At 34.7% G+C, this 288,358-nt stretch overlaps 1 protein-coding gene, 1 long non-coding RNA gene and 1 pseudogene across 5 annotated transcripts; 2 read left to right on the top strand and 1 right to left on the bottom strand.

Annotated features, from left to right (window-relative positions):
• Positions 1-25,066: 25,066 nt before the first annotated feature.
• SGK1 (serum/glucocorticoid regulated kinase 1) lies at positions 25,067-180,299 on the bottom strand. 4 transcript variants are annotated; one of them, XM_051997793.1, is made up of 14 exons: positions 179,946-180,299; positions 127,666-127,872; positions 74,866-74,941; positions 30,562-30,637; positions 30,107-30,182; positions 29,609-29,713; positions 29,430-29,513; positions 29,190-29,321; positions 28,806-28,918; positions 28,386-28,509; positions 27,914-28,009; positions 27,316-27,471; positions 27,092-27,181; positions 25,067-26,303 (listed from the first exon to the last, which is right to left on the bottom strand). In XM_051997793.1, exons 1-14 carry the CDS (start codon positions 180,168-180,170, stop codon positions 26,136-26,138), a joined length of 1,728 nt encoding a protein of 575 aa, XP_051853753.1. In that variant the 5' UTR covers positions 180,171-180,299; the 3' UTR covers positions 25,067-26,135. The 4 variants fall into 4 exon arrangements, with proteins under 4 accessions (XP_051853753.1, XP_051853754.1, XP_051853755.1 ...); XM_051997794.1 differs by lacking the exons at positions 74,866-74,941; positions 127,666-127,872; positions 179,946-180,299 and adding an exon at positions 34,351-34,519; XM_051997795.1 differs by lacking the exons at positions 74,866-74,941; positions 127,666-127,872; positions 179,946-180,299 and adding an exon at positions 32,246-32,621.
• On the top strand, positions 34,852-206,512 carry LOC127562235 (uncharacterized). The gene is made up of 2 exons (XR_007953638.1): positions 34,852-35,199; positions 205,305-206,512. It is a non-coding gene; the product is annotated as an uncharacterized LOC127562235 (long non-coding RNA).
• On the top strand, positions 61,100-66,924 carry LOC127562234 (solute carrier family 40 member 1-like; annotated as a pseudogene).
• Positions 206,513-288,358: the final 81,846 nt, after the last annotated feature.

Here is a 288,358-nt window from a genome sequence, read left to right on the forward strand (position 1 = left end):
GTATTGAAGGAGGAAAGTGTATCAACATCTACCCGATTCCAACTCAAGTTAAACAGTGACACGGATAAAGATTTGTGAATTATTTATTTTGATCCTCACAATCTCTATGAGGGTGTAGTAAATAAATTTTCCTGAAGAGAAAAAAATGAACTCAGATATTTTTGGATTTGCCCAAAGCTAGTAAGTGTGAATATTAACATTGAAGATCAAGTCAAGTGTTCCAAATCCAGTGTTCTTTCCACCACATCAGACTGAGGGGTGATCAAAACTGATTCTTTTCTGAGGTGTCAAATCACTACTATGCATGCATTTATTGTAAAATGGAGGGTACCCTGCCAATCCTGAGGGCCCTTGTTCGGGTGATCAATTTTGGACATTGCATATTTAACTTTTTTTCTGTCTCTAAAATACAGGGTATTATACATGCAATTCATCATTCTGACACTAGGTGGCATTCATACACCAGTGAAAATTTGTTCTCTTCTAAACCCTTTATCAAGAAAGTTACCACGAAAGACTTAGATGAATGGATGATGGGTGATGTGAGAAGAAGCAGGAGAATATTGCACACAGTAACAGCAACACTGTGTGATGATCAACTATAATAGGTTTGGCTCATCTCATCAATACACTGATCCAAGACAATTTCAAGATTAAGGGTAGAAAATGCCATTTGCATGCAGAGAAAGAACTATGGAGTCTGAATAAAGATTCAAACATAATATTTTCACTTTATGGATTTGATTGGTTTTTATTTTTCATGATATTTCCCTTTTGTTATGATTCTTTTTTCACAACATGATTAATATGGAAATGTATTTAATATGTATAGCCTATATCAGATTGCTTGTTGTCTTGGGGAGAGAGGAAAGGAGGGAGGCAGAAACAATTTGGAACTCAAAATCTTACAAAAAGGAATGTTGAATAAGATTATTCAGGGCCAGTTCCCATCGTCGTGTGATGAAGAGAACCATCTACACCCAGACAAGACTGTGGGAACGGAGTGAGGATTTTGTGAAAAAAGCATTTTCACTCTTTTTTGTTGTTGTTTGCTTGTATTTTATTTTCTTTCTCATTTTTTTTCCTTTTTGGTCTGATTTTTCTTGTACGGCATGATATTTATAGAAATATATATATGAAGAATTGCACATGCCTTCTAAAAGAGGGTGTGGAGGGAAGGGAGGGAAAAAATTTAGGCGCAAGATTTTGTAAAGGTGAATGTTGAAAATTATCCATGTATATATTTTGAAAATAAAGAGCTTTAATTTAGAAAAAGAATGTTGAAAACTATATTTACATATAATTGGGAGAAAGTACTATTAACAGAAAGAAAGAGAGAGAGAAAGATAGGGTGAGAGAGAAAAGGAGAGAGGGAGGGAGAAAGGAAGGGAGGAAACAAAGAAGGAAAGAAAGAAGGAAGGAAGGGAGGAAGGGAAGGAGGGAGGGAGGGAGGAAGAAAGAAGGAAGGGAGGAAGGAAGAGAGGAAGGAAAAAACAAGAGAAAAAAAGAGAGGGAGAGAAGGAGGAAGGAAGATAGATAGATTATAGATACCAAGACACTTCTATACACCAGCACATAATCTCAGTAAATTAAAAAGCTTTATTAAGCACTTAGTATTTTCCAGGCCCTTTGGAATACAAAGGAAGATTCCTGTCTTATGGGAGCACACATTCTAATTGGAGAGTCAATGTATAAACAGTGTGTGTGTGTGTGTGTGTGTGTGTGTGTGTGTGTATGTGTGTGTGTGTGTGTGTTACATACAGTGTAAATGGGAGTAAAAGGAATCTCAGTAAAGTCACTAGCAGTGAGGAGAAACCAAGAAAAATCTCACCTCTTTCTTTCTTTTTTGGAGGGAAGGGAAGTAATAAGAATTAAAATATCTTGCCCAGGTCTAGTAAAGGTCTGAGGTGGGATTGAACTCCGGTCCACCTACTCTAGTACCAGTGGTCTGTCTATTCCACCTAACTGCCCCCAAGAAAGGCTTCTTGCAGAAAGAAGGATTTGATTGAAGTCCTGAAGGAAGCCAAAAGAGAAAGTGAAGAACAAAAGCCGTGTAAACATGGAGGACAACAAATTAAAAAGCAGGAATTTAGATATGTTGTACTCTGTGGGAAGAAAATCAAGGACAGTATCTCTATATCTTAAGAGTCCATGAAGAAAAATAAAGAGTAAGACAATTGGAAAGAGAAGAAAGAGCTTAGTGTTAAGAGATTTAAGAACCAAAGAGAAGATTTTATATTTGATCCTGAAGGGAATAACGATCCACTGAAGTTTATTGAGTGACATAGTCAACATATGACTAGCATTGCCAAGATAGGCATGGGCTGGGTGAAGAAGATAGTTCAGAAGTGGCCTGGATTCTTTGCCCATAGTTCAATGCCTTCAAACTATTTAAGGCAAATGAGAACACAGCCTATTTTTAAAGCCCCGTGCCCTACCCTTGGAGTTCACTCATGGCTTCACTAACTTACCCCATCAGGAAATTCTTCCACACAATCTTACATACTGACAGCTCAGAAATGGGGAGAAGGGAGAGGCAGGCCAAAGGATATATAGAATTCAGGGATGGGACCTGGACCACCCTGGTAGATGGTCTGGCATTGGTCTGAAATGAAATTGATGGGAATTTTCCCAGATAATTTCTCAACCCTAATCAAGAAAACTTAGGGTTACACCAACAGCTAAATTGTATAATCTGCTGTTAGTTTTTGAGACCTCATACTCCAGGATCATAAAGCAAGGAAATTACAATCCTCAACAGAAACCAATGGTAACATTCAATTAGAAAAAAAACAAGAGATATCTCCCCCCCCCATCTCTACTACACATACACACATATATATATAAATATACATATCTATATATGTTTAATGTAAATTTGATTGAATTTTCATTTTTCTTTGTTTAGCTAGGAAGTCATTTAGTATAATCCCGGCACAAACCCTTGTCTCTTTTCCAAGGACCAGCCTAGCTAAGAAGGAAGAAGTTGATCTCTAGTAGGCTGGCCACTAGGTGATGAATTTTTTTGGCCATGGCAACTGAAGAAACAAATCAAAATACAAAGTGGCTTATGCCTCCTTCTCCTTCTACAGTATGGTAGTATAGCAAATTAAAAAAAACAAAAAAAACAAAAAATAAAAAAGATCTCAAAATTGCAGACTCAAGCTAAAAATGAACATATTCCTTCATAGCCAAAGTAACAGTAGTTATAACTATTAAATTATGTTTTCAGATCTGCTGGATTTCCAGGACTTGAGCTGTTAGTCTACCTTTTTCTTTGAAATGTGAGGGAGTCTTTCTTAGATCTTTGTAACAATTGATTTGGTTTAATTATGCAAAATGCCAACATAGCTGTCAGTTAGTGCCATATATTTTTTGCAGGCAACTGGAACATTGAAAACTAACAATTCAGCAAGAATTATTAGAGCAATACCACTGAAAATCATTGAAAAGGTAGCAGAAAAGAGAGTAAAAGATATTGAGTATGACACAATTTCTAGAATACTTACTAGTTGGCACAATGGAAGGAACACTTACTAAGCTTGGTCTTTCTGACTTGAATACACCAGTCTCAGATACTCATTAGCTGTATGACTCTAAACAAAGCACTTACTTTCTGTTTACTCCATTTCCCCTACTGTAAAATAGGGATGATGATAGAATCTACCTCCAAGGATTATGAGGATTAAATAATATAATATTTGTAAAGCAATCTGCACTATATCTGGCACTTAGAAGGTATTTAATAAATGTTTATCTTCTTCCTTCCTTTCTTTCTTCATTCCTCCCTATGACTATTGCAGAGGATGAGAAAGTAGAGAAATTCCACAAAAAAGACCCTTCAAATTGAATGAGTATTTTTTTTAATATTTGGTGACTTCAATGCAAAGATCAGTGTAGAGAAAAATAATGACAAAAATATACTGGAAAATAGTTTGGGGCAAGAAATGAGACAAGTCAAGACTTGTATACTACAGACAAACTTCATATCTCTGTATTTTGAATATTAATTCTCCTTAAGAAGAGAGGACATAGGTGATAGACATGGTTAACAACAAATTTGATCATAAAGAATGAAATACAGAAACCTTGTCTGTCAATGCATACAATATTATGTCCTAGTAGGCTCCCATCTCTTTGCTCTGAGGAAGGAGGTATTGCTTCATTGCCTCCTCTCCAGGACTTTTGTTAGACATTATTAAGAATTCAACTTGCTTTAATGGTCTTTTTATTTACGTTCCACTTGGACTTTTTAAATAAAAGCTTGATAATTTAAAACATGAAATGGACAAAAGGATAGATATTAATTATACTTTCATGATTTCTTGAGAAATTTTAACCAATATAAATCATTTGACTAAAGAAGGGGACCAAAAAATGCAACAAACACAATTTAATCGCCTAAGAGAAATGTAGTAGACAAAGATGATACTAAGATAGAATAAGAACATCTTTTTAAAATCTTACAGAAGGAGAACAGTTGAAGATTTTGAGTACTATTGCCTATCTAAGCATCAGAATGCAGTGAAAGGCAAATCCAATTGAGACACCATTTCATTCCCAGGCTACCATCTCATCAACTTCTTATCTCTCAAGACCATAGAAGGCTTAACTATTCCATGCTGTTATCCTGATTGTTAGTTGCTTCCATCACCTCCTACAACCAAGCCTGGCCCTGGTCATGTTCCAAGTCAATTCCCAGCCATCTTTTCTCTAGCTGGCTTGTCACTTTCCGATTCTCAATCCATAATCAAATTACTACCAGAAAAGATGTGCTCATCAATTTCCCTATAGTTCTATTCACTATCCTTGTGGGTTTCCAAAGCAAATTATCTCTCTGGGGCCACCACTATCTTATATTTGTTATCTCCTAGTGTTAGAATACAAATTCCTTAAGAGAAGGGATTGATTTCACTTCTGTATTTGCATCCCCAGGGATTATGATGTCTGGTCACAAAGCAAGTATCTAAATTTTTTATTCATCAATTTATTAAAACAAAGTGACTGAGAAAATATTAATGATTACCAACTAAGTATATTTACTTTTCCGTAACTGCAAAAAACTTATGAGAATTATGTATACATTCAAAAGGCACATTTGATGAAATTGTAAGTAAGTATTAGCTGCTAAATTTGCAAGCAATATTCTATAACAGATCACATCTTCACAGTAACAAAATTGATTGAAAGGTATAGAGAATATACCATCCTACTATACTTATTTTTTGATGACTATAAGAAAGGATTTGATTCAGCATAGAAAATGCCACTTTAAAGGCTCTCCTTTAATAAACTGTCCCCAATGAACATTTTAAAATTAAATGGGATTCTTGGAAAGATATAACAACTGAGATAACTGTTCAATGATTATTAAAATCAAACAAGGTGCAAATTAGGGAGATATATTTTTATAAAAGGTGTTTACCATAGACATGTAAGACATTTAGTTCATAGTCCAAGTACAAGAGGGATTCTCTGAAAAATGATAAAGCCTTCCAGGTATTCCTACTTGTGAATAATATTGTGCTGATTGCAAGTAACTCCAAAACACAACAGAGACTCCTAGGCAAGATCTATAATAATTCAAGTTCATTCTATGGAACACAAGAATATCAAGTGAGTAAAAAACATCTGTTGTTCAGTCTTTTATATCATTATTTGAATGAACAATTCATACATTTGAGATAGCAGAAGTATGTCTCATTCAGACTCTGGAGAAGACCAATGAACAGATCCCAGAATTAAACACAAAAATGAGAGTAACTGAACTGCCTATGTGCAATGCCCTAAGTGGCACCAGACTAATCCTTAAAACAAAAGCTCATCTTTTTAATAGCAATATTGTTACAGTAATACTGTATAGCTATAAACCACAGAAGAGCTAAGTATCCAAAAAAAATCAAGTTGAAGGTCATCAGAGAGGCATATTGCAGTCATAAGTAGCCTTCAAAGTCTTTCCAACAAAAAATTGTTTGGAAAAAAATAGTAGAAATGATGAAATTGTAAAGATCGATTATCAGAAAAGAAATTTGGCTGATTACTTATGGAGAATTAAGGATGACCAATGGAAAATCTGAATTCTCCATTTGTATCCATTAATAACCAGAGAGCTAAAGAGAGCCCCACAGTTTGTTAGCTGGCCTCTTGCAGAAAATTTCTTGGAAGACATGGACAAAAATCTTAGAGAAGGTGTAGATGGGTTGTGTTTCATATTCATTTCAATGACATTGTAAATTCATCAAGGAACTAAAGTATAAAGCATTACAATGAAAAATGCCATACTAACAATGAATTATGCTAGCCTCATGATATCTTTACAATTTTTCAAAGTATGTTCACATATGTTATCCCTCTTGATCCTTTTAACAACCTTAAGATATAACCAGGGAAGATATTTTCATGCCCATTATACAGAGAAAGAAACTGAGACATGTCAAGGAGCTATTAATTTGTGAACTTATGCTTTTTGTTTGTTTTCTTCTCTTTATATTTCCAACAAATACTGTAGTACCTTATATGTAATGCATCTTAGTATTTGTTGAACAGAACTAAAAACTTGCCTAATATTATTCAATGTTTATTGATTGTTTGGTTCAGCTAGTCAGCAGTAGGACTGGTTCTTTAAACTCATATCTATTCATTCTTAGGCAATGATGGGATTTTGAATTTGGAAACTCATAGTGTCTTTCTTTAGAAGATAGAGATATATGGGATATATGCTCTCAGCTGGCAAATGGGTAGTGATGATTTCTCTCTTCATTTTAAAATAAATCCTGATTAATAACATATTTTAGCATTGTGGGCAGGGGCATTCTTCATAGGGCCTTTTCATTCTTCACATTTCACTGGCTAATGTCAACTCAGTTGTAAAGTCATCTGAGAAATTATGATTCAGGATCTGGTGAAGTCAGAGTATTGCCAGCTCAGTTGTGGCTTCCAGGCTTCATTCTTTTGATAGCCTGTTGAATAATATAGATGTGGGATAGGGAAACAGTTTGTATTTTATGAGTTAAGAAAATATAGAATTAAAAGAAAAGGAGAAAACTGTCAGGGGAAAATTTTTTATCTCTTATTAAAAAACTTTCATTCATTCACAAGTGACCAGAAAGAAAAATTTCAGATCATATGCTCTACTCTTCAAAGTAGTTAAAGAAAAGTCACTTACCAAAAGCCTAAAGAAGATATTTGCTTTAGGGTTTAGTTTGGAGAACAGATAAGAGGAGTATAGGGTAATAGATTTTTTTCATGGATTCTTTGTTGATAATAGTAAGAGAGTTATTTAGCTACTCCAACTCCCTCTGTGAAATGAAGCAGGCATTAGGCACAAGCTACTAAATGAGAGTAATTTTTTTTTAACATAAAATACTTTTTGTTGTTGTTGTTGTAAGTTCTGCAGAATGGCCCCGATGAGCAAGGAAAGCACTTTTGGTCCAAGGGGAATGTTTGGATTCAGTTGTTCCTTCTGAGGGTTAGCATGATTGGACAGTATGTAGCATTGTAATTTAAGCAATATTTCTAGCTATTTGATACATCTCCTCTCCCTTTGGATTGAATAGGACAATTGTCTCAAAGATTTCTTTGAAGACTGAGACATCTAGTGTGATAGGGTATGACTTACTTATACTGTCAACTTGGCCTAGATATTAAGGGAAAACTAATTTTTTATTCTGTTGTAGTCCAGTGAAAAGGGCATGGGACCTAGAATCAGGAAAGCAGGCTTTTAACTTTGGGACTTAGGCATAGAATATTTTGGGGATTGAATTATTGGGATGGGATCATGGAAGCCTGTCCTCATTTTATACAAAAGAAATCAAGTTGGTTAACCTCTCTGTGTGTCTCAGTCTGCTTGTCTGTCAAATAGAAATATATTTCCTATGATACAATGAAAAGATCACTGCCTCTTGAGTCAGTGGATCTTCTCAGCAATGTTTTTTTTTTTTTTTTTTTTTTAATTTGGGCAACCTTAGAAAAGTCACTAACCTTCTTGGGGCCTCAGTTGCTTCATTTGTAATATGAAAAATCTAATTAGACTAGTTGGCCTCTGAGATCCCTTCCACCTCTGGTCAATGACCCAGTGATCTCTAAAAGTAGTGGAGATGAGAACTTTGAAAACTTGATCTCTCTCTCTTTTTTTAAAGCAACATAATAGCTTGAATGTGTGTCAATATTATTCCCATAGTTAAATGTCCTTGATATATGATGTTCTCTCAAGACCACTCACTGGTCATCCTCTTGTGAGAACATTTTATTCTACATTGAGAATTTCTGTAGCATTCTCAAAGATAAGTATGGGTGAAGGGTCGGGGACAATGTCAAGTAGTTGCAAAGCTCGCTGGCATGAGCAGTACTTCAAGGAGAATCTTGTTTCTGTTCTTAGAAAAGCCTTACTTGAAGTGTGTCACTTGAGAAAACTTTTTCCAGTCATTAAGCTAGCTAAACAAGGGTCTTTCATTCTTTAATAGAAACCCCCCTCCCAAATGGGCAGATGTCTTAGTTTCCTAATACAGTGCAGTTAGACTTCTTACAAATGTTTAACTTTTTCTAAGAGAGGAGGGTGACTTATGAAAGGAAAAGGAGACAGATAAAAGATTCAGGGATTAACCTTATTCAGACAAGTGCCATGACTGGGCAAATTGACAGCTAGCCACAGTGATGCAGCAATTTCCCCAGCCTCTCTTCCTGCTTAAAACAACAACTGATCCCTGAGACAGATCAACTGGCTGCCATTCTGATGAGCACAGCTGTGTGGGCTGCCTCTGGGCAGCCTTCCAGATCAGCTGTGCCTTTTCACACTGAACCTTTCTCTTGCCCCCACATCTCTGTCTGTGTCCTCTCCTAAAGGTTATGAAAATAGAACTCTTGGACATGAGTTCACTGGCAAAGATCATCATTAGACAATTGCTCTAGACCTATTTACAGGCAGAAATGCCCAGACCAGCCATAGCGCTCAAGCTGTCAGCAGTAATCATAAGTAGTTTTCACACAAATGCAGAAATAGTTGCCATTTGGAAAAACCTTGCCCAACCGTGAGAGATCATTTAGGCAACAGTATGGAAGCGGGAGATGAAATATAAAGCAGAAGAAAACTTTATCAGGAATGTCTACTTAGAATGGGGACAATGTGAAAAGATGTAATATTAGATAAGACTAGAAGGGTAGGTATAGGCACATTGTACAGAATTTTAAAGAACAGACTCAGTTTGTATTTTTCCTATTTATGAACATTAATTTGGCAATTGAATGGAGGATGGATTGGAGAGGAATGCAATCTTGTGAGGAAAGAAAATCAAATAGAAAAGCAAATATTGTAATGGGACAGGCAAGGATCAGTATCTGAACTATAATAGGAGTTATATGCTTAAAGAAAAGTGACAAATATAAGAGCTATATGCATTGGTAGAACTGAGGAGAGTTGTGATCAATATCCTTATATATAATTGGTTACCAACCTTATCAATATTACTAATTCAATGAGAGATGTGGTAGAGTCAAGGATGACTTCAATTTTCAAACTTAGTTATTTAGAAAGATATGAAAACAGGGAGGTCTGATGAAAAAATACATTGGGGAAGAAAATTAACAAGTTCTGTTTTGAAGATACTGAATTTGATTTGAAGCTGATTTGAAAATATCCATCAAGCAATTGTAATTTTTTTTAATGGAATGTAGAAGAGAGAGATGAAAATTGGATATGTAGATTTGGAAGTAATATGCATAGAGCTATATCTGAACCATCTCTACTTGAACACAAATTTCCTGGAATTTCCCCTAAGTAGACAGGACTGAACACTTTAAAAAATATCTTGGAAAGATATTATAAACAATATATATGAAAACACTTTGTAATTATCAGATACTATGTAAGTATAAATTGTACATGTGAATATATATTCACATGAGATATATTCAGTGAAACAAAAATTGAAACCCACAAAGCTTTTGAGGTTATATTTGTTTCAGACTTATTTAATGAAATATGTAAAAGGAGACAGGTAATTTATTCTCAAATGGAATGGACAACGAGGTCATTACATTTTTATTACATTTATAAACTTAACATCTTGATTTTTCTTGACGTTAACATTGTATTTGTTACATTGTATTTGCCTACAGTACCATAGTCAATGTAACCCATAAAAATCAAGACGTTAGGTTTATTTATATCTAAGTTTTACAGAAGGGTTATTATCTTCTTAATTTGAAAACTGGCTCTGTGAGCACAATCTATTTTATCTCTTTACCATCATTTATCTAGCAAATACATCCATTATTACAGATGGAGTATGTTAATTTCAGTTACTTAAATGAGGAAAAAAGTCTCCTTTTCCTCTTCCTCTCTCTCTCAAATCTACTTTTGAGACAATTTATCAAATTTGTCATGGCAGCCAGAAAAGAAGTCTTATGGGCTCCCTGTTCTGAGTAGAAAAGATAGCATGTTTTATAGACAGGTGAGCATGCCACCTTCAAATTTAGCCACTAGGTGGCGCTACTTATTTGTGAAATGAGGAAAATTAACTGTCTTGGAGAAACAGCTTTTAAAATCGATAGAAGTTGAGTTTGTCATTGTCATTGTTTTCATTTTCATTACCATTGAATATGGGAGGGGACTGGGTACACTGAAAAACTTAATAATTAGAAAGACCTATGTTCAAATCCTTAGCTATTTACTAGCTAACATCACCAAACTTTGGAGCCTCAGTTTCCTCATAGGAAAAAATGAGGATAACAGGACTTCTGCTTCAAAAATCAGATGAGAAAAAATTAGGTAGTTAGGTAGGTAGGTACAGACAGACACAGAAACCGGGGGTGGAGGCGGGGGGGAAGAGAGAGAGAGAGAGAGAGAGAGAGAGACACACACAGAGAGAGAGACACACACACAGAGAGAGAGAGAGAGAGAGAGAGACAGAGAGACAGAGACAGAGAGACAGACAGAGAGAGAAAGAGACAGAGAGAGAGACAGACAGACAGAGAGAAAGAGACAGAGAGAGACAGAGAGAGACAGAGAGAAAGAGACAGTGAGAGAGAGAAACAGACAGGGAGAGAGAGAGAGAGAGAGAGAGAGAGAGAGAGAGAGAGAGAGAAGAGAGAGAGAGAGAGAGAGAGAGAGAGAGAGAGAAGGAGAGACAGAGAGAGAGAGACATACACAGAGAGAGAGACACACACACACACACACTCACAGAGACAGAGAGACAGACAGGGAGAGAGACAGAGACAGAGAGAGAGAGACAGAGAGACTTAATCTTTTAAGTATTGTGTTGAATGACAGCTTTAATTATTATTATGTTGGCTTTAATGGAGCTATTTGCTTTTTGATAACTAATTATAATATGACTTATAGTGACAAAAATTAAAGTCCTATATTTTGAAACTTTTTAAAAGCAAGTTTCAAGGAAATATCTATTTTATAGAAGCAATTCCCCTGTGAAGGAGCCTAAAATAATATACTGCTGTATTCATAGAAGCCCCTTTCCTCTAGGTCCCCAAACCTTCTCTCATAAGTGTTAACATTTAAATATTCCTTTATGGTTTGCAAAGTATTTGAAAGACATGATCTCTTTTGATCTATAAGACAACTATATAAAGAAGTCAGGTAGTTGTTATTAAACCGGCTTTACAAATGAAGAAATAGGCCCAGAGATGTTAAGTGAGTACCTATAGTTACTTAATGAATATCATAGGCAGGATTTGAAAACAAATGCATTCTTTCCTGGAGTACAGATCCAATGCAATTCTTCCCAGAATAGTGTTCTAATGTCCCTTCTTACCATACCTCAATGGCATACTCATTCCTGCTCTGGAATTGTTCTTTCTTGTAATAACTTATTTTTTTTGTTCTTCCTATTCTTCCTTTTCCCTCTAATTAATTCTTACACACCTTTTAAATATATATTTTCTTTTTCAAATGGCATGTTCTTTCCATCCACACAGTGTTCTCTCCCTCCTTTGAATTTAATAATCCTTATTATCTATGTGACTCTCTTATCCCTTAAACAAATAATTTCAAGGAACTAATATTTGAAAAGTCCTGGGATATAGGTCTAACTTTGCCCTGAGTGTAGCCTTGGATCAGTCATTTTAATTCTCTAGACAATTATATCTTTATTTATCAAATGAGTGGATTGATAAGCTGGCTCTCAAGAAAAGATAAGAAGATTTACCTTCCCCCTTGTTTGTGAGGTGGGAGACTACTGGTGTGGACCATTGAATATAATGTCAGACCAAGTTAATTTATTGATTAGTTCTACTGAACTGCTTTTTTCCCCCTTTACTCTTTGTTATAAGAGACAACTCTAGGGAGATGAAGAAGGAAGGATTGTTGGAATCCTTACTAACTGCTAACTAATTAGAGTTGATCTAATCTTACAAGAAGATGTTTTGGGCAGAACCTGAAACAAGGTACTAAGTAGAACTAATTAATACAAGGCTTGTGTTCACACCTTTACTCATTGGAGTTCAATGAGTTCATACCTCCCTTGAAGCTCTTTGGGCCAGAGAGCACTATGAGAGAAAACCCATAATCCCTCTCTCTGGAAGGAGCATAAATAGGCCAATGGGCCAGTCGAAGAAGTTCTTCAGAGTGAAGAAGCTACAAGTCGAGATTTCACCGGAATGACATGAAGAATTGGAGCTGGCTGGAGGCTGAAGAAAGCAGAGGCAGAGGCTGAAGGACCAGACCTTTGGATTTGGCAACATTCGGAGAGAGCTCTTGGAACCAAGCAGAGAGATAGGCCTCTAAGCTAACCGGGCTATATTGGAGATAATAAAAGATCTGAACTTTTATCACCTGGCTGCGTTTTGAGAAGAAAAAGCTCACCACAAAGGATGTATTTGGAAAAGAAAGGGATGAAAAAATAAAAAGTTTTTATTTTAAAAAAATTAAGACATTAGTGGGTTGAATGAAATGGTTCCTCAGTCCCAAGATTTATTGCATTATTATGAGAATTCATATTACCACTTAATTTTGCATGTATATTATAATTACTACCTATCCTTACTCCCACCATGATCAGCTCCATGAGAAATACGGCCTCTACTACTTTATATAACCCACAATTCCTGTACATAGTAGATGCTCAATCAATCTGTGTTAAGGGAATGAATATATGGATATGATGATAGTACCACAATCCAAATTTCTGTTGCCAGTGAGAAATCTAGTGGATGAAAAATATATTTTCTTTTTTTCTTTTAAATGTTTATTATCTCAGAAAATTCCAGAAATGAGACATCTCCATCTCAAGGAAAGGAGACAGAAGGGGAGAAGAAAATAACAATGACCAAAAATAATGCACATCCCCTAAAAAAAATTGTTTTAAATCAACATAAGAAAAAATATTGTAGTAAATAGTGCAGGACAAAATCAAATAGGTTTTATCTGAATATTTACAAAATAATAACAAAAATTAAATAGCCATAATTTATCCTCAGGCCCCAGATTTTTCTCTATTTTCTCTCTCGGCTGTGTGACCCCCTGCAACTCACAATCCCTCCTCACCTGTTTTTTTTTTTTTTTCCAATCTGAAAAATGGGGATTAAAAAAAGCACCAATATCAGAGAATTCTTATAGAGTAAGATAAGGTAGGTAAAAGGCTTTTTAAAAATCTTAAAACGTTAAGTAAATGTTCAGATTTTGTGTTGCTTTTCTTTTTTAATTAGACTCCTTAAGTATAGATTTTTCATTTATCTTTGCATTCTCACCCTTTAGCAGAGAGCCTTGTATATAGTAGGTGTTTAATAAATGCTTTTGGAACTGTATTGATATCCTTAAAACTGATCTTGGAGAGAGCACAAAATAGAGAACTAGCCTCAGAACCAAAGAAGCTTAGGTACAAGTGCTCCTCAGATACGTACATCTCATATAACTCATAGCTGGTCACCTGATCTCGCTGTGGCCCAAACAACTCTTTAAAATTGTGTTGCAAATCAGTTGCTGCTCTTAATTATTAGAGGGAGTTCCTTTTTTGGAAGCTCCTTGTGTTGACAAAATTGTAGGTGCTGACAGCCTTTAGAAAAATAATTTACAAAGTAACATTGGCAAAATAGAAAGAAGATTTTCTCATTTGGTAACATTTTTCACAGCAGGTTCACTTTAAAAAAAAAAAATCTGAGCTCAAGGTGGTATATTTTCTGTAAACCACAGAAAAAATAAATAGCCTGGGGGAGGAAAACCTTCATATGTTAGAAGATTTTTACTGTCAGTCATTGCAATTATATTGACAAGATAAAGAAAGAACAACCTCAAGTTAACCTTTGAGGGATTTAGCAGTTGGGAAAAGCTCTCTTCTTTTAAATAGAAGATTTATGCTTTGAGATGTGTTTTAGGACAGCCAGCCCCTTTCAATAGCCAAAGCTGACTGTAGATAGGCCTGAATAGTAACAGTAGCAGGCCAGCCCCTGCCCTGCATCTAGTGAGAAGAGGGTGGATTGAGGTAACCAATTTTTAGCCTGATAGTTTCCAGCGAAGGAAAGTTTTATATTTGACCCTGTTGACAGCAGGAAAAGGAGAAAGAAGAATGCTGGTCTGCATCTGAAATAGATGGAGAGCATGCAGATAGCCTCATACTTTTTTTTTTTTTTTAAATAAAATGAACTTTTGGTGCCTTTGTTTTAACGTTTTAGAGATAACCACAAAATCCCCTCTCCCTCCCCCATCTCTACTCCTATCCAAAACCTTTCCTTTGTAACAAAAATAAAAATAATCAAATCAGAAACAAAAACAATCTACATATAGCAGAGTCTCTTAGCATACAATAACATTTCACAATTATTATCTCCTACCACTCCAAGAAGAAAAAAAAAGAGTACACTTCTTTATTTAAAGTTAAAATTATTTTGTGTCTGAGTAAAAGAGGTCATTCTGTGTCTCAGTTCTTATTTAGCCTTAATTAATGAGTGGGTGTTGCATCAGTCAAACTGAGACTTTTAAAAGACCTTACCCTTAGCTTAAAAGGCCAAGGTCTCCCACTGTATCCAGGGCCATCTCCAGTTGTCCTTATCTATGTCTGGCCACTGGACCCATGTGGCTATGGAGGGGAAAATGAGGTTAGTGACTTTGCACAGCCCTCCCTGACTTAAATACAGATTATTTGTATGCTATAGCACCATCTCCCTGATATCATGGTACTCTTTCAGAAGGAAGGACATAGAGCAACAAATCCCCTACCACTTCAAGGAAAGAAAGGAGTACTTTTTTCTTTCTTTCTTTTTTTTTTTTTTTTTGTTTTAAATTGAAGCTTGTTACTTCTCAAAACATATGCATGGACAATTCTTCAATATTAGTCCTTGCAAAACCTTGTGTTCAATTTCCCTCCTTCCCCCATGTTCTCCCCTAGATGGCAAATAGTCCAATATATGTTAAACATGATAGAAATATATGTTAAATCCAATATATGCATACATATACAATTATCATGCTTCACAAGAAAAAAAATCAAATCAAACCAGTAAAAAGAGAGAGAGAGAAGCAAAATAAAATGCATTTCTTTTTTTTTTTTTAATTAAAATTACTAAAAGCAAACCATTAAGATTAATGTGCTATGCTAATGTGCTATAAAGGGTGACTTGCTCAGAGTAACATAGCTAGAAAGCACCTGGAGTGGGAATTTGAATCCTAGACCTTATTAACTCCAAGTCCAGCAGTCAGCTTTCACAATGGCTTACCCAGAGGAAAGAGTTGATTTAAATTTAGACCTTAAAGGTCTCAGAGGACTCTCCAACTCAGTGTCATCCTAATGGTGTTAACCCACCTCTAGGGCGAATGCTTTCATCTCCTAGAACTTTGATTTCTGGTCAAGTGAAGTTCTCTTTGTAGATTTGCTTTACTAATTCCTCACCTGTGTTCTGTATTGTGCATCTCTTTAAAATTTTCCTTGTTTTTTTTTGAAGAGGCTTATTGACTTTGGGGATAATTAAAGAGCTTCTTAGATTGAAGGTCAGGCCCAGGGGTGGGAGTCATTGTTTTAGAAGAGTCTACCCAGTGCTCCCTGAGCTGCTGTCTATAACTGAAAGCATGCACAAATATTTCTTGCTTGAGGGGGAGAGGACATTATTGTATTTTGATCCTTCAGGGGAAGCCAGGAGACCAGAGGAAAGAGTTGATTCGAGTCTAGGTCTTAAAGGTCTTGGAGGACTCTCCAGCTCAGTGTCATTCTAATGGTGTAACAATCCACCTGCATTCCAGTCTCTCCACCCCCAACCCTCACCTGCCTCTGTTTGCTATATAACTCATGACAGATCTCAAAGGGTCATCAAAACAAGCCTATTGCCTGGTCCTTATCTTGAATCCTTCCTTTGGAAAATATGCACACATAAAAGCAGAAGACCCTAAGTTCAATGGTGGCAGAACTGGGCTTTTTCAATTGTTGTGGAAAGCAATTTAGAATTATGCAAGAAAAGTTACTAAATTGTTCATACTTTTTGCCTTGGACATCCCACTACTGGGACTATGGGGTGAGGATAGGGAGAGCTCCATGTGTGCAAAATTTTTCATAGCTTAAAAATTAAAAATAAAATTTGTCCCAATGATTGGAGAATGCCTGAATTCACTACAATATATGAATATAAGTAAATGTGACTGGAGCATAAATAATAAATATTAAAACTTAGAAAAACATAAGAAAACTAGTATAAGGGATGCAGAAGGAAGAAAACAGAGCCAATAGATAAATAGGCAGAAAGGCAATTACAATGTAAATAAAGTGATTGTAAAGGCAACAAAATTGGTCATACATATACAAAAGTTGATATTACTACCATACTGTCAAAAATTAAAGATACATGAATTCTTTCTGTTAACAGTTGATAACTGAAGACTTTTGCAGGGAATGTACTTTTTAGGGGAGGTTATGTGGTGGTTGTTCGGAAGTGTCATGTGTCAGAAGTTATTTGTGGGTTTGCTTGGAAACATCTGTTGTATCAAGACAAAACCCCTCAAACTTTTTTAAAAACAAAAATACGTCAAGTCATTTTAGATTGTGAGTTGGCTGGCCCATTTTCCTTTATAGGGATGAAAATACTCCAAAGCTGATCTGCTGACAAACTCCTGGTTTTTGCTTCTTTCTTGCCTGTTGCTGGCTTACAGGGTTACCTGTTAGGCTCAGGTAAATACAACAACTGAAATTAGAAAAGTAAAACTTTTGAAACTGGCTGAAATTAGTATGACCAAATACTACTTCTAACACACACACATTTTATATATATATATACACACACACACATATATATATATACACACACACACACACATATATATATATATATACAAACAAATAAACATATACATATATGTATATATGCATATATATTATATAAATAGCTACCATTTTTATATCAAGATTTAGGATATTAAGATTTACAAAGAATTTTACCAAGATTATCATGCTTGATTCTTACAACAACCCCAGTGAAGTAGTTGCTATTATCACTTCTATTTTACAAATGCAGAAATTGGGGCTGAGAAGTTAAGCAACCTCTCCAGAGTAATAATAAATGCCGAAGGCAGATTGAAACACTAGTTTTCTTAACTCCAGGTCCAACACTATCCTCAATTTGTCAAAAAGTTCATTCATTATCTATTCCCCTAAACTCTCCCCTCTACCATATATTCCTGTTTATGTGAGAAGATTTTCATCTTCCCAGTCATCTAGGTTTGAAACCTAGGTGTCATCCATAACTCCTCACTCTCCCCTTCATATCCCATCTGTTGTTAAGTCCTTTCAATTGTATGACATCTCTTACACGAGCACCCTTCTCTTTTCTAAAATTGCTGCCCCCCCATACACACCTTCATCATCTTACTCTTGCATTGCAGATTGATCTTCTCTGCCTCTATTTCTGTCCATCCTTTTTCACTCAAGTGATCATCCTAAAATGTAGATCTATCCATGTCACAACTCTATGTCAATAAATCCCAGTAGTTTTGGATTACCTTAAGGATCAAACACAAAATCCTCAGTTTATTTTGTAAAAATCTTCTTATCCAGTGACAATGGCTTCCTTGCTGTTTCTCTAACAAGATTACCATTTCTCATTTTAGGCATTTTTATTGGTTATCCCCCATAATGTTTTCTATGTTCATTTCTGACTCTTAACTTTTCTGGGTTACTTCAAGTCTCAGCAAAAATCCCATTTTCTGCAAGAAAAAAAATGTCTGATTACTTTCAGTTCTAGAGGTTTCCTTCTAAGATCATCTTCAATTTATTTTCTTTTTTTACGTAATTGTTTGCATGTTGTGTCCCCCTTTAGATGGTAAATTTCTTGACAATAGCAGCTGTCTCCCTCACTCTGTTGCCCATTTCAGCCTGACAGTGGACTAGAAAAATAGCATTTTTGGTTATCCCTTAGCAAATTGTAATTTAAAGCCTAATCATATCAGCAGTTTTGTTTTTTGTTTTTTTTCCTTCAGTTATACAAATCTCTCTTTCTCCTCATCTCTACCTCCAAATGAGACAAGTTATTAGTTTCTCTTATTTAATAACTGATAGAGAAGGAGCAAAGGAAAGGACAAAGACCTGGATTTTACATAGCTTCTGAATTTTGGAAACTACTGAGGAGTCAGTTGTTCGGAGTTGGGTGGCTGAGAGAGAAGTAGGAAAAATATCAGCATTCCATTGTAGGGAGAAGGAGATATGCCTTAGGCGTGGAACAGAATAGTTGAAGTAGAATATGGGATTTCACTGTATAAGGTAGCAATTTGGAGACACTAATCAGGATGGGTTATCGCCAGATCACTCAGAACACTAGAGCTGGAAGGCACCTTCCAGACCATTTAATCCAACCTCTTCATTTTACAGATGGGAAGGTTTTGCAGAAATAGTAGATAGTCATAAGGTAATGTTTTATGTGTGCCTTTGATCTCATCACAAAAAATGTAATAAAGTTACTGGTGAAAAGCAACTATAACCTGAGAAAAATTTAAGAAAACATTTTTTTTTTATTTGTCTTTGTAGTTCCTGGTCTTCAAACAGGATCTTGCAATATCAGTTGTTCAAATGTTGCTTCTTAAATTGAAAATACTTCCTTTTTTTTTCCTTGGATACTTATAAATGATAATAAATAAATAATTTGAAATTCACATATCCAAAATAATTTAAGGTCTTTAAAATTCTTGACTCACAGCCAATAGTTTCTATTTATAGAGGTTTTAAGATAAAAAGAATACATATACATATTCCATACCATATACATGGTCTGTATCATGGTTGCCCAACAGATGCTATTCACTAATTGTTCTGTTGTTTCAGGTTGTCAGTGTAGTTTGTTTTATTCAGGGTTTGTTTTTGTCTGGCTAATAATTCAATTGATGTAAGGAACTGCTTTCACCAAAGCAGATCTACAATATATCTGCAACTTTTAGTTTTTGAAGTCACCCAAGAACCCAAGAAGCTTAATTAAGTTCTTTGTGTAGGCTCATGCAGTCACATATAATGAGACATATAGTCAGAGGTAGGACTTTACCTAAAATTGTCTTAATTTTGAAGCTGGCTCTCTATCTACTGTGCTGTGTTGCTTTTCTGTTGGTGAGGGATTAAAAAAAAACAGTTCTCTATACCTCCCATATCATTTGTGTGGACAGATGTGTGTGTGTGTGTGTGTGTGTGTGTGTGTGTGTGTGTGTGTGTGGTGTGGGGCAGGAGGGAAGAAAATATAATTATGACTGTGCTATATGAAATAAGAACTCAGAAAAGCATATGAAAACATATGAACTGATGCAGAGTAAAATAAGCAGAACCCAGGAAAAGCGGAGGAAAAGGAACAAGCATTTATTAAGCACTTTCTTTGTGGTAGACACTTTGCTAAGCATGGTACAAATTTTGTCTCACCTGAAACTTACAATAATTCTGTGAGGTAGGTATTGCTATTATCCTTATTTATTGTCGAGGAAATGAAAGCAGACACAAGGGACTTGTCCAGGCCCAGAGTTCTATTCACTCATCTACCAGGAAAACAATATAAACAATGGATGCAACAATACAAATTGAAAGAAGAACAATAAATAAATAAAAAAAAAAAAAACATAAGATTGTAATTATAATAACCAAAGAGCTCCAGGGGGAAAAAATGAGAAAATTTACCTGCATCTTTACAGAGGTGTAGAACATAACACACATTGTCAGACTTGGTTGATATGTGTTAATTTTGCAGAACTTTTTTCTTTTAATTTGTTGTTGCTGTTATAAAGAATGGCTTCATGAGGAGTCGAAGGTGGAAAGGTGTATTTAGATATGAAGTTGTCATAACAAAAGATTCATTAAAAAACAAAAAAATACTTTAGAAGTTTATTTTTTTTTAAATTATTTTACTTTAGCTCCTATGGTAGATATTTTAACATATCTCTGGAGATTTTTTAAAGAGAACAGAGATCTTATCTTGAATACTTTGGGTCAGCTCTTAGGAAGCTCTTTTGGAAGGTCCTGCCAACCTTGTTAAATTACTGAGAGTGGATAAGGTGTAGCAAAACAAGATAGGGCTAAAAAGTACAAATTGGTCTACAAGTGTTAGCTATTAAAGCTTAAAATTACTCTTCTCTTATGTATGTCATTATCAAAATCAACCATCTGTTCTCTTCTGCCCTAAGTTGTACTTTAGATAAGAAAAAAGCCCCACCCAAGGCACTGTGATCCCGCCCCCTCTTGGTCTGCCATCTGGGAAGGTTTTTCTTTGTGACATTTTGTCTACAGTTCCAGAGGAGTTCATTACTGTAGGTACATGTAAATAGAGTTACGTTTTAAATGAACAATCTGTACCTTCATTCCTGTTTTATGGTTTCTGTCTTAGTGTCTGGTACTGTACATTGGGTGGAGTGTATCCAGAGGTTTAATACCTGACTTTCTGAAGGGGGAAAAAAAATGTGACAGTTTTAATCTTCATCATCAACATTTTCTCTATCACCATTAAAATGTTATATAAATGGCAATTATTATTTAATAATCTAATATTTTGGCTTCTGGTGTCCCTTTAGGATCTAGAGGAGCCTAGGATCCTTAGCGAATCCCCAGTAAGGCTTAAAATAATGCATTAGAAAGAATAATGATAAAGAAAAATAAAAAATAAACTTCCATAAAAGTCCAGAACTGTACAAGAAGACTGTAGAAAATCTAACAATGCTCTGAGTAAAGACAAGTCAGGGTAGGCTCAAGGCAAAGCATATGAAAGCAGTCCAGACTCACAGAAATAGGGCCAGATTGGTAGGGCAGCCACACTCAAGTCACTTAATAAATCAAACCCTGATGTGCACCATTGTCCAAGATATAAATGCTCATACTGAAAATTTCACAACTGGCTTTTAAGGTGATTTAAGGTAACTTTAGCACACATTTGAATGCTTGAGAGAGACAAAAAAAGAGAGGCAAAAAGACAGAGACAGAGGCAGAGAGTAGAGATAGAGACAGAGAAGAAAAGAAAGAGGATGTTACTTGGTGATGATGAATAAACACAGAAGAAAGAGGTTTTATGGATCTCTGAGTGACAATTTAGGCATTTAGGGAGGAAATTAGGTATATAAATTAGGTGTGGACAGATCACCTTAACATATGCAGATTAAGGTTACTGTTTAGTTGGTTTTTAAGTCCTGTCTCTTTATGATCCCATTTGGGGTTTTCTTGGGAAAAAAAATACTGGAGAGATTAGCATTTCCTTTTCCAATTTACTTTACATATATGAAACTGAGGCAGGCAGAATTAAGTGACTGACTCAGGGTCACACAGCTAACCTGACTGAGGCCAGATTTGAGCTCATAAATAGGAATCTTCCAAATTCCCAACTATCCATTGTAGCACAAAATAAGGCAATTAGTAAATGCTTGTTGAAGCTTCTAAAGTTCCGAAGTCACTCCTTTGTTCTATGCAACCAAAGAAATTTCTGTCATTATTTTCCTAAAATCACTTTTAAAAAAATCAGCAATCATTTAATGAGATTCATACAAGGGGAAAAACCTTTAAAAACCTTGGGTTTAAAGAAAAAAATAAAATCCCTCCATTTCTAGTTAGTTTAGGTAAACACTAATTGCAGAATATTTGTTTTTTTAACCTCTGTTACAAGTGGAGATATCCAGTAAGACAAGAGTCATAAAACTAAAGACGCCCAGAGCAGAAAAAAATCTCAGAGGTCATCTTCTTTACCTCCTCTAATCCAAGAGTTTCCTCTTTCAGTTCTTTGATGGATGGGAAGGAAGGCTGTGTAGTAGTGCAGAGCACCTGGACATTGTACAATGTATGTTGATTAACTATTTTTAAAAACAAAAGATGACCTGGAAATGTTCTGATCAGATAGAAATTCAGAGTATATTTACCTAGTTGGAGAGTTAGAATATATGGGTAAAAGGGAAAAAAGGATCTATTGAGATAATTTGGCTTTGCAGTTGAATAATCCTTTAGTGTAATGGCAAAATCACTCTGTCTCTAAGGGGAGCAGGATAAGTGCCAAAGGGTTGGAGAGACCACTTCACTAGAGACTGGGCTACTTAGCACAATGTTTATGGAGGTGGGCTAGATATCACACACATACAATACATATACACATACATGCATATATACATTTTACATTTATATATTTATGTATTCGTAGCATTTTAAAGTTTGCAAAGACTTTTGTAAATATTATCTCATTTGATTCTTATAATAAGCCTGGGAGGTAGAGGCCATTATTATCCCCATTTTACAGATAGTGAAACTGAGGCAAATAGGCTAAACGAGTTGTCCCAGCTCTCATTGCCAGTATCTGGTATCAAATTCAAACTCAGATCATCCTAAGTTCAGGTGTTAGCTGCCTCTAATTGTAATTCAAGGGTAGGAAATGATCTTTTGACTCCTTCCTCAGCATTTACCAGTACCTGTACTACATATAGGCAAAATTATGAAAAATGTAAATTTCTACCCTCTGGACAGCCTCATTGAAGTACCCTGCTCAGCACCACATAGAAGCTAGTGATCCCTCCAACCCCAGCTCTGTTTTTTTTTTTTTCTCTTTACCCTCCAATTTCTTATCAAATTTCACCTATTATATCCATCAGAATAATTTTCTTAGTTAAGACACTGAAAAGAACTTGAGAAGCTAATTCAAAAAAAGCTCTTAACAGTGGAGAGCTCAATTTAGATAAGTTCAGTGATAGAATATTTTCATTTTAACAAAAGTCAAATCTCTATCAAAAGAATGAATCTCTAACCATGGAATATCATTTTATCAGATCAACATACTTATCATTTGACTGGATACACCTGTTGGCAGGGCCTGGGAAGGTATTCTTCTTGGAGCTCACGGGCTGATAGGTGAAGGCTTTTGTGTATCCTTCAAATGATAGCATAGGTAATCAATCACCCACTCTCCTTACCTGACCTTCAATATCCTACAGCCTAGAACAAAACTTGATTCCTAAATTCTTAACCAAGGCTTTTTTTCCCCCCTCTCCTGATTCTCCCTTGACTTTACACTACTTTACACTAGTACCCATCCTCTTTGGTCAGAAGGAATACATTTCAGTCTGTATTTTTTGCCAAAAAATTAGCAGATGTTGAACTTGGAGAAAAAGTAGGTTGAAGATTATCCAAGACAATAACTTTTCTCATCTCACCATAGAAGGAAGGAAACCTAGCTTAGACTAGATGAGTGGGACTAATATCTCGTTATAAAAGATAGCCAAGAATGGAAGGGGAGAGAGATTTAGAAATGAAGGTGATATAAAGACAAAAGGAAACAAAAAAGTATCTTTTTATCTTTTTAACGGCTTCAATTTCAATTGTTAGAAAGAGGAAAAGAAATAAACAAAGTAAAATTGACAGATTCACATTTTCAATTGAAAGTAATCTTGGAAGTCATCTACTTCAATAATGTCAAACCCATATAGAATAACTGCCACTAATCTGTACATGACTTGTAATTACGTTCTAATCTGGTTCCCTCCAGGCAGCTGGCTGACATAGTAGGTAGAATTCTAGGCCTAGTGGCAGGAAGACTCAAATATGGTTCCAATACTTAATACTTGTGTGATTCTGTTTGCCTTGGTTTCTTCATCTGTAAAAATGTCCTGGAGAAGGCAATGGCAAGCCAATTCAGTATCTTTGCTAAGAAAACCTCAAATGGGTCAACAAAGAGTCAGATATGACTCTACAACCACCTTTGGTTTCATCCTCTGGCCTGGTTCCCCAGACAGTATTTCCCAAGCCAAACTCTTCTGTATATTGATGAGAAACTTTAGATATGAGATAGTATGATGAGAAATGACACTGGTCTTTTATCTTTCACATGTATACATGAATTTTTTTTTTTTCTGCAAGAGAATTCAATGTCACCCAAGGTATTTATCTAATAATTGGGGCGGTACCTTTCTCAAGCTAGTACTAGAATTAAATTTGGGTGTGACACTTCCCTTAAGTGGGTGAAGAAATAAGAAGTCTTTCCAGCTCAGATTTCTGGGAATATTTCCATTTTCAAATGTCCCCACCCTTACTCTTTTGCATCCCATTTTCATAAATAAATATTCATTCAGCCACCTCAAGTACTCATTCAGGTGGTAAGCAATCTTTACATTTTATGTTGCCATTTATGTGTTTATGTATTCCTGTGGTCTTTCATGGTTCTATACTTGTCCCAACCCCTTTCTTACTCCCTTTATTTGGCACTATTTATAACTAAAATCACTGACTTCTTTAGGTTATTACAAATTTCAGATTTCCAACCAGTAACTGAAGGTTTTCATCCTTTGCAAATATTAGTCTGTTGTAATTGCATATTACTTAAGGCCAAGGACATGAGCCACACCTTGATTAAGGTTAAAAACAAAAACAAAAACAGGACAAATAAGAAGGAACAGCAAGTAATATACTTGTGGAACTCTACCACATCCCCCACCAAAGAGTAAGGTCTGCTACAAATAAATATATGAGGGAGCCAGGAATAGCTAAGAGTGGCTAGTCTATACTCAATCTTTCAGTTTTCTTCTTCCACATAATACTCCTTGAGACCCTTCCTGCCAACAGTATATGGGGCTAGCAAGACCACATTTAACTCAATTTAACATCAGTCCACTATGAAGACTTTGAAGAAACATTATAAAATACATACACAACACAGATTATATATTTTTAAAGATTTTACTGCAAACCAATTGCACACACACAAAAAGTTGTGTGGCAGGGGGAAAAGGGTTGTACATAGTATAACCATGTTAATCACGGTACGTTACAATGATGGTATACATTACATGTAAGTCTGTAAGTTTAAATATACAGCTAGTGTCATAATACATTGTACAGACCTTTTCTTTATACAATACATACAACAAAAACCATAAATAATGCCCATTTTACAGGTGACATTTTAAAACAAACAATGAAACAAACCAACAGCTTTGACCGACTGCAACTGGGGCATTGGTCCATAAAAACCCTTTCTAAAAATAGAAATATTTGTAGCAGCAATGCTTTCTTCAAGCATCTGGGTCCAAGTCATTGCAAGACCATTTTCAATAAATTTTAGTTATTAACTATATATATATATATCTTACAAAAAAAGAAACAAATCTACACATAAATTTATCTTCCAAATATGGAAGAATCAAACAATGTCCCACATTGTAGTGCCCTGCAAGTGTCACATTGATGCTTATAACTAAATCCATCTGTAGTAAGATACCGCACACATACACACCATTGTTCACATAGTAAACCCACAAGGGGGGAAAAAACAAGATTTAAAGTCAAAACATTCTGAAATAAAAAAAGAAAAAGCTTTGGAGCCAACAAGGACCTTATCAGATAAAGGCACATTTCATAAAGTCTATTATCATAGCCCATACAGATCTTCACAAGATTGTTTTCCAAACTCCATCTTCTTTCCTACAAAAACTGGCTATCCGTGATAGCAATATCACACTTGTTTCAAAGAGATAGCACCACTTTGGAGGGGGAGAATAAGAAAACAAAAAGCTTGTGAGCTCACTGAAAGGAGGAGTATGTGCTCTTCAAAAGCTTTCAGTCAACAGTGTAGTTGAAATTACAGTTGCCAAGCTTCCAGAGATGTGCAAATTTTTTTTTTTTAAAGATGTCTGGTCAGCTGGCAGTTCAGCTAAAGGGCTAAACTAAATGAAATACACACAAAAAAACCATCTCAGAACTTCTCTCTCAAAATCAGTCCAAGAATGTTCAGAGGAAAGAATCCACAGGCGGTGCATAGGAGAAACCCAGGAAGGCTTCTGCAGCTTCCTTAACGCTGGCAGTGATCAGGATGCTATCTGGGGATTTGCCAATGGAGTTTGGAACAGGTTCTTCTGTAAACTCAGGATCAAAATGCCGAAGATCACTGGGTCCGCTCTAGTGAAAGTAAAGTGAAACATGAGTTGGGTTTAAGGCAATAGAAGACCCCAAGGACATTAAAAGCCATTCATGCATTTGTTGGAAATTTAGAACCTGGGCCCAATTTGGACATGTTAGATATTTTATTATGTTTTCCTTGGTCATCTTGGGACTTGTAAGTCCCGAGCACAAAGCCTACTACAATCTCCTAAGAGGCAAGGGAAAATATGCTGAACATGGAGCCCAAAGACAAATCTGCCCCTTCCACTTAAAACCTGAGGGACCTTTTGACAAGTCATTTCAAATGTCTATACTCTTAACTTTATTTTTTTTCTTTACAACAACAACTAGACTAAATGATCTTTAAAGTTTCTTCCAGCCCTACATCTGTGATCTGTTTCAACTAATCATTTCTGAAATTAGCTCCAGACAGATGGATTGTGCTTAATATTCTTTCACATTTTAGAGATGATTACAAGGCAGGTTTAAGTAAAGCTGTTACCACCCAAGAGGCATGGGTCAAATGACTTGCCAAAGCTACAAGGCCACTGCTTTTGTTCTAAAATGGTAAAGATATAGATTGCTCTCTTGACCATTTTGCCCTTTACTATGTGGCTAACAGTGAATGAAGATCGGGAAGGAATGGAAAGGAAAGAATCACTTCCTTTGATCAAAGTTTATCCCATTTTCTAGTTAGAAAAACTATTTTAAGTCCTTTTGAGTCATACTGGTTCCCTCTGACCAAGCTCAGGCTAAAGAAAGAAATGTCCTTTGAGGGGCTAACTATACTTAGAAGTGATACTTACCACATTTGGGTTAAAAGGGGGAGTAATCTTCTTATTAATGAGATCATCCCAGTTAATAAGGGAGAAGAAGATATGATTCTTAATCTCCATCTGTTGAGAAGAAACACAAGATTCATTTAGACAAGCCTAACTCAATCAAGGTGGGATGGTCTAGTATTTAGTGTTCTTCCCAAGCATTTTCTCACCCCCCAAGCCCTACTAGAAACTGCAATATTTTTACTTACAAAGTCATCCTTGGCACCAAGCCTTTTTGTCCTATCTTTCTGGAGTAGACCCTCGAGAAGGTGTCTTGCAGAATTTGTAATATTTGGCTTCAACTGGAGTGGCTTGTTCAAAATGTTGTCATACATCTCAGCTGTGTTTCGACTATAAAAAGGAGGCTACAAGGAAAAAGAAAAGGAATATATTTAATTCAAAGTATAGTGGGGTTCAATATAATACTTAAAATACAGGAGGGGGTAGTCAAAATGTGAGCTGCTAACTGAATAAAAAATTAAAAGGCCATCTACTTGGGGCAGTGCTCAAAGGGAAGAAAGTAAAGAAAAATTTAGGCTATTTAAAATATGAGATTCATTAAAAAAAAAAAAAAAAACAACTAAAACTAAAGGCAATCAAAAATGGCAAAATTTTGTGAAACACGCTGCCAATTTACCACAGTATGCTATCAACCTCTAGTGACCTTCCAGATAAAGGCAAAATATTCTTGGCAGACTGAAGTGTGTTTGCATAGATTAATTTAAGTAGAGCACTTGCCAGAGAGTGGGAAAGATGGGGAGAATAAGGTCTCTTCAAGGTCTTTTATATTTTTTAATAGCTACTTACCAGACCATAGAGCATTTCATATAAGACAGCTCCCAGGCACCACCAATCAACTGTTCTGTCATAAGGCTGCTTGTGAAGCACTTCAGGGGCAAGATACTGTTTTAAAAAAAAAAAAAAAAAAGAAGAAAAAGATTTTAAATGATGTCCTGGGAAAAGACATAGAAAAAGTCCTCAGTATTGAATGATCCCTGTTCCTTTACTGCTGCCCTCTGCCTTGTGCAGCTATGATTTAGACTATAATTTCACTGATCCTTCCAGTGGCTTAAATAAACTTAATTTTTTACCAATATTCTCTTTTGAGGAAAAAAAAAAGATTTGTCAAATTCCCACATGTTTATTGAAATACCAATCCCTCTCAGGTGTGCCATAAGTAGAATAAGGAAAAACACCTGTGGCAAGTATCTTCCCCTGTAATTTGATATTTCTCAAGAAGGGCCTAAAATGAAGAGTTTATATTCAAGACAACACCTACCTCAGGAGTGCCGCAGAAGGTGGATGTAGTGCCATTGTGTTCAATGTTTTCTTTACAGAGTCCAAAGTCTGTCAGGACAATATGCCCTTGGGAATCTAGTAAAATATTCTCTGGCTTTAAATCCCTAAAAAAAATAAAATGGAGAGACAAACATGCTTTAGTTTTGCTTCACAATAAAATCATATGGTATCTAAAACTCATAACAATTATGATTTAAAAAAAGCAAAAAATAAATGCAGTCTTTAGAAGTTCTTGGGAAAATATACTGTTCTCCTAATAATTAAGAAGTTAAGGCAAGATCTAGGGGGCCTTATTACAATCATATTATGTAAAGGTCATCTATTATTTATATCCATAGCACAATTTATTCTTAAGAAAGACCACATGGTATAGTATGAGCATAAAGAGCATCTTGCTTACCTATAAACAATATTCAGGGAATGCAGGTAACCCAGGGCACTGGCAATTTCAGCAGCATAAAATCGAGCCCGGGGTTCCAGGAAGCATCGCTCTCTCTGGAGATGATAAAACAACTGTAGGAGACAGAGAAAACACAGTTAGGCGCCTGCTGACAAAGCCTGTTAACAATGCATTTAATCAGATTTGACATCTATGGCCAAGGAGGACAATGGCAGGAAATGTCCTAATGATGCACTAGGTTTGAAATATGCCAGATTGAAGGGGGATACTAATCTTGGCTAATTTCTCCCCTCAATTGTCTTTTAAAATTTTTCCCCCAAATGAGACTGTATATTGTATATACAACCTCCACTCTCTCTTTCTAAAGATTTCTTTATCACTCACCTCTCCACCATTGATGTAGTCTAGAACAAAGTAGAGTTTATCTGCAGTCTGGAAGGAGAAATGTAGTCCAACTAGGAAAGGATGTTTGACATTCTTCAGAAGGACATTCCGCTCTGACATGATGTGTTTTTCCTAGGGAAAAAAAAAAGGATAATATTTAACGGTGATGTTCTTAAAGGTACAAAGAATGTCAGTACATGCTGGCACCTCCACCACTAAAGAAAAAAAAGTTGACTGTACCTCTTTCTTTTTCAGAATTGCTTTTTTCTGAAGAACTTTGACAGCATAGAATTGCTCCTCTGCCTTGTGTCTTGCAAGGAGAACCTGAAATTAGAAAGTAGAAAACTTTGTACCATGTTTTAAAACCTTACCCCATCCCCCCAAAAGGGCCATTATAGATGTAAATAGGCAAAATTTACCTTTCCAAAACTGCCTTTTCCAATTACTTTCAAGAAATGAAAGTCTGATGGCTTTGCATGGGGATTGGATGATGGGCCAAGGTTGATCTGTTGGGAAGGACTGGGCTAGGAGAAAAAAGAAACACAAACAAATTTCAAAACATGTTTGATATTTCTTAAAACATTCTATTTTTTAAAACAAAATGGAGTCAGCAAAATTGAACTAAATCAGGGTGGCCAGAAAGCTAATCTTAAACTCAAAGTCCTTATTAAGCAAATTTCAGCAAAGGCATACAAGGACTTTCGGTGAACCAGTCATAAAATGCCTCAATTTTTTTTTTTTTTTTTAAAGACCACAGACTCAATACTATCACCTTGTTATGGGATGAACTAATGAGGCATTCTTGTCTTTAGGCTAATTTCCAGAAATGCTATTTTTAAACATTAATGTAGGAGGACTCTATTCTTGACTCATTTATAATTTTCTCCTGAAGATACATCATAAATAAAAATGCTTACCGGAGGAGAAGGATTGGCATTCATAAGCTCAGGTTCTTGAGGTTGAGAAATTTTCAAAATAGATTGAACTTCAGGGCTGTAGGGGGCAAAAGTTATTAAAAAAATTAGAAACTCCACTAGGGGGCACACTTCATACACTAAAGTGAATGGCTTAGTATTTTCTAAGATTATGAAATAACTTAAATGGAAAATACCCAACCACATTTCCAGATTTAAAAGAGTAAATTCTTTAATTAATCATATTACATGTTTTGGATTTAGAGACAAGTCCTGAATTATATAACTGTTAAAATTTAATCCAAAACCTTGGAGTATTGGAAAAAAATTTTTTTTAAATAAACATTACATTTAAAAAGAACAAAAACCTTTCTTTTACAGGAAGTCTGTAGTATTACTCCCAGAAAAACTTAAGTAGAACCCGTTAAATTTAATTTCTCCAAGCTGCAAATACTTACTGTTTGCAAGTATATGAGTTGCTGGCAATCTTCTGAATAAAATCATTCAGCCCCATCCTCCTCTGTTTCATGAAAGCTGCAAAACAGAGGAGAAAAAGGCATTTAAATAAGATTTTAAAATACACGATAGACAATTTTAAAATACAACTACCTAATGCTCATCAAACCTAGAATAAAACAATTCATTTCTCTAACACTCACCAATAAGGATTGCTACCATGCCCCTCATTTTTGAGTAAGTGAGCGTAGCTCCAGAAGCATCGGTTTTCACCGTCATCTCGGCTCGCAGTTAAGGAGCAGAGGAAACAGCCGCTGAATGAGTAAGTCCAGAGCTGAGTAGCCAAGACTATGTTTGAGCACTACTTAAAGTACTTCTGCTCAGCTCCCTCCCCAGAGGCTCTTATATAGACAGCTCCACCCGGGAAGGGGCGGAGCCACCACGAACAATGAGGGAGAGGCCGAGCGGCCGGCCTCGGCTCAGTTACCTAGGCGGGCGCGCGGAACCCTGCCCAGTGAGTCCAGCTGGTGCCCGGCCCTAAGTCTTTAGTCTGCCCCCTCCCCCTTGTCGGGTCAACTCCCGGGGCGCAAGGCAAGAGGGTCTAGGTTAAGGAAGCCGATGACTGGGCAGCAGCCACGGCAGTGTGCAGAGCTAAAGCAGAGAGAACAGAACCAGAGAGTGCTGCATCTCTTCCACATTCGCTAAAGGCGCGAGGTAGCTGGGTGCTGCGAGCAGAACCAGAACCCGGAAAGAAAGGGAGACGCTCGGGGGCAAAAGCTCAAGAATACTGCCCGGAAGGCACAACTGTTCTAGGTGGTTAGGCTTATCTGCTCCGAATCTGCTCCCCCCCGCTCCCCGGAGGAGGAGGCGAAAACCGGACCGCAAGGAAGGGGCGGGAGGAGGAAAGGAGGGCTGGACTGGGGTAATTTTCCATCTTTCATTTATTCCATTAGTTCCAAAAGGAAATCAGAGTTGAAGCATCATAGACATTTTATACTCGTGAAGTGGTATTTTATTCATGTAGCCTTATTTTTTTTTTTTCAACTCAATTCAGGTTCTCCAGCAACTTTTGCGTTGCTACAGGATATCCTGGAGACCCTATCTTTTTAAACATGCAATTATTACTGTACGCACACTCACACAGGGAGCTATGTACCTTTGGAGATTGGAGCTCGAGCAACCTGGCGTAGTCAATTTACAGTTGAATTTAGAAACAAGAAAGTATGGATTTAACGCCTTTCCCTGACATGTTACAGATTTATTAGGAAACAAGTCAATTAAATTCAGTTTTCCCAGGCAACTCAGACCAAACTACAGACTAGTTGCTGATCTTGCACTCACAGAAAGGGATTTCCATACCAGGCATACCCACACTGAGGAAAACTACTGAAAATGAGAGGAGGCAGGAGAGTTTAATGCATTTTCTGAGTCTCCCCCAACCCCCGTTCTTCCCTAACCTTAGGTCAACACCTAAAAAGGCATTCTCCGCCCAACACTTCAGGACAGGAGCCGGGTCAGGAAGGGCTGAGATTTTAGCCAAATGCCCGCATGGACCCTTGCTTCCTTGCTCAAGTATCGGGTCCTGGCAAAAATTCAATTTAGTCAGCAGCGAAGCAACTAGTGGGCAAAGAAGGAAAAAGACCAAGCTGAAGTCCCAACCCCAGACGCCGGCAGTGGCTCCCTTACCAAGTCCGGTCAGCAGGAAAGACTCGCTCCTTTTCTGAGCCTCAGCTCTCTTTTTGTGGCGAGGCTTAAGCAAAGACTCTAGCCGGGCCCTGGTCAGTGCTCCCTGCATCTCTCCCATGGATCCTCCTGCCCCCGGCGGGCTCAACACTAACCACTCTGGTTCCCTGGCTGGCAGAAACAGCTGCAGCAACAGCAGGAGCGGCAGCACCAAAGAACAGCAGCCGGCTCAGCGCACAGCAGCCCCGAGTGATAAGCAAACTCTGACGTTTCCTTGAAGGAGCCGCCGTGACTCAGGCAGAGCAAGATTTCCTGCCCCAAGTCCCAAAACAAACAAATGGCCCTTGTGCACCCGCACAGCCCCGGCCCGAGTCGGCTTCCGAAAACGCCTTTTTTGTGCTTTGGGCCAAACCTGGGACTGAAAAATCCCAGAACTTGGAAGAGGAGGAAGGGAGGAAGGAAGGAAAGAAAGGAGGAAGGGGGAGGGAGAGGTCAGGAATGTGTAGGGGAGGGGGCGGAAATAAAATTCAAGTCTGCAAAGGAAAAAAAAGCACAATCTGCATTTCACTTCCCCCCTCCCCCCCAGAAGCCACTGGGAACATTCTGTCCGTGAGCATATCATTTCTTTTCTTGCTTTTTTTTTTTTTTTAATTGTTGACCATGCCAAGGACACGTGAAGAGGTGGCATATTATAAAAGATGTGAATTTGAGGCTATCCTATCCTAACCCTGCCTGAGATCTCCAGGCCAATCAGGGCACTGCGGGTTACAAATCAATGCCTTGCTTTTATGTGCACCCAAGCACCCTACTGTAAAATCAAACTTGCTTGGGATTACTTACCTCGCCACTATCCCTACCACAATGATCTCAACTACTTTGAGAGAAGGGGACAGGTGCTTTCTTATTAGTTTACAATTTTTTTTTTTTAATCTCATAGATGTCCTTTCTTCGAAGAGTGCTCAATGCATATTAATAGAAGAGCTGGGTGGCTTACTCCCTCTCATCCCGGAGGGGGAGGGTAGAAGAAAGGTGCACCAGGGAAATTTAATGCTCTGCAAAGCACAGATGCTGCAGGTTTGCCTGCTGCTTACCTAACCTGTTAAGATTTAGGAATGGTTTGTAAGCAACCTAAGTACCAAGTGAATGGAAAAAGCCAGTCAGCACACTGGTTGGCTACTGGGAAAACATAAACCTGGGGGGCGAGGGGGGAGGAGAGAAGAGAAGAATTTAAAAGATGCTAATGATCTTATGTTTCCATGCTATCTGTTTGCTGGATGGCTTGTTGGTTCAGGCAGGAGAGATTGCCCTGCAGTGACCCCTCCACCAGAAGCCAATTTTGAGTTGTATGCAGGGTTTGACAGACTCCTAAACATCAGCTGTCAAACCAGGAATAGAATGTTAAGAAAGGTTTGGGTTCCCCCTCCTCCCCTCCTCCCCTTTTCTTATGCTGGAATGAACTTCTTTAACACCTCATTTGTCCTAATATGATCTCTAGTCTGGTCTGCTTACTAAATTAGTGTCAACTCCATTAAACTAGGAGAGGGAGGAGAGTGGAGAATCACCTGAATTTACCTCTCCTGGAAGCTCAGGCTTGGGAAATGGATTGAATCTGCCCTATGAAAAGAAACAACAACAAAGATACCTACTGCCTGAAATTTGTTTCAACATGAGTCACTCTAAACCCAATAGCATGGGTTTACAGAACTCAAATCACCTTACCTTTTGACTCTTCATACTTTTAAACTCCTTAATCTTTCATACTTCAATACATAGAATGTATTTCCTTCTCCTTCCACATAATCAACCAGGACTCAATATCCCCAGCTCCATCTCCCCTTATTGTCATACTTTAAAGAGTAAATTTTGTTCTAGCCTCTTTCAAATATCAACCTGTTCTTTTGTCTTTAATAAAAATGCTTGGTGTTGTCTCCAATAAATTTTAGTCACAGATTTCCCCCCATACATCTCCTCTCCTACAACTCCTTTACTCTTCCCATCAACAACTAGTAAAATTCTCAGATAACCAACCACATGCAAAAGGGTTTTCTTTTCCCAGAGGCAAAAGGAGAAGGACCATACCAAAGGTAGAGTAAGAAAAGCAGACTAACCTTTTAAAGGAGATTTGACTGTTTCGTCTTTCATTCTTTTCCAGGAACCAGAATGTAAGGGGGATGTGGGATGAGGGATTTGTTTTCTGGTAGTTTGGGATTGAGCTGCTGTTTTGGCTAGAGAAGACTCCTTCCTCCAGACTTCTATGGCTCTAGAGCCATAAGACAGGAAGAGGTTCAACTCTTTGCCCTGTTTATGAACCCCATATTTAAAGGCAATTTGCATATGGGAGAAGGAGCAGGCTGCAAAGTTCAACACTGGGCCATTCCTCCTGTACTCCCTCCCTCATTGTAACATCACCCTGAAAATTAGAGTCATCGACGTACCAGGTTTATTACACTCCTGCAAAACATGCAAGAAATGACACCCTTGGTTCTAATTACCATCACAAATCAGCCTAGAAAGAATTCAAAACATAGACACATGGTGTATTCTCACTCTCTCAAAGGAACACAGTCGAGTGATGTGTGTGTGTGTGTGTGTGTGTGTGTGTGTGTGTGTGTTAAGAGGGATAGGTGAGGGTTGGGGGGATCGAGGTTAAAGTACTTTCAAGAGATGCTGCAGGTGGGGGAGGGGACACACAGGCTACTATTTGTGGCTGGGACAGAAAAAGAAAGTTTGATGGATTTGTCCCCTGCCCCACTCCCTTTTTAAAGTTCCAAAGCTGGAGACAGATGGGCTGACTACACTTATCTCTTAACAGAGGGAGTCCAAGTTGTTGAGACTGGTTTTTCTTTCAACCGGATACCTGAGGGGTGGAGCAGGCGCCCCCCAGTCCTGTCCCCGCAACCTATTAAAGTCTTCCGAACCGGAAAATGACAGATGCCTGAAGGCTGTAGTTGCTGCTGGTGAGAGTGTGTGTATGTGTATGTTGGGGGGTGGGGGGGAGGGAGGGAAATGGATGGGGTATGGAGACAGCTGCCTGAATCTCGTGGGCACGCGTGTGTCTATTGTGTAGGCTTTGGATTGGTTTTGTATCTGCATTTTAACTGCTAAGCCCACATTTCCTTCCCTTCTCTACCCCAGTCCTTTTCTCCAGATACAGTCGCATTGTAAGACTAGGAAGTACCCTACTTATGTAGCTCTTTTCGTCTTAATCCCTCCGAGAAATGACCAGTTTTGATTCAACAAATGTATTTGCCAAATGAATCCTAGAGGGCGCTCTTACTCTCCGTAAGGGATATAGCTCTATAATCTTTTAGCTGTTCTTAATGCTATTTTCCCCTCCTCCCGGCAAACGCAGTTATTTCCAAAGGTTCGCTCAAGCTGGACCTTCTGTCCTGCAAAGAAAATAGGCAGTGGCTTTAAAGAATGCCTTGTGTCTGCCTCACATATATCACTCATATCCCTGTACCTTCCGGATAAAAATCAGCTTGTTGTAGAGGAGAATTCAAAAAACCCAAATGATAATGATCTGCCACTGAATAAAGTTAGAACAAATGCGTGGAGGAATCTTTTCTATTGTGTTTTTGTTAACTTAGAATTTTTTTCCCTTCCCCAATTCAAACACAGTTTATTTTCCCTCAAAATAAAGGATAAAACTCTTCTGGCAACTTTGTAGGCTGTAAATTTTAAGTTCCATTTAATCAATAAGCTCTTATTGAGTCCTTGCTTCTTGGTAGACTACGTGCCAAATACTGGGGAAACCAATATAAAAGTGAAACAAAAGTCAGATCCCTGACTTTATATTCATTGGAGGATACAGCATATTCATAAAAACAAGATATCTACAAATTAAATAATAGTTATGGGGGAAAGGGGATAACACCAACAACTGAGGGAAACAGAAATTCCCATATTAAATAGCAAACTCCATGAGATCAGGATCAATACCTTATATACCGGTATTCCTTCAAAACTCCCCAGTTGAACTTCTTTTTTCTAGTCAAAAGGGAAGAAGTGCCAACAAAAAGCAGTCATAAACAGGAAGTTATAGAGCCCAGGGTAAATTCAGTTGGGACGCACTTGGAAAGAACATAATCCCCGACGGCTGTAGACAACCTCTTCTCTGGACAGTTTACTTCAGATACTTGGGAAAAGGCAACAGGGAGATGGTAATAGTGTGTTGGTCACTGAGAGAGGGCTGGAACCCTCAAGATAGGAATCAATGAGTACTGGGGAGGATTGGGAAGGAATGGGAAGGATTGACTTGAGAGTGCAGAGGCAAAGGTGTTATATTTCCTAGAAAGGCTCTGCCAAAGAGATATTAGTCTGGCAAAAAGTGAATAAGAGAACTGCATACCTTCTCAAAGACTTCACTTTGTACTGGAAACTTCCTACTTTTTTTTAGGATAGGAAGGCAATAGGGGCTTAACCACATTCCTTTGGAAAGATTCCAGTTCAACAACCGCTATAGATATAATCAATATAGTTCATGTTAAAGTAAGTTAACAAATCAGTTTATCCTGGACAACTAAGGACAAGTCAGTAACAAAGATGATATGGTTAAGTAAATATCCTTAGAATACATGTAAGTGTTGTACTGATTATTATTATATATTTATACCATTATAGAAAGAAACAATGAAGAAAATTAAAATGTGGCAAAGTAATTGACTTGAGGAAGAGCATTTATGGCTAAGTTATTAAGATGCATAAAAATACATTATTTCTAATATGTGAATTGTTGAGAGTTTGTTAAGATCACAAAAGATTCCATGTTAAATATAGGCCCAGATATACTTAGATTTCAAGGTATAAAGCAAAGAATTGTATACTTGTCAAAAAACCATCCAAGGAGAATATACTTTGTGTACAAGTTCAAATGGAAGAGGGATTTTCCATGGATGGTGAATACGTCTAATTGCTTTTGTTTGTGGATGATATGGTCCTATTCCCATCAAGCCCCATAAAACTACAGAGCTTCTCTAATAAGATTCACAACCACTAAAAAAGGAATTGCCTTAGCAATCCTCACAAGAAAAATCAAGTGAATGAAAAATGGCTATTATTTGGACTATGACATGCAATGAAATAAATAGCCTATTGAGTTAGTCCACTAATCTTGTACAGGCATGGAAGACAGACAGTGAACAGGGTCCAAAATTGAAAAGAAAAAAGGGAGCTGACTAGAATACACTTGGAAAACTGGATAGTACTTCCAAAAATCCCAAATTATTCCCTGACACATGCAAAAAGAAAAAATCTTTTACACCAATGTTCTTCTAATGAAGTTGTTCCATAGCTATAAATTATAGAATGTCATGTCTAAAGAATTAAAATAACAGGTGACCCAAAGGGCAATGGACTAACATGCTGGGCACATGTAAGGTACAATGTGTTCTCAACAGTGACTTAAGCAGAGAAGATACACAAAAGAAACCCAGTAAATGTATGATTGAGAAAATGATGTATGCAGCTTCCAGGGAAAATATAGCAGTGTCCCTGAAGCACCTGGCCTTGGGAGTGATGTAGTTAGATATGATATATTTCTTCCCTTAGGTAATCCTGTCCCAGCTGACCCTATATGACCAGGATGCTATGGCTGTGAATATTGTTGGTTGTCAGATAATATTCTGTTGGTCAATGATAACAGAGTTTCTGAGACCAATGAGCAATAATAACGAGATGCTTAAAGTTGACTCAGGTGTAGAATAAAGTTGGGTGTCTACTACTTGACTTAGTAATGTTTCAGGCCTAAAAACATACCTCTGTCCAGAGAATTATGGACACTGCACCTGTGCGCAAAGTCAGAACCAGACCACTCCTCAAGTCCACCTCTAAGTCATAAAATTAACAGATCAGTGACATGAAGCAACTAGTTTCCATTTTTCCTATAAAGTTATCTTCCTGCCTCTGGTTCTTTGCTAACTTCTTTTGGAACTTAGCCCTTTTTAATTGGCATTACAATTATTATTATAAACTTTGCCCCTTGACTTTGAGATGGGTCCAAGCCTGCAAATTCTTTTGAAACACTTTGCAATAGCAGTATGGAATCCCAACCTTTTGGGGTCCCCTTGGACTCCAACAAAAGGAAGTCTGAAGGGAAAGAACTATAGTTTCAAAATAAATTTTATGCCAAAGCTCACAATTTTAGAGTTGTTTACCAATAGCACCCATACTCTTCTTCAGAAGATAAAAAAAGAGAGTTTATATGCATTTAGTTAGCAAAAATTCTTAGTTAAAAAAGAAACTGAGCCCTTTCCCTGCTCTCCCTGATAGCAGCTTTTTGTTCTATAGCAGGATGGCATCCTTTCTAGTGGAGTCTCTTTCTCCTCTCTCCCCTCTCCCACCCCATTGAATCTATCTATAAAAAAGGTGATTAACACATAATAAGTACTATATAAATGCTTATTCTTTTTCCCTTTTACCCTCTTCTCTTCATACTGTTGACCTGTGTGTAGTTATAACTTTGGGTAGGTCAATAGTCAATCAACAAGCATTTAGTATGTACTTAAGATGTGCTGGGCATTGTGCCATGAATTTGGGTTGAAAAGAAAAAAGTCAGTTCCTGTCTTCAAGGGATTTATAGTTTACTTTAGCAGAAGAGAGAGAGAGAGAGAGAGAGAGAGAGAGAGAGAGAGAGAGAGAGAGAGAGAGAAAGAGAGAGTAGAGAGAGAAAGAGAGAGAGAGAGAGAGAGAGAGAGAGAGAGAGAGAGAGAGAGAGAGAGTGTGTGTATGTGTGTGTATACTGTTAAATAAATATAAGACAAATGAATATGTAGCTTATACTTTAGGGCCCAAAATATGTTTGGCTCACATCTTGAGGGCTGAACTCAAAAGAATCAGTTCTCTCTTTATCTCTAGTTCTAATCCAGAGTTTGCCTCCACAGGAATCCCTTATAAAGTTTAGATATGGTTCAAGTATTGTTTTCCCAATTGTGAATAATAAAGTCCCCAACTTTCACATAAGCCTTCAATGTTGAATATGGATAGAGATTATAGATTAGTCTTTGTTTCCCAGATCATTCAAAATTCCTAAGACTCTAAAGGCTCATCAGAGCCCATGAACAAATATAATTCCCACTCCTCCCCATCTTAGGCAAGCAACATTGGGTGGAGAGAAGATACTTTTGTTTATCTGACTCTGCCCTGTCAGAGAAATTCACTGGTTTTGTTATCCAAATAGGATGTTGGGGTATTTGTGGCCTATCTTCTCTAAGGAGCTTGTTAGAAAGGAGAATTGTCATGTAGTAAGAGTAAGACTTAGAGCTCTAAATGTATCTCTGGTACCCAGAGCAAATTAAAAGAAGGCCTTTAGTCTGAATTCTATGGAGGATTTACAGAAGGACCCAAGCAAGAATTGTACAGGTGAGCAATCCTAAGCAGGCTTCGCTCTATAATCTTGGAAAAAGTAGCTCAAAGATAAGATCACAGATGAAATTGAAGGAAAAAAAAATTCTACTTATGGCCACTTTGGATGTAATCCCAAAACATTTTCAGGTAGACTTAAATCTGAATAATTAATGAGATTTTAAAAATTTCCTTGGCATAGTGAATTAGAGCGATCATGAGTATGCTTATTTCACAGGGTAGAAGTATCTAAGTCATTTTGGAATGATGAATAAATGTAAAAAAAAAAAGTATTAAATGCTTAAACACTATAAACCCTGGGGCTACAAATTTAAAAAGTAAAGATAGTTCCTGCCCTCAAGGAGGTCACAGTCTTATAGCAACTGGGTGGTACAGTACATAGAGCTGACCTTAGAGTTAGGATGTCCTGGTAAGTCTTACTTCAGATATTTATTAGATGTGTGATCTGTGCAAATCACTTTTTTCAGTCTCTCTTTACTAGCTGTGTGACCCTGGGCAAATAATTTAACCTTTCAAACTCAGTTTCATCATCTGTAAAATGGACATAATAATAGCATCTACTTCAGGGCTCTGTTTTGAGGATCAAATGAGATACCATACTTAAGTACTTTTTGACTTTTATAGCATTATGTAAATGCTAACTCATTATCATCGTGGAGAGATGATTAGGAAGGAATATTTTGGGTTGGAAATTTATGGGGATCATGAATGGGAATAGATTGCTACCATCTTTCCAGAAACGACAGAGTTGATTCCAAACCAGGAGAGGAGGGTAGTACTGGAAAAGCAGCAAGATGGTTTTATAGATGGCCTGAGAATGAAGTGAAGTGTGGCTGGAGCCAGTGACTGCTGTAAGTACTAATCAGCATTGGGGAGAGAAGTTATATACAAAATTTGAACTTCTAACTAGACTTAGCTTCTCGAAAGAAGGGTTCCTGACCCAGCACCAGGGGCTTTCAGATTGGGACAAACTGCCTCCTGCTTCCTCCCCTCCTTAAGCTTCCCAACTGGAAACTGATCTAGGGCAAGAACACCAAGAGATTTGCCTCAATTCACAACAGGGCAGGGCAAGTAATTGAGGATTATGGCAAAACAAATCATGGAACTTTAAACTTATAATCAGCTACCTTCATCAGGAAACTTCACTTGTAAATTAACTCTGCCTGTACACATACCCCAATTTTCCTCATTGTTTCTTTCAGACTTTTTGTTTCCTCTCATCACAAATTTCCTTTTTGAACTTCATTCAATCTAAATTTATCACTCAGGGGCAGCTAGATGGTGCTATGGATAGAGCGCTGGCCTTAAATTCAAGAGGACTTGAGTTCAAATATTACTTCAGATTAATCCCAATTGCCTTAAAAAAAATTGTCACTCATTCCAGATTCTGGTAGCCATTATCTTCTGGTCTGAGTCAATTTTCTGCATTCCATTTCTTTCCTTCATTCTAAGGGCCTTCAATATATGTTAATGTTTCCTCAAATATACTAACTTCTCAGTTCCTAAATCTATTCAATTTCAATTACCTATCTTTCCACTCAACTTTGATTTCTTACAGGGAATATTTGTACCTTTGATTTGGACATCATCCACAATATTCTTCCACATGCAACAACTCTGGATTTTCTTAATCTGATCATCATCTTTTTATTTTTCATCTTGTATTACTTTTCCTAAATATAATCTTTGTTCTCACTATGACCTCCAATCTTTTTATCTCTCAGTATTATCCAAATCTATCATCCTTCTTCTGATTACACTGTTCTTTCTTTCTAATTTTAGCTCTTTGAACCACTTTAACTATACACAATCTTTTATACTTGAATCTTGTTCTCTTCACCTATCATCTTTCATACTTTGTCAATCTCAAACCTGGATTGTTGGAATCCTTACTAACTGCTAACTAATTAGAGTTGATCTAAGTAGAATTAATACAAGGCTTGTGTTCACACCTTTACTCATTGGAGTTCAATGAGTTCATACCTCCCTTGAAGCTCTTTGGGCCAGAGAGCACTATGGGAGAAAACCCATAATCCCTCTCTCTGGAAGGAGCATAAATAGGCCAATGGGCCAGTCAAAGAAGTTCTTCAGAGTGAAGAAGCTACAAGTCGGGATTTCAGCAGAATTACGCCAGAAGCCCTCTCTTCAAGGCAAGACAGATTCAACTTGGTACTGGCTCTGGAGGCTGAAGAAAGCAGAGGCAGAAGCAAAGGACAAAGCGGCAAGAGCTCTTGGAACCAAGCAGAGAGATAGGCCTCTAAGCTAACCGGGCTATATTGGAGATAATAAAAGATCTGAACTTTTATCACCTGGTTGCGTTTTGAGAAGAAAAAGCTCACCACACTGGATTATTTCTATCTTCTTATTCTTTCCATAATATTCATGTGCAATCAATAAACAAACTAACAGAAATCATACGATTATCTCAATAGATGCAGAAAAAGCATTTGACAAAATCTAACACCTATTAAAAATACTAGAAAGCATAGGAATAAATGGAATTTTCCTTAAAATGATGAGTAGCATCTATTTAAAACCATCAACAAGCATTATATGTAATAGGGATAAACTAGAACCATTCCCAGTAAAATCAGGGATGAAACAAGATTGTCCACTATCACCATTACTATTCAATATTATATTAGAAATGTTAGTTTTAGACTTATATGAACTGATGCTAAGTGAAATGAGCAGAACCAGGAGATCGTTATATATGGCAACAACAGGACTATATGATGATCAATTCTGATGAATGTGGCTCTTTTCAACAATGAGATGATTCAAGCCAGTTCCAATTGTTCAATGATGAAGAGAGCCATCTACACCCACAGAGAGGACTGTGGAGCACAATATAACATTCTCACTATTTCTATTGTTGTTTGCTTGCATTTTGTTTCCTTTCTCAGTTTTTTTTTCCTTCTTGATCCAATTTTGTGTGTGTGTGTGTGCAGCAAGATAACTGTATAACTATGTGTATGTATATATATTGAATTTAATATATATTGTAACACATTTAACATGTATTGGATTAGGGGAGGGAGGTTGAGGGAAGGAAGGGAAAATGTGGAACAGAAGGTTTTGCAAGGATCAATGTTGAAAAATTACCCATGTTTTGTAAATAAAAAGCTTTAATGAAAAAACAAAAACAAAAAACAAAGAAATGTTAGCTTTAGCAATAAGAAAAGAAAAAGAAATAAAAGGAATTAGAGTAGATAATTAGGAAACAAAATTATCACTTTTTGCAGATGATATGATAGTACACTTAAGAGAATCCTAGAGAATCAACTAAAAAACTACTAGAAGCAAAGTCGTAGGATACAAAGTAAATCTATATAAATCATCAGCATTACTCTATGTTACCAACAAAGTCCAGCAGCAAGAGATACAAAGACAAATTCCATTTTAAAATAACTATGGATAATATAAAATATTTGGGAGTCTACCAGCCAAGATAAAGTCAGGAACTATATGAACACAATTACAAAACACTTTCCACACAAATAAAGTTGGAGCTAAATAATTAGGCTGAGCTAAAATAATAATAAAGACAATTGTATCTAAATTAATCTACTTATTGCCATATCAATCAAACTGCCAAAAAAATCATTTTATAGAGCTAGAATAAACAATAGCAAAATTCATCTGGAATAACAAAAGATAAAAAATTCCAAGGGAATTAATGAAAAAAAATGCAAATGAAAGTGGCCTAGCCTAGATGTAAAATATATTATAAAGCAGAGATTATCAAAAACATTTCATACTAGCTAAGAAATAGAGTAATTGATCAGAGGAATAGGTTATGTTCACAATCCACAATAGTATATGACTACAGTAATCTAGAATTTGATAAACCCAAAGACCCCAGCTCCTGGGATAAGGAACTCACTATTTGGCAAAAATTGCTGGGAAAATCGGAAAATGGTATGGCAGAAACTAGCCATTGACCAACATCTAATACCCTATACCAAGAAAAGGTCAAAATGGGTTTGTGATTTAGACTTAAGGAGTGATACTATAAAGCAAATTAGAAGAGCAAAGTATAGTCTACCTCTCAGATTCATTGAGAAGGAAGGAATTTGGGCTAAAGAAGAACTACAGTACATGATGAAATGCAAAGTTTAAAAGTTTTTTATACAAACAAAACCAATGCAGACAAGATTATAAGGGAAGTAGAAAAATGGGGGGAAATTTTTACATCAATATGGAATAATATGGAATCAATAAGCAATATGGAACTATGCCCAAAGGGTTATCAAACTGTGCACACACTTTGATCTAGCAGTGTCTCTATTGGGCCTATATTCCAAAGAGATCATAAAGGAGGGAAAGGAACCCACATGTGCAAAAATATTTATGGTAGTCCTTTTGTAGTGGCAAGGACCTGGAAACTGAGTAAATGTCCATCAGTTGGAAAATGGCTGAATATGTTATGGTATATAAATGTTATGGAATATTATTGTTTTATAAGAAATTTTCAGCAAGATGATTTCAGAAAACGCTGGAGAGACTTGCATGAACTGATGCTAAGTGAAGTCAGTAGAACCAAGAGAACATTGTACACAGCAACAATAAAATTATGCAATGATCAATTCTGATGGATGTGCCTCTTTTCAATAATGAAGTAATTCAGGCCATTTCCAATAAACTTGTGATGGAAAGAGTCATCTGCATCCACAAAGACTGTGGGGGCTGAAGGTGGATCCCAACATAGTATTTTCTCTTTTTTGTTGTGGTTTGCTTGCATTTTTTTCTCACTTTTTTCCTTTTTGATCTGATTTTTATTGTGCAGCATGATAATTGTGAAAATATGTATAGAAGAATTTCACATATTTAACATATATTTGATTACTTGCTATCTAGGGAAAGAAGTGGGGAAAGGGAGGGAGAAAAACTTTGGAACACAAGATTTTGTAAGGGTGAATGCTGAAAATTATCTTTGCATGTATTTTGAAAATAAAAAGCTATTATTTAAAAAATAGTCCTCATATGCTGATGAACAGAATTGGGAGAAATCATGAAACCATGTTGGCTGGGACCACTTTAAATTTATACTAGCTAATTTTAATCAGGCTTTCACTTTATCCCTCTCAGTATAAAAGTTGTCCCAAATGTTTTCTTCTTTCCTTTAGTTTCCCATGCTACACTTCCCCCTAAACTTCTCTGCTGACAACCTCAACTCATGTGTGACTAAAAGTATTGAAGACAATTTCCAAGAGCTCCCTCACATCCCAGTGAAGTCATTCTCTATTTATTTCTTCCTTCCCTTTCTTGAAGTTCTTCTACTTGCCAAGGCCAATTCTTCTAAATGTACCTTAGATCCATTTATTCCCCTATTCTTTAGCAGATTGCCCCTGCCACCAACCCCACTCTTTACTGTTTAATTTTACTCTTCAATATTGCTGTGTTATTGGCTCTAGATTCTAAGGGACCTACAAACATGCCCCAGCCAAACTCACCCTTAAAAATCTCTCCCTAAATCCCTCCATGCTTATCAGCTATATCTTGTATCTCATCCTCTCTTTTCAGCTAAACTCTTTGAAAAGGCCACCTATAATGGCTACCATTACCTCGTTTCCTATCAGCCTTTGAAATCTTCTGCAAGCTGGTTTCTGACCTCAGCATTCAAGTGAAACTGATCTCTCCAAAGTTACCAAGATTTCTAACTTTTAAAATCATATTTAACAAAAATCTGCCTTCTTACTTGCCTCCCCAGCTCCTCTCTTTCCCCACAAAATGAGAACTAAAGAGACACAAAATTTGTTACAAACATATAATCAATCAAAATAAATTTCCACATTGGCCATGTGCAAACATATGTATATACATGTATACACACACACACACACATAGTATATATATATATATATATATATATATATACACACACATATTTATCTTATTCTTAATCTTTTGCTTCATTATGTATCATGGATAGCATATTTCGTCATCCTCTGGAAACATGGTTGGCCACTATGTTGATAAGAGTTCACTATTCATTCAAGTTATTTGCTTTTACCATGTAATTGTCAATGTATAAATTGTTTTCCTAGCTCTGTTTACTTCACTCTGCACCAGTTCACAACAGTGCTCCAAGGTTCTTTGAAATAATCTTCACAATTTCTTACAGCATAGTAGTATTTCATCACATTTATAAATCCATTATATATTATTGTTCATCCATTCACCCCAAATCACTTCAGATAACCTTTATTTGCCACTGCAGAAAGTGCTATAAATATTTTTGTATGTATTTCCTTAGTGACTGCTTTGCTTAGGACTAATTCCTCCCATAATCTACTGTTCCTCTAATTTCCCCTTCTCCTTTCCCTTCTTATTTGAATGTTGAATGAAATGTATTTCTGAACTGAACCTTGTATGTGTCTATATATGCATGTATTCTTTCATTCTTTAATTAGTTCTGATGGAAGTAATGTTAAAGTGTCAGCTACTTCTCCCACTGCCTTCTCCTTTTGTGTATGGATGTTTGGTTGCACAATCTGGTTATGTGGAATAATTATCTCTAAACTTCCTTTTTTCTCTCCACAACCCCCAGTTTATTGCTCTTCTCTTTCTTCTCTTAAGATCAAGAAACAACAGAACTACTTAAGAACTTAATTCTTATCTAACTATACTCTCTTTATGACCACCTTCCCCTTCCCCTCTTAGGAGATACATGCTTTATCATTTTCCTATGTTTGAATATAAGCAGTTTATCCTTGTTTAGTTCCTTATCATTGTTCATTGATGTTTATCTTTTTATGTTTCTCTTAAATTCTATGGTAGAACTTCAAAGTTTTTATGCAGCTCTGCTGTTTTCATCAAGAATGTAATCCCCACCCTCCCCATTTCTGTCTTTAGCATTAAAAAGAGTTTGATGGGTAAATTATTCTTGGATTGTAAATCTTATTCTCTGCTTCCCTTCTGGAGGGAAGGATTAGGCTTATCCTGTTGTTGTTTTCTTGCAAGTATGGGTTTTGTGTTATTTTAGGATCTTGGGGAAAGCATGGGGACTCAAAAGCTTTCAATGATCCCAAAGTAGTCTGATGTAGAGCAAAGAATGATTGTTGCCTTGCTGGTCTGAGTTCTGCAAGTTCTTAACCTGTGTTTTATCCTAAGAAACAGTATTAACCAAATGGAAAGCTCTGATATTTCCGAGAGATCAAATTGCAGGCTTACCCTTTCATCTGGGATTCTTGCCTTATTATCTCTCTACAAGTCAAGTAAGATGCTGGGAATGAGATCCTGCTCTCTTCCTGTGGTTTGAGGCACACTGATGATATTTGATTCTGAAATTCCTCCTTTCTCAATAAATTACATAGAGTTTTCCTCTATGTGTGTCACCCCTGATGCAGTACCCTTCTCCATTATTCTGGATCTGTATTCCAGAATTAAGCACTAGGCAACACAAGTTCCAGTTAGTACTTACTTATTCCTGTTATAGTGCTTTAACATGAATGTGGGGATGACTAAGTATAGAGTTCTGGGACCTCCTCTTATACTGGTAAGACAACCTTTCCCTGCTCACTGTTCTACATACAGAATGCTCTTGGCTTGACTCTATTCCCACTGTCCATAAGCTTATCTGTCTGTCTCTCTGTGCTGCCTTCGGCTGGACAAATAACTCAAAATTTTTTCCTGAATTTTGCCATCAGGATTTAGTCCGATGCATTTTCTAGGTCTATTCAAAAGAATTTTGTGTAGGGGACTTGTCTGTACTGCTGCCTGCTACTCTACCATCCTGAAACTGTCCCATTTTCTTCTAATAGCTAAATTTAATGGCCTCTCTTTTGATTACCCCCTTTTCCTGGCTATTGCTTCTTTTCATAAATAAATAAATATGTATATATATATTCATATATATATATATATATTTTTTTTTTTTTTTACATTTTTCTCTTGTTTTCTATTAACTGACCTTTTTTTTCCCCCAATCTTTTTTGTTAGTTCTTCATTTTTGTCATAACTAATTGTGGATATCTCCCAAGACTTAGTTCTGGACTTTTTTCTCTTCTCTTCACCCTTTCTCACTTGATGATCTTATCAACTCCCAGGTGTTCAATTATCACCTCTATACATATGATTCCCACAACTTTCTTTTCTTTTTTTTTTTTTTTTTAAATTCAGCTCTAGTTTCTTCTCCTGAGATTTAGTGCCCAAATGAATATTGGACATTTCAAACTAGAGTCTTATAAGTATTTTGAATTAAACAATTCCAATGTAGAATATATTATCCTTTCCTTTAAACTCTTCCCTCTTCTGAACTTCCATATTATTGTTACTCACCCAGATTCATTTTTCAATTCCTCTCTTACTTTATATATGCAATCAATGACCAAATCTTATAGTTTCTCTACATCTCTCATATAGATTGATTTCTTTCTACTCATATAGCTTCCACTCTAGTTTTAGTTTCATTGTCTCTTATAATGTTCTCTGGTTCAGTTTTCTTGGGGTCTCTGTGAGTAGCCTTCATTTCAGTTTAGTAATCACCACAAGAACAACCAGATGTTAACGTCCAGATTCTTTATTATCTCCTTCCTGGGGATGGGAAGCCTTCTGGAAGCTTTTCAGATCCACCTTGGTTTCATTGGAGCAATACAGGAGATGAGCCTGCCACCAGGAACCTGACTGAAGGTGGAAATGAATTTCTCTCTCCTTCCTTCTGAGAGCTTAAGCTCTTGCCTCCAGTTCTCTTGCCTTCTCTGCCTCTCTATGAATCTAGCTGAGGCTCCAAGCTTATATGCTCTACATTGAGTATAAACCAATGATTATATCACTAAGAAATCATTATTTGTTATAAGATTAATTCAATCATACTGAATTTAGAGAATTATTAAGCACCATGCTAAATTAGATAACCATTGTCTCATCAATTCCACTTAGTACCTTGTAAGAATCCTTTGATTCAAGTTCAGAGTTCTGGCCCATAACAATCTCTTCCTTGGACTATTAACAATAATTTCCTAGTCTTCCAGCTTCAGATAGCTCCTCCATCTAATTCATCCTCCTTTCAGCTATCAACGTGATTTTTCTAAAGTGTAAGTCTAGCAATATCCCTCTTGTGCTCAGTAACTCCAGACCCTCATTAGTATTACCACATCAAAAACAAAGTCCTTTGCCATTTAAAACTACTTCACAATCTGACCTTTTCCCTACCTGGCCAATATATTCTACTTCCCAAAATTCTGTCATTCAGTTATACTGGTCACTAGTTATTTTTGAACACAACTTTCGTCTCCTTGTGTTTATACTACCTGTTCCCCACCCCCAATCCCCAGAATCCTCCTCTTCTCTACTTTTTAGCATCCTTTACTTCCTTTAAGATATAATTAAAGTTTTATACCTCCTAGAAAATGTTTCCTGGCTCCTTGAGCTGTTTGCATCTTCTCAGAAGCCCCATTGATTCTATTCTGTATTTATTCTATATGTTCGGATTTATATATGTTGTCTCCCTTATTAAATGTAAAAGGAGATGGCAAACCACACCAAGAGTCGAATATGACTGAAAGGACTGAAGAACAGCAACTCTCTATTTGAATTTAAGTTCTTTGAAGGAGGGGGAGGGAGGAGAGAGACAGAGAGACAGAAACAGGAAGAAACAGAGAGAGAGAGAGAGAGAGAGAGAGAGAGAGAGAGAGAGAGAGAGAGAGAGAGAGAGAGAGAGAGAGAGAACAAGAACTTAGGACTTAACACAGTGCCTAGCACATAGTAAATATTTATTAAATGTTTGGGGATTGTCTTATTAATTTTGAATTTGTCACAGAATCTAAATTTCTTCAACTAACAAATCAATGTGTATTTTTAAAGGAGTTGTTGTATGCCAAGGGATGAAAAAAGAAAAAGTGATGACAATCTTTATTCTTAAAGAGTTTACATTCTATGGGGGAGACCTCATGTAAGTGAATAAAAAAGCAAATATACAAAATACATATCAAATTAAAATGAGGTAATTTTAGGGAAGAGACACTAATTACTCTGTGTATATCATGAGATGATCTCATAAAGGATGAGATGTTTGAAATGATTTTTGACAGATATGAGGGATTCAGTTTTATCCCAGTTGGGAAGGAGTACATAGCAAATTTTGGGGGACAGTCTGTATAAATGCACAGAGATAGGAGGTGTGAGCAGAGCTTTTATGAGGCTTAAATGAGATAATGGATGTAAAATACATTTCAAATCTTAAACCATTACATAAATGCCAAGTATTATTAGTATCATTTGCCTCTGTTCCCCAAACCTTCAGTCTAGAGATATTTTCAATCCCTGAGATCTTTTACTTTATTCCAGTTGAGATCAAGCACAGTTTATAAAGCAATATAAATGAACACAGGGGTGTGTTGCTAAATGTAAATGTAAATGTAAATGTAAGTGGCAAAGTGAATTACTAATCAAAAAGATAAATAAAGCCCTGATTTATACTGCCCTCATTTTAGTAGTTTAAATGCTCACATAGAAAATTTAACAATTAGTTCTTTTTAAGCAAGTCAGTTAGACTTTTGCATTTGCCTGGGTATGAGGAACAGCAAGAAGGTTAATGTGTAATAAGGTTGTAAGATGCTCTTATAGAGGAGTTTGTATTTATTTTTAGAGTTAATAGCGAGTCAAGGAAGTTTATTGAGCAAAGGAGTAACATAGTCAGATTTGAGGCAAAAAAGACTAATATGTATAAAAATATAGCTGTCACTGTGATATAAAGCTCAAGGACATTAAGTTAGTAATTTAATTCCTAAAACTGGATTGAACTAAATGACCTAAACCTCTCACCTTTAATCTACAATCTGACCTATGAACTTTAAAGCATTATTTAAATGGACATTTTCATGTATGTTCTCCATGCCTGGAATGCGCTCACTTTTCATATTTAACTCCTGGTTTCCCCAGCTACCTTCAAATCTGGGCTAAAAAAACATTGTTTGCAAGAAAGCTTTTCTCTATCTTTAATAATTTCCTTCTGTTAGTTATTTCCAATTTATCCTGTAAGTAGTTTACACAAGGACTGCCCTATTTTCTGTGTATCCTAAGTGCCTCTAGGCATGTAATGGATGTTTATTGACTGATTATTGAAATGGTCTAAGGATCATAGAATCTTCGAATTAAGAAATCAAAGCTCATTTAGTTCATGTTCCCGATTTTGTAAGTAAGGAAAGTAGATATTGAGAAATTACATGATTTGGCCAAGTTCACATAGGCAACTAGAGTCGAGATTTGAACCCATTTGCTCTAACTACAAACCTAGGATTTTTGACACAGCACCAAAGCTTCCAAGACATTTTTAATAATTATTTTTTAAATTAATACACAAATTTAAGTCAACAAACTCATTAAAAGATGAATGACTATTTTATGAAAGGCACAGTGGAAGACACCTGGATAAGAAGACAAAAAATAGAATCTGAAACGGGTTTAGAGCGCAAAGAATTTCCTACTATGCACATAGCATCTGTCTTAATCCGCCCCTCTTGACCCCTCCCCCTTTCAATTACTGCCGAGGAAGCTCCTTTGTATAGATAAATCTTCATGCAGTTTAATATTAAGTGTTTTCTAGAAATACAAAAAGAAAAAGGAAATTGGTCCCACTTTCAAGGAATTTATAATACAAGCTACTGAGCAAAGCTAGGAATTATTTTATTTTATTTTGTTGATGTATTTGCTTTTTTACCTTTCACCCTTCTTTCTTTAGAGCTCTTTCCTGGGCCATCTAATGTTATCTAAGTCCAGGAAAAAAGATTATTTTCTTCCACAGTTCTGCTAAAATCTCATCTAGCCCTTATTTAAAAAAAAAACAAAAACAAAAACTAGAGAGAGAATCCACTACTGCACAAATGATCAAGGACAGCTTTTAATTGTTAAGAATGAATAGTTCCTAACAATTAGGAATTGTTTGTTCCTTGCCTTTCACTTTTCAATAGTCATTTATAGTTTTTTTCAGTAACAAGTACACTGCTTAAAAGCAATTGATGGGATTAACTAATTTACTAAAGTAAGATATCGATCTTTAAACTGTACCTGGAGGAGTTTGTGATTTATTTGTTTATTTTTTAAGGTTTCTTAACCTTAGAGCAGGAAACACAAACAAAAAGGGACCAATTCCTTTCTGCTTGACCCCAGTGGGCAGAACAAAGAGTGTATAGTGAAAGTTGCATAATGGCAAATACAGTTTTGACTGGTGAGAAGTTTGTAACAATTAAAGCTTTCCCTAAGAGGACACCTGGTGAGTTACACCTCCACTCCAATTTCCTTAACCAAGGCTGGAAGATTACTTATTGGGCATATGGGGAAAAGAATCCTTTTTTAAGAACATGAGTGATATCAAAAAGCCTTTGGAAACCTAGCAGACTGAAGTTTTGTAAATGGATTTCTAATGGCAGAATATCAAGTAGAGGTGAGGGATGGAAAGGCATTGGGAGAAGGATAGAAGGGATATTTCTTCTTAGCTACTCTCCTGCTTTTAGCTTTTCCATATAGAGGGATTTGTTTTATCACAGAGAAAGTCTTTTAACTATCAGTTGCTTCTGTGGTTTGGGTAGCATGGTATCTAGCATTTTTCTCCATTGGTGATGGACACCAGAGCATACATTTTAGTTTTAAACATATAAAGACAGGATTTACACGATTGGAATGAAGAAACATAAAAGAATTCCCCTTTTCCTTGCGTTACCCCTCCCATCATGGGAGGTCCACAAGCGTTATAGATTACATATGTTTTTGGACTTTTTCAATGTATTGATGAGTTGGTTTGATCTTTTTTTTCCTCTCAAAAAAAAAAAAAAAAAGATCCTATTCGTTATAGGGTTTGACTGTCTGCGGTGTGGAGGGATACTTAGAATAAATACAATGATTAAAAAAAAAAGACATCAATAAAAGTTCATTTTGTAAAAAGACAGGATACAATCTACATTGTTTCTTTCCAGTTTTATTTGCAGAAATGAAATCTGTGCAAACAGAACAATAAATAAAGAATGTAAATTGTTGATGGAAGTCTTTTGTTTCAAGTTAAGGGAGATCAGAAAGCTTTATTTTTCCTAGCACATCTTCCTAGCTCAATCTCTCCTAAAACATCTTTTTCTCTGACCTTATAATTAAGTCTCCTCATACAAAACAACAGAAGCTTAGGGCACTCTTAGGGGCTATTTCCTGTAAAGCCTGAGTATAAATTGCAGTAATAATGACTTGATGGTCTTGGTAACAACTATACACATCCTCATCCTGGGGAAGAGCTTGTTAAAAAAACACATATATACATATATACAAACAGAGAATAGGTGAGGCATTGTGGGGTAGGGTGGGGTGGGCTCCCTGAAGTGGGGACAAGTATGTCAAAAGACCTGGTTCCCAATTAGGAGGAGAGTTAAGAGACACAAAAATTATCTAGTCTCACTTTCTCTTTTTCTTAGGAAACTGAGGCCTGGAGAGTATGGAGAATTTGTTCAAGGTCATCTAGGCCTTTAGGAAATCACTTAATCTCTTTCTAAACATTCAATTTTCTCAACTGGAAAACAAGACAAAGATTACAAAACATAATATTAATTTAAAAGAAGTCACTTAATCCTCATTTGATTTTTTTTTCTCTTCAAGACTAAACAACACAAATCTCTTTTTGATTTCAATGCTACTGTCAGTCAATAAATAGTCATTAAATACCTACTCCAGATAAGGTTAAAAAAAAAATTTCAAGTTCTTTTGGTAAGGAATTGAGTCAGGACAAGGATTAAAATCCCAGATTACTTGTGTGATTTTAGGAAAGTCCTCTAACCAATTTGAGTTTTAGTTGTAAAAAGGAGAAATACACGGAATAAATACATGGCCTCTGAGATACCGTCCAACTCTGGACTCATGGTATTATTCCTATAGTAAGTTTAGAAGAATGGCAATAACTTGACACAGACTACATTGTTGATAAAAACTGATGCCCATATACGTAAAATAATTATTAATATATACAACAGGAAAATTAGAATATAGAGATAGAATATATAGAATATATACTTCATGGAAGTAGCCTCTACTTCTTTATTTCTCTCCAAACTGCTCCTGGTTACAGATGTCTTTCTCTGCTTCTTTTTGGTGTGTATTTCCCTCCCTCCTCTCCCCACCCCCCTTCCTAATTAGGATTAGAATGTAAACTCAAGGAGGGCAAGGAGTATCTTACTTTTTGCTTCTATTTGTATTCCCAACCTATAACACTTGACTTGGCAATACATAAGGACTTAATAAATGCTTGTTCATATGAAGTAATCTCTACTGCACTTCCTTTCCCCAAAAACAAATCTCTAATTTCCAAGAATACAAAATATTCAACAACATTCATATTATACATATTTTGCTCTTTATATAAAATTTGTTTGCAGGTTGTCTCCTCCATTAGACTATAAACCCCTTGAGGGCAGGACTGGCTTTTGCCTCTTTTATCATCCTCAGTGCTTAATACAATGCCTGGTACATAATAGGCACTAAATAAATGTTTAAGAGAATTATTAAAATGAAGGATATAAGAAAAATAGCCTTTTTCATAAATTATTTAGCCTTAGGGATTACTTTTTTAAAGTGTAATTTAGTTTAAAATAATAATAAACTTTATTTAATATACACATATTAATATTTTCTGAATTCTATTTGAAAATGAATTTATTAATTTAACCTTATAGTAAAAAGAAATTGATGCAAAATGCATAAAATATAGACTACTTAGTCTGTAATCCTTTCTAGTTCTTATGATTATATATTTTCATGTGTGTAATATTTTCTTAAAGCCAAACATAAATATTGATTGTTTTCTGCTTAGTTTCTTGAACAGTTCAATAATAAGAATCTAGGACAAATGAATTAATGAACGGAATTATAGATTTTCTTTAAAATAAAAGTGCTTATACACACACACACAATAATCTATATTTTCTCTGGGGTAATACCAATGACAATATAATTAAAAAATAACATATATAGGCAAATCAATTGCCCATCATTCTCAGGGCCTCAGTATCCTCATCTACCAAAATATCATGTGATTAGTCTAGAGAATCACTTAATTCTAGTACACTTTAAGCTCTAAAAGTTCATGATTCCAAACATTCCTCTGAGGATCCCAATCTGAAGGAGATTTATGTGCATTGGTGAGGTTAGTGTCTCACTTCTTTAGTGGAAGAGGACTCAATACAAAATACTTGAATCACTTAAGATAACCACACACCCATCATTATTTTTCAAATTCTTTTTTTTCCCCCAAGACTAAATTTATCTTATCAAGATTCTGCCCTAATAGGAGAGTGAAAAAGGTGAAAACACAGAGAGGAAAGCCTAAAATGAGGAGGAAAATGTTGTAAAGTGAGGGAGAAAGAGTTTTGGGATAAAGCAAATCTAAAACTGTATAACAGGCACATCTATAGGTGAGATTTTTAATCCATGCATTATTTCAGGTTGATCTTTTAGGAACCAATTAGGCTTGAAGGGCTTTTATACTGTCAATAGAACAAAACTTCAGATGCCTATTCTATCCATCTGCAAAAATGCTGACATCTATTTTATCTAGAGAGTGGTCAAAGCCACTCCTTAGAAAATAAACAAGAGAATAAATGAAGTTTGTTTTTTTATCCTTTGGCTTCTTCCTTTTCTACAATCTTCCCTTCCCTTCTTCCTTAGCAGTTAGTCATCATGTATTATAAAATGCTTATTTTGTGTTGGAGATATAAAGGGAAAAGATATTCCCCTTTTTCAATGACTACATTGTCTAAGTGGAAGGATAGACAAAATGGAGAGGAGGAGGAAGGAAAGAGAGAGACAGAGAGAGAAGAGGAAAGAAAGAGAAGGGGAAGAAGGGGAGAGGAAAGAAGAGGAGCGGGAGGGAGGGAGAGAGAAAAGTTGATCACATTTGGAAAGTGAGTGATAACAGATGGAAAATCTGAAAACTCTATTTGTACCCACAGGATGCCAAAAAGCTTAAAGGAAAAGGCTTCAAGATGATAAATGACAGATCCTTTATGGAGTATTTATGGGGAAATATGGAGAAGAATTTTCATCATGGAGAGGGATAGATGAGATGAAACTACATGCTTTGAAGTATTAACTTATTATGGTTTAAATAAAGGTAGTACTCTGGCCAACAGGTGTGTACCCTCTAAAGACAAATGTATATATTTAATGACATTATACATGTGGAAAGCGACAATGGCAGTATTCACTAGCTATGAAAAATGGATGTGCTAGAAGATACTGTTCTTTCCATAATCCATAAACATAAAGAATACCCTGTAGCTTATATGATACACTGAACTATATATCCTGTGCATGTTACACCTGCTTATGTAACAAAGAAGCAGCTTTCTCTGCAATAAAAATTGGAATATAATAGTTTCACTTAAAATTTTTTCAATAGTTAATTCCTATTTTAGGCCCCAATTTCCCCTAACACAGAATAAGACTGTTTAATGACAGAAATTGATTTCTCTTGCCAGTTTTTTATAACACAAAAAATATCTTTTCCTGTACTTCATATAAAATTTGTATCTAGCTATCTCATGTTTTTATGGGATTGGACTAACATTTCTAATTTGCTCTATTATTGTCCCACTGATAACATTAGTTCTGGGAGTTTAATAGCTTAAAGTTCAAGTTTCCCTATTCTAGCTAAAACTAATAACCCCAATAGGAAGCTTGTACTTACCCCCCAAAACGAAAAAAAAAATAAGATTTATATAATAGGGTATGTTTCCCCAAAGTTGTCTTTGAAAAACTATGTAGTATTTTTTTTTTTTTTTACAAAGGTTTTTTTTTTTCTTTTTCTTTTCTTTTTCACTGGGGGAAGGTAGATTAAAAGGAGAGAAAAATGCTCATAAATTGAAAAAAAATTAGTGTAAACAGAAAAATTATATAGGAAATTAATATAAATTATCTATACTACAAACTCTGATTCAGTCTGTCCACTTGAGATAATGTGAACACTACAATTCCATTCTCCTCTCTTGCTCAGAACAGATTGGGAAATTATCAGGTTCCATTTTTTTTTCCTTAAGGATGTGGTATTTTCTAAAGACATCGTTCTACTATATTATGATAGTAGCAACATTTGGATAGATAGAGAATCAACTCATTAGAAGGATTATAGTAAGACACTCATTTTTAAGGGCCTAAAAAGGGAGAAAAATAGGTATTTCTTCCAGCCCATTAAGATGATTACTAAGCCTGCTGTTCAAAGAAATACTGGTAATTCTCAAATGAGAAGGGAATTATTACCAATGAAATCTTTTTATTTTTTTTTTTTCCTGGCAGCTTTGAGTGCTAGTGCTGCAGTGGTTATCTCTGACTTTAAAAAACAAAACAAAACAAAAATCTAGAGCTTGGAAGAAAAGGGATAAAAAATATGAATGGGAAGGCAGGGTTGGGTTACAACCTGCCCCAATGTAAGGAACATGCTCATTGAGGAGATCATTAAAGTTGTGAAATATGACCCATATGATTGAAAACAAGTCAATCCCTGTCTTTGATCCTCAGTTTCCTCATCTGTAAATAGGGAACTAGATGATCTTTCAACTCTTTTAACTGTAAATCTAGAATCTTATGACTCCATTGTGAAACAAGCAGGTGTTGCTTTTTGTTCTCCAGTTTTTACCTTGTATATATACTTTATGCATTTTTCCAGATTTTTCAGAGAACAGCCAAGTCATTCTTCATTCTGTTTTATTTTTCATTTGACCCTTTGTGACAATATCTGGAGTTTTCCTGGTAAAGACATTGGAATGGTTTGCCATTTCCTCCTCCAGCAAACAGGGTTAAATGATTTGTCCAGGTCACATGTCTGAGGTTAGATCTGAGCTTGGAGAGATGAATTTTACTGATCCAGGCCTGCCCCAAATATAAAGCTTCTCCTCATTGGGGAATCCCAGACTTCTGAGTGACAGAATGGGTGGGGAAATAACCACTATACTAAAGAGAAAGTGGCTAAACTCTATTCATTCACTAGGTACTAGACCATTTTATAAAAGAAAACAGTGGAATCTTTTCTGGAGACAGTAAAGAAAAGGGTAAAAGATTGGCTTGTACCAGATTCCAACTAATTCAGAAAAATAAACAAAGTCAGAGGAATTGACTTAGCTAAGAAGAACTTTTTCAATCCTAGGAATTTATTATTTCTGTGCAATTGGGGAAAAGGGGAAGAGGCATAGGGAAAAATACTGATAAAGCACCCACTAGGCACTTTACAAATATTATCTCATTTGATCCTTCAAATAAGCCTATCAGATAGATGCTATTATACCCATTTTATAGTTGTGGAAATATAGGTTATGACCACTCCAGGATCACACAGCTGGTAAATATCTGAGATCAAATTCAAATTCAGATCTTCTTGACTCCAGATAGAAAGCTTAAATTATTGCACAACTTAGTTTCCCTTAACTGAAAGGAAATTACAGAACTTCTTCTCAAACTCTTTCTGTTTACTGGTTGATAGTAATGAAGAAACTATATTCTATTGTGTATACAAATAAAACTATCTGAAAAAAACCTCCTCTTAAAAGATTCTAGAGTAGTTTGGTTTGTAGGAAAATACCAGTATAGCTTTATTTTTTTAATTCAAATAGTAGTCACAAAACTTTTGACCTTTCTGGCCAGGCTGAGGCATCTAAAATGATGAAAGGGCAATTTCAGAGGAATGTTTATTTCTAGATCTTGCAACTATGAAGTTTTTTCAATGATTTATTTTAGCCTAGATAGTCTTAACTGAAATTTAACACAAACTCCTGTTACTTCATGTCCCTTTCAAACATTATCTGCTCATAATAGCTAGATCTCAATTATTATGAAATTGCCATTGAGGTCTAGCTAATAATTAGAAAAAACAATTTTCAAGTCATGGATGAATGATATTTAAGTTACCATGAATGGAAAAATATTAATGAAGACCTTGTTTTATGTGCACAAATTATCCAGTTATATTGCATTATTCTACAATTCTGTCTATGAAAAAATATAAGAATATATGCATATATTTTCTAGTAGGTAGCTACATATAAGATAACTATATGTGTTGCATATGTAGTATATAGTCTTGTATAGTCAGTATATTTATATATTACTTTAAATTTATGTTTATTCATTCATGATAAATAATCATAAAGTTGAATGATCAGAACATTGGACTGGGAGTCAAGATTTATTTTCTGTCTCTTCTGCTCCCCAGATGTGGGAGTAAAGAAGTCCCTTACTTTCTCTAGAGCTCATTTTCTTATCCGTAAGATAAGAGGACTGAATTACACAATCTTCAAGGTTCTAAAGAACAAAAAGAAATCTTAAATAAAGTGCTTTGCAAACCTTAAAGTATTATATAAAGTTCATTACTATTAAACAGTACTTTCCACATGCCATTTGTTAATCTGCATATTTTTTTTCCTGCTGGAAGAATAATTTTATTGCAATATAATTACTAAAGTATATTTAAACCATAACTGAGACCTGGGAAAGACTTTAATTTAGAAAGACCAATGACACCCACTATATCCTGGGCCATCTCCAGTGGTCTTGATCTTTATTTTATCACTGACCTTGATGGAGAAGAGAGTGAAGCTGATGGTTTTATCCATGGTGTGCTCATTGAATTGCCAGTTGTCTTGACCTTTGTCTTGCCATTGGACTTCCAATGTTTGTGGGAGAGAGAATGAGTCTGATGACTTGGTCCAATTCACTGGCAAGTCAAGACATCATCCCATGATGTCATTGGTCCTCTTTGAAAACAAAGAATTGAGCAACTTCATTGAATAAAGCTTAATGTTTCTTATTCTTATTTTGTAAAGCATTTAATTTGAACATATCTTTTTTATGAAAAAAAAAAGTTGTTGCTTTTTATAAATAGTCCTTGATGAAATAATTTTCTAACTGACTTAGTGATCTTTAATAACAAAAAGATATCTTATTCTCTGTGACCAAAATATCCAGATTCTCTTGTAATTTGGGAATCTATCTGCCTGGAGCTGTGGTCTTGCCACAAAAGTAGTTCTTTGTAATATTCTACTTAAGAAAATAATACTTTTAAACACACACACATACACACACACACACACACACATACACACACACACACATGCACTTACATCCATCAAGTACTTTCAGTGTTTAGAATTGGTATGAAAACTTACAAACTAATTTTCCCCCCTAAGCATTGTAGAGACCTAGAACTGAATGTAACCCTGCCACATGATTTTATCTGTTACCCACTTTTCCCCACTTTAGACTGAACTGTTAGGCAGATAATCTCCTAATTGTTGCCTTTTAAAAAAACTTTTTTTTAAACCTTCTAGATAAAGAATTCAAGTTACATGAACTTTAAAATAATAACAGTGACAATGCCACTAAATGATTTAAAAAAAATAGAAGATAGAGTTAAATAAAGAAGATAATATGGGTGTCATGAAGGACCAATTAAAATAAGTGAGCCCATAACATCTCCATAGTATTATAGTACCCAATAAATGCTTGTTGATAAATATAAAGTTTCAAACTTTTTTTTACATGCTTTGCTTTCGACCCAATAAAAATATTTTTGTCATGAATATGAAGGATTAGATGAATAGGAAGGAAAAATAAAAAAAAAAAAACAAACTTCTCCCTAATTATTGATTTGAAAATCTTGAAAGCAGTACTATTCAGAGGAAGAAATGCTGATCTTGAAGTGATATTGCTTGTGTTTAAATTCCTGTTACTATTGTAAGACAGGCCTGAGGTCAATTTCCTGATCTTTGGGGCTTAATACAATAAAGAAAAGAACCACAAGAGTAAGATCTGATGTTTAACAAAAATAAATTTACTTAGCAATAGCAACTGAAGGGCTCCTTGAAGACCATAATGTTGATTCAGAAAAATTGAACTAATTAAGACTATGTGATGGTTTTTGTAGGGCTTAAAGAAAAGAACCAGCCTGCTTTATCTTAAAAGGTGAAGGACTCTGGTAGGTACTCTTCCTCCTATAATCATTTATTAATTTCATAAACTTGGTAAATCACAAATTCCCTTAGCCCTGTTTGTCTCAGCTTTCAAAATAAAGAGTAGATAAACTGTACAATTCTCTCTAGCTTAAGTTCTGTCAAACTCTTAAAGAATAAAGATTGTATGTCCTGAGATGTTGTTCTTGGCAACTGAAAAACTGAAACTTTCAACATATTTAACTGAAGAAAAGTATATTTGGATTTAATTTTAATGATCACTATCACAAAATTATTACTCCTGGTAAATGCTGATTATTAGTTGCAATTAAAATCCACCAGAACTTTGATATGCCTCATTACTCTGGCATATGAATGGATAAAAATGGGAGAGAAAGTAGTTAAAATGAGATAATTAACTTCCTGAGCTTGTAAAACTACATTCCATCTGTTTTTAGTATATTAGCAAAGGAGAAAATGTCCAGAAACACTATAATATTTACCATGAAACTTCTGAGGAAAGAGAGATACAAAGAGAATGATTGGAACAGAAATGAATCTGTTAAATTGTGTGGGGGAAGGGATGCAAAGATTTTTTTAAAAAACCTTTAAAAAGTTTTTCTGATATATGAAAAAAGGCAACTATGAATTTTAAGTGAATGTGAAATTTAGCTTATGGCAAACACAAGATTAACAGTTCAAGTCAGTTTTATTGAATTTGGGTTTTAACAGAAACTCTAGAGTATTAAAAAAACAAAGGGAGGATAATCTCAGTAGTTGGGAACCTCCACTGAGGCCCCCACCAACCCAAAAAAGACATTCAAAGCCTGCCTACCCTTCTCTCCTAAAACTATAAAATTACAGCTTTCCAATTTCAGCTATAGACAGCTAAATTTGGAAAGAAAACAAAGAGAAATGCGGATTGCCTTTAAATTTTATTTTAAGTTTTGTAGAACATTGTTTTTGTTTTGTTCTCTTGCTTTTTGGTGGTGAAGTCTCAGATATTTGCATTCCAGCTAAGGACAAAAACATCAAAACATTAGTAGTGGCAGTTACAGCAGAGTACAAAGAAAGCTCGACAAGGAGTCTTGGTTTATGACCCACAAAAATGACCAAAACACTCATGAAGGATGCTGTTGATCCTTTAAAGACTATGTTACCTCTGCAAAATTTCCTCTCTACCTTGATCATTCTCTATCCTAGATTGGCATTTTAGAATATTTGTGCTTCTAGTTGAATTCTATTAACTGAAGTTTATGAACTCGTGGTGGCAAGCTCCGTTTTGATCCTGGGAGCCATCATTGGAGATTGGATAGAGAAGAATGTAAGATTTAAAGTGGCCCAGACTTATTTAATTGTATAGAATGTTTCAGCCATTATACCAATTATGGTTATTTAACATAAAGCTAATCTTCTGACCTCCTGACACTGAATGGGCTCTTACTTCCTATTATATCTGGGTTATTATATCATATGTATTGCAAATTTGACCAGCACTGTAAGGGATCACAATTCAGAAATTAAACTGTTGTTGTTGCAGGGGATACAGAAGCAAATTAGCAGAAATGAATATTATAATGTGAAGAATTGACCATTTAACTAATATTTTGGCTTCCATGGCTATTGGTCAGATAATGATATTAAGTTCTTCAATGATTAGCTATGGGTTCATCTCTGAATGGAATTTGTTCTCCATGTGAATTCAGTATTTCTTATTCTGGAAAGTTTACCAGAAATCCCAGTTCTGGCTTTGAAAGCTTCTCCAAAATCAGATGAAAAAACTGAAACAATTGAATTTACACAAAAAAATATTGAGTCAAAAGCCCAGGAGGGATACCATCTGATAAGTAAAAAAGATCCTAAGTATGAGTTTGAGAATGAAAAAGAGCCTGGCTGTTTTCCCACACAGCTTTCCATACCTTCCATGAGGGATGACTTTTATACTCAGCCAACCAATGTTTCTTGCTGACATGGCTCTTTTTTTCCTTTATATGATTGTCCTGTGCTTTGATCACATCACTAGTGACTATGCTTACCTTCAGGGTCTGAGTGGCTCAGTGCTCAGTCTTTGTATGGCCGCCTCAGCCATCACTGGTATTAGTGAAAACCACAAGATTATAAGAAAAGCATGGCTTGATTTAAACAGGTTTCATCTCTGTAATAACCAGATGGTCTGTTTGACCCTCTCATGGTCTCTGTTTTCATGCATTCTTCCTTTGAAGACATCTATACTAGATTAACTCAAAGTAAGAAATCATCCCCAGTAGTACCTAAAGAAGGACTTGAAGCTTTTTTTGTAACTGGAATGTACAATTTCCTAATTGAGTCTTATCCTACTAAAGGGTACACAGAGATGAGTCCAAAGCCTGTCAAGTTGTTGTTTGCAGGGGTAATTGCTATTGGACTTAGTTTTGGGGTCTTCGATTTGACTGACATAGTTACCGCAAGAAAATATAATTGAGTAGGAATAAAGTATTATATGTATTCACAGATCTTTATGAACTATCTTCTAGTCATTTCATCATGGTCATCTTGACTCCCAATCCTGAAGCTTTTGGTTTGTTTATGTTGATTTGAGTCTCTTTTGTGGTGGTAATGATGTATTTCTGTTATATGTTCAGAAAACTCTTGAAAATCAGCTTTTTATCTATTGTCCTGATACAAAAACAATTTTCAGTGAAGCAGAAAGTATGTTTCTCTTGTGTAAAATAGTTAATTGTTGTTATTCCTGTTAGTTTAGAATATTCTTAAATGGTCAGCATGTTTCTTTTGAGCTTATGAATTATGTCTTAAGTAGCAAGTTTCAATGAAACTAAAAATATATAAATATGAGCAATGGAGTCCCCTTCATATCTAGGGATTAAATGACTAGGAAAAATGTTCCACCAACTTACATATGGGGAATATTTTGGTTGATATTGCTCTTTTGTCCTAATGGTTAGAATAGAAAAATGATGTTTATGCTTTAATATGATTGTGCTGTGATACATGTCATTTCTTATCCATATATATCAGTTTATCCAGGTTTAAGTATAATAGTGGATCAAATCTAGCTCTCAGACAAACACTAATGTCAAAATAGTTACATTTGTTCAACTTTGGCAAATACAACAGACTCTAAGTGAGCACATTTGCTTTTGTTAATAGGGGAGTTTTGAACTGATGTTTTGCCTCAAGTAAGAACAACTCTCAAGATTTGAACTTGGATCCGCTCATAATCTATACAGTCATATGAAATTATATATATTTTTCTCTACAAATCTTGCTTAGGAATGGTGGCATTTAAAAAAATTTTATATTCCCAAATTATTCATCACCATTCTCTCTAATTGCACAGATATTTTAGGACAAAAGATTAACTTCATGCATCAATTAAAAAAAATAGCCTCAATAATACTCATAGATTAGTAATAGTCATATACTCAACTTTATTTTACCTTTTGATCTCTATAATATGTGTGCTATAAAATGTGAAGGGAATAACATATACATTTGCAAGATTAGAATGACTCTACTCAAATTAGATATATTGCTGAGCTTCTGGGATACTACTGGTACTCTGTCTTCCTAGCCTATAGCCCGTAGTTTACTGTCAAGAAGCCTAGGGACTGTGTCCAGTTAAAACATGATTTACTATATCCAAGTATTCTGTCCTATCTTCCCCAATAAGAGTAGTAAAGGCATAGAAATAAGAAACTGATAAACTACATGCTCAACTCCTTAGATTTTCAAGGACTTGTTATTAAAGAATGACACTGTCTTTTATGAATTCTGGGGGTGACAAGTTGAATTATTATGATTTGGGAATTATGTAATGATGCTTAACTTTTCTCTGAACTCTTCAAAGCTTATTCTCCTAAAATGTGGGTCCACATGAGTAATAAAAAAATATGTTTAAAATGATTGTATATGTATAACCTATGTCAGATTGCTTGCTATCTTGGACTGGGAGGAAGGCAGGGAAGGAGGGAAAAATATTTGGTATTCAAATGTTACAAAAATGAATATTAAAAACTATCTTTATGTATATTGGAAGATATAATACTACTAGGAAAAAGACAGAAAAAAAATATCGGGTACATGGCAGACTTTTTCTGGCTTTATACTTTTTTGCAATCATGAGTTCTAATGTTGAGTAGTTACTTTCCCCAAAAAACATGCCTATCATTTTCTATCCCATCAAACAGTTCCTCCTTGACTATGAGATAGATCAGTACTTCTTATTCTCTCCCTTAACTTTTGAATAATGAAATCACAATTTCATCTTCATGGAAATTTTCAGACCTTCACTATTTTGCCATCACTTAGGAACCTCTCCTCTTTTGCCATGAAATATTGATTTTATTTGTCTAAATCATATCTAAATCCTGATTGAGGTCCTCTACCCAGGTCATTCTCTCTCTTTTGTCCTCTTCTCTTTGTCTTCCCTACTTTTGCTATCATACTTTGGGACTTCAATACATATGTTGATATCTTCTCAAAAACCCTGACTTTACTTTTCATTAATTTTTTCAGCTCTGATGGCCTCTCATTTTATCTCATTTCAACTTAGCCACACAGAGATGTGCATATTCTTGATCTTGCCATTACCCATTAGTGATGGGTATTATGATACATGGCTCTCAAATTCTCATGTCTGTCCATAACCTCCTTTCTTTTCTTCTCTCTCTACTACATCCCTCTTAATATCTATTAATTTATCACAATCCTCCATCCTCAGGTTGTATTTCCAACTTATCAGTCCTGGCCTAATCTTTTTTTCTCCCTTTGTAGACTTAGCCCCATGTTAATCAGTTCAACTACACTCTCTTCTTTATTCTTGAATCTTTTGCTCCCTTGTCTTATCACCACTCATGCACTGCCAAATTCCAATCTTAGGTTCCTTCTACCATCTATACCTACTCTACTTCTTATATGCAATTGGAGGAGATTATCTAGTCAGACTTCACTATGAATTCAACTTATTGATTTCAACATCATTTCTCATAACAATTCTTTTATTCTTCCATGACTGTCATATTCTGTACAAAGATTGTTCTAAATCTCTTCTTTTTGGGCCTTTTATACTCCCTTATCCCTTTTTTCTCAGCAAACCACCTTATATCCCCCTACATTTTTTGTAAATTTTAAGTTCTGATATGTTTGAGATTAGTGCTCAATTATAAGTATGTTTTGTTTCTTTTGCAAATAATATACTTATATTGTTACATATGCTAGATAAGTAAAATTTATATTACATAACTTGCAATAACTTGCAAGTTTTCTTTTATCTATAGTAATATAGTAGTCAGAATTTTGTAGCTCACTCTTTGAGAAGGACTGCACCAGAGAAATTCACTATTTCCTGAGGAGGCTATTTCATTTTTGGACAGGTGTATTTGAGAGGAAGTTACTTCTTTAACTGAATATAAATCTGTTTCCAGATAACTGATTATATAATATCTTTCATGTCAATTCTGTCCTCTGGAATTATACAGATTAAATGTAAAATATCTCCACTCCTTTAATAAGTATGGTAGACATCAGCTGCCTGCAAGGTATGATTCAAAAGTCACTGGAAATCCTTTTTTCCTCTACCCAGCCCTCTCTTCTGCTCTCCAAAGATATTATCCTATAGATCTGCCTCCATTCTAACATTAAAGATTTATTCTCTTGGGTTAAGAGTTACTCCTGGTAAGGTAGCACTTTAAAAGCCATTACCAATTTAACACATTAAAAATCTTCTTAGAAATTAGGGGGTAGAGCCTGAAGGAAGGGGATTTAGAAAAGGCAAGTCATCACAGAGGAGAGTGTAGAATCTGTAGATTCCACTGAAGAAAGGCAGATCTATTTCTACACTGGAGGTTTCTGGGTTTCTCTGAAGCAACCTGAGAAGTCTAACACACAAAATACCAGCTACTGATGTGAAGGGAGAAGGAATTAAGAGCAGGGAAAGTTGGAAGGGGTTAGGGGAGGTGATAGAACTTTCAAGACAAACTTCTACCTCATAGCTTTGAACATCAAGAGCTTAGTTATTACAAAGAAATAATGCTGGGGAAAGAGAGTGCTGATTGGGCCATATTTTTTTCCACTTGAAATTGGAAATGAAAAGAGAGTTAGGGAAATAAAGAATTAACAAAAACCTTTATGTCAAGGGAAAGAAGTGATAGTTTGAATACAGAAGATGGCCTTATTAAATGACAACAATATCTTGAACTATATTATAATATTTGTCAGGATTAATATGTTACAAGACATGAATTAAGCCTTTGGTATGATTCACCTAGTGAGAGGGTGAAAGAATGCTCCTCTTTTTCTCCTTGCATATTAATGTATTCTACTTTCCCTCCTCCCTCTTTCTTTCTTTTTTCCTCTCTCTCATTTTCTCCCTCCCTCCTTCTCTTCCTTTACTTTTCTCCTTCCCTCCCTCTTCCTTTCTTCTTTCCTCTTTCTCATTTTCTCCCTCCCTCCCTCTCTCTCTCTCTCTTCCTTTACTTTTCTCCCTCCCTCTCTTCCCTCTCTTCCCTTTCTCCATTCCCTCCCTCCTTTCCTTCCTTCTTCTTTCATTCCCTCCCTCCCTTCCCTTTCCCTCCCTTTCCTTTCCCTTCCCTTTCATCTATTTTTTGCAAGTGTGTCATTGAAATCACATCTTTGGCTTCTCACATGGGTCTATCTGAAACAACCTCTGCATGAAGAAATAAAAATATTTCTATGATGGTCTTAGCACATCATTAGAGCAGCAATGAATAGGACTACACATAGATGTGTTGAGTGAAAATTTTAGTAACAGATTCTGTTGAGGTTTATAGTAGTTCTAATCTAAAGTTGCCTCAAAGGGGCTAGGTTTCTTTGGTTTGGTTTGGTTTTACATAGGCTTTTTACTACTGTGATAAGAACACACTCTGTGAGAGGCAAGAATTCAAAACATAGAATCATTTCACTATTTAGGGTGATAGGTTAGCTTTTTGTCCTTTCTGAAGCTTAGCCTTTGCCACCATGGGTGGTGTAAAGTTATATTGGCCTCTGTGATACCCTACTGTGTTTCAAATAAGGTGGTAAACAGTATTTGCTCTGAGCAATATAGCTATTCCACTTGAAAATGCTTTTTTTTTTTTTTTTTTTTTTTGGTGATTCTAGGAATTCAGGCTGAAAATAATTCAGAATCTGAGAATGAAAGTTTAAAAACTTTTAAGAGTTCAATTCTAGCATGAACACATGGATAGAAAATTTTCCAGGTAGAAAGTTTCCATGTAAAAAGGAGAGTGTTTAGCCATTTTGTTCTAAATTGGATTTTGGTAACACAATGACTTTTTCTCCTAAATATAAAAATTGCCATGCATTTTAAGAAGAAAAAGGAAGATAATAAGTCTTATTTCAGTGCCTTGAGAAAAGTAGGTGCTTAACAAAATCAAATTAGAGAATGGTTAAAAAGATTGTGATGTTTGATTGCAATTGAATATTTCTGGGCTCTAAGAAATGATAAGAAGATTTCAAAGAAGTTTGGAGTAACCAGGGAGATGAATATTTGGAGTGCAAGAGGAGAGCATTCCAAGTACGGAAGAAAGCCAGAAAAAGTTCCTGGAACTGAAAAAATTGAGGGTCTTCTTTGTGATCTGCTAGGAAGCCAGTAGTAGGGAGTAAAAAAGAGCTAAGGTTTTAGTGGTGGTAGCGGTGATTGTTCTCTTCTTCCTCCTTCTCTTTCTCCTCTTTCTTTTTCTCCTCTTCCTCTTCCTTCTCCTCTTCTTCCTTCTCTTTCTCCTCCTCCTTTCTTCTATTCATTTTCCTCCTCCTACTTCATATAGTTGGTTTTGTTTTTGTTTTTTTCTTCACTGCTGCAAAAGATGGAAGGTGACTAGGATTCATAATATAGAACCATCTCACCTATTTAGTGTGATAGGTTGGCTCTGTTCTACCTTTATCCTCAAAAAAAAAAAAAAACAAAAAAAAAAAACCAAAAACCTGAGACAGTGGAGGAATGGGGAACGATGGGAAGTTTGAGGAAAGATGACAAGGTTCGGAAAAGCAAATGTGGGGAAATAACACATATATTGATAAGGAAGGTGTCTTGTCAATATCTCCATCTTTTACCTTACACTACCTTACACAGAAATCTGGAAGATTCTAAAGTGAGAGTAAATCATGGTATGGGCTCAAATCCTGCTTCTACTAATTGTTACCTACATGACGTTGAGCATGTCAGTTAACCTCTAAGGACTGTTTCCTCAGTTGAAAAAGATATTTGGACTAGATCTTCTAGGAGATTCTTCCAGCTTGAAATCTATCCAACTACAAAAGAATTATTATCAGCATTGAAAGGGAGGATTCATGTGAAAGGGCAAACTGCAAGCTGAAATGTTATTTTCTAGTCTAGCAGTACTTGAAATAAATACCCAAATACAACCTAATTGATTTACATAGCAAACTGACTATTTATTGCTTAACTTAGTCAAACCTCTTTGAGAAAAGTGCCCTATCTGGCAGTAAGAGGGTGGGGAAACTCATCCTACATTGAAATGACAATTTATCTGTCTGTTAAGAATCAAGGTAATATCACTTCTAGAAAAACAAAGGTAGGTAAAATAACAATAGTTGAGGTTTTAAAGATAAAACTAAGATACTGGAGGAGTGCATAGAGATACCAAAAGATACAGAGATGTAGCAAATAGAACAAAGCAAGGGTAGAAACTTCCAGGCCAACCTCTAGAATGTATAAAAGATGGACATTGGTTACCTCAGCAAAGCCATTAACCATCTTTGTTCCCTATCAGTTCAATTAAACAAATTGGGAAGTAAATACTGAGTAGTTATAGCTTTCTCTCAACTCCCTCCTCTCCTTCTCTCTCCCATTTCCACACAAGTGCCAGAGCTTAGAGGAGAAAGAAAACATTCACTGATATCTCACCTCTTATGCCAACTGAAGGTTCTAGCCCCCTTAATGTCACCAGATCTGAGTTGCTCTAAAATCTCATTATATTTCAACCCAGTTCAACCTTCTTAGGTTTCTTGTCTGAACTAGCTGTATTCAGTCATTGTTCCCATCCTAACAAAGAGATGAGTCTCTTCAATCCATGGGTCTATAATGATTTATCTCCAAATAATAGCCTTATTTAACCGCTTCAAATAACTGCATAGAAGATTAAATGAGCAAAATGTACTTTGCAGACTGTGGAGGGAGGTACACCTGGAAATATTCCACTCACCTGAACACATTATACAAAGAAAATGGTGGCATAATTTTATTCTAATTATTTCTTGAGAATGTGAAAAGAATTAAAATAATGGAGTGCACCCAATGACAAAAAGACTGTCTTCATAAAGAAGGCCCTTTTCAGGACAGTAATTTGCATGTTACAAAAAGACAACAGCAAAGTCATTTTAGCAAAAGTTGGCACTTAACAAAAGAAGGAGAAATTGAATGGTTTGGGGAAAAATGTTAGTATGGGAAAAATGATAAGAGAAAAGATAGTCTACCATATTTAGAGTATGGGCTGAATTGTCTAAATTTATGAAATTCCATTCTAGTTTTGAGAGAAAGGTCAGTCTGTTCTTCAGGGAAATTAATTTTTTAAAAACTAGTTATGACTGTCATTATATGTCTTATAATTAATATCTGAAACTCATATGTTTATAGCTATTTTTGCAGTCACTGGTTCATTAGAATATATAATTTGTATTAACCATCAAAATATTGACTAGCTAAAATTATTATTATGTCCCACAATTAAAAAGTTACAAACCAGTAAATATAAAAATGAAACTCCAGAATCAATAATTTATTTATTTATTGCAGTGAGGGGAGAATAGTATGGGGAAATTCTGTTTGTCCTGGAGTCAGAAGAAAAAAAAGCCTGGATCTAAATTCTACTTTGATATTTCCTAGCTATGAGACATTGAACAAATCATTTCATGTCATTTTCCCTGAGTTTCCTCTTCTATAAAATGAAGAGGTTAGATTCTATGACTAAAATGGGACTTTTCACCTCTAAATTTGTAGTCCTGTGAGCCTAAATTTAGAAACAGGACTTTAACTGAGGTCTTTTACCTTGAAGTTCTACCTTTTCTTTCTATCACTTAAACATTTACTATCACCATATTCTCAATATTATTCCCATGTTGAATTTCAGGTTTTTCCTTTTAATTCATAATTTCTTTGGTACCAGGAATGTTCTAGTATCATTGTGGAGTGGACAATGACAGGACAACACAAACAAAATTTTAAGGGCCAAATAACTTTTATTAGGGCCCACATGATAAAACTCTAAGATACATCTTCCTTTTCAAACACCATTTACCCTACCCTATATGCTTAGAATCATGGGGAAATTTTTTTTTCTTAAACTTCACTTTATGGAGTTATTTTATAATTTTCTCCCTACCATCCCTACTGAGAGAGAAAGAGAGAGAGACAGAGAGAGACAGAGAGAGAAAGAGAGAGAAAAAGAGAGAAATAGTGAGAGAGAGAGAGAGAGAAAGAGAGAGAGAGAGAGAGAGAGAGAGAGAGAGAGAGAGAGAGAGAGAGTGAAAGAGAGAGAGAGAATATAGGAAAAGCTTAATACATCTTTGCTAAATTGAACAAAAGGGTTGTGAGTCCTAATAATAGTACTATCCTTGATTTTATTCTTATTCTTATTCTAATGAACCAGTGACTGCAAACATTCTATAACTATATCAGTTTACTTTGCTAGGTTCCAAATTTCTTTAAGCCAGCCACCAGAGATATATGTATTTTTGTTCTTTTTCATTGCTAGAAACTATTAATACTATTCTCTGAGTGTTGCCTCATTCTTCTGAGTCATGAAATTATCATACTCTTCATGAATTAAATCTGAGGATGACCCAAAGGATAATGGAGAAATGTATGTAGTATGAGCATACTTAACCAAAAACTCTATCTTACTAATGATGCATTCTAACGACACATTTTACAGCTAGGTCCCAATTCATCATTTGAATTTTGACCCAGCTATGTGCCAGTTATGCCTAGTTTTTAATTGTTTCTATAAGGAAGGAGCCTTGAAACTTTCAATTGAGAGAAATAGATCACCAAGCCTGGGACCAGAAAGATCTGAGTTCAAATGTGATCTCAGACATAATACTAGTTGTGTGATCCTGGACAGGTTACTCAAGTCTGTCTCAATTTCCTCATCTATAAAATAAGCAGAGAAGAAAATGCTAAACCATTCTAGTATCTTTGCCAAGGAAATCTTAAATGGGGTCACAAAAAGTTAGACATAACTGAAAAATAACAACAGCAACAATTCCATTATATCTTGCTCAGAGAATATGAGCTAAATTTAATTCTACAGAAAGGAACATATTTCTGATCTGCAGAAAGCAGGAATTCCATGAGAATACTACTTGCATCTTTTATTTTTGATTGGCTGGATAATGCTTGATGCTTGAATATGTTATTAGAATAGCCCTTACTAGGGGTTATGGAAAAATAGGCCCACAATTATACTGTAGTTGAAGTTGTGAATTGGTCCAACCATTTTGGAAAGCAATTTTAAAATATGGTAAGAAGATTAAAATCTGCATATGTTTTGATTCAAGAATTCCCACTGTTGGAAAAGTTTGATTTCAAAGAAATCAAACACACATATATTAAAATATTTATATATGTGTTTAGATGTTAAGTTGTTTATAAGAAGCTCAATGAGCAAAATATAAGTCACTCTCCTTTGTCATTTCAGTTTGAGTGGAAATGGATCATAGCTACCAGCTGATTAACAATTATTTTAATACATTCATGAGATGATTGAGAAGTAGCTAAATAAGTTATAGCATATGGATATATTAAAAAACTACCATGCTAAGACAAGTGATGAATATGATGACCTAAATATGACCTGAATATGAAGCACTAAAGACTTACATGAACTACTGCAAAGTGAAATAAGCAGAACCAGGAAAACAATATATTCAACAGCAATATAAATGGAAAGAGCAACAACAAAAACACCAAATATTTATCATAATAATGAGCAAGCCTGGCCCTGAAAAAAAAATTAGGTTTATAGGCATAGAACATCGCAAAAACTCTTAGACTTGGTTAATGACGCCTTTAGTTTTGCTGAATTGCTTCCTCCCCACCCCATCTGTTGTTGTCGTTTTGTTTGTTTGTTTGTTTTTTAACAAAGGATAGTTCTCTTGTAGGAGGTAGTTAGCTGGTATAGTGGATAGTACTGGGCCTCCAGTCAGAAAGATGAGTCTGAGTTCATTCTGGCCTTACATACTCCTAAGGAAGTCACACAGCCTTGTTCATCTCAGTTTTTTCGTGTGTAAAAAAGATCTGGAGAAGGAAATGGCAAAATGCTCCAGTATCTTTGCCAAGAAAATCACAAATGGGGCATGAAGAGTTGGTCACAACTGAAAATGACTGGATAACAACTGTTGGTAGGAGTAGGGCAAAGGGATATGGTGATAATGAAGATGACATTAAAAATGTTTAAGTAAAAGAAATTCCATATGGGAAGTGAGTGGAGAATAGTTTTTCCAAGATATTTTAAAAGGATATTCACCTACTTTTCTGGTATATTTTTGTCATTGAGGGGCAAGTGTATGTAACTATTTATATCTACCTGATAAATAAGATTGCTTTTTAAAAATTAAATATAATTAAAAGTATAAACTGTTAGAAAAACCAAGTCCATGTGTCATAACACATAGTAATGTTCTCCTAAGTTCATTGTGACTGAGGAATTCTTTTAATTTCTTTTTCTTCTGGTTCCTGATCAGATTCAGTAGGGGCTAATGTAAAGGAATAATTTGATAATAATAAAATTATATCTTGGGATCATAAGAATTTCAACTATTGAAAATTTTTACAGTAGTGTCAAGAAAATTGTTTTTCTGGAATAGACTAATCATTAGTGCTTTAGACAGTTTTTAGTGCAAAAGAAAAATATGCCTAAAATTAAATTTTCTCTTTTACTACAATTTAATTATTTTATTTTTGGGGCAAATGACTACTTCCACCAAACAAAGCAGCACTTAGATGTCTAGAAATTATGAAGCTGTCATTTTAGAAACATGATGGCAAATGTTATCAATCATGTGTAAGGAATAGACTAAGCTCAGTGTGATATTTGATAATTTCCAAATCATAGAATCTTAGATTTAGATCTTATCTATTTCAAACAATATTAGAACATAAATTCCCTCTACAATATACCAAACAAATGGTCATCCAGCCTTTGCTTAAAGATTCATGCCCTCCCACTTTACTTTGGATAGCATTTTTCATTAAGCCCCAAACTGCCTCTTTGCACTTTCTCCCACCTGCTTCTCATTCTGCTTTCCTTTGGCTCCCATTTTTGTGTTTAGATGTTAACTTGTTTATAAGAAGTTCAATTAGCAAAATATGATTAGAGTCATTCTCCTTTGTCATTTCAGTTTGAATGGAAATAGGTTACATCTACAGCTGATTAACAATTATTTTAAAACATTCATGAGATGTGTCACTAGAGAGCTGAAAGCGCACATTAAATAGATTGCCTTTTGCTTACACAAAATGACATGCAATTTCTAGTCTTCCTGCACAGGGCCACTGCCTGTCTATAGTTGTTTAGCCACTAGTATTTCAAGTAGGTTGGTCATGACAAAGCAGAACCATGTCTATCCTGGACCACGCATTCCATTTGAATCTCAGGTCCATTTTCTTTTCATATTACCTCCGTTCAATTATTTCGAGATGAAATAATGCTTTGGGAAAAATATATTCCCTACCTTAGAGTGTTGACTCTGTTTCTAATATGGATGTGAATTACCACTATCAGATTTCCATTTCTTAGAAAATAACCATAAACACATTTTAAATATTTGTGGACCTAATGTTGTTGACTTATTTGATGAATAGTCTGTGTACCTAAGAAGGCAAGAGACCTGAACACAAACAATGAGAGGATAGGAATGATTTCTTCTCTGAGTGTATAGTCTAGGAAACCACCTTCTTCTGTTTTCATTTTTCTTATTGTCTGATGGATCAATAGGATTTCAAGTGAGAGATTTTCTAAAAACTATGCTCTGAAATTTAGGTTAGGTATTTTGTAATATTGTGGTAAGAAATATAGATTAGAGAATCACTGTACATTATGAGACGATTAATCTCATCTACTATAATACCGACTTTACCAACACACACGAACATCTTGGACCAATGCCCAAAGTATGATTTTGCTTCAGTTGTCTTAAATTTTCAGTCAGCCTGGATTTAGAAAAGGATATAATCTTCTTACATAATACTATTTAAGATGACAATCACAAGCACCTGCTTTGGCTCTCCCTCCCTCCCTGCCCCCAACATTCATGGGATTGCTGATAGAATATATCCCTGGGTGTACACAGGCCCAGAAGGTGATTTTCCATTAGTACCTGAGTCATCGTTATTCCAGAAAGTTCTTGGGTCAGGCTTATTCAGGATGTCGGCTTTAATACCCGGCTCTTTCATCTATAAAACACAAGGAAGAACAACACAATGTGATACTGACTGTGATGTTTCAGATGCCTGGATTTCTGAGATGCCCACACTAAATCAAATTCAACAGTCCTACATTTACAAAAGTTTATATGAGAGTCCAGTGCTGATTATTACTGCCTCCTATAGCTCTTGAAATCTCTGGAGGATAGAGACCTCTTGAGAATTATTCTTAGGCAGTCTATCCTTTAAGACAATCCCTGATCTCTCCAGCAGTGGTCTCTTCCAAAAGTACCAGCTGGTGTACTTCTTCCTATTCCTGGAGGGAAAACTAGGTGTCCAAAATAGGAGACCAACCATTTTCTTCTTGATCCCTCTCCTCTCTAAGTTTTTGTAAGGCTTGCTACTCTATACTGGTTCTTGTCTTTTCTTTTCTTTTTTTTTACTTAGGCAATTGGGGTTAAGTGACTTGCCCAGGACTTGCCCAGGATCACATAACTAGAAAGTGTTAAGTGTCTGAGATCATATTTGAACTCAGGTCCTCCTGAATTCAGGGCTGGTGCACTATCCACTGCTCTATGTAGCTGCCCCTCAAAACTGGTTCTAAACCTATCTATCTGACCACTCCTTAGTTTTCTTTGCAATCATTCAAATTATGCTAAAGGTGATTCTCCTCAAGAGTTCTGCCCTTGGTCCTTTTCTCCCTTGTTCTCCCTTTGTAGATGATTTCACTTAGAATTATTAATCATTAAATCAGATGGATGTAGTTATCATCTCTATCCTCAGACCTTCTTATCCAGCCTTCCCTTCTCTCCTAATCTCCTACTGCCTGTTAGACATCTGAAACTGGATATCCCCAAAATATCTTAAAACTCAACATGCTAAAACTAAAATAATTATTTTTCCTCTCAAACTCTCCTCATTTCTGAACTTTTTTATTATTTTCTAGGACAGCACTATTCTACTATTCCCTAAGACTCAAAATCTAGGTGGCATCTTTGACTCATTCTCACCTTTCATTTCCAATCTATTGCCAAGATCTATCTATTTTATCCCCCTAATATCTCTCATATATAATGTCTTTTTCTCCTCTACCACTGCCATCATGCTGGCACCCTCTTAGTATTTTAACAAGTTTATTCCTACTCCAAACCATCCTCTATTTAATTGTCAAACAAATCTTCCTAAAGTGGAGATTTGACCATGTTGCTTCCTGCCCTGCCATCATTAATATTAATAAACTCTCCTGCCTCTTGGATCAAAAATAAAATTTCCTGTTTAACATTCAAAGCTTGTCACAAATTGGCCTCCTACCTTTTTAGTCTTCCTGCACATTACTGTCACATACTCTGTGGGCCAGTGACATTGGCTTCTTTATTCCTTGAACAAGAGGCTTCCTCTCCTGACATCAAGCATTTTCAATATAATCATTTCCCAGGCCTGGAATTATCTCCCTCCTCATCTCTGCTTCCTGACTTCCTTAATTTTCATTCCCAATTCAACCTTCTACAAGAATACTTTCCTGATCTCCCTTAATACTTAAGTACTCCCCCCCTTGTTGATTATTTTATCCTTTATACATTTTATCTGTGCACAGTTATTTCCATTGTCTCTTATTAGACAGTGAGCTCTTTGAGATCAAAGATTTTTTTTTTTTTTGTCTTTGTATTCCTAATGCTTCGTATACTTTCTGGAACACAATAAGTGCTTATTGACTCACTGCTAGCTTCCATGACTTTTAGAAAAGGAGATCAAAAGAGCATATATTTGGAAGTGAATGAAAACTTATTAGAGGTCATCCTGGTCTGACTCCTCTATTCCCCATTTTTACAAATGAAGAAATTGAGGTCCAGAGAGATGTAACTAGCCAGAAGCAATATAGGTTATTAGTTACCTAGCTGAATTTGAATCCAGGTTATTGAGCTCCAAATTCAACAATCTTTGCATTATACCATATTGGAATACTCTGAGCAAATGTCACCACAGCAAGAATTCTAGTGGCCTTTAGGCAATTGGTATAACAGTTATGTCAGTGCCTGTTCTGCCTCTGATGTGTCCTGATCACTTAGTAGTGATCATTTAATAGAAAAGTGGCTAAGATTGTTCACATGGTCATCCCTCCCTCTTCCTCTCCCATTCTGGGAGAGCAGTTCTCCCTAGCTGCATCAGTCCACTGCAAACTTCCTCATGGTAGGGGAACAATCAGATTCAATAAAGTGGACCCCCATTTGTTTTTTCAGGGAAGGGTCCCAAAGCTACATGGTTCGCTTGGCTATTTTTGGCCATCTGTATCCTTATTCAACTCTCAGGCTAAACAAGGATAGCAGAAATTTGGCCTAGAGATTAGAGTAGTATTAGAGGTCACTGTTCTGTCATCCTAGGCATTGCCAATAATTTTTGATATGGTTTTGAACTAATTAGTTATCCTTTCTCAATTGCATAATGCTTTCAACACATGGTGTAAATATAAAGTATGGCAGATTCAGGCTTGGCCCCAGAGGAAATTATAATGATATGGAGTAAAATTAAGAGACATGTAGATGCTAAATAAAATGCCTGTTAAATGAAATATTTCTTTTTACAATTTTATTATTTATGCTATTTTCTTTTTTTTTTCCCCATCCAATCTCCATTTTTCTGTTATTGCTAAGCAGAGCTATTGGGTAAGTTTCAATGTTAAATTTGAAGCTTATTCAATTGAACTATAGATATTTGTTTACTTTTTCCAAATTCTTAATATTCTGGAGGATAAAGGCATTATGAATTAGGCAGACAGGCTACTATCTTCTGGGGTGGGGAACTGGGAGGGAAAATATGTAAAATACTGGAGTTGGACTCAAATTCTGCCTTACTAGTCACAAGTAATTTCTCTAATTCTTCATTTTTAAAATAGAGATGATTAATGCATTTACCTCACAAGAGTAAATGAAATCCTGTATATACTTTGTAAAATTTCAATGCTATATACATATGAGCGCTATCAATTAATATTTATTAAGAGCCCAAGATATGCTGGGCACTGTGCTAGGCACCAGTGATACAAATCCCAAAGTAGGACAGCTTCTGTCTCTAAAAAAGTTACATATTTATAAAGGAAGCAACATGTTCACAGAAATGTAAATATAGGATACAATGGAAGGAAAATACACAGTGATTTGGAAAGAGCCATTGAAAGAATCAGTAAAGATATTTTGAAGCAGACGGGATTTGAGCTGAGATTTGTGATAATCTGGTGCTTCTAAGAGGTAAAGGTAAGAGGGAAAAATATCTCAGGCACTAAAGATAGTTTGTGCAGAGGCAGAGACCAAGGTGGGAACTGCAAGGTCAGGCAGCCATACCAGCAAGAATGCCAGTTTGATACAACTGAAGAAGAGTGATAATGCTATTAGCTTAGAAAGGTGCATTGGAGTCAGACTGTGAAGGGTTTCAAATGTCATGATTTAATTTTTGTCTTAAAGTCAGGAGAGGAAAATGGTCAGGCTTGTGTTTTAGGGAAATAACTTTGATAGCTATGGAAGGGATGGATTGGAGCAAATAGACAGTAGATAGGGAGATCAATTAGTCAAATCAACAAGTATTTATTAAGTCCTTATTATCTGGTAGATCCTGGGTTAAGCTGTGGGTATACAAAGGAAAACAAAACCAGTCACTGATATGAGGGAGCTTGTATTCTAGTAAGAGAGACAACAAGCCAATAACAATGCACAAACAAGATATACTGGAGAGAGTAAGATAAATTGCAGATAATTTTAGAGGGCAGACACTAGTAATGAAGTGAATCAGGAAAGTTCTTTTGCTAAAGGTGAGATTTGAAATGAGCCTTAAAAGAAGTCAGTTAGTCAGACTGTGAAGATGAGGAGGAAGGATATTGCTGGCATAAGGGACAGCTGGTGAAAGGGAACAGTCTGGAGATGAAGTATTATGCTGGAGGTCTGTGTCACTGAATAATAAAAAATATAGAGGTTTGTAAAGTATGGGAAGATTGGTAAGGTAAGACAATGTCAGATTGTAAAGGGCTTTAAATGACAAAGTCTAAGCATGTGATAATGAGGGCCTGAGTCAAGGAGGCAACTATATGAGAGTAGGGAAGGGGGTGTATACCAGAAACATGAAAATAAATTTGACAAGATTTAACAGATTAGATGTGAATGTGTGTATGTTTTTTTTTTTTTTTTGGGGGGGGGAGTGAATGAGAAAGAGGAATTGAGGATGACATTTAGGTTTCAAGCCTGGGTGACTTGACTGGGAGGATGATCTTACTCTTGTTAGTAATAATAAAGTTAGAAAGATGGGGAGAGTCTTGGGGAAAAGATGATGATTTCAATTTTAGACGTGCTGATTTTAAGATTTTTTGGGGAAAACCAGTTCAAGATATCTAATAGCAAATGAAAATGCAAGATTAGAAGTTAGGAAAGAGGATAAACTACATAAATAGACCTTAGATCTTCTATATTTTTGTTCCATTATTTTCAGCAGTGTCTAACTTCATGATCCCATTTGGGATTTCCTTGGCAAAAATACTGATATGGTTTGCCATTTCCTTCTCTAACTCATTTTACAGATAAAAAACCTGAGGCAGTGTTAAGTGAATTGCCCAGGGACACACAGCTCTTAAGTGTTTGAAACCAGATTTGAAGCCAAGAAGAGGAATCTTTTTAACTCTGGGTCTGGCATTCTATCCACTGAGCCATGGGAGTTGATGAGGTCAAGCAAAACAGAATAGAAAGATAAAATAAGAAGGTTCAGGTCAGAGCCTGGGGGAGCACCCATAGTTAGGTGAAAGAACTTGGATGATAGTCCAGCAAAGTTGACTAAGAAAGACTGATCTGACAGGTAGGAGAAAAACCAGGAGAAAACAGTGTCACAAGAACCTAGTAAAAAGAGAGTACAAGGACTGATTGTCAAAGAAGGCAGAAAGATCAAGAAAAATAAAGAGTGGGAGTTGACTTGAGACTATCCTAAAGGATATTGTAAAGTTCAAGCAAAAGATGATGGTGAGGGTCTCTTTTACAAAGATTCCTTCCAGCTCTAAATCTATGATCTGAATCTTAAGTACTATATCATTATGGGTTTTTGTTGTTGTTATTATTATTATTCACCTTCAACTCCAATTGTATTCCTATGCAAAATTCTACCTGGAAAATAGTCCCCAAAACCCCACCTCACTTTAATCTTGTTTATCTATATAAGTACACCTTCAACTCAACAAGCATAGTAGCCCTGGATCATTTTGTATAATATATATTTCTCCCCCCACATTGTGTTTTCCTTCAACTAATTTAAGATACCCTATTCAGATGAACATCTGTCTAAAGGTAGTGATTTGGGTTTTATGAAATTTGGGGAAAATGTGGGTGTAGGTGAAAGAAACAAATCATGTATGATTATTGCTAGACCAGGTCTGGGTTGGAAAAGTATTTCCAATTCAGGGCTTTTAAAAGAAAAAAAGTAGCAGGTGTTTTTAATTAGCACAAGAGCAAAAGTGTCATTTAGCTTTTCTGCCCATAGATATTTACAAAAAGGTGTTATAGAGCAAGAGAAAATTTTTTTAAAATTGGATATGAGATTACGGGAATATTTGCCTAATTTAAAATTTATTTCCTTGTTAAAAAAGAAGGTTTAGTTAATGTGACTCTATCTCACTGCAGTTTAGTTTATGTGACTCTATCTCACTGCAGTTTAGTTTAGGTTCTATCTCCATGCTGTGTAATTCTTCCAGTAGAATGTAAGTTCTCTAAGGGCACAGTTTGTTTCATTTTTATCTCTTTGGCCAGCAATTCTAGTCGAAAGGAATTATCTAATTCTCTACATTTTAATTTTTTAATGTCATATCTAAATTAAATGCTTACTGTTTTCCTTGTACAATGGGACAACACTCTATTAATTGGTCCAGCATTCTAAAAGCCTATTCTAGATTTTGGCTTGCCTTATGGCTTACAAAAGCAATGGTTCCTGCAAAATCATTTAATAAGTTGGCCATTCTGAGAGTCCAGGATGTTGACTTAATTTTTAGAGGATCCCAGATGTGCTGGAGGACTCACTTCAGATCTGGCAAATGTTTTCTTTAAATTTCACTTAACCTTCCTTAATGTCTGATATGAAACACATGTAAAAAGGATACCTGACAGAAATAAAGTACTTTCTTTGCTTGAGCATTTTTTATGATGACTGGCAGTGCTAGTAAATTTTCATTCTGAGACTGGATAGCTTTTCTTTCTTTCTTTTTTTTTTTTTTTTTTTTTTTTTTTTTAGCAAAGTAAATTGTACATTTATAGTGATTCTGTTTTCCAGCAGATCTTTGCATTTCTGAGGGTTGGCTCACAAAGAAAAATATGAAAGCATCCTGTTTTATGTGGAACAATGAATTTTAAGAGTTATAGGTTCTAATCTCTGCTGGTCATTTAAATGCATAATTTCTGCAAAGTAATAAGCATAAAAACTCTGGTCTTCTCAAAAAGATTTCTGGAAACCCCTCCTTCCTTCCCCCTCCCTCCCTTGCCCTCCCCAAGGCCAACAATCTCATAAACAAACATGAATCCAAAAATCCTTCTCAAATTTATGTAATATTTATAAATCCTGTCTCCTCTAGGAAGTTTTCCCTCATTACTTGGACTACATTAATGTCTTTCATCTTTGAATTATAGCACTTATAATCTATATTATACAATTTAGTTTATGCTGTCTTCATTACAAAATGAATGTACAAATGAAGGGCTAGTCTTTCAGCTGAGAAGATATGAGTTCAAGTCCTGTTTTTGACATACACTTACTTCATGACTTTTGGCAAGCAATTTACCATTTTAGTGTACCAAACAACTTTCTAAAACTATGCGCTGTGAAGGAGCTGGAAATGTATGTGAAGTCTTCATGCTGATAAAATTTTAGGCCCAAACCAAATACAAATTATGTGTATTGGTCTCATCTCTCCAATAAACGTATAGGCCTTTAGGGCAGAGATGTGGACAGGAAGATATGAATCTTCTATTTCCATTTTATCCATTAGAGCATAGTTCTAATATAGCACAGGTCATCAATAAATATTTGTGATTAAAACTGTATAAAACTTTGGCAGTTGTAATAAGTATTTTGTAAATGGATACATTTTCTTTTAGTTCAACCAACACTTTACAAAAAGCAAAGCAAAACAAAAACTCAAGAAATCCTTCTTGAATGTCCTCAAGGAAGACATTTAAACAAGACCGAGCTTTGTGATTTCTTCTGAGGAAAAGCCAGATTTTATGTTGATGGTCATTTCCCCACTCTAACTCCTAACAATAGTCTTCACACACATACACCCACACAAAATTCTGAGACAACTCAGTGATAAGGAAAAGCTATATTATCTCTTCTCTCTATGTGAACAAAGAATCCATTTTCCTATTCCTTCCTAGGAATCCTAGCCAAATTCTCCATCATTTGAAATGTCTTCATTTTTGTTGTTGAGTCATTTTTCAGTCATGTCTGACTCTTTGTGACCCCATGTGGGGTTTTCTTGGCAGAGATATTGGAGTGATTTGCCATTTTCTTCTCTAGATCATTTTATAGATGAAGAAAATGAGGCAAACAGGGTTAAGTGACTTGCCCAGAATTGCACAACTAATAAGTATCTGAAGCCAGATTTGAATTCAGAAAGATGAATCTTTCTGACTCTGGGCCCAATGCTCTATCCACTGCACCTATCTAGCTGTCCCTTGAGTCCTTGGCAGAGTCCAAACATTCAATAACCAACCTCATATACCATATTTTTCTGTCTTGTACACAATATCATTTTAAAAAAATAATTATAATTTTTTATTGATAGAACCCATGCCTAGGTAATTTTTTACAACATTATCCCTCACACTCACTTCTCTTCTGACTTTTCCCCTCCCTCCCTCCATCCCCTCCCCCAGATGGCAAGCAGTCTTATACAGGTTAAATATAATCACGGTATGTCCTAGATACAATCTATGTGTGCAGAACCGAACAGTTCTCTTGTTGCACAGGGAGAATTGGATTGAGAAGGTAAAAATAACCTGGGAAGAAAAACTAAAATGCAAACAGTTTACATTCATTTCCCAGTGTTCTTTCTCTGGGTGTAGCTGCTTCTGTCCATCCTTGATCAATTGAAACTGAGTTAGATCTTCTCTTTTTCGAAGAAATCCACTTCCATCAGAATATATCCTCATATAGTATTGTTGTTGAGGTATATAATGATCTCCTGGTTCTGCTCATTTCACTTAGCATGAGTTCATGTAAGTCTCTCCAAGCCTTTCTGTATTCATCCTACTGGTCATTTCTTACAGAGCAATAATATTCCATAACTTTCATATGCCACAATTTACCCAACCATTCTCCAATTGATGGGCATCTATTTATCTTCCAGTTTCTAGCCACTACAAACAGGGCTGCCACAAACATTTTGGCACATACAGGTCCCTTTCCCTTCTTTAGTATCTCTTTGGGGTATAAGCCCAGTAGTAGCACTGCTGGAGCAAAGGGTAGTTACACTTTGATAACTTTTTGGGCATAATTCCAGATTGCTCTCCAGAATGGTTGGATTCGATCCCAAATCCACCAACAATGCATCAGTGTCCCAGTTTTCCCGCATCCCCTTCAACATTCATCATTATTTTTTCCTATCATCTTAGCCAATCTAACAGGTATGTAGTGATATCTCAGAGCTGTCTTAATTTGCATTTCTCTGAACAATAGTGATTTGGAACACTTTCATATGAGTGGAAATAGTTTCAATTTCATCATCTGAGAATTGTCTGTTCATATCCTTTGACCATTTATCAATTGGAGAATGGCTTGATTTCTTATAAATTAGAGTCAATTCTCTATATATTTTGGAAGTGAGGCTTTAATCAGAACCTTTAACTGTGAAAATGTTTTCCCAGTTAACACAATATCATTTAATGAGAGATTAAGGGAAATATCTTGTTGAAATCCACTCCCTTGATTTAGTAATCTAATCAAAATGAAAATTAAGTTAGTTTAGCATAACTAGTCAACTCTTATTATCTTTTAGTAATTGCTATCAGACTGCTGGCTAGTTAATAAATCATCTTTAATTTTTTCTGGGGATTGACATCAAGATCAATAATTTTTCAGTTTTCAGAATTGGTTTTGTTTTTTTTTGTTTTTTTTTTAGCTGGGATAAGATTCTAATATCTGTCTTGTGCTCTATGCTTCATCAAAAATTAAAAACAATGATTTGGTAATATTATCTTCAAATACTTTCTCTGAAGGGAAAGAAATTCAACCCAGTGATTTGACTTTATTTAAAGAAGGTAGATGCTCTCTTGCTATCTTCTTAATTATTCATGATTGTTCCACTCTTTCCAATTTGAAGAAAATTTTCATTGAGAGAGAGGTAGAGAAACAGAAGCAAAATGAATGTTGAACATTGAGAGAGAACTAGAAAAGCAGAAATCTTAAGATGATCCCTTCCAAAACATTTAGAATTAAGAAAACTACCTATGATCAGAGGTTCTCTTTTGTAAATAGATAACTTCAAGTTTATATTCATCTCCTTATCCTACAAGGCATAGGGAATCATGGAGAAGGTAAAGAAAGAGTCCAGAGAGAAGGCTTATTTGGAATCCTTATAAACATTCTTCCTGAGATTAATATTTCTTTAAAAAACTTTTATTCTTAAATGATACATATATTTGTGCAAGGGTGGAGCCAGTTCAGATTATAATAAAATTTGATGTATAATTGGGTAATAATTAACAGGCTTTAACCTTGCAGAAAATTGGTGACATGCTGAGGAAAGCTGAAGAGTAATAGTTTCATGCATAGCTATTTATGTAACTATCAAAGAGTTAGCCTAGTTCTTGAATCAGTGGAAAATCTGATTCATGTTCTGTTATGATACCTAAATGAAGCAAAGCCAGGCAGAGAGAATGCATCTTTCTGTCTGTTTGTCTATCTATCTATCTTTCCTTCAAACAAATAAATCAGCAAGTATAATAATATTTCCTCAATTCTTTTTTGTATCTGTGATCTCTTTGGTGTAGATATATTATCTATTGATAGCAATAGAAGTGGGATGGGCAGTAGTATCTGTGAAGATTGGCAAAATTTTCATGGAGAAGGCAGTTTCAAATAAATTTTGAGGGGAAAAGGAATTTCTAATTATTTAGGGGAAGAAAATGAGAGAGTGCATTCCAGGCTTGAGCGATAGTCAGTGTATAAGCATTATGTATGAAGAAGAAAAAGAACAATTTAGCTGGACTATACAGTGTGAAAGGCAAGTAATGTGCAACAAGAATGAAAAGGTAAGTTAAGACCAGAATATGAAGAGCTTCAAAAGCCAAATGAAGAAGTTTATATTCTACTCCAAAGCAATCATTGTAACTTTTTCAATAGAGTAGTAATATGGTTAGACATGTACTTCAGGAAAGTCACTTTAGCAGCTGTGTAGAAGACAGATTGAAATGAGAAGAGACTTGAAGTAGATGGCCAATTAGGATGCTATTGCAATAATTCAGATAAGAGATAATGAGGACTTAAACCAGTGTGAGGAGAAAGAAGGGGACATCTACAAAAGATGGTGCAGAGTTAGAGGTGACAAGATTTGGATTTATAGGGTAAGAGAGAATAAGGAATCAGGGATAACATCAATATGCAAATTTCAGCAACCAGAGGAATGGTGGTGTTATCAACAAATAAAGGGAAACTCAGAAGGAGAATATGAGGTGTATTTTTTATGGGGGTGGGATAGGTGGAGAAGAAAGGAGAAAATGAGTTCTGTTTTAGACATGTTTAGACATTAAGTTTGAGATTCTTTGGGGATATCCAGCCCTAAATTCAGGGCTGGATATATAGATCTGTGAATTATGTATGTAGAGAGCATAATTAAATCTTTGTGTGCTAATAAGGTCACTAAGTAGAGAGATAAAAGAAATGAGGAGAAGAGACGAGAAGAGGAGAGAAGAATAAAGGAGGGGAGAGAAGAGGAGAGAAAAAGATAAGAGAGAAAGGGAGAGAAAATGAGAGTAGATAAGAAGAGAAAAGAGTCCAGGATAGAGACTTGGGACACATCCAGAGTTAGGAGGAGCAGGGATGATGATGTAGCAAAGAACATTGAGGAGTAACAATAGTAACAGGAGTAAAATCAAAGAGAATAATGCCATGAAAAGCTGGAGAGAAAGAATGGAGAGGGTAACTGACAGTATCAAAATCTGTAGAATTGTTGAAAAGGAAGAAGATTAAGAAAAGACTATCAGATTTGGGAAATAGAGATCATTAGTAAAAGTTTTAGGAAAGATACTTGTTGAGTTTGAAAGACAGGATTAAGAGAGTTAAGAAGCAAGTAAGGAAAAATCTTTTCTGTTCCTTTGAAAAGTTCCAATTTTAGAATTATTTTGAAAATCAATTGCTAAGAGTTTTTTTTAAAGTTGTATCATCGCCAGCATAGGCAATATATACATATATATTTGTATGTGTGTGTACATATTTATACAAATGTATACATACATTTATACATATGCATACATATATATGTGCACACATATTTATATTTTACAACAAGCATTTTATTAATTAAACATTTAAAACTTAATTAAACATTTATTTTCTCTCCTTCACATTTTCCTCTACTACTGAAAAAAAGAGAAAAATAAAATCCTTATAATAAATGTGCAATCAAATTATTAATATTATTTTATTATTAATAACAATAATATTAATATTAATCATGTCCAGAAATGCATGTCTTTCCAAATATCTGGTCTATCTCTTCTTTTTTTATATAAATTTTGTCCAAGCCCAATTGTCCTTCCAGACTTAATATTGTTAAGTGTCACTCCTATTTCTTCATATAGAACATTGAGTATTAAGATAATAGAGTTTGAGTTCCTCTCTCTATCCTATGAATGAAACTAGTTCATCACAGAAATGTTCTTAAATTTGTAGCATTTCACATCTATGTGTTGTCCTTTGAATTTCATTTCCAAAAGAGTACAAGGATGATTTGACTGATCATCTAAGTTATTAGTGGTCCTTTTTAAATTTAAATGAGGGGCAGAATAGTGTAGTTGATATATAGACTTTGTAGTTAGAAAGATTTGAGTTGAAATCATCAGTAGCCCCATGACTTAAAATAATGTAGAATAACGAATGATTTAAGACTAACACGTGCTCTATTCAGTCTTCAAATATAGTAGATCTTGAATCATTTCTTTTCCCATTCTTGAGAATCATTAAACAGGGGCTCCCTTTAAAAGTATAAAACCATGAAGTAACAGTCTAGTCAGAGGGGAAAGGGGGCTCCAAAGCTTCCTTTTTTTAGCAATTGGGATTAAGTGACTTGTCTAGGGTCACATAGCTAGTAGGTAGTAGGTGTCTGAGGCCATATTTTAATTCAAATTCTCCTCACTCCAATCCTCTGTGCCACATAGCTGCTTTGCTTCCTTTGTTTTTGGAGGAGACTCTTGAAGGACCAGAATTAGTTTTTTTCTAAATTCCAGTGGTTAAGTGGATTTGTTAAATGATGTTTCTCCTGCTAAAAGGCAATGAAAGTCTACTTTCCAGGACAACACACTCTGTGGAGCTCAAAATCTTCTGGACACAGTAACTGGACACCATGTAGCATACAACATATGCCAGATAAGTTTACTCTTGGTTATTGCCTTTCTGGAGCAGAGGCCTTCAGAGAAATTAATGAATTACAAATTGCAGACTTCATGTGTTGTAATCATTTTTTATTCTACTTGCAAAAAGACCTAGGATTTAAATAGCATTCATGTAGAAATAGCCAGGAACACTCATACAGCTCCAGATTCATTTCTAATCAAGCAGATGCCAAATTAAATTGGCTCACTTTTTGTCTTAGTATTATACAGCTTTTTTTCAAATCTCCCTCTGCCAGAATTTTGCTGGAAAAACAAGAAAAATGGAAAATTCTGCCAGAATTAAATAGAGAGGAAATGGAGCCTATATAAGCATTATTTTTGTAGAAAACAGGGGGAGGAATCATAGCTATTTTAATTGGTGCTATGATTTCTTAAAAAAAAAAAAAAGTCAGTTTGAAAGTTCTTATATCTCAGCTCAGTGCTCCTATATATACATACCCATATTTGAAAATTGGCAGGATGTTTATAGTATATTTTGGGGTGTGGCTGGAGAGGGATAGTAGTATACAAAAATATAAGATGAGAATGCAATGTGCAATTTTTTTTTTTTTAAGAGCAAGACAACAGGCTGATTCCAATCATCAACATAGCAACATAGTTTAAAAAAGAAACACACACACTTCAATATGTCACTATAAGGCATAACAGGAAGAAACTATGGAGCAATTATTAGTCAATTCTAACTCAATACTTACTAGCAGAGGTATGCTAAAACTGTGGGCTCCAGAGAAGAACATTAAGAATTTGGAAATGCTGAGGTAAAGAGTGTGGGAGTAAAAAAAAATAAATGTTCATTGCTTGAAAAAAAAAAGAATTTGGAAATGTTTTAAAAAGAAGCCTAAAATGGTAAAATGATTTAAGTATTGGAAAAGAAGATCAATGAGGAAAGGTAAAATGAAACATTATTATTGAGTACAAAGAGAAAGATGAGCAATGAGCAATGATTTAATTATATTCTTTTTTTTTTTTTTTTATAAATGCGGGACTATTGACCGTCTGTAATAAGGCCGGACTAAAAGAAAATGGGCTTGAGGGATTTGGTTAAAACCCAAGAAAGCCAGTAAAGACTGTTAAACATTAAAATTACTGCTCAGGGAGGCTGTGGAATCTGTTTCTCTAGAGACTTGAGAAATAAAATAGATTCTGTGTGGTCTTCTTGCCTCAGGCTACAGAAATGAACTAAGTGAACTCTGGAAGTCGCTTTCAATCCTAAGACTTTGAATTTCTTTTAGAGTGACTTTTTGAAGCCAGAGAATCTACAAGAACTCAGTGACCAATGCAACTTTGTCAGAGAAGGCAGGAAAGATGGATGCTTCAAAGGGCAAGATGGCTTCCTGTTAAATACAACTATGCTTTATATTGTTTATATCATTTGAGCTTTAAAACAATCTGTTTAGGAGGATACTATAGATAATATCAACTTTTTTACAAATGGTAAAAAATTTGAATTTAAGTTTGCTGGTTCCAAGTCTAACACACTAATAAGTAGTTTCTTAGTCTGTAACTAAGTTCTGTAAACTGAAGGGAATTTGGTGGTTATCTACTCTAACTCTTATTTTATAAATGAGGAAACTCAAAATGATATGAGGAGGTTAAGGGACTTGTCTGTTAGAATAACAGAGTTGAGATTTGAACCAAGATCCTTTGATTCCCAAACTAGTGGTTTCTTTGCACACTACTATACTGCCATATTCCAATGATTTAATTATTCCCCATTTTATTTATGTATATTTTAATGTGTAGCAAAGGAGATTTTGGAGATTTGCCTCCAAAATGAATGGTGGAGGAAGGAATTTCTTAGGAAGGATTCGAGAGAGAGAGAGAATTTAAAATCTTAACATATTAGTGAGTTCCAAAGCATGTTACACATTATTCTATACATCTACTTTCTAAAGTTGCTACTATAATCTATTTTTTCCTATTTTACCCATTAGTCTTAGAAAGGTGACTTAAAGTGTGATTAAACAGTGATCTTTCCTTAGGATAAACTCTGGAGCAAGTCAGATAGGAGAAATATTTTAATTGTCATTTGTTTCAGGTTATAAGATGCTTATTCCAGTTGTAAATGGAGCTTTTATTTATTTGTTGAACCCAGTTCTTCCCTTTTAAATGCTTAGAAGGGTATTCACTTCTGGTTGCTAAGGGGTTTCTGCTTTTAATTGGCTATTTTCATTCAACTCCTTCACTGTAGGAGACACTATAGGCTAGAATGGTCATGAGTTAACTATAATTGTAGTAGTAATTGTCCTGTGATTATGAAATTGAACTAAAGATGATTCCTTTCATGCTTAATACTGGATTTGTATATACCTAGAGATATTGAATAGAAACCCAATATATCTCATTAGAATATTTTAAATGACAAAGGAGTTTAAAAAGAAGCCATGGCTTTAAGTATGAACAGTTAATTCCACATAAGGGAATTAATTAATTAATCTATTCATTCAGTGAGCATTTACTAAGCACCTCCTATAAAGACATCATTATGTTATGTGCACATACAGAATCTCTAAATATCTGTTCTAATTCTCAGAATCAATGTCATTGAAAGTAATGGATCTTCTCGTGGTAGAAAGGTTTGAAAAATAGTTTTAGTAACATGCTGTATTTATTTTCTGAAGATGAGCATAACTAAATATTGAGGGCTCATCACCAGGAAGATGGTCACTAAGTGATGATGAATTATTGCAAGCCATAACAATGCATGAATGAAAGACCTTGAGTTCCTTTATATTTAAAAAAAAAAAAGGCAAAATAATAGTACTTTCTTTAAGGTTTTTGTGAAGCTCAGGTTAAATAATGTTTGTAAATCCTCTTGTAAACCTTAAAGTGTTATATAAATATCACCTATTATTACTATAGAGAAGCAATGGTCAATATGATCTGGCTTTAAAGGTAGGAGGCTTTAGGTTCCAGTTCTTCCTCAGTTTTTCCTTGAACACATTATTCCATGAACATGTCACTTAATATCTGAGTAACCCCACTCATATCCCAGAGACTCTAAATTGCAGGTAAAGTTGCTTTGGTATAGGAAGTCCTCACATTTATGGTTCCCTATATTAATAACTCAAAAGTAGATGTCCTTCCCATTGGAAAGATAATGATAATGATGATGATAACAATGATGATAATGATTTTGGCAGTTTTATTTTATATTCAAAAGTGACAAGAAAAATTATTTCATGAGACAATTGGTCACCTCAAATTTAGCATTCATAAAAAATCTTTATTAAAAGACTACTTGTTTATTTTCAGTGCTGTATGACTCTGTTACCCCATTTGGGGTATTCTTAGTAAAGATATGGGAGTGGTTTGCCACTTTTTTCTCAAGCTTATTTTCTAGATGAGACACTGAGGCAAAAATTGTTAAGTTATTTGCCCCAAATCATATAGCTGATAAATGTCTGAAGCTGTATTCGAACTCAGGTTTTCCTGCCATTCTATCCACTGTACCATCTAGTCACCTAAAAGATCACAAGGAAGTAAACTTCTCTTTGAAATGGTAAGGGTTATAAAATCTTATAGACATTTCTTGTAAAGGATCTTGTATCATCTGGGGATATAAGCCTTTGACTAGTTTTTCACTTCCTATATTTGAAAAACATGTTAAAAAGTTGGGTTTTTAAAAATATCTTGTTCCACCTGAATTCTTTCAAAATGTACAAAGAGGATTTACATATCACCAAAGTGACCATCAAGATTTAGAGACTCAAACAATTTTGGAGCTGGAAGATATTTGGACTAAATGATCTCTACAGATGACAGGAGTTAGATAGGACCATATAAGCCTCTATTGTAGCATCAATTACTTAATGCTATATAAAGAAAGGGGATTTGGGGCAGTCTGTGACAATCTGTCAGAAATTTAGACCATATTGGAATTTAGAAAAATGAAGAATAAGGTAAAAAAAAACTGATTTGTATTTTTTAAAGTTGAAGATTTCATGCTTTTCCCCAAGTTCAGCAGATTTGAGTCCCATAAAATCTTCCTGCAAAAGATGAGGTACATATGTAGAATATCACAAATACTTGTAAAATCTGTTATTATGTTTATTGGTTTTGCTAAATAGTTTCCATCACCTTTTCCTTTAAAACATTTTTTCTTTGTTACAAAGAATAACATTGTATAGGTGAGGAGGGAAGTTTATATTCCAAAATGAATGTGAAATAAAAATAAAAGGTATCAATAAAAGTAAGCTAAAATTTGGCAAAAGCTTTCATGTAGTAAAAGATGTTCTTCATTCACCAGCACGAAATAATCAATGCTTTCTAATCAGCCGAACTGGAAAAATAATATAGGTTTCTTTAAGAGTTTGTCTCAAATCTGGAGCAAATTAGTGTAATTTTTTTTTTCAGATATCAAAATGCAATGGACTGACTAACAATAGGAGAGAATGTAATTGGATACAGAACAAATTCACTGTGTTTTGATAGATGACAGTGAGGAATTCTGGGATCTGGGAATTCCATTACTCAAGATTAGCATCATGCATCTTTTTTGCTAATAGTCTAATGGGATTTTAAGAATACATTATTTTATCAACAAGGTTTTAACTCTTTATGGTCATTTCATGCAGACTCGAAAGTTTTAAAACCTGTATTAAGTCTATTAGCAAGATCAGAAAATGAAGTAGAAAATTCTTAGAGAGAGCATGAAGAAGGATGTCATGGAGCACAATTTATTGGCTAAAAGATTGAATACAAAACAGTAAAAGAAGGGGAGAGTTTCAGTTATATTAAGTACAGATCTGCAGTATCAAAACATCTGGAATCTAAGTGATCTCATGGGCTTTGAGGCCTATGGAAGTTGGCCAACTGGCACAAAGGGAATTTGGTAAAAGTTTCCCTTGCAAAGGAAAAAGGCATTGAATGTGTTTGCTTGAAGAGGAGGGGACTGGAAATAGAATAGGTTTCCTGATAACTTGCTATTCTTAATATTGGTATATGAGCAATTAGCATGGCATGAGCTACTCAGGATAAAACAGATACATTTGAGAAGTATCTAAGGATATTGAAATCAATGTCCTCCAAAATGAAGGCATTGGATTAAACGACTTTAGAGGTCCCTTCCAGCTCTAGAACTAAGATTCTATGAAATAATATGGGTATGGACAAATTCACAGAATCATAGAATTTGAGAATGAAAAGGTATTTCAATGGCCATGCCCCATTCATAACAAATGGTTGTCTAGCTTCTATTTGAACTTCATGGGCAAGAAAGTCATACATGGCTACATACAAAGATGATCATACTCTTGATCTTACCATCAACCATCTTGATCTTACCATCTGAACAAATGTATCACTTCTGTGTTCAGAAACTTTACCTTATCTGATCATACTCTATTCTCCCTCTCCCTCTCTCTCAAGCTTTCTCCCTCTCTCTCTCACTCTTCTTTCCCCTACTTCTCTCTTCCTTCTCTTCCTCTCTTTCTTTTTCTCCCCTCCCTCACTCTCTCTTTCTTCCCCCCTCTGTTTCCTCCTTTCCTTGTCTTCCCCTTTCCTCTCTCTCTTTTTCTCTCCCTTCTTCCCCCTTTCCTCTCTCTATTCTTTCTTTCTTTCTTTCTTTTTTGCCGAGGCAAGTGGGGTTAAGTGACTTGCCCAGGGTTACAGAGCTTGTAAGTATTAAGTGACTGAGGCCAAATTTGAACTCAAGTCCTTCTAACTTCATGGCCAGTGCTGTAAATACTGTGCAATCTAGCTGCATCTAATAGCTTTTTCTCAATCCTCATCTGTCTCGATCCTTGACACTGTCAACTATTCTCTTCTTAATAATCTCTAGATTCTGAAGACCCTACTCTCTCCTGATTCTGCTCTTACCTATTTGAGTGATCTTTCCCAGTTTTTATTGTTGGATTTTAGTTTAGGTCATGCCTACTAATTTTAGGTATCCTCCCAGATTCTGTTCTGAATTCTATTCTCTTCTCTTTTCTTACTGCTTCACTTGATGATTTTACTATTTCCCATGGATTTATTTATTATCTCTATCTTGATGATTCTCAAATCTACCAATCCAGCCCTAACTTTTTTGTTGACCTCCAGTCTTACATCTCCAGTTACCTTTCCAACATCTCAAATTGGATGTCCAGGGGCAGCTAAATGGTATAGTGGATAAAGCACCAGCCCTGGAGTCAGGAGGACCTTAGTTCAAATTTGGTCCCAGATACTTAACACTTCCTGACTGTGTGACTCTGGGCAAGTCACTTAACCCCAATTGCTACATTAAAAAAAAAATTAGCAAAAAAACAAAAAAAAAGTTCTGGTCAAATTGGATGTCCAGTGGACATCTTAAACTCAACATGTACACAAGGGAACTCATTATCTTTTCCCCAACTGTTTCTCTATTCAAAATTACTTTATTATAGAGGATATCACCACCCTCCCATTTGTCCAAGATTGAAAACTGGGTGTCATCCTCAATTTCTCATTTATTCTCATACTATATAGTCAATCTATTGCCAAGATCTAACTATTTTAATTTCCTAATATATCTTGGATATACCTCCTTCTCTCCTCTGACACTACTTCCAAACTGTTTGAGGGCTTCATCTTATGATTTCTAGACTATTGTAATAGCCTGCTAGCTGGTCTTGTTCATCCTTTATTCATCTGTCAATGTAATCTTCTTAAAACACAGGTATAACCATGGCCCACAATTCAATAAGCTCTATTAGACTGATTACCTCCAGAGTCAAATATAAAATTCTCTATTTTATGTTCAAAGACCTTCATAACTTTAGACTGGTTGCCTTTATAGCTCTTTTATACCTTATATTTAGCTTCTTGACCCCTCGCATTTTCTCTGGGATCCAATGACAATGTAACTTACTGTTCCTCCATTTTCATTGGATGTTTCCCATGCCTGGAATTCTCTCCTTCCTCATTTTTGCTTTCTGCGTTCCTTCAAGTCCCTGATAAAATCCCAGTTTCAACATTAAGCATGTATGGTTAGGAAATTACCCTTAATTTTAGTGCTTTTCCCTCTGTTGATTATTTCCATGTCTCCTATGTATGGCCTGTTTGAATGTTAATAATTTGAATATTCTCTCCCCATTAGATTGTAAGTTCCTTGAGAGCAGAAATTACATTTTGCCTTTTTTTTTTAATCCCTAGTGCTTAGTACACTACCTAGCACATAATAGGTAATTATTACATATTTATCCATTGATTGGCTTCTGAGACAAAATAAGTCCATCCTAGCATCGAAAACTGTCAAGGAAGAAATTTATACTTCACCATGGCATATCTGTTACAATTGCTAATGGGAACAGAATGTAATATTAAAGGAGACATGGTTCTGGTCCAACATAGTAGTTCTTCCATCCTTAACAATGATCCCTGAAATAATTTAAATTGTGTTTTATAGCCCTATAATGGGCTCTATATTTATATATGTTAAGGAGACTGCTTTTAGAACTTAAAAAAAAATTAATAACTACATTTCATTCTGGCTAACAGAGACCAAGGTACTTCCCTCTCTCTGATTAGTTTGACTGAAAGTTGTGTTTTTTTATTTCTAGGACAATTCAGTTCTTTAGCATAGCTAAAGTTCCAAATGGATCTGTGATAGTTCATAGGAATATAGCAGTCACTAATATTTAAAATAAAAATGACAATAGTAACAACAACAATAATAATTGGCACATAGTTTAAAGTTTGTAAAGTACTTCACACATATTATTTCATTTAGTCCTTACAGCAATCCTGTGAGGTAGTTACAGCTATTATTCCCATTTTACAGAGAAGAAAACAGAGAGATAAAGAGGCTTGTCCAGAGTCCCAGAGGTAGTGAATGAATTAAGTAGGATTCCAATTCAGGTCCTCCTATGCCTAGTCAAGAATCTTGATAGATCCATTGGAAATAGAGAAGCATAGCATTAAGATATGTATTTAAAGTACTTAATTTAAGGAATAAAGGACTCAAAGTGGTTTCTTGATTATTGGCTATTGCCCTGCTTCTATTTTCTTTGTAATTGTTAGCTGCAAATTTTGCTCAGCTTAGGACAGACTCATAGTAAGGATATGATAGGTGTCCAAGTCTAGGTGGAACAAAAATACAAAGACATGCATGTAGTCCCAGCAGCCTGAATTGAAGCTTTGTTTACAATGACGTCAATGAAAAAAAAAGTCTGCTAAATGTGTGAATGTTTATCTGCAAAACTCCAAAACAACAAAATATACTTGTTTTCTTCCTATCCTTTACCCTACTAAATTAATAAATATTATATTTTAATTTTATATAAACACAACTATTTACTTGGTGATTAGTTTAAATCTGATAGAGGCAAGTCTCTGAAGAAATGTTTCTAGGTCCATAGCATGGCAATAACTAGGGCAGAATATTAAGGATTTATCTCAGGGCACTAAAACTTAGAAGATACTAATAGTACTTATAAACCTAAGGTCCTAGAAAGAAGTGAATTCAGCATGTCTATTAACAAGAACAAGTAATTAAAATCAGAAATTACCAGATGACAAGCTTCCTCCCTCTCTCTCACTCCCACCTTTGGCTACTTGGGAGGTAAATTTCTTCCTATTCTCTATTTCTTCCCCTTTTTCTTCTACCATTTAGCCTACTTGGTCTTCAAGCCAAGGTTTTCTGGGTTCTTTGTCTATGAGGTTCAGTATCTCAAGTTCTCTCCTTGTTCCATCATTAACTTTAATATTCTTTTTTTTTAAGTTGATTTGGGATCCTATTTTGTGCTTATTTCCTTAGATAAAGTTTGTGAAGCTTTTTCTCTATATCAAAAAATGCTCTTTATAGCTCTGGGCTATAGGACTAAAACACTTATGAGAAATGAAATAACTACTGGTCAAAATCTTAATGGAGTTTCCTAGACAGTAGTCACTTTGAGATCTGATGGTATTATTTGTTGATGTTGTTATTGTTTATTCATTATTCACATCCAACTTTTGGTGATCCCATTTGGGACTTTTGTTGGCAAAGATGCTGGTTTACCATTTTCTTCTCCAGTTTATTTTGCAGATGAGGAAACAGAGGCAAACAGAATTAAGTGACTTGCCCACCATCACACAATTGGTGTCTGAGGCTAGATATCAACTTAGGAAAATTAGTCTTCTTGATCTAGGCCCTATACTCTACCCACTATTATCTCGCAGCCCTGATGGCATTTTACTTTGATTATAAATTAAATTTTTACTGAACAGTATAAATCCATAGCTCATTCCCTCTCTTCTTCACAACATTATGCCCATGAGAAGCTATCTGTTCTTTATTTTAAACTGAGGCTAGAATAGCTATAAAACACATTGCAAGGAACTTTTGACTGAGATCTGGGAGGACACCAGTGAGCAATATGAAACAAGGTGACAGCTACTTTACTACTACACTCACAGTCAAAACTGTCTTGAAAGGAGGAAGTGAATATTAGACTGAATTATGTAATTGTTGCTTTTTACATGAACAATTTTGAAATATCTAGCATGGGTTTTCCCTAGGACTAGATTCTCTGAAGATAACAGTTCTGTTAAGAGTGTCTTCTACTTCTCTCCTTAACAAATAAACAAAATACACAATAAACAATAAAAAATAAACAAAATAATGGAACCAAATTAGGGGAATGAGTTAGACCCTTCATAGAGAAGGCCCATATAGGTTTGATTTATTTTTTATTTTTCTTTCTATATTGTTAATAATGGGATGCCATCTACCAAAGCTTTAAATATATTCTTAGAAAGGAATAAGAACATTATGAAGCTTCTGGGGATCTATTTCAAAACTCTAACATAAGGCTGGTTTGGAGAATTAGATGACATTTTAGAAACAATCCAGATTAATCAAATATCTATAGTGATGCTACTTATGCAATAAAACTCATTAATAACACATCAGCTGGGAACAAAAGGGTCACATTTCGGTCTAGTATTCTATAAATTGTTGAGAATGTATATTAGTGCAAAGCAGACATTTCCCCATTAATCAGCATACTTGGATTCACCTAAAGAATTCAATGAATATGTTTCCAATTCATATTAAAATTTCCAGATACTGATTTCAGAGAGTGTTTTAGAGGAAACATGCCTTTAGAATATTTTAAGTTATTCTTTTTAGCCTTCAAAACACGAAATCACATTTTGCCATGAATAAACCCAGTTACACGATAACAAGAAAGGGTCCAGATTTAAACCGAGGATTACAGGAAATTCTTATGTTTTCCCTCATCCTTCTTTTTTGTCAATAACCTTATTTTTCAATCTGCTATGGAAGAAAATATTCAAATAATTAATATTCAAAGTAGTTATCAAATATTTGGCTCTCAATGTTCTTGGAAAGGGCTGGGGTGTTCCTTACTGTTGTAGGGCTATTTCCCTATTTCTCTTCTATACTCTTTGGCATATGGAGTGAGAAGTCAGTAATGATGGGATGATGAAAAAGACTAGAGAAAATAGCAATCTAGACACATTGGTCTGTAGGGAATCCAGGAAATTAAGTTTTCACCTGCAAATTACCCAAGACTGCCCTGTGTAGGTATATTCAAATTAAATGCTAATTACAAAAATACACCAGAGGCCATTTATATGCCAAGTCTTGGCCTTTGGGAAAATGCTAGTGGAGACCTCTTTTTAAATTACAGTCTCTATTTTAAGAAACGAAGTTTAGTAGTGCTTTCTAATCAGTTTAACTAGACAACCAGTCGCCAATTCATTGAAATGTTTGGATCTTCTTTAGGAAGACAAAATCTCTGTTTACAAACTACTACATCTGGAGTCAGAGGACGTGGGTTTAAATATTGACTCTACTCCTTACTTCCTGTGTGATTGTTGGCCAATAAGTTATTTACCTCAGTTACCTCCTATGAAAATGAAGACTTGAGCAAAATTATCTCTGAGGTTCTTTCCAGTTGGTTCTTCTCCAGACCATCTAGACTTCTTCACTTCTACCTAGCAGCCTTCTCATCTTGGAAAATGTCTCTGTCCCTGTAGTTTACTGCTCTCATTGGTGAATTTCTTCATGGAATATACATTTGAGAAAGTATCCAAGCCAGCCATTCTCACTCTTTTCTTGTTTATGCTTCCAGACTATCTTTTTCACTTCTTCTGCTCCCATTGAAATGGAAGACAATGTAAGTTCCTTGAGGTCAGACTTAGTCTTTTTTTTTTTTTTTTTTTTTTTTTGAGCCTGTATTTGTATTTTCACTACTTGGCCTGGGCCATAAGTACTTCAGTACTCAATCTGTCAGTCTGCATACTATCTATCCAAATCAACTAAAAACAACTGCCTAGATGGATGCTTGACAGGTGTGGTATAAATATTGGATTGTAAATTTTAGGCTAATATATGTAAGATGAAATAACTCAAGCCATGAAAAATGCTAAGGTGCTTTATATTGTATTAAAAACAAGATCAAGGAAGCTCCAAACCATAGCAATAATCATGGAATGGTCATCAGTGTTTGCTATGTCATCACTGATAGTTAAATCTGACTTTCCCAGAGTTTCCTTGGACTACATTGAGCACATTTAAAGTATTTTCTCATACAGACTGTAAAGAAGAAACTATTTTTCAAGATCATAAAGTCCAAATTGTCTGTTGAGATATTTGCTATATAGACAGAGGAGGTTACCATGAGAAGATACTTTAATTTATTCAGGGAATTGGGGAGGGAAGGAAAGAGAAACTTTGCAAACAAGAGGCACTTAAGAAAAGAAAATCTTCATTTTTGGAGGGTTTGGAGCTATCGATTCCCTAAAGGCAAGTAAACTGAAGAACTTTAGAGTAATTTTTGCAATCTTGGGACTTAGGTTTATCTAAAGATATTGTTTCAGAAGCCCAGCAATTCTACTTGCCAAAAAAAGGTTGAAAAACAACAAAGCTTATTTAAAAATATATATATTATTTATATTATGTATATTGGACCTATATTATTTGTCAATATTTCTTTTTCACTAAATAAGAAAAGAGAAATGATAGTTTATGTTAATATAGTAATAATCTTCCATTACAAAGGTAGTTGACTTGATAGAGTCACATTTTGCTGAGTTTAAATCTGGCTTTAGACAATAGCTATGTGACTTTGGGTAGCTTAACTTTGTTTGCCTCAGTTTCCTTATCTGTAAAATGATCTGGAGAAGGAAATGGCAAACCATTCAAGTATTTTTGCCAAGAAAACCCAAAATGATGTCATAAAAAGTTGGATATGACTGAAACTACTGAACTCCATCACAATAATAGCTAGTATTTATATAGTGCTATAATATTTGTAAAGTGCTTCCTGTATATATTAACTCATAACATCACATAGTTCTATGTCACTTAAGGTCACAGAATCATAAATTTAGATCTGTAAGAAATCTTAAAGGCCATTTAGTCCAGCCTCTTACATTTTTTAGATCAGGAAACTGAGGTCAAGAACATTTACTTTAGTTATCCATAATCACATAGCTAATATCAAAAGCAGGACTTGAATACATTTATTCTTAATCTCAGGTTTTGTCCTTCAATTATTATAAAGATGTGCTGCATCTCACAGACTTACGAAGCTCCTTTTATTATAACATTCCTGTGAGGTAGTAGAAATATGATTGTTTTTCCTCCCCCACTTTTTAAAAGATTAAATTTTTTATTTCATTGGTATAGAGAACTCCCTATGAGGCAACCTTCTCTGTCAATGGAGATCAGCACCTAGGGTGTTAAAAAAATTAGGTTAATCATTCAATAGTACGTACTATGAGCCAGGTACTGTATTACACATTGGGGAAATAAATTAAAAAATGAGCGTTGCTGCCCTCAAGGAGCTTTCATTTTAGTGGGGAAGATAATATGTTCTTTTATTGATGTAATGAAGCCTTTGCAGCATGCTTAATAATAAGGCACTCCAAAGGTATTGGGCATGTCCCACGATGGGGGGTATTCTTGCTTTCTTACTATGTGAATTGGCATGGCAAAGCTTGGCTGTCTTTAAACTTGTGAGACTGAGATAGTCTCGCTTTCTGGTGGCTTGCTCTGGCCAGATTTGTCCAGAGGGTGAAGTTCACAATTCACCCATAATGTCAGTACTATAAAATGAACCAGAAGGGGAAAACTCCCCACTATGACCCTCCCATATTACCCCAGCATGGAGAAATAGACCTGGAGGTATAATAATAATAATATTATTATTATGATAATTATATAAATAACATATTATATATAAATTATATACTATATGTATATATATATTATTATATATATTATATTATACATATTATTATACATTAAACTTAATGTAGTTTGTCCTTCTCAATTTCTGGTGTTCAGTTTTAGATCAGAGTGACACCATGGGTAGAGTTGGAGCCAAGACTGAAGGTGGGAAGGTGAAGGCTGACAGTCAGTCAGCAAAGCTCCTGGGACTACAGGGAAGTTGGAACTTGAGCTGGTTCGGGAAGGGAGGTTAGACTGGAATGGAGTGCTTTAAGTGACTTGTCATGAAAGTTAATCTTTTCCCCTTTCCTGAGATTGAGGAGGTGCAAGAGGGTTGAGAGAGGAATTATGTCTCTCATGTTAGAGAGTAAATTCACATATTTGTATCTTTTGAAGTAAATAAAGCTAATCTTACTGTTAGTACCAAATAGAACTGGGTACAGGAGACCTACTCTTACAATTGGGAAGCACCATTGGTTGGGACTGCAGTCTTTGACAGAGCCTAGACTCCCCCCCACCCCAACTGGAGCTACTGGAGAACTCTGAGGGAGGGCTGAAATATAACTTGCCTTTCAGGCAGTGGAAACCAGAGTAAACAGTGTTTCATAAGCACAGACAAAATATATACAAAGTAAATCCAAGGTAATTTTGGAAGAGAGATTATAAGTAATTGGAGAGATTGGGGCGGGGTGAGAAAAATTGAAAATGGCACTGTCATTAAAGAAATCAAGTATTCCAAGAGATAGAAGTAAGGAAAGTATATCCTATCAGTCAAGATTATATTATTGCAGTCAATTTTTCACTTGTGAGAAACAACATGGATTTTCCTGATTCTAAGGACACTGTTTACTATTATTATTCCATTTACTATACTGCTCTCTCTCTCCATTTTAAAGATAGGAATACAGAGTTAGAGAGATTGAATATTTTTGTTCATTTTATCCAGCTAGGAACTGACAGAGCTGAGACAATCCAAGACTGTATGATTTTAACACTACTTTTCTCACATAATTCTGAACACAAGTCAGGGAGCTAACCTTTGAGCATTTCTGCTTGATTTTTGTTTGGTAAACTTACACCTTTGTTTCTTTTAGGCCTTGGGTACAGGGGCTAGTATTTATTTCAAGGCTACAGTTGTATTTAAAGACTTAAAAGTCTTCTCAAGAAGCTCAGTGAAACCTTGTTTCCTACTTTACAAAGTCCCAAGAGACTTTCCTAGGATACAAAGATGGGGCATACAATTTTTGTTTTGGAAATACTAGGATTAGAGAATGGATGAAAGAATACAATCTAAATAGTCTCTCCCAAACAGTAGGGAATCCTTTCTTTTTTCAGACACCTCTACTACTAGATATGCTGTGATTGTGGGGAGCCACAACTACTTAAGACAGCTCTGAGGTAAAAGAATGTGGCTAGGCTGGGCCCCAAATCAGGTCTGAGCATCATATTGCTATGAGTCATGTGGCCTTGGAGCAAAGTTAAAGGGGCTGTGATGTTTTGGATTACCAATTTATATACAGCTTAAAATGATAAAGTATATGACACCTGTTAAAGCATTTATTTCAAATGCTAAATGTAAAGTATTCTACCTTATTGTATTAAGTGCATGGTATAGATAAAAAAAAAAAATTGGAATGGGTTCCCTTATCCATTGTATGGGAACTAGTATGCCATGCGTTGAGTGCTAAAGAATGATTTTAATGGCTGAGGTTAATAACATAGCAATTTGTTTTGGGATAGAAATGCATTTGATTGATTTAGAAAGCAGGTGACTGATGCATCATGATTGGGACCTATGAGTCATATAATTGATTTACAAGCTGTTCTTACAATGGAAATGAAAACCAGAGCCAGCCACATTCTATACAATTTATGCCAGTCACCAAAATTATAGATAATTTCAGCCTATGCATTTACAAATTTACTCTGCCATTTTTGCTTTAAAATCCTTTCATGTGTAGTATTTTGGACTTGTTTGAATAAATATCATCACCCATAATAGCCATTACCAATCCATCACAAGACACCATGAAAGCACATCAAGCCTTCAGATTTAATCCTTGAAATGAAGCCTTCTGACCTCCTTGTCTCTTGGATTCACAACTGATTTTTCACAGCCGCTGTGATTTTCATTAGGAAGAAAATCAGAACTTTGCCATTCTGTCTAAAAAACATTTATTAAAGCTACTTCTTGTATAGCTTTCCCTTATTTTCTTACTGTGACGCATGAGGCTGATTAGCTCCGTCAAACAGGACATTGGTTATGAGTCCAAGTCATGGGTTCATTCCCAGTATAAGCCAGTTGGCTAAACCTTAGGTGAAACCCATGCCAGTTCTTTTTTTTTTTTTTTTTTTTTTAAATTGGCTTCATTGCTGATAAAAGGATCCAGTGAAAGAGTATAGTGTAGATAATACAGTAGAAATCCAGTACCACTACTGGAAACATTTCATGTCTCTAATGACAGCTGGCTAATGTCTTTTTTTTTATATAAAGGATTATTATTTATACCTAGCACTCCATGCTTGTCTCTCACCTTTGGTCCTCTTTAGATCTCTTTGGTGCCAATAGGGAGGGGAGGATTCTTGCCTTTGACATTGTCTCTAGAGAATGCTATTTGTTATCTAAATACTTGATTACATTATAAGAACTTGAACACAAAATGAAAGTCATGCCTATAATATGGAATCATATCTATTATATTATGTGTGAGTAGTAAGATTCAAAGAAGGAAGTTTGTTCAAATGCTGTTATATTGCTAATATTTTTGATCAAAATAAGTAGCAATAGAGTACAACATGTTCAAACCTTTTACTTTTTAAATATATCATCTTTTGGCCTTTTTGGTTTTCCAACTTCCAGGTTCACTTTTGCTGTTCATAGTCCCTAGATATTGCTGATCATCAGGGCTATCCCTAGGCTAAATGATAAAAGTAGATAAAATCTGTCTATAGCTTCTTCCTATTAAAATAAATAAATAAATGTGTGTGTGTGTGTGTGTGTGTGTGTGTGTGTGTGTGTGTGTGTGTGACAGACAGAGACAGATTCAGAGAGACACACACACACAGAGGAGAGAGAGAGAGAGATTTGGTTTTAGATTGTATTGATAGACATGATCTTTGAAATACTTCCTCTCCCATGGCATCTCTTAGCATTTATCCACCAGTCCCCCCCAACCAACTCTTTTTTAATATCCTTTTTAACCTAAGGTCCTCTACTATCTATCCTCCGGGCATTTAGAACTTTCATTTCTCCAATTCCTCTATCAAAATTTGTTTTTAGTAAGCTGTTTCCTGAAAAAAAAAATCTAACAAACTAATTCACACTAATACCTATAAATATAGATATTTCTAGACATACATGTATCTGATGATATCTTAAACTGCCTATATTTTGAGAGTATTTAATGTTTGTGTTTTTTTAATCTCTAAAATGAATCTTTGATGATGGAATTTTGAGTATTGTTGACAGGATTGGGGGAAAGATTTGGGGTGAGAAAGGTTCTAGATCTCTTCAGACCCTCTCAAACCATATCAGATCGTCAATCACTTTGCTTTGTAGAATTATTAATACTCTCTTTAAAACAATTCAACATTCAAGGGAGAGACAGGAAAAAGTATCTGCCAGATAAGTCAAATTGCCACCCCCTCATCTTCACTCAGACCCTGTGGAAGACATCCTCGGAAAACCATGTTCTAGGAGTGTATGTATATCCAATGAATTCACAGCAAAATGTTGCATGCTAAAATGATTGACCTAGATAAAGAATTAGCCAGGGATGATATATGTTTCAGAACTAACTATTCTCCAAAGGAGAAAGATCAAAGAAAGGACTGAATTACTGCTTAGGTAAGGTAAGACAGTAACATGATAGAGAGAAAGAAGAACTAGTAAATTTTCATTTTGCTTCTGTTTCCTTTGGAAGAATAATGCTTTTTGGACTAACAAAGTAGAGAATAAGAATGACCAATAAATATATAGCTAAATCTAAAGACAAATTAGAGGATAATGTGAGTGTTTTGATGAGTTCAAGTCATTAAAGTAGGCTTAGATGAACTAGATATCCTAGAGTACTGAAAAAAAAAAGGCAGATGCTATTGTTGAGCCATTTTTGAAAAGGATAGAACAAATAATATGGGATTGGAGAAGGAAAAATATCCTAATTAAAAAAAAAAAACAAAAGATATTGGAATCAGGAAAACTGTAGGTCAGAGGCTAACTATAGTTCTTACAAAATTCTAGAATGTGTTATTAAACAAATGGTTTATGAACAACAAGAAATGGAAGCAGTCACCACAAACATTCAGCATGGCTTCATCCAGAACAAGTCATTCTAGACTAATCCCATTTCCTTTATTGAGAGGGTTACAAAACTGGTTGGTCAGGGATATGATGAAGACAGAGTTTGCCTTGGTTGCAGGTATGTGAAAGTTAAATTTTTTGCACAGAATGGGGATGTGGACCAAATGATAACACAGTTGTTTCAGAATTGGTTAAATATCATATTTATAGACCGGTCATTTGTAACTTGTTAATAAATTTGAAGAGAGGGTAGTGGGGTTTGAAATGAGGGGTATCTGTGTTTGACCTTGAGTTGTTTAACATTTTCATTAGTAGTTTTATAAAGCTATAAATGGCATGCTTATCTAATTTGCAGATAACACAAAGCTGAGAGAGTTGCTAACCTGTTGCATAACAGATCTAAAATGATCTCAGTAGGAGACAACACAAATAAAATGAAATGCGAGAAATCTGTAAATGTAAAATTAAAAACAGGTTAAAAATCAAATTCACAAATATAATAAATGAAGACAGCACTGGAGAGCAATTCATATGAAAAGAATATGGAATATTTATGAATATAAATTTGATATGACCTAACAATATGTTATAGCTGAAAATGCTGTTGTTTTTTTAAAAAAACTATTGGTGCCTTTATTTATCCCTTTTCTCTGCCTCACCCAGTGAGTTTTCTTTTGTAACAAAGAAAAAAAGTAGTTAAGCAAAATCAATCAATATATTGACTGTGTCTTATAGCATATACAACATTCTACATTCATGGCTCCCTGACTCTCCAGAAGCAAGTGAATGTATTTCCTAATCTCTTTCCTAGGATTAAATATATATTTAGTTTTACTTTGTTGCTATTTTTATCTACAGTGACCTAGCCAATGTATATATTATTTTTGGTTCTGCTTACTTTATTCTTCATCATTTCATATATAGAAATTTCTCTGACTTCCTCATATTAATGATTTATTATGTAATAATAAATATATAGTATTTCATCATATAGCAGTTTGCTTAGCTATTCCTTAATTAATAAGAATCTATTTTGTATTTAGTTCTTTAAATATAAAAAGCATCATTGTAAATGTTAGTATATATGGAATTTTTATTTCTACCTGTTATTTCCTAAGGACATTAGTTTAAACTGTTTCCCAGAATGGTTAACCAATTAACCTCCATCCTAATTTAATCTTATTAAGAAAAGAATAATAGTTAGAATGTAACATGTCCTGATCTTAGTGCATCTAAAAAATCAGTTCTTAATCAGGGGATTCTTGGATGATGATAGATTTCAAGAGTTCTGTAAATGAATTGGGGGGGGGGAGAGAATGCATTTGATTTTTTTCTAATTTGTAGCTGAAATTTAGCATTTCCTTCAAGTATTTTAAAACATTGTTTTGAGAAGGAGACCATAGATTTTTGACCAGATTGCTAAAAGGATCTACAACATGTTAAAAGGTTAAAAATCCCTGATGTAGAACATTATATTTAAATTGGAACATTTTAGTAAGAACATTTATAAGCTGACAAGTGGTAGAGACAGGTGACCAAAATGGTGAAGGTCATATGTTATGAGGATTGATGGAAGGAACCAGGGCCATTAAACTTAGAGAAGATGTAAGGAATATTAGAAAAAGTTTCCAAAAAAAATAGTGATATCTAGAAATAGAATGGGCTACTTTTGCAGATAGAAGATTCATTTCCCCTTTAGACCTCAAGGAAAGACTAGATTGATGCTGTTCAAGTGGCAGTGCAGAGAGTTGTGGGAATCCTCTTCTTTGATTGGAGGTGCAGGCACAATGTGAAAGAATTCATGAACCCGAAAAGTTTAGATGGCAAAAGGGAAGTTTATTGGCACTGAGAAGAAAATGTCTTCACAGCTGGCAGGTGTCTTGTTAGGCAGCTGTGCCAAAGGGAAAGGTCCCTTGGTAAAAGCATAATTCTACTTTGGACTTCTGCAAAGATATAGAGTTTAGAATTTTATAGAAGTCTGTGGTTAAATCTCCCAATTGAAAAGAGAGCCAATGCCCACAAGCCTAGACTTATCTTGGAGTTTTAAGCCACTCAATATTGGACCAAGATCTCTGAATTGAATGAAAATCACTTTGAAGGCTTTTTCCCAGAATTTGAAATTTCCTGCAATGGGAAGGTGATTTGCCTTAGAAAAGGCCCAGTATGGAAAATATGCCTTCTCCTAGACTCTCTGGAGTCTGGAAGACCCCAAATCAAAAGGGACACAATTTCAGAGTGATTATTTTACAGATTAAAGGGGATACAGTTTCACCCCAATCAAGATGACTGCATACATACTGGTCATTTCAGAGAAAATTCTTAATCAAATGAAGGTTGGACTTAGTCTCTGAAATGTCATGGACTAAGATTCTGTGACTTTTAAAAAATTAACTTTTATTTATTTATTTTTTTGGTTGCCTATTTCTTTTGGGAAAAGTTAGGAATGAGATGTAGTAAACTACTCTGAGAAGAAAGGAAGGGAGGTAAGATGAGGGTGGAGTTTGTTTCTTCTAGCTGCCTTCTCCTCTGACAAATAGATTTATTATGAGACATTCTGATATAGTGGGCATTACAAAGAAAAACAAAAGATGGCCCATGCCTTCAAAGAGCTTACATTCTATTGTTAGCAGTGAGAGACAACATGTACACTAATTCATACAAGATACATACAGAGTAGATAGAAAGGGCAGCTAGGGGGCTCAGTGGATGGAACATCAGGTCCTGAGTCATGACATGAGTTCAAATCCACCTTCAGACACTTATTAAGTGTGTAATCCTGGGCAAGTTAGTTAATCTTGTTTCTCTCTATTTCCTCATCCATAAAATGAACTTGAGAAAGAAAATGGCAAAACACTCCAGTATTTCTGCCAAGAAAGCCTCAAATGGATTAATGAAGAGTTGGACATGACTGAATAAGATTAAACAACAAAAACCTTATCAGGGAAGGTTTTGGCAGTTGGGGAAACTGGAAAGGGCTTCCCCCAGAAGGTGACATTTAAGCAGAGTTATGAAGGAAGTTATGGATTTCAACATGCAGAGGTAGGACAATATGGCTGGACCATATAATACATGAAAAGAAGTAATATCTAAGAATGCTAGAAACAGGTAGGAACCAGAAATCTAGGAGCTTTAAATGCCAATTTTATTTGATTTTATATGTAAGGAAAAAACGCTTTCTTTGCAATTTTGCTTCAGGTTAACTCTGAGAATTAAGTGATGCACCAAGATGATTTATCCTGATTCTTTACCAGTATTCTCTCGATGTTGTGTCCTTTAGTTTCTTTTTTAAGGGATATACTTCTGCAGAATAGCATTGAAAGAATATGGATAAGTTGGAAAGTAGTAGCTCATGTTTCCTTAGTAACCAAAAAAGAAATCATAGGATCACTGACTTAAAGTTGGAATAGGACCTTACTCACTAATTTTACAGATGAGGAAACAGAAGGTCAGAGTGGTTTAAATTATTCAACCCTCTCACAAATCTCACAGATACTGAATGGCTCAGGCAGTCTTCCTAACTCCTATATTGAGTTCTCTCTCTCCTCCCTCCCCCTCCCCTCTCACTTTCTTTCTCTCTCTCCCCTACCTTTTTTTTTGGGGGGGGGAGAGGGGGCAATTGGAGTTAAAGACTAGCTGAGGGTCGTACAACTAGTAAATGTCTGGTACTGGATTTGAACTCAGGTCCCCTGATTCTAGGGTCCATGCTCTATCCACTGTACCATCTAGCTACACCAACTATTTTTTTCACTATGATGGACTACTTCTTAGCTGAGGGAATATTTGCATTTTTACAGGGTCCAAAATTTCAGGTGTAAATAAGTTGAAAGGAAGTGGAAGATTTGAACCTAGGGTCTAGTAGGCTTCTCATCATCCTGAGATTAAGTTGTATTGTTGGGCCCATTTTACTAGATCTATTCTGATATGTCTGCAGGCTGCCTTAGAAATCTTCCTAGGTTGCTGATTTTTATAATTCTCTTCCCAAGATGCTAAAGAACATGGTAGATGTTATCAATTTCATTTTTCTTTGTGTCATCACCAACTGGAACATTTTTTCCTTTCTAAGATACTGGAATTCACAATCCACATTCTAATATTATTTGAGGAGGGAGGGACTTTTCTGTCCTTCAAATAACTTAGTCAGAAGCATTCAGTTTTTTCCTCTTTACTTGAATAGAAATCTAACTAAAATGCAAATTTTTAATTCAATTTAGAAGGCCAATTCTGGTAAATGCCAATTAAGGACAATGGAGAAGATTGAATTGCAAGTAGCTATTGTGGATTCACAGAGGAGAGTCCTGGCTATTAAAGTTGATAGAAGTTTCAGGAGATGTGCTAAAATTAATTAGAGGAGCAAATATGTGGGTATAATTTCCTTGGTCTCAAAGGAAATTTTAATATGGTGTTATACCAATGGTTTCATGCTCAGGGTCAAGAAGAGAAGTCTAATGTGCCTCGTTCCATTGGATAGAGCCAAGCTGCACTTAGGGAATAGAGTGCTTATTCTGGAAATGATCAGATTTGTAATAAAAATAGTCACGGCAGGTTGAGCCTGCCTTGATAAAAAATAGAAACAATTTAGTTCATTTATTGGTTCATAAAGATAAAAAAGACCCAGGATTTTTCACAACTGAAAAAAAAAATCCCAGAACATAAAATGTTAGAGTCGAATGGAATCTTTAAAAAGCATCTAGTCCAAAAGATTCTAAGGACGGATCCATAGACTCTTGTGGGTCACTGAATAAAATTTAAGGTTGTCTTTTACTTGGATGGAAAATACACACACACACACACACACACACACACACACACACACACACACGTTTGTTTTTTATTAACTCCTAAAAAAAATTTAGCATCATCGAATAATTTTAATATAATATTCTGAGAAGAGGTCATATGTTTCACCAAGATGCCAAAGAGTTTTTATGGTTAAAAACTTTATCTGGGTAACAGTTTCCTTACTACATAGTGAGTAGATCATGCCTCAGTTTTAATTCATAGAGTAACTTAAGTCAATTAGTATGAATTAAGCATTTTTTGCTAGGCACTGTGTTAAGCTGTGGGGATAGTAAGAAAGGCAAAAATAGCTCCTGCTAACAAGGAGCTCACACTCTAATGACAGTATCTCAAAGGGAAGGCACTAGAATTCAGAGGGACCAGGAAAGGATTCCTGTAGAAGGTGGTGTTTTAGTTGAGGCTTGAAGGAAACTGGAGAGAGTAAGAGTAGTGATGAGCACAGAGAGTATTCCAGGCATAAAAGACAGCCAAGGAAAATGCCTGGAGCTGGGAGATAGAATGTCTTGCGTAAGGAATGTCAATGAGATCAGTATCACTGTATCATAGAGTTTGGGAAAGGAGTGAAGTATGAAAATATTGGAAAGGTAGAAAGGGGCTAAACAGAAGATTTTTTTTATTTTATTTTATTCTGGAGGTAACAGGGAGCCATTGTAGTTTATTGACTTGGCCAGAAATCTGAGTAAGATCACTTTGAGTCAGAAAACAGACTAGAGAGAGGAAAGACTTGAAGTCAGGAGACCAACAAGGTGATAAAGGCCTGGTTCAGGGTGATGGAGAATAAAAAAGAGCATTAACAAGTGATATGGGTAGGTAAATCAACAGGCTTGGCAATACTGGAGATGGAGGGAAGGAGAGAGTCAGAATCACAAGATGACACCTTTGTTTCTAGCCAGAGAGACTGAGGAGATTGTAGTTCTTTCAACAAGTTCTAAGGAAGTTAGGAAGAGTGGACAGCTTGGGGGGAAAGATAACGAATTAATTCAGTGAATGAGGTATAATAAAATGGATCGATTGCTATCCATCAGTGGTCTCTAATTTTTTTTTTTTAACCATGGACTCTTTTGCTGCTGGGACTATTCAGATTAAAGTTTTCCAGTACATTAAGTAAAATATAAAGGGAAAAGGAAATCAATTACATTGAACTACAGGTATCAAAATATTAGAAAAACAAATTTGTGATGTAGCCTATCTTATGACTACAGTAATTTAAATGTAGTTAAATATAGTGATGAGTGTAAGTGATATTTTGAGTTATCTCTAATAGCTGTAATGCAATATGAAAATGCATATGATTTCTATTGATGACAGTCATAAGTACTGCTTATTAGGAATGGTTCATTGCCTACATTTATAATTGAGGGAACTACTAAATATCCTTTAGAGGATAGGGAAAATAAGATGCCTTTTTTTCCAACCATATTTACAGAGTCCTTGAAATCTAGCTATCTTGAACTTGCTTAATATAACATAGCCTCCTTCCTTTATTGGGCATGTTCTTTAAATACTGTACACAAAATGACTTTTTGTGGACTGAACAATATTTTTAAATGCTCTAGCAGAATTTGCTACTTTAAAGGAATCATTTGGTCAAGTGAATGATCACATATAAATTACTTTGGTTCATGTAGATGTGCTTATAGTGGTTCTAGTCTGGCTAAGACCTTTAAGATTTTATTAAAATTGATTATCTGAAATAAAAAAGAAACTAAGGACAAAGTTATCAAAGCCATCTATGATTAAATTTGCAAAATTAGCAGTTGCATATTAAATCAGGTCACCTCAGAAGTCAGAGACAAGGGATAAGATACACTAATATGTTAGCTGACATTTATATAACTCTTTAAAGTTTTAAGATATCTTCTATTGATTATCTCATTTGTTCTTCATTGCAAACTTGAGGGGAAAGTACAACTGGCATTATAAATTCCATTTTGCAGAAGAAACTGAGATCCAGAGCACACAGTAAATAAATGTTAAAGGCAAGATAAGAACTCATATTTTTACTTGACTCCAAGTCTAGTCTTTTTTCTACTACACTTATCTGATTTGTAATTTAGTGATGCCCAATGTGAGGGGAAGAAGAACCAGCAGCGTTTGAGAGCTTTTCCTGAATAGGATCCTCCTAGAGTTCCTTCAGTAACCACAGGGAAGGAAAGGGAGAAGAGACCTGGTAGTTGGGATAATTAAATGGGCCAATACATCAAAGGGCTGAACCAGGAAACTGATGAAAGACTTAAATGCCTATGGTCCTTTTCTCCATTTGAAAGTTTGCCTCAAAACAGGAACACTAATACATTATTGGTGGAATTGTGAATACATCCAGCCATTCTGGAGAACAATTTGGAACTATGCTCAAAAAGTTATCAAACTGTGCATACCCTTTGATCCAGCAGTGTTTCTACTGGGCTTATATCCCAAAGATTTTATAATCTTATAAAAGAAGGGAAGGGGACCTGTATGTGCAAGAATATTTATGGCAGCCCTCTTTGTAGTGGCCAGAAACTGGAAACTGAGTAGATGCCCATCAATTGGAGAATGGCGGAATAAATTGTGGTATATGAAAGTTTGCCTCCATGACATTTCACAAGATTCAACACCTGCTATAGTGCTTTTTGCACTCCCTAGCATGTAGAAACTTACTGATCATGCTGAGGGGGGAAAATCACGTTTAAGACAAAAAACAGGGAATTGTTAAGGACTATGTCTAAGTGCACTGGAAGGGGCAGGTCAATTCTCCAAGAGCCTCCACAGCTGTGAACATCTCAAGGAGTTGCAAAACAGCTTTTACTGACATAGGTGTTGCTTGTGGATGGGAAAATAAATTGTAGGCAGAGGGAAGAGGAAAGACAAAGCAACAGTCTCTCAGTAGGGAGGTCAGAGAACAGCAACTGCCTCTCAGTCTCTTTGTATCATCATCATCTGCTCACAAGAAGAGATAGCAATTCCAGGTACTGGTGTCTGGATTCTGGAAACTACAAAAGCAGCATATAACAATTTAGAATAACAGAGATAAACTCAGGGAAGACAAAAGGAATCTCCTTTTGTCTGTCCTGCTGCCGAAGATGGCATGCACGCCACATAAAGTTTTTGGCAATATCAGAGGTTCTTATCTTCTTACACAATAATTACTCTTGTAGTGGGCATATACCTAGCATATAAAATTCTCTCAAGAAACATTTGTTGGTGAGGAGAATTGATACTGTGCTTAGTTAGGTAACACTAAAGTGGCATAGATATTGCCTTTCTGATGAACCATACAACCAAAATTATGACCATTTGTTTTAGGCCCTCAAATGTAGAATGAGGAGGGATGTCAAAGGTCATTTATCTTAACCCCTTCATTTTATAGATAAAGAAACCAAGGCTTAGGAAATTTAGCTGACTTAATATAAGCCCCTTAAGTCAGGGATCCCAGTTTATAAATGTGTAATAAAATGTTCAAGATACAGTAAATGTTAGAGGTGGGATCTAAAGTCAGGACTTCTTAATTACAAACCCAGCTTTCTTTTCACTGAACTATGCCACCATACTGTACTATTCATTTAGGAACTAGGGCAAATAGGTATATTTAATAAATCAATAAGAGATAATACAGATCTTAATAGACATGATATTTGTGTATATATATGTATATATAAATATAATTATATACATATATATTCTTATTTAAAGTCTGCATTGACATTTGCTACATTTGACTGTTTATATAATCATCCTTATCACTTGTTAAAATAAATCATTTTCCAAATGGTATTTTTTAAATATTGGAAACACTTATATGGCATATGGTACTCTTATTCCATAGGGTCTTCATTGCTAAACCCTGCTATCACTACCACATATACAGTGACTGATAATACAACTAGAGGATAATTAGATAATTATTATAAACTATTTCTAAATTTCTAAAACATATATTATGATACATAATGTCATACATTATATACTCATACTCACATATATAAACATAATACATTTACTTTTTCAAATCATCATTCCATGTCTTATCTTATTTGAGAAAGGCAGCAGAGTACTGGATAGAGGGGCCAACTTAGAGTACCTGGATTCAGATTTTACCTTGGAAATCCATTAGCTATGTGATCATGGACAAATCTTTTTTTTTTTTTGTTTGTTTGTTTCATAGCAACTTATTGGAATAGCCAGGGTATTACCTCTCCCATATTACAGACTTATACATAGAACTCAATGAGTAAAATGAATTATCCAAAGTCATACAACTGATGAGTGTAGAAGTAGAACTAGAATCTTAATACTTTGATCCTATGTTCAGTGTTCTTTTCATTTCATTATGATACATCTAGTTAGAGAGAAAAGAAAAATAGAGCCTTGTAAAAATTAAAAACAAAAACTCACTGGACTCACTGACACCCTTCAACTTCCTCCACCATGAATATGCCTGTTAGTGCATTAATCCTCTGAATTATTTTACAAGAGCTCTCACTTGGATTGATTAATGAAAAAATTTGGAAGACAAGACTGAGAAAGGGTGAAATTAACATGAGTAAAGACCCAGACACTCCAGATACCATAATATATCATTGTAGAAAAGCAAGTAAGTGGGGCAACAGAGAAATTTGAGACTGTATACTTTTATTTTCCAACCTAGCCTCATAAGCCTTCATAAAACACATATTTATGATGTAAATTGAAAGAAGCCAGAAATCGATGTAGTCATCTGGCTGATTAAAGTATATTTTTATAGTATCTTCCTAGAAAAGATCAGAAAAAACTCAAGACAGTGTTGGAAGGAGCCAGGATGGAAAAGATTTTCTCCAGCTGACCATTTTACTACCAAAGTTTCCCAGGTGGCCAAAAAAATAAAATAAAATAAAATAAAACCCTATAATTTTGAAGAGGAGAAATATAAAGCTATAAATCTGAATTTAGGTAGAATAACAGAGACTGCTCTTCTAAGGACACACTAAAAGGGATGTGGGTCAATCCTCATCTTGGAGCTGCATGAGACTTGCTATATTAAAAGCACTTTTTAACTTTGTCCTGGGGTAGGAGACAATGACCTTCTATGCAGTCACATCAAAGTCAGTGTTAATTCATCTGTGTGCAGAAATCATGTTAGTAACATCTCCATGTAGGATGGCTCCATCCAAGGGACTCTATTACTTAAGTAGGTCTTCAAAATAGCATGCATTGCCTCTGGCTCCTGCCTCTGGCTGCTGACTCAGCACCTTCCAAGCTGTCTTCAATAGAAAGACAGACAGAAAATGTCTGAAGAAACTCTCCCTCAGCCAAATCTATCCCATATGAAAGTGCAAATCTAATGAGAATCAGTTGTGAGACTCTTTCCTCCCCTGGCTTTGGAATTCACGGGTGATTTACAGGCAGGATGGTTTACAGCACTCTTAGTCTTTAATGCTTCCTTTTATTTATTTATTTATTTTTTTTAAGATTGCAGCCTGAGCAATTTTTTTTATTTTTTTATTTTTTTTTGCTAATGAGGGCAAATGAAAGAATTGTTCATTTTAAAACATCTATCTTTGTTTCATGGTAATTGCCTCCTTGGGGCAGTTGCATTCAAGAATGGTGCCAAATCCACATGTTTCTCTCCATTTGCCTGTCTGTTCGATGATGAAGTGGCCTGGGCTGGGGAACAGTCTTGATGAGGATGTCTGGGTTTAGACCAACGTGGCCAAATTGGAGCTTCTGACTTGTAACTGGCTGCCAGGAGGCTCTTTCCAAAGGGTCACAGATGCTTTGTATCTTACACCCAGTCTTCCTGCTTTTCCCATCTCATGCATAATTGACTTGGTGCAATGGAAGGAATATCATATGTGGAGTTGGAGGACATGGATAGTAAGTAGAGAGACCAGGTCTCCTATCTCTAAATCCAAATCGCACCATTGGGAGTTAGTGGCTTGGTTGTTGAATAACTGAGACTTTGGGAAGTTATAACCTCAATTTCCTCATTAGTTTAAAAAAAAAAAGGGAGATGGAATAATCTGTGAGATTCCACCCAGTTCTAAAATTTAAAATGCTATAATCTATGGCTAATGATGAGATGAATAAATGAATGAATAAAAGGGATTTGTTAAACATCTACCATGTTCCAAGTACTGTGCTAAGTTCAGAAAATACAAATATAAAAGTAAAAAAAAATATGCCTTCCTTAAAAAAAACTTACATTTCTAATAAGGGAATTCAACAGACATAGGGGAGTGGTGGCCACATTGAGTAATTTTGGTCCAGAAAATTGGATTGGAAAGTGATAGGAATGAGGTTAAGGGAAAGGAAATAGCATTTATTAAGCATCTATTCTGTGCCAGGCACTGTGCTAAGTGCTTTACATATATTGGAAATGGTGGTAGTCATGAACATTTATTATTTTCTGTTAGTGAGGAAACCACGTTGGTCTTTGAACCTCCATAGTCCCTGGAGATGTTTGTAGGGTTAACAACAACAACAATAGCAAGGAGCATTTATGTAAAAGTTAGCAAAACACTTTACAAACATTCTCATTTGATCTTCTCAATTACCTTGAAGTAGGTGCTATTATTATTCTTATTTTGCAAAACTGGAAACTGAGGCAGATGGTAGTTAAGTGGTCTACCCAGAGTTATATAGCTAATAAGTGTCTGAAACTGGATTATTGGTTACTTTGGTATATGTCATTCAATAATAAACTGCTTGCTTTCATCACTGTCATCTTTCCTTACTCTTAGAAAGAAAATTACATTTGTTAATAGTAGTACTTAGTTACTATTACCAATGTTCTCACATGATGTTATTTTACTTTTAGTGCTTATCACTGGGAAGTATGCATCCATGCATATTAGCTATTACTTCGAAAAAAATTATGTATAAAAGTGGTGGTTTTTTTCTTTTCTTTTTTGATTCCTGATTTGAAACTATCTTGTTTTTAAATAAAATATTCTCATCTTTTCCTTTTCTCCACCTATTATTCCTACAACCAACTCTTCAACCACTCATAAGTCCATATATTAGATCATACTTTAGAGGAGATTTTACCCTGGGACCTTCATCTTCTCATTGGCAATTTCTTCTGGTATTTCAAGAAAATTCCACACATGCTTCACTTCACTTCTTTCTAATCACTCTCTTTCTCTTCTTTGCTTCCCTTCTCAATCCCCCAATTCTGGAATCATAAATTATTATCAATTTTGCTATTGTTCCTGATTATGGTGTGTGTGTGTGTGTGTGTGTGTGTGTGTATGTGTTTGTCTCTGGATCCTCTTATTACCCTTATAATTTTCTGGACCAAAATTACTCAATGTGGCGACCGCTCCCCTGTGTCTGTTGAATTCCCTTATTAGAAATGTAAGTTTTTTTAAGGAAGGAATTTTTTTTTTTTGCTTTTATATTTGTATTTTCTGAACAGCACAATACTTGGAACATGGTAGATGTTTAATAAATCCCTTTTATTCATTCATTTATTCATCTCATCATTTATATTTCATATTGGCAGGTTAAACAAAGGACTTATGCTCATGTTTTAAACCACAGAATTTAGATAATGATGTTAGAACTGAAAGACACTATCAAGATTATCTAATTCAAACTAATTTTTTTAACAGATGAAAAAATTGAAGCCAAGTAAAACCACTTGGCCTAAATCACAAAGCTAGTTGTTGGAGAAGCTGGGATTAGTATTCAAGACGTCTTATTCCTAGTCCAGAATGATCAAGAAGTTCTGGATTTGCTAAAAATTGTATTGTGACACATTGGGAAACTACACTTCATTTCTTGTCAGAAAGTTGGGTGACTAGCATTAATTATCTCCATTTTGGGAGGTAGAAAGACTGAGAAAAAGAGCAGTTATTGATCTGTCCAGAAGCAGACCTATTTGGAAAGTCAGGTGTACAATTTGTGATTTTGATTGTCAAACCTTTGAGTATAGTATATATTAAATGCACCAGGATAAATATCTGAGTAAATTGCATCTTGTTTTCATTGTGGAGGCCAATATATTAAGTATTCAGTCTTTTCAAACAAAACATATTATATCATTTAAATAGGCAGGAAAGTGGCTTTTATGGTGTACCATATTTATGAACATGAGGCAGGGAAGCCTGGTAGAGAATATTTGTCCCAGGATCAAGAGGGACATAGGCAATAATATGATGTAAATCATAAAGGCCACCAGAGCAGGTGGAGAAAATAGATGATGCATTCTTAATTCAGATGACAAAGCTGTCAGAGAAGAGTATTGTTATAGTTGGAAAACTTCAATCATCCTGACATCTGTTGTTTGTCTCTCCTTAAAGCAGATCATTTGACCCATTCTTGCTTTGTCTCACTACTAATTTCACATTTTAGAAGGTAGAGGCAGTGATAAGAAGACCTGATTTTGACCAACAGAGAAATTTCTATTTAGTGAAGATGAAGAGCTTAGAAGGGAGTGATTAAGGTATCATATTATCAAACAAAGGATCACTGAACATAATGTTAAAAAGACATTAGATGAGACGGGGAATCAGTCTGATATCTTCCTAAAGAAAGTTGAGAGAGATAGGAAGCTTTCAAAGAAATTCTAGGAACAAATCTGCAATTATCTCTAATGAAGAAAAAAAGAAGTACATAAAGGAAGTGAAGGGAGGTCATCAGCTATGGGTTATGAACCCATATAATGTCACTAACTGAATGTGGGAAGGGGAAATCACAAAAAAAATTGGCAAGAGTAGGTTTCTGAATGATCTAAATCTTGCATTATCAAATATTTAGCCAAGATTTAATTCTTTATACAAAAATAAACAAGCATACCCCACTCATTGAGTATGCAAATTTGCTTTTGTTTTTAATAAATGGCAAAATTATACCAAAGAATTGTTTTAAAATAAATTCTTTATGTTTTATACCTATTTTTTATACCTATATAATCATGGATCATGTAAAAATTTCTCAGGTGAAAAGGGGTTGCTAGTGGTAAAAGTTTAAGAGGTCTGTCAAGTCAACTTGATGAACTTACACATTAGTAAGCTTTTATTTGAGACTTTTGGAAGCATATCTTATGGAACGTGACCTTTTTTATTAGTACATTTACAAAGAGATACCTTTAAGGTTACTTTGTGCACACATGTGTAGGTTTTATGTGCTTTTCCAGGATACAGCTAGGTTGAGATTAATGTGCATTCAAAGAAAATGTGAAATTCAATTTCATGCTAATTATAAAATAACACTAGGTTGCATTTAATGGGAATAAAAATTGAACTAATATAAAGTATATGAACAAGGAGAGGCTTTTAATCCATCACTATGTCATCTGTTAGCACCTGCCTAAAATGGCCTGTGGATATGATATGCTGGTATGTATCATAGCACTAAAATTGTTTAAAAATATTTTTAAGAACCCCTTAACAAAGTGAACAAAAGAAAGAAAATAAAGATGGAAATAGTGCCAGTGCAAAAAAGAAGAGTTTTACTATTACACTGCAACAAAAATTTTATGCAGCTTAATGGCGTGAATATGATTATACTAACTCTAAAATATGATGCATTTATTTATTCTATGAGAAATGCCTGAATCTGTGGCATGGAATATTATAAAACATGCATACAAAATGAAAGGAAAAGGCAAAGTTGCCTCAGATTTCTGTGGATCACAAACTACCATAAGTGTTAAATGGCAAACCCAATTATAGTGTTATGGTATTGATGGAAGACTATAATAAAAAAAAAATTATTTCTTCTTCTTTTTTTTTTTTTTTTTACCAGAGTAACTTTTTAACAAAAGGTTATACTTTATTTAAGGCATTGAGAGAAAATAAAAATGAAATAGATAGGGAAGAAACTTTTATTGTAAGCACTGGTTGGTTTGATAGCTTTAAAATTCAATTTCAATTACACAATATTAAAATTACCAGAGAGGTGGCCAGTGCAGATGAGGACATGAAGTCAAATAATCCTGATTTTCCAAGAAAATAATCAAAGAAGAGGTTAATATTGATCAACAAATTTTTAATGTCAATAAAACATACTTCTTTTTTTTTTTAAATTTTTATTTAATAATTACTTTATATTGACACTCGTTTCTGTTCCAATTTTTTTTCCCTCCCTCCCTCCACCCCCTCCCCTAGATGGCAAGCAGTCCTTTATATGTTGGATATGTAAAACATACTTCTTGAAAAGGACACCTTCCAGAACTTATTTAAGAAATTAAAAAAAAAGTTAAGTGGGAATTAAAGTCTTTAATAATGTCTAACTTTTATGGGGAGGTAATGCAGAAGGAAAAATTTAAATCAATGTTTATTTGTTAGTTTTGATATCTTTCAATTCTGAGAGGCTCATCGATCATTTGCAGTACTTTGACAGTCAAATAAGAAAACATGGGTGACAATCTATTTTTGAAGACTCATTTTCAAATTATTCATTTTAGCTCAACTATTGAAAAATATTTAAAGGATAACTATAAAACATTTAAAGCATTACTGATTTTGAATACAACCACAGATACCACCAAATATACTTGGTTCATTCTGTGAGGATGTGGGCATGAAAATTCAAAGAGGTGTGGATAAAGCTCTCTGTACTTGTCAGCACGTATGAAGATTTAAAGAAAAAGAAGAAATTTCATGTTGCTAAAATATTTTAAATGGCAATAAAGACATTTTCAGCAGTATAGACATCTTTAGGTATGATTCTGAGGAATTTTTTTAATTTAAAAAGATTTTGCTTTCTATGACAATTACTTTGTAATAAACGAATCAGAAAAAAAAAACATTTTAACTATTTTTGCTATTATAGTATGTTTACAAACAGATAGAAATGTATTAAAATTCATTGCATAGTTACAGTGGGTTGGAATGAATTAACATGTAATTATAACTTCAAATAGGCAAATTGAAATAATACAACCACTACACAGGATTTGTTATTCATACTAATTGGGGATCTCCCTATATTTCACTATTGCCCTTATTTCTGCTATTTATTGAGCTAGTAAAACCCACTCTTTTTAAGGATGCTCAAACTCTAGGTGAGCACACTGCACTTCATGTCATTTTGCCCCAAGAAAATAGCAAACATTTAAAAAATATAATAGATTCATCATGGACTATCCAGTCCAAGGTCCTTTCTCCTAACCTCTGGTCAGTCCTCCAAATAAGGAAAAGGGAGAAAAAATGAGAATAGTCTTCAAGTTTTATATTATAGGCCAGCAGAGAGAAGTGTTTATTTTGACAAGAATTTGTCTTTCCAAGAGTGCTGGCCAACCAAGTCATCTTGGGGACAAATCTAGTCACTGAAACTCATTCTTTAAAATGGGAGCTCTTAAAATTTTTTTTTTCTAAAATTAACTTGTTTATTTATTCAAACTTTAAAAATTAAGGAATTTAACAGAAGTCTCAGTTAACCTATTACTGTAGCCATATTGACAACCTATTTAATTAATTATTTTTAACCAGTGAAATACTAAGATATAGTTTCAATATTTTTTTTAATATCTTATGTGTTAAATCTAAACCTTAGGTTCTTAACCCTTTTTTTAATGAAATGGATTGCTTTGTATTTGGTGAAATTTATAGACCACTTCTCAGAATAATTTTTAGATGCATTAAGTAAATGTTTTAAAATATATAAAATAAAATTTATAATCATATAAAAGAAGCCAATTATATTCAAATATAGTTATTTATGTGTACCCATCCATCCATCTATCTATTTCTCTATCTTTTAAAGTTCACACACCCCAGATTAAGAGTCTCTGCTTTAGGAAGTGCCAAGACTTGATCTAAACCAGTCAATTCATCTTTGGGGAGGCTTTGTCCTCTTAATATGCTCAGTAGCATGTACATACTTCATAGGGAGAAGGGAGACTTTCAAAAGTCCCAGATGAAGGCCCATGAACTGTATGCTTACCAAAGTAGTCTGGGATTAACCCTTTTTAGAAAGTAGACTGATGTGTTGCACATCAGCAAACTCCACAATTTTAAAAATATATGTCCTAGAATAGATGGGAGTAAGGGAAGGTAACTGAGCATGACTACAAAAGAAAGGCATCATCTTATAAATCAAGTTGGAGTTTGTGATGAACAGGGGTAAAAACATGTCTTTTTCCACTCCTCTCTTCTGGCTATATATATCTACATCTACATTCATATGTGATACACTTTTATATACATTGTTAACATTTTCTTAATTATTTTCATAAATCTAGATAATCAACAAACAATAAATCAATCCCTGATTTGTAGCATCTGCTATTTTCTGAGGTATAAGTGCTCAATGGAAATTTTAACAATCAGCCTGAGAGATGTTAACAAGCTGGCTCCAGCATACCTCTGGGTATGTTGTAGTATTCCCTAAGCCCTCTTATTTTCTCTCAACACTCTGAGATTTCATCAAAATTCATGAATTCAACTTTCTTCTTCTTGCAGATGACTCCTAAATCTACATATCTAGCCTTCTTCTGTCATCTGAGATCCATTTACACATCTGTAGTTGCCTAATGGACATTTTTGTCCAGATGTCTCAGGAATTACAATACCATTTCCAAAAATACCATTTCATCCCCTAAGCCCACTGATCTTCTTAACTTTTCTGTTGCTGTCATGGGTGCCATCATTCTTCTAGTCACCCAGGTTTATTATCTAGGAATTATCTTTGGCTCTTTATTTCTTCCTCATCACTCACAATCAGTTGCCAAGTATTTCCATTTCCACTCCCATAATATATCTTTCATTTGTCCACTTCTCTCCATGCACACCACAATCACTTAAATTTAAATTTGTCTCTTCTTTTACATAGTTACATAGTTGACATAGCCTTTCCCAAACTTTCAAAGTCTCTTCAATAAGTTCGAGTTATCTAGTCTATGTGAAATATATATATTATATATATTTAAAAATCTAAAACTAGTCAATTGGCAAAATTATATCTCTAAGTAAATGTGTTGAATGAAACAACTTCCTTAAAACTAGAGGTTGGCAAATATTGTTCTCATTTTTAAAAATAGGATGAATGTGCATTGAAAATATTGACATCTTTTTTATTGTGGATTAGGGACTTTATTTTTTTAATTAAAGCTTTTTATTTACAAAACATTATTCATGGGTAATTTTTTAACATTGACCCTTGCAAAGATTTCTGTTCCAAATTTTTCCCTCCCCTAGATGGCAGGTAGTCCAATACATGTTAAATATGTTAAAATATATGTTTATATGTTGAAATATATAAAAAAAGAAAACACTGACATTTTACCTGACTAATACACTACATACTCTTCGAGGAAGTAAAAAGTCTTGGGTGGACAGGGGTGTGAAACTCAAATAGAAATAGATCCTTATGGATGGCATATTTATTTAGAAATTTAACACAATTTAACATTGTTTATGTTGTGCTATGGGGCAAGTAAGTGTTGGTGTGCTGGGGCCTGCAGTCAGGAAGATTTATCTTCCTGAGCTGTACTATGCCTTTGGATGCTTCCTAGAGGTGGTACACTGGGCAAGGCACTTAACCTCATTTGTCTTAGTTTCTTCATCAATAAACTGAACTGGAGAAAGAAATGGCAAACCACTCCAGTATCTTTGTCAATAAACTCCAAATAGATTCACAAAAAGACATGACTGAAAAACGACTTAACAACTCTTTGTAGAATTATATTTATTACTATTCTTCATGCATTATATATTCTAGAATACACAAAACAGGCCTCCTTGTTCTTCCTTTTCCACAATAATTCACCTCTCTGCTCCATACCTTTGTACAGGTTGTTCTCCAATCCCATTCCTACCTCTTAGAATGTCTAGATTTCTTTTAAGAGTCAACTCTAGTGACCCTGCCTATAAAAGCTTATTTTTGTATTGACTTTGCATGTGTTTTCTCATTATTTTTTTGTAGCACTTATTAGAATATAAACTTTGTTAGGATAGAGACCATCTCTTTTTTGTCTTTATGTTCCAAATACCCAACATAGTGTTTAACACATAGTTGTTTCCCCAATAAATGCTTGTAGAATCATTAACTAGTCTAATGAAGAGCTCTAAGGTTTAATTTTCTACTTTATTTTGGTTGAACATAATTGTCAACAATTTAGATGAAGGCATAGAGTGTATTGCTTATCAGATTTTTGGAGGACATGAAGCTAAGAGAGAAAACTGATTCAAAAAATAAATTAACAGTTTGGAAGGAAGAGCAGGATGAAGCTAATAAGATGAAATTTAATGAAAACAAATATAAAGTCATATATGTGGATTTGGGGAGGCAACTATTACAAAATACAAGATAAGAAAGATTGGATGGAAAAAAATGAATGCTCTAAATCACTATTGCTTAAAAAAATACCAATTAAAACAATTCTGAGGTACTATCTCATATCTATCAGATTGGCTAATATAATGAAAGGGGAAAATGTTAGAGAGGATGTGGAAATAATTGATCTAGCAATACCACTGCTAGGTCTTATCACAAAAGCATAAAAAAGGAGGGAGGAAGGAGCTATTCATACAAAAAAATTTCATAGCAGCTTTTTTTGTGGTAGCTAAGAATTGGAAATCAAAGGGATGCTCATCAGTTGGGGAATGGGTAAACAAACTGTGGAATATGATTATAAAGAAATAAAAGATAACAAGCAGCATGATTTCAAAAAAATGTAGAAAGATTTACACAAACTGATATAAAGTTAAGTGAGCAGAATCAGGAGAATGTTGTGACAGATACAGCAATATTGTTTAATGAAGAACTGTGAATGACTTAGATTATTGTATTGCTAAGAACAACTAAGACAATTCCAGAGGATTTATAATGAAGCATACTATCTGCCTGTAGAGAAAGAATTGGTATTATTTGAATATACATTGAAGGATGATATTTTTCACTTTCTTTTTTTTTTTATTCAGGTCTTATACAAAATGATTAATATGGAAATGTTTTACATAATTGAATATATATAACATATCTAATTGCTTACTATCTCAAGGAGGGGGAAAGGAAAGAAAGGAGGGATAAAATTTGGAACTCAAAACTTTAAATAAAAATGCTAAAAATTGGGAAAAATAGATTTTGAGCAATAAGTATAATGGATTAGTAGACAATAAACTCACTATTAATCAGCAATATGTAGTGGTGGCTCAAAAAGTCCATGTGATCATAGATAGCATTGGTCATTTAATAGTAACTGCAAGGAAAAGGGGTGCCACTGTATTCTCTCCTAGTTAGACTACATTTGAAATATTGGTTTCTTATTATAGGAAGAATAACAAGCCTGAATACTTTTGGAAGAGGGTTACCAGGTGTGAAAACCTAAGACTATGCCAAAGAACAATTAATTAAAGGGATTGGAAATGTTCAAGCTGAAGGAAAAAAGATTTAGTGGAGAACATGATGCTTATTTTCTTTCTTTTTTTTCTATTATTCTCTCAATAGTATTTTATTTTTCCACTTACATGTAAAGATAGTTTTCAGCATTAATCTTTGTAAGATTTTAAGTTCCAAATTTTTCTCTTTCCCCCTCCTCAAAACAGCAAGCAATATGATATTGTTTATACACACAATCATTGAAAAAATATTTCCACATTAGTCATGTTGTGAAAAACACATCAAAACAAAAGAGAAAAACCATGAGAAAGAGAAAGCAAACAACTAAAAAACAAAGGTTTAAAATAATTTGCTTCATAATTTGGAACTATGCTCAAAAAGTTATCAAACTGTGCATATCCTTTGACTCAGCAGTGTTTGGTTTCTATTGGACCTATATCCCAAAGAGATCTTAAAATGAATTCAAAATGTTTGTGGCAGCCCTTTTTGTAGTGGCAAGAAAGTGGAAACCAAGTGGATGCCCATAAGTTGGAAAGAGCCTGAATAAGTTCTATTTTATGGGATACTGCTGTTCTGTAAAAAATGATGTAAAAAAAGTAAGAAAAGGAAGATGATTTTAGAGAGGCCTGAAGAGACTTACATGATCTGATGCTAAGTGAAATGAGCAGAACCAGGAGATCTTTATACATGGCAACATTAATATTATATGACGATCAATTCTGATGAATGTGACTCTTTCCAACAATGAGATGACTAATGCCAGTTCCAATGATCTTGTGATGGAGAGAGCCATGTGCATCCAGAAAAAGGACTGTGGGAACTGAATGTGGATCACAACATAATATTTTCACTCTTTTCAATGTTGTTTGCTAGTATTTTTTTCCCTATTCATTTACTTTCTTTTTTTGATCTGATTTCTCTTGTGCAGGAAGAGAATTGTATAAATATGTTTATACATATTGGATTTAACATATATTTTTAATATGTTTAAGATATATTGAATTGCTTGCTATCTAGGGGAGGGGATGGGGGGAAGGAGTAGAAAATTTGAAACACAAGGCTATGAAAGGGTCAATGTTGTCAAATTATCCATGCATATGTTTTGATAATAAAAAGCATTATAAAAAATAGTATGCTTCAAACCACAATAAGTCTCCATAATCCCATCTTTTGTCTTGGTTCAATGTATTCCTGAGAACTCCGTCATAGTTGGACATCACACAGTCTTGCTATTATTATATACAATGTTCTCCTGGTTTTGCTTACTTCACTTAGCATCAGTCATAGTGCTTATTTTCAAATAAATGTAGCAGAGGAACCAGACTTGTTTTGCTTATATTCCCATATCCCATATCCCAATATTTCCACCCAGTAGAATTAGTGTCAATGAGTAAAAGTTAAAGATTCAAATTTTGGCTAAATATAGGAGTATTTTCTAACAATTGAAACTACCTTATCCCTCTGTCCCCCACCAAAAATGAAAATGTATTTATCTTATGGAGTAGTGAGTCCCAAATAACTAGAAATTTTAAAATAAAAGCAGGAAGGCCATTTATCAGTGATGTAAAATGGGATTCATGATATGTCTGAGGATTTGATAGATGACCTCTGATAACTCTTTTAATTCTGTAATTCAATGATTCTAGAAAGTGTTAATGAATTAATGATACTGCTGACATATATTAATAAAAGACATCAATGGTTATGGACAACATAAATAAATTTTTTCCTCATCTTCCTCTTTTTCCTTCCCTTAGTTACAATTACAATTAGGTTTTTTATTTTTATTTTTCTTTCTGGAAAAAAAAAAACATATTGTCAAGTATTAGCAAGCACCACAATTTGTTTCCCTGTGGGATATCAACTTGGAATTTTTCTGAAGAACATTTGAAATTACGTCAACTTTACCATACCTTTTATCTTAATATTTTATTTGTTTTAAAAATAAATTATTATCATACATAAGTACAATTTACTGTAGCAATATTAAATAATTTGAACCTAAAATAATTTTTAGAAAATTTAGGAAAGTCATATTTCTCCTAGGTACTTCAGGAAAAAATATGGGTTAAATTGAGCTCAAAGAAAAAAAAATCACCTTGTGAAATCTTGGAATCTATTTTTAATGTAACTATCTGTGCTTCCAGTATCTATTATCTTGAAAACCAATTTTCTTAGAAATCATACACAATTGTGATGAAGTAAATCCATTCTCCTCTAAGGACCATAAATGTGTCAGTTTGGGCTAGATAAAGTTTGTCCAACTCTCTCAAATTCTAAGCTACAAGGATTTTAAATGGTGCATGTGCACTTGACTAATATTACTAGAATGACAAAAAAAAGTTTTCAAAATAAAATTATACAAAGGAAATGAGTGAAAGACAAAAGAAAAAGCGTGGCCTTATAGAGAAAATTTTGTTGAGTGCTTGTATTTTGGATCAAATCAAGGTGAAAATGTGAACTAGTGGAGAGACATAAGGCTAACAAATACGGTCTGGCTTCTTTCCTCCTGTCCTTTCCATCCCTAGGAACTACAAATGTGTAAACATGTGAAATAAACCATTATTGTGAAAATGACTTTGAATAGACAAAATAATGCCCTAAGAGCGTTTCAAAAGGCATGGTCCTGGAGACATTGGTAACTTACTTCACTACTTGGGTGGCTTTCCCAGGAACATGACTCCTCTTGAGAGAGAATCTCTCTTCGGAAGCTATGATCACCCAAGCATGTTTGACACAGTGAAGGCTCAAATTCAGGCTCCCCCTGATGTCTGTGCATCACTGAGGGTCCTGTATACTTCAGGTTGGCACTCTTTTCCACACTGACCATTGGGCTTTTAATCCATCTTCGTACCTACAAAATATACAACAAAGTGTTAATATATTTGGCTTTCCTTGAAGAATCCTGAGATGATAGTGAATCGATGAATGATGTAAATAAAAAGAAAAGTCAGTTTATAGGCTTTTTAAGACTATTGTAGAATGACTTAAGAAAATCAGGTTGGCTTCAGGAAAATAAATGAAGGATCTGTGATTTTTTCAGGATCTGTAAATAAAGAACTACTCTCTCTATTATGACTAGTTTTCAGAAGGCAAGTTAAGCAACTTGCTTAGTGCTGCCCAGCATGCAAGAGTTAGAAGTATAATCTGAACTCAGATACTTTTTTATTCCAAACTAACACTCCATTAGGCTAAGCTGTATGCAAGATATGATAGAAACACATTGACCCCACTTTTTAAGCTAATGTTATCAGTAAAACGCTGAAAAGAACATTTTTCATGGAACAAATGTTACTTTTATAGAAACATCTTTGGGCTAAGAAGTGCTCTCAAATACATTTCTTCATGTAAGTGAATCACCATTTCCTTTTCCTACCTTTAGAGATAATGTAAGTTCTGAGGATAATTAGTAGTACAAAGACACAATTGTTCCCAGGATCATTCTAAGTGGTCTCAGAAATGCTTCAGGACTGATGGATTCTGAATATATATCGAAGAATGTGATTTTTTCACTTTTGTTTTTGTGGGTTTTTTTTTTTTTTGGTCAATTTCTTCTTTTACAACATGACTAATATGGAAAAATGTTTTACATAATTGCATCTATATAACCGATATCAACTCGCTTACTGTCTTAAGGAAAAGAGAAGAGGAAATAGGGGAGGGAACAGAGGAAGGAAGAAAATTTGGAAGTCCAATTTTTTTTTTAAATGAATGCTAAAATTATCTTTACATCAAAGTGGGAAAAATAGAATATTGTTTTTAAAAGAAGTGCTTCAAAATTAATAGTCAAAGTAGATTTTGACATTTCCTGTAGTAATTTTGCAAAATCAAAAAATAATTTACACTAAGTGGACAGAACATTGGAGTCAGAAATCCAGCTTTAAACTAGTTGTATGACTCTGGGCAAGTCATTTACCTTCTTTTACAGGTTCCTCATGTGTAAAATGGGATTGTAATGAGAGTCAAATGAAATAATAATTGTAAAATATTTAGCCCAGTGCCTGGCACATAACATAGACCATAAGTCACTTTTATATAGTGCTTTAATAGATTACATTGCTATAAAGTCAAAAGGTTTACAAATAATTTTACATACATTATCCTAGCTTTTTAAACTGTGGTTCATAATCTCATATAGAGTTTCATAACTGAATGTGGGGGTCTTGAAATGATAGTTTATTATTAGCAAATGTTTATTTGTATATCTATTTTATATAGTAATATACCTAGGGTCACATAAAAATTTCCTGGGCAAAAAAGAGATGACCCTATTTAGAGGGGAATATATTTAAGAAGCTCTGCATATGATTTAACCTACAAATCTTATAATACAAGTAGTATTATCTTATTTTATAGATTGACAAACTGAGAATCAGACAGATTTAGTGATTAGAAAGGGTTACTCTGCTAGCATTTGAGGCATAATTCAAACCCATGTTTTCACGGCTATGTTCTATGATTCATTTACTGAGACACAGTTTCTCTTTACAAATTTTAATGTTTGTGGCACATTCTTTAAAATAACCAAAGGAAGTAAGTGGTAAGATAAGGAAACTAACATACCTGCAGTCATTTACCCATTTATATGAGAGATCACATGGCATGATAAAAGGCTTCCCCAACCTTTTTCAGTTTTTGTACCCCTACTTTTCACTAAATTTTTCCATTTGCCAAACTCACTATAAAAGGAAATGTCTTTTATTATCCCCACTCAGCACTTTCAGTATGAAAAGTAAAAAATCATGAGTTTACTATTCATATATACATAAGAAATAAGATTAATTCATTTCAATAAAATAATATAAGGGAGTAATGGGGGACGGGTGGCTACTGGTATGAAACACTGCTGATCCTATCAGATTCAGTTAACCTTTTATTTTTGCTGAACTTTTTTTTTTTCTTCATCTAATTTTATCCCTTGTTATAAGAATTAGACTTGGAAGTAGTTATAAAAGATAATCAACAATTTTTTGTCAAGATTTTTGAAGAAAGAAAGAAATTCATATTTCTTTATTGGGTGTCATGGTTCTTCATGACTTTTGCATCTTATTATAATCTTTTTTTCAGAGAGAAATTGAAAGCATCCTAATTTTTTCTGTTAGAGTTAGCTTGGACAGGTAGATAGAGGGATGTGCTTGAACTTGAACTTGAACCAGCTTGAACTGGTTGCTGGGAGGCAATCATTAAATTTTCAGTATGAGCATTTACACCTTAAAAATGGGCAAATCCTACAAATCAGGACTTGATTTATTGTTTTGTGGGTTGTATGAACTTAGGAAAGTAATGAACAAAATGTTAATAATGCATATTAAACTTAAGAGGGTGTCCTGCATACATTCCTTTCATAGCATCCCTCATCTTTGCCAGTTGTTAAACATTCATCAGCATGTACTTGGCTAGGAGCCAAGACTGAACTAAATGACCCCTCCAAGTTTCCTTCCCTCTTTAAATCTATTTTCTTATGATAGCCTCATCTGACCCAAGCTGTATGATCCTGGGCAAGCCACTTAACTTCTAGAAAATTCTCTAGGACTTGCTAGCAAAGTTACTCTAAAGTATCTGCCTTAAATATTGATATTTGCTCATAGGCAAATCTATGCATACTTAGTATTTCTATGCTTTGTCAGTGGCATTCTGAATTAAGTGCTCAAAGGCTGGAATTGTGGGCAATCAGTTTTCCTGATGTTAGCAGCAAATGTTTTTGATCAAACTTGAAAAAAAATTTCTTAAATTACATTACAGGCAGAAAATCTGTTTTTCATTATTCTTATTCAGTGGGGTTTTGGCTTCAAGTTTGGTAATTGTTTCTATTTAGTTTCTAGCCTTATATTATGAAATTAATCTTTTTACTCTGGCTGACTTTCAATACATATATTTTGCCAAGAAGGCTTGATTCTAAACTTGTTAAGAACAGATTTTAAATAGATTTGTATTCAAGTGAATTTGTAGTTTGACCTGATTTCAAATTTCGCTATGTTGACAAGTAAAACATTATTATTATTTTTATACTGACTGAATTTGCTGCTTTATTTTGCAAATTTATCTTATGATAAAGTGATCAGGTTGTTGAATTTGACCTTTCTTAGGAGTTATGATTGGTATGAATAGGCAAAATGATTTAGGTAAAAATTGGAGGGAAAAGTTATATCCCCCTACCTTAACTTCTTACCAAGGGACACAAAAATTCCATGATTTCTTTCACCACTCTACTTTTTATACCATTCTCTCTACTCAATGATCTGGTCAAGACTAGATGTAGTAAGAGCAAAAATCACATAGAAAATCAGGATCTCATTAGATTCTTATGTCATTTAAAAAATTCTAAATAATATAATGCAATTTCTTTGCAGGGGTAAGGGTGGGGGAAGGAATGGAAAACTGATTCGGGTGGAGTCAACGAATTATAGAATAGGTCTTACTTAAGATAAAGATTTCTATCATATAAGCAATAGGTATTTTCACAGAATTTTCATATTGAATACCCAGTGATCACTTAGTTCAATCTCTTCATTTTTTCAGGCTAAGACCCAAATAGGTTATGTTGGCTTATCTAACACCAACAGCAAACAGAGTTGGGGCTGTTTTTCTCTGAGTCCAGCAACATAATTGTTGAATTATTGTCTCTTGATATATAAAATATTGTCTTAGAGTAAGTGAAGACTCTAAATAAATACTTGCATTTGGGCTCTTCATTCTTTCTGACCAAGATGGCATTATACAGAGTGAATAATAACTCTGAGGGAATATATTCTCAAACTAGGAACAAAAAAGCTGATTTTTTCCTCCCTGACATTTTACAACTAACAGCCTTTCAAACTTGGACTTGAAATTCGAGTAACATCTTCATCATTCCTACACCAATGGGAAATGTCAAGGGAGGGAAAAAAATCACTTATAGGCTCCTTATGAAATACTCATGTAGGTGCTATGCTCATACTTCTTATGTATCACAGTTTATTATTTTCCAGTTAAATTTGTGGAAACATCACACATTTAGCCAGTAAGTTTGTGTGCTAAGAAATAGAGGTAGTCTTCATATATTCCAAGTAATGTAGAACTGTTTAACTTACAAAAAGAAAAGTGTTCCTACCTAGATTCATCACTAGCTTCCTATTTAACCTTGAATAGCATGAGTTAATCAACTTTATGCCTTCTGCAAAATGAAGACAACAATGACTTCTCCCTTCCTATCTAACAGAATTGTTTCAAGAATTTTCACAATTTCAAAATAACTTGGTTCTCCAAAGAAGACTGGTGTTATATAGTCATTAACTTTGCAATGGTCATATTACCCATTCCTTTTATTTGAGCTTGGTCATCTTGAAATACTCTCTCTTTTGTCCCAAATCCTCACATTAACATTAATTTTATTCTTTTTACTCAATGAGGCAATAACTTTGACTCAGCATAATGATGTGCTTTATAATGTGCTGTTCATCAATCCTGTTAGACAGTGAATCAATGTCAACTCTCTGGCCTTTGGTTTGTAGACAGTATCTTCTAAAACTGTGGAGGGGATGAAAACACAAACTTCCTCTCAGTCTTAGAATGTCAATTGGCCATGTTTGGTTTAAATACAAAAGTACTTAGCTAGAGAGACCTATGTGGAGACCACCTGATATTGCAAGCTTGTAACTGGAATATGAGATCAGCTGCCTCGCTGATTCCTTTTGAAATTGTGATTGCATATGCCAGCCCTGGCCTCTTTCCTACTTCTAGAGAATAAATAAGACTGTGTTTGTGTTCTTGATTGGTGCTGGTATGTACAAAAACATAGCAACAACAACAATAATAATAGTAGCTGTTATATAGTGCTTTAAGGTTTGCAAGATACTTTTCAAACTTATTTGATCTAAACATAGGAGGATGAGACATACAATTATAGTCTCAGAGTTGGAAGGAAGCTCAGATGCCTTCTAGCTTAATCTTTTACCTCATGTAGGAAAACTCCATGTTATCCTAGTCAGAGCTTATTCAACCTCTGCTTGAATGACTGCCTCCTATAAATACTTATTATAGCTGATCTTTATATGGCACATTCCAAAAGGTTCCTATCTTGAGGTTTAAATAAACCTATTCTCTCAAAAATAGTATAAGTTAGTCCTAAAAAATTAGCCAGGATGATGAGTAATATTAGTTCAACGACCTTTATAGGTTTCAAGGTGCAAGTTTGAATGTTATTTCAACATGATTTTCACAGCCTGGTATAATGTTTGTTCTAGCTTTCTGGAGGCCCTTCAGACAGGCCTTCGTCTCAGTGGAGGAAATGCAGGAGAATAAGCCAGCCACCACAGTGGTGTAAGATGAAGTGAATGTCTCTCATCAAGTCTTTATTGGTTTTTATATACTCTATTATAATTACATCATCATAGGTGTGAATCTTGTAGAACTATATTAAGTACTGAACTAGAGAACTATTAATCACCATGCTAAACTAGATAACCATTGTCTTATCAATTCCACTGACTTAACACCTTGTAAGAATCCTTGTTTCAAGTACAGGGTTCTGACCCATTACAGCATGGGGTTCTCTTGGTGGGGGAATGCAACTGGTAAATAATTCCTTGGAAGGTGACTGAGACACATATAAGGTAAGTGATTGGACTAGGGTCATAACGGCTAGTGTCAGAAGTAGGATATATCTTCATTTATTCCAACAAAAACACCTATACAAAATTCTGCTTTATAACATTTTCAATAAGTAATCAGTCTGCCTTCACTTGAGGACCTTTATTAAGATAGAAAACTCTTGACCTTCTGAAACAATGCATCTTACTTTTAGATTAGTATGTGTCTGTGTTTACTGTAGTATTAGGGAACAACTGTGATTTCATTAGCTTAGGGCTTAGGCACTGTAGGGGAATCCCAGATAAGGAAATGTCATTTACTAGGCCAGCATTTCCTCTGAAATTTGTTATGTAGAACATTGGTAAGTTGTGGCTTGCTCAGGGTTACATAACTGCTGTTTGTTCTTGTTGTTGTTCAGTCATTTTAAATTACATTTGACTCTTTGTGACTCCATGTGGGGTTTTCTTGGCAAAGACAATGGAATAGTTTGCCATTTCCTTCTCCAGCCCATTTTAGCAAAACTGAAGTAAACAGGTGTAAATGACTTACCTAGGATCACACAATCTGTTTGAGGACAGATTTGAACTCAGGAAGACTCATCTTCCTGATGCCAGGCCCAATACTCCATCCACTATGCCACCTAATTGCCCTCATGTTTATTATAAACAATTCTTGAACCTATGGCTTCTTAGCTTCAAAGCTAGTTCTCATACTGCCTCTCCACTTTTAAAATAAATCTCATTAAATTTGGGTCCTTTTTTTTTTTTTTTTTAGCCCTTTGAGCCTTTTTCTAATCCTTTCCATCTACCTGAAAGCTTTATTTCAGCCATTTTGATAAGTATACCATCATTCAAAGAATCATAATCTAAAGATGAAGTATCATCATAATAATCATGATAATGCTTTAAGATCTGCAAAGTACTCTAGATAGATTTCTCTTGATCCTCTCAACAACTCTCAACGTAAGTGCTGTTATTATTCCCATTTTACAGATGAAGAAAATACAGCTGACCAGGTAATTGACTTCCCTAGATCACCAAAATAGTGAAAGGCTGAAGCCATCTTCCAAGCCAGGTGTTCCTGATTCCAAGTACAGCACTCTAATCATTACTGCACAACAAAGTCCAGACACTGACATAAAACATCCAATGACAACCAGCATTCTACTCTTTGGGTCTCCTTCAAACTGATTTGAGTTCACCTAATCTTGGGTTGACAGTAGAATTCCAAACTTAGCATTCTATTACTTTACTTATTTCTATAAACTTCTAGCTCTCCACTAGAAAACATGCTGTTCTCTTTCCCTAGAAACATAAATACATACATATGCACACATATTATATAGGTACATATACATACTATATATATATATATATCTTGAACTTCAAAATAAGCTGACTTCTTTGTTGTCTGGTTTGTTCTAATTTTTGTTTATTTCTTTATCAAAAAAAATACACAAAAGTATGATATCTAGCCCCAACAATCCATTTGAATGGAATATTGCCAGATTTGATTAATGAAATTTCCCAACTTCCAGGGTTTTTCCACTTGTGGCTTGGCCTATAACAAAGGAGGAAATAGGTATTACTTCTAATTTAAAGTGGTTTAGTTCAAGGCTTTTAAAATTTTTTCCACTTGTGACCTTTTTTCACCTGAGAAATTTTTACATGACCTCAGGTATACAGGAATATAAAATAGGTATGCAAATCAAACATTTACTGATAATAAATCACAATTTTATGATCCCCCACATTCAGTTACATGATCCCATATTGCATTGTGAACCACAATTTAAGAAGCTTTGGTTTAACTAATAATAATATCAACTAGCTCAGTGCAATGTTCTCTATTTACTCATTCATTAACTCATAATGCCCATCACATTGCTATACAAGTCACAGCTTCTGTGCATGTAGCTCATTTATCTAGTCTTAGCATCCTATCCAATCTGCAACTTTGTTTCAGAGAATTCTATGGTTATATGATGTCCAGATAATTGGCTAGGTCAGTAAGCAACAAAGTTAAACTGGTTGACCAAATTAAATGTAACATTCAGCCAAAGTGTTCTGGTAGCATAGAAGAAAATATGTCTGACAGAGACAATTCATACAAACTCAGAGCTTTAAAACTAAACCCTTTATTTACAAATCATTTCATTTGCTTTGATTCTCATAACTCTATATTAGTCAACTTTTCCAATCGTTATCCTATAGTTAATCAGTTCAGTCTTAAATTATTCTCTATCTTGCCAAACTATATCCTAGATGACCCTTACTTTCTGTCTCCTCCATTACTAATCACATTCAACTGAAAACTGCTATAAGAAGCCAGCTACTTGTGCCTAGTGAACCCTCTACAAATTTATATTAATTTCAAGTGGACTCTCACTTTAATAAGGCAATCTTTTTATTCTTCTATAAATTACTCTCTATCATTTTTCTGAACAGAAGCAGTGTCAAATTTCTCTTCTTTCTCAAGCTTTTCACAATATTTTTCTCTTATTCTCTTAGAATTTTGCTTTGTACTTTCCTGAGAAAAAAGGCCATTTGCCATGAACTTCCTCTTCTCTTTTGCTAACCATCTAAAGTCCCTTTGACATAATTTCTCTAATCCAAATCTCTTCTTCTTCTTCTTCTTCTTCTTCTTCTTCTTCTTCTTCTTCTTCTTCTTCTTCTTCTTCTTCTTCTTCTTCTTCTTCTTCTTCTTCTTCTTCTTCTTCTTCTTCTTCTTCTTCCTTCTTCTTCTTCTTCTTCTTCTTCTTCTTCTTCTTCTTCTTCTTCTTCTTCTTCTTCTTCTTGCTAGATTCTAGACTTGGACCAATAGATGGTCATCCTCCTCACCATACCTTCCTTTTAATAATTTAAATAATTTGTATTTGTCTTAGTTTGCACATATTTGTTTGAACATCATCTCTCGTAGTTGACTGAGCTACTTGAGAACAGAGATTGTTTGATTTTGCTTTCTTGCAATTTCAGTTCTTAGAATAATGTCTGACACATGATACAATAATAGATACTGAAATAAATGTTTGTTGTTTTGATTAGAGTTGTCAGTTTCACTGGAATTCTCAAGGCTCCATTCTCTTTGTATTCTTGGATCCATCTTCCAACAAATTTCATTCAAAATCATTCATTTCCCACCCAAACCTTGTATTAATGAACACTTTCCTCCCCTAATTTTCAATTTCATTCTATCTACTCCCTCTTCCCTGATGTCTAGAAATGTGCCCAGCTCTTCCCCACTCTTAAAAAAAACTATTTTCACTTAATTCTATTATTCCTCCAAGTTGTTCTAAATCTCTACTCCTTTTGTTGACCAAACTCTTAGGAGAAAAAAGCTGTTTATAGTTATTGTCTTCACTTCCTCTACTGTGCCTCTCTTCTCAACCTCTTGCAATCTGTCTATTTTGTCATCATTTAATTGAACTTGTTTTCTCCAGTTGGTAATAACCTTTAGTCTAAATCCAATGACTTTTAAAAATCAATTTTCTTTATTTTTTGCCTCACTATAGTACAGAATACTTCTTGTCAATTCTCCTCCTGAATACTTTTTTTTAGAAGAACTGCTATCTAGTTGTACTCTTTCATGAACACAATAAAATAAGATAGGATCAAATACAAATTCTTGGGTCACTGTGCTAAAAAAATATTCTCCCCATTGATATAGAACAATTAATGACACTTCTTTAGGTCTAGTCATCTATTTGGTTTAGAATCCATTAAATTATGCAAGTTTTAAGTCATATTTCTCCATCTCATCTATAAGAAGATGAAAAATTTTGTCTAAAGCTCTACTAAAATCTAGATAACTATATAAACAGATAAACTAATTTCTTGATGTTTTAGTCCTGCAACTTTATGGAAGGAAAAAAAATGAAACATGAGGGTAGTCTGGAATGACCTATTTTTAGTTAAGGAATACAGACACTTTATGCCTTCCTTTTCTCCATCTTCACTCACTCTCCCTTTCATCATAAAATATAGAGGTTTACCAGTAATCAAAATTTCGTCACTGTCCCAGTTAGCAGATTCCATTTTGTTCCTTAAAAAAACAAAAACAAAAACAAATTGAGATTTTTGCTCTTTTCTAATCTTGGTTTATTTTCTCATACTCGAAGAGGCTTCAAAAATCCCTAACTACTAATGCTTATTATATCCATTTCAGTTACCCAGGTTGCAATTTATTTGACCCTAGTAATTAAAATTTATCAAGGGATTCCACCTCATTTTTTTCCTTTCTTCTTTTAATGGAAATACATTTGGTTTCCTTTCTATTCTCCTCTCAAATTTATATAGCCCATATTGTCTAATGAAATTATCATGAAAAGCACTAGAATTTTCAGGATTTCACACTGCTTTTAATTGTCAGCTCTGTTTTTTAATGTCTCTATATCTTGAATCCCTGACTAAGCTATAGATTTCTTGAGGGCAGGAAGAGTATCTCTGGATTCTTTTTGCTCTCCAATGAGCCCAGAATAGTGCATTATTAACATGGTAGGAAATCAGTATATATATTTTGGTTGATTTTCTAACATAATAATCATTTTTGATTGACTTGTGGATCTCAAGTGTTTATTGGATGACAAATCATCATATTTTAAAAAATAAAAACACGATTCACAAAGAAATAAAGTAACTGAGGTCAGTTGTTTTTTAGTAATGTTCAACTTTTGGTGAATCCTTTTGGGATTTTCTTGGGAAAGATACTGGAGATGTTTGCCATTTTCTTCTCCAGTTCATTTTGCACATAAGAAAAATGAGACAAACCAGGTAACTTATTTGGCCAGGGTCACATAGCTAGTAAATGTCTGAAACCAGCTTTGAACTTAGGAAATTTCCTGACTTCAGACTCAGTATTCTATCCATTGTATCTTCTCAAATGACCTAGAATTAGAAACAATATGTCTGATTGTCACATTTATACCTGGGCAATGTGATCTCTTGCAAAAAAAGAATTATTCCCAGGGTATGTATGACAGGCATGCCCTAATGGGTATGGCTCCTCTTCCTTGTCTCTCTGTAATCAAGATGTGAAGTTCCCTTTAAAGGTCAAGTTCAAGATCAATTCTGGAACAAAGACTTAGGAAGTCAAGGAGGATTTGTTAGTTTATTTAAGGAAAAAGAGAGAGTAAGGGTAGCTAGGTGGTTTAGTGGATAGAGCATGGAATGTGAAGTTAGGAAGATTCATTTTCCTAAGTTCAAATCTGGTTCCAGACATTTCCTAACTGTGTGATCCTGGGAAAGTAACTTACCACTGTTTACTTCAGTTTCACTAAAATGGGCTAGAGGAGAAATGGCAAATCACTCAATTATCTTTGCCAAAAAAAAAAATGGGTTACCAAGAACTGGACATGACTGAAAGAAGTAAACAACAACAATAACAAAGAGTGCAGCATCCTCCTGAGACATAATGGCATAAATAAGATTCTGGAAGAGGTCACATTGCCCAATGATGATAGAGATAATTGGAAAGATTATTGTTCATTCTCAGTCATATATGAGTTACAATATTTCTTCGGGAAACAAATAAAACTTTCATTCTACTTGTTTTGCTAGGTGACATAATTTGGATATCTTTTAATAACAAAAGGAATGTAACCTGATATTGGATGGAATCATAACTATGAGTAAGGATAATTTGGGGTGCAATACTGCATTCTTGCTATTTGATTATCTTTGAGAAAGTGAGTTCTTTTGTGATGCAGTTTCCACATCTGTAAAACAGAGATAATAATTACATTTACTGTAAAGTATTATTTGGATAAAAATGAAAGACTATATCCAAAGACTTTGTGAGCCTTAAAGTCTCATTATGTCAACATATAATAATGTTATGTTTACTATTTTATTATCATTTCTATAATTATTATTAGCAATAATATTGGAACTAGAATAGTATTCAGGAAACACTGATGAAAGAGAAAAGAAAACTGGATAAAAATCTATGTTGTTTTTCAGTTATGTGTAACTTTTTTTGACCCCCTTGGAATTTTCTTGGCAAAGATACTAGACTTGTTTGTTATTTTCTTCTCCAGCTCATCTTACAGATAAGAAAACTGAGACAACCAGGTTTAAATGACTTGCGCAGAGTCACGTAGTTGGTCAATGTCGGCCAGATTTGAACCCAGGGAAATAATAGTCTATTTTTGGTTATGATGGATCCACACATCCCAAAGTATGATTCTTTGGGCTTTTAGAAATTTTTGTGTGCCTTTAAAAATTGGATGAGATTTTTTAAAAGAGAAAATTTATATAACCTACCTGCTTTGTTGATTGAGGAAATGGACAATGTTTGGCCTTCTTTTCAAGGTGTTTCTTATCTATCTCTTTCTGTAGTTGGTCATTTCATGAATTTTTAGTGTGTGGCTGACATGAATTATTTAGTTCATGTAAATACATTACCCTATTGTCTGTAAGAATTTTCCTATCATAAGCAATAATTGATAGAACTGACTTTTTTATTCATGAGAGTTCTCCTGATATAATCAAATGCCCTTTTCTCCTTCTGTTTGTATTTTACTTTCTTACTTGGTATCCTAAGCATAAATCATCTTAGTCTGGCATTTTCCCCACTAAATAAATCAAAGAGTGGAGGGTCTTGGAATAATTTCATGATCTTAAGAATACTTGTTTAAAAAAATCCATTTAGATAACAATTATAAAGACTGAATGAAGGGTTCTTTGTTCACACAGTACAGTGAGCTAATTCAATTGAAAACAGTAAATGAAAGGGAAGATGATTACATTTTGGATTGGGATTTCATTACTACTCCCTGATGTTTCTGGTGTCTAATTTGTTGGGTCCTGTTGCAATGGAATTTTTTATAAAGGATTCCATTTGTCAGAGGAGCACAAACACTCATAAATAATCCCTACTTTGATCTCTAGTTTATGGATAATATACTTGTCAAAATGGCAAAAAGTGCTCAAATATCAGAACTAATCTAGAAAAAAAAGAAGACTAGTAATGGAAACAAGGGGTGAAAATAATGAGTTTCTTCATTTTGAATTTCTATTCTTTAAACTCTCTCCATACTTCCATCTTCTCCCAATTATTTTCTTATAGGAAAATTAGAGTCAAATCTAACCACAAATATTTATTAAGCACTTGCTATATATTGTACTGGCAGAACCTATGATGGATAACCTTTACTTAGGCCCTAAATTGACCTGTTAAGATGATGCTTAGAAGACTTGAAGTCCTCATGCTGAAGAAATATTAGAGCTTACCCCCTAAGCAAGAAAGAATCAATGATTGCAAACAAAGAACTCTCCAATAGTTCCTCCCCTCACCCTACCCTGGTGTCTCCTCTCTGTCCCTCAGCAGCCTTGGTAAGTATTCTACAAGACAGTGTTTTAGCTGTACCTTCAAATCAGGATATACTTTCTGCCACCAGCTCTAAGCACACACACAAAATTCCTGGCTTTGCTGGGCTCTAAGAATACTTTTCAAAGTAGCCGTGATCTTAGCTATTTTTATACAATATATAATCATACAAATTATAACCTATTCATGTCTACCCATCCTGGGGCATGAACTTTCTTGTTCTTTCATAAACTCAGCACACATGGTTCACCCTATGGGAAGGAGGATTTCTTTGCTTGTTTTTGTCACTCAAGGATACTACTAGACCACTCAAGTTTTCTACTTGTCTTCTCTTTTGATCACATATTTTCTTTATGACATTCTTTATTCTTGTTCTTTGAGTTGTCATTGATTATATGTTATGGCTTGCTCAACCTGTTATAAGCCTCTCCATTCCTCTCTATATAATGTTCAGTATTAATTCTTTAGAGATTTTTTGGAGTCAGAGTTCAAATCTTTTTTTTTTTAATTTAATATTTATGTGACATTTGAAAAGTTATGTCTTTCTGAACTATAAAATGAGGTGATTGGACTTGGTGATTTCTAAAATCCCTTTCAGCTCTAACTGTATGATCCTGAGATTCAAAAATCAGAATGGGTTCAAATAGGGAGGATCTGAACAATTAGATCATATTAGTGTTGTTTGTCCTTTGTTTATGAAGATCAATGGCATCATAGGGTATTGTCGTGAAATGCTCATGAATTGTATTTGTGAGACAAAGCTATACAAAGTCATCAGCTTATGCTCAGAGCCATCTAAATCTAATGGCAAGACAAAAGTCAAGTGACTGGCTTTGGCCAGGATCCAGCTGATAATCTCAGTGTCTTCAATATCTCATCAAGCTCTAAGTGCTCCTTAGTTGCCTTCCTGATCATTGAAACAAATTGTTTCCATCTGTCCATTTTGCCAATAAAAATCTTCACACGCTTGGGGGTAGGCATCCTTCTAACTCATGGATGGATTTGCAGCCTGTTGGTTACCTTGAACCTGGTTTAGCCTATCTTTGAGATGTTTTTATAAGAGCATGTCTGCTGCATGTGTTACAGGTTATTGGAATCACAGGTGAGAGTTGAACACTAAAGGTAAATGAGCAGCCCTAAAAAGGGCTCAGCAAACCTAAAGGGTGCCATTCCTCTCTGAACATTTTATAGATACCTAGGATCAGATGGAATTGTAATCTGGAGTTGGAAAGATCCTTAGAAGTCATCAATTCCAATCTTCTCATTATATATAGAGGGAACTAAAGCTCAAAGACATGAGACAATTTATCAGGATCACAAGCTCATATCTGAGACTGGGTGTGAATCTAAGTCTTTCTGGTTTCAAGTTCAGTGGCCCATATACTACACCATGCTGCAATTCTGGAATTGGAGATACATCCAAAATGTCAATAGCTGCAGGATTTGTAACTCAAATTTTGGTAATGGTCAGATTGTCAGCTCAACACTAAATGTTATTCAGTCACATAGCACAAAAGCTCAAAGGAAAAAGTGAACACTATCCTAGTAGATGGAAAATCAGAAAGAATTTTCAAGAACAAAAAATTTGGGTTAATAGCTGTATTCTCTCAGAAACTACTTATCGGTAATTTAAACAAGCATGCTGTATTAATTGACACTAACTAAATGTTGTTGATTGACCAAAGGATCATTTTTAGAAGTAAGCACGAACACTAGTCTAACTTTCTTTTGAATGCCTTAGGGAAGTTTGTTTAGGAGTCCCTCAAAGACCAATAGCAGGTAATGAGTATCCAAAGGCCCACTAGAGATAATCACAGGGTGAGTGACTCTGCAATATAATCAGGAGGATTAAAATGATACTAGAAAGTTTAACCAGAAAATCATTTCACATTTTTTTTTGTTGTTGTTGTTCCTCCTGAATTTAGGCTATAATTCCATTTCACCAGTGTTATTTCTATTGATACTTAGGATCCATCAACACTTTGGATTTCCCATCTTCTTGGTTTCTCATTCTCATTCCAAAGGGATGTGGGATAAGGGGAAACTTTCCCTTTTTCTATACAATGTTTCTGTGGATGGAGAATAACACTATGGAAAGGATGCTGAATATGTTAAAAACAACAACAACAAAAGTTTGAATACTAACTTTGTCACTTATTATCTATGTGAAGTTGGACTGATCAGCTAACCTCTCCAACTTCAGTTTCATCATCTATAAAATAGAGAGTTTACTAGGTCCTTTCCAACTCTAAATTTATGATCTTTATTTTCATGTCACACTAAATAAGGGTTTGTGATGGCCATGGCTTTGAAAGGGATATATCCTCCCTCCACTCAAAAACTCATTTTATTTCTCTAAGGAATACCTTTCTTTAAGGTATAGATCAAGCACTACTTTCTACATAAAACCTTTTATGCCTTGTTCCAGCTTTTAGACAGATATCAAATGATCAATGAATCCAGTACAGAAACTTGGGAAACAGCATCTTAGAAAAATCGAATAGTATGTGTAGAATAGAAAGGGCAACAGAAAGGGGAAAGTATCTGCAAGGCCAGAAAATTTTACCAAAATTCAAAGAGAGGTGAACTTATAACTCAAATAGAAATTATTTTTGCTTTTCCCAAATCAAAAGGGATAAGGGATAGTTTTAAAGGAACTAACTTTGATTTGATTTGGAAGACAGAAATAGAGTTGACTAGCAAGATAGACCATAAGAGTCAGAGCCTAGAAGATCTGAAAAAGAAAGTGTCTAAAAAGGACTATTTAATTCCATAAACCTGTGCAAAACTTGTTATTTAAGTCAATTTTTTTTTTTTTTGAGATCTATCCTGATGACTCATTGTAGTGTGAAGGCGATCCCTGATTCATGACAGCTATGCCAATAGACTATGATCTTTAAGTATGGCCAGACAAGGGATTTCTGAAGAATTGTTGACCTAAGCTAAATTTAGAGGATAAAGTCTTGAGGATGTGCTACCAGATATTGATTTTTCTTCTTTCTTTTTTTGGACAAAGCAATTCAGGAATGCTAAGATATGGGAGCTTAAAATCTGCATCAGTAAGTGGTGTATCCACACCAATGAAGTCATAAATTTGATCTCGAAGTACTGAAAAAAAATTATTCACTGCTTGCATCTTGCAATAAGATAACAAGACCAGCTGAGAAGCCTTTTGTAAGAGTGTAGAGCAAGGAATAGCAAGCAGAGGAAAGATCTATTTTATTTTATGGCAGATACATTATAGGACACAATGACATATAATTTCTCACCTAGATGCACTACTTTGGAACATCTTTGATTGGACCAGGAAGCTCATTGTTGCATTGTTGGGTTAACATCATCCTTCAAGACCTCATCAGCTTTAGCCTTGGTACTCAACTTCATTTCCACTCTCTGGGTGGAGCCATGAATTTAAAAATTTTCCTTCCTTCCTTCCTTCCTTCCTTCCTTCCTTCCTTCCTTCCTTCCTTCCTTCCTTCCTTCCTTCCTTCCTTCCTTCCTTCCTTCCTTCCTTCCTTCCTTCCTTCCTTCCTTCCTTCCTTCCTTTCCCTTCCTTCCTTCTTTCCTTTCCCTTTCTTCCCTCCCTTCTTCCCTTCCTTCCTACCTAGCTTCTGTCTTCCTTCCCCCCACCCCCTTTTTTTTTTGATATTTATATATTGGTATCTTCAGTGTCTAGCATAGTGCCTGGAACATACTAAGTGCTTAATAAATATTTATTGGCCATTATTGTTGACTACCTTCTATTCACATTATTAGGATTATGCTTCATCTCAAACTCAATATATCCAAAATACAAATCATTTTTCTTCCCAAATCTATCCCTCTTCCAAACTTCCTTATTTCTGTCAAAAGCATGACCATTCTTCTATCTGAGGTTTTTAACCTTGGAATTATCCTCATTTAACCCACGTTATCTGATCAGTTTCCAGTGGAAGAATTAAAACCCTGGCTTCAATTTCAAGTCTGACACCCTATCTATTGGCATTATTTCCAGTCCTTTTATTACCCTGCTCACTCTTCTCTACCTGTCTACTAGTTTGCCAATTCCTAAAACAGATCTTAAAAAAAGTAATAGTCCTGATGTGTTCGAAGATTGAAAACAAGGTTTTCATTTACCTTGCTCTTCATGCTATGTCTTCATTGATACAATTTAAATCCTAAGTTGAGACCTAACATGCTCTCCAGCTCCCTTATCAGCCTAAGCTTTCCAGTATCATTTAGGATTTCTGAGAATGTAAACTCTCCTAATAAAGTGAAACATCACTTTTTTGAGCCATTGGAGTTGCCATGAGAACTATCACCCAGAGAAACCTTCATCCCTAAAGTTCCCTTTTATGGTTGATGAGCTCCTGCCTCAAAACTTCCATTTGAGGAAATTCTCATGCCAGCCATGTTCAATAGGAAGCTTTCCTGAATCCCCCTGAATTCTAGTGCCTTCCCTTTGCTTATTTCCAAACTGTTCTGTATAAACTTGTTTGTATAGTTATTTGCATATTGTATCTCCTATTAAATTGGGAGCTTTCTGAGAGCAGGGACTGTTTTTTACCTCTCCTTGTATTCCCAGAACTTAGAACAATGCTTGGGACAAAGTGGAAACTTAATATATACACTTAGTGACTGACCAGTTATGTAATCATAAGCAAATTACCTAACCTCTCATATCATATGCAACTTCCTATGACTGTTAAGTCACTGATAAATTGCTGAGCTGCGATCACCTGAGATTTCCCACATCTGTGAAATTACAGGTCTGTCTTTCCCTTATACACACATACACACATATGCGCGCACACACACACACACCACATATATACACATACATCTATGTAAATACACACACACAAACACACACACAGAGTTTCTCTCTGAATCATTTTGCTAGATATGCTCTTCATAAAATTGCTTGCTATAATTATTTTTTTTATTTTTATTTTTCAGCAGTTTAAGTTGAAATATGGAGCCAATATAAAATATAATTACAGTATAATAATAATCACTTGCCACTAGGATTATGAAAAGAAACAACTTTACCTCTACTCATTAATTATTTAAATGGAAATTATGTGTGTTTGAAGTCATTAAGCTTAGATACTTTAAAGGATACTATGTGTTTTGGAACAAGTAAATGCATTTCTTATTTTTACTTTTTATGTTTTCTGTTGAATGTTATATATTTCTACAATTTCAGTAGATAAAGGTGCTTGGAAAGAAATTAACAAATGAGAAGATAAGTAAGCTAAACACAACCAAAAAGAATCTTAATTTTCTGAATATATACATATATTTTTAAAATATCCTTCTTACTCATATTTTTCTGTATGTATTCTTAATGCTTTGCCACTTTTCTTTCTGTGAAGGGAAAATAAGTTTGCTAAAATTAGTATTTTACAGGAATAATCATGATTTAAAAGAAGTATTTTCTTTAAATAATCCCCAAGTTGGAATGGGCTCAAAGACTATCCATACTAATATATATCTGAGAAGAAATTCTTTCTATAATATCTCCAACTAATGGTCATCCTGCTTTCTCTTCAAATCTTCCAGTGATAAGCAACTCATCAAAACCTAAAGAAACTTACTCTACCTTAGAAGTTAAATATATATGTGTATACACACACACACACACACACACACACACACACACACACACATCACTGCTTCCTTTCTGAAGTGCTCACAATTTCTCTCTTTAATAAAGTGCTCCCAACAAAATTTTCAAGTTCAAGTCAAAGTCATAGGTTAATAATTTGAAGAACACATCTTCTTTTTGAAAATTAGGGCAAAATTATTGCCTTTACTCCTTATGTATTTCTCCTATTTTCCATTTTTTTTTTTTTTTTTTTAGTTCTCAAAAAATCACTGACAGTAGTTCACTAAATAATGTTATTCTAATGTAGCTAATTTGGGCCTAATGCCTTAAACTAATCAAGGCTGTTTAATATTCTCTTACCATTTCCTCAATTGAGTTAAATTTCCTTTCAAACATTTTCATACTATACTTCCAATATTGAAATATCATCTCTTCTGGTAAAGAAAGTAATAGGAGGCAAATAGTTTTGCATTCTCTTTATTATCTGTTACCATCTTTCCATCTGTTCTTGATCTTCTCTTGTGCTCAACATAACTTAAAAGCCCCCTTTTGCTTTAAGCATTCAGCAGTTTTACCTCATTTGATATTTTAGCTATCTTGAAATTCTTACAGGATTGTGACAGTACTGTATCCATCTATCATTATTTGCCATCATATCCATTTTCTGTACATGTATTTTTAAATTTTGAGTTGGTTGAGAGTTATTTATTGGAACTTTTAAAATAAACCCCTTTCTCCTTTTTTTCCTGATGGGAATCATCTATGTTTGTGTACTCTTGAGTTCAATTTCATTTCTCCTGAAATTATGTCCCTTATAAATCAGATTGGAAGAATTTCATGACCTATCCCTGAACTCTTCCTAATCTGTCCTATCAAAATTTAGAATGCACATCAGAGAAAGCTTGAATTTTACCTTTCTATGATAAACTCTAACATTTCAATAATTTCTGCTTCTCAATTGATAAATGATCAAAAGATATGATCTAGGACCAAAGGCTATAAAATCAGGCATACCTCTTTGATGTAGCAATACCACTACTAGGCAAGAATCACAAAAGAGATGAAGAAAAAAAAGGAAAAGGACTATATGTACACAAATATTTATAGTAGCTCTTTTCTCAAGGCAAAGAATTAAAAATTGAGGGGATGCTTATCAATTGGGGAATGATTGAATAAATTGTAGTATATGAATATGGTGGAATATTATTGTTCTATAAAAAAATTATGAGCAGGATACTCTCAGAAAAATCTGGAAAGTCAAACATTAGCTCATGCAAAGTGAAATGTACTATGTACAAATTAATAGTAATGTTGTGGAATGATCAGCTGTGAATGATTTTGCTATTCTCAGCAATACAATGATCCAATACTACTCGAAGGGACTTATGATGAAAAAATGCTCTCCATTTCCACAGAAAAAACTGATTGTGCCTTTTTTCTTGAGGGATTTTTTTTGGGGGGAGGGAGATTTATGGGTTTTTTTTTCAGCATGACTTTCATAGAAATGTCTTGCATAACTTCACATGTGTCTTCTTGGTGAGGGGAAGGCAGGGAAGGGGAAGGAGGAAGAGAGAGAATCTGGAACTCAAAGTTTTAAAAATAAATATAAAAAATGTTTTACATGTAATTGTGAACATTATATATAATAAAAAATTAAAATTAAATTAAATATATCCTAAATAAAAATTAATATGTATTACAAAATACAAATTTTATATATATATATGTATGTGTGTGTGTGTGTGTGTGTGTGTGTGTGTGTGTGTGTGTGTAGTCTGTTTCTTTTTAGGAAGAAGATCTGGTTGGTGAGTCAAGTCTAGCATAACACTTCTTCCACCCCCATATCCCTCCTCTCTTTTCTTTTATCTTTTGTAGATTAAAATGGTCTGCAAATATTTTCAACTATACTGTTTTTAGTAAAGAGAGATCACAGAATCTCACACAGAAAAGATCTCAGAAGGCATCTAGTCCTTCACATACTTGAACAAGAATCTCTGTCTAAACTGACGATCTCTTCTCAAGGCTAATTTCACTTTTGGATCGCTCTAATTGCTAGTACATTCTCCCTTACATTCAACCTAAATTTGCCTTATTGCAACTCAAAAGAAGTCTGATATCTCTTCAATATGACAGATATTGAAATCTAACATAATTTTTATCCTATCCTTGTGCCAATTTGTTAATCTGCTTTTGAAACACATTCTCCATTTCCACTTTCTAGCTGGTTGTCATTTTATTTTGTTTTGTTATTATTTTCACTATAATGTAGCTTCTGTTCCTTCTTGGATCCTCATCCAAATGCTCTCCACTATATTTTTTCTTTCTAGCACAGAAAAATCTAGTCCTTTGTTTTTAATCTAATCTGATATTTTTAAATAGGTACTTCCTTTCAAGGTCATATTTTCATCATGAATAATATGCCATCAAGTTCTCAGTAATATCTGAAAACTCAAACTCATTTTCATACATTAAGATCTCTGGGGTACTTAATCACTCATAATATTCTGTCCATCTTTAAATTTTTAATATATTCTTGTTTTTTAATTTTTTAATTCTTGTTTACCTTCCTGAGTAACACCTCCTGTGAATTACTGGTCCTCCTGAATGATATAAACCTTTCAATGGCACACCTACTACTATTGCATTAGTGGTTATTTGTAGGCAATTTTCTTCCTACCTCTCCATTTTCAATATAAAGTTCTCTTGATTATATCTTTAAATTTCCAGACAAATATATTATTCCTGACTCACATTGAATGTTCTTCGTTGTTGTCCAAGAACCTGTCATTTCATTATTTTAAGTCTCATTCTGGAAGTTAAAATCCCACTCTTTGATAGCATTTTTAAAAATCTGGTCACTCACTTACCATATCCTTCCTTGTGTTCTGAAGTTCCTGCCTTCAATCACCATCAGTGAAGAAAATACCACTTATGTTCTTAAGTTTGTTCATGAAAAAAATTTTCTTTGGAATATGGGATTAATTTAGTTTAATTTAATTCAAATATATCTTATAAGAACCTATTATACAGAAAATCATTATGCCTAATTTCAGATATACTAAGATTTATTAAAAACAACAACAACCCTGTCCTCAGAAAACTTAGAGTTTAAAAAAGAGATGAGACACATACAGATAGAATGGTATAAGGACAAAGGTATATGTGTATGGGGGATGGGGAAGTGTGGACAAGTATTCTATACAGATAATTCTCATTACTATGTTTTTTGCTTCAGTCGTTCAGTCTTGCATCTCCAACTGCAAGGCTCCATTTTGCAATCATGGTGCCTAGGAAACAAAAATCCTCTGCTTCTAAATAGGAGGTTGAAGGCTCAGGAAAATTGTCCATGAACTCTCTTCTTAGACAATCAATGCCAAATTATAAACCATATGCTTTTACAAGAACTCTCTCATTGCCCCAACTGCTGTCATTTCTTAGGCTAAAAAAGTACATTATCAGCAGCTTGGTTTACCCCAGTATAGGGTTAACCCAACCAAAGATATAATAGAGTCCACATCTCCTCGTCTTTTTTTAATGTTTAAAAGAAGAGATACAACATGAATTTAGAATATGAGGTCTAGATGAAATTACCCAATCCAGGGTTCCTATTTTACACATGAGAAAACTGAAGCCTTTAAAACAAAGCTATTAGCAGGATTGTAGTGAGAACCTAGGTCTTCTGATAACCAAGTCAGTGCTCAACTCTACTATGAAATTTTAGAAATTTATCTTGTTGGATCTGGAAGAAGTTTTAGAGATTAAAGCTCTTCCAACCTCCAGTAAGTAAAAGAATAAATATCACTATTAGACATTTGTTATCAAAATCTTTGTGAAGGCAACTATCTACATAGCACCTCAATAGACAACTACATGGAACCTAAAATACTGCTAAAACTTAAATCTACATAAATTGCTATAAGACTCAGTACTTGGTAAAGAAGGGAAGGGAAAGATAAAAGCATTTATATAGTGCTTACTATGTGCTTTATAAATACTATCTCATTCGAGCTTCACAAAAAATCCCTATAAGGTAGATACTATTAATATCCATTTTACAATTGAGGAAATCGAGGCAAACTCAAATTATAATATCTGAGGCTAAATTTGAGCACCTAGTGCTCTATCCTACTGCTAATTAGCTACCTCAGTTCAGAGGAGGGAAAGGTGTTTTCTATATGGCATGATCAAGGAAGGCTTAGAAGTTGCCTTTAAACTAGGCCTTGAATAATTAAATTTGTATAAGCAAAGATAAAATGAAAGAAGATGAAAGAGATATAAGTGAAAGACTAGTGAAGGTCATTCCTAGTAAATGGAACATAGGAACAAAGAAGAAAGAAAAGAAACCAGTTAATCAGACAGCTTTCTCTTCCCTTAGTAAGAATAATTAATATTTATATAATGTTAGGTTTGCAAAGCATTTTACACATACTATCTCATTTGATCCTCATCATGATACTGGGAAGAAGGTGATTTTATCCCCAGTTTTTGATGAAACTTAGGCAAACAGAAATTAAGCAGCTTTCCCCAGTATCACCCAGCTAAGTTCCTGAGGTGGGATTTTAACTCAGATTTTCTAGACTTCAAGACTAGTTCTCTATGTACTGTCACTTAAAGAGGGAGATCACATATCTATATAAGTAAGTATAGAGGATATATAAAATGAATCCAAAGTGGTTTTGGGGGAGAAGAAACTAGAAGCTGTTCTGTAAATGGCTCATGTAGAAGGTAAAGCTTGAATTGAATCTACAAGGAAACCAGAGGGGAAAAAACTATTATCTTTTAGTGTAGTGGTATGAAAACTACAGAATCACAGGATTTAGAGCTGAAGGCAGATTGCCAAAGTCATTTACTCTAATCTCTTCTTTTTATGGTGAAGAAACAGGCCCAAAGTACAGAAATGGCTTGCCCAAAGTCACATATGTAGGTGAGCTAGGTTTTGAATCTAGATCCTCATAGGGCTTGCTCTTCTACATTATGCCTTTTTCAGATTGTCTAGAGCAGAGCAGGAAATCATTATAGCTCACCAAAGCCAGAAATCATTTCCATATGTAAACCATAAAATCTTGAGATTCAGTTTCCACACTGGCATGTAGCCAAGGGGTTCCTAGACATTTTGTTGTAGGAAAGTAGTCTGTTCCTCATCTAAGGCATCTGAATCCACCAGGAGAGTAAAGGTGCTAAGAATCCCTGAGCTGAAGGACTTTATAAATACGGTGGTCTACCAGGAGCTACTTCTCTCCTAACAAAGCTAAAGTATCCATCAACTAACAGATGTCATATTGGAGGAGAATTAAAAGCTTTTCTTCCTCTATCTATCGGGGTTGCTGGGTGTCTGAGTAACTGGTTCCAAGAGCTATTACTGTTTTCCTTGAAGAGATTTGATTGCCAAGAAAGACAAAGTGATGTGTACAAAGAGAAACAAGAAATAAACTACATTTCATGCTGTCATTCATAAACTACCATTCATAAAAATTGTCATAAACAAAGCTATAACAACAGATGTAAAAACATACACATAATAACTATAAAGATCCTTTTAAACTTCAGTTTATATTAAACTCTAACCTCAGATGGTTTTTCCATGACACAACAGCTGACCACACACAAAAAAATCCCCCAAATCCAAAAACTTTTGTCTGACATTTCCTGCCCCCCTCACTCCCTGCATCCCCAATTTTTTTTTAAAAGCTCTTTCTAAGACAGTGTAATAAAAAGCCTTGCTTTGGAAATTTAGGAACGTGAATAAATCAGACCACTGTCACATTTCTTTAGAACTTATCTTTCTGCATATTCATCTATTTCTACGTCTATAGATGTGTATCTATAGGTACACATATGAATATTCATACAAATATATGGATGTAGATATATAGAGCTATAGATAGAAATAAAGATTAATAGATCAATATTTTTCTACTCTTGTCTTTCTACACTCAGGCCTGGGGCTTATTTACATCAAAGTTTCCTATTATAATTTCACTAAGAAGGTAAATGGTATACAAATACAATTGAACAGCTTTCTTTCTTTCTTTCTTTCTTTTTTTTTTTTTTGTAAAGTGAAATTGGATTAATAGACTTTGAATCAAGAAGATTCAAATTCAAATTCTGCTTTTAATATTCATTAGTTTTATGACTATGGTATAATCACTTAAAATCTTTCTCTCTGAGCTTCCGTTTCTTTATTTGTTAAATGAGGATAATAATACCTGGAGTGACAGCTTCATAGGATTGTTATGAGATTTAAATGAGACAATATATGTAAAGTACACAGCAAATTTTAAAATGAGATATAAATATCAGCTATCTTTTGTGATTGTCTTTTAGTTGGAAAGTTAAGTGGTATGTTGGATAAGATTCAATATACTTTTTCTTTAATCCTCACAGCATGACAAAGGATTTGTATAACTTAAGGTTTGTACTAACCAATCTCAAAGAAAAATAATTCTATAACCACTTCATAGAAATGCCAGTTAATAATTTTTTATTAAGTTCCTATTATGTGGAAGGTATTGTATTAAGTGCTGGAGATAAAAAGAAAGGTAAAAAACATTCTCTGCTCTCAAGGATCTTAATTTAACAGATATCATAGATTGTTAAAGTTTCAAGGAACTTATTTTTTTCATTTAAAATTAATTTTTGTCATGCTGTATTTGAAAAAATAGCAAACATGATTATTTCCTTACTATAGAATAGAAAAAAATGTACCTCAAAGTTCAAGACTATTATATAAAATACACTTTTAAAAAGGATAACAAATTCATGATACTTTCAAAACTGTCCTAGTTATTTGTATCTCCATCTGAACATCTATTGTTCTGTATATTTTAAAACAAATGCTTTAATGAAGTATCCTCTTTTCTTTTTTTTTGGGGGGGGAAGAAAAGAGTTATATGTATAGTTGTGGTATTTCTGGGTCAAATCTTCTACCTTGTTTAGCAGATGAGGGAACCAAATTGTAGAGAAGTGAAGAACTTGCCCAAGATTCCTTATATAAAAAATAGCAGAACTGGGTTCTGATTCCTTGACTCCACATCCAGCCTACCACGCTGCTTCCATCATGACAAAAGGAACAATTTTATTGTTTTCCATAGTGAAAATGAATGAAATAGAAGACTAAGTAGATCATGATAGATCTATCTAAGCTAACATAAAAATATAGAAGGTTATATGGAACATTATAGAAATACATAAGCTAAACATTAAACTAAGTTGATCCAGAAAAGTAATATTAAAAGGATGTGAATGAAATGATAAAAAAAATGAAAATTTGTTTTCAAAAATTATTCAGCTTTTAATAATGGAAATAACTTACTTTTAATCACTTAAGGTGGTCACTGGGTCAAGTGCTTCAATTTAGTGCTCACTCAAAATATTATCATTTTCTAGGAATGCAGCAAAATAAATTCATTTTCACAGTAGCTCAGGGAGGGCTTTCTTTTGACAGATGAGAAAAGGCTCGAGGGCAATGAAGTTAAATAATTAGTCCAAGGTCACAACTAGACATTTTTTGAGTCATGTCAGACACATAATGAGAACTCGGTTGTTTCTAGCTTTGGGCTGTATTCTTAAATAAGTGCCATACATTTGTTGACCTGTGTAAGATGCAGAGAAGGAAGATAAGAGAAGCCATTCTTTATTCTCTGACACCAAAATGCAGGCAATTATTACTCCAAAATTCATATGTTGTAAGATGCTCATAGTTTGACCTGACATAACATTTCAATAATTTTGTGAAATTTATTATGATATGAAAAAAATCACCTTTGAGAAAAATAAAAGTCATAATTTAGTCATTATGGCTAGTAGGTATCATCCACTAATGATACATACTAGACTTATTCTACTCTGATTTAGCCAAGTTTCCCTTTACTCCCCAGCTCTGCCTTCAACTTCATGCTGCTAAGATATTAAGCCATGAATCAGAACACTTTTATTCCTGGAACTCCCACACTGGGTCCGCATGGTCCTAATTGGTATTTGTCTCAGTAATCCAGTACATGTAGGCCTACCTTCAGCCATGCTGTACTTTACTACTAAGTCATCTCCTTGTCAGACATCATTCTGGTGGTATAGACCCCCAATATTTCCACATTTCATTCTTATAACTTGCCAAACCAAAATATTCTCCCTTGACTATTACTTCTCTAGATGTATTATTCTCCTTATTAGAAAGTAAAGGGCAGGACTATCTTCACATCGTGTTTGGCATATAGTGTTTATGCTTTTTTATTTAGCCATAAAATCTCACTTTAGTTAGTTAAATAGTCCCAAATGATAGAAACGTGGGTCTGGAAAGAAAAAGAAAAGGCAGAAAAGTTGGTAGTATCTGTGTTTTGTGGAGCTTAGTTTCTTCTGTGTAAAATTGGATAGTGGGACTAGATGATTATAGGTCATTTCATATTTAAATTCTATGATCGTGCTGGTAAAACATCCTCTGATACAAAAATAGAGGGGAAAAATGTCAGCTAAAGTTAGCTTGATTCTCATATGACATGAACTTGTCATTTTAATGTGGTCAAAACAACTAATTAATTTGATTGAAATTTTTGCATTTCAACCAGTTCAAAACTTTGGCTTTATGGGACCCCAGCTCAGTATGAAGAGAATAAATATATTCTGTGTTAAACTTAGGTAATTTATAGGCATTATTTTTATTATGATTTCAACAAGATACTAAAACAATGGAAAACTGGTCTTCTAGAACAAAATTACAAATGAACTTTGAATAAATTATTGTATTTGAGAGTTAAGAAGAAGCTATATGGAACTGAAACTCAAGGAAACATGGACATTAAAAAACTATTAGTGGTGAAATCTGAAAACATAAATCAGATGTAATTATCTGATTAGTACAAACCTAGTCATCTTCATTCCCACCAAGTGCCTCATAACTCCTTAATGACACATAGGAGGGAACTGATTTGTCAGACTAAAATGTGAGAATGGAAAGACAAATGACAGGTCCAAGATAATGAGCTGAGAGTCCAGTCTCTCTCCAGAGAATTTTTACTGTTTGCCACTAGCATCTGATTCCAGGGAAGGATAGTCATTTTGCTCTCAGGAAAAAAAACAAACAACAACAAAAAAAAACATGTAGATGATATGCAGGGAAAAAATGTACTTTTATACCAACCAAAAGAGATTGTACAGAAGCTTATGAATTATTCGTTTTCTTGTGAGCTATGACTATTCAGTACAAATAACATTGACTATTCAGGAAAAAGGAGATGGATAGTTTGTTTTTCAGCTGAAGCCTTCTGAGACATCTGAACTAAGTAACACAGTACAACTCCATATGGCCCTTTCCACATTCTTGCCAGATGAATGTGACAATGCTGAGAAGAATATCAAAGAACTTTATGAACTGCTTGCTGTTCTATACTACATTGTCCTGTAATATAACAAGTGTGTGCCTAGAATTGAACTATTTTTATACTGTCTTTCTCAAAAGACTGTCTTGCTCTCCTTTACTGATTCTGTTTTTGACACTTGCTATCATGTCTTGGTATTCTTGTCCACAAGATAGGAAATGTCATGTCATATATCTAGTGCATTTCTTGCTGATTTTTGCTTGAGGGCATGAAGAGTCAAAGGAAGTAAATGTCAGACCAATAAGAAAAGACTAAACTGTATTAAGATATTAATTGCATTCCTTTGTAACAACAAGAAAGAAGAAACAAACTGAAGAATTTTAAAAGATGGGAATTCAAATAAAAATATTGGGCAATGTTCATATTAAACTTATAAAACATTTCTCATTTTTTCTTTTAACAAATGGAAAATTATCAAAATATAAGGTTGCATTATATCATCAATAATTTCATATATCATATATCCATAATCTATTTTATATATAGAACATAACAATTATTTGGGAAGGGAATGTGATTGTATGTTAAGGAGATTAACTGGGAATATAATGGAAGTTTGTATTATGTGTCAAAATATGTAAGTACAATTTTTATTTTTTATAAAGGAAGTAAATGGCAGACTCCTAACAGAATATCAGAATTTCAAAGAAACTAATTCAAGCCATATTTGAAACAAAACTTCATTTGCATTGTAAATTACATGTGATCATCCTCCCTTTACTTGAAAATTTTGAGGGATGGGGAATTCTTTCTATACCATTTCTTTCTTGGATGACAATTTATAGTCTTAGTCGTTCAGCACACTGAATGGTTAAGTAAAATATAGGATTATGGAATTTAGCTTTGTAAGAAAACTTAGAAGTCACCAAGTCCAATCCCCTCCCTTTTTCAGATAAGGAAAAAGCCCAGTAGAAGTTTTCCTGGGTCACACAGCCACAGTAACTTTATAAAAGAGGGTTTGAATTTAGGCTTTTATGATTCTATGATTAGGATTCACTCACTGAGACTTGTTTAGGATCCCAAAGCTCCTAATATTATAGATAAGGAAACGGTTATTAAAAGAAAAACCAACCCAGAAGTCACATTGCTAATATACAGTAGAACCAAGACTAAAAACAAGGTCTTCTGATTTCAAATCTAGTCCCCTCCCTGCTTAATCTTGCTGCCCCAAGTCAGTGTACCCAAACCAATGAGGTTAAGGGCCAGAGGATTTGAGATGGGACCATCACGAGCCAAAAGAAGTGGAGAAGGCTTTACAGAGGAAGTGGGAATTGAGCTGGACCAGGAAGGATGAGTAAATTTTAGCTAAATAGAGGGTAAGAGGAAGTACATTCCTGGAAGGGTGATGAGAACATGAACCAAGTCATGAAGGTGAGAATGGCCATGGCATATTAGGAAACTTGTCTGGTGTGAAGGCAACTGAGTTATCTGAAAGTGGAAGGAAACATGATCAGATCAACAGAATAGTATCCTTCAAACCAGAAAAAAAAGTTTAGATGATACAATTCATTCAACAAGTCAAACGTGTTGGCCTGTGTGAGTTTGCTTAAAAATAATATCACATTCTATGAGTTGTCAGTTTTATAGTTGAGTAAACTGAGACCAAATAAATCACAAATGTTTGGTACAAGGTTGCACAGAAAATTGGTAGTAGAAGCAGATATTGAATGCCAGTCTCTCATAATTTCTAGTCCAATGTCCTATCCACTACAGAACGATCCAGTAGAATTAGAATTGGAGTGATAGTGAGGAAAACATTAAACTCTGTTTTAATATGAGATCAAAGAAAGTTGGTCTCTTCTCTCAATAAATAATAAAGTTATGAGTTAGATATTCTTTCAAATACCATCAAGAGCTCTCAAGTTTACACCTTAAATTCTTATAAGTGGTACAATTCCACTCATCCTATTTTACATTTTATACAAAGAAAAATATAAAAGGAGAATTATATATAAACTGTGAACTTCTATTAAATATAGGCTTAAAGCACATTTTGGATAAAATATGACAATAACAAAAATGCTCAGCTTGTCTGTATCCCTTTTAAAAAAAATTAACTTCTACTCTTCTCTTCTGGATATTTTAAAGTTGTCTATTGATGTTCTTTTCTTTCTTTATGTCCCTACCATTTACCATTCACTCTTCACCAATTCCCTTATCAGAGCCTGTCTTTAATTGAATCTATTTCCAGTGGCACTATCTGTAGCATTTTCTCACCTGTTATTCTGTTCACCTTTAGCATTTACTAATCATAGCAAAGCTGACTGAAAAAAAATATGGGTGACTAATAGACTAAATGCCCCGACTCAATAGAATGGCTGGTAGTCATTTATCTTTATCAGGCTTTTACTTAATCCCTCCTTTGATGCCTCATCATAGCATGAAGGTGACCCTGGATTCCTTAGCATTCTTCTTGAAGAGTCCAAACTTGGGCAAATTCTAAAACAAGTTGGAAAAGTTTCTCTTATGGACTAACAGTGAGTGCATGTCTATCATTTGAGGATCAGCCCAACTAAAGACTTTTTAAAAATTTATTTTTATTGTGAACTTAACAAAATAAAACAGCTATTTGAGGTATATATGTGTGTGTATATATATATATGTATATAAAACAGAAAAAAGATTATATATGAAATTATAGAACTCTATAACATACAGTTTGTCACCAAAGTGATTTTCCTAAAATGTAGATCTGACCATAACATCCTCTCCCCACCTTCTCCCAGTCAATAAATTACAGTGGTTTCCTATAACTTTCAGGACCAAATACAAAAGTTTTTGGCATTCAAAGCTTTTCATAACCTAGTTCCTTTCTACCCTTCCATTATTCTTATACTTACTCCTCACCACATGCTTTTCTATCTGGTGATTCTGGCCTCCTTTTCTTCCTCTTTTTCTTTCCCTTCCTCCCCCTACTTTCTTTTCTTCCTTACCTCTTTCCCTCCTTTCCTCACCTTCTACCTTCTTTCCTCCCTTCACCTAACTCCCTTCACATTCCCCAAATTGGGGAAAAGAAAAAGAAATTCAAACCTCTTACAATAAATATACATAATTAGGTAAAACCAATTCTTATGTTGACCATATTTGAAAATATATGCTTCATTCTACATCTTGAATTCACCATCTTTCTGTCAGGACATGGTTAAATTCAGAGAACTTCCCAACCAAGTTGATAAGATAATTAAGGTTTTTTGGCTAAAGGAACTTAAGAATATTTCTAATAGAAGCAGTAGTTCTTAACTAGGAGTCCATGGACCCTCTAACTTAAAAGGTTTCATGGGGTCTATGATCTTGGCTGGGAATAATTACATCTTTATTTCAACATAAATGGTCTTCTTTATATTCCTAAGTATTTTATTTTCTACATTTAAAAGGGTTATTCTTTTAAGGGATACATAGGTTTCAACAGATTGCCAAAGGGAGTCAATCACACACACACACACACACACACACACACACACACACACACACACACAAATTAAGAAATCTCATATACTAAGGCAGGGCTGAGTTTTAATAATAATGAGAACAATAGTAATAATGATAAGTTATATTTGATATACATATAACTATACAATTTGCAAAAATATCTTCATGTGGTCAAATCCTTGAAAGATAAGCTAATAAATGATTTAAACATTCAAAGTTATTAAACAATCTTGAGAGTCTCAATTAATTTTATGGAAGTCTGTTGATTGCAATTTCATATAAGGGTTTAGAATCATTAGCTTCTGACAAAGGTTTATAGTGATCAGCATTTTTTTCCTTTTACCCTTACTGGGATTTCTCCTTGGGAGAGAGGAACTAAAACATATTATTAGCAGCTCTTCTCATAGGGATCCAATTCCTTTCTAAAGAAGGATTCTTTATTTCAAATAAGCTTCTAAAAAAAATTAAGAAGGCAGTACCTTTGCTATAAATGTTTTGAAAGGTCTAGCAGCTGCCATATCCTATCCTCCCCCTTCCCAACTCTTTACTTCTTTTTCCATATAATGACTTTCCCCACTACAATCATACTGTTATGCATTGTTGGGGCTGAGTACAAAGACACAGGAGCATGATGATTTTTTTGGTCATATTAACTGACAGAACTGTCTATTAAGGTACACAAGGTTTATGAACTTCTTTGACAAGCAGAAATGGATGCTGCTCAGACATGGAAAGGAAGGAAAAGAAAAGAGTAGACATGAGAAAACCATTATGGTTTGCTGGTCCAAAGGAAGGGTTTCTATCAACTCTTTTGCTTTCCACAATCAAAATGCAAATATTCTTAACTGAGAAGCATCGAACTTGGTTTTTAAAAAATGCTTTGATAACTTTAATTAAATAAAATTGATTTCTTTTGTAATTCTGTCATCTGATTTTATTAATTTAAAAACAATGTTATGAAATGGGAGAAAGAGAGATTAACAGACAACCACCAGGATCCAGAAAAGAAAAATATGCAGAGAACCTCTGGACTACATAAAGAAGCTATTTGACCTATTGATGCTTAATTTTCTGAATCATTAAAGCATAGATGATAATAATATTTGAAATTGCATGTTTTGTTAAAAAGTGTTTTTAGAAAACATCAGGTTAATGACTGATATCCAGAATTTATAAGGAACTGATGCAAATGTATATCATTGCTACAGAATCTCAAAGTTGGAAGAGAACTTATAGCCCACATGTGAATAGTAGTCTACTCTTTAGCAGTCCTGGCAGGCTATACTCCAGCTTGAAGTTCTGCAATGAGCAGGGGATTCACTACTTATTGAGGCAATCCATTTACTACTAGAGAATGCTAATTGTTAGAGAATTCTCCCTTATTTCAAGCCTAAATTTTCCTTTCAGCAACTTCTATTCATAGTTCCTAGATCTATTCTCTGGGATGAAGAGAAACAATATAATCTCTCTTCCATATAAGCATCCTTCAGATATTTTTAGATGGCTGTGATATCTCTGAGGAACCTTCTTTTTTCTGGGATTTTTCATCTTTTTATCCTAGTTTTTTCAATTGATCCTCATAGTATAAGATTCTGTGTCTTAATTTCCTCAACTGTAAAATGGTAATATTAATTGGACTTATCTCCCAGATTTGTCTAGGATCACATGAGATAATATTAATAAAGTATAGAACATGGTAGGCACTAAACAAATGCTTATTTCCTGCCTTGCTTCCTTCCTTTCTTAATGCCCTAATTATCTTTGTCTTAATGCCTTTTAACTTGTTCTAAAACCAGTTATTTAGAATTGACAGTACTTCAGATGGAGCCTGATTTGAGCAGAATATGACATTAATATTATTTCTCTTAATTTACACAATTCTCTATTAATAAAGATTAAGACTTTTGTAGAGTTTTTGCTTTCAACACTATTTAGAGAAATCATTGTTCAAGTACATATCCAAATAATGTCTCTGGTGTAAAAATAGCTGATGAATATGACCAATTTATACAAGAAGAAATGTAAATTGTTAACTAAATAACTTGAATATCACTTACTATACTAAGTGCACATTAAAAAAGTTTTTAATTACTTCCTAATCATTTTCATCAACTTGGCAAAAAAAAAATCATTAAAAGCTAAAACATTCTCTGTTTACAGGGCTGAGAGGAAGCAGGGTACACTGTTACATTGTTTGTGGAACTGTAAATTAATATAGTCTTTCAGGACAGGAATCTGACAATGTGCAAGACAATAATATAAATCATAATATCTCTTTAGTATATAATTAAAAAGAAAAAATATCCATACAAAAATTCATACCTATAGTATTTTTAATGGAAGAAAAAATGGAAATAAGTTATATATTCAATAGAAAAGGAAAGATTGAAGTAATTGCAGTGTTTTGATATAATAAAATATTATTAAAATAAGAAAATGTTAGTAATATAAAATTAAGACAAACGATGAATGGACAACTAGACACACTACTCATATATTGACTATAATTATATGAAAAAAACTTTATATGCAACAAAAATCTAAGTGGAAGTTGTAATTGGACAAAAGAATACTATAAAGAAACAGTAGATAATCTATTTTTTAATAAAGATATCTTCAAAAGGAAGAGCATACCATGAAGGAATTTTAATGAAATAAAAGTCTTAAGGGCTAATCACAAAATATAAATATATACTCTATAATATTCCAAGCCATATTTAGGCTATATTTACTTCTAGAAGCTAATATTTTGGGTAACATCTCCTTTATTCAATAGCAAGGTACTTTGAGGGAGTGAAAGGAGGCTGTATATGGCAGATAAGCCAAGTTTATACCACCTTTTTTGATCACCACCTCCTCTTAGATTGATGCAGATAATCCAGTAGCTGTTTTCAAGAGCCAAGACTCCAAACTACCAGTTTAGTTTTTAGCCTAATTCCTATAGCATATCGCTAAGGGACCATAATAAGAAAGAGGTTTACCTTTATATTAACATTGGCAATGACTACAGATCAATTGCTAACATAGGAGCTCTAGGAATGGAATTATCCCCAGACCACTTACCCTGCTTCCAGTTTAGCCCCATTAATCATCAGCATCTGGAAAACTGCTTTCTATGAAGTAGGGGACAGTCATCTCTACCAACTACCATGGACAGGTCAGGTCAGGCAAGCCAACCTAGCTGTAATAGCAAAGTTCCCAAGTGATAGATAGAAGGCAACGTGTGTTAGGCAAATTGATCCATCACCATCACCTTGATCATAAACTTCTCCTAATGGACACAACCCAGAACTCTGAGTCCAAGAGCCTTGGTAATTTCCTTCAGCTACAGTCACATCTATTGAAGGTCCAGAAGAGAAAATTCTCATCACCAAAGTTCTTGATACTGTGCAAAAGTTCAACATCAGAAACTTCTATGAATTTCTCAATGCTCAAAAAAAAATACTACCATTTGTTTTTCTGTGGCACTCTGGAGTAGGGTGGAACTTTTCCATCTGACTTGCATCTGAGACCTTCCATATATATTGTTTCCCAATTAGAAAGTGAGCTTCTCAAAAGTAGGGGTTGTCTTGCTTTTCTAGTTGTATCCCTCACATGTTGCATAGGTTTTTGGGTATATATTAAAAGTGTAATAAATGCTTTATTCATTCACATATTCAACAAGAAGTTGAATTAATCCAATAATTGACTTCATCTGTGTCCCTCTCCTACCTTAAACAGAGAGAAAAAACCCAGTCATTTGATTTAACACAATTTCCTAGATGTGAAATACCCTTTTAACAATGAAGTCTTAAAACAGAATAAGGTAGCAAAGCATCAAGCTTGGAAGTGCACAAGTTAAATCATCTTTGCTCCTTTAGGCAACAAAAGTTTTATGATACGTTCCTGGACTGGGATTTTGAATCCTGGCTCAATAATTTGAACATTGGTGGAAAATATTCAGTTCATGGGATCCAGGTGAAAGTTATGAATAAATTCAGGAAGGCAGCATAAGACATGGAAAAGCATGCTTAATTTTGGTCAAGAAGACTTATACCTAGCTTCTATGTGATTTGCATAGTTTCCAAGGTTGAGTTACTAACAATTTGATAGCTGGCTTTTGATTGCAGCTCTGTCTTCTAAAAATAATAACCACAATATGAGAGTAGTAAGCTTTTTTTTTTAATAGTATTTTCAGGGGAGGCAGTCCATCATCTTTGTTACCCAACCAAATTTGTTGCTGATGGAAGTGGGTGGGAAAATAAAGGATCATAGGATTCAACCATGCAAAGAACCTCAGAGGTTATGTGATTTCACCCCCTCATTTTATAGATAAGGAAACTGGCTTAGTTGGATACAAGTCAAGCAAGTAGTAAAGGCTAGAACTGAGATACGGACTAAAAAGTGGCAGACAGCAAATCCAACACTCTTTCCACTGTATTAAGCTAGCAGGTTGCTAGCTTATGCATGATTTATGATAGCAGCCAATAGCTAATTTAATATTCTTGCTTTTGGCCCTTACTGATTATTTTTACTTGTTTATGGATTGGACATTTATTCTATATTTTCTTGTGGGTCAATATGATAAGATTATTATTTATTCTAACTTGGTCTTACCATTTCATAAGAAAAACCAATGAGATCAAAAATGTCTATTGTTCAAATTATGGACAAATGAATCAAAAGCATTTATGAAGTATTTGTTATATGACAGATGCTGTCCTAAGTTTTGGGGATAAAAATACTAGCATATAAGTTAGTCCCTGCCCTCAAGAAGCTTACATTTCAATAGGGAATGAGAATTAGATGAGGGATATATGAACTGCAACATGATTTAGAAATGCTAGCTCCTTCCATAACAGTCTACTAGAAGGCAATGAAGAGGCCCATGATACATATAAGCATGTTCCAACAAATAACCAATGAGGAAATTTGAAGAAAAATGGCTGTAGGATTTTATCAGGGAAATGTGTGGGAGAAAGGGAGGGTAGATTGGTTATGTGGCAAAAGCAAGGAATGGCAGCTGAAAGGCCAGAATATGAGCAAAAGTCTTCCAGGATGCACAGACTTTGATGAATTTCTATCTCTATTAATAGAGGGAATCCTCATATTAATGAAATCACAGATTTCTTTAAGTGTCCTTATGAGTATACTTGTACCTTAACAAGATAGGAAACCTCTCATAGATTAGTCAATGTTTTTTGCTTTCTTAAATCTCCAGTGCCCAAACTTAGCAATTATTCAACAAATAATTAATGAAAATAGGAATCACATGTTTGGGGTGATAACAGGTGATATGAAATTAGACCAGAATCAGGGTTCTTTTAAGGCTTTCTCTATCCAATATAGGATTTTTTTTTTAAACTTTGGGTAAGAAGGTGACATTCTGTAGATAAAAAATACATTTTTTTTTTTTTTTTTGCAAATTACAGGCAATTTCAAAAGTTACTGAGGCATAAAATTTTAAGAAATAGCATTTCTGAAGCTCTATCTTAATATTGAGCATCTAATTGAATGAGAATATGAATTTCTTTGGCATTTGCTCACCTGTCAAGGACTGCAGGGTATTATAGAGAATAGGGTACTGGACCTGAGTCAGGAATATTTTTTTCCCATATCCTTTGACTCTAAGATGTTTTGTTTTGAATTATTAGAAATTGATTAGGCATCACTGTCTTATTAGGTGCTGTACAAAATATAAAGGCTATGATATAGATCCTTCTATTTGGTTTATTAACATGCAATCTGATATAGATTTACTTGGGACAACTGATAGTTGGATCTTCATAGCTAATGAATGCAATGGCCTAGTTGTAGATGGGTAATGTTTCATTCTTAGGTCAAGTAGTTTTTAGAAACTCAATATAATGACTTTCCTTCTGCCTCCCCTAGTTTTTACTTATAAGGCTCTTCCTTTCAGGGCTAAGATACATTTCTATCAGAGATGGGGGATTGGGAACACACATTGTAGTAATTGCATGGGACTCTGGGACCTTTTCCTCAGCCTCTACTTGTTCCATATTCATATCCATTACCAAAGGATCATGACAGACCTCAAAAAATCTCCTTAGGTTAAGTAGTGAATAAAGATGCTAGATAGAGCCCCTCCTAAAAGTTCCCACAACAGATAGACTCTGGGAAATATAGCAGCTCTCCATTCTCAAGAGACAGGCCAATGGTCCATTGGCCCAAGAATAGGTCTTTACCATAGTGGATCCTCAGAGAATCCTATATAGGAAAAAATATACAATATATTTTCCTTTCCTCATGTATTTGGTAATGGGGAATGGGAAGGAAGACTCATTATGAGTTCTTTACTTTGACCTCTTGACTTTGATAGGAAAGTCTTGAAGGGTTAGGGACACAGAGCTGCCCTGAACCCTCTGAGAGGAAATTTTTTTTGTTTATTTTTTAAGAGAAAATTACAGCTCTTAGTGATGATTGGCTACAACTACTTTACCAGCAACTGTCCCTCATTTACCATTTTACCAAAACTGAGGTGTTATTGTCCAAAGTTGTTTTGATTTTATATAACATTCCAGATCCACAGTTTCCTAATTCTTAGTAAAAGAAAGAAAGTGAGACAAAGTGTTAGATGAGACCCCACTGAATCTTGGGGAAAGATGGAGGCAGAAAAGAAAAGGAAAGCAACTTGCAAAATAGTTTATTTGTTCAACACTTTCATCCCCCAAATCCTTTGAGTTAAGTGTTATCTTCATTTTTCAGAAGAGGAAATTGAAGATTTAGGAGAGTTAAATGACTTACCCATAAATACATAGCAAATAAGAGGGGGAATTGGAATTCAAATTCTGGTCTTTTGAGTCAATTTATAGTGGTCTTTCTACCATACTATGTAAATAAAGGTGATAAAACAGTAAAAGGAAATTCTATATAATAAATAAGTTTTAATATATAATTAAATAGGAATAGTAGCCTTTTATGGCTATTTTTGCATTATTTCTCTTTTATTTTCTTTCCATAAACATTTCCTCATCTCCAAAATAAATAGGACTCTGTCATGGAATATTACTCCTTAAAGGGACCTTATACATTGTCTTGTCCAGCCTCATAATTTTACTGCTTTGGAAATGACCATAAAGGAGGGTATGTGAATTATTCAAGGTCACACAGAATTAGTGGCAGAAGCAAGGCTAGGTCTGCTAATTTCTAATCTTCATTTCAGTGGTAAAAGGGAATAAAAATGTATAGGATCATCTATTCTTCCATGACAACTGAAGACATTTTACCAGTACCTTTTCTCATTGTCTACGCTTGAGGTACATCAGAGATTCTATCAGTTATTATCGTGAATTAGACCTGTAGAACTTGCCAGTCATTTTAGAGTGAGATTGTCTATAGATAGCATTGTAAACTTTAGTATTTCTTAATCATAGCCAAGCTGACTGAAAAGATATGGGTGATTCACAGACTGTCCCCGTGTAGCCTGTAGACTATGACAGTAATATAGGAAGGCCTTTTATCAGCCTTCCACTTAATTCTTCCTCTCATGTCTCATTATGGTATGGAGGTGACTTTGGCTTTCTGAAGCTCTATCTACAAAGCTAGCTTGGTCATCTCAAGCTGGAAAGGATTCTCCTGTGGATCAATAGTGAGTGTTGACCTGTCGTTTGAAGATCAGCTCAGATAAATATGCAGGTAAACTGGCTATTAAGAGATGATTTAAAAAAAAAATCCATAATAACCCATTAACCTTAACTAATATGTGGAGGGGTTGGGATCTGTAACAATAATGAAAAAATATTGTAATCAAAAGCTTCTAGGGGAAAAGGGAAAAGGGAATAAACATTTATGTAGTGTCTACTAAGTGTCAGATATTATACTACACTGTAATAAGCACTTTTAGAAATATTATTTTATTTGATCCTTACAATAGCCATGCAAGGGAGAGGATGTTATTATTCTCCATTGCATTTGAGGGAACTGAATCAGATGGGTTAAGTGACTTGCTCAGGATCTTACGCCTAGACAGTGTCTGAGGCCATATTTGAACCCAGAACTTACGGGGTTCAGGCTCAGTGCTCTACTGTACCACCAATTTCCTCTTTTGAAGTATTGAATTATCTGAATCTTCTAAAAAGGTTAATAATAATTTTTTCACAAATTACAACAGGGTATTTGCCTCTAGTTATCTTAAATCTCAAGCTGTCAATGTGCTTTCAGTGCCAAATCTGGGATGAATTTGTTTGGCCTACAGATTAAGATGTTGGATTTGTATCCAAAAGATCTGAATTCAAATCCAGCTTCAGACTTTTACTAGCTAGGTTTTACCATGAGAAAGAAACTTAACCTGTTTCCTCATCAGTAAAATGGGAATAATGATAGTACTTACTTCAGAGGGTTGTTGTAAAGATAAAATGAGATAATATATGTAAAACATGACATAAATGCTGGCTATTATTAATATTGAATTAAAATAATATGTCATTTCTTTGTTTTCTTTCTCTACATCCATTATTTGCTTAGAATGCCACATAGCACTTAAAGTGACTAATTATGAAATAAACTTTATATTATATAGAGACATAGCATCTTGGGTTCCTAATTCTCCTTGTTTTTCAATAGTAGCTTAAAGCCGACTCATGGGTAATAGCAATTATTCTACAAACAGTATTCACACTTTGAGGCTATTGTCATACCTCATAGAAGTCTTATTATTTAACATAAACAAAAATAAATGATTAGGAAAAGATACTTTAGTCTGCATCCAGCATATCTGAAGCAGAAAGATCCAAATGAGCTCACTAATCTTCCCCTTCACCAGCATGCTTCCAAATAATAGTCAATGCTTCAAAACAGAAGAGAAAAAGATGACTTTCCCAGTCTTTTGGGGAGAATACATTTTGGTCAATAGTCCCCTAGAGAAAGGTACAATTTTCAGATTGTATAGCAATCAAAACTCCATAGTTCACAATGTACTCTCTAGAGTAGACCTCGGCAAAAACTATGCATGAATAGGAGATTTTCACAGTAGAAAGACACATAAGCTAGTTTCCCTGTGATCATGGGGGTGGGGAAGACAAACAAGATTATCAGTTATTTTCTTCTTTCTTTTGAAGCTTGAATTCTCCCATTGTAGGCCATTTAAAGTTGGTGGCAATCTCTTATATCATCTGGTACCTCGGGGTCAGGCAAAAGAAACCAAATTACCGCCTGCTCTTCACAAAGCCCTAGTCAGGGCTGGTCTTATGCTCAAGTCAAAATACTCACTCCTGCTGCTTTAATATTATGCTTTCACAGGCAACAAGAATGCTGCCTCATTTCTAAAGTAAGCTCTGAGTTTGTTGAAGCCTGACACTAAACTATTAGAAATGCAGGCCTTTGAAATGTCTCTGGATAGGATAAACCAACAGACATTCTTTTTCTTCTTGAAACTGTGGCATAGGGAAAAGACCTTGGATTCTTGAGTCAAAAGAACTAGGTTAAAAACCTGGCTTTGTTATTAAGTGATATTGGGTAACTCAGTACCTCTGACCCTCAGTTTCCTCATTTGTAAAATGGTGATAATGTCTATGAATAATGATAATGTCCATAACATATGTCTTACAGAGTTCTCATGATAATACTTGTAAAATATTTCATAAATCTAAATGATTACATTACCTATCATTATCCATCCAACAAGTATTTTTTATAAACCTGAAAAGACTTACATGAAATGATAGAAAGCAATGATAGCTTATGTTGAAGAAAAATTCTGGAGTCCATATTTCAGGTTCAAATCTTAGCGGGACAAATTTATTTCATTAGATAATTCTAAGTATCTCTGCTTAGAAAAATACAAAGTGATAGAACTTTGAAAATTTCTCAGACATAAGCCAGGTCTAGTTATAATTTATAAAGTTTAATATAAAGACTAAAATTCCTTAAACAAGAATAAATAGGATATTTAGATAACAGCTTTATTCATCAAAAAGGATAATAAATTTTGAAGCATGAGGTGCTTTAAAGAGTCATTTTCCTAAAATTATCTCCTTCTTCTAAATAACCCTCTTCCAGCTTGGTCAAAAGCAAACTTCAAAGATATTTTTATTAATTGAATTAAACAGATATTCTTTTTAAACTTGATTTCTCATCAGTTTTAGAAAGACGTTCTTCCTAAGTTGAGTAGGTTTTTTCCTTTAGAGAATGGTTAGGCTTTGATAAGAATGATTTCAAAAGAGTATAATGCAGGAAATTGTTTCAGAATTGTTAGTTAAAAGCTGATAAAATTATCTTATTTAGATTAGACCAAGGCCTTTAGACAAAGACACTAAGAAAAAGAAAAGATTTTTAAAACATTCCTATAAGACAGAAAAGGAGAGCCTTAGTGTGCTTTTAAAAGCTTGTTGAGCTTTATTCCAGAGCCCTGAAGTTTGAAGGACACAAAAATTTAATATAATTATGTATAATATAATGAATATATATTAATATAAAAGAACTTTAGAAAAACTGAGCCTAGTTGCAAAGAATATTAAAATAGAAAAATACCAAAAGTGCACATCTATGCATATAGTAACAAATTCTTCTTTCCACTCAACTGCATTTAATTCCTTCTTTAAGAAGTGAACTCCTCTTCACACCATGAATCACAGAGATAATTTCAGGATATTTGCCCTTTTGTGTTGCTTACCTCGGGTATCTTGCTTGCAATGGAGGCCTTAGTTGATAGGTTCTGAACTTTACTTCCATTGGGAAGGAGTAGAGAATTGGAAATCACACAAGACTTCATGAAAAAGTTAGCAATTGAATTAGTATATAGATGGAGCCAAGGGTAAAAAAAAGCATTACAGGTAAACTGAGGAAGGAAAATTGCATAATGCATAAAGGCAGGAAGGCAGGAAGCATATATGGGGACTAGAAGAAGCGGAGTAAAACAATCAGTTTACAGTAAGATTTAAAAGGATAGAAAGCAAAGGTCAAGATTTGGGTTTCAGACTACAAATGTTTGTTACCAAGCACCAAGCTGGACTAAAAAACTGGGTTCAATTTGTCATACTGAAAGGCTTCACACAAGCAATGTTTCAGCTTAGCTGCTTTCCCCAAGACTTGCCTGAAACTTTTACATAGGGATCCCCAACTACTATCTCCTTTTACCTCTTTGGAACTTAAGACTTCATAGACATGTAAACTGGACAGGACTAAGAAATAAAATGTTACATAGAAATAGGGAAGAGTAACTTGATAACTGTTTCCCATTCTCTCTTTTTGTGTGGACCCTCTGGACAAAGAGAAATAATTTACCTGCACATCATATACTCAGTCTAGCAAAGGATTATATATATCATCATGCTAGAAGTTATATAAAATTGAGCGACCAGAGTTCATAAGTATTATGTACAGTTCTCCAATTTCCAGAACCTCTGCTCTTTCCCCAGTATGACGATGCTGAAGCTGCTCTTCAACTTCCAGAGCAAGTCTGAAATCTGCTTTGTCATTTCATCTAGGAAACATCAAGGAGTTTTAAAGGTCATCTACTCCAAATGCCTTATCCTACAGGTGAGAGAGCTAAAGGGAAGTGCTAGGACATGTAAAGATTGGTATCTTCAGGTCATTGGGTCCTCTCTTGAAATTGATAAAAGTGGAGAATTGGAAATGATTGTAAAAGAGGGATTTTCCTTTCTCTATAGTTTTAGAAGACACATTAAAGAATGCTTTGAATCATAAGAGCTTGTCCTTATCATCAAGGAGGAAACAATATATAATTATAAATTCTCATTACCAGGTAAGATTTCCCCTTCAGAGAAGTTCTATGAAATGAGAGGTTAAACTTGACTAATGGTATCTTTGTTACATTCTCATACTATATTTTAAGCTATCAAGCTGTGCTCTGTATTTCCTATATGATGTCTTGCTAATAATAATTTTGCTCCCTATCAATCATTTGTAATGTAATGTATTTGTCTAAATGAACATTAGCCAAGAAGTCTAGGACCTAAAAGAAATTAAGTCAATTCTCAGAGAAATCACAGAGGGCAAGAAAACATTTTTAGTAAACATTGAAAGCCAGATTTCATGCTTATTTTTAGTACCTAGGCTATTAACTTGGATTTTCTATTTTGTCTGACACATTTTAATTTTGGCCCTTTGGGAAGCTCATGCTTAAAACGTGTCTTTGTGAGGTTCTGAATCTCTCCATCCCTTCTATTTCTGGAAGCACTGAAACTCTCCACTTGACTTCTGTTCCGCTTTGAGCTGACAAGGTTTTGCATCAAGAGAACAGGCTAACTGAACTCTGACTGAGGAGAAGATGGAAGGCTGGGTGGGCAGTAGGTGTTCCTGAAGTTGTTGAGATGAGAAAGCAGTGAGTTCATTGTGCTCAGAGAGAAAAGATTCCCAAAGCTTTTCCAAGTCATGCTTTCTCCCTCTGTTCTGACCCCCCCCCCACTGTCCCCCACTCCAAGGAAAGCAATGCAAAAGAAAAAAATCACATGATGTTTCATTTCTTTAAGCAAGAGGACTGTTGTATGAGAGCATTGTATCAGGAAGGAAAGGAGGTCAAGGTGAGAGCAAGGCTAAATCACAAGGTAGGCAGGTTCTTCACAGAAAAATGTCACAGCAGACTTTGCAAAGTAATTAGATTCAAATTTTGGCAGCTTGTGCTAATGATGGGAAGAGTTTTCCTATAGTCTTCATCTACACCCTCAATTTTCAGTTCCTTTCTTGCAAATAGCTCTAAAACATTTTGAGATGTTTGCCAGCAAAGGTGCTAGAGAAAACAAACTGTGACTACAATCCTATAATTCCAAATACTAAATAAAAAGCAGGAAGAAAGCATCCACATTAGCCCCCAACCAACCTCACCACTGGGATATTTTGAGTCACCGTTTATTCATCCATTTATCAATCCATTCCTCATTGACAATATGAGGTAAATTGTTATTTGGTCTTAATTTCTTTTCATCTACTGTGATATCTTATGAAAAAGGCTGACCTCTTTCCTGGGAACTTGTCCTTGGGGGAAACTACAGGAGGAGAATTTCAGAAGAGGAGGACAAAGAGTAAGAGGTAAAGACCAAAAGTTGGACTAAGTCTAAGTCAAGAATTTACACAATAGATAGCTAGAGAGACAAAGCATGTTTCCTCAGGTAAATCAATCTGATTTAAAAATCATGTACATGTCTCAGGGCAGCTATATTTTTTAAGTTATAGAGGAGGGAAAAAAATTCCTTCCAAGGATAGTGTAAAGGAACAAGATTATCATGCTGATAAGTGAAAAACTAAAATTCTTTTTAGAGACAACAAAACAACATTCCAGTGAACTGGCAGATTTCAGATATGTCAGTGCAGCTCAACTATGTCAGTCAATTGTTATCTGCTAATTTCTTGGCTATCATCATTTGCTATTTAACTTCTTTTTTATGTAGGAAACTATGTATATGAAGGCAAGTGATTTGTATCTATTACAAGTCATTTAAAAAAGCAACTTGAACACACATAGAATATAATTTCTGTCAACAAAAGAGTCTTTAGCTTTAATTCAATAAAACAAGCACTCATAAAATGCCTATTATGTGCCAGGTACAGAACTAGGCACTAGGGATACAAAAACAAAATGGAAATTTTATTTGCCCTCATAGAGTTTAATTCCTTTTGGACAAAGCAACATGTATATTAAGTAATTAAATGTAAAATATACAAAGGGATCTGTTTTTTAAATTATTACATTTTAATTCAGAGACAGCAAGGAGATACTGTGGATAGAGTGTTAGGCCTGAAAGCTTGATTCAAATTCAACTTCAGATATATCCTAGTTGTATGACCCTAGAAAGTCACTTAATTTCTGTCTGCCTCAGTTTAACAGTAACTCTCCCTTCCCTCATCCCTACCAGAGTAGCTGTGAAAAAAAAAAGATAATATTTGTAAAACCTTATTTAAATGTTATTAGTATTATTGCCGTCTTTGTCATCATCATCATCATCATCATTTTACACTTGGAAAGTACCATTCTGGGCTGACTCATCAATCTATAAAAAATAAGACTATTTTATCTACAATCTTAATTGGATCATAGTCTTAAAAGTGGGAAGAGATCTAAGAGAATCTTTAGTCTTAGGATCATAAATTTAGAACTGCAAGGAGCCAGGAAGGAAGGAAAGAAGGAAGGAAGGAAGGAAGGAAGGAAGGAAGGAAGGAAGGAAGGAAGGAAGGAAAAAAGAAAGAAGGAAGGAAAATGATGAGGAAAGAAGGATGAAAAGAAATAAAGAAGGGGGAGGAATGGAGGAACAGGAAGGGAAAAAAGGGAGGAAGAAAGAAAGGGAAGGAGGGAAGGAGGAAAGAAGAAAAGAGGAAATAAAAATGAGGAAGGATAGGAAAAAGGAAGAAAGGAAAATGGAAGGAAGGGAAGAAGGAGAGAAGGAAGGAAAAAGGAAAGATGAAAGAAGGAAAGAAAGATGGGAGGAAGGAAAAGGAGACAAAAAGGGGGAGGAAGGAAGTATTTATTAAATGCCTAATATGCTGGATCACTTTATAAATATTATCTCAATGGATGCTTACATTGATCCTGGGAGACAAATCCTATTTTTATCTCTAATTTACAATGAGGAAATTGTTGTAACTTTTTTATTAAATATCTGAGATGGGATTGAACTCGGATCTTTCTTGACTCCAAATCCATTTTCCACTACATCACAAAAATCTTGGCTGGTCTGGCATATTGGTATTCAGCAGTGTCCATGTAATAACAATATTTTAGCACCTGCTCTTTACAGGAAGGCTTTTAGAAAAAAAGCCCTATCTACAACTCTGATTTTCACTTATAACCTTTCCTACACCTAGAAGCATAAAAGAGTTTACCTGCCAATGTTTCAAAACCTCACATTTGGAAGCTGTTTGGGAAACTAACCCCCTTCATTCTGTCCTCCCCTCTATATCCCTCAACACTATAAATCAAGTCATCTCCTTCCCTGGAGTGACCCTCTGGTCTAACTCTGAACCAATGACAAAACTGAAAACGATCTTAGAGCCCCAAATGTTTCTTTTTTATTTGCTTTTTTTTTTTCAGCTCACATGAAAACAATGAGCAAGAAGAAATGGAAAGAAGTATTTTTAGGATTCTGGGTGGGAGGGTAAACAACACAGATGCCATAAACCAGCACAGGCAGTGAGAGATACTGACTGAAAAGAAAATGGTCAAGTCAATCACTGGCATATCTTGGCTGTCCCATTAAAAGAAGTACAATAGAAGACCTAAGGCTACATATTCTGTCAGTGAAATAAACTGTGAAATTGAAATTGATTTCCCTGTTAACATCTGAAAGATCATGAGATCTTATATTTCAATTCCACAATGAATTATTTTTCATCAATGCCAAATTTACATACAACCAGAATGGATAATAAATTCAGTAGATTTGTAGCTCATTAGTCCCTTTAAGAATGTTAAAATCTTTCTGGGACAAACCAAGCTTCCTCTTTAGAGGGGAGCATATTAATGACCAGTAGAATTCTCTGCTACCTAGAAGAGTAGAGAATGTGAAAGGGGAAGGGCCACGGAAGAGAATTAATGATAGACACCCTGGTTTGTTTGAGGACCACAGTAGATCTTCCCCATATTCATTCAGGTTCTCTCTCTCACTCCTTCCATTTTTTGATTTTTGTTTTGTTTTATAATGTTTGTCTTTTTTTTTTTTTTTCTAATAATGATCTTCCCTCAATAGATTCTCCCTTCATAGCAAAGGAAAAAAAATAACAATGAATACTCCACACCTAGAGTCCATTACAATTCTACTGAGAGTGAAAAGTATGAGTCATTATAGCAGTCCTTTGGAGATAAGATTGGTCCTTGTAGTTAAGTCTAAATTCCGATGTGTTTGTTTACCTTATAGTGGTCATTATAATGGTCATACATACATATATATATATATGTATATATATACATATATATGTATATATATGTTAATATATGTATATATTTCTCTTTGTTCTGTTTATTTTGCTCTGTATCAGTTCAGGTAAATCTTTCCATATTTCTTACGGCTCAATGATATTCCATTATGTATCTCTACTTCAATTTGCTTAGCTATTCTTTGGACAATGGGCACCCAGTTCATTTCTAGCTTTTTACTACCATGAAAGTACTTATGAATATTTTGGCATCTTTATTTGATCTTTTGCCTCTTTTGGAGTATTTCCTATTGTTTTTCTTCACCACATGAAAAATGGAGTATCTCTGATAGGATCATTATAAATTTTCTCTCCAGAGTTCCCAAAGGCTTTAGAACTCTAGGGATAGCATTCCCTTTGACCTCTTATAGAGAACTTAATTTAAGTTGTCACAGCATCAGTGATTAATTAAGTATCCACTTATTAAGCATTTGTTATGAGCTAGATACTGGACATACAAATATAAAAATAAAACAGTCCCTGTTCTCAAGACAACATTTCCTTAAGAAGAAAAGTTGACTTTTGAACCTAAGTTTTACAACTCCAAATATCTTATATCCATATACCTTAATTTTTACTCCTAAAGAACTCTGGAGGGGAAAGGGAATGTAAATAAATCTAATGATTCTTTTAGAAGCTGAAAGAACAACAATTTCAAATCTTAATTAGGTGGCAGTATTGGTAATAGTTTAGGTTTCTATAATGCTTTATTCACAATGCTAATCTTAGAGACCTGAGTTCAAATCTGATGTTCAACACTTACTTATCTGTATGACTCTGGGCAAGGCACTTAGATCTCTATCTGCCTCAGGTTCCTAATCTGTAAAATGGGAATAATAGTAGCACCTACCTCTCATGGTTGCTGTGAGGGTCAAATAAGATCATATTTGTAGATCACTTTTCATAACCTTAAAATTCTTTCTTCATTAGTTATTCTATTTGTATCTCTTGTTCTCTTCTGAAAATTCATGGTTCTTTTGGCCAAGACATATTTTGTTTTTCTTTTAAGACTCTAATTCAGTCATAGTCATACTTAGAAGAGTCCCTAGAGATCACCTGTCTAGTGTGATTTTACAAATGAGAAAGCTTATCCCTGAGAAACTGGTAAGTGGTGTAGATCAATTATTCAATCATGTCATACTCTTTGCAACCCCATTTGGAGTTTTCTTGGCAAAGATACTGGAGTAGTTTGTTATTTTCTTTTCCAACTCATTTGACAAATGAGAACACTAAGATAAAGGGGTTAAGTGACTTGCCTAGAATCACACATGTAATAACTAGGGCCATTTTTGAATTCAAGTCTTTCTAATGACAGCCCCAGAAGTCTAACCACTGAACCATCTAACGTCTTGTATTGGAAAACCAAAATTCAAAACTTGGTTCTTTTGACTTTTCTATAAGCTATTATTATTGTGGTTGTTGCTCTTGTCATTAATTCAAGTGAAATTATCCCCAGAGAAAGAAACTGAAGTTAAAGATATAAAGGAACTTGTCCCAGGTCGTTCAGCTAGTAAGTTTCAGAGGTCAGAAGCAAAATTTGAACCCAGATCTCTTTGATGATCTCTAGGGATAATTTTTTTTTTAACCATACTATGCCATATCACTTATTTTCCAATGAGATGGTACTCACAAGTCTAATAAGATAACCATTTTTCTAGAACTACTATCAAGTGTTTTATTTGCTAAGAAAGGTTTTAGATTTAGACTGCAACTTTCTTTTGGGAAAGAAGCTTCTTTAAGCCACTGTTCTACTTTGCCCAGTTCTTTCAGTGATTTGAACAGTTAAAACAATAACATCCATACATTGGTCAAAAGTTAATTTTTTTTATCAAATCTAGTAAAATCCTTTAGTTTTCATTCAGGATGTATTCAGAATTTTCTGTGGGCATCAAACAAAGATTTATTTTATAATATTGTCCAACCAGATTAAAAAATGAAATACACAGTTATGGCTGGAATCTCAACTATAGAATTCAAAAATAAAAGGATTATTCTTAGTAAAACCCAAAGCCACAAGGCAGGGTGATACACTAATAGGATAGAATGGCAAATTTGGTGTTGAAGGACTTGAATTCCAATTCTGATGTTACTCTGTGAACTGGATAACCTTAGGTAAGAAATCTAATATCTTTGGGCTTCCGTTTTTCATTTGTTAAATGAAAAATATAAAGATTCCTAACTGGATACCCATGGACTTACTTTTTAAAAAAACTATTTTGATAATTATTTTAGTAGAATTGGTTTTCTTTGCAATATGTTTATTTGAAAACAATATTTTAAGAAGTGATAGGCTTCATGGTATATACGTGGGGTCCATGATATAAAGAAGCCTTGGACTAGATGATCTCCAAGATTTTTTTTTCCTATTTTAAAGCTATCTATGATCACATATTGAATTCAATTTGAAAATATAGGACTTAGGGCATGATGTCACTGAAAGATCAAGAAACTCAACTTCTTAATTGAAAATTGTAACTACCTAGATAGAGCAATCTTTGAGTGAATTGCTGAAAGATGGAATTGGGATGGGAAATAGGGATTGGTACCCTGACTATACTTGAAGCAATCTGATAGGTACATATCAGTAGGCAGATGCAACACATAGCTAGTCATCTTGGTGTAATTTGTTTAGTTTCCATTCAAATCCTTTATCCATCCCAAATAAGAGGTAGGTATGTTTCCTTGCTCTTGTTTAAAAAAAAAAATCAAGGATTGCTACAGCACCAAATGGGTACAATTGGTAGATTGTGGTTTTTAGCAGAAGGGCAGCAGATGGTTAATTAGTATTTCAATGAGCACATTTCCTTTGCAATATACATGAAAGGCAACTTTTTCAAAAGCCCAAACCATTCTGCAATGGCATGGTTGGATAAGGATACTTGCTTTTTAAAAAATATTAAAGCAAAAATATAACAATCCCCCCCCCCAAAAAAAAATCCCAATAAAATAAAACTTGATGGGATAAAAGAATCATCGGGGGAAGTACTAGGATGGTTTCATTAGCATATTGTTCATTGACTGCTGACATATGCCCACCATTATCTTTCAAAGAGAGATTTTTATTTTTTTGTTTTAGTGGAGAGAGGTATGCAAAGAGACACAGTTAAGATCCATTTAGTTGTAGTGACTAGATTTTCCCCTGGATCAGTCACAATCCTGGTAACAAGCATCACCTGGCATTTATTGCCTCTGCTTTTGCAAAAGCATCTCCTAACAGGGAAATCATATTTTTCCATGCATTTATTTTTGCCCCCAGGACCTTTTGGAACTATTAGACTTCAGTGATGGGAAATAAATCAAAGTCTGGCCAAAAAAAAAAAAAAAAAAAGCTCTTCAACCCTCTCATCTTTGCCTGACAAGCTGCTTGTATTTTTCCAGCTTGCTCTGGTGCAGGGAGTTTGTTCGTCCCTGCTCATAATTCAGCCGACTTGCCTTTCATTGTGTTGTGCTGGCGGGTTAAATGAAGTGAGTGACTGCATTTCTGTTCCTGGCATCTCACCGAGAGCACATGAATGGAGGACAGAAAGAATGAATGAACAAAATAATTTTGATGGGGTTGCCCCAGGGTATTAAACAGGATGGAAGGGAGGTGGGGGCAGGCTGTCATTCCTTAAGAAAGCCTCTTCATTAAGGAGTTTCTGATGTCACTGGACCACTTAACAAACCCACTCTGCTTACCTCCTACTCGGACATTAATATGCAGGTTTATGCAGACCACCTATGCTGCCTATACAATGGCAAGATTTTATCGTCAAACAGAAAAGAAGCTGGTATTTCCCTTTTTCTGCCCATTCCCAACCCATGTAGCACAGTGAAATGTTCTGGACATTCTGGCATGCAGTTTTTTTTTTTTTTTTTAAATGCATTAATGTATAGTAAGCACTAAGCTATTGGTCAAATCCAGATCCCTGCTGCTTTCTTTCAAAAAAATAAAAAATAAAAACTCAATGGCAATCGTACTAAATCAGCCCAACCAGAACAGAGGGGAATTCAAAGAGAGCTCTTGAAGGATGGCCTCCAATATTTCTGATTGAGGTCATGCTTGCCCTTTACTGCCTCAGTTCTGAATTATATCTTCTCCCATGAATTGGTGCTGTGGCAAGAGATACAGCCCCATTGCAGGTTGGATGATTTGGGGACCCAAGAGGTACCTCTTCTGATGAATGAGGATGATAATGCAGTACTCTAGACTAAGTGAATGAAAGGTGTAAGAAAGTTGAATCCTTCAAACATGGAGAGGGAAGAAAAAGGGGAAAGAGAGGGAGGGAGAGAGGAAAGAGAGAGAAAGAGAGAGGCAGAGAGACAGAGACACCCACAGAAAGACTGAGAGAAAGAGAAAGAGACACAGATAGTCAGACTGTCTTAGGGGAAAGAATGAGGTACTTTAAGAGTCCCTAACTAAAGTCAAAGGTATAATAGTACTTGGTCCAATTATATTTTTCATAGGTACAGATGCTATGGTTTTGATGGAGAATTTATCATTTCATAGCCAACCCTGCCTCTGGCAATTATTGCCCATCTCCCTCTCTTCACCTCCCCCACTCCCCACACGTATCACCTCATCCCCGATCCACTCTTCTCCTTTTCCACCCCGAAACTACACCTTAGGGCAGGTACTATCTGATCTTATTTCTCTACTCATTCACTAGTCGTTCACACAACACTTTATGGGGGAAGGTTTGTCACTAGAGGAATATTCCCTCTTCAGTTCGGCATAAAAACCGCATTTCAAGAAAAGGAAGAAACAAAAGGGGAGGAAATACGAGCAAGATCAATCCTTACCCTCTTCTTAAAAAACTGAAAGGCTGAGCATTTCTTGACTGGAAATCCATTCATGTCTTTGTTTACCATTTTCCACAATGGAGAGTACACAGTTATAGGTCCAGTGTGCGGCACTTGGTTAGTGCATCTGTTTTCCTCAGTATCCCTTCTGGAGACAGTTAAACGAGAGAGTGGGGTGGGAGAAACACAATCAGATTTCAGGCAGCGAGTCCTTTCTTCACTCATTCATTCTGCTGCACCAGCTACTGCAGAGACCTTTTCCAGCTTTCGTTTACCATAGGGTAGATCCTTTTTCTTTTAATCATTCCTCGAATTCATAAGCACAACTGCCACACGACCCTTGTGGCAGCCCACAGACCATATGCAGCAACTCTCAGGGTAATAGGAGCCGGCGCCGAAGGATGCCGGGCTATTTTCCCTCCCCTTCCCCCTCTTAATCCAAATAGGAGTACGGGAGAGACTAGCTCCCTCCTGCTTTACCTGGCTGCAAACCCTTCCTCTCTAGAGTCTGGCTTTTCAGTTAGTTGTTCTTCAGGTGATGTGCCTTGCCGCTGTTGGAGAGAAGAGCTGTTTTTGATTGTACCGAGTTCCAGTGGGAGATGTAGTTAAGCAGCTGAGAGAGGGAGCAAGAAAGAGAGCAGGAAGGAGAGAGGACGGAGGGAGGAGATAGGGGGGGGGGGGGAGGAGGGAGGAAGGAAAAGGAAGAGAAGAAGGGAGGGGAGAATAAGATAGGAGATTGAAAGAAAAGAGAGAAGAAAGAGGAGAATGAAAAGAAAGAGACAAAGAATGAGAGACAGAAAAGACATGAGAGAGAGAAGTAGAAAGGAATAAGAGTTCATGAATAACTGAGCAAGGTTAGCTAAAGGTGCAGACACTGAATTAAGCAAAAAGCAGCATGCTTCCTTTGGGATGAATACAAAAATAGTTTCCCCACTTCATTTCCCTCCCCTCTTTTTTGTTGTTTGGACCATTTGAATCAAAGACAAAAAAAAAATTGCTCTCACTTATGAAATGCAGGAGACTTTCATTTCATGATCTTCTAAATCTTCTATTTTCCTGAGTAAAAGCCTTCTGAATGAAAATATAATTTCATTTATTTCATGAAGGTGTTCAAATGGAGAGAGAAAGGCAATAAAACTACCCAAGAGATTTCATCAGGTTAAGAAAGATGTTTAATCTTATATATTCCAATTGCCAATTTTTCTCCAGAAGGTGACAAAATATCCTTTTTATCTTCCTCCCTCTTGTCTTGTCATAATAAGAACATAAGATAGATTTGTGTTATTTTTTACTAAACAAAAATGCCTTATCTATAAATAGTATTCTTTATTCAAAGGCCTCAAATCTTAAAAAGGAATGATCACACTCCTTTGAACTGATGGAAAAGGACATTAAAAAAAATTAAATCGGTCTAGTTAAGTAAAAATAGAAATAAAACTTTCTTACCTACATTATTCTTTATACATCAAATGGATGAAATAGAAATATACAGTTGCCTAATTTAATCTGTCCATTTTTCCTACTAGATTTTGGACAATACCTTAGAATATTTTCTTTGGAATAAAAAACAAATATTCTATGGTTCCAAAATGAGAATTGTATATACCATAGTTTGAAAGACTAGGTCACAGTTATTTAGCATCAGGTCGAAGCTGATACAGTTACAGTGTTACAGTGTGTGACTTTCAGCAAATCACCTGATAACTTTGTACTACCTCATTACCTCATAGTCAAAAGGCAGAAAATGTGCAAACTTGCATTAATTCATCCAAAATGCAGTACTTGCCCACAGGATACATAACCCTATTTTGGGACATTGTGAATTAGGGATTAGGAATTGGATCTGTATTTCTCTGATATAGGAGACCAATACCTCAAGTTGATACTTTGTCTGCAATTTATTATTTCAGAAGGCTACCTAGAGAATTGGGATGTTAATTAACGTTCCCAAGTTACACTGCCTGTGTGTGTCAGAGGTAGAATTTGAATTCAGCTCTTCCTGGCTTCAAAAACAACTCTTGGTCCATTATACCATAATACATTTCATCCTAGAGTAGGAATATAAAATAAATAATTAAGTTACTTGCTCAAAGTTTTACAAGTAGTAAATAAACCAAGGCAGCATTTCCATTCAGGTTCTATAGTTCTAGACAATATTCTTTTCACTGGACCATGCCTTTCATTCAGTAATTTGAATTTTCTGGAGGACAAATGTAATGTAAGCAAAACTGTTCCTTGCTCTCAGTGGAGTTTGTTGAGTTGAATTGAAGGCAACACATTTTATAAATCAAACCATCCATGCACTAATGGATGCTCTAGTGACTTTGTGGAGTTAAGCAGATAGGAGAGTCATTTATTACATTGTTAATTGGGGGAAATTAGGTTCTTTGTAAAATCTATGTTTTGCATTGAAATGACTTTTAAGTCAAGAAGTTCTCCATAAAGTGAGAAATGGAAAGGGACAAGTTTTTAGAAGGTTTAGAAAAGGAAGAGATCATAGGGATTATGCAGTATAGGGCTTCTTACCCTTTTTTGTAATATGGGATAATATTTATAAACGAAACAAAACAAAACTCCAAAACTTAGCATGTAAACATTTCATAAATGCTTATTTCCTTCCTCCTTTATGAATCTCTTTGGCTGTACAATGAAACCTCTGAATTCCTTACAGAATAGTGCTTTTAAAATGTATAAAAATAAATCAAGTCAATAAGGATCTATTAAGTATTTACTATGTGTCCGATACTTTGCTAATAATTGGGGATATAAGACAGAAACAGTCCCTGCTTTTAAGGGTTGACAGTCTAATGGGGGGAGATAACATGTAAACAATCATATACAAACAAGATAAATATAGGATAAATGGGAAAAATCATGGGTTAGGCACTAACATTAAGGAGGATCCAGACAGATTTCTTACAGAAAATGGGATTTTAGCTGAGACTTGAAGGAAGCCATTTATGAGAAAGAAAACCAATTATGCTGAAATATAGTAATCAAATTTATTTTTAAAAGTCCATGGACTACAGGCTAAGTACCTCTGATCCAATGTAACTATCTTATTTACAGCTAAAAACAATAACAACAACAACAAACCCAAGGCCCAAGGAGGTTACATTATTTGCTTGAAGAAATCCGGCTAGTTATCAATAGAAACGAGATTAGAATTTATATCTCCTGATTCTTATTCAGTCATTTCATTCTCTCTGCACCATTCAGCTCAGATCTCTTTTTGAAGCAGGCTCACATGGCATATGATTTTCCTGGAATATGTAATATTATTGCTTTAAAAGCTCTAGCTTGTAGACGAGGTGGACTAATTGAAAAGATGGGTCAATTGTTTGCACTGTATCAGTTAGAAAAAAGGTGACATCATTGCTTCTACTCATACTTCTGTTTTCACAAACCTGCAGCCTGGATGCTTGTCCCTAGGTGCATTCACGTAATGATGACTGGCACTAAGGAGCTGGGCCTATTGCCTCTGGCAGACTGCTGAAAGAGATACACCCTTTCCTCAGGCTGCCATCAGTAACTGCAGAACCTTGCCATTTCAGAAAGCATCACATTCCGCTGGGAGCCCCAGCCAGCTGAAATGAAACTCCCATAATATTTCCCCTCCAGCTTGAGAGCCCTATTGAGGATGAATGAGACTGACTCTCCACTCTGAAGGTCAACAATCATTCCAGTTCCCCTTTAAGACTACAGAGTAATTTCTATGAAACTGTAACCTTGGTGTTTCACCTCATTCTAAGGGAAAACCCCAATGTGTGATGAGATCTCTTGAATGCTGTGTTTTCAATTTGAAGTGCCACTTTTTTCTTCTTCTTTTTGTCCTTTAAAAAAATGTAAATACTCTCCTTTTCAAATATGGATTTGGATGTGAACCTGAGTGTAAGGCAGATGAGATGTAATTTTAAAAAAAGATTAAATATATCTGTAGGGAGGTGCACATACATATTTGAAAATGTTTTGATATTTTTTTAAAACATCTCTTTATTTCTAAATATCTGCCTCCTTGCCTCTACTACCCAGAGAGTTATCCCATATAAACGGAAAAAAAAAAGATGACAAAGAAAGAAAGCTAGAACAAAAGTGTTCAATGTAATTAACCATCATATCAATCAAGTCTGATGGTATATGCTATATTCTGAATATATATTTTCCCCCTACAAAGGAGGGAAGAAAGAAAGAAGAGAACATTTTAATTAGTCATTATAACATAATTACATAATATTTTATGCAGGGAGTTCTAAAAGTATTAATGCAGTTTTAAGCTTAATAGTTTAAAATTACATTAATATTCTGTATAAGGTATCTCAAAAATCTTAATGTAATTTAGGCTTTTAAAAATCAAACAGCCCTAAAATTTTTGAGGTATTCTTTGTATGTGTGTTTGAATATATATATATGCATATATATGTATATATAGACATATATACATATATATGCATATATATACATATGTGTATATATAATTCCATATACATATGTATATAGATATGCATATGTATGTCTGTATATATACATGTGTGTATCAACACATACACAAGCATATATTCCCACACATAAAGCTCAAATGAATTTGGCATGTGAAATTGTGGGAGCATTTAAATTTTAAGAAGGGAAACCTCTATTAGAATTCAAGAGCCAGAATTTCAGGTTTCTTCTTCTACTATTATCTTTGTGGCCTTAGGTATTTAAATTGTCTGAGACCTAGTTTTGGGTCTCAACTGTAAAATGGTGCCAATAAAACCAGTATTACTTATCTCTTAGGGTTTGTTGTGAAGATCAAATGAGATTAATAGGTGTAAATTATTTTGTAGTCGATAAGGTTAAATGTAAACATTAGTAGTAAGACACTCTAAGTCAGGGGATACACTCAAACACATACATATTTATTTGTTTTATGGACTCTTGGCAGTTTGGTGAAACTTATGGGCTGCTTTGCAGTATAATTCTCTTAAATGAACAACAAAATGCAAAAGTTCTACTGAAGTTTAAGCTTAATAGTTTAAAATTACATTAATACTCTATCCAAGCCCTGTACAAGAAATATAAAATATGTATATGTACCTATAAATATTCACAGACCTCATATTAAGAATCCTTTCCTAAGTGAATTGCCCCATATCAGAAAAAAAAACTTGAATTCATATCTTCCTGCCCAAAATCCTACACTTTATCCACCGTGCTGCTTATTAAACCCATAGACTTTGACATGAATGGAAAAAAACCCCACAACATGAAAATGCTGCGTAAGGCACAGGAACCTCTATAAATATAAGATATTAGAATTCTACACAGATATAATAATATCTATAATGATTTTGAGAATAAACTGCCATAAACAGGTTAAAGGTGTCTTTATTGAGTGACATGAATAGATTTATCTCAACAGCAATTTCATGAGCATACAGAAGAAATCGATAGACAATAAACAATAGAATAACCATTTAGTGAAAAATGATCCTCAAGGAAAAAATACAATTAAACCACCTGCTAGGGCATGTTGTACTTTCTACTTTAGTCCCGGGCCTCCATCTCATGTTGACATCTCTGGTCACTGTACTATTGATATACTTAAATAAGAGATTCAAAACAACAGTAATAGCCTAAATTTGTAGAGCCATTTAAAGTTCAAAATATATATCAATTAGATCAAGTGTTCATAAAGATGATTTTCCTGGCATGTTACTGCCACTGTTCACCCCTGAACTAGGTATTCTAGCTCCTGCTGGAATTATGTTATATCTAGGTTATATTCTGGTTATTTTCATATTATTCCAAGTTTGTACTATACTCTTCATTAACCCTCCTTTCCACCTCCCTCCCCCACCTTGCGGATCTTATTTTTTATTTATACTAATCAAATCAACAGTACCATTCTTGGAAAGGAATCTAATCCATTTCCCTATGCCTCCATTTATCACTTCTGTGACTTCCCAATCTAGAATATCCCTGATTGGTCATCACTTTCCTTATTTTAGAATATAAATTTCTCAAGGGCAGGGAATTGTCTCAATTTTCACATGCATATTCCCAGGATATATCACAGTATCTTTGCCCATAATAAGCCCTCAAAATTTTTTTCTTTGTTTATTTTCATCATTAATCAATTCATTTAATCCTCATAATAACATTACATGATGTATATTATCATACCCATTTTATAGATAAGAAACAAATTTTGGGGGTTGAATTGATTTATCCAAAATTTATCAACTCACATGTGTGGGAACTGGGAATTGAACCCCAAACTTTTCATTTTCAGTCCAGTCCATTTCAGTTCAGTCCATTTCCACTACAATTCTGTCAAAAAGCCAATCACAGATTATATTCTTTTTCTGTGAAAAAAAAAACACATCTTGTTTTTAAAGGATTTTAAACAATCCATACTTTTACAAAATACATTTAAAAATTAAGAACTAGAAGTGACTGTAAAAATAATCTATTATTACCCTTTGGTTTAGCAGAGGTTCCAAAGAGGCCAATGGCTGCAGAATTAGTTAGTAACAGATGTAGGATTCAAATGCAGCTCCTCTCTGACTCCATTTTCTTTGGTTTTCCTTTATTTTATTAATTAATATTTCAAAGGAAATGTAATGGAACTAAAATACATACAATGAAATTTAAAATAGTGTGCTTCTTCTCATTGAGAAGACAAGAAAAAATTGCAGAAGAACAGAAAGATCCACAGTAGAGGGAATATGGATGCCCATGATTTCTTAAAGAAAATACTTGTTGCAGAGAGAAAATCACCACCAGACTTCAAAACTGACTATATTTTTAACATTCTGATGTTCTGTCTTCTCTTCTTGCTTTCATTTTTTTCTTCCTATGATCTTAACATTTAACAATAAGAACAAAATTTCCCCCTAATTGTTAATTTGTGAATTTTTCATTTTGGGGATTTGTTTTAATGCTTTTGATAGTTCTTCCTCCCTCCCTTCCTCCCTTCCTCTATCATCTACTTACCCCTCCCAGAAAAAAAATCTTCTCCTATACAGATAACTAAAATAAAACATATCAGCTTATTTCTTATTTAAATATATTAATTAGCTATGATTGAAATGCACATTAGCTAAGAAGTAGACTTACATGCTTTATCATCATTCTTTTGAAGTTATGATTAGTTTCTGAACTTTGTTTTTTTGTATTCTTTCAAAGTGTTTTTCTTTGGATTTTTTCTCTGTGTTTTTCTCTAGATTTTGCTTATTTCATAGTGTATTGGTTCATACGAGTTTTGGGTTTTTTTTTCTGAATCTATCTTTTATCATTTCTTAGAGCACAATAATATTCCATTATCTATTTATCTATATAGATCTATTTCTCAGTTTATGAGTAACTATTTTGCTTCTTGTTTTTTGTTACAACAAAAAATGATGCTCTAAGTAGTTTGTACATATGGGTCTTTTCCTTCTGTTTTTGATCTCTTTAGGGCATATGTCTAGTATGCTTTACATACATACACTCATTTTTTTTCAAAATATACTTTGAGAATCTATTCATGTTTCTTCCATTTCTCTTTTAGTCCTAGTATATATATTCACATTTTCTCTTTTCTGTTTATCTTCTTCCTGCCCATCTTTTTACATACTGGTGCCAAAAATTTATTTATATAATGATTTTATATGTGGAATATGAGTGCTGAGAAAAATCATTGTCCAGTCAGATATAAATAAAAATGAATTTTTGCATTCTTCTGAACAAATTCTACTTAATAATTGTTATTTGCGCCACAAGTAAGACATTCCATTCTTCTGTGGATGTGATTCTGGCCAGAGCAACAAAGCTATCTCTGCTAGCTAAAAATTGTTTAGAGGAAGTTATTGAATTCAATTTTGTAATCTAAGAAAAACCCAAGCAATTGATAGAACATTTTTATTTGTGTTTGCTCCATATTTCTACCCAACTTTCTACCCTCATACATAAGTATATAGATTAATGCATGTTTGTGTGACACATCTCATCTAAAGTTTCTTTTATGTGTTTACAATCAAAAAGGAACTATTAATATAGCATCTTCCCTATGCCAGAACACAGATGGATTCTAAGCTCCTTAAGAATAGGAACTCTTTTTATTTTTGTCTTTGTCTCTCCAGCTCTTAGTATAGTACCTGCCACATAGTGTGTGCTTAATAAATATTTATTGAATTGAATACATTGTATAAAAAAATTCTGTCTTTCTTATGAAAGTGATGTTTTAGAATTAACACTAGGAATTGAAATTGACTTATTAATGACTATCATTTGAAGATCAGTGATAATGTTTTAGACATAATTTCATTTCATAATCAGGTTAGATTTATCTATCTATCTATTTATTTATATCCCTTTGGGAGAGGTCTTGTTCAAGTGAGTAAAAACACATATATACACACAAGAATACATATGTGTTTGCATACATATGTATTAAAAAAACAAGATAAATTACATTCCTTTGATTTTCTACTTATTTTCCTTTCTTAGTTACCCCTCTCTCCTCATGTGATGCTTTCACAAGCCAGCAGGACTTTGTCAGCAGCTGTGTAAATCCTGTTGATAGAGGACCGTTATACATACTCTCACACTTGGCTGCAGTGTGAATGAATAGGATGGAGTCCTGCAGTGTTCTTTGAATGTCAGCGGGCACTTGAGAGTCTATAGAATGAAGAATCTTGTACATTGGGTACATGATGAATAGGGATTGTACTGTGAATGCTTCTGAGAAATGAAATCAAATCTCAGGAAAATAATGGGTTTTACCAGCTTTTCAGAAGATATAATCCTTTCTATTACATTATTTCTACCCTTCTTTTTGACCTTGACCTTACAGACCAGATTCAATATCTTTTAATTGATAGATGGGACTGAAGGTTTTTTCCAGTTTATCTCATTCCCCAATTGTGTCCATATCCAAGAACAAATGGACTGGAAGAGAGCATATTTATGTATTTCTATAAACATCTTCTTACTCAATACATATTGCACGTGATTGATTAGACTAAGGTGATTGATACTGGAAGAAAAAGCGGCCAAATTGAATAGTTTATTCCATGATCTGATTTTCCTTCGACATATGTAAATCCAGCAAGCTTTTCTCATTCCTCATTTTCTTTTACCCTTCTTCAGTATCTGAAGGTTGATCCCCCCCTCCCAGTCCTCTCCCCTCCCCCACTTCACTGATAATCTTTTCTTTTTTATGATTCATTCTCTCCTATTTTTCTACTTTAACTTTTATTTCTGTTTTCTTTGCTGTTTCTTCTTCTTCTACTTTATTTGTATGGATATCTCTTAAGCTGCTTTCATTGGCTCCTTTTTACTACTTTTATCTACATTCTATCTCATAATGATATTACCAATTACCTTGGCTTTTATTACCACTCCTGTACAAATAGTACATATATGCATATCTATGTTTCAATATATGTATGGATGAATAAGCATTTATATAAAACCTTCTATATATCAAGTACTATGCTAAGCATTTTGCAAATATTATTTTCCTTGAACTTCACAACAACCTTGTGAGGGAAATACTGTTTTCATATACATTTTATATTTTAGGAAATACAGTTAAATAGGTTAAATGACTTTCCTAAGGTCATATAGCTAGTGAGTTAGATTTGAATTCAGGTGTTCCTGACTCTAGGACTAGTTTTCTATTCACCGAGTCAACTAGTTGCTTCCAAAGTAAATGCATATAAATATATACATGCATCTATGTGTATATGTATAAATACACATACATACATGAATTCTTATGTAAAACAGTGTGTGTGTATGTGCACACACATCTTTGCTCTGAGCTCTAGTCCTACACTTTCATCTTCCTGCCAAACACCTATGCCAGGTTTTCCCACTGCCTTCTTAAACCCAATAAATCCAAATTTTCTTTTGAAACCTTCTCTTCTTCTTATATTTTTTATTTAAATGGATGGCAGCACTATCATCTCAATTACTCAGACTTGAGACCTTGGAATTATATCTTATTATATAACTACCATGTTCAATCAGTTGCCAATTTGTGGCAATATTTCTAACATATCTCCTTTCCTCTCAATTCTATTGTCACTATTTTAGTTCAGGCCCTCATCACTTCATGTCCAGATTCTAGTTATAGTTTCCTAATAATTTTCCTACCTATAATTTTCTTAATTTTAAGCCAATCATACCCTGTTGTATAGGTTTGACCATATTGCCTCCCTTAGCTCCCCATTTAAAAAACCTTCAATGGCTTCTTTTTCCCCACTGAATTAATTCAGAACTCCTTATTGTGTTACTCAGATTCCTTTGCAATCTCACTCCAGTCTGTCTTTTATGCCTTATTTTGTTGTACTTTGGTATCTGAAGATAGGAATGGAGCTACTAAATTCTTAATGTTCATGAAGATATTATAATAGCTAATAGGTAACATTTATGTAATATCTACTATGTGCCAAAAACTATGCTAAACACTTTCTTTTACTGTTATTATCTCAGATGAAGCCTGTAAGCAAGTCAGTTTTAGAAGCAAATCCCCTTTCCCATTAGATTATAGATTTAGAAGTGAAAGGGACTTTAAAGCCATCTAGTCTAACTGCTTATTTTATAAAGGTTAAGTGACTAGCCCATGGCAACATAGCTAATAAAAGAGCCAGGATTTGAAATCAGACCCTTTTGATATCAAGTACAGCCTTCTATCCACTCTGTCAAATCTCCCTTTAATTATGCTCTTAAAAAAAAATTACTATCTTCAAATTTCTTCCCTAATCCTAAGTAAAATCCTCCCTTCTAAAAAGTAAATATGATTAAACAAAACAAATCAACACAATGGCCATGACTGAAAATGTATGCTCCTTCTGTATCTATAATCAAACACTCTTCTAACAAGAATCAGGGAATTAGTCAATCAACAAACATTTATTAGGACCATACAATCTGTCAGTTACTATTCTAAGCTTTGGGAATAAGAAAACAAAAAAAAAAATGTACCTGATTTCACAGAGCACATATTCTAATGTGGGAAAGAATATATACACATATGACTTTGTGCAAAATACACATATTATGCATTAGTGGGGTAAGGGAGAATCAGGAGAAGCTTCATGTAAAAAGTGGCTTGTTTTATTGTCAAATTACAAAAATAATATATTGCCCATACTCTAAGATCATGAACAGGCAGTGCATTGACTGGAATTTAAAACTCTTTTAAAGTTCTTCTACATATCACACTCATGGTGTAAATTGTTATGGTTCTACTTATATTATTCTTCAGCAAAGATCTTTGACTTTCAAAGTAACCATGGGCTGTTTGGCATTTCTGCAATTCCTCTATATCCTCTTCAATTCAAAATGGTCTCCACATCTTAAATGGTTAATAGGTGTGGTTTGTCACAATGCCTAAATTTGTGTCAATAAGCACTTAAAGTTTCTCCCATATCCAATTGATTCTTGCCAAACACAAATATAACAACAACAACAATAATAATAATAACTTATTTTTATATAATAATAATTTTATTATATTTATTATAAATTTTATTTATATATACATATATAATAATACTTTTTATATCACAATTTAAGATAAGATTTATACAGGCCCTTACAAATAATTAATCTCATTTTATTCCCAAAGTTCTAGTCAAAAGGAATAGAAAAGAGAATGGCATATATCAGTAATATAGTAAGGATATGCTGGCACTAGAATTCCCTATAGTGGGAACCAACACCATACTTAACACACATTCATTTCTTCAAGCCTTACTTCTGATGCTTTCCTTTTATTTCACTAGGTGGGATTCTAAACTGAGGACAGGCAGGCTAAGGCTCATTCTCATGGTTTGCTTAAGCAGCATAGTTTGTTCAGAAGGTTGAAGTTGTTCCTTTTGTGGAACTGTCTTGGTCTAACTGAGGAAAAAACTCAAGCAGACCTTCCCACACAAACACACACACACACACCCATAGTAAGAAGTGAACTCTTGCCAAACCACATTTTAGACTGGGAATCCTAGGGGATTCACATCACAAGATTTATTTATTTTTAACTTGACCTTCCTTTATAATTCTAAAGTCAAGAAACTTGGCAACATTAGAGTAGCAGAGAGAACACTGAATTTGGGATAGAAAAACCTGGATTCAGATCCTGTCTGTTGTCATTTACTACACATGTCTGGTCTTTGAAAGTGTGTGTGTGTGTGTGTGTGTGTGTGTGTGTGTGTGTGTGTAAGAGAGAGAGAGAGAGAGAGAGAGAGAGAGAGAGAGAGACAGAGACAGAGACAGAGACAGAAAAAGAAAGAGAGACAAAGACAGAGAGATAGAGACAAACAGAGAGAAACAGAGAGAGACAAAGACAGAGAGAGACAGAGAGACAGAGACAGAGAGAGAGATAGAGAGGGAGGGAGGGAAGTAGGAAGAGAAGAAGGGAAAGAGGGAGGAAGAGAGGGACAAACACAAACAGAGACAGGCACAGACAAAAGAGAAAGACACCAGAAACAGAAAGATAGAGACAAAGACAAATTGAGACAAAGAGAGACAGAAAAACAGAGAGAAACAGAGACATAGAGATAGAACATCAGAGAGAGACAGACATATACACAAAGGTAGAGACAGACAGAGACAGATTCATAGTTAAACTAGATGGCCTCTAAGTTAACTTCTAGCTTTAAGTCAATGATTTATAATCTTAAAATGAAAGCCTGCAAAATGTCATTAAATTATATAGCCTCCTCAAATACAGAGAAAAAATCAGTTTCAATTTGTAAACAAGGGATCACTTTGAATGGAAGCAAATTATTTTGAATTAAAAATGCACATTTTGATTTTTACAATCATTCTAATTTTAACAAAGAATGTATGGAACATGGAAGATTAAATTTCATGCTGCAAGTGATGTGGAATAGTATTAATTAACTTCTTCTTGCTCTACATCCCTGTATTTTTTTTTTTTAAGTATTCTTCTATGACATCTTTTTCTTATGACACAGATTCAGTATTCTGAAACTAGGAAAGAGAACTTTGTGGCAGTATGGTAAGCCAAATTTAGTCCTGAGTTTCTTCCTTTTAAAACATTGATGTTATTTATCTTATGTCTTACATGTTGGTTTAGGTAATTGATGGAAACTCTACCTCAGTTCCTTCTTTGAAATAGAAATTTTCTAGACCATTAAAAGTTTCAGGAATTTGTCTAGAATCATAATCAGTATGTGTTAGTAGCATAACTGAAATCCAAGTCTTCCTGGCTTCCAGTCAGTCAATAAGCATTTATTAAGAGATTACTATGTCTAGGCTTGTTTTCTATCACCATGTTACTCTGCTTCTCCTCACATGTTAATTTATATTTTGAAAATGGTTTTTATGTGTTTTAGTTAATTATACCTTGACTACTTCCTGTCAATCTCTGCCTATTTAGACTCTTCTCAACTTTTGATGGAAAAGTACTCCAGTTTGGGTATCTTTAGGAAATAATGCATTTCTCTAAAATACAAAAGTATAGTCATATTTCTTCTCCCACCCGTTCCAACTTTGTTCCATAAATCCTCTTCACCTATTAGAATGTAAAAATCCTTGAAGGAAGGGATTGCTATTCTTTCTGCTTCTTTTTGTATTATTAGTGTTTAACACAGCATCTGATATATAATAAATGCTCAATAGATGTTTGTTGTTGACTTGACATTGCAATAGCTATTGATACTAACAGACATTACTATTTTTTATATAGAATATTGTTTACTATTTAACTATTTATAATTTCAATATTTGCATGTTGACTTTATAGGTAAAATTACTTTTTAATTATCTTAGAAGTAAATCTTTTATTCTTCTTGCCTCCTCATTGAAGGGTGTGTGATTTAGATGAAAATGCTCATGCTTTTACTATATATACAACAATGTAATAGATGTTATAATGAAATAAAGAATATAAAGAATATTTTTCTTAATTCTTATCCTTTATCTTTGCCTTTTACGATATTGTTTCCCAAGCTCTCCACTTGTTCATAGTGCTGGCTGCTAAATCTTCTGTGATCCCTGTGGTACTTGAATTCTTTTATTCCAACTGGTTGAAGTTATGTTTTTCCCCCTTGAAATAGAAACTCTATTTTGGTTATAATATTTCTTAGAGTTTCTACTTGAGAGTTTCTTTTAGGAGGTAAATAGTAGATTAATTCAATTTCAACTTTACCTTTAAAATATTGATATTGCAATACCTACTGCCACCAACAGACATTACTATATTTTTATATAGAACATTGTTTACTATTTAACCATGTATAATTTCAAAATATATTTGCATGTGAACTTTATGGATAAAATTATCTTTTTAATTATCTTAGAAAACTATTTTAACCTCCTTGTCTTTTCATTGAAAGGTATGCTTTATAATATATTGATATATTATGGGTAGGCCCTTTTTGTGACTTTCAGGTACTTTAATGATTCCTAAAGGATCTCCTCTCAACCGTTTTTTCCTAGGTGGATTGTTTTCCCATGAGATATTTAATATTTTCTTCTATTTTTTTCTTTTTTTAAAAAATTTATTTTATAATAACTTTTTATTGACAGAACACATGCCAGGGTAATTTTTTACAACATTATCCCTTGTACTCACTCTTCTTTTTTTTAAATCTTTGAACTTTATTATTTCTTGATGTCTTCTGGAGTCATTAGCTTCCATTTGTCCAATTCTCATTGTTAAAGGGCTATTTTATTGAGTAAGGTTTTCTATGTCTTACTAATTTATTAGTTCTCTTTTAATAACTTTTCTTGAATTGCTCTTATTTTCCCCCCTGTTAGAGATCACACAATCCAACTCCCTCTTTTTCTAAATGAGAAACAAAGGCTGAGAGAGGTAGAGTTACTTGTCCAGCAAGTGACAGAGGCAAGCTTTGAAACCAAGGCCTTTGATTCTATTCCTATCACTGGAGGAGTTTGCTGGGGATATAAACATTTGTTGGAGATACAATGGAGGTAGGATTCATGCTTTGATCAGATGGCCTCTGGAGTCTCTTCAGAATCTAAGGCATCATAATATAGTCTAAGTAGAGAAATGGGAATTAAAAAAATATATATATTTATTGATTTTTCCTATTGGTCCAATGACAAACCAACAACTAATTGAGTACTAGAATTCAAATCCCAGTATCCTTGATCCAGTGCACACTTTATTGAGTCTAATTCATTTCCCCCCCAAAATTAGAAAATTGGATTTCTTAATAATATACACTTTAATTTAACAAAAAATTATGCTCAACTTTCCTTTTAAGAACTAAAAGCTCAAACGTGTTTTAAGACAGTTTATCTATTTCCCCCCAAATATAATAGCGTCCAGGTCTCCTTTCTTTCCTTGCTTTGTACCAGTTCAGTGCATCAATTTGCATTCTAAATAAATGCCATGCTATGGCTCACATTAGTTTATGTGCTGCTTATGAACTGAAACCTCTACTAGACTCAGCTCACCATATCCAATTTGAGGAAGCATGATTCATTTTTACAGCAATGAATTGTATCACTGGGGGCAGCCATACGAAGGAACAAATCATGAGACGTTCCCTGAGCACACATAATGGACACTACCACCATGCTAACAGGCATCTTTACACATTTTTTTTTTTTTTTTACCTTCAATTAATCTTTCTCTGTACACTGTCTCTTCAACCTCTTTATAGCTTAGGAGTCAGACTCCATAATCCTCAGCATCATGATCTAATTGAGTGGAAATCCTTTCCCTTAGGAGGGAGATTTACAGTCCAACCAAAAATGGAAATAGAAATGCAAATGCCTTTTAATATACAATATGCTGTTTCCCCAGGGTGTATTTTTAAGACATTTAATAGGAAAACGACATTGGCATGAAAATGTCTATTTTTCTGCCCTTTCACATATAGCCCATTCACTCAGAGGCCAATATTAGCCATTTCTAAATATATGAAAATGCTTCTTAGAGTTCCTGTATTATGATTCCCTTTGCCCTCATAATTCCCACAGTGATAATCTTGCAATAGGTCTCTCTAATGAACCTGTGGTAATATCCAAAATAGAAGGATTAATGTAAAATAGCAAAGCATAAAAATAGCATTGCTTTCCAAGGAGTTGAATCTTATTACAGCAACTTCACCACAAGCTTGCCTCATATACTTCTATTGTTGGTCCAAATTTTAATCAGTTTTTCAGTCAGTCAAGAAATGTTTATTCTGTGTATGATGTGTAAAGCACCATCTTAAGCAAAGTGGAGCATTCATAGAAGGATCAGTCATGGTCCCTCACCATGGTGGATGACCCACTTATCCTGTGTGATTCTTACTCAGAAATCTTCCATAGGGGACCAGTCCAGTGTGTTTGGCAGAGGAGATTTTATGTAGGATTTTTGACATTGTACAGGTACTAGTGCTGCTCTTAGGATGTCTACTTGTTGCTTTTGGTCTCTCTCTCTCTCTCTCTCTCTCTCTCTCTCTCTCTCTCTCTCTCTCTCTCTCTCTCTCTCCAAGTCACATATCACTTAGGTGACAATTTTTGTCTTTTTTTTTTTTTTGCCCACAATTATTACTGATTATTACTGTTTTAGCCTATTTATACCCATCATTCATCTCTTTACTTCCTTCTGAGTCATCTACAATGCTGATTCCTCAAGAGGCTGTAGAATTCCATGATTCATAGTCTTATGGTATCACCAGAAGAATATTAATATTAAAAAGATGAAGCATTCTTTCAGGAAGGAGTTTGGAGATCAGTGACAATGTCTGTCTGTCCCCTTACCCAGTGTAAAATTTCCCAAATATGAATCAGACTATTCTATTCCTATTCAATTCTGAGTTCAGTTTATTGTTCATAAATAGTACTTAAATAAGATATATATCTCTATATCTATGTATGCTAATACTTTTTATCTTCATGTAGATCATCTATTTTTATTTGTTGTCTAATTGTGTCTGATTCTTTACAACCCTATTTGGGATTTTCTTAGCAAAGATATTGGAGCTCCGTTTGCCATTTCCTTCTCCAGCTTATCTTACAGATGAGGAAACTTAGTCAAAAAGTTAAGTGACTTGCCCAACTAGTAAGTTTCTGAAGCTGGATTTGATATCACAAAGATGAGTCTTCCTGACTTCAAACCCTAATATGTTATCCACGGTACTACTAGCTGCCCTTTCTATATATACTTGTGCCATTTTCTATATTTATTTACCCATAATTATACTTATAATATCTATAAATTGGTCAACTCAGTAGACTGCCCATCCAACTTTATATTATATTTTTTCTACATGGATAATTCATGTAAATATTTTTGAGTGATTATGGATCTCATAGGTGGGCATGCCAAGTTTTAGGATTTAATACAATATGAACAATGTGGTCAACAAAAAGGGGACATCTCAAGCTTTTCCCACATACAATCCCTTTTTGTACAAGAAATTTTTACACAAACCTGGGTATATAGATATAAAAATAAGTATACAAATTAAACATTTTTTGATAATAAATCATAAAGAAATTTATTTTAAAACAATTCTTTGATATACATATAATTTTATCATTTATTAAAGATGAAAGTAAATTTGCATGCTAATGTGATGGATGTACTTATTTTTTTTTTTACATAAAAAATTAAATCTTAGGCCCTGAAGTCAGGAGGACCTGAGTTAAAATACTGTCTCAGACACTTAATACTTCCTAGCTATGTGACCCTGGGCAAGTCACTTAACCCAATTGCCTCAAAAAAAAAAAAAAGAATTAAATCCTGGCAGAATATTTGGTACTTTTTACTGTTGCGAGCTTTTTTGTGATCCCCACATTCAATTACATGATCCCATATGGATTCAAGACCTACATTTTAAGAAACTTTGATCTAGAAGACCTCATCATCTAAGGGAAATATCTCTACTGTTCAGACGTTATGCTTTTTTGCAACTCTGACCCATCATCCCTAGTTTTACTCTCTGAGGTCAAACAAAAGAAATGTAAATCCTTTTTGCTCTTCAAATACTTGAAGTCAGTTATCATGCTCATCTGAGACTTCTTTTGGCCGAGAGAGGCCAAATATTCCCAATTCTTCAAAAAATCTCTTCATATAACGTAGACTGCTTTATGCAGACATATAAGACAACATGTTTTATGTAACAGTGTTGAATATTCCTCCCAGTTTTATTCTTTAAAATTCATATGACCAATCAAAGGATCATAAAACAATGATTCTCTGTTGCCTGGAATCAGAAGACTTGTATTAAAATGCATTCTCTGATACTTATTATATCTGTGACCCATGTTTGTTTGCCTCAGCTTTCTTAACTACAAAATGGGGATAATAGTAACACCTCAAAGAATTATTGTGAGTATCAAATGAGCTAATATTTGTAAATATTTGCTTAGCACTGTGCCTGGTACATAGCAGACACTATATAAGTGTAAATTCCCTTCTTCCTTCCCATCAAAGAATTTTATGATGTTAACATACACATGATATTTACTTTGTTGAACACTCATTTTTTAGGTGAAGCAATTAAGACATAACTAGGTTAAGTGACTTCCCCAGAGTCACACAATTAGTAAGTATCTGAGGCCAGATTTGAACTCAGGTTTTCCTGATACTAGGTTCAATGTTCTATCCCTTATGCTCATGCTGCCCTTGTCAACAAAAGACAAAGCAGAAAAATCTTAAATTCTGTATTCCTTTTGTCATTTGTGTAGTTAGAAAGATGTAGACTGAGCTCTGAATGGTAGCTCGTCATTGTTATCCCAGATGCTTGGGCTGAGGCTGGCGCATCTTTCAAGCTTAGAAGTTCTGAGCCAAGTGGGACAAGTCAACCAGGTGTCCACATCAAGCCCAACATCAATATGGCAGAGACCAAAGAATAAGAGTAAGGCACCAGGCTGCCTGAGAAGTGAGATGGTCTAGATTAGAAATGCAGCAGATTGAAGCTCTTGGGTCAATTCATAGTGGAACCAGGTACAGAATTAACACTTGCACTTCCAGCCTCAGTGATCTATGGAAATCCAGAGCCAGTCAGTGGTCCAGTAGATAGAGCAGCAGCCATGGAGTCAGAAAGGCCTGATCTAGTATTTCTCAATGGCTTTTGTTTTCTCTAATGTTCAGTGAATGGGAGATAGGCCTTGGAATTGGGAAGGCCTAGATTTGAGTACTGCTTTTGAGAATTACAACTCAAATCATTTAAACTCTCACTGCCCAGGCAACTTTTTAAGAAAGACTGAAAGCTCCCCCACAATATCTGGATTGTATTGGTAGAGGGATCCTTCTCATCGGAATTTCCCCATATCAGTGAAATCCCAGACATAGTGCAAATAATTTATATTTTCCCTGTAGTACGTTGGAGACTAAGATGGCAGAGTCCAAATATAATATGATTCTACTATCCTTACTAAAGAAAATAGTTTGCTAAAATATTGACAGAGTAAATGGGTTTTTCACCTTTTTGTTATTTTCCTTTTGATATAATGCTTAAATGCTCTTGGGATGAATGAAAATCTCACCAAAATTTCAATAAGTCCATAGAAAACTTATGGAATTTCAGAATTGGAAAGGACTTTGGAAGTTATCTAGTGAAAATTCATAACTGGAAATGACACCCCCTTATAACAGATAAACCTTTGCTTAAATATCTCCAATAAGGGAGAATCCATTCCTAAGGTTGTAGTCAATACTAATTATTATGAAGTTTTCCCCAACATCAAGCCTAATTTTGCTTTTTTGCAACTCTGACCCATCATCCCTAGTTTTACTCTCTGAGGTCAAACAAAAGAAATGTAAATCCGTTTTGCTCTTCAAATACTTGAAGTCAGTTATCATGCTCATCTGAGACTTCTTTTGGCCGAGAGAGGCCAAATATTCCCAATTCTTCAAAAAATCTCTTCATATAACGTAGACTCAAGTCCTTTCACCATATTGATTGGCACTGCCAGGCCCCCTCCACACACACTTTTGAATTTCTTCCAGTTTATCAGTGTTCATTTTAAACTATGGCACCTCCTTTTTTAGTATTTTATGAGGTGATATGTGTGATAATCTTCTACATAAAACATTTAACCTCTCACTGTCCCAGGTGGCTTTTAAAAGTTATAAGCTTCTCAGCAATGTCTGGTTTGTACTGAAGGAAGAGTCTTTCTCATTGGAAATTTTTTACTGAAAATCATATGTACAATCCAAATAATTTATATTCCTCTTACAATACACTGAAGACTATGGTCAGTTGTAATTGGGAAGATCCACTGATTGTTTAAAAAAGAGAAAGGAAAAATATAATGGAACCTGACTCTATGCCTTCATTTATTCAGCTCTACCTGATAATTGCCTTAATTTTCCCCTTCACTCTTGAGTCCTGAATCTTGAAGGTGAAAGTGCCAAGTAATCCATTTTGAGTTTTCTGTTAATTAGAAAGTGGCAAGTTGAACTGAAAAAATAAATGAGAATCTAAAAAGTAAGAGCTCACTGAGGCAGGGTATATTGAACAAAGGCAAACTCTCAGTTTAAGGCATTTGGGATAATTAGGTTAAAATTATCCAAGCATGAATGTTGTGTTGGATCATTTAATCTTTCCAGAAATAAATGGCTCGTAGACCTCGTGGATCTAGTAAATGTTGATTTTGTTTTGCCAGCAGAACGTAAGCACTAGGCTGAAAAATCTCTTGGATATTTGTATGTTAGCAGTGTTTCTTGCCCTTGGAAAAGTAACTGTTTGGCTTAGGGGATAGTGGATAATTGATTTGGGGGTTAATAAGACCTCAGTTCAAATTCTTCCTCAGATAGTTCCTAACCTTGGCAAGCCACTTAATCTCTTCAACCTTAGTGTCTTCATTTGTTGTGATGACCGAGTATTTTAAAATCAGCCAGAGTCAGGAATTCAGATTAAGGGAAAATCCTCGATCTTTATTCTTTGCGGAGGTGAAGGGGGATGGTGATAGGAAGTGAGAACAGTTGCTACACGAATTGACCAGCAGTCTCTCTGCCTCTCTCTCTCCACCCACCAAAATCGCCTCTACGTCATTTCCTATACAACATCAAAACTTGCACAGAGAGTGGGTGGGGACCATTCTTTCTCCAAGCATATATTAATAGAGTATCATCCAATTGCTATTTAGCCTCACGTGCTTGGGACCTCAATGCATCAACTTGAGCTTCAGCCCATTACAATTTGTAAAATGGGAATAGCATATACTTTTAGAATAGCTATATATTATTAGAGACATTATGTACATATATAGGGCTGTTGTGAGGATCAAAGAACAATGTGTGGGAAATACTTTCCCTACTTTAAAATACTTTATAAATACCAGCTATTATTGTTATCCTTTTATTTCAGTGTTAGCTGACTGTGTGACTAGGCCTGAAGTCGGATGGAATTCTTCAATCATACCCAATTTAATTTAAGCCAGCAAAATATAATGGAAGCATTGGTACTATGATTTAGTTTATCAGTCATTAGCTTCCATTTGGTGCCATCTCCAGTTGTCCTGATCTATCTCTGGGCATTGGATCCAGATGGCTTCAGAGGAGAAAGTAAAGTTGGTGACCTTGCATAGCCCTCTCTCACTTCAGTTCATTTACATGTTATGGAATCACCTCCCTAATGTCTTGATCTTCTTCCAGAACAAAGGACAAAGGACACCAATGACTGAAAGGTTTAGCTCTCTGAAATGTGTGGGGAATTCATCCCTAAAATGATAAGTGATCATCCTATGATCTCTTCCTTGCTCCCTTTCCTCCTTCCTTTACATCTTAGGAAGAATATTAATACTTTCAACAACAAATTATCACACACACACACACACACACACACACACACACACACACACACACACCCCTAAACCACAAAGAAAAAAAAACTGTTGGCAACTATTTCTCTTTCATATTGTACATGTCATGACTCAGTCTTGTTTTTAGCTGATGGGCTTTTTTAACAAACCTGTTGATTCTTCGAAGAAGCACCTGGAAGCCACTTTGGGAGGGGCGGCTTCCACAGAAGTCAATAAATTGTGGGCTTGTGCATGGGAAGAGCAGCCCTTTCCTGATCCCATCTGCCTCTCCCCATTAAAAGCAGTCCTCTTACCCTAGTGGTGTTCTGAATCACTGGGAGGGAGAGGTTTGGTCCTCTATTTTCCTGCACTGGCTTGTTCTCAAGGATAATAACCTCTCCTCTTACATGGAACAATTAAAGGATGAGCTTTCAATCATCTTCTTTATTTTTTTTTTCTTAAGGCAAGAAGCTTATATTTTGTTGACAATCTCCTAGAAAAAATAATTATCTCATTAGTGACTTTTAGTAGGCTCTATGAATAGTTTCTTTTTGCTCATGGGTAGCTTCAAGGAAGCTCTGCTATATATTTTGTATTCAATAGCTCTGCTACAGAATGGTTGACAATGCTCTATTTGAACTGACCCCAATCACCATAATTCCTTTCGTCTAGACATTTCAATAATTCTCTGAATGCTAGTCTTAGAAGAGAAGATAGGTCTTAAGCATGTGTAAGATGTAAGATGCTAGTATTTTTCCTAATTGGCAATCTGAATCAACATTACTATGTCCAATAGAACATTTTTTAAAAGGCCACAGGAAGGAATACAATATTTCCTTGGCTCTTAAACATTACATTGGATCCCCTGCAGCAGAGTTTGTTCAGAGCTCTTGGGAATGAACAGTCACCAGATGGACCAGAAAACTGCATGACTTGATTGGTGGCTAAAAGGCTGCTCAGTTCAAAGGTAGAGGCCTGAACATGCCCAGTGAGTGATTTCAAGATGTATTAAGACTTGGAAAGAAATCATATAACATTCTCCTTTAAAACAAATTCCATAATGTGGATGTGGGTGGGTAGCAAGAGAATTGGAAATTAGGGACTTAGTTGATTCCAAATAGATTCCCTGTGGTTTTCATGAATGTAGGTTATTCCCTCCATTTCACATTCCATAAAGAAGGGGGATGATTTTTTTTTTCAGACTAGATAATTAGCAAGAGCTTGTTAGCAAAAGTCAATATCTATTGTTTTTCTTTTTTTTGGGAGGGAGTGCTGAGGTAATTGGGGTTAAGTGACTTGTCCAGGTCACACAGTTACGAAGTGTTAAGTGTCTGAGATCACATTTGAACTCAGGTCCTCCTGACTTCAAAGCTGGTACTCTATCCACTGTACCACCTAGCTGCCCCCAAAGTCAATTATTTTAACATGGTTTCTCAGAGCATTTTGTCTAGAGATTTCCATTCATGAATCACATTCTCTTTTGTGTCATAGTTTGTGGGCCTGAATTTCCTTCCACTGAGCTTCAAGGTCTTTGCATACAGAGTAAGTGTTCTAATTAACTTTATAACCTCAACAATTAATACAGAATCCTCTATTTAGTAAATGCCTAATAAATAAAGTACCCTCTAGCTCCCTCATAGAATCATAGATTTAAAATTAGGAGGGATCTTAGAGACCATTGAGTTTTCAGGTGAGCAAATTGAGGTGCACAAAGGTTAAATGTCTTGCCCAGACTCATGCAACTTATGTCTGAGGTAGGATGTGAACTAGAAATATCAACCCTCCCATGACCTAAACTCTATACACTGTGTCATTTAGATGTGGAAGTTTTATTTGATAGATTTTTTTTGTTTCCCACAAGAACATAGATATTTCTAACTTGTTAAATATAATCTACCATATCAATCATACCGACCAGTGTCTCAAACCCTATTCTGAATTCTCATTGCCAACCTAATCACACTTACCTGAATCGAGGGCCAACCTGTAGAACAGTCATTTATTATTATTGGCCAACTGGCTCTATGCTCTACTTCCTCCAACCAGACGCTGAATGTGAATAGGTAATACTGATATATAGAAGAAAGATGTGATAAGTTTAATTCACCACATTTCAGTAATAAAAGCCTAGAATTAGGGTAGTACAGAGCAGTCATATCTAATAAACATAGCCCACACCATTGCTGATGCCGCCTGGACCAGATTAAAATTAAACTTGAATTAAATTATTCAATCTCAGAAAAGGAAGTGTCCTAACTGTCAATGAACTATGTAAGAGGAGAAGGGGGAACTTCTAATCCTGATGGATTCTTGGGAGAATTCCATGAAACTTAAAGAAAATTTAGTACTCATACCTCACAAATTATTTTTAAAAACTGAGAAAGTGCCAGAATTCCTTTATGAGATAAGTAAAATTCTTATACCTAATCAGGAAAAGAGAAATCATAAAAAGAAGACAAGAGGACAATATCATTAATGAGCATTGACTCAATAATTTTAAACAAAATTCTATCAGATAGCAGTGATTTATCAATGAAATAATTTATTATAATCCCAAGTAGGATATATACTAGCAATGCATGGATGGTTCAACATTAAGAAAACAATCAACATGATCATTTTAAAACTTTAAACATCTAGAACTACACGATCATTTCCACAGATTCAGAAAATGTCTTTGACAAAGTATAATCCTAAAAACCCTACAAATATAGGCAAAGAGGACCTGTTTCTAACATCATAAAAAGTATCTAAAATGTATTTGGGAAAGATTTAAAAAATGAATTAAAATTAAAAAAAAATCAGTGTTAATATATGGTTTTCTTGGTCAATATATAATCCATAGGGAATTCTTATAAGGTTCTAGTGTTGTTCAGTAATTTTTCAGTCACATTCAGCTCTTTGTGACTCCATTTGAGCCACAGAGATGCTATGGTGATTTCTCATTTGCTTTTTCTGCTGATTTTATAGATGAGGAACCAAGGCAAACAGGATTGAGTGACTTGCCTACAATCTCACAGTCAGTAAGTGTCTGAGGCTAGATTTGAACTCAAGAGGATATTTTTTTACTCTAAGCCCAATCCTCTATTCACATTACCCTCTAGCTGTCCATCTAAACTTTAGATGCACCAATTTTTAATTTGCATTCATTACCACTGGTATAGAGCATAGGGCACTAAATTTGGAGTCAGATAGACACTGATTCAAATCCCATACTTAACACAATGTGATCTTGGGCAAATCCTTTAGTTTCCTTATCTGTAAGATGAAAGTAGTTAGACTTCATAACTTCTGTGGTCTTTTCCAGCTATGAGCCATTTAAAATATGCAAAAGGAGGCATCATAGTGCAATTGGAAGTGCACTGGCTCTGCAGACCAAGGACTGTGTTCAAATGTTGCCTCTGACACTTATAAATAATCTGGGAAACAGTGAGCAAATTACCCAGCCTCACTGGGTTTCATATTATTTCATCATATTCATTTCATTTATACATTATTATGTAATAGTAATGATTGGGTTTTAGGATCTTCTGGTTCTAGACCTGTACTCCTAAATGGGGGGGAAAGTTAATAATAAATTCTCATTTATGAAGGTATTACAGGAAATTCACTTTGGGCTTATCAGGTCATCATGCATGCTGTTTTTGCTTTTAGGAATTGCTGTTGCTGAACTGTGGCTATGGGGCACGCTGCACCTGAAGAAACTCTCCGAAAATCCAGCAAATTGTTAAACCACCTGTTTCCAGTCTCGGCTTCTCCAGTGCTATTATTTCAGGTGCAGAAATAGCTGAGGAATCCCTGGCAGAGACACAGAACAAACTTCTTTCTCCACAGTGGTTCCATCAATAGTCAAGGTTCTCACAGGATGCAGTCCTGAACCCATTTGGGGTGGGGCGGATTATCCTCAGCAACTAGGCTCAGAGGACAAGGAGGCAGTAAGAGGTGATAGAGATTGATTCCAACCTTCCAATTTTTATAGATGAGAAAACTCATCTTGAGGCTCAAAGGGATTAAGAAAAAGACACAATGTTGGAAACTGCAGGAAGAAACAGAATATATAGCAAGGGACAGTCAGGGGGGAGGAGTAGAATCTGGGGATCTAGGTTTAAATATCACCTCTTGGAAGCAGCTAGGTGGTACAGTGGATAGAACACTGGCCCTAGAATCCGGAGGAGCTCAAATCCAGACACTTGGCAGTCACTAGCTATGTGACCCTGAGCAGATCACAACTCTGATTGCCTCATCAAAAAATAAAAAGAAAGGAAGAAAGAAAGAAAGAAAGAAAGAAAGAAAGAAAGAAAGAAAGAAAGAAAGAAAGAAAGAAAGAAAGAAAGAAAAAAGAAAGAAAGAAAGAAAGAAAGAAAGAAAGAAAGAAAGAAAGAAAGAAAGAAAGAAAGAAAGAAAAGAAAAAGAAAAAGAAAATAAATCCCACCTCTAATAACCTGTGCATTCTCAGTTAAGTCACTTTAACCTCCCTGAGTCTGTTTCCTCATATCTAAAATGAGGGAGTTGAATTAGATAGTCTCTAAGATCACCTTTCTTTTATCTTATTTTTTCTCTTCTTGCTTGCTTGCTTTTTCTCTTTCTTTCTCTCTTCTTCCTTCCTTCCTTCCTTTTCTTTCTTCCTTTCCTTCTTTCTTGCTTTCTTTTTTTTCCTTTTTCTTTCTTTTCTTCTTTTCTCTGGCACATTCTAAAAGAATTTTCAATATCAGATTCTCTTTTTCCTTTCCTCCCTATCCCTTTCCTTGACATGGCAAGTAATTTGATACAAATAATACATGTGTAAGCATGCAAAACATATTTCCCTATTAGTCATGTTGTGAAAGAAGACATAGACCAAAAAATAAAGAATATGAAAAATAGTATTCTTTGATCTGCATTGAATCCATTTTTTTTATAGAAGTAGATAGCATTTTTTATCATGAATCCTTTGGAATTTCCATAGATTGTTATATTACTGAGAAGAGCTAAATCATTCACAGTTGATCATAATATTGTTTTTAATGTATTGCTGGATTTGTTGAGATTCTTTTCAATTCTAGACTTGTGATCTTTGAATGATTCTTGGATTGTGTCCTGCCTTAGACCATACCTAGGGTACTATGTTCAATTCTGGGCCACAATATTTAGGGTTATTAATAATAGTTGTTATAACAGACATAGTTAATAATATAGTTAACTTTTATATAGCATTGATGATGTGTCAGGTACTGCACTAAGAACTTTATAATTATTGATTAATTTAATCCTCACAACAATCTTGCAAGAGAGGTGCTATTATTAGGCCTATTTTTCAGTTCAAAAAACTGAATTAAACAGTAGTTAAGTACCCAGAGTCACCGAACAAGTGTCTGAGGCCAGATTTAAACTCAGATTTTCCTGATTCCAGGCTCAACATTCTCCCCACTAAGCCACTAGCTGCTCTCTTCATTTATATTGATGAGTTCTGGACTTGGGGGTCACATATCCCTAGGGTACTTCCATCTCCAAATCTAGGATCCTATGCCAAGCTAAATAAATTCTACCAAGGGAAAAGGTTAAGGATTGAATGACATACCATGGATAACTAGTAGAGGCAATGCACCTTTTTTTTTTTTCCAATTTAAAGTGTTCAATTGTAAGTATTAGGGGTTGCTCAGAGTCACCATTCTGGATTTGAGAGTATAATATGGAAGTTTGGGTAGTAAACTGCTTCTGGGCATGTGTGATTCATCTCTGTGAAGCCACAATGAAGTAGTTGATATAGAGTCCTCTATGACTCAGTGAATATACAAGAGGAACCTGTCTCTTCACTCTCTCTTTTGAGCAATAAATTATGTCTACATTCCTTCCCCCAAAGGGGGTTGGAAGATGGAATAGGTTTGCTGGTCATATTCCACACACAAGTCACTATGTCACCAAGAAAAGATAATGGCAAATATCAATATCCTACCTTGGCAAGCATGAGCTTTGGTCTTTTTCTGAACTTAGGTGAATGAAGTGGGTATGGGAAAGAGTTGGAGGTGACCTTGGGAGTTCAAAAGATTGGTGTTAGAGAGTGTTAAAGAGTTAGAATTAAGTGATGGTTGAAAGGAATACCTTACGACTATTCCAGTATCTTGCAGAGAATGGACATGGACAAGAGAACTGGCTTGAGCCAGGATGTTTTGTCAGCTGATGCATACCAAGAATTGTTTGAACAGTGCAAATCCAACCTGAAACATAAAATGTCTAATTAACAGTCTGTTTTAGGTTTTGATGAGATTTAAGTATCAATCTTCCAGAAAATTATAATAACAGTTGTCATAAGTTCAGGTACTGAATCTTGCTCAAATTCGTTTTTGCAAAATACCTGCTTGTAAGTGTCCTCTGTGGAGGATTAATTTGTGCACAGAAATAGATTGTATATCCTCAACTTCATTCTCTTGTGCTTTGTCCAATTGTCCCTGGGTGACAGGGTGGGGATAAATCCAGCCAAAGAGCTCAAAAACAGGGAGTCTAATTCTTCTAATTAGAAGCCAAGACCCGTTAAGATCTGAGCTTAGTTCAAACCTCTTGACTGAATCCCTTTAGTGGAAAAAGGAGTGATAGAGTACCTCAGCAATGGTTGAAAGATAGATAAGTGATGTGGCTTGCTGCAGTTTTAAATGACTTTTCTCATTTTCAACCACTCTACTAATGTTTTCTGACTTAATATCTAGAAGTGAGAAACAATGTGGAATAGTGGATACAAAGCTATTCTGAGGATCAGAAGATCTGTGTTCAATCTAAAATGCTTAGTGTAGGGGGATGTTTTACTTCTGTCATTGTGTCTGAGTGTCTAGTACATTGTGGTTCTGTAATGTCTGTCACTATGATCCTGTGGGCCACACTGTCCACTGGATTTCTTGGCAAAGATATTGAGATGGTTTGCCATTTCCTTCTGCAACAGAATAAGGCAATCAGAGATTAAGTGACTTTCAGTATCATACAATAAGTGTCCAGTCTGACTCCAGACCAAGTGCTCTAACCACTGAGTCACCTACCTACCTCCAGCCTAAAATATAATACATGTTAATAAATGCTTTTTGACGAACTCAAGTCTTACTTCCAATATATACTGACTTGAATAATCTTAGACAAATCACTTATTTTCTCAGTGGTGATTAGGATGCTGGGTCAGAGTTTAATCCCTGACTCTTCAACTTAACTTGCTTGGATAAGTCACTTAATGAACTTTTTTGGATCTTTACACTCCCTAACAGTGAGCCACTGAGATGGTAGGAGTTCCCATACTAGGAATCCCCTATCTAGCTTCTTTGTATATTTTTGAACCCCTTAAGCAATTTCTAGGTACTATATTTAAAGTTTAAATGTCACGGCTTCATTTTGCACTTGTGTTCTAGGTTTAGCAAAACCTGTTCAATAGATCCTGCAAATCCAAACTCTAGAGCTGACAAAGGACTGTACAGGGGCAAATCCAGGTGTATTTTACAAGGAATGTTTCTCCCTAAATTAGGATTTCCTGAGAAAAAAACATTGTCTTCTACAAACATGTTAGCCTGTGGCTAAGTTCTCTTTTCTTGTAAATTTATGGATCCCAAGATCTCTTGCACTTTCATTACATTCTTCCTGCAAACCCATTGGAAGACTTTGAACAGAAGGAGTAAAACTCTGTGTAAGCACAATTGAAACTTGATTTAAAACCTGTTGATATTTAGAAATCCAGGTTAGAAAAAGAGTAAAGAGCTCCACTGTAAGAAGTGGGTGGGACAGTAGCCTTGCCAGCTATTTTTTGAGGACCTCATACATTGTCAACAATAAAACAGAAACCAGTCAATATGATTGATAGTGAAATGGCAAAAGAGTGAAAATAAAACAAGTTTTATTGTATAATCTTTGTTCCTATTATGTGAACCTTACATAACCAGCCTAGTCCTAGGACCCCACTGGCTGTTAGTGTTGACCACTAAGCAGACTTAGGGACCCAACTTATTCCCCAACACACTCTGTTTCTTCCCCTTCTCCTCTCTTAGAGAATCAAAACAAGTTTGCCATTGCTACTGTGAAGGCATCTTGAGGATAAGGGTGCTTAATCTTATGTCATGTCTGGTGAAATCTATGGACCCTTCTCAGAATTATGTTTTTAGATGCATAAAATAAAATATGAAGGATTACAAATGAAACTAGTTATATTGAAATATATATATATATATATCTTTTTTCTTTTTTCCTCTTCCCAAATTCACATGATTTTTGAAATCTATTCTCCAGTTAAGAACTCTTGCTCTAGAGCTTAGCATAGTATATGGAATATAATAGATGCTTTACAAATTGTTGATCTGATTATTGAATTGTATTGAACATTAGGAAATTTTTGCCAACCTCAATGTATCTTTGGAGGTCTAATAGACACAGTTCTCTCTGTTGATTTTCAGAATTGGAAAGAACCTCAGCTGTTATCTAAGTTAACACCAATCTAGTTTCTAGTCTGATTTAGAGGGTAAGTTTTGTGAGCCATTGGACTTTCTCTTGATTATTTCATGTCCAATTATAGTCCATGGCAGACATGACTGAATGACTACACAACAAACCTTCCTTGGGAATGAAAAATGAGCTTAATAGTCAGAACCACAGATGACCCACTTGAATGGGGAAGTGAATCATTCAGCCTAAAAGTACCAAGAGGCTCTGCCTGATTAATCCCTCATGCATGACATCAAACTGATTAAGAGCTGGGAAAGTATTCTGGTAAAAATTCCTTTTCAGTCTGTAGGTTTCTTGGGCTTGTGTCAGGAATCTCTGAATAGTGCTGTTGCAGAGGTATGCATTTCATTTTGATTATTCATTCTGAAAGCAACTGTGATTTAAAGTTATGGTGAGGATTTTGTGTTGTTTTTCAGGAAAAATAACCCCAAACACCAAATAGATAAGGAGAAGGTATTTTCCCTTCCACAAGGATATTTTACAAAAGTGCAAAACAAGGAGTTGTTGAAGATTTATAAATGACTATATACATTTTCCACACCTCTCCTCCTTTTAAAAAGAATCTCTGAATTTATTAGATTAGAGAACTTTCTCTACATTGGCAGTTACATGCTTAAATTATGATTTAGTCCATCTCCTTCCTCTCAGCTCTTGTACAAGTTGGACTCCAAGCCTACCATGCCCTGATTTTTGGGATTTCTGGTTTACTTCAAAGCTCAGCTCAACCTGTACACAAGGCCTTTCCTGATCAACCCTACCTTTCCTGTTAGCACTCTCTCAATCCTAAAAATAATTTATATATGCAAATTGAGTAATTATAAATATTTACCTATCTTCATAAATATTATTTCTATCAAAGACAATGTAAGCTCAATGAAGGCAGGAACTATTTCATCTTTGCCTTTATATTTCTAATAACTAACACAATACTTGACATTTAATGAGTACTTAATAAATGCAAGTTAAATTGTATAAAGAATTGAATAAAGAAATTAAGCTATAAGCTTCCAATAATGCATCACTGTTTTATGGGACATGAGATCTCTCAAGATAGTTGTGAAAATTGAATAAGGCTTCATCTAATTCAGAGTTAGAGTAAGCCTGAAGGTTTTTGAGCATTGACTGAAGGGCATACTTAGGTCCCCTCCCTGCTATATTCTCATGACATCATTTTCTCCCTATTTTGATCAAATATGGACAATTATTTACTTATTGGTCAAGTTTAATTTCTTGGGTAGTTCCCACATTTAGAATGTAAGATCCTCAGCCAATGGGGATGATGGTCAGTGGCAGGAGGGGTATTTGGTTAGGGACTATTTAAAGGGTCAAACCTGTCCTAAAAGGTGTCTCCTGCCTTCAATTGCTTGCTCGACAGTAGGGATACCCGATTCTCAAGAGAACGTACTATAAACTTTTGCTTTGCTCTTAGAGATCTCTCCAGCTTTTTATTAAATGGTGACCCCTCACCATTCTGAGCCACACAGACACATTTTTGGTAGTTATAAAACTGAATCAAAAGACAGGGAAATGGCTGGAGTGAGAAATTGGCATCTTTAGCTTTCTCTATTATATTCAATCTACTTTCTTGCAGCATGGATTGAAACGAATCAGTGAACCTATGTCGTCATCTAAATAAATGAAAAATATATTATTAATTGCTTCATACATTTAAAGCACTGAGCTAAGCACTGTAAGAAAAGCAGGAGTTCACATTCTAATTGAGATAGACAATCTCTTCTCTTCTCTCCTTTCTTCTCCTTTCCTCTCCTTCCTTCCTGCCTCGTTCCTTCCTTCTTTCCTTCCTTCCTTCCTTTTTTCCTTCCTTCCTCCCTTCCTTCCTTCCTTCCTTCCTGCCTTCCTTCCTTTTTAAAAATTTCTGAAGCATTTTATTTGTCTAAATACATGTAAAAATAGTTTCCAACATTCGTTTTTGTAAAACTTTGTGTTCCAAATTTTTCTTCCTCCCTTCATTACCTCTGCCCTCCTCAAGGTAGCAAGCAATCAGATATAGATTAAATATGGATAATTCTTTTAAAGATATTTCCATATTTGTCATATTGTACAAGAAAAATCAAATCAAAAGGGAAAAAAAACACAAGCAAACAACAAGAACAACGGTGAAAATACTCTCAATCCACATTAATTTTCCATATTTCTCTCTCTGGATACAGATGGCTCTTTCCATGAGTCTATTTGAATTGCCTTGAATCATCTGAGAAGACTCAAGTTCATCATAATTGATCATCACAAAATCTTCTTGTTACTGTGTACAATGTTCTTTTGGTTCTGCTCACTTCACTTTGCATTAGTTCATATACGGCTTTCCAGGCTTCTTTGAAATTAGTCTGCTCATCATTTCTTATAAAATAATAATATTCCATTACATTCATATACCATAAGTTATTCAGCCATTTGTTAATTTATGGCCATCCACTGAATTTTCATGGAACCCTACTTTCACACCAACTTAAAATGGCCTGAAATCCAGCTTCCTTTTCTAAAGGCCTGGTTAGAAGGACACTTTGCTTCCACTGTAACAACCCTAGAAATGAAGGGCATTTTATCATTACAGATTCCTTAAATGCTAAAGGCAAAAGAGCATAGGGATTGCTATTGTTAAAAGTAACTGTAATTACCACAAGAATTTAAGTTGCAGGCTATGATAGATATTCTAGCACCCTCCCTTCAGGGCCTGATTGGAGAGTAAGGGGTTTTGGTGGATCAAGAAGGTTAATTAACCTTCACCTTATTTTCACTATCCATGGTCAATTTTCAAATGTTGAAGAAAGGGAGATAGTTGCAGTAAAATTTTAAAATATAAAACTAGTTTGAAATTGATCCTCAAACTCCTCCTTAGACTAAATTTTTTTTTTTTTTTCGAGAAGAGAAAATAGTCATTTCCTCAACATATAGTTTTCAAGGAGCTATGAAATAGGCAGAAATGTGAAACAGGTAGGAGAAACCATCAATTACCCTCAATCTAGTTTCCCAATCCTTCCACTATGAACAATTGCATTTGGCAGTGGAATAATTTGCACGCAGCAGGCCTAGGGAGTTCATGGAAGTGACCTGGCCAGGCCATATTCTGAGCCGTGGGTAAGCATTGTAGGCTTCTCATGAGAGGAGAATAAGACAAAGGTGCCCTACAGTGCAGGGGATATCAGTTGCACTGGCTGTGTTCATTCTCCCTGGGTGAGTGCTTCTCTACTTATAATTTTTATTTAGATGGCCAATCTTTCCACTCACATTGTGAGAGAGCTCACATTAGGTTTATGAGGGAAATATTTTATTACTAGTATTCATGCTTTGCCATTTTAGTAAATGCTTTAGCTCTGATCTAATTTCCAACTAGTTATTAAAAGTAAAGGGAACAGTTGGGATTCATGGCTGTAATTCTTCCTTCTCCAGACTTGCAGCACCTCTATTCTTTTTCATACTCTTTCAAAGAACATTATTATATCTGGTAGTTACCCTAGGATATGGTTTGCCCAGGACATATGCAATTAATTCATTGAAGGCAGCTTTGTAATATCTCCCCTGTTATTTAGGATTTCAACTCATTATTAGCCATAGTTCTTCAGTCTTTTTCATTCCTAAGATCATTCTCTGTCGAGTAAGTCATTTTTATCATTTTTTTATGATTATCCAAGACAGTCCAAACAACTGTCCTATTCCTGCTTCGATCTTCCTCTTTTCCTTAATAGTTTTAAAATAAAGCCTTTCTTGTCCTTAGCATTCATTACCCTAGCACCCCAAAAGATGTTCTTGGGGATCATATCACTATTATGCACAAGTAATCTCTATAGGAATAATTTCAAACACTTGCATAAGCAGAAAAATGCTTTTATTTAGAGTTTGTGGCTAATTAAGAAACATGTTCAAGAGCAATTCCTGGACTAATCTGAAGAGGCAAGAGTAGTTACTTCTTTCTAAGAGCTAATCTTGAATTTATTGCCAGTGGTCCTTTGCCAACAACTTTTTAACCAGTAACTAGGCTTTGGGGAGCTAAAGAAATAGGAAGTTAGAAATATATTTTAACCTATATAAATTGGGGTCTTTAAATAGTATAATTGTAATGCCGGAGAAACTGAGGCAGGAGAGAGATTAGAGAGTTTTAATATTTTTATTAATGGGAGAGTAAGATTGACTGGACAGGACTCTCGTCTCAGATTATCCAGTCAGACAGAGATAAGTATACTGGGACCAAGGAATCCATATTGGTCCCAGGGCAGGAGGACCCAAAGAATCCAGCGTCCAGCATACAGCTGCCAGTCGCCATTCTCCAGCAATGAATGGAGGAACCCCAACTTCTTAAATACCTTTTTGGAGACAAAGAAGAGACAGGGAGGGAAAGTTTTTTTATCAGGGAGGGGAAGCCATAAAACCTAAAAATTCCAGAGACAAAGAAGTAAAGATATCATGGGTTGGTCTTGGAATATTCTAAAGGAATATTGTAAATCCATAAAAGAGTCAGGAGATCTACTCTTTTATCTTGCTAATTCATAACCCAAGAGCGAACAATCCTTAAGTTTTACTGGGTCAGAGACAGAACAGTTAAGGTAACTGAGACAGGGAAACTGAGTCAGGACAGTTAAAGAAAACTGTGGCATAACATAGTGAAATAGCTTTTTGGCACATGGTTGAAAAATTGCATTGATTGATTTAGTTGGAAAGTGATTCATTAGACAGGGCACAACAAAGCAAATGTAAAGACTAAGTTTCAAATTTCCCAAATGTTGGCTTCATTCCTGTAATTGTTAACAAGAAGAGTGAGTAGCACTATAATTAATTAAACCCCTTTCTTTCCAAGTAATAATAATAATTGTTAAATTGGTAGTGATTGATGTCACTAAAGATGTGAATACACTAGATCCAGAGGGTAGAATTGTAGGTTCATAGATTTGGAGCTGAAAGGAAAATTTGGGGCTATCTGATCCAACCCCTTCATTTTAGAAATGAGGTAATGTGGGCCCAGAGAGTTGAATTAACCGATCTGAGGTTACATCCAGGTAGTAAGTGACTGAGCAGGGATTGTTGTTTGATTCCAAACAACTCAGCTTTGTTTCCCCATCATCTCATCCTCAAGACACATCCTCAAGTAATCTGTGAGTTAGGTACTATTATTTCTATTTTACAGATGAAGAAACTGAACTATACAGAGGTCAAATGTATAGTTTGTTCAAAGTCACACAGCTAGTAAAAGCAGAATTTAAAGTTAGTTATTATTAACTCCAAGTCCAATCCTTTATTTACTGCACCCTCTATCTGAAATTGATGGTTCTGAGATCTCTTCTAGGTCTTAACTAATGATCCTATAGTATTTAGTAGGTCCCCCAGGATTCATAGGATCCCCAAGATGCTAGAAATTAAAGCTTTTGAATGCTGGTGGACAATCAGCATGCTCCCTAGCTAAAATTATGATAGAACCCAGTATCTCAAACCCCCTCATACTTTTCAATGCAATGAGGTTTTTTTTTGTACTTGTTATTATTGTCATTGAATTTTGTTTTTGTTTTTGTTTTGCTTTTTCTCTTTTTGAAATATGTCTCAGCCAACCTAGGAATGAAACTTTTAAAAACTTAAAAAAAATTATATATAGTTTCATTCCTATATATAATTTTTTTTTTTTTTTTTTGCACCTGGAGGCCAGGCTAAGCCTGCAGGGACTATAAGCAGTACATCTGGTAGTGGTTGTAAATTCATATTTTTTTTTTTCATCAAGGTGTACAATGTATATCTTTCCCATCTTTGCTTGGCTGTCTCATTCTTCTGTACTATTTGATAGTCCAAGTTTGCATTAAGAACAGGTGTTTCTAATTGGAATGCCATTTGTTACTCTTTAGGGACTTGCATTTTTAAAACTATTAACTCTTAACATCTTATCTTGATTTTCATTTCTAAGAGACTTTGTTTGTGTCTCTACCTAGTGGCCTCAGAAGATATGGAGATTTGGGTTTTCCAAGTGTTTGGAGTCTTATCTAATCATCATTTGCATCATACTGTGCTTAAATTTGTACATTTCAGCTGGGCTATACTGTGAGGAAGGGATCCCATAAGGTGTTAGTATTTCTTCTTTCTAGTGAGGCCCAAAATAGTGCAAAAATAGCCTTTTCTGGCTGAAATCAAGTACTTTTGCTTTAAGACCAAGGCAAAACTGCAGAATATGTGTCAAAACTGAAATGTATCAGGATGAGAACAAAAGGGAAAGAAAGAGGAGGTTGCTTAAAAAAAAAAAAAAACTAACAAGAAATTCAAAAAGAAATTTGTAAATTTGTAAAAACCAAAAAACTCAAAAAACCTTTTTTTTCCCCCTGAGGAATGAAATTAAATGCAACAGCCTTGTTAAAGATACAAAACAGATCATCCAATCTAGGCATCCAATTGCCCAGAAATGCCACTAAAACTTTGGACATCATTCCCAGGAACAGGACAAAAGAACAATCTGTTTTGGAAAGAGTTTTGGATTATGAGTTAGAATTCAGATTCTGCTATGTAGGACTCATACAACTTTGGGAATTTAATTCAACCACTTGTTTCCACATCTGGGAATTGAGGATCATATTATCTATTTTGCCTTTCTCAAAGTCTCATATGAGATCATATATGTGTAAGTGTTTTGGAAACTATAGAAATAATTGGACAAGTGAAAAGTATTCAATCCATGGATAATATATGGCCTTCCATATGGATTTCAGTGAAAATTGTTTGAAGGTAGGTTAGGAATTGGATATGGATCAAGTGCTTTGTGGATACAAATGATATAGGGATTAGCTATGACTAATCCACATTCCACTAATCCTAAAATATACCTGACCCTTCTCCCTTGGGATCTCCATATAGCTTTGTTCCTAAGATTCCCCATTTCTCTTTTCCACCCTGGCTATCCTCCAGCTAAAGTTTCAATTCTCCTGTGAACAGAGGGATTTGAGTTCTTTCCTTAATGGTTACTGACATTTATATGGACGTTAATATTTCTAAAACATTTTCCATGTATGGTATCAATTGCACTTCCTCCAAACTCAATATAACAAATATTTTATTTTCATTATACAAAGTAGGAAACTGAGTCTCAAACAGGTAAAGTGACTTGCTTTTGGTTACATGGCTAGTAGGCACTGGAAGCACAATTTCAGGTTAGTCTCTCCATTTTTGAGCTTCAAGAAATCTAAATCTTTTCTGTATAATTCCTCCCTCCTTCCATTGCAGTTCCAACATTATGCTTAGCAGGTTAATCCTGGAATTTTGCCAGCTGATGGGGTTTCTAAGTTGCTGCAGTGCTATGGCTGGCTGTATGGATTACAAGTACGAGAATAAAATCAGAAGATCTGTGTAGGGCAAAGTTAACAGAAGCAATTTATGTATGTAACAGTGAAGATCTGCTTTTTCTCACACCAGTCCTTGTGAAGTTGTTAAGAAAAATATTATCTCCATTTTACATAGGAAAAAACTTAGGCTCTTAGAAATTAGTCATTCAATAAACATATATTAAGGACTTACTGTGTGTCAAGCTCTGTACTCAGTGCTGGTGATACAAAGAGGCAAAAAATAGTCTCTTCCTTCAAGGAGCTCAAAATTTAATCTAAAATCCAACTTGGATAAAATAATAAACAGTGAGATGAGTAGAACCAAGAGAAAGTTGAATACTGTAACTGCAATATTGTTCAATGAATAGCTGTGAACAACTATGTTATTCTGAGTATTATAAATATTCAAATCAACTACAAAGAAATTATGAAGGAAGATTCCACCTCTAGGGAAAACACTGATAACTAGAAGTATATGTGTATATCTGCATGTGCATATACATACACACACATACATATATGCATGCACAGAAGCACACATACATACATACAACATATATAAGTATGCACAAATGCACATATACATAACAACACACATATTATCTATCTATATATATTTGTATATATATGTATGTGTCAAATGGGGATCTTCTCTAGTGTGGGTGGGGAAGAATGAAAACAATTTGGAACTTAAAATGCAATAAAAATAAATCTAATGAGAGATAACTTGGAAAGAAATATGTACAGACAAGCTATACACAGGATAAATATGAACTAATCAGTAGAGGGAAGTAATAGAATTGAGGAATTGAATTCTCCTATAGAATATGGAATTTTATGTTTATAACAGTGTTTTTTGTGGTGGCAAGAAGATGGAAATTGCTGAGGTGCCCATCAATTGGGGAATGATTGATTAAGATGTGGTATTTGAATATAATGGAATACTATTGAGTGGCCACTATACTTTTAGGCTGGGTGAGAAAAAAAAAATCAGATTAGGGAAATGAAAAGTGGAAGCAAGAAGATCAAGATGGGAGGTGGAGTTAGGGATGGGGAAGAAGGGACAAGCAATATAAACCTCAGAAGAGACAGTGTGACTCTTAGTCTAATGGGGATTACATGTGTCCATGCATATGTGTGTGGTGAGAAAAGGTAGGGCAGAAGAGTGAATCAGAGAGGTAATCAGTTGCCCTCAGAGCTAGTGGGGGTCTAGGAAATGGGAACAGAAAGGAGTCACTTGAAACATAGGATGATAGAGAGGATGATGAGCAAGTGGAAGATAAGGTAAAGCCAAAGGACATCATTTGCTATGGGGACAGCGATGACCACAATGTAGTGGCCATGGGAATGACTCATCCTAAGAAGGAAAGGTACTTTCCCAGATTTCAGATCCTGGAACAAAACCCTGTTAGCTTCAGACTAGTTATAGCTCTGGGGACTTGGATGTTGGCAGCATATGGGTAGCAAGTGAAGTGAAAGTCAAAAGGAATGCAAGAAACAGCTTGGGTTTTTTGAGAATGCATGAGGAGTGTTATTGTCTGTAAAAATGAATTCAGTTGAATAATCAAGTTCTGTTCTACAAAAGTCTTCTATAAATTTTTTCTGGAAAAAGAAGGGGGGGAAAGCTTTATAATGGGGGCAAAAATAAGAGCTTGATTTTAGATGCAAGAAGGTTAACTATTTTTTAATCAGTGGATGAAGATTAATTCTTCCTCCCCCCAAAAATACCCAAAACTTATAAAACCCTTAGCATAGTGGAGGAGGAAAGAAGAAAGAATAGTAGGATCATATTTTCCAAGGTTTGCTATTCATACAGATTGTATAAAGGGGGAATAGCTAAATCATCCATTATCGAAGAAGATAGTACCAAAGTTACTTATGAATTTTGAACCACTGAATCAGTCACAGTCCAAAAGCATAATTCTTTTACTTAATATGTTGTTTTCCCCATTAGATTATAATCTCCTTTAGAACAGAAACTATATATATAATATATATATATATACATATATATATATATATATATATATATATATATATATATATATTTTTTTTTTTTTTTTTGCCTTTCTTGGTATCCCTAGCACTGAGTATAACGCCTAGCATATTTCAGGTGTTTAATAAATGCTTGTTGATTAAAAGGTCAAAGGATAATTTTATATATATATATATATATGTATATGTATATACTTTGTTTCCCCTGAGAGAATATAATCTCTTGTCTGGAATACAGTAAACACTGAATGATACTTGTTGCATGATTAACTGATACAAGCCAAAGAAAAAATAGTCTTTTGGGGATAGAGGTTAAGATTGGTCTGAGTTTGTACAGACCCAAGGAAGAAAAGAAGTCACCATTTATAGAGTACTTACTATGTGTTAGACTCTGCACTAAGAACAATTCATTTCTTCTCACATCAACCTTGGGAAGTAGGTACTGTTATTATTATCAATTTATGGATGAGGAAATGGAATCAAAAAGGGATAAAGTGACTTTCCCAGGGTTATATAGCTATTATGTGTCTCAGGCTACATTTGAACTCAAGTCTTTCTAAGTCCAGTTCTCTATTTCTTGTGCCATTGAGCTGCCTGGAGGTGGGAGATCCTGAGTCACAGGTCACAGTAACAGATCATGTTACTATTTCTAAAAGTCATCTTCAGATTCATAGTCATTATTGAAAAGCAAATAATCAAAAAAGCAGAAGCAGGAAGTGTCTGGCCAAGACTTGTGTGTGGGATTCGGCACTTCACTTGAAGCAGATGACGTTCTCATTAACAGGAATAACTGCCAGTAATGGCAATACTTCAGGATATGCAGTGATTACAAATGGGGTCAATGGAAGATTTTGCTCCATTTTCTCCCAGTGAGCCATTAAGTTCCTGTAGAGTTTTATATTTTCCTCTGATTCAGTGTTGTTAATATCAGTGGCAGGATATTATACTACATGTTCTCAACCTACAAGAGATGCTTAAGATGACTATTTCCATGATTTTATCAATAAGGTGAATGCCTCCTTCCTTTTTTCTCCTTTCTCCATCTTAAAAGCTCTCCGAATATGGAAAAATTTAAAAATCCTGGAAATGGAATGGTACATGATGGTACATGTGACCTAGGATTTGAAGACGTGCTATCATATAGTTAGTAAAAGCAGGTATTCCTGATTCCAAATCTAGTGGTCTAAAAGTCCTTAGGACACAGATGAGCACAGATGAGCTCAAGAGAAGATTTTGTATTCTGCTCTTCCCATGAACCTTTGGTTGATCTAATCCTAACTTTATTTTAGTAGATATTTAATATTAATACACATTTATTCAATTTAATTGAACTAATGATGGAGAATCAGCCTTATGTATTATAATAGTCACCTAGGACTCTAGAGAAGGTTAATTATTTCATCAGACACAACTTCACAGAAAACTTTGTTTTCCCAAAGATTCTATTGTACTTTCAAAGTTGGGTCCTCTATTAAAATGAGATTAACTATTCTCATATGTTGATAACATTTATATTTTCTGCTACTAAAATTTTTCAGGTTGCATTTAAGACAATTGCTCCATCAAAAGATAGTTGATTTTGAAGGTCAAAGTGAGCCAAAAGAACAGTTTGATGGAATTGACACTGGCTCAACCACTTTCTGATTTCAGACCCAGATCAAACTTCCCTCTCTCCCCTTATTTTTGTAATTCAAGATTTCCTTTCAAAAGTGGGAAATAAACAAAAAGCTTCGATCCACAGACCCAAGAAGGTGTAATAACCATCCCCAAATAGATTTCTGGTGAATGGAAAGCAGCAGAAAATATACTTCAGGAAAGTTACTGTAGCTAACTTCTTTTTCTTCCTGCTTTCATGGAATTCAGATCAAGGAGAACTTTACTGTGGAAGATACAAGAAATTATTGCTTTAGAGTGATTATTAGGACTTTGGTCAGTACTTAATGATACTCTTGATCATGTCTGCAGGAATTGCTTGCCTAATGATTGAATAGATTACTATCAGAGTGATGAAAACTCTAAATCTTAATCATAGATGATGAATTTCTTTACTGACTAATTTAGAGGAGAATCATAAGATCTAAATCAGAGCTTCTTAAACTTTTTTTTTTCCAATCACAACCTCTTTTTGCCTGAAAAATTTTTATGTGACCTTTGGTATATAGGTATATAAAATAGATATTATTCTAGATAGGTGCCTATAGCCTCATATTTCTATTTTCAACTAGAGGTTATATCATTGAGTTTCTACAATCATTTAACAGCACCTTCATATAAAATTTTGGGAGGAACATAATTCAGTATTATAGAAGATGACTTCCATTTAAAGTCATAGAGGAAAATAATTAGATTTAATAGAAATTGGATGAAAATATGTGACTTTTGATTTGTGGAATTTGGTGATTTATGTTTTAGATAGTGTCATCTAAATTAATTGTATTTCATGTATAGTATTAATCTGTAGTCTACTTTTACATTTTTCCCTCCTCAGGTTATAGTATCCCTTCTAATTGCTATAGCACAGGAAAACTATCCTTTATTTCTCTTTGATGGCTAAGTGAATGCAGTGATGATGAATCATAAACCCTTTCAAAAGATATCTATGTAATTTGGTCTGTGTTCACCCAGGGGAGATGTGCTATAGCTCCCTAGTGACAGAATGCAAGCTTCACCTTCCTAAGATTCAGTTGTTATGGTAGCCAAGACATACTGCCTTGCTTGTGGTACAAGATGTGCATTCTCAAAGGCATTTAGATCTCTGAGGGCCAAGCTGTGTGTACTCTATCACACAAGGCCAGAGCCCAAGATTCATTCATGAAATAGAAATTGGTTTAGCATTTGGTATAATGCATCTGGGCTATTTAGATAAGTTTTGCAGTTAAGATATTGTGGAAGTCAAGAAACTTGGTTTCAAATCTTGAGTTTGGAGATAAATAATTTCATATCATATTTAAAATGAGAATTTTGGACTGCAAGACCACTAAGTTCCTTTCTAATTATAACAGAATATAATTCTAAGTAGATAGAGTTCAAAATCAGGAAGGAATCCTAAATTTGCTACTGTTATAGTGCACATCTCAGGAAGGTAATGATATTTTGGATTCGTTTTCTCATTGGGTAGGTACCTAACATTAGCTCTTGCTTTATGCCAGGCACTGTATTGTGCTGGGGAAACAAGTATAAACAAAAAAGAAAGATAGTCCCTGACCTTGAAGAGGAATTTACTTTCTAGGGGGGAAGATAATATTCAAAAAGGAAGAAGAAAAATGTTGTGGGGAAGAGTCTGGAAAGAACTGAGAGGTGATTGGCTTGGATTGGGGTGCATTGGAACCAACTCAGAGAGGCTCACCAGAGTTTGCTATTAAGTTTCAATGTGAGGATTTACATCTTAGAAATTCTCAAATTGTACAAAGCAGGACTTGATTTACCATTTTATTGATTGTCTAGGTTTTGTGGGTGTTGTTCTTTGTTCTCCAAGAGACCCAAAATGACATCTCTATGTTAGAGTTGAATTACAGTGTGTCTGACTGTAGCTAATAAGACCAATATAGTTTGGAATGTTCTGCCACAGGTGGCACACCAAATTCATATGAATTTTTGGGGTGGCTTCTCTAACTTTGTGCATCTCCTATTTCTTCTGGGCTAATTCAATTCTGCATAGCATCTTTTCAGACGAGGGCATACCATGCTGGGAGGTCCTGTGCCAGTGTCTCCTATGTCATACACTCAATTCTAAAGTTCTTAAGAGAGACCTTGAGAATGTTCTTGCTTTTTCTGCTTTATCTGACCACTTTGTGAGTGTTTACCCTGTGTGAGCTCTTCAAAAGTGCTGGAGAAAATTGTGATAGTGCTCAATACACTTAAAAGTGTGTCCTGTGTACTTTTGGAGGTGGGTGTCAATTGTTGATCATTTACCAGCACACCTTTTCTAGGTCCTTCCCCAACATGAAGTCCCTAGGAGGAACTTCCACACTAGGAGAAGGGCACCAACATAGTGTAGGTATATTCCGAGATAGTGAGACTCCAATTGCTGAGAAAAGCCTCAGGAGAAGAAGGCAACAAGCTGTCAAAGACAAAGAATAGTAAGCAAAACCAGGAAACAAGTATATCTCGACAAAATCTTCTATCTTCCTTATTGTGCTGTTTCAAGGAGCACAGTAAGCTTTGGCTCTCTCTTTTTAAATCCATTCACAGGGCATTGGTTGTCCAGAACAATGATTACTTTGAGATTTATGGTGATATAAGAAAAGAAGAGGTACAATATTTATCAGTTTTTTAAATTAGTTCTATTATTTCCCTCTGCTGAAGCCTTTCTCTTAAGCCATATGTGTGTGTGTGTATATATATATATATATATATGAGATCCATGAGTTATCTAAAACTGCCCCCAGTGGCAAACGAACTGGTAGGCTCTGGCAATCAGGAAAGTTTAACTGTGTCTCTAGAATTGGACTGTCTGTATATCACCTCAGGACCAGCCTAATGCTAATAAATTTGAAAAACTTCATCTTGACATCAATTACCATGAGATGACTTTTTCTGCTTGTGGAACTCTTGAACACCATTTACTAAATGGTAGGGAAGTTGTAACCTGCCTCAATGAAGTTTGATGATATTACTTTTATACTTTTTTAGTATTAATTACAAAAATATAACATCCATGTAGTGCTTTTGGAAATGATGATTATTAAGGATTTGTTTTATTTGTACTAATGTTTCATTGATACAGTTAGGTCCTAATGAATATGAATAATGAATTCCTTAAAGTAGTTGACTTATTTATTTGAATTTATATTGCATTTTTCAACTTAGCTGAAATCAATGACCAAATTTTATGTAATCATAATTGAATAGTGCAAATTTAAATATATGCCACCATTTAATGAGATTCATTGTTTGCATCAATCGGGACCCAGCTACATAGTAAACTCCTAGTATGTAATTCATTATAATAACGCATTGATACATATTAATTAATTATAAGTGACACAATGATATATGTTATATAAATTATTAATATCATACTAGCAAATATCATGCTAATAATTAATGCTGATTATAATACATAATCAACACTAATTATTATAATACCATTATTGATTAATATTATTTAATATTAAACACATAATAGCAACTTGTAACTTATAGCTTTTAAGAGTTGCACAGAGGCATTGAGATTGACTTGCCCATCTTCAAAGCTTATTGGATAAGCCTTAAACCCAAGTCTTCGTGACTGTAAATCAGGCCTTATATCCTCTATTCAATATTACATTATATTAGCAATGATGTTGTCTTTTTATTTATAATAAATCTAAAACCATATTTGCTGTACTAATAGTGACACCTATTTATATAGCAACTGTGACTATATAGAACACAATCAAGAAACACAATAAGTAATAAACATCTCTGAATAACAAAGTAAATATTATAAAATGTTTTCACTTTTCTCAGACGAGGATAACTCACTTAAATCATATTTGTTCTCATTTTAGACATAGTTAAAATAAATGTTGATTATTTTGTTACCTAGCTAATGTCAGATTAAAAGCAGAAAACTATCAGGGAAATATTTTAGCCCATTAAAGTCAATGAGAAATATGGAAGCTAAAGGTATACTGATTTAAAGTGCAATTCACTACGAAGGACAAAGTCAGAAGGTCATCAGGAACATTATCTCATATACTAGCAGTTAAAGAGAAAAATGAGACAGTAGCATAAGATCCATCAAAACTCAATTTTCTCTAGAATGTTTGTAGATGAAATGGAAGCTCATGCTGTCTATGACAAAATTTTAAGAGCACTTGTGTCTTAATTTTTTAAAGATACTTCAAATGGGGAAAGATTCTAAAAGCGTGGAAAAGATCTTTGTATGGACTCATTTTTTCTGACTGATTTTGTTTCACACAAATAATGAAATAAAAAAAAATTATAGATTTTGTGGAGCAAAAGGGCTGGGAAGCACAACTCTCAAAAGCTTGATCAGTAACCTAAAAAAAATAGGAAACAAAAATGGTAGTTCATTTTTGTGTATGTTAATTGATTAAATTAACTAAAAATACATAACTACTATAATAAAAAGTAATCCACAGCCTCATCCTGTACTGGGCTTCATGAACAAACTAGTCAGATGGCAGTACTGGATGTGGGGTAGAGGCCATAGCAGAAGAGGATGGGGGTGATGAGGATCAGCCATACTCTGCTCATAGTTCTTACTGCTCCTGAATATAAACAGTAAGCATGATGTTTTAGTTTGACCAATATGTGCTTTCTTTGGAGAGTGGGTGTGGGAAGGGATATAGATTTTCAATTATTTATGAAATGGTACAGTTTTCTGTGTTTTTGTTATTTCTTGAAGAAGAAATGATGTAAAAGTAAACTTAAAATTTGCATTATGTTCAAAATGTTCCTTAATATAGCAGAACCCATTGGAACAGATTCACATTTTCAAGATGTTAAAGCAGTCCTCATTGTATCTCAATACAAAATATCAACTTTTTTCAAAATTGTTGCTAAGAAGAATATCATCATTAAAATACCAGCAGATCTGTTTCTTTTCATATATGCTTGTTTTCCTGTTTTAATTTTTATCTCCTTAGTGAAGTCCATCTTAATATGAATATGGTTGGTTTAATCACAAGCCCTGGAAAAACAAAGTAAGTGAAAAAGTTGTATTGTCAAAATTATTGACATAGAGTAAGACAAGAAACCCATTAAGTCCAATAATAAATCCATTTTGCTTGTATAAGTGCTAAAGAGAGCAATAAATTGGCTCTGGGTTTAAGTGTTAATCAATCAGCAAATAAGTATTTATTAAGTTACTAAGAGCCAATTAGCACTGTATTAAATACACTGTATGGGGGGGGGATATAAAGAGAAATGTGAATCTCTATCCTCAAGGATCTGAAGACTTTATCAAAGAAGATTATACGTACATTCAAAACATGTACAAATTAAATTTAAAAAAAAAATTAAATTGGAAAAGAGTCAGGGGAGTAGCTGGAGGATCAGGAAAGCCTTTGTAGAGAAAGTGTAGCTTGAGCAGAATTTTGTTGGAGACTGGGGATTCTCTAAGTGGCAGAGGTAAGGTGGAAATGTATTTCAGATATGAGGAAAAACCAACATGAAGATGAGATGATGGGAGCTAGAGTGCTATGTTTCAGGAACAATAAGAAAGCCAGTTTGGCTGGACCATAGCGTACATGGAGGGGAATAATATGTTACAGATTTGGAAAGGTAGCTTGCGGCCAGCTTGTGAAGGATTTTAAAAGCTAAACAGAGGAGTTTATAAATAGTCCTAGAGAAAATAGGGAGTCATTGAAGAATGTCTTCCTTCCTTCCTTCTTCCTTCCTTCTTCCTTCCTTCTTCCCTTCCTCCCTCCCTCCCTCCCTCCTTCTCTCTCCCTTCCTTCCTCCATCCATCCCTCCTTTTCTTCCTTCCTTCCTCTTTCCCTCCATCCTTTTTTCTTTCTTTCTTTCTTTCTTTCTTTCCTTCTTTCTTTTCTTCTTTCTTTTCTTCTTTCTTTCTTTCTTTTCTTCCTTCCTTCCTTCCTTCCTTCCTTCCTTCCTTCCTTCCTTCCTTCCTTCCTTCCTTCCTTCCTTCCTTCTTTCTTTTCTTCCTTCCTTCTTTCTTTCTTTCTTTCTTTCTTTCTTTCTTTCTTTCTTTCTTTCTTTCTTTCTTTCTTTCTTTCTCTCTTCTCTCTCTTTCTTTTCTTCCTTCCTTTCTTTTTAAAACAGATTTTGATAGGTTCCTTTAGAATTATGACACATGAACCATGAACTTTTATGGTTAGTCATTATGAGGAAATTTTCTTTAAGGTAAAAATAAGGGAAGGGAAGAGAACCCAAATTAAGATGCACAACTTTTAGATACCCAGGTTCCAACCACTAGTATCTGTGATAGCATTTGGACAAACTCTAAATTAGAAATCTATGTAATTTCCTGGCAAGTTTCCATATGATCGCATATTATAGAGAACATCAAAAAGACAAGCCCCCACAGAAACACACTGTATAATGTACTTCCTTTGATAATTAAGTAAAATAATGCATCTCTGCAGAAAAGTTAATTTGCCTCCACCATGAAAGCCTGGTGCCAATTATCTGGGGACAACATAACTATAAAATTAAAACTTAATTCAAACCCAGAGGGCTTTGAAAACTAGGTTTAGTTACATCATAAAGAAGAATGATTATTATCACACATGGGTGATTTTCACTATAGAAATGACCTCCAATTCCTAAGATTTTATTGTTCTATCTGTAAGTATTACAAAAAAGTTACATGGGAAAAGAAAAAAAAAGAATGAGATGGATTTGGAGAACACGATTTTTAGTCATGTTGGAAGAAAATATGCAATTTAGAGGCAGCTAGGTGCTACAGTGGATAGAGCATTTGTCCTGGAATTAAGACCTGAGTTCAATTGACCTCAAACATTAATTGTATGACCCTGGTTAAATCACAGCCTTTAGTTAATTGTCCTCATTTCTAAAATGGGGATGATAATAGTACCTACCTTATAGGGTTGTTATGAATCTAGATAGGCTGATCCTTGGACAGAAAATGTAGAAGCCAGTTGCAAGCCTTTAGAAATAGTCCATCTAACTTTATAGTATCTTCCAGAGCTCTGGTACTTTATTAGCATAGCTCTTTAAGAATACCTAAGTTTACTATTGAGTCATAGGGAAGGATTGAAGGACTTTAGTGAAAAGTAAGCAGATATGTATTATTTATTAGTATAAAAAATGTCACACATATTTGTGTGTTTAACACATGCATATATATTATATATAAATACATACATATATATGCATATATATACATATACATATATATATGTACACACACACATAGACACACTCATTGTTGAAAGGCATGCCTTTTGATGAAAGGAAATTCTAGGAACAAAATATTATGTAGCCATTGCCTGTCCCCAATTCCCTTATTAAAAAGGAAAAACTCTTAAGTCAGATGAAAAGTACAAAAACTAGATACACCATACTTCCTTTTTTTAAGAAACTGGAAATTACAGAAAATCACAACCCATATATAAAAACCAACATGATGTTTTTGTTGTTGGAGATAAGTTTGTGAGACTTCCGATTTTTAGACAGAAGGAGAAAAAAGATATAAACATTTATATAATACCTAGTATGTGTTCATCATTGTGCTAAGCACTTTATAAATATTCTTTCATTTCATCCTCAAACAAACTATGAGGTAGGTACTATTATTATCCCCATTTTAGAAATGATGACATTGAGCCAAAGGCTCAATCAAAGGTGATTTAACCAGGGTCTTACAATTAGTGTTTGAGGTCAAATTTGAACTCAGATCTTCCTCAAGGACAAATGTTCTATCCACTGTAGTACCTAGTTGCCTCTAAATTACATATTTGAGAATAATAAAAAATCACATATGGAAGCAATCCCATAGACTGCCCAGTCTAACCCATACTCCAATATGAATTTCCTCTATGTTACATAAGTAAGGGGTCATTCTGCTTGAACCTCTAAACCCACTGGTTTCTGAAAGACACAATTTCACCTTTGTATAGCTCTAATTGTTTGGCATCAAATCTAAATTTGCCTCTTTATATTTTTCATTCATTCTCTTCTTCTGCTTGTTCCCTCTGGGATCAAATAGAATAACTGAATATCTCTTGTATGGGAAAGTTTTTGAAATATTTTATGGAAGGTATTATGTCCCCATGATCTTTTCTTCAGGCTAAACATTGCCAATTCATTCAATTGATCCTGTTATGACATGTTAGTTGTCATTATCCTTCTCTGGATACTGTCCAACTGACTAATGTCCTTACACATGTTGTTGTTGTTTTTTTTTTTAGCTACAACAACTACTAGTAACTATTATATTTCAGCTGAAATGAAAACAGGCATTATGCAGATATGAATACAGAAAACAGTAGGTCAGGTTTCAGGAACATGGAATAGTTTGATCATTTAGTACTTAGCAACGTGAACAACAATAATAATACCTAGTATTTGTATTATGCTTTAAAGTTTGCAAGACACTTTGCATAAATCTCATTAGAGCTCACAACAACATTATGAGGTATGCACTTTAACTCCATTTAACAGATAGGGAAACTGAGGCTGAGAGAAGTTAAATTATTTGCCCAGATTTATATAACCAGTATCTGTTCACTATTCACCTGTTTGAAAGAAGTATTATAAAGAAAATCTAGAATGGGTGGTCAGTGTCACAGAAACTCAGGGAATTTCAGCCTTGAAATAAATATTAGAGATTTTTCTATTATAGAGAGGAAGAAACATCAGAAATTATCCATTAGACAGATGAAGAAAAAAGGGGCCCAAAGAGAGAAAATGTCTTGATTAAGGTTCCTTAAGAAGTTAGTGACAGAATCAAAACCAAAACTATCTCCTTTATCCTAGTTCAGGACTCTCTACTGACAATCTTATTCTAAATTTCTATTTCCTCCAATTCTATGCTACCCCTCTCCACCCTAAACCATATATATATGACTAACATTAGTTGTTCACATCTGTTTCAAAATCTTTTGATCATAATAGTTGCTTCCCTACCCAGAAACACATTATACTCAGAAATATGAGTCATTATCTATTTGTATTTTTTCTCTTCATTTTTATAAATGATTGGGATGCTTCAAAAGAACACTTTATAGTAGTTTTTCTATGAAATAATTTATTTTGCTGGACCATAATAACTTAATGTTAACATCCACACAAATATCTATGGATATGCTTTCTAGATTGGCTAGCTGATAGTCATGTGATTATTTGCAACAAAATCAACAATGTGGAGCAATGAATCCTTATGCCCCAAATCACAGCTGATATCCAGAACTCCATTTTGGATCTTTATTTGCTTGATTTATGGGCAGTCAGAAAACTTAGTCTTATTCAGCACAGTCTTTGAATTATTCACTACTTATTTGCTAAGAATTGGAGAAATGCAAATTAAAACAATTCTGAAATTCAACCACATTTATTGCACTGGCAAAAATAACAAAAAAAGAAAATAACAAATGGTGAACAAGTTGTGGGAAAATAGGCATCCTGATGCACTGCTGGAAGGCCTGTGAATGAAAGACAATTGGCAATTTGGAATTATATTCAAAAGTTATATACCCTTTGACCCAACTGTATTACTTCTAGGTCTATATTCAGGAGAGGACAAAGAAGGAAAAGATCCTATTTGTACAAAAATATTTATAGCAGTTATTTTTGTGGTAGCAAAAAAATGAAATAAAGGAGAGGAAAGTTGAGCAAATTGTGGTATATGTAATGGAATACTTCTGTGCTATCAAAAATGAATGAAGTCATTTTAAAGAGTCATAGAAAAAGTACTGGATTTAGAATCAGAAGAACTGGGATTGAATTTGAGTCCTATTTCTAGATGTTGTTGAAGAAATCATCACTCCTTTCTACTGTTTTTCAAACAATTTATGTTTTTTATAAAATTAAGAGGGTCAAACTAAGTGACCGATGAGGATTTTCCCAGCTCCAAGTATATGGTTCTCTAATGTATCATTAGATCATGGGCAGGCCATTTAACCTTTAGGTGCCCTGGGAAAGTCCAAGATGAACAGTTACAGAGAAGTTGCTAAACTTCATTAGCAGAAGTGGTTTTCTCAACAGCCATTCTTTATGGCAGCAAAAGCACAGTTCAATGTTTTTTCTCTTTTTAGACTCAAACTGGTTTGATCAGGAATCAAAACAGTATTAGTAGGCTAGGCATTGGCCTGTATAAATACACAATTGAGAAACAATAATGTAAATAAATACCTAAGAAATACAATGGGGTTGTCCTATGTTATCTGTCTTTTACTTATCTTTTTTTTCAGATTTGAAATGACTAACCATGTATTTATTAGACAGGCAAGTCATCGAAAATGATACCTTTCCTTTTTGAATTGTAGGAAATCATATTATTCTGATTTTTTAAAGATCAAATCAAACTTTTGACTGGGTCTTTTATTTCATTTCCTTGAATAAAGATCTTTTAATTGGTCAATTAGTAATCAAAGGACAAAATTTAGTGGAGATTTCTCAAGTATTCCTCAATTACATTAGTATTTATACTTTTTCAAATAAATCAGAAGCAGCCTGGTGTATTGAATGTTTACCAGGTTTGGGATCCAGAAAGGTTTGGTTTGAGATTTCATTTCTGATATTCATTAATTGTGAGAACCTGGATGCCTTAGTTTCCTCATCTATAAAAATGAGGATAATAAATATAAATAAAAATAAAATAATTAGCTCACAAAGTTGTTGTGAAGATCAAATGAGAAAATAACTATAAAGCAGTTTGTGAGCTTTAGTGCTATTTAAAAGTTGTTTATTACTATGACAATTAATACAACAATTATAAGAGTAAGGGTAAATTATTTAACCTCAATGTTTCTTAAATAACACCTTAGGTCTTAAGTCCTAAAAAAGTTTCTACATATGAAGTTTTCATTCAGGATGTACCACTTGACAAAATCATTGATCATCCATGTCTGCAAAGTCCATAATGGGAAACAAGCAAACTTACTAAATTTTTCTCCAGAGATATATACTTAGTTACATTGTTCTGTCACAAGCTTCGGTGATCTGAGAAAATTCAGATCTTTAAAAAATTCTCTTTTAAGTAATCAAGACTTAAATTTCTTATCATTGTATTCTTTTTTAAGAATACTCTCTTTCCCAGAGAGATACCCTCTTACAAAAGCTACAAATTCAGAAAACCTATAGATAAATGAATTATGCTTTTAAGTTCTTAAACAATTGTTTTACTCCTACTATTTGACTGGATAGATCCCTATATTTGAAAGAGATTCTAAGGATCACTTAATCTACCCTTATCCATTTATAGATGAAGAAACTGAGGACCAGTTAATCAGATTTAACTAAAGCCCCACAGTGAGCTAGGTCTTAGCCTCCTAGTCTAGTGCTTTTCTGGGACTTGCTCCTGAAAGAAGGCAGAGATGTAACGAGGGGAAATGTTAATTTTAATTCAGGATTATGGCAAATTTTGAGGGTTTGGAGTTTAGGTGTTCCAATGTCTAGTAAATCCTGGGCTTGGTTACATGTGGGTTTAGGTAATCTGGATGCTAAAGTGTTGAAATCTGAACTGGAAGGGTGATAGGTCACAGTTGCTAAGTAAAGAAATATAAGAATTAAGTTTTAACAAAACAGGCAAGCTAAGAAGATCAAAAAAAGAAGCAGTAACTGGTTAGCCACCCAAATGAATCCAAAGAAGCGAAGAACTGGCAACATAAATAAATGCTAAACTGAAGCAGAAAAAGTTTTCAGGATTACTCTGGGGAGAGCAAGATGTGCCAATGATAACCTCATGATCTACTATCTCCCTCTGAAGTCTGAACTTTTTTCCCAATAGTATTGTATTTTTTTCAAATATATGTAAAAATATTTTTCAACATTCATTTTTATAAACCTTTGTGTTGCAAATTTTTATCCCTCCCTCATCTCCCCTCCCCAAGACAGCAAGCCAATTGATATGTTAGACATGTGCAATTCTTTTAAATATTTTTATATTTGTCATATTGTGCAAAAAAAAATCAGGTAAAAAGGGAAAAAAAGTGAGAAAGAAAACAAAAACAATAAAAAAAGTGAAACTACTATGCTTCATTCCATGTTCAGTCTCCAGAATTCTTTCTCTGAATGTGGTGGATTGACATTTTCCATCCCAAGTCTATTGAAATTGCCTTGAATCACTTTATGGTTGAAAAGTCAAGTCTACCACAATTAATGATCACATAATTTTATTGTTACTTTGCACAATGTTCTCCTGGTTCTACTCATGAAGTATGAACTTTTAATCAAAACCTCAGAACCTTCCTGGGCTTTTCTGCCTCTACAGGAGTCCTAGGGATCTAAGACCCGAGTCTACTAGGCAGATAGAGAATCCTTCTGAAATCAGAGATATAACTGTTTAGTCTTATATTACCTCCTAGACACCCCTATTTCCACCATTCCCTTAAACTCTAAATGTTTGATTTGTCCCTTGATAGTAAGTATTTGAAGACTTTTAATGTGGATATTAGTCCAAGGTCTTGAAACTAACTAGTTAGAAATGGCTTGTTTTAGTTTTTGCCAAATCATTTTTAAAATTTATTTGGATAAAAAAATTATTTGCTTTACTGATCTCAATAAAGTTAAGAATGACTTATGTGTGTGCAGGCATCCTCACCCCTCAAAAACTTGTCCTTCGAAACTCAACATAAATTGCAACAATATCCTTGTAACAAGTAGAATATAAAGGAGGAAATCCATTTTGGAAATGGGGAAGTGGTCTACCCAGTTTTTTTTTTCTAACTTGAAGATTTTCCCTTAAACAAAAGAAATCAGAGAACTGATGACTCATAAACAGTACCCAACCAAAAATGACAGTTAAAGTAAATAATGCAATCTTGTGTTGTCCACAGATGACCATCAGCTTTGACTATTTGACTGACTTTTCTTTTTCATTGTAGAACCCAGGAATCTAGGTCTTGTGTTCTACAGTCTCAGTAACATGGGGAAATATAGAACTTAGGAAATCTTCAAGAAAATGATTATGAGGAGACTTCTGCAGAATATATATGGTGCTATTATCCTCCCAAGAAACTTACTGAACTTCATAAACCTGATTTTACTAAGGATGTGTCTTTATGTGGCAAAGACATAAGGAAAACAAAAGTGAAATTTTCATCTGGATGCTTGAATCACATGACCTCAAACTGAAGCTATGAGCATGTTGGGATAACTCACTTTCCGTTTTTTCACTTTTCACCTAGATGTAGACAGCAGTATAATGGAAAGATCACTAGAACATGAGGCAAAGGATCTATACTTCTCATAGCTTTGCCATTAATAAATTTGCTCATATGAGTTTGTATAAATACTGAGCATCATTCTTAGTTATTTCACCTGGAATGTTAATACCACATAGCTTACTTCACAGTGATATAGAGCAAAAGAGATGATGCAGCTAAAATATGTTGAAGAGAATATAAAATGTTATGGCATATTAATGTGTAAGGTATTAAGGTAAGCCTGGAGTAGAGAAGCTACTTCACATATTGTACAACATAATAAAAATATGAGAAATGAAGGAGTGAATATTCCTCAGGACAAAATGAAAATATCCTATAGGAGGGCAGAAAATTGGGAATTTGATCTTTTAGGAATTCTCCTAGATTTTATTTATTCTTCAGTCTTGTTTTCCCTTTCTTTCTATAACTATTAGCTTAAAATGCCTGGATTCCAAAGAATGCTGTGGTAAGGTCTGTTAAGTGACTTAGTAACAGTGTTGTTAGCTTACTTGATGTATTTGCACAATCGGCTCGCTTGTGAGTCCATGCCCAAATGGAGATTTCAAAACCTTCCACTGAGAATCTAGACCAAAAATTCACTAAGGATTAGTTTTAAGTTGGGCCACCAAATTAACCCTCTATCTAACTGAATTGCCCTGTCCATTCAGGCAGAGCATTAATTAGATTTTTTTTTTCCCCTTTTGACTAAATTGAATGGATATTTTAGGTTCAAGTCAATAAATCTGTAAATCATAGAAAGTGGATATAGGAATTCCCTGTGTGTGCTCTCTTCTCTAACTCTGCTAATGAAAATCCAATTCTTCTCTCTCAGACATATTTCAAATGTCAGCTCTTTTAGGAAGCTTTCCTAATTCCCCTTCCTCTCTTCTAAGCCTCATCGAGAAGTATAACAGTATCAAGGATATAGGTCCAGAAGACTCCTTAGAGATTATCTGGTCCAACCTTGTCATTTTATGAAGAGAAAGTCCTTCATTTCCAAATCCAGTTCTCTTTTCAGTGTTTCTCCAAGCTTCCACATCACTTTGTAACACTTTTATGACAGATATTACATTTGGTCTTTTGCCAAAGTGACTTATCATCATATATGGTACTGTTGGGTAGAGTGCTCGTTTTCTTCATACATTCTATATTTCCTAGAAGTGTCTTGTTTGTAATAATTTATATCCAAATAGTACCTTACTATTAAGTACAATACTATTACTATTAGTAAGTTACATCACCTATTTACAACTCACAACAAACTTGGGAAGTGGATACCAAAGGTAGTATTATTTCTATTTTATAGATGACAAAACTGAGACCCAGTGAGTTAAGCAAATTGTGTAAGATCCTATGTAGTATCAGAGCTGGGTCTTGAACTCAGATCTTTTTACTTGAAGCACAATTCTCCTTGCACTATAATACAATTCTTTACCCCTCTGTCTGTGCTCTCTTCTGCAACTCTGCTAATGAAAATCCAATACTCTTCCCCTAAGACCTATTTCAAATGTCACCTCTTTTAGAAAGTTTTCCTATTTCCCCTTCTCCATTCCTAAGCCCCACTCAGAAGTATAATAGTCATAAGGATATACATACAACCAGGCTTGATTTTGTTGGCTCCTCACCAGCAAAAGCAAGCACAGAATGGTCAATATCTATCTCTGTTAGCATTTGAGCCTTAGGGGGTATTATCTCTTCAACTTCAAACCAGGCAGGCTCTTTATTTCATTATATCTGGGCAACCAAGCACCCCTTGACTATTTATTACTTTGCCTAATTTCATGTTCATGTGGAACAAACTAATTACTTAAGGAATGATTTCTATTTCCTTCACAATCCTAGCTCCTGTTCTATAGACATATAAAAATATAGTTTTCTGGCTCCAAAGATAGCTTTACTAAAGCATGTATAGATTACTATTTGGAAAACAAAAACCTCTCTCAGAAACTATCCTGTAAGAAAGGATAAACAGAAGTCTCAGAATAAAAGAAACAAAGGGTTGAAAAAATTTTCCGTAGGTTATGTAGAAATATTATTATGCAAATCTCTAAGTCATTTAATACAGATGTTTATCATTTTTCTTTCTTTCTTTCTTTTTTTTAAAGCTATCTGAATGCTTACTTTCTAAGGGAGAGGGGAGAAGGCAGGGAGAAAAACTTGGAACACAGGGTTTTTCAAGGGTAAATGTTGAAAATTATCTTTGCATGTATTTTGAAAATTAAAAGCTATTGTTAGAAAAAATAAAAGAACAGGAAAAACACACACACACAATCCCTCCTCCCCTCTCAAAAGAAGCTATCTGGGGAATAATAAGTGGCTTAGTAGATATAATACCAGTCCTGTAGTAAGGAAGCTCTGAGTTCAAATGTGGCCTCAGATACTTACTAGTTGTGTAACCCTGGGATTATCACTTAATCCCAACTTCCTCTCCACTAAATAAATAAAGCTATTTACCATCTAATTTTGGGCAAGTGGATAGAGCACTGAATCTGGAGTCAGAAAGACATGTTCAAAACTGATCTCAGACATTAGATGTGTGACTCATGGCAATTCACTTAATACTGTTTGCCTCAGTTTCCTCATCTGTAAAATGAATTGGAGAAGAAAATGGTAAACCACTCCAGTATCTTTGCCAAGAAAACTGCAAATGGAGTCATACAGGACTGAAATGGCTGAATAACAACCCTAAAAGAGGAGAGGCCCTAAAAGAATGTAGTCCAACCCCTTTGGTTTCTGTTACAGAAGTTTAAATTTAAATATATGAAATAATTCACCCAAAATCACATAGTATGTTAGGAGCAAGCAGGGTCTGGGATATAAGTGTTCTAACTTTTTCACTGGTAGTAAAGGAGAGTTTGTAATCTAATTTGATAACCTGAAAGTCCTACATTAACTTACAGTCTATTGAACCAAATTAATGTCAGTGTATTTTTTTGAGAAAAGTAACAAATGCTCTAACAGATGCTACAGAAAAGTGTTTAGTTGCAAAGAAGCACTCATTAGTTCATCTTTCTCTCTTTTCCCTTCTTTACTCTCTATTTTCATTTTTACTCAGTTTCAGAAGTCTCTAAGACTTTTTTTTTAAACTTTCTATTTTCAAATGATTCTGTGTCATTTAGACTTGCATATTTAACTTTTATTTTTTTGAAGGACAATGAAAATAAAACTCTTTAATGTCCTGAAGAAGACTGACTTTTCAATCACCTAATTATCAGAAGTAATAATAAATCATATTTCCATAATAATTTAAGATTTGAAAAGTACTTTATATACATTATCTCATTTGCTTGATGTTATTTTTATTACTCAGGACTCAACACGATAAGAGACTTGTTTAGGATCACACAGCTCATAAATATGTGGAATAGGATTTAAAAGTATTTTCCTATCTTCAATTTCATCATTATTCACTATGCCATGCAGTTAGAAAGAGCATAGAAAACTATAATTTTCTTCTTAATTTTGTGTATTTTGAACATACAAAGACCCGTTCTATCTAGAAAGCATAGCCAACTATTAAGTAACTATTTTGATTCTGTCTTATTTAGTCATTATCCCAAGAAGGTAAATTTTAGTTTGCAGAAAAAAAGGCAGAGAGTAAGCAACTTTGGGGACCATCTATATGAGCATATTTTCACATTGCTATGTCTTTGATAGTAAAAAAAAAAAATCTTTTAAAGCACCTATTAATTCTTCTTTATTATTTATCCAAGTAAATGCTCTTGCTAGGGGTCAAGAGCTTGACAAAAGGAAGTGGATACCCAAATTTTGGAACATCTTGTCTAGCCTAGGTGCTGTGAATAAAAATGTCTTTTACAAGAAAAGGCCCAGATGTAAGCAATGTGCCCAGCTGCTTATAACTATGTTTAGCAGGCTTATGATTGAAGGTGGCTAGTGTTTAAGAGACAGCTTTGATATTCTCTCAGCCTAAACAAACTTAAGGCTGAGAACAAGTCTTTACATAGAATTAAAAAAAAAATTATGGATAGCTGAGATGGCACAGTGAATAAAGTGCTAAGCTTGGAATCAGGAAAATTCATCTTAGTGAATATAAATCCAATCTCATACACTTGCTTCCTATCTGATCTTGGGCAAGTCACTTAACCCTGTTTGCTTCAGACTCATCATTTGTTAAATAAACTGGAGAAGGAAATGGAAAATCATTCCAGTATCTTTGCCAAGAAAACCCCAAATGGGATCACAAAGAATCAGATGGAACTGAAAAACTACTAAATGACAATAAAATAAGTTATAGGAGGTTAAGAGATGAATTTGTTCAAAGAAAACCTAACAAAAGAAAGTCCAAACTTACCAAACAGATAAATAAGAGGATGACTCTTCACCTGATAGAAGGATTTACTGAAGAGTTGAAGTTGCTTTGTATGTTAAAATAGGATTTGATTTAAAGCTTTTTAGGAGCACATCTGTCAGAAAAAAGTGAGGTTCATCTCACTGTGAAATGAAATGAGGAGGCAATAGCACAGTGCTAATACAGGTAGATACAAAGTTTGTGCCAGTCATAGCTCCTCATGGAGCTTCCAGGGATAATATGACATGTGTACAAAATAATGTATATAAGTAAAATATAATCAGATTCCTATTATATGTCTGAGCAATGGATCTGAAACATTGATTATGTTGAAAGGATACAGCAGAAGCTAGGGAAACTCCCTACAGAGAAGAGCATTTGACTTGGATTTTTTAAGGACAGATAGTATTTGAATTGTAGGCAAATGGGTTGGAAGGTAGGGAAGTATCATTATCACCATGATTAGGACTTTTTTTGCGCTTTAGAGTTTTTAATTTAAATAGGAAATCTTTTATCTATCAATAATCTTTATTATCCTCACTTTACAAATGAAGACACTGAAGTTGAGAAGGGTTAAATTATTTGCTCACAGTCACCTATCTAGTAAGTATCTGAAGTAGAATTTGAACTTGGGTGTCCCTAACTTCAAATCCCATATTTTATACACTGTGCTAATTACCTACCTCCATGGGCTATGTCTGAAATGGAGGTACTGTAGTGGTAAGCATTTCAGTTTTGCTGGAGTATAAGGTAGGTGGAAAGGAATTCAATGAAATGGAGTTAGAAATATAGGATGACATTAGATTGTGGAAAGCCTTTAATGCCAGACTAAGGAATATGACCTTTACTCAGTAAGCAACAGGGAGAAACTGAAGGGTTTTGTGCAGGGATACATCTATGAACAGGGAAAATTACTCTGGTGAAAAAGGAAAGGATTGATTGGGTCAGCTAAGTGGCACAGTGGATAGAGCTCCAGGCCTGGACTTAGGAAGAACTGTGTATAAATATGTTCTCAGACATTGTCTAGGCAAGTCACTTATTCTTGTTTGCCTCAGTCTCCTTATCTGTACATGAGCTGAAGAGGGAAATGGCATACTCCATTATGCCAGTATCTCGCAAGAAAACTCCAACTTGGATCACAAGAGTTGGATGTGACTAAATAAGAATAATAACACTGTAAAGGATAAGTTGGAGGGGACATAAATTAAGAATGATAAAAAGACTTGTTATTGTGATTATATGTGTCAACCTAGCAGTTGTAGCTGAATTTACATTTATTGATTCTTTAAAGGATTTGTTCTAATAGTGGAAAACTATATTCTTTATTGCTGTTTTCTCTATTACATGAGGTTCTACAGTGACCTCATTCACTGGAAAATCTGAACTGAAAATTTATGCCTGAATAATATGACTTAACTTCTCTGAAGGACACTGGTTGCATTATTAGTCATGATGTTTTATTATTATTATTATTACAAATTTAAGCATTAAATATCATGGATAGAATTACATAAATCCTGATTAAATAGGCATTAACACATTCTACAGAAAATCAATTGCAGGACTATACCCGAAGCCTAATGACCTTCTTACCTTTTAGTGAACTCTCTCTGTTCCTTGTTGGACCACTTTTCCGGGTTAGAACCACAACTGAGAACATCACTGTGTAGAATTGTAATGAGACACTTGAGCTTGGGTTACCAAGTTAATCCACATAAAGACAAAATCAAACAAAGGATACTGTATTCTTCCACTGTTCACTCATCTCCATAATGGGTTGACAGTGCTATACTTTCTTACTACTCAACACAGATTTTGAAGGATCTAGCATGCTACTCCACTGGACATATTTTCAAAGAGTTGACATGAGGGTAAATTTCCTAAAAATCATTTCCAATTTATCTTTCAAATTAAACAACTGAAATGAGAGGCTGAATCAATTAATCATCTTAGATACTACTCCCTGGGGAGTTAGGTCAGTGATCTTGGTGGGCTGACAGATGAACTGGATCCCTGAAAGACTGACATTATTAGGTTTCTGGTTAAACATTTATGTAGCCCCTATTATTCGTAGCATAGAGGTTCAGTGCTAACTGGCTGGAATCTGAAGGGTATCAGTGTTGCACAACTTGAACAGCAATTCCCAAGACAGGCTCTGTATAGCAATTCTCAGCAAAGATAAGAGAGAAAATGTTGTTTTTCCTTCAGTACGCAACAGGCCAGGAAATGGATTTTAGGCTTAGAGAAAACTGTGCTCTTGCATGTTTTTTGTTTGTTTTCCCATGTTATCAATCAGGTTCCTATCTTCCTTTAAGAACATCAAGGTTTTGAAGACCATAGTAATAATACATTTTTTTTTAAAGTAGCCATAAAAAATTGAGATGCAAAGTTTTAAATACTGATCTTTCTTCATACTTCGTTGCTTGGTATTGATAAGTCAAGTGAGGTTTCCTGGAATGCTAAGAATTTAGTCATATCCAACTTCCTACACTAAATGAGGTAGTAGACTACTTCTGAAAAATTGAAATAGGGGAGAGAGATTCTAACAAACAACTTATTATTTTGAGAAAAACTATTTGATTCCAGTAATACAAATTATTTATAAGCTTGTTTTAAGAGTGGCTGGTTGGTTACTTACCCAAAGTATTTAAGCTACTTTAGAGCATATCTCTATCTAGCATATCAGCATACTGATATGGTCAGATATGATGTCCAATCTAACCATTCAGATCAAAATCTCTCATGTCCTGTCAGAGGTTGAGAGGTAAGGTTCTAGAGTTTGGAGTTCCAAACCCTCTACACACTTAGTAATTATGTGTATAAGAATAAGTCATATTAATCTTCCATAGCCTAAGTTTCTTCATCTGTAAAATGGGGATAATGGCTACAGTATTTAAATCATAGGTTCAAATAAGATGACATATGGAGTGTTTTGTAAACTTTAAAGTTTTGTATAAATGTTCATTCTAGTCCTTATCATCTATAATACCTGTCTACATTTTCCCAAAGTGTTCCTTAAAAGAGCCACCCCAAGAGCCAAAGGCCTTCCTCTTGTCCTCTTTTAAAATTAATGTTTTTAATTAACAGAAATCTATTTTTTTTCTCATTTCCAAGCTATTGGCATGTTAGGGGGTTGGACTTTGGTTCAGGAAAATTCCAATCCATTACAGATACCTATGCCTGTGTGACCCTGAGTAAGTCACTTATCTCTGTTTGCTTCAGTTTCCGGGATTGCAAAATGGGGGTAATGATAGTATTTACTTCACAGTGTTATTGTGAAGATCAAATGACATAATATTTGTAAAATCCTTAGCAAAATGTTTGGCACATAATAGCTACTTAAATGCTTTTCCCCTTCATTTGTTCTATTCCTCATTGTAGGGAATATAGAATAAAAATCCCTTGTAACCAATGGACATAGTTAAGAAAAATAAATGCTCTCATTGGTTAATGTCTTGGAACTATTAATGTGCTACTCAAGCTATCTCCCCATCAATACACATTCTAGATATAGGATGGCTGGCCCACCTCTTTTTCCAGTTACACCTTTCCAGGGAAGTGTTTTCTATATCTTATCTTAAGCCTATCATTATAGCTTCTGCCTACTTGGTCTGCTCTCCATTCCCCATTCCTGAGACACTATTTATCATTTGTATTTTTCTTAAGTTATGCAAAAGGGGACTCAGATTTTTAAAGTCTCTTTTTTCCTTTAAACAAAACAAAACAAAACAAAAAATCAGGAATTAAAATGAGAACAAAATTGGGAAAGTTACAAAATAGTAAGAAACCTGAACTAAAGAGGATTATAGCTGTACTTGGAATTTGACCTTTCTTAGGGCATTGTCCTTTTCATGTTCATTCACTGACTTCTTTTTCCCTTCTACTTCTCTCTGAGCCTTTAAACAGCCCTGACCAACTTCTTTTTATGGGATTTCACACTTCCCTTTCAAAAGGAATCAGAAACAAAGCTTCATAGCACCCAAACCTCCTCCTTCCTCTCCCCTTCAATCCCCCAGGACAGGGCAGAAGGTGTTATCTGACCCATTGGGTCATGCAAGACTCAGGAAGGTAGGATCATTTTCATCTCAGGGGAAATACTAGACAGTCTCCATTCCATACTCTGCCTGGCCTAGCTTCAACTCAGGAAAGTCAACTTAGGCAATTTCCTGATAGCATTCGGTCTTTCCAAATAGATCTGATAATCTTTAATTGCTAAACAGTCTACTAACCATTCAGAGTCAGGGTGGAGGAGATGATATTTCAAGTGTGAGACAAATGATTCTTGTACATACCTGATTTTCAAAACAGTTGAGAAACTGAAGCTCCTTCAATATGAAAGATCTTCCTCATTCCCACTTCACTTAGGCACTTATCCTATATAAGGAAACATGCTTAAAGCAGTGAGGCAAATTAAAGCTAGTGTTCTTGTCCAGGGCCTCAAAGAAATTATAGCTGTGGAAAGTAGTATTTTAAATGAAGATGGAAAATATGTCCCATAGTATGAATAAGGGTTTTTACCTGAGTCATGAATTAATGACTCAGGTAAAATCATATAAAACAGATTGTTTAAATACTTGTTTCTTCTCTTGTTTGTTGTTTCTTTTCCAGTGAAATCTGGCTAAGTAGCTAGGCCTTCATTCTAACACTTGCATTTGCTCAGCCATAACCTGTGTCTGGAATGTACTCCCTCCTCATCTCTGACTTTTGCTTTAATGTTGAACGCAGATACCGTTTAACCTCTCTGATTTTTTCCCCTATCAGTAAATTGTAGGATTTAAGCTGGATGATCTCCTAGGTCTCTTTCAGATAAACCATGTGATCCTCTAAAAAGCCTCCTCTATTTCTCTCAGCTGAAAGTGATCTCTGCCTTTCGGTGGTTCATTCTTAGTTCTCAAAAAGGCACAGTGAAATCTAGAAGGTGGTGTCTTGATTTACAAATGAACTGGATTTAAGTGAAGGGAAGCTGTGCAGATATCAGTCTCCCTCTCTCCTCCAGTCTTCTTCTGACTCCAGTGAAAGATATATCAATATGACTGGAGATGATGCTCCAGCATCTTTCAACATTTCTAGATTACTTTGTACAGGAGAATTCAATCTCCTTGAGGGCAGGGGTTGCTTTGTTTTGTATTCATTTCCATGGAGCCTAGTCCACTGTCTGGAATGTAGAAGGAATTTAATAAATATTTGTTGTATTAATCAATCATTCTTTTGCCTTTATTATTCCCTAGTTTGAATCATACTTGTCCATGTTCTATCTTTCCTATTTGTCTTATATGTAATAAACTCTAATAAACGAGTACTGCATTCCCAAGTCAACAGAGCTCCCTCAAGCAAGGAATTATTTCTAGTTTGGTGGGACTGATATGGTATCAGACTTTGGCCATGCTTAACTCTTAGACTAAAGGTCATGGGAAAGAGAGGACTGCTATGACCACTTAAGTTCCTGTCTAAGTACTCCTATGTGATCAAATTTCTGGTGCAACTCAAAACTCAAGGACAAGTTCTCCCCATTATCCCTTCTCCTGCCCTAGTTTTTACTGGTTGTATGTCCCAATAAACTTGTTTACTAACTGAATCCTGCCTTCCCAGATTTTGCAGTGTCAGCCCTAAATCTACTTCCTAGTAGTTTTCCCAGTCATAGCATGGGAATTCATTTTGATATGTTCAGCTTCTGGCACTGAATTAAGACCGCATAAGTTTACAAACTTTAGACAGAGCCCAAAACAGGGCTCCTGAAACCTTTTCTACTCATGATCCCTTTTCATCTGAGAAATTTTTATGTGACTCTGGATGTATTAGATATAAAATAGGTATACAAATTAAACATTAATTAAACATTAATAAATCATAATTTTATGACCTCCCCATTGAGTTATACAACCTTATATTGTCACCCATAATTTCAGAAGTTTTGCCCTAAACCTCCCAAAAGTCACATTATTCTCCCAAGATTCATCTTATGAAGACAAGAGCTGAGAGTATCAATCCTGCATCCCAAGGACAAGAACTCTGCATTTTTCTAACCAATACTTGGAAAAAGGTTAATGGCTTGTCTCGAACCCCATTATCCTTTGCTCCTTTTCTGCCTGACATCATAAGCAGAAAACATTAAAAAAAATTTAATAAAGCTTTTTATTTTCAAAACATATGCATGGATAATTTGAAACTGACCCTTGCATAGCTTGTGTTTCAGATTTTTTCCTCCTTTCCTCCACTCTCTTTCCTAGATAGCAGGCAATCCAGTATATGTTAAACATGTTAAAATATATGTTAAATCCAATATGTATAAACATATTTACACAATTCTCTTGCTGCACAAGAAAAATCAGATGAAAAAAAAAAAAGAAAGTAAATGAGTAAGAAAACAAAATGCAAGTGAACAACAAAAAAAGTGAGAATGTTATATTGTAATCCATATTCAGTTCCCACAGTCTTCTTTCTGGGTGCAGATGGCTTTCTCATCACAGGATCCTTGGAACTGGCATCAATCTCTCATTATTAGAAAGAGTCATGTTCATTAGAATTGATCATCCTATAATCTTCTTGTTGCCGTGTACAATGATCTCCTGGTCCTGCTCATTTCACTTAGTGTCAGTTCATGTAAGTCTCTCCTGGCTGCTCTAAAATCATCCTTCTGATCATTTCTTATAAAACAGTAATATTCCATAACATTCATATACTATAAATTATTCAGCCATTTTCCAATTGATGGACATCCACTCAATTTCCAGTTTCTAGACACTACAAAGAGGGCTGCCACAAACATTTTTGCACATGTGGGTCCCTTTTCTTTCTTTAAGATCTCTGGGGTATAATAAGCCTAATAGAAACACTGCTGGGTTACAGTTTGATAACTTTTTGAACATAGTTCCAAATTGCTTTCCAGAATGGCTGGATCCATTCACAGTTCTACCAACAATGTATCAGTGTCCCAGTTTTCACACATCCCCTTCAACATTTGTCTTCATCTTTTGCTGTCCTTTTAGCCAATCTGAGAGTTATAGTGGTATCTCAGTTGTCTTAATTTGCATTTCTTTGATCAGTAATGATTTAGAACACCTTCTCATATGAGTGGAAATAGTTATAATTTCTTCATCTGAAAATTACCTATTCATATTCTTTGATCATTTATCAATTGGAGAATGGCTTGAATTCTTTTAAATTTGAGTCAATTCTCTGTATATTTTAGACATGAGGATTTTATCAGAATCCTTAAATATAAAAATGATTGGGACAGCTAAGTGGCACAATGAATAGGGTACCAGCCCTCAAGTCAGGAGGACCTGAGTTCAAATCTGGTCTCAAACACAACACTTCCTAATTGAGTGACCTTGGGCAAGTCACTTAACCCCAATTGCCATAACAAAAAAAAAAACAAAACAAAACAACACACACACACACACACACACACACACACACACACACACACAACTAAAAAATGTGAAAATGATTTCCAAGTCTATTGCTTCCCTTCTTATCTTGTCTGCCCAAGTTTTATTTGTACAAAAACTTTTTAACTTAATATAATCAAAATTATCTATTTGATGTTCAATTATGAGTTCCAGTTCTTTGGACACAAATTCCTTCCTTCTCCACAGATCTGAAAAGTAAACGATCCTATGATTTTCTAATTTGTTTATAATATCACTCTTCATGTCTAAATCATGAACCCATTTAGATCTTATCTTACTCTGTGGTGTGGGTCCAGTCCTAATTACTCCCATACTAGTTTCCAATTTTCCCAGCAGTTTTTGTCAAATTGTGAGTTCTTATCCTAAAAGCTGGGGTCTTTGGATTTGTCAAACACCAGATTGATAAGCAGAAAACATTAAGGATAGGACATAATGTGTTTTATTCTCTCCCTCAAACCAAAAATCTTGAAATTGGAGCCATTATTCTGATTACTGAGGCATAGGGAGGGTTCTGATATTATGTTCGAACTACTACAAATACCTCATATACAATGTCTCTTGCATGATCCTTTTGCTTTACACACTGGCTGCCACCTACTTCATGCCCTTATCACCTCTTGCTTGCCCAGATATTGAAATAATCTTTGAATTGAGCTCCCTGCCTCAAGTTTTTCCCTTCTCCTACCCTACCTCCACACTGCTAGTAAGGTGATTTTTACAAAGCACAAATCTATTCAATAAACTCATGACTTTCTATTGGTTCTAGGTTAGATGCAAATTCTTTCTATTTGGAAGTTAAGAACTTCCAGGTTAAGAATGTGGCTTTTCTGCCTTGTTTCTCATCATCCTTCTTTATGCTGGTGAGATCTACTTAAATTGTTCTTACTGTTTCTCGCCCATGACACTACACCTCTTTCTCTATGACTTTGAAGGTTGTCCTCCATGCCTGGAATATTCTCCTTTCTCATTTCTGCCACTTAGAATAGTTTCCTTCAAAGTTCCATTCAATCACCATGCTCAATGCCCCCCAGCTGTTAGTTTTTTATTTTCCAAAAACTTGTTTTCTTTATGTGTATCCTTATGTATGTTTATGTTGTTTCCTAGTAGAGGATATAAATACCTTAAGGGCAAACTGTTTTCTTTTTTTTCTTTGCATTTACCAAATTCCATCATAGTACTTAATGGATATTTAGAAATTGGCTAAACTGATTTTATTAGACCATTTTATGATACTACAAGGATGGGAGAAACTGGTAAAAAGTCCGTGGGCTAGTAACTTTTTTTTTGTAGGTATGAAGAATGTCTGAAGTTCTCATTTTTATAATTCACATTGCCATGCCCATGCATATAAGGCACTGAGCACCCAAGATAGAAACCAAATGAAACTGGAGAAGTTAGGGGTCGTCTTTCTGTGAGTTTGGGAAGGGAAGTATATCAGTAGACCATCTGTCTCATTCACCTGCCTAACTGTCCTTCAGTGTTACTCTTGGAACTAAAAACAAGCTGTTGGAAGCATAAGGGATGACTGCTTGTGTCAGCCTCCAGGAACAGCAGGGCCTGGTGGGAGGAGTAATCCCAGCTGCCTGTGCTTTCTGCCTATTCCACTTCTCTGACAAATGTGAACATTGAAGAGTCTTCCGAGGGACATCCAGCATGTATATATTCATACACACACACACACACACACACATCAGTAAGTAGGTAGGTAGAACAGAACCAAAAATAAATAAACAGCTAGATAGTTCTCTTGGTAATTGCTCCCTAGTTATAAGTGAGAAGCTTCAAGCGGTCCCTCAAGACCATTTCAAAACAGGAAAGTCCTGCTCAGTGCATTATAATGGCAGCATCCCTTAGCAACTGAATTAAAGTTTGCCCAAATGGTCTGATAATATTAATGCCAATTTGTATCTTTGTTACCAAAAACTCATCACTTCAGTGAAAAAAAGTCAGACCATGTAAAGGAAAGCTGTTAACAGGAATTTAATTGGCCTTGCTGTTGTCAATTGAATTGACCATCCTCAGGATGATGCTGAAGAACCTTGGACAGCTGCAAATAGGGCAGGTCAAGATGTTATTCTGTTGCAAAAATTAACATAATTCAGAATGACTCATTTTTTCCTCATTGAATCATAGAATAGGATGATCAGCTCAGCGATTTAGACTTAAAAATGACCTCAGAGTTCATCTTTTGCAACTCATTTATTTTACAAGTAGGGAGACTCAGGGTCAGAAAGTTCAAGTGATTTGTCTGAGGATTCAAACCAGACCCATTTGACTCCCTAGTAGTTACCTGCTCACCAGAAGTCATTTGGCTAATTTCCATTGTCATCTGCTAATAATACTGTCCACCATTCCTGCCTGCTATTAGCTTAACAATCTAAAGCAGTATTAATGCAAATGTATTAACAGACATTTATTAAGTGTGTCACAGTTAGCAAAGTATTTTACATGCTCAATTGAGCCTCTTGGACTTAACAGTCTTTCCTCTCAACTTTCCCCTTTGTTTCATCCAGGTCTATGATTTTATTGGTATAAAAAACTTCCTGGAGAAGAAATTCCTCCTACTGCGGTTTGATAGCTGTTTTGCACCTTAAAATCTTAGAAATTTATCTGGTTCCCAAAAAAAATCTAAGTCGCTTCCTCATGGAAGTATGTGTCAGAGGACACAGAATTTTCCTGCTTCTTATTTTATCTACTATGATTTTTTTTTGTAGTTCATAGGCATTTAGTTGTCTTAGTTGATATAGTCTTGGATCTGATTTCAGGAAGACTTTGAGTTCAAATTTGATTCCAAATATTTTCTAGTTGTATAATCCTGAGCAAGTCAATTAATCTCTATGTCTCAGTTTCTTCTTCTTTAAAATGGGGATAATAATAGTACTTCCAGGGTTATTGAGGATTAAATGAGATGATAATTGTGAAGTGCTTAGTATAGTGCTGGCACACAGTAAGCATTATATGAGTGTCCTTTATTATTAATATAGATTTTTAAAGATATGGTTATATCACCATTATAACTATAGAAGCTGATCCTTTCATTGATTCATAGGCTATGAACTCATATGACTCAGAATAATCAAGTCACACAGCTAGCAAGTGTCAGAGTTTGGATTCAAAACCTTGCTCAAACAAGCATATGAGTCACTTTGAGCTATCTACAAATCAGGAGGAGCATATGTCAATGCCATCTTTTTAGCAAATAACTAGAACAAATAAAACCAATGCTGCTAAAACCAGAAGTGTGGGAAATTAGAGGAAAAAACTTTTCTAGCAAATTTCTCTGACAAAAATCTCATTTTTTTAGATATAAAGCAAACTGAGTCAAATTTATAAGAGTGAGAGCCATTTCCTAATTGATAAATGGTCAAAGGATAAGAACAAACAGTTTTCAAAGGAAGAAATCCAAGCTATCAATAATTATATTTTTAAAAAAGTTTGAAATTACTAATAATTAGAGAAATGCAGATTAAAGAAACTTTGAGGTACTACTTCACACCTATCAGGTTAGTTAAATTGACAAAAAAAAATAGGAAAATATCAGCATCTGGAGGGGCTGTGATCTTTAAAGCACTATTGGTGGAACTATGAATTGTTTTTAAACATTTCTAGAAAGCACTTTAGAACTGTGTACTTAAAGCTACTAAAGTATACCTACCATTTGATTCAGTGATCACTACTAGGTCTGTACCCTAAAAAGATCAAAGAACGATAGAAAGAAACCATAAGTACAAAAATATTTATAGCAGCATTTTTATGGTAGCAAAAATTTTAAAAGTGAAGGGATATTTATAAATTGAGGGAATAGCTGAACAAGTTATGTTTATATGAATGTGATGAAATACCACTGGGCTATAAAAAAAATGATAAAGTGTATTGTTTCAGAAAAACTCATGAAAAATTTTAATATCTGATGTAAAGTATAATGAGCAGAAGGAGAATAATTTATATAAAAACAATATTGTATTATTGTAATGATAGTCAACCCTGAAATAATTAGAAACCCTGATCGATACAATCACCAAGCACAATTGTTGATCTCATTAAGAAACATGCTACTGTTGTTCAGTCATTTCAATCATCACTAATTCTTCATGACTTCATTTGTTATCTTTAAGGAAAAATATTGGAAAATACTGCCGTTTCCTTCTCCAGCTCATTTTGCAGATGAAGAACCTGAAGTAAACAAGGGTTAGTGACTTGTCCAGGATCACAAAACTAGTATCTGATGACAGATTTAAGCTCAGGTCCTCTTGACTCTAGACCCAGTGCTCTATTTACTGCACCATCTAGCTACCTGAGAAACATGTTACCTTTAGAAAGAGAAATGATCAATAAGGCAAATTGAAGCATATTTTATTTTTATAATTTTTTGGAGGGGTTGGGCATGCTTAATATAAGAATTTGTCATCTATAACTATATATATTCATAATAGGTTTGTTTTTCTTGCCTCTTCCATGGCTGGAAGAGGAGAGGAGAGAGAAAGAGAATCCAGAATTAAAAATAAAATATTACTGAATTTTTTTTTTAAATCCAAGTAACCAGAGAATGGCTTTACAAAAATTTGCAAAGAGCTGTTGCCTGTCTAAAAATATAATGGTTAGTTGTCATTGAATGTAGTTTTTTGGACCTTAGTTCATCAATTTATGTATTAATGAAGCACATTAGAATGGTGTATTACTTTATATATTTATTTTATATGTTGAATGTGGCATCAATCAATATTTTTTCACCAGCTGCCATGTGTAAAAGGAAGGCTCTGTAACTAAATGAATAAGGCCTCAAACCTGGTATCAGGAAGAATTGAAAGTTCCAATCTGATCTCAGACATATTATCAGCTTTGTAACCCTATGCAAGTCACTTAACTCCTGTTTGCCTGAACTAGAAGATGAGAAGAATAATAGCACCTTCCTTCCAGGATTGTTATGTGGATCAAATGAAATATTTTATAGTTTTTAATATAGTGCTTAGTACAGTGGCACATAGTAAGTGCTTGATAAATACTTGCTTGTTTCTTCTTTCTTTTTCTTTCTTTCTTTCTTTCTTTCTTTCTTTCTTTCTTTCTTTCTTTCTTTCTTTTCTTTCTTTCTTCTTTCTTTCTTTCTTTCTTTCTTTCTTTCTTTCTTTTCTTTCTTTCTTTCTTTCTTTCTTTCTTTTCTTTCTTTCTTTCTTTCTTTCTCTTTCTCTCTTCCTTCCTTTCTTTTTTTGTGATGAGAGATTACTTTGTTCCTCAGCAAAAGGCCAATTATTGTCGAGTAGGGAGGAAGACAGTGCTGGTGAAGATCCCTTTTATTCAAAGTTGTGAGCCTTCCTAGAGAAAGCAGGATTCAGATGCTCAGATTGTTCACTTGCTAAATCTTTTAGTGAATTAGAGAAAAATGTACTTTCTCTTTGAAAATATGAAATGGTATCTTGTTCTTAATGAGTGAAAAAATGAGCAATTAACTTTTAGACTATCTTATCCATTATGAAACCAGCTTGCAGTTTGAGAAAAAATTAAGACTACAATTAGAGATGTTTTACAAAGAGATTCACTAAGTATTCTACTGATAACAGCTTGACCTAAGAAGATCATAGTTTCAAAAGAAGGAATGATAAATTCTAGTTCACAAAATTTCTCAATCTAAGAAACTCAAATCTAAGAAACATGAAATTCTGATACCTATTAGAAAGTACCAAGTTTATATTTCTCCTACCACAGAGGAATGCTGAGTAGATTATCTAAGAAATTACAGAATATAGTTCTTGAGATGGGAAATACCATTAAAATGTCACATACTGTTTCAAATAAAGAAATAGATATAAAATATATAAAATGGTAAGTTCCTTTGCAGATTTTATTATCAAACAGTAGCAGGGACTTTTTGGCCATAACTAAGACAAATACCCTTCCCAGGGATTTTGTGTAGAAAATTGTTTACAGAGAAAACAGCATTATGCAGCTTATCAATACTCCTAACTTTTTTGAAGCATAAGGTAAAAAAATAAAATTGGATCTCAATTGCTTAGTGTTAGTCAATAAACATTTACTAAGCACCCATTTCTCAGGCACTGTGCTAAACTCTGGAGAACCAAAGAAAAGCAGAAGAGTTCCTGACCTCAAGAAGTTTACAATCTAATGGAAAAACTCATAATCAGATCTGTGTGTGTATGTGTATGTGTGTGTGTCTTTTTAAAATCACAATAGGAGACTCTCCATTAGAAAATTCTCTATCACTTATTTGGAGTGGAAGGTCCCATTTAAGAGGATTTATTATTGAAAAGTGAGGCAAAAGGTAGAGGGGCTACCTTTGATGCCTAATGACTGTGTTACCCTGGTCAAGTAACTTGCTATCTCAATGTCCCAAAAAACTTTCTAAAATTGCCAAGTTGAAGAACAGTTGCTGAAATCTGAATCAATAAAGTGTTTCTACTCATTGGGAATTCTTTATAGCAATGAAATCACAGGTCTAACTTTCCTACATAGACACATATCAAAATATTTCACTTATATTTGTATTTATATAATGTATCCATGAGGATTTCCCTTTCCATATTTATATTGATTTTAAATCTTCATATGTTTTCCCAATAATATTCCTTGTATTTAGCTGGATAGCTCAGTGAAAAAAGCATTGGACCTAAAGTCAGGAAGCTTTGAATTTAAATTCAGCACTGGACATTTACTGGCTGTATGCTCTCGGACAACTCACTAAACCTTTGCCTCAGATGCCAACTGTAAAATGGAGATAATAACCTACCTCCCACAGTTACTGTGCTAGACCTGACATCAAGAAGCTCTGAGTTAAAATCCTGTCTCTTAATACAAGCTATTTGATCTTGGGCAAAGCATTTAACATCTATTTATCCCACTTTCCTCTGAAAAATGGAGATAATAATAGCATTTACCTCCAGGGTTGTTGTGAGGATTAAATGAGATAATATTTATAAAAATGCTTAGCACTGAATCTGGCATATATTAGGCACTACATAAACATGTATTTCCTTCTTCTCTTTCCCTCCTGAGATACAAACCCAAAGTGATCAAATGAGGTTCACCCACTAAAATATACTTTTCTGATTCTTTTCAAGTTATTTCTTTCTAAAGTTTGCCTCACTTATAAATACATCTTCAAAGGTCTTTAGCTCTAAATTGCATAATCTAAAATTTTCATAGTAATTTCTCTAACTGTAAAATTAAAAAAAAAGAAAGAAAAGCACAAGGAATATATAGCAAACACATGTGTACAGTAGCAATACCCTACATTATGCATATGATACTTAATTTTTTGAAGAACAAAATAAAGAATACAATTTATTGGCATCTGATTTGTTGTGTTCATCTTGGAACTAAAGGCTAAAGTCACTTGACTTGTGAGATGTCAGATGACAAGTGGAACAAATTCTTGCCTCACATGCTGTTTTTTTTCCCCCTATGTTTTGTATATCTTGAACAAGTTTCAGAAATATTATATGCATATGTCAAATTTAAACTTTTGAGTGCCTTTCATATCCTGGGTTAGAACTTTGTGATGATCACGTATTTAAAATCAGCCGGAGTCAGGAATTCACGTTAAGGGAGAAATCTTTAATCTTTATTCTTTTTGAGGTGAAGGGGGATTGCGATAGCAATATGGTAGCTGTGATAGCAATATGGGCAGCTGCAACAGGAAGCCAGCCAGCAGAGGTAAAGAGGGATTGGAGATAAAAGGGGGATCAAAGGTGAAGGCGGGGGGTGGGGGAGGGTGGGGGGGGGCGTTGTGATAGCAATGCGAGCAGCTGGGTCAAGAAACCAGCCAGCAGACTCTCTTTCAGCTTCCCTTTCCACTCCCCTGCCTCCACCCATCAAAATCTTCATTTCCTATACAACACATCAGGACTTGCACAAAGAGTGGGCAGGGGCCATTCTTTCTCCAAGCATATATATTAATAGAGTATGGTCCAATTACTATTTAGCCTTGCATACTTGGGACCTCAGTGAATCAACTCAAGCCTCAGCCCATTACAGAACTTGAAAAGATGTTACAATCAAATCGAGATAATGGGAAAGCAACAAGAACTGTGCCACAAATTTTAGAGACATAGATATTCTCAAAGCTGGTGCCATTGGATGTTCTGGTTATGTTGTATCTATTATATGAAATAAAACCTGGAAACACAAGACTTAATGGTTCAAGACCATTTGAACTAGACTTTCTATTTGCCTTTAAGTGTTATAAAATGTATATGTTTCTTGAATTCAGAGCTAAATGTAACACAGCCCTTGTATCTACTTAATGAGGATAGCATTGTTAGAAAGTTGCGTTCAAAATCAATTGAACTTTCTACTCTGATGTAATCAATTTAATATAATGCACATGTAATTCTGGGGCAGCAACTAATAGTAATATGGCACATGTTTGATAAAAAGCACACTGTTCCAAGGTAAACCGTGTCTGTGGGGATACACTGATAGCACAAGGCAGGATGTGACCAAGGATTTACATATATCTTTGGGACACATAGATGTTCATTTTAAATTCCATTATTTGCTTCTTATGAAAAAAAATTTGCTTCCACAGCATTGTGAGTGAGGAATAGGTCTTGGTATACTGGAAAGTTCCATATCTATCAATCTATCTATCTGTCTGTCTGTCTGTCTATCTATCTATCTATCTATCTATCCACACAGTGTTCTTGTAAATGAGTTGATGCACTGAGGTCTCAAGCACATGAGGCTAAATAAGAATTGGACCATGCTCTATTAATATATATAGCATAATATATATGCTTGGAGAATGAATGGCTCCCGCTTACTCTTTGTGCAAGTCCTGATGTGTTGTATAGGAAATGACGATTTTGGTGGGTGGAGGCAGGGGAGTGGAAAGGGAAGTGAAAGGAGAGACTGCTGGCTGGTGTCTTGTCATAGCTGCTCACATTGCTATTGCAACCTCCCCTTCACCTCCGATTCCCCTTCACTTCCAATTTCCCTTCACCTTCGATCCTTCTTCACCTGTACTAAGAATAAAGATCGATGATTTTCCCCTTACCTGAATTTCTGACTCCGGATGATTTTAAATACGCAGTCATCACAATCAATAGTGAATCTACTTAATTTTAAAAATTTATTTTGCATCTTTTTCTTCTTTTTTAAATAAATTTTCAAAACAAATCCATAGGGGCAGCTAATTGGTATAATAGATGGAGTACCAGCCCTGAAGTCAAGAGGATCTGAGTTCAAATCTGGCCTCAGACACTTAATACTTCCTGGCGTTGTAACCCTGGGCAAGTCACTTAACTCCAATGATCTCAGTAAAAATAAATAAATAAATAAAACAAAACAACAACAACAACAAAAACACACACACATGCATAGTTTTCAACATTCATTCACCCTTGCAAAATCTTGTATTCCAAATTTTTTTTCTCCCTCCTTTCTTACTCCCCCTCCCCCACAGATGGCAAGTAGTCCAAAATATGTTAAATATGTGTAATTCTTCTATACATATTTCCACAATTATTGTGCTGCACAAGTAAAATCATATCAAAAGGGGGAAAATGAGAAAGAAAACAAAAAGTAAGCAAACAACAACAAAAAAATGAAAATACTATGTTGTGATCCACACTCAGTCCCCACAGTCAGCTCTCTGGATGCAGATGGCTCTCTCTATCACAAGACCATTGGAACTTGCCTGAATCACCATCCTATTGAAAAGAACCATATCCATCAGAATTGATCATCATATAATCTTGTTGTTGCTGCGTACAATGTTCTCTTGGTTCAACTCACTTCACTTAGCATCATTTCTTGTAAGTCTGTGTAGGCTTTTCTGAAAACATTCTGCTGACCATTTGTTATAGAGCAATAAAATTCCATAGCATTCATATACTATAACTCATTCAGCCATTCTCCAACTGATGGGCATCTACTCAGTTCCTTGCGACTACAAAAAAGGGCTGCTACAAACATTTTTGTACATCTGGGTCCTTTGGGGAATCTACTTCTTTTGAAAGGTAGTGCATTCTACTTTTAGGTACATCTAATTGCTACAAAGTTTATTTATCTATATCTAATCTATATAGCAATGTATATGCATGTGTATATATACACACAACATACACATATATCCATACATATACATATCCACACACCTCTGTTTCTCTGTCTCTCTGTTTCTCTTTGTCTCTTTTTGTGCATATGTGTGTACTCAAAGACCTTCATTGATAGGGAATCTAATTGTTTTTAAAGGAAGTATATCTCACTTTCAAATACTTCTTATTGCTATGAAGTATACACATAGAAACACAAATACATATTTATAAACAGATAGCTAGAAATAGAAATAGAAATTTAATTCTTTTTAACTTTTACCTACTGGCTATATGTTCCTTTTCTAGAGGAAGGACAGGAAAAGCAAACAAACAAACTTAGAAGGCCAAATAATCTGCTTTCAATTCCTGGTAACTGGGATTTGTTTGTTAGGATTTTGGTAATCAGTGGTACAAACAGCAAGGACTAAGCCATAAAAATGCTGATAAAGTGACCTCCACCTCATGACAGGTAGTATTTCCTTACATGAAAGCTGACTGATAAGAAAAATATGAAGGTTGCCTGAGAATAACATTATTGGAGAAAGGAATTTTTTTTCAAAAATTATAAATAGGTCTTAGATAAGAACCTATTCTCCTTTACTTAGAATTAGCTTGAATTCAATTGACCTTAATTCTTTTCCTTATCGGCATATTACTTTTAGTTCTGAAAGATCATGAGGGAATAGTGTATTTGTCATAAACAAATATCATTTGTTTACAGGGGTCAAGAGGAATCTGTTGGTGTGAGATTCAGTGTGGCCTTTGGGGCTGGGACTTAGCTGCCTACTACAATATTCCCCTTTTGATGCCAGAAGCCATTATTTGATGTGAAGACAATCTGGCATCCAGGCTTCTGCGAAGCATTCTGTAAAATATCATCAAAATTTTACCTAAGATGTGTTCAATTTGCAAGTCTTCAAACCTTTAATTCTTGTCAAGGGCACATATCAGACCAGCCTATCCCTTTATATATTGGCTTTCCAGTCTGTTTTCCAAGTTTCCTGTGTTAGATGTCGTACATTTGAGTTCTCACCAGTTCTGCAAAACCAGATGATTTTTAAGACTGAAAGTTTTTAAAATTTCATTGTGTAACCCTGCTCTCTCATCTTCCCACCTCTTCCACTCTCTCATGCCCACTAGACATACCATTGCCTTTTGAAAGACTTTGGGTCCTTGACCCATTCGAATTCTTCAGGGTTATTTCCCCCATTTTTGATTTTGCTTGCTTGTAAGTCTCTTCAATATCATTTGACTCTTGAACCCCATCTAAAATAATAGGATATTTACTTTGTATATATGTTGTATTCATGTTTTTCTTCCTCCTCCTTTTCTTCCTTCCTTTCCTCCCTCCCCCCTATCCTTCCTTCCTTCTTTTCCTTCCTTTTTTCCTTCCTCCCTTCCTCTTCCTCCTCCTCCTCCTTTTCTCCTACTCTTCTTTCTGTTCCTCTTCCTTCTTCTTTCTTCTTCTTCTTCATCTTCTTCTCCTTCTCCTTCTCTAACATGTAAGCTTCTTGAGGGTTGATACTATTTTGGTCTTATCTTTATATTCTTAGATTTAGGACAAAGAGTAGGACAGAAAAATGACTGAATGAAAGATTTCCTGATATTAGATTGAGCTTTGAAAACTTGAAAAGTGATTAAGTGGATTTTTCAAGGAGAAAATGAAGCTAGAGAATGCAGAATCCTTCCCTAAATTCACTTGCATGTCATGACATCAACTTCCTGATGTTACAGTCTCTTTGAGAACAAAGGACAAACAACAACTTCTGGAGTCGGAGTAGGAGCTGCTCCATTGGGGATCCAAGTGGAACTAGCCAGTTGGACAATACAATTCTTTTTCTTTTCTTTTCTTCTCTCCTCTTTTTTCCCTTCCCTTCTTTCTGTTCACAAAGAATATCAGTCTTTTATTTGAGGATGCTCTGCTCAAAGAACTATGAATTTTGATCATTGATACTTTCCAAGATATTTTGGGGTTTAAGGGCTAAGACCATTTTCTCATTAATTGGTCAACATAGTTTACGGGCCAAGCCCCAATATATACTCATATATATGTATATCCCAGACTAGATAAAAAAGAGCCTATTTTCTGCCTCTTACCTAGCCTTAATCACTGATGGGTATTGCCTCAGTCATACTGAGATCTGTTAAAAACCTTAGCTTAAAAAGTCCAAGCTCTCCCACTGCATCCAGGCCCCCTCCAATTGTCCTGATTTATATCTGGCCTCTGGACACAGATGGCTCTGCAAGAGAAAGTGAAGTTGGTGACTTTGCACAGCCCTTCCTCATCTAAATTCAAATCACTTGAATATAATGGTATCACCTCCATGAAGTCATGGTACTCTTTGAGAGGTACCTACCTCTTAATGAAAGTATTATTCAAGAGTCCAAGAAACGATCCATGGTTCCCTTTTTCTCTAAATACTTTTTCAATGAGATCTCTAAATCTATACTCCCATGACTCTTTTCTGAGTACCAAACTTGTGTGTCTAACTACCAACAGGACACTTCCATTTGGATAGGTTTTCAGAATATGAGAGTTTAAGGAAGATTAAGATTTCACAGAACAATTAAGTGATCAATGGCAGCCTTGAGCAAACAAGGAATTGGGGAGCTAGGAAGGCACAGGTGGATTCAGCCAGTCAGAAAGTGTCTTGTGGTTTTGAGAAAATCACAAACTTAAGAAAATCCAAACTAGTTGGGGTCAATGACCTGACTTGACCAAATTACCCCTGTGACTACTCAGTAGGCTAATTGAATATTAAATAACACCCCATAGGAGTTTTCCACCATTTTTGAACATGTGATGTTTGATGAAGAAGGGGAAACGTGTTTATACATATTTAGGGGGAAATATGTAGTGGGCATATCAGAAAGATTGTAACCTGGAAGGAATGAACCCATCTGTTCTCTGAAGGGAGGGATTGTGCCAAACTAACAACTATAAAGCTTCTCTTATTTCTGTGCTCAGGGATCCCTTTTCTGGAAGAAGAGTGGGGCCCATTTTTGGGCTAGAAATCTTAAAACGATTCCTCAAGATTCTTTTTAAATAAATTTCCCTTGATTTCTGATTTTTAACATCAATATTGCTGACCCAGGCTCCTTTGTTCAAAATCATGAATTTGTCATCTATTTTTTTCTCTCCTGTAACATTGTTCAGTTTCCAAATTGTGTCAATAATCTCTCAAATGTGTCTTCTTCTGTCTCCCTGTTTCTACTGTCCTGATACCAACACTTCTACCATCCATCTGAATCATAGACTATAGGAGAATAGATTCAGTTTCTTAATCTGTGAAATGAGAAAGTTTTATTAAATGATAAACTCATCTCACTTGTTATCTATGATCCTATGATTCTGAGTAGGAAGACTCCCTGGAGACAATCTTTTCCAAGATCTTCATTTTATAGAGGAAGAAAACACACAAGAAATATCAGTGATTCATTTAAAACCACACTGGTAATAAATAAAAAAGCCCTATTTTAATTGCTTCCTAATAGGTGTCTTTATCTCCATTTTCCATCCATTCTTTATACCAGAGCCAGATTAATTTTCATTATGTAGGGAAAGGCATCAAAATGACACAGTGCATAAGGAAGTTGGATCTGGAATCAAGAGGACCAGAGTTCAAATACGTCCTTAGATACTTTCTGGGTCTGTGTGACACTAAAACAAGTCAGTTCATCTCTGTTTGCCTCAATGTCCTCAAGTGTAAAATGGAGCAATAAAAATTCCTAGGATTGTTGTAAGGATCAAATTGGATTGTAATTATAAAATGCTTAGCAGTATCCTGCAGATAGCAAGCACCTAAACAATCCTTTCTTTCTTTTTGCATAGATCTAGCCAATTAATTCTTTTAGTTTAAAAAAAATTTTTTTTGGTAGCTTACCACGTAAAATTCAAACTCATTTGCCTAACATTCAAGCTTCTTCATAGTTAGACATCATACCCCCCCCCCCCCTTTACCTTCCTAGTCTGGTCTCAAATCAGCCAAATATCACCTCTTTTTATATTTGATAATTCCATCAAAATGGACTGCTCTTTGAATAACACAATGTAGCTCAATGTCAAGAGTGTTGTCCCCTTGGGGCAAGGGGAATCTTGATTTGAATCCTGATTCTACCTATGAGATTATATATATATATATATATATATATATATATATATATATATATATCTTTAAGTAAGTCATTTCACATCTCTTGGATTTAGTTTCTTTATTTGTAAAAGGAATGGGACTCTATGTCCTTTAAAGTCCCTTTTACCTAGAAATCAGTGCTTCAGTAATCTTCAGTTAAATCTAATCTGTCAAACATTTATCAATTTTCGACTATGGGAAATTGCCAATCTAATACCAAATGGGGTCAAGAAGAGTGGGACATTACTGAAATAACTGAACGATACCAATAGCAACGACTATGGGCAAGGCATCTGCACAAATAGGTAGAGATTCCAAGACAAAATGAAAACTCTTCTGATCTATATGGTTATTTGGCAACCCTCTAAATGCATTTATCTGCAATCCTGTGCATGGTTGATGTCAGTCCTTATCACCCTACCAAAGGGTAACCTAGTTTGGGCTTAAGTCTCTTATCTAATCTTTCTATCATTCCTAGAGGCAAGCACCAAGGAGCTCTACAACAGTGGACAAACAAAGCATTATCTGTTAAATAATGGGTGGAAACATTTCTATTCTCCTTGGTGTAAACACAGTGAAGCCTCTCCAATTCTCTGTCCTGTCCCTAGTTCTAGATATCTCTAAACCACTTGTGTTTTCTATTTTTTTTTTGTTTGTTTTGTTTTGTTTTTATGGGATTGGGTCTCTTTATATGTCCAACCTAGGAACTCAGCTGGTAATAGATAGTCACCGTTCTGACTATGCTTTATTATATTCTTGCTTTTTTCCTTTTCTCAATAGTTTTTTATTTTTTCCAAATACATGTAAAGATAGTTTTCAAGGAGGGAGGAAAATCAGGAAGGAAGGAAGGAAGGAAGGAAGGAAGAAAACTGGTGAAATACTATACTTTGATCCACATTGTCTCTGTTGTTCTCTATAAATACAGATGGCTCTATTTGCTTTTCTTGATAAGAGTTTTACATGAGCATAATTTCAATGCAAATAAACTAAAAAGAAGTGGAATCTTTGCTTTTCTGAGAGCTGCCAAAGTAGTAACTCAACCCTGCAGTCAGAGGACCAGAATTCAAAAGCTGCCTCTGCGGCTTTGTGATTTTGAGCATATCACCCAGAAACTTTTGACTTAAATTCCTCATTTGTAAAATGAGTGAATTACACCAGATAGCCTGTGAACTCCTTTCTGATTCTAGATCTGGAACTCCAGAAATCCCAAATTCTCAAAATTCCTATGTGATCTCAGGTAAATCAACCTCCCACAATTCCATTTCACATGTTTTATCTATGAAATAAAGAGATAAAATTAAATGACTTTAAAAATTCTAAATCTGTAATTCCAAGCAGAACTTGAACAATCAAGCTGTCAAGGACACTGTGAAGAGAATATTGGTTTAAATGACCTTTCTTCTTGAGCCTTTGAGAATGATAGGCTCTCAGTTCTAGAACTGATAGGGACCTTGGGGACCACCTAGCCCACCAGCTCATTTTTACAGATGAGGAAATTAAGACCCAAGGAAGTTAAATTCTTGCTTAAGGCAATGCAGACAATAATTTTAAGATTTTCTTCCCATTCTAGGTGTTTATTTTAATATTTGAAAGGAGATCAAAAAGTATTTACTTTAGGCTTTCACTAACTCTAAGACAGACATTTTTCTCAGAAGAATAGAACTCTTTCAGAGATTTTCTTCTACTGCTAGAAACATGAACTCTATGACAAAGATTTTGAAAATATAAAAAATGAGGGTCAGAAAGTAAATCAGAGATATTCATTACCACAGTCATTTAGAAAAATAAACATTAAACTCTGTAGTAGTTTGTAATAGGTTGTGAAAGCAAATATGATGAAAACATTAATCACTAGTTTTGGAGAAATGTGGTCTCTTATGTTGTATGCTTGTGTTTACTTGGTGCCTGGTATATTGATGGATAATTGACATTGTAGGCATTTAAAGTTAGGGGATTTGGGTGTGAGTCACATTTCTGCCATTTATTCTACCACTTGGACTTTTATTCCTTTTTGATCTTTAGTTTCTTTGAAATTAATAATTATTAATTTCATTATCAATTAAACATTAAAATTAATAATATATAACATTTACCTAGCACTTTAGGGCCTGCAAAGACCTTAAACATTATCTCACAATCCTATGAGGTAGCCACTATTATTATCCTACTTTACAAGTGAGGAAATTAAGACTGAGAGATATTTAAGTCACAGAACTAATAAATGGCTGAGGTCATATTTGAACTCAGGTCTTTCTGACTCTAAGATCAGTACTTTGTCTACTGTACCATTTTGCTATGTATCATGTCATTATATTATCTTGTCTGCTGTTTTAAATATACATGTGTTCTCCAATGTTTCACAACATTCCCTGATGTTTCTGGTAAACATTTCTGTAAGGAAGTAAATGACTCATATTGGGGAACTACATATCCCACTATTCTATTTTTTTTCTGGTTCAAAGGGAAACTGAGACAGATAATTCTATAGCTAGGATAACATTGTTCAAGAGTGTTCACCTGTTGTACCAGAGTTCTGATAGTGAAAAAACTGTATTGCATCAGATAGTGATAGATTTTTGAACAATATGCACACAAATAGTTGAGTGCCAAAATGACATTCAGTCAGCAAACTTTGGAGAACGATGGGAATGTTGCTTTCTTTTTATTATAAAATACTATGTCCTGGACCCTCAGTTTCCTCAACTATAAATTGGTTATAATAATTCTACAACCTATCTCCAAGGGTAAGAATATACATATACATATACACACATACTATGGGCACATCAACTGCTATATTTCATTTTTATCATTTGTGAACATAAATCTTTTCTTAAAACATACTATCTTGTATTTGAAATCTTCTGCTAATAGCAGAAAGGATGAACAGCCAAAGGTAGAGCTTAGGAAAATTTGACATTCATTTCATTCTAGATATACAATGGAATCATTTGGGTTCCTTGGAATATAGAAAATACATGAACTATCCAGTTATATACAGACTAGAGAGGTTAAAGAACACCATTTCTAGTCATCCTGGTCTATATCTTGCCTTAGGATACAGAAGGTTCTGGAGGAGAAAGTGAGGCTGGTGACTTTGCCCAGTCCTCCCTCATTTCAATCCAACTCATTTGCCTGTTATGGCATCATCTTCCTTATGTCATGGTTCTCTTCAAGAGTGAAGGATAAACAATAATAACAAGAGAGGTTAGATGATAGTTGGAACTTGGGAATATTGAAATCAAGTTGAGTTGGTGCTGTCTAAACAAAACAGGTTTGATTTATGTGATTCAATTATTTATTCCTAAAAGAGCCTTCCAGCAGGATTTCCACCCATGCAGATGAACACTGGTAAAACTCTCCTGTAAATAACTCTGATTTGGTATGAATATCCTGAGCCACAGGATACACTTTCAGATAAATTAAACCAACCAATTAATGTAATATTCTTTTAACTTTTCAAAAACAGTATTTTGTAGTGGGGGGAAAAATTCTGGTTTTGGAATTAGAATAATTGGAATTGAATCCTGTCAGGATTCAGTAACAAACTATATGATCCTCAGTACCTCATAAATCCTCTCTGAATTTCAATTTTCTCATCTGAAAAATACGGATATTTTGTATATATATATTATGTTAAATATATATGTATATATATATATATACCTATCCCTTAGTGTTGTTGTGAGAATAATTCTTGCATTGATTAAAAAAAAAAAAAACTTTTGATCTATTGTTGTGAATTATATATTTATGGTAGATAAGCATAAATTATTGAGTATAAATCAATATAGCATATTAGTTTGAGCTATTATTATTTTTTTTTTTTTGATGTACTAATTCCCTCCACCAACATAGATTACAATTGCCTAATTGGTTAGGAGAGAGATCACTTGTTCTTGGTCATATAGCTAGTTAACATAAAAGGTAGGATTTTTCTTCTATTTTTAATGTGTATCTATTTTTCATGTGCTAACATGTGCATACAAATACATTCACATAAGAATATGTGTGTCTATACACACTGCCTTCACATATATACATGACTGTCTACACACACATATGCATATATATATGTTAACATATACAATTTGTTGTTGTTGTTGTTAGAATGTTCTCAAGAAAAATAGAGACCTCTTCAATATTTGTCTTTGGCCTAGCACTTAATGGTGTCTAGCATTATAGCAGGAACTTAAATATATTTGTTTATAGATTGCTTTGAATATAACACTATGTAACACTCTATTATGTTTTCCTGTCTCTAAAATAGGACATTTAGAATTTCTATTGAAGTTTTTGCAGGGATAAAGGATATAGAAAGGAAATATGTAACCTATAAAATGAGGGAATTCAATTAGATGACCTCTAATCATCTCCCTTTTAGCTCAGCTATGTAAAGTATTTTGCAAATCTCAAGGCATTCTGTAAACATCAATTATACCTGTATCTATATATAATCTTATTATATGGAAGTCTGTAAAACTCATGAGTGCAAATTTTTTTGAAAACATTTTAAGATTAGGCATTTGCTTTGGAATTTGTGAAATACTCTGGTACTGATGATAAATGACATCAGATAAACCCAGTCTTTAGCATTTTTACAAGTATTAGATAGTTTGTCAGTTGTAAAAACAATTGTTTACTATGGTAAACAGGGTTGACTGGTCTCTAAGTGCTTCCTCAAGGTCTGAGGAGGGAAAAAGCAGACTGACAATGAGTTTTCTAGCTGAAATCTCTCAAGTTGATGGTGTTTCTTGGAAGATTTTATTACATTGCTGTAAACGGTCTGTCTAGGAATCGAAATTGGAGTAAGGCTTTTTCATAGCATTGCTAAGCTTTATAACTCTCATTTCTAGAGCTCTGGAGGGTACAGTCACAATTTGTTTGAATACATATATGAAAGAGAGACTACGTATTGGAGGACCTCGTTTCTCCTTACATTCACACAGAGTTATTATTACATTCTGTTTTCTATCAGCCAAATAGTCAACACAATCTTGGGCTGCTCTGGTTTTCTGTTGATAAGAGAGGCACTTGGATTTTGAAGCCTCCTATCTATAACAGATGATTGCTCCCATCCTGAACTCTTTCTTCAGGGCTGATGAGCTATCTGATAACTAAGCCCAATTACATCTCTCCTCTCCCCTTAACCACTGTTTTCTACACTAAACCAGATTAATCAGCATTTAAAAATAAAAGCAACTTAATCTGACAAGTTCAAGCAAATCTGAGCAGCCTCCTGATAACCTGCGATGTTAATATTGTAAATAAATATCTTTCTTTCTTTGAAAAATACAATTGCAGGACTTTCCTGGTCTCTTTTCATTTTACCTATTAATGAGTCTTCGGGTGACAAGAATCATTTATATAAATTTATTTAAATTTGATTGTGGTTGGATCTCTCCCTGTTCTCCTGTTCCTTGGGTTGGAGTATATGCATTAAGCAGGAAAGGAAGATCTTAATGATTCCAGGCAAAGAAATTTCCAGGAAAAAGGTTGCAATTGCTCTTCCCTCACTCAGAAAAATTTCATGTGTGTGTTTATGTGCTCACATTGACTGTGTGGAAAAGATTGACCTTGTGCTGTTGTGGTCTGAGACAAGTGCATTATCTGAACCTTGCCTCATAATGAATTGGCTATGACCTTAACTAAAGCTTTTGTGTATCAAATGTTCACCAAAACCAGATTAAAGAAGGAAGGAAAAAAAAAACCCCCAAACCTTCTAAATCTTAAGATTCAACGAGTCAACCAATCAAATACTGGAAGTTAATATCTTTTCAGAGGATGACCTCCAGTGACTCAAAATACTTGAAGCAAACCATTTTTGATCCTGCCCTGGTCTATTTTGCATATTATATGGACTCCGGAACTGTCCTCCAGTCTTCTATATGTCCATTAGTTGGAAAACAGTCAAAAATCACAATTTTGTGACTTTGTTCAAGTCACTTAATCTATTGGGGAAGGGGTGGGAACATTTACAAATGTTCCTCATTTGTAAAATGAAGGAGTTGGATTAGAAGGCTTCTTGATCCCCTTTCTAATTCTTGCCTGCTCTATACACAGGTAGGTAGCTCAATGGAAGAGAGTGCTGATTCTGGAATTAGAAATATTCCAGCTTCAGATCTTGCCTAAGAAGCTTACTAGCTGTGGGAGCTTTCTATCTGTTTTCTATCTGTTTCAGTTTCCTCATCTGTAAAATGGAGTTAATACTAGCACCTACTTCCCAGTGTTGTTGTAACGATAAAATGAAGTAATATTTCTAGAGCTCTAAAAAGTCAGCTATCACTAGATCTATGAAAACTCTATATGTAGATTCTCAAAATGCATTGTCATTGCCAAACTATTAGTAGTGTCATTGCAATTTCTTTTTTCCGCTTCATTTCTGCCCATACAGAGCTCTCAGATTAGCCATCTTCATCTTCCTCTTCCCAAAGATTTTGCTCATCATCCAAGTGAACATGAAAATACCTACTCAGGCCTTCGGGCTTTTCTCTTCTGCCATTTAATGAGCAAAGAAGCAAGCAAAGACCTGGTTGTTGTTTATGTTCCCAGGGCATTTCCCTGGCACTAGAGATGAACTGATGTCATTACTTGTGTGTGGTTGAAACTCCAGGATGGAATCAGACAGATTGTTAGGGCAGAATGGATTGGGGAGAATTGTTGCGTTTCATACCGAGTGGAACATTGGCCATTGGCACCATTGCCTAACTTGTGCCTAGTTAAGTAGAGAGTAACATCTGCCAGGCAAGCTTGATTGTTCACTCTCACAGGGAAAAGCATATTTTTCAGGGGAGAGAATTAGTTCTTTATTCTTAAAATAGCTAAAAATTCTTTTACTCTTGCTTAGTTTTTGGAAGGAGGAAAAAAGATATTTGTTGTGCAATTCAGTGTCTTTGGGCTAAATATGAGACTTAAGATACTAAATATGAAACTTAAGATGAGGCTGTCAAGTTCCCTAATGCACCTGAGTCTGGATACATTAGTTACTCTGCAGGCATTGACCTCACAGAAAGCTATTTCATAACTCCTATTTTGGAGTCATGGGTTGACAGATTTTGAGGCAACTGAATACATTTTACTAATCTATTCAGGAGAAAATGCAGGCAAGGATATTTTTGGGGAGAGGACAGAAGGCTTCAGTTTATTTCTGCCCTAAAGGTTGGACTACCCCCACAAATTATTCAGACATTTCCCCAATGTCCTGTGAGTAAATAGAACTTTCTGGACAGCAGGAATTGGGAGATAATCTTTCTAGCATCGTGATACAATGGGCAATTTGCAAAGTCTTATTTAGGAAGGTAATCTAGTCTTCTCCTTCTGTAAATATATCAATACTAAACATGCAGTTTGAGAATAAAATAAATGTTAAATACTTTGGAACCTTAAAGAACCATACAAATGTCAGCTATTGTTTCCCTGAGAGGAGGTGTTATGTCAGAAAGGCCTTTGGATAACTCCTACTTGCTGCTGTTATATTATTTTGTAGTGGCACTGTATCTATAGATGCTATACTGCTATACATATCACCTCTCAGAGTATAGGCTCCATGTGGTCAGATACCATATGTTATTTATCTTTGCATAACTCTCAAGACCTAGTGCTCTTCTCTCCACCTAGTTGGCCCTTAATATATGTTTATTGAATTCAGTACTGTTGATGTCGAGCAATAATTTTCAATTGTTTCTGACTCATCATGACCCTATTTGTGATTTTCATGGAAAAGATAGAAGCGTAGTTTGCTATTTCCTTCTCCAGATCATTTTACAAACGAAGACATTGAGGCAAAAAAAGGTTAAGTGATTTGTCTAGGGTCATATAGCTAGTTAATGTCTGAGGCTGGATTTGAACCCAAATTTTACTGGCTCCAACCTGACACTCCATCCTTGCACCTAGCTGAATTTAATAAAGAACACCAAATAATCTGATAAATGGATCTCTGACAAATCTGATTTAAAAATTCTCCTTGAAATGGATATTTAGGCAATAGAGAATGGTGGATAAACTAGCTTTGAATCTTATTTGAGACACTTGCTACTTATATGACATTGGAGGAGTCACAACTTCTGTCTATATGTCTCATAACTTTTCATTTGTAAAATAAAGAGATTGCACTTTAACTCCTCAAAAAATCCCTAACTGCTCTAATCTATGAGTCTGTGATGTTTTTGCTCCACCATATTTCTTCATGCTCCTAAAAGAAGTGAATGCATAAAAAAAAAAAATTTCCTTTTAAAGGAAGGGATTAATCAGGTGATCGAGGAAAAAATTGTTCTTCAATCATTTCATTCATGTTCAATTTTTCATTATTCTGTTTGAGGTTTTCTTGGCAAAGATACTGGAGTTGTTTACCATTTCTTCAATAGTTCATTTTACAATGTGGAAACTAAGGTAAACAGGGTTAAGTGACTTGCCCAGGATTTCACACAGCAAGGAAGTATCTGATGCCAGATTTAAATTCAGGAAAATGAGTCTTCCTAATTCCAGGTTTAGCACTCTTTTCATTGCACCATCTAGTAGCTAGTATCTTTGTATCTTTAACTGTTATGGTTTCTTGGTATATTAGCAAGAAATATATATCTTTACATTATATATACACATTTGTATTTTGGTCCAGAACTGTAGTTACATCAACATAGGGAATTCCTGGTAAGGAAACTCCTTTGCCAATGCAGATTGGCAACTTGGTCATTTTTAATTTTTGAGAGCTGCTTGGGACACAGAGCCCAAATTACTTACTTAACCACTAAATGTCAGAGATAATTCAAATGTAGGTTTTGTCAACTGGCTGCCACAATTTGTATTAGATATCAGCATGAAAAAGAGTTGTCTGTTTTAAAGGAGTGATTCAATGCAACATTTATTAAGCACTTATTATATGAGTAGCACCATGGTGTAGTGGACAAAGAACTGGCTTAGATTTGAGCTCTGCTACATACTAACTTTCTAAGATTATTAAGTTGCAGAAAACTGCTGATCTGCATTGGTGAAGGGAAGTTTCCTCATACAGGAGCTCCTTATTCTACTGAAATCATAGTCTCAGTGTCTATTCTATTGTGACAAAGAAAAAAATGAAATGCTTTGTGCTTTCATATCACTTAAACTCCACTGGGGAAGGGTAAACAACATGTACATAGATAAGGTAATATCAAATGTGGACAACATAATTTTGAATGTGAAGGAAAGGATATACAAAATGATGGAGATCAAGGAAAGGCTGGTGGTATAGAAGGTAGCAACTGAGCTGGATCTTAGAGGATATTAGGAATATAACACTGGTCCTGGGAAATCTTTTAATTTGTTAAAAAGTGAAAGCATAGTTCTCAAGCATCCTTCCAAGGAACCAAGAACATATTAACACCCAACCCACCTTCTGTGTATCTATTTCTCCATCTCCTCCCACTCTGAATGTGGGTGGAAGGAATAGTAGTATTCTCACCCATGATGACAGCATCTTTTTGAGCTCATGTATCTGAGTTCTAATGAGGAGGTTTGGTACTGATTGGGAAAGGAGTTGGATAAGACAAAAGTACGAATTACTTTTGTCCTGCTCCCTCTGCCTTGTCCTCTCTGAGGGATAAAGTCCTGCAAGCTTAAAATTAGCAACAGAAGGGATACTTCTTATTGCTGCCTCCCTACAGTTGGGACTGTGGTTGCCATGGTAGTGAAACTATTCTCTGAGGGGGCTGCCTGGGCTTTAGACCAGTTGCCTCTGAGAAACTGGAAGCCATCAATATGTAAGGAAAGCCTATCTCTTCATCCTCCCCTTCCTCAGAAGGGTGCAGTATTTGAATTTGAAGAGCAGAATTAGAGTCATTAATTTGGCTCCCTGACACCTTCATGAGCTAGTATAAATATTACTATCACAGTTTTCTGTAGAAGAAAATCCTGGTGCAAAAAGAGTAAATGTCTCTCCTAAAGTCCCAGTGGCAGCCGAAATTGAATTAAATTCTAAAATTTCCTTCTCTAATTGCTAAAATGATATATTTAACCACTTCAAGAGAAAGTTTATTTCTAGTTAGAATAAATCAAATAAGGCACCATGATTTGCTTACTTTATAAATTAACAGTCATTTAATTTAAAAACAACTGACTGCTGCTTTTTTTTTTTTTTTTTTTGGTATTTTTAAAAAAGACTCCTGAGCTAGAAACTTATATGCCCAAGGCTAAATTGTACAGGCAAGTAATAAAGTCTCTAATAGACCTTGAACCACCAAAGCTATTCTTTGCAGATGTGACTATGATTTCTTGCTTGAATTTATTTTCCACCTGGACCTGAATCTGTAATGAATCATCAACCAGATTTTATATTTCCATCTCAGAGGGGAAGGACTGGTAAAAAGGTCAGGAGAAATTGATCTTTTTTTCAAAATGGCTCCTGTAAAAAGGTCTAATTTAAAGTCAACAAAATGTCTGCATCCACATTCTTTTTAAACTTTGGGCCCTGGCCTCAGGTGAATAGAACATCCCACAAACAGAATATTCTCATCAATACACATGGTGTCTAGGTAGAAGGATTCCAGCTGAGAAAGAGGCAATTTATGTTAGCTTATAATATTATATTTATTCTAAAATATGTGGAGGCCCATTTTCAAAAAGTGTGACAATGTGTAGGCAAAGGAAGCCTACACATTAATATATAATCAAATCACAAGTCCAAGGTATATGTCTTTCTTTGATTTATCTTTGGTTTATAGTAAGACAAATATTTCTATGAGAAATTAATTGGGGCTTGCAGGCTTTCGTGGAAATTACTTAACAAGAGAACTGAAATCAACCCTTCAATTCCTCCCCCCCCCCCCAAACAGTTATCCTTTGGCCAATTTCCCTAAAGGGTTTGCCATCAAATAATGTGTTTCAACCCACTTGTGTTCTGCTGTTGTATTGGAAGAATTCAAGCTAAAATGTTTAATTTTTAACTAATGAAGGCTAATGAATAAAGTGAGAAATTAAATTTAGTCAGACAGTTAGAGAGAAGACTTGAGAGAGATTTTAAAATTAAGTTTCATTTAACACCTATGGTCTGGTTTGGTCCTGGGGTCTTAAAGTCGACGTGAAAAGTTCTAACAAATTAACCAACCAATCAATCCAATATACTTTTATTAAACACATCCCTCAATTCTTTTTAGAGGTAGAAGCTATGAATATAGAATATTGCATGTACTATCAGTCATGATAAATATCACATAAAAAATACTCCCCCCTCCTTTTTAAAATCTTGTTATAAGGGGTGACTGGCTAAGCAAAGGAGGAGAATAAATTTGTAAATGAAGGTTATATAAAAATAAAATGTATAAATAAAAATAGGATTAAAAGAAATCCAGGCTTTTATTAAGTGCTTACTCTGTGACAGATTCCATGGCTATAAATACATGAATAAAACAGCCCCTTACCATTGAGGAATAATGGTAGGTTGGATATTTCTTAGGACCAATCTCCCTTCCCACCTCTCCCCCCCTTTCCTTAGCTAAGTCTAATTTGACCCGAAAAAGGCTATATAACCAAGTTAGGGGAAAATTAGTGATTACATTTTGGTGACAACCTACTCACAAAGGCTTTCTACTAAGTTATATAGACCTTGCCATGCATGTGAATAGAATATCAAAGATAATGATGAAGTTTTCTATCCTGGACTAAAATGGAGAGATGATTTTGAACTGAGGACACTAAGTATACATGTTAAATAAAGCATATCAGTTTTATTTTATTTTTTTTTTATTTTTATTTAATAATTACTTTATATTGACAGAATCCATGCCAGGGTAATTTTTTTACAACATTATCCCTTGCACTCATTTCTGTTCCGATTTTTCCCCTCCCTCCCTCCACCTCCTCCCCTAGATGGCAAGCAGTTTTATATATGTTAGATATGTTGCAGTATATCCTAGATACAATATATGTTTGCAGAACCGAACAGTTCTCTTGTTGCACAAGGAGAATTGGATTCAGAAGGTATAAATAACCCGGGAAGAAAAACAAAAATGCAGATAGTTCACATTCGTTTCCCAGTGTTCTTTCTTTGGGTGTAGCTGCTTCTGTCCGTCATTTATCAATTGAAACTCAGTTAAGTCTCTTTGTCAAAGAAATCCACTTCCATCAAAATATGTCCTCATACAATATCGTTGTCGAAGTGTATAATGATCTCCTGGTTCTGCTCATTTCACTTAGCATCAGTTCATGTAAGTCTCGCCAGTCCTCTCTGTATTCATCCTGCTGGTCATTTCTTACAGAACAATAATATTCCATAACATTCATATACCACAATTTACCTAGCCATTCTCCAATTGATGGGCATCCATTCATTTTCCAGTTTCTAGCCACTACAAACAGGGCTGCTACAAACATTTTGGCACATACAGGTCCCTTTCCCTTCTTTAGTATTTCTTTGGGATATAAGCCCAATAGAAACACTGCTGGATCAAAGGGTATGCACAATTTGATAACTTTTTGGGCATAATTCCAGATTGCTCTCCAGAATGGTTGGATTCGTTCACAACTCCACCAACAATGCATTAGTGTCCCAGTTTTCCCTCATCCCCTCCAACATTCATCATTATTTTTCCTGTCATCTTAGCCAATCTGACAAGTGTGTAGTGGTATCTCAGAGTTGTCTTAATTTGCATTTCTCTGATCAATAATGATTTGGAACACTCTTTCATATGAGTGGTAATAGTTTCAATTTCATCCTCTGAAAATTGTCTGTTCATATCCTTTGACCATTTATCAATTGGAGAATGGCTTGATTTCTTATAAATTTGGGTCAGTTCTCTATATATTTTGGAAATGAGGCCTTTATCAGAACCTTTAACTGTGAAGATGTTTTCCCAGTTTGTTGCTTCCCTTCTAATCTTGTTTGCATTAGTTTTATTTGTACAAAGGCTTTTTAATTTGATGTAATCAAAATTTTCTATTTTGTGATCAGTAATGGTCTCTAGTTCATCTTTGGTCACAAATTTCTTTCTCCTCCACAAGTCTGAGAGATAAACTATCCTATGTTCCTCTAATTTATTTATAATCTCGTTCTTTATGCCTAGGTCATGGACCCATTTTGATCTTATCTTGGTATATGGTGTTAAGTGTGGGTCCATGCCTAATTTCTGCCATACTAATTTCCAATTATCCCAGCAGTTTTTATCAAATAATGAATTCTTATCCCAGAAGTTAGGGTCTTTGGTTTGTCAAACACTAGATTGCTAGAGTTGACTATTCTGTCTTGTGAACCTAACCTTTTCCACTGATCCACTAATCTATTTCTTAGCCAATACCAAATGGTTTTGGTGACTGCTGTTTTATAATATAATTTTAGATCAGGTACAGCTAGGCCACCTTCATTTGATTTTTTTTTTCATTAATTCCCTTGAGATTCTCGACTTTTTATTGTTCCATATGAATTTTGTTGTTATTTTTTCTAGATCATTAAAATATTTTCTTGGAAGTCTGATTGGTATAGCACTAAATAAATAGATTAGTTTAGGGAGTATTGTCATCTTTATTATGTTCACTCGGCTGATCCAAGAGCACTTAATATTTTTCCAATTATTTAAGTCTGACTTTATTTGTGTGGAGACTTTTTTATAATTTTGCTCATATAATTCCTGACTTTCCTTTGGTAGATAGATTCTCAAATATTTTATGGTATCAACAGTTATTCTGAATGGAATTTCTCTTTGTATCTCTTGCTGTTGGGTTTCATTGGTGATGTATAAAAATGCTGAGGATTTATGGGGATTTATTTTATAGCCAGCTACTTTGCTAAAATTATGAATTATTTCTAATAGCTTTTTAGTAGAATCTCTGGGGTTCTCTAGGTATACCATCATATCATCTGCAAAGAGTGATAGTTTGGTTTCCTCATTGCCTACTCTAATTCCTTTAATACCTTTCTCGACTCTTATTGCCAAGGCTAGTGTTTCTAATACGATATTAAATAATAATGGTGATAGTGGGCAACCTTGCTTCACTCCAGATCTTACTGGGAAAGGTTCCAGTTTTTCCCCATTGCATATGATGCTTACTGATGGTTTTAAATCTATGCTCCTGACTATTTTAAGGAAAAGTCCATTTATTCCTATGCTCTCAAGTGTTTTTATTAGGAATGAATGTTGGATTTTATCAGATGCTTTTTCTGCATCTATTGAGATGATCATATGGTTTTTGTTTGGTTGGTTATTGATATAGTCAATTATGCTAATAGTTTTCCTAATATTGAACCAGCCCTGCATTCCTGGTATAAATCCTACTTGGTCATAGTGTATTATCCTGGGGATGATTTTCTGTAATCTTTTTGCTAATATTTTATTTAAGATTTTAGCATCAATATTCATTAGGGAGATTGGTCTATAATTTTCTTTCTCTGTTTTCAGCCTACCTGGTTTAGGTATCAGTACCATGTCTGTGTCATAAAAGGAGTTTGGTAGGACTCCTTCAATCCCTATTTTTTCAAATAGTTTATTTAGCATTGGAGTTAATTGTTCTTCAAATATTTGGTAGAATTCACATGTAAATACATCTGGTCCTGGGGATTTTTTCTTAGGGAGTTGACTGATAGTTTGTTCTATTTCTTTTTCTGAGATGGAACTGTTTAGGATATTTACTTCTTCCTCTGTTAGTTTGGGCAAGCTATATTTTTGGAGGTATTTTTCTATTTCATTTAAGTTGTCGAATTTATTGGCATAAAGTTGGGCAAAGTAACTCCTAATTATTGCTCTAATTTCCTCTTCGTTAGTGGCGAGTTCTCCCTTTTCATTTTTAAGACTAACAATTTGATTTTCCTCTTTCCTTTTTTTAATCAGATTTACTAAGGGTTTGTCTATTTTGTTGGTTTTTTCATAGAATCAACTCTTAGTTTTATTAATTAATTCAATAGTTTTTTACTTTCAATTTTATTGATCTCTCCTTTTATTTTTAGAATTTCAAGTTTAGTGTTTGACTGGGGGTTTTTAATTTGTTCCTTTTCTAGCATTTTTAGTTGCAAGCCCAATTCATTGACCTTCTCTTTCTCTATTTTGTACAAATAGGCCTCTAGAGATATGAAATCTCCCCTTATTACCACTTTGGCTGCATCCCATACATTTTGGTATGATGTCTCATTATTGTCGTTTTCTTGGGTGAAGTTATTAATTATGTCTATGATTCGCTGTTTCACCCAATCATTCATTAGTATGAGATTATTTAGTTTCCAATGATTTTTTGGTCTGTTTCCTCCTGGCTTTTTGTTGAATGTAATTTTCATTGCATCGTGGTCTGAAAAGGATGCATTTACTATTTCTGCCTTACTGCATTTGAGTTTGAGGTTTTTATGTCCTAACATATGGTCAATTTTTGTATAGGTTCCATGAACTGCTGAAAAGAAAGTGTATTCCTTTCTGTCTCCATTACATTTTCTCCAGAGATCTATCATATCTAACTTTTCTAGTATTCTATTTACCTCTTTGACTTCTTTCTTATTTATTTTGTGGTTTGATTTATCTAATTCTGAGAGTGCAAGGTTAAGATCTCCCACTATTATAGTTTTACTGTCTATTTCTTCTTGCAGCTCTCTTAATTTCTCTTTTAAGAATTTAGATGCTACACCACTTGGTGCATATATGTTTAATATAGATAGTGCTTCATTATCCATGCTACCCTTTAGCAAGATATAGTGCCCTTCCTTATCTCTTTTAATTAGATCAATTTTTGCTTTAGCTTGATCTGAGATCAGGATGGCTACCTCTGCTTTTTTGACTTCACCTGAAGCATAGTAGATTTTGCTCCAACCTTTTACCTTTAACCTGCATGTATCTCCCCGCTTCAGGTGTGTTTCCTGTAAACAACATATTGTAGGATTCTGGCTTTTAATCCATTCTGCTAACCGCTTCCTCTTTATGGGGGAGTTTATTTACCCTGTTCACATTTATGGTTAAAATGACCAATTCTGTATTACTTGCCATCTTGTTAACCCCGGTTTAAGGCATATCAATTTTAATGACCTATCAGTACTAATAACCATTATTTGTTTGGATGAGTAAATATAAGGAATACTTTGTACTTTATAAATATGTTATTGTTATATGTCATACTAATGATATAATTACACTATTAAACCTACTTTGTTCCATAAAAGTTGGACTTGAAATTTGGTAAAGATCATATGTATATGTGTATGTGTGTGTGTATATAAGTTAATATACTCAATGCAAAGACAACCTGGCTTTTAGACAAATTTATATTAGAATATGTGTGGGAATGTTTTTCAACTAGTTTGACTTAATGTGTAGGCAGGGGAAGCTACTTATGCTAATGATTTATTTCACATAAACAGCAGCAGGCAAATGCCAGTAGTTTTTACCCATTTTTTTTTTTTTTTAAGGAAACCTGGAGTCTTTGCACATGGTCCTGAACTTCAGCCAAGTTGGGACATTTATGAAACTAAGGTTCAGAGTGTCATTGAGACAAATTGAATATCTAAAAACATCTGCTCTCCAAGATGTCTGAAGCATTTATTCTCTGATTCTACCCCTTTGATCTTAGACTGAGATATCACAAAAAAGAAATAAAGTAGCATATTGTTTAGATAGGACACTGGACTTGGTAGTCAGAAAGACCTGTACTCACATTCTGCCTCATATGGCTCTTTTGCTGTATGACTGGGCAAGTTCTTAACTTCTTTGTACCTCAGTTTGCTCATAAACAAAATGAGGAATTGAATTTGATGGCCTTTAGAGCCTTTTCTAGTTCTAAATCTGCAGTACTATCCTATGAAATTGGCCCTTGGTAGTTTGGTAATTCCAATGTTATCTGTTCTTGTTATTGTTGTGTCCAACTCTATGTGATCCCATTTAGGGTTGTCTTAGAAAAGACATTGGAGTCTTTTGCCATTTCCTTCTCCAGCTCATGGAATCATTCTGACTCTAGGCCTGGCGCGCTATCCACTATATTACCTAGATACCTGCTCTCTACTCTTATTTTAAAAATTTCCTTTCTTCCTCTGTTTACAACATACTGAGTCACACAAAGGTTTTAGAATTAATGTAAAAACACTTGGCACAATCCAATCACAATAGTTGTGGTTTCAGGTTTTTGGAAAGGTCTTAAAATGGATAGAATTATTATTTGAAAGTGTCATGGCCATGAATTGTGAACCCAGTATAAAGGACAAATATTAACAGTTCTATTTACAATCTTTAAATGCTGAAAGAATCATTAATTTCAAAAGAGAAGAGCGAATTTTGTTTGTGGTAATTTTATATCATATTTCAGTGGACCTGTGTGATACTACTTTTTGCTTGCTCAGTTATCCCTTCCCTCTTTAATTCATTCTATGGTAGCATTTAATAATCCTAATATAATCCAACTTCCTCATATATCTGATTTACTATGGATAATTCTCAAATAAAATGATTTCAGTCTTTGTAGAGTAAGGATTCCCAACTTGAGTCATGAAGAATATTTTGTAAATATTATAACATGATCTAATACATTACATAGGCATCTGGGTGTTGTAATGGATAGATTGCTGGCCCTGGAGTCAGAAAGATTCATCATTTTCCCAAGTTCAAATCTGGCTTAAGACACAGCTCTTGGGCAATCATTTAATCCTGTTTATCAGTTAACTGTTAATCACTTTCCTCCTCTATAAAATGAGCTGAAGAAGTAATTGGCAAAACACTCCAGTATTTTTGCCCAGAAAAACTTAAAATGGGATCACAAAAAAACAGGTATGAGTGAAAATCAATTGAACTATCACAAAATATTATATATTATAATATGTAATATGTCATTTCATCCTATTGAAATAGTTCAAATTCAGTTGAATTTGTAGAAAAAAATTAGTGAAATTGGAGACAAGTCTATTTTACCCCACCCTCAAATATGTACCAAATAAAGTATCTTTATGACAAATTGATCTCTTTTTTTTTTTAATGTTTTATGAGTATAAGGATGGGAGAGCTAGAATTTATTTACTTTTATATTGGAATAGGGAGAATGGGAAGGTTTATTGAAAGCTGAGGAATAAAGGGGACTTTAAAAAATAGACTACCACTATCCTAGAGGCTTATTACTATTAAACAAGGTTTATAGGTATTATTGACAAAACCATTTGAGAGATGGAATTCAAGGGTTATGACAAGTTCAAATCCCTCACTCTTTAGATATGTTTATATGTTTAGGATATAAGATTGCAGGATTGCCAACTTAGGACTGGAAGGAATCTTAGGGATCACTTAGTTCAATCTCCTTATTCTTTGAGGACCCAGAGAGTTGCTTAATATTTGGTCCAGGCCTTATTGATGGTGATTCAATGATTCAGGCCAGTTAAAACAGGGTTTCTTAAAATTTTTTTATAAGCATCACCAGATATATACAATAGGTATACAAGTCAAAAATTTACTGATAATAAATCATAACTTCAAGACTTCCACATTCAGTTACAAGATCCCACATGGGATTGTGACCCACAGTTTAAGAAGCTTTGGGTTAGAATCAATAATATACCTATGGCTAATAAAATGCGATGAAAATTATTAACAAAGAATATGAGGATATAAGCTAAAAAAAGATAGAAATTCTGATAAAATGGCTAATTTCCCCCCACATCTGCCATGACAATTTAGCCATGTTTTATCAAAAAAATCATTTAAGAAAGGTAATATGAATTCTGCTAAACCAGGAGTTCTTACTTTTTTTTTTTTAATGTCATGGATGCCCTTGGAAATCTGATGAAGCCTATTGGCCTGTTAGATTTAAAATAACAAACAAAACATTCTTTATTACCAAGGAAACCAATTATGTTGAGATAGTTATCAAAAAAAAAGTTTATAGATTCCATGTTAAGAACCTTGTTCTAAAATCTTAGACACCAATTCTGCATTGATTGTCAGGTTTATGCCTCAGGTGTCCAGAAAGTCAAGCAACCTCTTTGATTGATCAACCAGCCTTCATAAAGCAGGTGACAATATTACCACACTAATGATCATACAAATAATCATACAAATACTAAGTTACAGAGCCAGGATCAAAACTAGTTGAAAACTAGGGGGAAAAACTTACTATATATATATATATATATATATATATTTTAAGCATTTCTTGGCAAACAAAAATTTATTTGTTTTGATGAATGAAATCTTTATTATTATTATTTTTTAATGCAAGTCAGTTGGTCAGGTGCACAAAGTCATATTCTAAGCTAAATACTACTCATATTTCATAGCTAGGAAATCTAAAACATGGTACCGCAGACTTTATTGTTTTCTTGACATAGCTGTCTTGTCCCTTAGCTTATTTGCCAACCTAGTTAAGATCATCATCCTGCCAGATACATTCACTTACTATCGATGAATCCTAATATATCTACTATCAATTCAAAAAAAATTAACAAAAGATTTTTTAAAGGTGCTTATTGTTTAAACTTGTTTCTACTTTTTTTTTTAAGCTCTTCTTAAAGCTAGTTGATCATCAACTTTTGCTATCCAGTGTGAGGGGAATTGTTGGACCACTTAATCCCCACAATAGTTCAGAAACTATTGTCCTCTTCAAACTTTGTACTTTTTGATGCTTTGCTAATCTGCTCTTTGGACATGACTCTATTCTCTTGTCCAGACATAGGCTAACTTTCCCAGGGTTTTATTGGGCTGTAATGCCCATTTCCTGGGGCTTTTTTTCCCCCCTCAACCCTCATGAAATAGAGGCTAGACTCTCTAAGCATGGGGGAGGCCTCTATCCCTCCTCCATCCCATGTCACTGTTTTTGTCCCAGGGGGGTGAATTCTTAATTACAGCATCACATCCAGGCTTTGATCCAGAGAGTGTCATGTCTATACATGTATGCAACCTGAAAATAGTCAGGAAAAAATAAGCTTCTCAATTAGGAATAAATTACAAAAATGTTTCTTTAAACATATGTATGTGTGTATGTGTATACATGTTTCTCTTAGTGGTCATATTGATTTTAGTATTTTTGCTTCCAAACTAGTTCATGAATGCAGACATCAAGGTAAGACTTTTACTTTGCTCTTCGCTTTTCCTATATAATAAATAGGCAATTTAGGGCACAACATCATGTTTGTCTTGACATAACTTCCATGTCATGGAAACAGAAGAAAAATGAGCTCTGGAGGGTTTCCTAGAAGAGTCAGAATAATGACACAGGCTTGAACATCCTCTCTTTTCGTATGTCATCAATCTTAAACAGTATGAGGGAGGGCAGCCCTCACCTTCTCTGCTTCTGAATCACAGCTTGCTGTCCAGATGATATGGGGACACAGCAGGGCAAGAGAGCAAATAGTATGGCTTGCCAGCAACATCATAAACCAAGGGAAAAGCAAGCCTGATGGGAGAAAGAGGTAATCTAGAACACAGAATGCAGGGAAAACACAATTGTTTTTTGTTGTAGAGATTACAGTGTTCTATTTTTCTTCATTCTATATTAGCCCTTGTCATGCAATTTTTCTATGACCTTGAAACAACATCCTCATCAATTAGTCAATTATTATTTACCAAATCCTCTCATGCTAATACTTCATGTGCTGGTCATAGTGTCTCAAGGATAAACTAATACTAGAGCACAATCTTATGATATTAATTATGCCCTACAAAAACATGATTAATGTTTGATAAATATTTTTAAATATCCTCTATGTATTAATTCTCTTTGTTTTTTTCTCATCCCACATAGGATGTGTATCTGCAGATGAAGAGATAAACTTAGCCACTGAACCCTTGAACATTCTCCCAGTCAGGATCAAGTTGATATTTATGACTACATTATTTTAAATTATAATATGATTTTGGTACTTAAGGAAAAAAAAATAGAGAAGGACAAGGGAAGCATTATTGGATAGTTAACCTGAGCCCTGGACTTGAAGTCACAAAGACCTGTATTCAAAACATCTTCAGATACTTACTAGATGTATGACTTTGGGCAAGACATTTAGACTTCCCTGTGTCTCATCTTCCTTACCTGAGGTTTCTTCCAGCTCTAAATTTATGATAATGTGAAAATCATTTTAGTGACTGGTTTTTGCCTTTTTCATCTGACTTTGGTGATGAAAGTGCTTTTAATTCAACAAGAGGAGTAATTTAACTTTCCAACAAATTGCTCTGGAGAAGAACATCCTTACTGGTGGCAAATCTTTAGGGGGATGCAGCCCAAGGCCTTATTTTAAAGCAATGGGAACTTTTCACTTTCCAGTATAAATCCGTAGGGCAAGTTTATATCAAAATGAGAAAATGTTTATAACTTTTAAAACATAACTTTTAAATAAATAAAAAATACTAATAAAAATATAATAAGTAAATTCAATTAATAAACATATATATATACTATTCATCTCTATATGGATGTATAAAACTATATTCTATCTCCAGACATAAGCACATGTATAAATTAGCATACATATAGAATATAGAATATTAATATAGAATAGAATATGGAATAACATGAAAATATATTATCATGACAAATACTTAATTCATATAACATATATTCCCTTACATTTTCAATTGACTTGTTACAGGTGAAAGTGAATCATTCTCTTCCAGAGAGATCAGGTCAGAACTTGAGAAGAAGAAACCCCATCACTATATTGCTATTGAAATATGCATCAAATGATGAATATGAAAACATGGCTAGAAGAAATGCACATGTTTAACCTCTATTGGTTTGCTTGCTGTGTAGAGGAGGGGAAAACGGAAAGGGAGGGAAAAGAATTTGGAACATAAGATTTTGGAAAGGTGAATGTTGAAAAGTGTCTTTGTATGTATTTGGGGGAGGAAGCTATTTTAAAAAAGAAGTATGCATCAAGGGATATTTTAAATTTACATACCTGATTGTTTTTAAAGATTAATTTTATGTTTTGTAAGAAAGGGTGGCAAGAGACCATATAGGCTGTCCTTTACTTTTCTTACATTATTTTGATTTTGGTCTATTTAATCTTAAAATTTTTCTATTGATTAACACACCCCAGATATGAATATGTACACATCTATTTTTAATACATTTAAAAATGCAGTCTGAAAGGTAAAGCCCCCTCACCAAAATTCATGTGACTTACATAGTCAAAAATAGGTTACCTTTTCATCATCACTTGCACAAATGATTTTATTAATAATTTAATATGATATTCCATCACAGATACAAAGCAGACGCCTACAGGGATCATTATGTTTTCAGGGACTCTGGCATTCCCTATAATTTCTCTGCACCTGCTGTCACCTGTTTTTGCCCTTAATAATAAAGTCATTAATTTTTATTTTTTTAAAATAATACTGTCTGTGTAATTTTCTCCCTCACATTATAAATCCTCTGGTTTGTTTGGAACCCACAATTTATCAGTAATCTACAATTATAGAGAAAAAGAAAGAAACTATTCATTGAAACTAGAGTTTCCTTTTCAAGCACTTCAGTTACTTTCAGAATTTCCAAAGGTCGTAAGAGGAGTCTGAGGAATCCAGGAAAAGTAGAAAAGGGTAATCTAGATGTTATGGCTGCATGATCTCACAGTGAAGAAAATCACCTACCTAATCCTGGAGACAAAAATTAGAAAGCTTGGATTTCCTAGTGTTCCTGAAATGAGAAAACAAAGTGCAGCAGACAAAGGTATACCATTTTTGTGTAACTTTGATATTTTATAGTGTGCCTTGAAGCATGTGGTAATGGAAAAGACATTGCACCAAAAGGCAGAAGACTTGAGTTTGAGTTCTGGCTTTACTCTTAACTGAATGTTGGACTTTTAAAATAACTTTGCTGTCTGTAACCTCCTTGGGCCTCAGTTTCCACATGAACAAAATAGAAGAGAAGGATTAGTCCATGGACATTTAATCTTTTATTATGTTACGGATCATTTTGGCAGTCAAATGAAGTCTTACAGGCCCTTCTCAGAACCATATTTTCAATTACATAAAATCAAATACTTTAGATGACTGTGATTTGTTTCTGAATTTTTTTTTGAGTGGATTTATGACCACACTCAATGCCTTTCCAGTTTGGCAGGATTTTACAATGGCTTGAGCTCAATAAAGAGTAGAAATTCCAAATGTTGCTACTTACATCCAAAATAAAGAGGGTCTTTTTCAAAGGTCTTTAGCATGTTGGGTAGATATTTGGATAATTTATGGAAAGACATGGATAAGACTTGAAAAGTCATGGACTTGTATGAATTAATACAAAATAAAGTAAGCAAAATCAGGAGAACAGATTGGCAAAAACATTATAAATAAAAACAGCTTTGAAAGACTTAGGAGCTCTCATCAATTCAATGATCAGCCACAATACCAGAGAACTGATGATGAAGTGTGCTAAAGGGTTGTAGATGGATTCAAAATACATCAAGAAAAGTCTAGTGGAGGAATTACCTACATTGATGAGATCATGATCCATCAAAATATTATTTTTGTCCAATAGGTTGGATCAGACAGGATGAATAATTATCTCTTTTCAACCTTTTACCACATTGGTCACCAGTTATTTCTATCTCACACACAATCAACTTGAAAGGATATTTTTGGTGCTTCTCTCTAAAAAGGAGAGAACATTTGTGACTTTGGGAATAACCTGGACATAGCACCTACTGAAACTTATGAGTGACAGTTGAGTAACTGGGAGTCAGAAAGAGTCTAGACAGACCATTGTTGAATTTTAGTGTAATATTTATAATTTAAGATATTTATTTACTTGCAGAATATTATTTATGCTCATTAATTAATACATGTTTGTTTAATATTTAGTTTAATAAATTATATGAGTTCAGTCTCCGCATGCTTTCAGACACAGATGTGGTTCAGATACTAATTTCATAACAATTTGTTCTACAGATTGTTGGGACATAAAATAGGTATTATTAGCACAAAGTTTTTTCTTTTTTCTTTTTTTTTTTAGTAGCCTTTGTATGGTGCTTTAAGATTTATAAAGTACTTATCTTCAAAACAATCCCTTAAGGTAGCTGCTATTATTATGACAGTTTTTGTTTAATCATTTTCCCAGTCATATCTGACTCTTCTTGACCCTTTTGGGGTTTTCTTAGCAAAGATTCTGGAATTGTTAGCCATTTCCTTCTCTGACTCATTTTATAGATTAGCAAACTGAGGCAAACAGGATTAAATGACTTGTCCTGGATCACATTGATAGTAAGTGCCCGAGTTCAGATTTGAAAAAGAATTCTTTCTGACCTCAGATCAAATACTCTAGTCACTGCCCCATTTAGCTGCCCTTTGACCACTTTACAGATGGGAAAACAGAAATTGAGAAAGATTATGTGTCTTGCTCAAGGTCATACAGCTAATAAGTGTTAAGGCAATATTTGAATTCATTAGAGAATTAGATTCTATTTAAAATTAATATCTACTGTTGGAATTTCAGATAGCAGAAACTAAAGGGTAAGGAAGATATTTTTGGAGTAAGAGAGCTTTTTTGCCACTGCTTAAATGACAATGGGCAGGTAGCTATCTACTTCTCTCACTGGTTGTGATTGCCAGTTATCTATGAGAACATGGAATTGTCTATTTATTCAAAAGTTATTCATTTAGACTGAAAATGGATTGGATTATAGTAAGGACAATTTGTTTTGGTCATCAAGATAGCTGCAAACATATGTTCAATAATTTTTCGATGAGATTTTTTTTTTTGGTTGTTCATATCAGTATGATGCTTAATCCAGTTCCCTAATAATACTATGTAATTTGATGTTGTCAAACATTCTGGAAAGTCCCAGGGAATATTATTTCAAAACAATGGAAGATTCCAAGATACTTGCTAGATTTCTCACACAGGATTTATTAAAAGACATTAATAAGAATAATACCTATAAGATGTGGACAAGTTTGGATCTATTTAGTTAGATGGGTTCCACATCTGTTGAGATGACAGAGCCATCAAAGTATCAAAGTATTTTAAACAAGAGTATGTGTGGTCTTAATAGAAACAAATAGCCTTACAATAAAAACAAATAGATAGATTAAAAAAACCTAATTAGAAAACTACCACAAACCAATAAGCAATATAATTTGTTTTCCGTTTGCCTCCCTGGTATAGTTTTACTCTAATTGTTTTTTTTCCCTACATCTAACAGACTTCTTTATTACTACTAAAGACTCTTTTGAGAATATTTAATACTCTTTCAAATTTTTTAATTGTTCTGAATCACTCCATCTAAAGTTACCTTTCATCTCGTCTGTATATATCTTCTTTAAGTAATATTTTTTTATTTTCAAAATATATGCAGACATTTTTGACATTCACCCTTGCAAAACCTTGTGTTCCAATTTTTTTTCCTTCATTCCCCCCACCCTCTCCCCTAAACAATAAGTAATCCAATATATGCTAAACATGTGTAATTCTACTGTACGTTTTCCACATTTATTATGTTGCACAAGAAAAATCAGATCAAAAAGGAAACAATGAGAAAGAGAAAAAAAAAAGCAAGCAAATAACCCACAAAAATGGTGAAAATACCATGCTGCAATCTACATTCAGGCCCCACAGTCCTCTCTCTGCATGCAGATGTCTCTCTCCATCTATTCCAAGTCTATTGGAATTGGCTTGAATCACATCATTGTTGAAAAAAGCCACATCTACCAGAGTTGATTTTATATAAATATATATATTTATGAATATGTTGTATTCCTCATTAGAATGAAAGTTTCTTTAGGTCAGAGATTGTTCTTGAATTTTTGTTGTTGTTGTTGTTGTTGTAACCTCAATATTTAATCACAGTGTCAGTCCATAGTAATCACTTAGCAAAAAGCTTATAAAAGGCACATTGATGATGAGCTGTGCACTGATCCAACCATTCTGGAAAGCAATTTGGAACTGAGCCCAGAAAGTTACTAAACTGAGCATACTCTTTAACCCACCTATACTACGGATTAGACTTAGATATTAAAGATCAAAGAAAGAGAAAAAAAAACCATTAAGTCCCCCAAAAACTTGTATCAGCATTTTCCCCCCATAAGAGCAAAACGTAGGAACAAATGGAATATCCATCAATTAGAGACTGCCTGAGCACTAATATATGAATTAAATAGATTATCATCACCCTATAAGACATGCTTGAAAAAACAATTTTCAAGAGAAACTTGGGAAAATTTCCATGATCTGATGAACAATGAAGTACACTGAACCCAGAAAACAATTTATATACTAACAACAGTATAAAGAAAAATAACTCTGAAAGACCTAAGAACTCTAATCCAAGTAATAATTAATCATGGTGTAGTGCACTGATCATGAAGCAAAACAAATATGGTAAATTTTACTATCCTTATTTCTTATAAGAACACTATTTTTCCTTATATGAGAGGTTCAGAGAAGAGAGCTAAAAGATGGGGGAGCCAAAAAAAGTCATTGAATCATTAATAAAAAATGAGCAGAATATAACTGAAGGAAATTCATGTATAAACACAAATAGGCAACTGAAAATAACATGATGAATTTTTATGTACTTTCTTTAAAAAGAAAACTATACAATAGAGATTTAAACACATATTCAATCCTCTTTCTCTTTTGCTTTTTCTGTGGAAATGTTCCCCCCCCTTTTTTTTTTTTAGATTTCATTAAATTCAGAATAAACATAAAAAAAAGAATAAAAATAAAATCCCACAAAATAACTAATATTTGTAAAAATAATTTTTGACAGGTTCCAACCAAGCAAAACTTGCATAACATCTGGTGCTTTCAGTTTTGGAATCTTTATATTCAATAATATTTTATGAGTTTACAATGGACATAGCCAATGCATCCAAGTATAAAAAACGGTCATTTTGATTCCAACTTTGCAATACCTCAATTGTCCTTCTTTCTTTGATGAGGGATGTTACTGAATCACAACATATAAAATATAATCCTTCATTTTGTTTTTATTTTAAAATTAAAGCTAAATCGATGGAGTTTCATATCACACAATGATTTAACAGGAGAAAAGAGGGTACCATGAAATCAAGGCTAGAGCCTTACAAATCCTAAAAGTTCAGAGATCATTTCTGTAGGGCACCCTCTGCATCATCACTAAATGATTAGCCTTATTCTTCTAAAGGTCAAGAGGACAGGGCCAGAGAACTACAGAATGTCAGAGTGGGAAGAGATCTTAGAGCCTTCACCGGGAATTTTTTTTCACTTATCAAAACAGAGCAAAACCTAGTTGGAACTAGCATTCTGGGAGAAGTTCTTGAGCCTGCCTCCACACACACAAAAATCCAGAATTTCTCCTGTTCCCATCTTTAACCCCCATCCAATTCAATAAACATTTATTAAATTTCTACTATATTCCTGGTGTTGGGAATAGAATTAATTTGAAAAAGAAAGAAAAATTATCCCTGTGCTCAAGGAGCTTAGAATTTAAAAAGGGGAAGACATACAAAAGGAGCAAGGAAAGAGAAGGAAAGATGGAAGAGACTCCAAGGGGTATCTTGTTTTGTGAAGTTGAAACCGTGCAGGATAACATACAAAATGGAAGGAGTTGAGAATCCAAGTTCTGCCCTTTTGTAAAGGAAGGCATTGGGAGGACTTTGGTACTCTGCTCTGTAGCCTCCAATGTCAGCAGCTTGAGTCAGCTGATGAGTTTATCCTTGAATGGGCCTCCTAGATCTATGGAGTTGCAATTTCTACAGTAATGACATTATAAAGAAAAATAACTTTGAAAGTCTTAAGAACTCAAAGCCATTACTAACAAATTACTAATCAATTCCTGGGAGGATTACATATGGATCCAGGAGAGGGGAGGAGGCTTAGTGACTAGAGAATTTGTCCTAGAGTCAAGAGGACCTGAGTTCAAATCTAGTCCCAGATAATTTACTAACTTTGTAAACCTGTACAAATCATTTAACCCCATTTGCTTCAGTTTCCTCACCTGTAAAATGAACTGGATAAAGAAATGGCAAACCACTCCACTATCTCTGTCTGGAAAAGTCCATAAAAGAGTCAGACATGATTAAAAACTAGGAAACAACAATAAGAAGAGGGGATTGGAGATTATTTAGTTCTATAACTCAAAGAGTAGAAAAATAAGGCCTATGGAATTGAAATAACTAGCACAGGTCAGAAAAGTAGAATTTCAATTATGGTGTTCAAATATTCTAGTGAATAGAAAGCTGACCTTGGGGCCAAGAAGACTGGAATCTAAATACCACCTCTGAACACACACTTGCCATGACACCTGGGCAAATCACCTGATAGGTCTGGGTTCTAGGCAATTCTAAGACTGTAAATTGCAGAGAAGTTGATGATCCAGAATTGAAAATGGAAGTTTATTCCTTTAAAAGTCCCCCAGACTAGTGAATTTCCAGGACTAAT

Source organism: Antechinus flavipes, chromosome 4, assembly GCF_016432865.1.
Source record: "Antechinus flavipes isolate AdamAnt ecotype Samford, QLD, Australia chromosome 4, AdamAnt_v2, whole genome shotgun sequence".
NCBI classification, from domain to species: domain Eukaryota; kingdom Metazoa; phylum Chordata; class Mammalia; order Dasyuromorphia; family Dasyuridae; genus Antechinus; species Antechinus flavipes.

Coding starts and splice junctions, on each gene's coding strand:
- SGK1 (XM_051997793.1), bottom strand. CDS start 180,170: ATGAGTGAAGAAAGGACTCGCTGCCTGAAATCTGATTGTGTTTCTCCC. Junction 29,514..29,608: donor GAAAAGGCAGTTTTGGAAAG/GTAAATTTTGCC, acceptor TTCTAATTTCAG/GTTCTCCTTGCAAGACACAA. Junction 28,510..28,805: donor TCCCTGAATATTGTTTATAG/GTAAGCAAGATG, acceptor TATTTTTTTTAG/GGATTTAAAGCCAGAGAATA.